Source organism: Saimiri boliviensis, chromosome 16, assembly GCF_048565385.1.
Source record: "Saimiri boliviensis isolate mSaiBol1 chromosome 16, mSaiBol1.pri, whole genome shotgun sequence".
NCBI classification, from domain to species: Eukaryota; Metazoa; Chordata; class Mammalia; order Primates; family Cebidae; genus Saimiri; species Saimiri boliviensis.
This window is the reverse complement of record NC_133464.1, coordinates 28226575-28514932: the sequence shown is the minus strand read 5'-3', so window position 1 is coordinate 28514932 and position 288358 is coordinate 28226575.

The following is a 288358-nucleotide window of genomic DNA, read 5'->3' as shown; positions in this document are numbered from 1 at the left end:
CAAGAGATAACTGGATGCAATACAAAATGTGACTAAATAATTTAACTATAATTATTAAAAAAATAGCCTCTCTAAAAAAGAAAAAGTTGTTGACCTAAGTAACTTTTGAAATCATTGATGTCCAGAAGGACAGAAAAAAATATACATAAGCATTGTTCTATAGTTGACACATTTATTTCCAATGGGGATACAGGTTAACAATACTGATGCCTTCGTATATGTGTATGTAACTGAACATTAAGTAAATGAATAGTTGATGGCTAGAGCCAGGTTTTCAATCTGGGGAGTGGGAAATTATAGGTAACAAGAGGAAAGAGGCTAGAATGTTCCATGTGATAACTGATTCAAGTTGGAGAAACAAATATTATGTCATATCATCTTTATAAACATGATTACATATAAATATTTTTCCATATTTGTGAATATAATCAAGTTAATATAGATGCATGTTTCTTTGCTTATCAGCTAAGAAGACTTAGAAACAATGAGCCCCAGAAACAATAACTACCTATAATGCTTAGATTTTGGTTTCTAATACCATTCTCAAAAAAAAGGAAGAAGTGTTTTTAGAGAACCGTTGATTGTAGGACTGGTGCAGTAAGCATATAAGATAAGCCTGGAACATTTTGGCATTCAGAAAGTGAGGGAATACTCAAAAACAAAACAACAACAAAAATAAGCAGTTATGCCAAATGGACATGGGAGCCAACTGAAAGTGCTCCCAATAGCCAAAGCTGAAACGATTTGAAAAATAAGATAAGTAGACTAGGATTGGATTACAATCCAAAATATAAAATAAATATCCATGAGTTTATAGTTATAAGTGTGCAGAATAGACAAAACTATGCAGAAGATTTCTAAGTAATATATCTGGATACCTTGCCTTTAAGGAGGTAGAACATAACTCCGCACTCCTTAAGTATAAGCTGAGTATAGTGACTTCCTTCCAAAGAGTACAGTATGAAAAGTGAGGGTAGGAGAAGAGTAACTTTACGATGGAGAAACCTGACAAAGGTTAACTTAAGTAAGTTGATCTAGATTCACATCAACATCAAAACACTTGAATTGATATGATGAACATGGCAATTTATTTTGTGGTCTTTCTTCCAAAAACTGATGACACCAGTCTGATAATGAGAGAAACATTGAACAAATTGCAATTGAGGTGCAAAATTTCTCACCAGTATTCCTCAAAACTGTCATACTTACTAAAAACAAAGAAATTTGGAGAAAATGTCACAATGATGTAGAGCCTAAGGAGACATGCCCACTAAATTCAATGTCATGATTGAATAGAATTCTGAAACAGAAAGGTATTGGGTAAGAACTAAGAAAATCTGAATAAAGTATGAACACTTCTTGATAATGTCTTTATATTGGTTAATAGATTGTGACAAATTCATCATACTAACGTAAGAAGTTAATAATAGTGAGAGTAGATGTAGGTAATATGGGAACTGGCTGTAGAATCATTGTATTTTCTCTGTAAATATAAAGCTATTCTACTCGATATGTTTTCATGTATATATATATATATATATATATATATATATATATACATATATAAAATATGTAGTGTATGTGTGTGTGTGTGTGTGTGTGTGTGTATAAAATATGGGTAGCAGGCTGGATTTGATTTGTCAATAATTTTCAGATCCCTGATTTAAGGTGTATAAGTTTATTCTTCCAATTATTTAGATGGGCAACAAGCTAGGTACCTGTTTCATAGTACCTTCAAGCCAGACAGAAATGATTATATATTCAGTATAAGAGAGACAGAGGCCCACCTCCCTCACTTGTTTGAATCCAGGGTTATGGTTCATTCATGTATTTTTTATATATGGATATATTTTCCTGTGTTTTTAAATAAAATATATTGATGAATGTGTTATTAAATTAAAATACTGTTTTGTTTTGATGGTATGTGTAGTAAAGGAGAACTATGATAGAGACCACAAGTTTCTACTTATGCCATCTGTGTAATTTGACTTCACGTATCTGGGTCTTTTTCTCATCTGTAAACAAAATTTTTGCAATACATGCTGTCCAAGGCCGTTTAAATATCTAAGACTGGCTTATATGGGTTAAATTAATTTTTGCATTATCCTCACATAGTATCCGTGAAACAGACAAAATTACTTATATCTTGTTGATTTTCGAATAGCAGGAAAACTAATTACTTCAATGAAGAAATATAATTTACTCTGCATAACATTAGTTGAGAAGAAGAGAGTATCCAAAATAGGATGGTTGGAAAGAGGAGAGTATCCAAAATAGGATGGTGGTTTGTCTGCACACAAACAGCCACCATCTTGGTACTAAAATCATAGTGCTGCAGTGTTAAAAGTAAACCTTTAAGGCACAGGCTAGGTGATTGAAATATGGAGATAACGAGAGGGTATTTAAAACTTAGAAACATATTTATGTATATATCTAAGGTGATGGAAGAATGAAAAGTTACATATGTTTCACTGTAGTAATAGGAAAAAGTATAAACATTATTATATTTGAAGACAATGAACCAGTTATTAATATAGATAATTTTAATTTAGCATTGATTGAAAGAGAATTAAGATAAATCAAAAAATTGATATTACCTATATTTGGAAGTCAAATGAGCTGTCCAGTCAATATTTTAAATATTGTAGGCTTTATTGAGATAATAGAAATGGATAAGCATGGATGTATATATACATACCTTTTAAAGTTAATGAGAGTGTCTCTCTGGATTCATTAGAACACAAGTCTGTTTTCTCAACTTCACCCTTAAAAGATCTATAGACTCATTTTATCTTTTATCTTAAAAGATCTATAGACTTTCATTTTATCTTTATTTGTACCTTAAATACAAATTTATGCTAGTTTTTGTAATTTTTCTGATCTTCTTTATTTATTAAAGGTCCAGTTACCTTTTATCATAAACACATGGCAGTATAATTTTATAAACTTCAAGCTACGCTTTGAGTTTAAGTTTCTACCCTCTCTAATTGGAAAAGTATACTTTAAGAAACAATGGCTCAATCCCATGTCTGTGATTTCCCTGCCTTGTTTTTCTTCCCTTTTTCCTTTTGCTTGCCTTCATCCTCTGCTTCCTTCTTAACAGAGGCAGGGGGTACCTGTTTATGAGAGTATTATTTTTCTGCAGATACCATCTTTGGGGTGTTGCCTATGTATCCACAATTCCTTTAGCTTTATAAAATTAGTTTCTACTGTAACACATAAATGAAAAGGAAGCAAACTTACATCTCATTAAATAGAAAAAACACACAGCTAACAGTGATTTAATATATTAATAATTGTCATGAGTTTCAGAATGATTCTGGAGATATACTTCTTCTAGAGACCCATTGCTCTAAGCTTTTGCTTTTCTAAAATTTTTTGTCTCACCTTTATCTTACTGCAATCTCCTTTTCTCTGCCTTGCTTCAGTCTATATCTCGAAGAAAGTTCTTCTTCCTTGTTGTTGCCAAAACAGAACTCATCATCATGTAAATTACTCATAATGAGTAATTGAAGGTTACTAAGTATATATGGAAATAACAAAGTGATTATGTTATATTTTATTTATAATCGTGTATGTGTGTAAATATTACACATGTAAATTATATTTTATGTATATACACATATATATATATATACACATACATATATATACACACACATACAAGTATAACTATATTTAGCTCCATATTCGGTTCTGCCCTGGAAGTTCTCCATACCTACCTTTTCTCCTTGCACCTGGGATTCTCATCATTAAACCAACACTAGTTTCCACATATTTCTTTTTATTTTATTGGGAATTCTTTCTTTTTTAATTACCACTACATCTCTCCCACAATTTTCATTTAAATTACAAAATTCACCTGCTTTTTAAAGCGGAGTCATTTTCGGAATGTAAGATATTGTAACGTCTTTATTTTTAAATATTCCAGTGGCTTAGCATTATTCTTAGAATAAATTCCAGCCTCTTTATGGTGACGTAAGTGATCCTTGCCTCTAGCTCTGTCTCCTGAGACACCTCAGCTATTGGTCCTCTTCTCTTGAAAGTCCATTTGCACTGGATCCCTTTGTTTTCTTTTAACTTCTAAGCCTCTTTTGGTTTCAGGGTCTTTATATTGGCTGCTACTTGTGCACAGTATGCTCTTCTGCAAGTCCTCTGCTGGCCTGGGCCATGCACACAGTATCTCAACTCACATGGAACCTCTGAAGAGGAAATTCCTGATCACACATTCTAAAGAGGGCTTCTCACACATTGTGTACTTGATTTCATAGATAGAACTTACCATAATATGTAATTAAGCTCTTATATATTTTAATCTATTTTGTCTCAGTATGTAAGCTCTATTATAGCAAAATTCAAAATTCTTAATTATCTTTTCACTACTGTTTTCATATCTGCTATATATATTCACTTAAAATCCAAACAAGAAAAGTTGCAAGAATTGTACAGTAAACACCTGTATACCCTTCATCTAGATTCACCATGTGTTAATATTTTGAAATATGTGTGTATTAGTCAGGGTTCTCAAGAGAAACAGAGCTAATAGGATAGTAATCCATATATATAAAAGGGAGTTTATTAAGTATTAACTCACATGATCACAAGGTCCGACAGTAGGCCATTTGCAAGCTGAGGAGCAAGGAAAACCAGTCCCAGGAGTCTGATGTCAAAGCGCAGGAAGCATCCAGCACAGGAGGAAGATGTAGGCTGGGAAGCTACTCCAGTCTAGTCTTTCCATGTTTTTCTGCCTACCTTATATTCCAGCCACACTGGCAACTGATTAGATGTTGCCCACCCAAATTAAGGGTGGATCTGTCTTTCCCATCCCACTGACTCAAATGTTAATCTCCTTTGGCAATGGCCTCACCACATACCCAGGATCAGTACTTTGCATCCTTCAATCCAATCAAGTTCACACTCAGTATTAACCATCACAGTGTGCTTCTTTATTTCTATGAATACACATAAACATATACACATTACATTAGTATCATTTGTTGCAAAATTGTAGATATCCTCATGTATTATTCAGTGTGTATTCAGAGGAATCCAATACAAATGAGAATTTAGGACATTTAATATCAATATAATATTATTTTTTCTATAATATACTGACAGTAATTTTATTTTCTTGATACAAGGCTATGCATTTTCATTTTATTGCTCTGTGTTTTTACTTTTTATTTTAGATACATTATATATTGATGTTTTGAAAGGTACACAACATCAAGAGGATACAAAGATTGTAATAACCTACCCTGGGCTAGCATCACTGACTCCACCTTAACTGTAAACTCCATTCTGGCTTCCCCCTCCTTACCACAGTCCCTTTGGGTGCATAACTGGGTCATGCTGCACTTAGAAGCATTGAAGCTACTGTTCTTAACATTTGTAACCATTGTAGCTGCATCCTGCTTGGCATACCTCCCCCCTGCTATTGTAAGGAAAAAGTTTCCCATTGATCATTGTTTAGAAGAAGCCTGATCAGCCCTCTTCTTGGTAATTGTATGGACACCACCTGTGCCTGCAGCCCTTTCCTCTAACCTGCTTTTCTGCTTCTGTAAAGTTCTCATTCAGCTAGGTACCCCTCCCCTACCTAAATCAAGGTATAAAAGATAATCAAGCCCCTTCCTAGGGGCCGAGAGAACTTTGAGCATTAGCCATCTCTCAGTCGCTGGCTAATAAAAAGGACTCTTAATTTGGAACTCAGTGTGTGGCTCATTCTAACTCGCTCCATTATTACAGATAAGCTGGAGAGTTGGGGAAGATATTTACAAAAGAATTATCTGACAAACACTGCTATTTAAAGTGTACAAATAAGTCTTAAAACTTGATGACAAGAAAGTGAACAGCCTGATTAACAAATGGGCCAAAGACCTTAACAGTCACCTCACCACAGAAGATATACAGATAGCAAATAAGTATATGAAAAGCTGTTCAATAGGTTACATCATCAGGGAAATACAAATTAAAACAACAGTGAGATAACAGTATATATGTATTAGAATGGCCAAAGTCCAGAACAATGAAACCAAAATGCTGATGAGGATTTGGAGAAACAGGACATCTCAGTCATTGCTGGTTGGAATGCAAAGTATACGGCTACCTTGGAAGACACTTTGGTGGTTTCTTACAAAACTAAACATAACTCTTACCATATGATCCAGCAATTGCACTCCTTGGTATTTACCCAGAAAAGTTGAAAATTTATATTCACATAAAAGACTACAAACAGATATTTAAATGAGCTTTATTCATAACTATCAAAACATGGAATCAGCCAAGATGTCCTTCAATAGATGAATGAATAAATAAACTGATGTACATCTAGAGAATGGAATATTATTCAGTGCCAAAAAGAAATGAGCTATCAAGCCATATAAAGACATGTAAAAAACTTAAATGCATATTTCTAAGTGAAAGAAGCCAACCTGCAAAGACTACATATCATATGATTTTAAATATATGACATTCTGGAAAAGGCAAAACTGTGGAGAGAGTAAAAACATTGGTGGTTTCTGAGGGTTAGAAAATAGAGAAGAAATGAATGGAACACAGAAGATTTTTTAGGGCAGTGAAAATGCTACGTATGATGCTATAATGATGGATATTTTCCATCATTGGACAAATATGTAATTATATATTTGTTCACACCCATTCAATATTCAACACCAAGAGTGAACTCTAACCTAGACTATGGACTTTGGTTGATACGAATGTGTCAACATAGGTTCATTGCTTGTAATAAATGTACCACTATTTTTGATAATGGAAAGACTGTGAAAGTTTTGGGGGAAAAATATATTTATCTCTGTACCTTCCTCCCTCTCAATTTTACTATGAATCAAAAACTGCTTTAAAAATTTTTAGTCTTCAAAAAAATAGAACAGTTGTTTTGTGAAATCTCCTGCTTGGGTTTGTTGATTTTTCCACCTGATTAGATTTAGATATCAAATATTCATCAGGAATACCACATAATTGGCAATGTGCTCTTACTGAATTGCATTAAGAAATGTTGGATGCCAGCTTGTTGCATTATTGGTGATATTAACTTTGATCAGTTGATTTAAATGATGTCTGCCAGATTTCTTCCCTGTGAAGTTAGTATTTTCTTCTTTGTAATTTATAAATAACAAGTGGTGAAGTATTTTGAAGTGCTATAAATATCTCTCTTCTCTTTAAGCTTTCATCTAGTGATTTTAATAGCTATTTTTCTGGTTACATTATTTCTTCTGCATGTATTTGTTAACATTCTACTTCAAGAATGAGCCCTTCTCCCATTTTATGTATCTGTATTATATGTTTGAATAAATTATCAGTTTTATACTTACAAATATATTCTTTATATGAGAGTAGTTAGTTTTTCAATAAAGAAAGTAACATGAAGCGTGAAAAAATGATGGAGAAATGACCCAAGGTACAAAGCAAGTATAGAGACAAAGGAAACTTTTCAAAACTGGCAAAGAAAGTTTAATCAGCATAATAAATAGTCATGTTACTAAAGTCAATTACATTTGAGGAGAACAAGACTTATAAGTTGTTTAAAAGTTAGGGAACAAAGGTTTTCAAGGAAATTTCAGCTAGGTCAAATGTCATAGAATTTTAAAAGATAATAAGGTTATGAAAATAGTTGCTCTACTCACGAAGTACAGCTGCTCTACATATGCAAAAGTAGATATGTGGATTTGTGGGCATGAAAATATATTTAGGGACACCATCAGCAGAATATGGAAAAAAGAATTAAATCTATTAAATGTAGACTAATTCTCCAGGAGATAATGTGGTGAAGGTAGAGGAAATGGTCATAGCTAACATAAGTGAAACAAGGTGAATTTTGTTTCTTTTAGCATGACGAAATAAGAATGTATGTTATCAATTTCTAGATGTCTGTAGTGTAAAGGAAGAAGTAGAAGAGAAATCCAAGAGCAAAGTCTTAAAATGTGATGTAATAAGCAAACAATGCCCAACGCAGTGCCAGCCCTCTCGTTACTTCAATCAAATTTGTAAAGCATTAAAATATTTCACAAAAACTAGGTATTTAAATAGCACATTGTAATTTAATTGATGTTTTATTTCATGTATATAGTTATATTTTACTACCATAAATACGTAGTGAAGGGGATATTTTATTCTTATTTTACCTATAAGGTTCCTAAGTTTCCCAGAGGTATGACCTATACCCTGTACATACAGAGGACCTGGAACTTTATTCCTATTCTAGGAGTTACATGTGTGCATGAGTTGGACTGCAAAGAGAAATCCTGGATAATTTTGTATTTTAAATTGTCTTTTAAATATAGAAAAATATTTCTGTTATTGTACAATGATGAAAAACACATTATAGAATTAGGATACTATTGATGAAAAGTGCAGAGACAAGCATGTGAATGGTGTATTGCAGGAAAGCCAAGGTGACAGTGGGGGTCAGGTGCTTCAGCCTCTTGTGTGTGTGCCCACATGCTGGGTATACAGGACATGTCTCACACAGCCCTCGCAACACTGCCTGGTCAGTCATCCTTGTGCAGCCCTCACCAGACTGTGCACTCTGCAAACAGGGACTGTGTTCTTTAAAAAAAAAACAAAAAAAAAAGAAAGAAAGAAAATCTCTTCTGCCTAGCACAGTGCTTTGTACCCTACATGTATTTGTTGAATAGATAGAAGCAAGAGATGAAGCTGAAAAAGTAATTTGAGGCAAGGGCAAAGATTCAAGCTTTCAAAGTGATTATGTCAAAGAGTCACATACTTTCTGGTTGTCTTAATTTAAAAGGAGACATTCATTTTAAACTTTATAAATTAGATCTATGGCTTGAGAATATATATCCATCAAAATGTAAGTGAAATGTTCAGGACTGTGTCCCTGCGTATCTTAGAGGATTTTAGTGGATTAATAGGCTGATGAATTTAGCTCAATTTTGCTAGAATTTCATACTGATTGAACATAGGGAAATGCAATTTTTAAAATGATTCCACATTAGAGTATACTAGTATAACTAATAATAATCTTGGAAGAAACAAATTTCCTTTTGCCTTCTAATTATTTTTTAATAAAGAACCAGGCCAGTGTTAAAAAAAATATTTAAAAATTTTGCTTGTCTTTTCAAAGATGAGCATGAAAGATGGGGGATTACAATTGAGCCCTCCCTCCCCGAAAAAAAAACCCAAAAACATTATGACTGATCTTTCCATAAAGTGGAGACTTCAGTTTATTAGGAATTTCTGACTTGCATTGATAAAATTTAGGAATGTATACCAAGGACTAGTATTCCAACCCATCCTGGGGGTAATAAAGGGGACAGGTAACATTTTGAGCAAAAATATACTTAGTCCTACCAGATATGTTCTCTTAACACTGTTGTATATCCCTGTGAAATTATAATGTGAGCTCTCCCAGGGTGAGATATTCCAATTCATCTAAATCAACGTAAGCTGTTAAGAGTGTACTTAGGCATTGAAGATGATTTAAGTAGTTACTCTGATTATATTAAATATACGTGAAGTCAATTAGCTATCTATGATGAGAGAAAGGAAATGACATTGTTAAATGGAGTGATTAGGTACCTTTAGAAATTAACATAGTCAAGTTCCTTCTAACAAAATATGTAATTTGACATGCCTCTGGTGCAGATTTGAAGATCAATGAAAAAAAAAATCCTATAACTGAAGAATAAAAAGAGATACATATCTATTTACAACTACAATAAAAAATAACCAGACTTTTCAACCAACAATTAAAAGTTAAATAATGAATTAGTAATTAAAAAATTTTCAGTCATTTTAAACATGCATACATTAAAATTTATGATAATATTCATATACTAGTTGTAAGTTGAGTGTGACCAAAAATACTGTTTTGACCTATTCGCAGAAAATGTGAGCAGAATTACTTTTTGGTTACTGTGGTAGTCATAATTCCAAATATGTTATTCCAAGATTCTCATCTTGGAATATGAGATATGATACTGCTGTGTTGGAACTTTGCAGATGGAAACAAGGCTGCTAGTTAGGGGATTTCAAGATAGGGAGATTAGTCTTGATAATTCAGATGGGTCCCAAACAATCTCACAAACCCTTAAAGATAAGAGTTAAAGGTAGCAGAGTTAGAGACATGTGGTCCAAGAGGGAGGCAGAGGAAAAGGTGCTAATAATGTCAGCTAAATATGAAGCATGAGAAGGTTCCTATCCTTATTAATGGCATTGAAGGGGGCCAGAAATCAGAAAATGTAGTCAGCTTCTAGAAGCTGTAAGTGAGCCCTGGACAACAGTGAAAAAGAGAAATGGAGACCTCAGTACTAGAATTGCAAAAAATAAAAACCAAAATCAAATGTTTTCAACAACTTGAATAATTCTGTTAATTAAGCATAGTCCTGTAGGGGCTGTGACCTTAAACGGACATTCCACCAGAAAAGGGAAGAACACCTCAGGTGAGCATGCATACAGTTCCAGTAAACACTTAAGTCAAAGCCTTGGTAAAATAACCAATTTCTCCAACATTGATTTCAACTTTGTGAAACTTATTGAGCATGTTAACAGTAGGTAGCTAGTCAGGAAGGAACAGGGCAGGAGAGGGTCCCCACACCCTATCTGGAATGTCAAGTAATCATCAACTGATTATCAGGCAAGTAACACTTTACCTCTCTAAAATAAGAACTGGTTGCAGCCAGTGCCAGGAAAAGGCAGTTTCCCAGGAAAAAAAAAAAAAAAAAAAAAAAAAAAACTAAACCTGGTGCAGCTTCCCAATAAGATCTCAGGAATTGGGCATGTGGGCTCGAGCATGCACATTAAGAAGCAAAATGGTGCAGTTTAACTGGTATGTGACCTTCCAAGGGCATTCCACCAGAAAAGGCAAGAACGCCTCAGGTGAGCATGCATACAATTCCAGTAAACACCCAATCAATGCCTCGGTAAAATAACCAGTTTCACCAATTATGTCCTGTTACAAAAAAAGGATTCTTATTGCACGTATGAAAATAACTATATTGCCATAAGAATACTCACAAGTAGCTTCCAAATTCTGGAGAAATCAGGTAGAGAGAAACAAATATGCTCCACATTTTCTCATTTTATTTTCAGTTCCAGAGTACATGTGCAGGATGGGCAGATTTGTTCCATAGGTAAACATGTGCCATGGTGATTTGATGCATCTATCAACCCATTACCTAGATATTAAGTCTGTCATGCATTAGCTATTTTTCCCTGTTGCTTTCCTTCCTCCTCCATCCCTGAACTCTTAACAGGCCCCAGTATTTGTTGTTTGCCTCCATGTTTCTATGTGTTCACCTTGTTCAGCTCCCACTTGTAAGTGAGAACATGCAGTGTTTGGTTTTATTTTCCTACATTAGTTTGCTGAGGATAATTGCTTCCAGCTCCATTCATGTCCCTGCAAAGGACATGATCTCATTTCCTTTTATGGCTGCATACAATGCCATGGTGTATATGTACCACATTTTCTTAATCCAGCCTGTCATTGATAGGCATTTGGGTTGATTCCATGTCTTTGCTATTGTGAATAATGCTGCAGTGAACATATGTGTGCATCTCTCTTGATAATGGAATGATTTATATTCCTTTGGATATGTACTCAATAATGAGATTGTTGGGTCAATGTTATTTCTGGTTCTAGGTCTTTAAGGAATAGCCATACTGTCTTCTACAGTGGTTGAACTAATTTACATTTTCACTAACAATGTAAAAGCATTACTGTTTCTCTGCAGCCTCATCAGCATCTGTTGTTTTTTTGACTTTTTAGTAATTGCCATTCTGAATGACATGATATGGTTTTGTTTTTGTTTTTGAGACAGAGTCTAGCTCTGTTGCCCAGGCTGGAGTGCAGTGGCATGATTTTGGCTCACTGCAACCTCTGTTTCCTGGGTTCAAGTGATTCTCCTGCCTCAGCCTCCCAAGTAGGAGGATTACAGGTGCCCACCACCACTCTAAATTTTGTATTTTTAGTAGAGATGGTGTTTCACCATTTTGGGAAGGGTAGTTTTGAACTCCTGACCTCAAGTAATCCACCCAAAGTGCTGAGATTACAGGTGTGAGCCACTGTGCCTAGCCTTCATTGTGGTTTTGATTTGTATTTATTTAATGATCAGTGATGTTAATCTTTTTGTCGTGTTTGTTGGCCAAAGAAATGTTTCCCTTTGAGAAGTGTCTGTTCAGTTTTTTTGCCCACTTATTTATGGGGTTGTTTGTTTCTTATAAATTTGTTTAAGTTCCTTGTAGATTATTGATATTAGACCTCTGTCAGACAGATAGATTGCAAAAATTTTCTTCCATTCTGTCAGTTGTCTGTTTACTCTGATGATAGTTTCTTTTGCTGGCTCCTCATTTTCTTTACATGGATTTATTTTACTCAATTATTAAAATCTGTAAATAGCTCAAAAGAAAAGTCTGCTCTTCATTTCAGGCTATCGAACTTCGTATAATCTACAGCAGGCATCCCCAAACTACGGCCCGTGGGCCGCATGTGGCCCCCTGAAGCCATTTATCCGGCCCCCTGCCACACTTTAGGAAGGGCCACCTCTTTCACTGGTGGTAAGTGAGAGGAGCACAGTATGTGGCAGCCCTCCAATGGTCTGAGGGACAGTGAAATGGCCCCTTGTGTAAAAAGTTTGGGTACGCCTGATCTACAGTGAGGGGTACCATTCTCTCAATTGTCCCTCCTATCAATGGGACATGACTAGAGGTGAAATCCTGCCACTGTCTCCCTTGGACCTAGCTGAACACTGCTTTCACCAACCCATGGAGTCAACCCTGTCCAAGAGATCAAGACCCACAGAACCACCACCACTGACCCTCTATCAGCAGGCAGCAGTTACAGAAGACTGACCTTCATCCATTTTCCCCAAAGGATTGGGGTTTTGGACTCTTGAGGTGGGAAAGGTTACAGTTGGTAGCTGGTTAAGAAAAGAACAGGGCAGGAGAGGGCCTCCACACCCCACCAGGAGTATCAGGTGACTATCGGGTGATGATCAGACAGTTGTCATACTACCTCTCTAAAATAATTGGTTGCAGCCAGTGCCAGCGAAAGGTAGTTTCCTAATAGATAACAATACCTGGAACTGGTGATTGGAAGCTTCCTGATAAGATCTCAGGAATTGTATGAGTGAGCTAGTACATGCACATTAAGAGCAAAATGGCCTTCCACTGGAAAAGGGAAGAATGCCTCAGATGGACATGCATACAACTCCAGTAGACACACTGTGATGCTTACCTCCTAAGTTCTAGCAGGCTACTGCATATATGGGCAGCTCACCTTAAGGGAAGAATCAAGGGAAATGGGATGCAAGATGCCAGAGTAGCCCAGCATATAAAAATCTAAATTAAAAGGTCAAATTTAACAGCTGTCCTTCAAGTCGACCACTTGGGCCTCTTCCGAGTGTACTTTCCTTTCTTATTTTCCTGCTTAAAGCTTTTCAATAAACATTCACTCCTGCTCTAAAGCTATCTTTGGTCTCAAAGCCACTCAGTCAGATCCTTTCTTCTGAGGAAGCAAGAATTGAGGTTGCTGCAGACTAGTACAGATTCATCACCAGTGAAAAGCCCACTGGACTTCAGACTTGAAGAAACTGTGAGACATCAATTTGTGTTGTTCTAAGTTGCTAGATTTCTGGTTATTTGTTATGGCAAAAATAGAAAACTAATGCACTTACTGTTTTATTCACAAAGGGTGGTTAATATTATAACACTTATTTCTTAGGACAAATGTAGAAACTACATATGACCTCTGTCAGATTCACTTCTATGTCAGGGAGCTAATTGCCTGTGTAATGTCCTTTTGAGAACATATAATTGATGTTCTCATATGCCATAAATTTTGATGTCATTCTTTCTGAGAAACATTTACTAATTTCAAAATATTCCCTAATATTTTTATTATGTTTAAAGAAGAGATGAGAGATCAGATGACACTTCACATTTTAGATTTAACCAATTATAAAACTTGGCATCAATTGGTGGTTGCATTTACCTACAGTTTTAGAGTACAAGGTAGAATAATGAGTTGTAACATGCAGAATATTGTTTTAGTCTGTTGTCCTGCTGTTAACAAAATACCACAAAGTGGGTAGCTTATAAACAGAAATTGATGAGGCCATATCCAAGGGGAAATAGTTTGGGCTTCTGAAGAGATACACTCTCTTCTTCTTGACTGATTATTAAGATATGTGCCTAAAGTTGTCATCATACAGAGCTTGACAATGGGGCCAACCCAGAGAGGCAAAGCCACTGTGTGCGTCCTGGTAACATTGTTTCCAACAACCAAAGAACATAAAAGATTATTTAAAAAGACCAGCAAAATTACCTAACAGTAGAAGAGCATCAGGACAAATTCAAGATGCAAGATTTAATGTCAGTATCATTTCACAGAAAAACCTTTTTGAAGAGAAAGATAAAATTGAATCCATAACTATTGATTAAATTCAAGAGGAGGTGATTATTCAGAAAAAAGAATTGGAAAAAGATGAACTTTCTAAAGTACATGGAACCAACATAAGGATCTCAGAAAACCCCGACACCACCTCTGACCAGAAGATAAAATGGCCAAAGACTGGACTGTCTCTGTTTCTGTCTTTCTCTTTTGAGTCTGGCAGAACTATTTAAGAATTTGATCTGTTATCATCTGGGCTAAAGCAGTTTAAATCTCCAGAAAATGTTTCTTCTATAGAGTGAGAGTAGAAGTGGCAAAGCCCATTTCAATGTTGAATTAAAGACACGAATCATCTCACAATTTCAGACTTTGCATTTAGCATGTAGACTATGTCCCCAGAAATGTTCAGAGGCATCAATACAATTCCTATCTCGATATAAGAACTGAAAGAAATAATACAGAGGGAAGTAATAGTGAAGGATTCTCCTTCGTAGAAAGAATGTAATACCCAACCCACAGATACTTTGGGCGGTGTAAGAAGTGTCTCTATTCAGTACTTAGGTTTGCCTGAGATGTGTCAACATCAAAGAAGTGTGAGAAACTCAGTTCTGTCTGATGTGGAGGAATCAGTTTTATTTGATTGAATTCTGGAGTTCTGTCTTACTGCATTACAATTTTAAACATTTTCCTATGTACTTTTAGAATTAGTGGGGTATCTGCCAGGGAACAATGCAGTGTGGCAGCATTACAATACTGTTGAAGCAATCTTTTTGAATACTTTAGTTTATTTCCCCTCAGTATTTAATGCAAATGAATGGTTGGAAAACAGTAAAAGATGACTGTATTAGTGTAATAAATTAATTGCATTAACACTATTGAGCCAACAATGGGAGACATTTAGGCTTTGAAAACAGCTTATCTTTCACTGTATTACTTTTAGAATGAATAATTGTATATTCAACTATGAAATAAAGAAACAAACTTTAAAACTATGAGTCTGGAAAAGAATAAAAATTTTAAAAATCACAAAACTAAACAAAATAAAATTATTTCTCACAGTTCTGGAGGTAGGAAAGTCTAAGATGAAGGCCCTGGTAAATCTGGTGTCTGTAAGGGCCCGTGTTGTAGCTCACAGCCAGTGCCACATTGTCACAGCCTCACATAATGCAAAGGGCAAAGGTCTCTCTGGGGTCTGTTTACAAAGGCACTAATCCCATTTATGATGACACTCTCTAATCACCTTCCGAAGGCCCCATCTCCTGTCACGTTGGGGTTAGAATTTCAATATACAGCTGGCGCCTTGGCTCATGCCTATAATCCCAGCACTTTGGGAGGCCGAGGTGGATGGATCACCTGAGGACTGGAGTTTGAGACCAGCCAGGCCAACATGGTGAAACCCTGTCTCTATTAAAAATACAAAAAATTAGCTGGGCATGGTGGTGCATGCCTGTTATCCCAACCACTCGGAGGGCTGAGGCAGGAGAATTGCTTGAACCCAGGGGGTTGTCCATCTAAAAAAAAAAAAAAGAAGAAAAGAAAAGAATTTCAATATACAAACATTTTAACTGAGCAAATGCACCATAAGCATTTTAACATAGCAAATATATAAGGAATAAGAGAACATTGTCTTAATGTATTTTAATGTACGTCTCATAAATATGATAGAAACAAAGTTACTGAAAACAGGGAATTTTCACTAAGTGTCTAACTGGTATCTGTTTGTTTTAAATTGTATAAACATTTTAGCAACAGAAACCTGGATTAGACTCTGAGATCTTCTGTTTACCATTGAGTGACATTGGATAAGATGCCAAACCTTTCTGGGATGCAGTGTTCTCATCTATAAAATGAAGAATAATAGTAGCTCCTTTCTTGAATTGTTAGAAGGATTAATTAAGATAATTATTATAAAATGATAAGCACCATGCCCACCACACAGTAACCTATACATTCAGTACATAATGCTAGAAAAATAAATTATAACAATCATCATCATTACTATCTACTGTGTAAAATTCCATTAATCTATGCAAGCCATTTTTTCTTGCTGCTTTTTTTTTTCTATTGCCATTTATATAGTTTCATAATTTTACACAGTTATATATACCACAGAGAGAGAACTTTGTATTGGCCTCATTTTACTTCTTGTTTTGCTTTATATTTTACCTGAATTGTTTATGAAACAATGTACCTTCAAGTTCCCAATTGCTGAAATGACAGGAACATTCTAATTGTTTGTAGTGATAAGCTCTGTGATAAACATCTGTGAACATATGTCATTTTCTACCATATAGCATTGCTAACTTTTGAAGTTACAAACTTAAGGTAAATTTCTAGTAGTATTCATGTCTTTTAAAGTATAACGTGATTGCTTTCACATTGGTGAAATAATGTCACTAAACTCCTCCCTCAACTCTGTATGTTGTAATTTATAGTTTCTCTAAGTATCAGAAGTTTTGTCAATTTTATATGAGTTTGCTTAATCTTTGTAATTTTTATAGAAAGTTTATATTATCAATATAAATATTAGAGCACTTTCTCTTTGAAGATCTGCCCTTGAAGAAATGGTGATTCACTTGATAATTTGGACTCTCTTGGTGGCAGTAACACTTCTTAACTACATGTAGTTAGCCACCTCATCCATCCCTACTCCTTCGAGAAATATTTTAAATTTTTTGAAAACATTATTCTTTGATCTATTGGTTGTTCAGGAGAATGTGTTTAACATTTGTGGATTTGTAAATTTTTTGAACTTTCTCATGTGATGCATTTCCAGATTTATACAATTTTGGTCAGAAAAGGTACTTGGTATTATTTCAGTCTTCTTCAAGTTGTTAAGACTTGCTTTGTTACTTTTTGTATGATATATTGCAAGAATATTTTATATGCAGTTGAGAAGAATGTGTATTTTGTGGCTGCTAAATGGAATATTTTATATGTGTCTATATCCAGCAGAATACTACTTTTACCTATAGTGTAGATTATTCAGTCTATAGTGTCTCTAGTTCATTTAGCCGATAGTGTAATATAAGTCCAATATTTCCTTATTGATTTTCTGCTGGATAATCTTTCCGTTGCTGGAAGTGAGTTGTTGAAATCCCTATTATTGTTTTGCAGTACGTATCTCTGTTCAGGTTTATTAATATTTTGTAAAAATATTTATGTGCCCTGATGTTATGTGCATATATATCTATAATTGTTATATCCTCTCGCTATATTTACCTCCTTATCATTGTATAATGACCTTCATCTCTTTTTTTGTTGTTGTTGTTGGCTTAAAGGTTGTTTTATTTATTGTTAGTACAACTACCCCTGCTCTCTTTTGGTTTCTTTTGCATGGCATATCTTTTTCTATGCCTTTACTTTTAGACTATATGTTTCCTCACCAGTAAATGAGTCTTTTGTAGGCAGCATATGCTGGGGTCTCAGTAATACTGATTATTATTCCTTACAGCCTTTGGTGTGGGTCTTTAGCCTCAGGGTGTTCCACAGCAGGAGCACACAAGCTAATATGTAGCTTAACACTTAAATGATTCTCTCAGATTACTGGAATTTCTATCTATGTGTTTCTCTTATTTGCCATAATTAGCCTTGTTGACTGTTGCTGCCTTGTTTTATCCAGACACTTAGAGTCATCTTCCCACCTTAAGTAGTGTGCTGGCTCTGCTTTTTTAACCAAAGCCTGGAAACTCTCTCATATCAGTATTTTGGTACAGTGATAGAGCTCACCTTGTTTGCTTCCATTATATATTTTCCTTCATTGCTTAGTGTCCATTGTCTTAGAAACTACTGTTCTGTGTGTTTTGGTTAGGTGGTTAGTTAGGAGAGTAAAACTTGTCACTGCAATTTCATCTTGAACAGAAGGCCCCAAGTGACTTCTATAATTTCAAGGTTAATAAAATTTGACATTCATTATTCTAATATAAACATTCATCAATCGACACAATCCCTCTTTCTTGCAATTACTAGGAAAAGAATAAGGAGAAGGCTTAGACAGCTTATAATAGATACCACTGAAGTTTAGCAGTATCAGCACCTTAGCCTGCTTCACACTTAGGCAATAGACAATTCTGTGTTGAGGTATCTTGCTTGAAGTATCTCAAATCATAATGCTAACAATGCACTTTCCATTTTATATGCTTTAATTTCTAAGACTCAGCACAAATGTTTTGAGAAGGCATTATTATCATTACTGTTTTTCATTTTGAGTAATTAGTGTTTATATTAATTTGGATTCCACCAGCTGCTATTAAGTGCCAGATCTAAGACAAAAGATTAAAAGCCATGGCATTCTTTTTTTATTTTTATTTTATTTTATTATTTATTTATTTTATTTTACTTCAGGTTCCGGGTTACATGTGCAGATCATGCAGGATTGTTGCATATGTACACACATGGCAATGTGGTTTGCTGCCTCCATCCCCCCGTCACCTACATCTGGCATTTCTCCCCATGTTATTCCTCCCCAACCTCCTTACCGGCCCCCCACTGTCCCTCCCTTGGCCCCCCCAACAGACTCCAGTGTGTGATTCTCCCCTTCCTGTGTCCATGTGTTGTCACTGCTCAACACCCACCTATGAGTGAGAACATGCGGTGTTTTATTTTCTGTTCTTGTGTAAGTTTGCTGAGAATGATGGTTTTCAGATTCATCGTTGTCCCTACAAAGGACACAAACTCATCATTTTTTATGAATGCATAGTATTCCATGGTGTATATGTGCCACATTTTCCTTGTCCAGTCTATCATCGATGGGCATTTGGGTTAATTCCAGGTCTTTGCTATTGTAAACAGTGTCGCAATTAACATATGTGTACATGTGTCTTTATAATAGAATGATTTATAATCCTTTGGGTATATACCCAGTAATGGGATTACTGGATCAAATGGAATTTCTATTTCTAGGTCCTTGAGGAAGTGCCACACTATCTTCCACAATGTTTGAACTAGTTTACACTCCCACCATTCTTTTCTAAAGGGCAATTCCCACCTCAGATTATGCAATACAATTGTGACATTCTTATTTGGAGATATCTTTAGAATTAGAAGAGTCCTTTTTAAACATATGCAAACAACTGAGCACAGAGAAATAGCTGGCTAGATAGTATGATATTTTCAGTCAACTGTAGTTCTATCATTTTCTTTCCCTGATTAAAACATCAGCAGGATTTCTGGGAACACAGAGACAGTATAAATACAGATGTTTTCTTATGTAGTCCTTCATGCTGCCAGGTTGCCTTTTTAAACTTGAAGGACATTTTCACAGAATACGTACAACCTTTTAAAATAAACTACCCTGCTATCACCTTGTATGCTAAGTTTACACCTGTGATGTTTTAATCCCCTGGGAATATAAATTTAATCGAAATCCTGAACAGCTTTCTATCTTTAACTAAGAGAATGCTGCCAATGTTAGATGGCATTCTCCAGGTAATACTGATGAGGTCAGTTCTATACAGCAAGGAAATTGCAAGATGTCTTTCTGCTGACAAATTATAAACTGTGCTTATACATGCTATACAAATATAAGGTAGTTCAGAGTATTGAATGGTTGCAGAGCTATCAGTAAAAGTCATTATTTATATTGAATGAATAGGAAATCTCTATTTCTAGCACTTTTTAGATTACTGACATGAAATGTACATACTGTATCATACATATCCCTGAGAAAATAGGATTATATTTGCTTCTGATTTTTTTAAAAAACTAATTTACATCAAAATTAAGCAATTTTTATACTAGAAAATGGCAAATATAGAACATAAGTTCATCAATTATAATCAACTTTAATTTAATCATAGTATCAGAGGAAATAATGTTTCCTTAAATAAAATTCCTAAGGAGTACAACAATCTGTTGAGCCTATTTGTTTTATATTTCTGTCAAAAACTCAATTATTTTTCCTATGATAAAATAAATGTAGTGAAGTTTTTTATGCTCTTCTTTGTACTACTCACCTAGTAACAGGTATGGAAAATCAGGAATGAAAAAAAAGCAAAGGTGATACAAACATTTAAAACCTAAATCCTGATTAATTGAGATTTCATAACACTTGTTTTATTGCATTTATCGTAATCATTCCAAATAGCAGAAAGTTTGTATGTGTGTTAAGGTGGACTAATTTACTCCTGTAGTTATAAATGTGATAGAAAAAAAATCTTCCTTCAATGTATGTAGAGTGGATTTTTTCTTATTTGTTTGTGTTCCCTATATATCCAGTGACTTTCAAACTTTTTTTAACCAAGGATGTGAAACTATTTTTTTCAAAAATTCCACTATACACACTTGTATCTGTGTTATGCAAAAGTATGAAATGAAATTCTTATACATACTATGTGCAATATAGTCTGTTTTTATGTACTATTTTATTCTAGTCTGTTTTTATGTACTATTTTATTCTATCTTGTTCTATTTTAATTATTCTCATATTTAAAAACTAATATATTTAATCAGTTTGATTAAGTTGAGCTCTGCTTTGTAAAATGTTATAGGGTAGGTAGACCAGCAACCCGTCTCTACCCGTCTTTTTTTTTTTTTTTTTTCTCCTGAAAAACAGCATCATGTTTATTGGAAGAGCTTGAGAAAAACAAAAATACAATTTAGCTTTTGAAGTTGTGAGTTATCTGCAAATCAACTCATTTCAGGAGTGGAAGAATCCCTGGAATTATTTCTTAATATCAAAATGTACGCAGGTTTCTCTTTTGAATGTCTTGTACATTTAAAGAGGCCCCTGTACAAAGTCTCCACAGGACAAATTCTTTGTTTCAGCCAACTCTCAGTGGAGGGGCAACCAGTACAACGCCGTCTCCCCGGACAAAGAGCATTGGAATATTTCGCTTCGTTGATTTATATATCTCTTCATATGTTTCTTCATCAATTTCTATAGTAGTCACAGTTTCTTCTACATCTCCTAAGATCATATTAAAATGTTGATCATAAGCATGTAATCTGCCTCGAAGCTCTCGGTCATTTCTCATTTTCACATAAATTCGCTCATCTAGGCTGAGCCTGATAAGATCCAGGCGCTCCTCTACAGTGTTGGTAGTTTGTTGCTGGTCTACTTCCTTTTCAGGGAGTTTTCTGATATATTTAATCCCTGGCTCACGCCTATAATCCCAACAATTGAGAGGCTGAGGTGGGCAGATCACCAGAGGTCAGGAGATCAAGACCAGCCTCACCAACATGGAGAAACCCTGTCTCTACTAAAAATACAAAATTAGCCAGGCATGGTGGTGCATGCCTGTATTCCCAGCTACTTGGGAGGCTGAGGCAGGAGAATCCTCCCAGGAGATGGAGGTTGCAGTGAGCTGAGATAGTGGCATTGCACTCCAGCCCAGGAAACAAGAACAAAACTCCATCTCAAAAAAAAAAAAAAAAAAAGATATAAATTTTTTTGAAGTAAATAGAAAGTAAGTTTGTAATGTGCACCAAGTCTGTATTACTCTACTAAGAAATGTAACATTTGTTGGTTTTTCCAATCTCAGGTAGTTTGATATAGTTTATTGATTTTCCATGAATTTACATAGACTTTCTGTTTTATAATCCTTCAGTTACGATTTTTATATACGAATTTAACTTTTATTTTCAGTAATATGATGATAAAGGCTATCTTAACAAAATGTTTCCATTAAAAGGAACTGAAAATGCAAAATTTAATGTTTACTCGTTTTTTAATTCCCAAAAAGCTAACAAGATAGCAAAAATCAATCTAGATTCAAAGTAAGAGCAGTACCCCAAATGTCAAGCAAATAAATAAAACTTATTTTGTTCTGGAGCATTTGTCCAACTGCTTAATTTCAACTTTATATTGGACAGGATTATATGCAAGGGCCTGAAAGTGAGGAAACAGAAGTCAAGGTCTGGGTCGACTCAAGCAGAAATTTTTAATAAGACACTCTCCGTGTCCAGAAAAATTTTAACATAAAAGGGGAAGTCCACAGACTAAAAGGAAACCAGTAGTAAATTCGTATCTTTTCTACTTTGTCACTCTGCCTACTAGGTTCAAATGATTCTCCTGCCACAGTCTCCCAAGTAGCTGGGGTTAGAGACACCCACCACCACACCCAACTAATTGTTGTATTTTTTGTAGAGACGGGTTTTGCCATGTCAGCCAGGCTGGTCTCGAACTCCTGAAGTGATCCACTGGCCTTGGCCTCCCAAACTGCTGAGAATACAGGCAGTAGCCACCATGTTTGGCCAACATTTTCTCTTCTTCTAATGGCTGCACAGAGGTATATTCTATTGACCAATTTAGGCAAAGCAATACTTAGACGAAAATAAATTAAAGTTAAAAACTAATCTACATCTAATACACTGTTGACAATAATAAGTTAAATGGAAGTTAGGTAAGATGAAATCATTCAAAATGTAACCCAAAGGCATAAATGAAGGAACAAATTTTGTTTGATGCAGGAAATAAAGGTTTAATTAAATTTAGAAAGTATTTGTATTAGTCTGGCTTGTACTGCCAAAACAGAATACCATGGATAAATTACAGCTTGTGTGATTTATAATGAGTAAAAATTTATTTTTCACAGTTTTGGGGGATGAGAAGTTCAAAATACAGGTGTCAGCTTCTGAAAAGGACCTTCTTGCTTTATCATAACATGGGAGAACGCATCATACAGGTAAGAGACAAAAAAGAGCTGAACTCATCCTTATATAGGGAACCCACTCCTGTGATAACAAATACACTCTTGCAATAAGAGCTTTAATTTATTCATATGGATGTAGCCCTCATGGTCTAATAACATCTTAAAGGTTTCACCTCTTAAAACTGTTACAAAGACAATCAAATTTTAATATGAGTTTGAAAGAGGCCTTACATTCAAGCCATAGAAATATTCAATTCCTTACATTAATAAATTAAAAGAGAAAATTTTAATTTTAAATATTTCAATTGCTTACATTAATAAATTAAGAGAAAATTATAATTTTTAAATACTTTCATTTATTATATATTTAATAACAATTTTATAATATATCTACTGTGCTGTGAAGAAAAAAAAAACATTTCTTTAAGGTAATAGAGGTGCAGTATGCAGAGAAATGGTTTTCTCAGGTTTGTCTTCAAGGAAATATTTACTGCCCCAGCTGTTAGGAATGCTCTCAACAGATCACCTACGCTTGTTAGATTCGTCAATGTTTGTCCTAGCTGCAGGTACTCAAGTAGCTTGGACATTTAGGACCCTATGTGAAAACAAAAACCAACAACAAAAAAACTGATCTACTAATTCTCTGTAAAGGACACTAATGAATCACACAAAGTTTATTTGACTCACAATGCAGTTTGATATATTCTGCTCAATCCTGTTTTCTCCAACTCTCAATCACTGTATTGACACCTCAAATATCCTGAATATCAAACCCTGTCTCAGGAATTGCTTCCAGGGAACTCAAATCTATTACAATAGTGTATCTAATAAGACTGCATTCTATAGTAAATATCATGCTGAAACATGAAAAAGTTAAACTTCAAAATTGCTAAAAACAAACGTGGTTGGAGATTGTATTAATGGCTCACTTCTCCATTCTTTCCTTTATCTATAACCTTTGCCAATGAGCTTCCATTCTTTACTAACTAGATGGAATATATTTCCCCATAACTTAACCTCAGGTTTGACCATGTGATTTGCTCTAACCAGTAGAATGAGAAAGAAGTGATGACGTGTCACTTGCAAGCCTAAGATCTTAACTCCTGGAGCAATCGGTGTTAGTTTTATTTTTCTTTGAGGTAAAGATTTTAGCCAGTTTTATAAGGAAAAACATTAGGAAAAAAATTTTATTATTTGTAGATGATAATACAAATATAAGATAAAATATTAAATATTCTAAGGGATAGCTTGGTGGATAAAATAACAATATACAAATTTATATTGATGCATACCAACAATATTTAACTTAATTTATTTATTTTAAGAAAGGATCTCACTCTGTTGCCCAGGCTGGATTGCAGTGGTGTGATCTTGTCTCACTGCATTCTTTGCCTCTCAGGCTCAAATAATCAATCCTCCCACCTCATCCTCCTGAGTAGCTGAAACTGAATTCATTTGTCACCATGACTTGCTAATTTTTTTTTTTTTTTTTTTTTTTTGAGACAGAGTCTTGCTCCGTCGCCAGGGGCCAGGCTGGAGTGCAGTGGCACAATCTCAGCTCACTGCAAACTCTGTCTCGCGAGTTCAAGCAATTTTCCTGCCTCAGCCTCCCGATTAGCTGGGACTACCAGCATGACTGGCTAATTTTTGTATTTTTTGTGGAAACAGGTTTCTGCCATTTTGCCCAGGTTGGTCTCAAATGCATGAGCTTAAGCTATTTGCCCACCATGACATCCCAAAGTGCTGGAATTACAGGTATGAGCCACCACACCCAGCCCCAAAGATATTTTAAAATTAAGCAATTTTATTGTATTTAAATATTAAATTTAGAAAATATGTTATTTTTAAAAACATTGGAAATGTGGTTGAATTTGGGATATCATTTATGAAGTTGTAAAAGTCCTCTATAAAAAAAACTAGTGACTACTGATGAGTCAAAACTTGGAAACTTATAAGATATTCACTAATTGGAAAATTCTATATTGTCAGCAAAATTTTCTCCAAATTAATCTGTTGATTTAATGTAATCCCAATCAAAGTACAAAAAGTTCATTCAGGAATTTGACCATTGAGGTGCTGATTTTAAAGAAGTACAAAAGGTCCAAAATACACAAGCAACTCTTGAAAAGAATTATGAGATGAGGGAACTCACTCTATCACACTTCAGGATATATTATGTGGGTGCTATGTTGCTGGAGGTATAAACGTGGACTAAAGTCAGAGATTTAAAAAGTGAAACCATGTTTGTGCATTTTATATATATATATGTGTGTGTGTGTGTGTGTGTGTGTGTGTGTGTATGTGTATGTGTATCAGAAATGGCACTGAAACTCAAGGGGGTATAAAAATGTCAATTAATAGTGTTTGAATCACTAAACAATATTGGTGTAATACATTGAATCACTACTTTTCATCCTGCATAAAAATAAATTCATGGATCAATGAACTAAATAAAAAAGAAAATAGATAAAATTTGAGTAATATAGAAAATATTCTGTATTTAATACATAATCTTACTTTCAAAGTAATACCAGTGAGAAATGTTTTCCTAACAAAATTAGTGACGTTTTAAGGCTTCAAATGCCTAGTGTTAAACATGTGACCAATATGCTAATCTTCGTTTTATTTTAAAGTTGTGTTTAAGATTATAACTGGCAAAGCTTTATAAAGTAATTCCTTGAATCATCACAGTATTCATTGTTTTCTAAAAAGGGTAATTGATTCCATTTTTATTGTATTACTACTGATGGGTAATTTTCCTATCACACATTGGTGTAGGGTAATGATTAGTTACATCTTCGTAAAATAGAAAAGTGTTTCAAATATCTAGCTTCTCTCAGCTCTAAATTGTCTAATAATATCACAATTTTAGTGTTAAAGAAAAAATATTTTTTGAATCTATCATAATATTTCACATAGTTCTCATTGAATCTTACCTTTTTCACTAAACTAAACTCTTCTAGTGGCAACAGTGTGTAAGAATTAGGAAATATGAAGACTCATTTACCTTAACCTGATAAGCTTTTCCTCTCCATCTTAGCCAGTATAGAGAGGAACTAAAATGTGTTAGTCAAGTTTGGTGAATACAGGAAGTTTTTAATATTTTCAAATGTATTTCCCTTCATAACTTCAAACAATCTTACTAAAAAATCTATTTTCCTATTTATTTGATATACCTATCTAAGTAGACCAGTTTAGTAGAAATAAATGATTCTTTTATTTGTTTTCAATATGAATTATAAATCAGACAACAGAGCTATCATGTTTTGATAACCGGGCATTTTGCTGAAATTTTATATGTTTTATCTCCATGAATCATAATTTAATTTTTAATAGAACTTTTAAATTTTTAATAGAACTTTTCAAGGAACATATTAATTGTAAAAAAAGAGACTAATCTGAATTATCAAAGGTTAAATTCTAAATCACAAAGCTACTATTAAAAGTAAAGATTTCCAAAAAAAGTTATTTTAATTTTTAATTATTCATATATTTATATTTCCACAAGATAAATTATGTAAATGTTCCAATTAAAAGGATAAAATAACGATGTAAATATATTATTTTAAGTAATTGTTAAAATTGGCCTAAACCATAATATTTTTTAAACATATAATCTCCTATTGGGTTTGAACTTCTCGGATATGTTGTAAAATGTAACATTCAAATAAATTATTTATTTAGAAATATTAAATGATGTAACTTAATTATTTTTTACATTTTATTGAAGATTAAATAATGTGGTTGTTCTTAATAACATATTAAGAACCAAATGATTAAACACACACATATGTTTAAGATCTTTGTGGAAGGTAAATTTGGTAGCCACATGAATTCTCATATGTTGATACATCTTTAAATACGCTTAAGAAAAGCACCTTGTTTACCTCTCCAATGTTTGATCTCATGCGGAAATAGAAATGACAATAACAGATTTCCAACTGACATGCTTCTGCTTGGCTGACTCTTAGTTCCTTAAGGTAAAAAGGTATCTGGAAGGTAAGCTAGATGATTTGATTAAGTAATTTAAATATTGATCTTTTTAATACATAAAGAATAAAGTAGTATGTCTCTAGTGCTAAAAAAAACTCCCTGATTAAAAGTTATGGATATGAAGAAGAGTATTTCATTTTCAATTCACAAAAAATAAATAAATGTTTTGAGTGCATGTACATTTAAAAGTATTAGTTAAAATGCAATCCATAAAGAGGCAATGTCGTCTAATAAACAATCCTTAACCTTATTCACAGAGAAAACTAGACCAATTATTGTATATTAAATACTAAAATTCTCATTATATTCTAAACAAATTTCAATGTACCATATATTTTTACTTATATTAATTTAAATGAGAAAGGGCTACATATATATTACAGGAATGAAGCAATATATTTAACACAGCCTTTTGTTATATTAAATCTTCATAAATTATCATTCACTATATATACATACACACATGCGTATTCACTCATCTGGTTTTTCAAATAAATATTGAGTGCATATCATGTGCCCAACACTGAGGATTTATCAGTGCAAAAACCATCATGATTCTCAAAGTTAATGAATTTAGAGTTTATTTTTATTTCATTACATTTTCTGTTTTCTAAAAAAGGCATGTGTGTTTCCATTTTTTAAACTTAGAAGTCAACAAGGTTCTATCCTAAAGGCATTTTGTAGATGCGATGAAAGTCCCAGTCAATTGACTTTTAAATCGAGAGACTGACTATACTATACCATGTGAGTATTCTTGCTTTAATCAATTAAAAGACCTTAAGAGCAGAGCTGAGGCTTCCTTTGATAAAAAGGAAATTCATTCTGTAGACTATGAGCAGCAGCATTTTAAAAAATAAACCTTTGTGTGTGTGTGTACATGTATACGTATCACACACCTGTGTGTGTGTGCATGTGCACAAGATACATATATACACACACACACACTGCTCACTATAATAAAATCTAAGGCTCAATGTCAGAGTCATATATATATATATGATATATGTGTTATATGTGTCAGAATCATATGGTTGTGTACACACATATACATTCATTTTATACATACATATATATTCTAATTTCATTATTTATGGATTCTCTATTTTTCTATTTGTTTGCTCACTAAAATTAATTTATAACCACAAAATTAATGATACTTATGGTGCTTTCATGGTTATGGGCATGTACAGCACAATGAAAAAACCAAATCAACCTGTACATTCCCAGCTGAGGTTGAAAAACATACCACTCTACCTTTTGGTGAGAACAGTGGAATTGCTTGAACAATAGAAAGATGTGGTGAATTGGGTCAGATAACCACACTTTTTATGTTGACTCTATTCTGAATGATCGTAAACTATCTAGGCTAATTGAGCTTCTGGTAATAACAGCATTTGTAACAGGCTTCTATGGCAAGATGGAGTTAATTCCATTAGTTTTTAGGAAATCTGTTTATTCTTTGTGAATGACAAATATGAAATTAAGTTATATGTACATTCCTTAGTTCCCAATAATGGAGACATTTACATTATATCTGTCCATATTCCATATTCCTATCATAATTATTTTTAATAGTGAACAGTAGTCTTATTTTATAGTATAGAGATGAAGTGAAAATAAGTAAGTGGAAAATAAAAGAAAGAAAATCAAACTCCTGCATGGTATTATCCCATCAACCTAATCAACTTACTTTGTTATCTAAGAAATCTACTTTCAAAAATAGAAGTCAATACTAAGATCTTCCAAAACCACACAAATGAAAAATAAACAATTTCTTTATGAATGACTTTTGAGTATACAATCAAATTAAGGCAGAAATCAAAAAGCCTTAGAAGTATTTGAAAACAGACACAACATACCAAAATCTCTAGGATATAACAAAATCAGGGTTAAAAGGAAAGGTTATAGCACTAAATGCCTACCACAAAATGTTAGAAAGAACTCGATTTAATGACTAACGTTACACCTAGAAGAACTAGTAAAATAACCCCAAAGCAAGCAGAAGAAAGAAATAGCTAAAATCACAGTGGCGCTGAATGAAATTGAGACCCAGAAATTTACACGAAGAATCAATGAAACAGAATCAATGAAATAGAAAGTTGGTTATTTGAAAACAATAAACAAGATCGATAGACTGCTAGTGAGATTGACAAAGTTAAAAAAAAAAAAAAGATCTAAATAAGCCCCATCAGAAATGCCAAAGGTGACATTAGAACCAATCCAACAGAAATAGAAAACATTCTCAAGGACTACTATGAACATCTTTATGCACACGAACTAAACCTAACGGAAACTGATAAATTCCTGGAAACACACAACATTCCAAGACTGAATTAGGTATAAATTGAAACCCTTAAGAGACCAATAGCAAGTTTGAATATTGAGTCAGTCATTAAGAACTTATCAACCAAAGTCCCACATCAGATGGACTTATAGCCTAATTCTACCACATGTGCAAAGAAGAGGTTGTACTAATTCTACTAAAACTATTCCCAAAAAAAAAAAAAAAAAAAAAAAATCAAGGAGAGGCTTCTCCCTAACTCATTCTATGAAGCCAACATAACCCTGATATCAAAAGCTGGTAAAGATACAACAAAAAGGAAAGCTTCAGGCAAATATCCCTAATAAACATAGACATAAAATCCCTCAACAAAATAGTAGCAGACCAAATCCAGTAGCACCTCAGTCCACCTACAATTATGTAGACCTGAGATACGATACTGATTCAACATATGCAAGTAAATATATACAATTAACTATAAAACAAAATTAAAAGCAAAAACTGTGTGATCATCTCAAAAAAGACGGAACAGATCTTTAATAATATCAAACATCTTCTTATGATAAGAACCATTAAAAATCTAGACATCAAAGGAACATACTTCAAAATAGTAAGAGCCTTGTATGGCCAATCTACAGCCAGCATCATATTGAATGGGCAACAGCAGAAAGAATTTCCCTTGAGAACTGCAACAGGATGGCAATGCCCACTCTCATCACTCCTACTTAATACAGGACTGAAAGTCCTAACCAGAACTATCAGGCAAGAGAAAGAAATAAAAATATTCAAACAGGAAAAAGAGAAATCAAACTATCTACTCCAAAAATATGAATCTATAACTGGAAAACCCTAAAGACCTTTCCAAAAGGCTCCTAGAACTGATAAATGACTTCAATAAACTATCAGGATATGCAATCAATGTACAGAAAGCAGGAGCATTTATGTACAGCAAGAACATTTGAACTGAGATCCAAATCAAGAATGCAATCCTATTTACAATAACGGCAAAGAAATAGGAATACATCTGAAAAAAATAGTGAAACCTTTCTTCGAGGAGAACTACAAAACCCTGCTGAAATAAATCATAGAAGACACAAGCAAATGGAAAAACATTCCATGCTCATGGATTGGAAGAATCAATATTGTTAAAATGGCCATACTACAGAGCTACACTTACTAAAACAGTATGGTCTGATATAAAGTCATACACATAGACCAATGGAGCAGAATAGAAAACCCCAAATTAAAGCCATATACCTACGGCCATTTTATCTTTGACAAAGTTGGTAAAAATAAACAAAAAGGAGAGGAATCCCAGACAGCTGTGATAGCTGACTAGGTATATACTGTTTTCAAACAGTATGGCAAAGCATGACCCAGTATAATGGTGTTTCTTGAACTCTTTTCAGCTAAGTGCCAAATTTTGAAGGATGTATAACATGTATTTTGATTTTAAATGCTTTACATCTGTTTTTATGACCACATTAAACAAAATGGGACAACTACCTTTCACCATATACAAAAATTAACTCAGGATGGATTAAATATTTGAATGTTGTATCTCCAATTATAAGAATCCTAGAAGAAAATGTAGAAAAAACTATTACAAATTTCCGCCTTGGCAATTTGTGACTCAGTCCTCAAAACAACAACAACAAACCAAAAATTGACAAATGGAACCAAATTAAACTAAACAGCCTCTGCTCAGCAATAGAAACCAGCAACAGAATAAACAGATAGGCTACAGAATAGAGGAAAATATTTGCAAACTATGTATGTGGCAAGGGTCTAATATCCAGAATCTAAAAGGAACTTAAACAAATTAACACCAAAAAACAAATAGCCCCATTAAAAAGCGTGCAATAGACACACACAAACACTTCTCAAAAGAAAACATACAAGCAGAAAAAATATTTAAAAATTATCATCATCACTAATCATCAGAGAAAAGTAAATGAAAACCACAGTGAGATACCATCTCACACCAGTCAGAATGGCCATTATTAAAAAGTAAAAAAATAACAGATGCTGATGAGGCCATGGAGAAAAGAAATCACTTAGGCATTGTTGGTTAGAAGGCAAAATAATTCAGCCCTTGTGGAAAGCAGGATGGAGAGTTCTCAAATAAATAAAAATGAAATGACCATTTGACCCAGTAATCCCCTTCCTGGATATATACCCACAGGAAGAGAAATCGTTCTATCAAAAAGACACATGTACTCACATGATCACTGTAGCATTGTACGACCATAACAAAGACATGGAATCAACCTAGGTGCCTATTGGTGCTAGACTAGATAAAGAAAATATGGTACATATACCCCATGATATACTACACAGCCATAAAAAGGAGTGAAATTATATCTTTTGCATATACATGGATGCATCTGGGGGCCATTTCCTTAAGGGAATTAATGCAGTAACTGAAAACCAAACACTGCATATTCTCACAAGTGGAAGCTACTTTGGGTACTCATGGATATAAAGATGGGAAAAAAAAAGACACCGGGGACTACTAGAGCAGGGAGGAAGGGAATGGATATCATCTGTACTCCAAACCTCAGCATCACATAATATAGCCATGTAACAAACCTGCACATGTATTCACTGAATGTGAAATAAAAGTAGAAATTATTTAAAATAAACAAAGATAAGTCTACATAATAGCATGTTAATATCCTCATTTCTGTTTCTTTTAGACTTTAATAATTAAAATTTATGTAAATAACTTATTAAAAATACTGAAAGTCATGATTACTTAATTTGATAGGATGAGTTCAAATATAGATTATTATTGACTATGAATCATAGCACTTCTGAATTCGAAGGAACACAGGTAAATGGTATACAGGAGGTAGAATCATTTATCTAGATTTGCACTGTCTAATGTAGTTAAAAGTCTCCTGAGACCATAAATTTAAGTTATTTAAAATTAAATAAACTTAAAAATTCAGTTCCTTACCTATACCAGCTACATTTTTAATACAAAGATTAGCATGTAGTAGACAGATAATATTGATTTGTTGTTGTGAAGTTGAATGATGAGGGAGAGAGCATATTTAAATTTCTGTAATTAGGCCTTAGTGTAAATGAATGAAATTATCCTAAACATCACTGAGTTTATACTGAGAGTTTTAATCTCTTTAAATCTAAGAGCTAATTTAGATCGTACCAAGACCTTGATATTTTTTAATCATTTGCTGAAAAAAAATTAGTTGTATTTCCCTCTGCTTCTTTTTCTATGCCTAGTTGAATCTCAATGAATTGAAACTGCTGATCATACATCTGAAGTGTCCAAGGGAGTTCTTCAGAGGCACCTGTTTCCCCATTGTAGCCAAATGTTCACAAGCTATATATTAAAAAACATCACTGTTGAGAATACGATAATTTTATTTATGGCATATGAGGCTAGAAAAGGAGAGACAGGTGAGATGTATCGAATTTGATTCAATTAATTTTGTTGATATTCCAAGAACTGTGCTAATTCTTAAGACTACAAAAACAAAAAAATCATTTACTAACATTCAAGAAGTCCTCTGTCTTAAATGTTGGTTTTCAAACAATATGGCAAAGCATGACCCAGTATAATGGGATTTCTTGAACTCTTCAGCTAAGTGCCAAATTTTGAAGGACGTATAACGTGTATTTTGATTTTAAGCTCTCTATACCATTTCTTTATGACCACATATGTCAGGCTGAATGCTACACTATTTGCTGAGCAAGGTACAACTTGCTTTGAGTCAGAGGTAAGAGACGAAGCATAAAATTAAATGAATGTCAAAGAAAGCGTTTTCTATGACATTGAAGAACTTGGCCCCATGAGAATATAAGAGAGGTTATTCTGGGAAGTAAACATCACTTTCTAAAAGAAACATGGTGTTCATGGCACATATATACTTATGTAACAAACCTGCAATTTCTGCACATGTATCCCAGAACTTAAAGTATAATTAAAAAAAAAAAAAAAAGAAAGAAACATGATGTTGAATGGCTAACATTAAATAGTGCAGTAACTCTGAATTATTTTATAGACACTCTTGAGATGCTGCATTGTAGAGATGTTATATTTTTACTGACTTGTGGGTAATATCTTATTTAGTCTTAATTTTCTAAGTGTGCTGCCAAATTTTTAGTAGAATATTTATAAGTAGCCCAAAAATATAAAAATCATAGGAAACACAGACATATGAATACAACCATAAAATCCAATATATATATATATATATATATATATATATATACATTTAATATATATGTTATACACATACATCTAATAAATACTTCTTATAGACATTATAAACACATTACTATATGACATCTTGGGGCTCAAAGAGAGCATGATAAAGGTGGTAATAATGTTCTACATGGACAATAATCTATAAATCTCTCTCTATATAATCTATATATTCAATAAATAATCTGTTATAAACATATTACAAAAATATTATATTCTGTGCAAGAGTAGGCTTAAACCAGCAAAAGAGGAAAGAAGATAGCTATAACATATTACAATAATTATGTTACATAATATTTATAATATATATTTATTGAAATATAATATTTAAAATATACTATATTTCAATAATATAATAATTCTATTATAATATGTTTATAATATATATTGGGGCTCAGAGAGAGAATGATCAAAGAGGTAATAATATTCTACATGTATAATTACCTAGAAAATTTTAAAAAGAGATAGCAGACGGATGCTGGGAAGATGGCCACCTAAGAACAGCTCAGGACTTCAGCTCCCAGTGAAAGTGCAGAGGGTGAGTGGACGCCGCATTTCCAGACGAACTCTTATTGCCCACAGACCAGGAGATACCCAGGCAGAGGGGTCGCCAGCTTCGCAGTCCCAGCGGGTGCGGCTGTTTTGACCCCTGTGGGGCTGATTCCACCCGCCCGGTTGCTGTGACCACTCCCTGTTGCTGCAGTTCTCCGTACAAAAGCCACTGGTCTGGGAGCCCTCTTAGCTGGCGAGCAGAGCCCTGAGACGGCAGAGTTGCCTATTCATCTGAAATAGCGAGTCAGGCCAGGAGATTCCTAGGCAAAAAATCCACAGGAGCCGGCGCCACAGTTCGAGCCGACTCCATGAGTCGCAGCACGGGAGATCCCGGAGCCTTTTCAACAAGCGACCAGAACGCCGGGTCGTTCAACTTAAAAGAAAAGACTCTGAGTCAGGGAGCCAGGTGATCAGGCTCCCTTGGTCCCACCCCTCCACCCCCAACAACAACGAAAACAAAAACAGTAATTGGAAACCCTCTGGGTTGAGCCCTCCAAACCAAGCACAGCTGAACCGGGACGGTCCGGCTCCGTGGGGGAGGGGCTTCTGCCATTACTGAGACTCTCCACCACTAAGGAGGCAGGCTGCCGTTGCCGAGGCAACCTGCCACAACAGAGAGTGTCCACCATAACAGAGGCGGGGCCACCATTGCGGAGACAGTTCTAACTATGCACTTATAAAAAGGACTACAGGGAAGAGCTCAGGGCAGCTGGGCGGAGCCCACAGCAGCTCAGCAAAGTCCCTGCGGGCAGGCAGTGGCTAGGCGTGCTGCTATCTGGGCGGGTCAGACCTGAAAGAAAAATCAAAAAAGGCAGTAGTGCAACGGAAACTCATAAAGCTCCAACTCCCTGGGACAGAGACAGACAACAGGTGGATAAACCCACAAAAATGGGAAGAAACCAGCGCAAAAAGGATGAAAACTCTCGAAACCAGAACACCTCTCCTCCTAAAAGGGATCACAACTCCTCACCAGCAAGGGAACCAGACCGGATGGAGAAGGAGGGTGATGAAATGACAGAATCAGACTTCAGAAGGTGGGTAGTAAGAAACTACAATGAGCTAAAAGGACATGTTCTAACCCAACGCAAAGAAAATAGGAACCTTGAAAAAATATTGGACGAACTGCTGACGAGAATGGACAGCATAGAGAGGAGTATAAGTGAATTGATGGAGCTGAAAAACGCAACAGGAGAACTTCAGGAAGCATGCACAAGCTTCAACAGCCGAATTGACCAAGCAGAAGAAAGGATATCAGAGGTCGAAGATCAACTCAATGAAATAAAAAGAGAAGGCAAGAACAGAGAAAAAAGCACAAAAAGGAATGAACAAAATCTTCAAGAAATGTGGGACTATGTGAAAAGACCTAATCTACGTCTGATAAGTGTACCTGAATGTGATGAAGAGAATGAATCCAAACTGGAAAATACTCTTCAGGATATTATCCAGGAAAACTTCCCCAACCTAGCAAGGCAGACCAATATTCAAATCCAGGAAATACAGAGAACACCACAAAGATATTCCTCAAGAAGAGCAACCCCAAGACACATAATCGTCAGATTCACCAGGGTTGAAATGAAAGAGAAAATGCTAAGGGCAGCCAGAGAGAAAGGTCGGGTTACCCACAAAGGGAAGCCCATTAGACTCACAGCAGATCTCTCAGCAGAAACCCTACAAGCCAGAAGAGATTGGGGGCCAATATTCAACATCCTTAAAGAAAAGAACTTTCAACCCGGAATCTCTGATCCAGCCAAACTAAGCTTCATAAGTGAAGGAAAAATAAAATCCTTTGTGAACAAGCAAGCACTCAGAGATTTCATCACCACCAAACCTGCTCTACAAGAACTCCTGAAAGAGGCTCTACACATATAAAGGAACAACCAGTACCAGGCACTCCAAAAACACACCAAATGGTAAAAGAGCATCAACACAATCAAGAATCTGCATCAACTAACCAACAAAACAGCCAGGTAGCATCAAAATGACAGTATCAAATTCACACATAACAATACTATCCCTAAATGTCAATGGACTAAATGCCCCAATCAAAAGACACAGACTGGCAAATTGGATAAAAAGCCAAAACCCATCAGTGTGCTGTATCCAGGAAACCCATCTTACATGCAAGGATACACAAAGGTTCAAAATAAAGGGATGGAGGAAGATCTACCAAGCAAATGGAGAGCAAAAAAAGGCAGGAGTTGCAATTCTCATCTCTGATAAAATAGACTTTAAAGCAACAAAGATCAAAAGAGACAAAGAAGGACATTACATAATGGTAAAAGGATCACTGCAACAAGAAGAGCTAACGATCCTAAATATATACGCACCCAATACAGGAGCACCCAGATACATAAGGCAAGTTCTTAATGACTTACAAAGAGACTTAGACTCCCACACAATAATAGTGGGAGACTTTAACACCCCATTGTCAATATTAGACAGATCATCCAGACAGAAAATCAACAAGGATATCCAGGACCTGAATACAGACGTGGAACAAGCAAACCTAATAGACATTTACAGAACTCTCCACCCCAAATCCACAGAATATACATTCTTCTCAGCACCACATCACAGCTACTCTAAAATTGACCACATAATTGGCAATAAATCACTCCTCAGCAAATGCAAAAGAACAGAAATCATAACAGACAGTCTCTCAGACCACAGTGCAATCGAGTTAGAACTCAGAATGGAGAAACTAACTCAGAACCGCACAGCTTCATGGAAACTGAACAACTTGCTCTTGAATGTTGACTGGATAAACAGTGACAAAATCAACGTGCAAAAATCACAAGCATTCCTATACACCAGTAATAGACTTCAAGAGAGCCAAATCAAGAACGAACTGCTATTCACAATTGCTACAAAGAGAACAAAGTACCTAGGAATACAACTAACAAGGAACGTAAAGGACCTCTTCAAGGAGAACTACAAGCCATTGCTCAACGAAATAAGAGAGGATACAAACAGATGGAGAAACATTCCATGTTCATGGTTAGGAAGAATCAACATCGTGAAAATGGTCATACTGCCCAAAGTAATTTACAGATTCAACGCTATTCCCATCAAGCTACCAATGACCTTCTTCACAGAACTGGAAAAAAACACCTTAAACTTCATATGGAACCAAAAGAGAGCCCGCATAGCCAAGTCAATTCTAAGCAAAAAGAACAAAGCAGGAGGCATCACACTACCGGACTTTAAACTATACTACAAGGCTACAGTAATCAAAACAGCATGGTACTGGTACCAAAACAGAGATACAGACCAATGGAACAGAACAGAGGCCTCACAGGAAATACAACATACCCACAACCATCTGATCTTCGACAAACCTGACAAAAACAAGCAATGGGGAAAGGACTCCCTGTTTAATAAATGGTGTTGGGAAAACTGGCTAGCCATGTGCAGAAAGCAGAAACAGGACCCCTTCCTGACACCTTACACCAAAATTAACTCCAGATGGATTAAAGACTTAAACATCAGACCTAATACCATAAAAACCTTAGAAGAAAATCTAGGCAAAACCATTCAGGACATAGGTGTAGGCAAGGACTTCATGACCAAAACGCCAAAAGCAATGGCAACAAAAGCCAAAATAGACAAATGGGACCTAATCAAACTCCACAGCTTCTGCACGGCAAAAGAAACAGTCAGTAGAGTGAATCGGCAACCAACAGAATGGGAAAAAATTTTTGCAGCCTACCCATCTGACAAGGGGCTGATATCCAGAATTTACAAAGAACTAAAGCAGATCTACAAGAAAAAAACAAACAAGCCTATTCAAAAATGGGCGAAGGATATGAACAGATACTTTACAAAAGAAGACATACAGGAGGCCAACAAACATATGAAAAAATGCTCATCATCACTGGTCATCAGAGAAATGCAAATCAAAACCACATTGAGATACCATCTCACACCAATTAGAATGGCGATCATTAAAAAATCAGGAAACAACAGATGCTGGAGAGGATGTGGAGAAATAGGAACACTTTTACACTGTTGGTGGGAATGTAAATTAATTCAACCATTGTGGAAGACAGTGTGGCGATTCCTCAAGGACCTAAAAATAGAAATCCCATTTGACCCAGCAATCCCATTACTGGGTATATATCCAAAGGATTATAAATCATTCTACTACAAGGACACGTGCACACGAATGTTCATTGCAGCACTGTTTACAATAGCAAAGACCTGGAACCAACCCAAATGCCCAACGATGATAGACTGGATAGGGAAAATGTGGTACATATACACCATGGAATATTACACAGCCATCAAAAATGATGAGTTCACGTCCTTTGTAGGGCCATGGATGAACCTGGAAACCATCATTCTCAGCAAACTGACACAAGAGCAGAAAATCAAACACCGTATATTCTCACTCATAGGTGGGTGTTGAACAATGAGAACACATGGACACAGGGAGGGGAGCACTACACACTGGGGTCCGTTGGGGGGAAATGGGGGAGGGGCGGAGGGGTGGGGAGGTGGGAAGAGATAGCATGGGGAGAAATGACAGATACAGGTGAGGGGACGGAAGGCAGCAAAGCACACTGCCAAGTGTGTACCTATGCAACAATCTTGCATGTTCATCACATGTACCCCAAAACCTAAAATGCAATTAAAAAAAAAAAAAGAGATAGCAGATGATTAGAAATGAAATTGAAAGACCTATATTACTTTTGTATGAAAACAGTTTGTAATGTGAGGGTGCTAGGGGCATGAGAAATGAGGCTGCAGAGATAAACACGGAGCTGACCATGATTCACCTTGAATACTGTGCCAAAGAATTCTATGTATCATAAGAGTCTAAGAATTCTATGTACTGTAAGAGCTGATGAAGAGGTTTTAATTGAAAAAATAATATAAATTATGAAACAATACTTTTTGTGGACCTAAAATGGTGAAGATTTTGAGGTTAGCCTTTTGAAACCGCATATGGAATAAACAATTATTTGATGCAATATATTGAAAGATGGAAGGTTTTTTGAGGGGTGGTTGTTTCATCCTCTGTAATGGTCGAGTTTTTCTTTTTGTTTTATGATTATTCACTACAACATTTTATAGTATAACAGCTACACAGCAGTATTTACAACAGTGGAAATCACACACCTAAATAGTGCAATACATGAAAAATCAGAAAAATTATCTCAGTCTATAGTCTACTTCTAAGCCAGTACTCAGGAATCCCCCTATCAAATCAAGAACATAGAATCTATTCACAATCCAAAGTGACCTCAGAGTCAGATATAGTTATATTATTTTGAATAATATACCGAATTATTTTGTTTCTTTTTTCCCAGACATTTTGTTTCTTTCCCAGATCTTTCATATTAAAGATCCTAGAAAGAGATGCATGAATATGGGCACACAACTCTTTGCTTAAAACATGCTCCGTTCTTTCTCGAGAGGCCAATAAGCTAGCTAAAAGGGCTCTATTCTGATTCATTGCCGATTCACTTTCTTGTGCATGTGCATTATCTAGTACCCTTTTTCTTTTCTGATATATATCATGTGCAATATTCCCATCCTCTGGGACTTCTTTAAAGCACAGAGTGATGAGGCTTGAGGAAAGAGGAAAATAGTCTAGAAATCCCTTTGAAGGTTTAGAGTTTCATTTCTGAGTATGAGGCTGAGTGTTGTAATGGTGTGGCACTGCTCATCTGGAATGTTTTGATCATAGAAATAAAAAATTTTAGTATCAAGATAAATAGATTTAAAACAAAAGAGAAGTAGTGCTTCTTGTACATAAAATCAGTAAAAGGGAGATAAGTCTCCAAATACACACCATCTGTTCTCTAATCCTCCTCCAAGTTTTATTTCTATGAAAGTTCATTTGCCAACAAGCTAAAAAAAATCTAGCTCCTATGAAAGGTTCTAGAGTAGTATTTTGAAGGAGACAAGAGCCTCTTTTTCTAATTATGAAGCAATAAAGAATTTTAGATTTCTGGCTGTTTGGCCTGTTGGGGGTGTATGCTATTTAAAAGTTACCTAATGTTTGAGTCAATTACACAGAAAACCAACTAATTTATCACAAGTAAACTATACCAAGGTAAGCTAGGTGGCTCCTGAAGGAAAACCAATCCACCAGTCCATTGTGTTGTATTCTTTAGCTAGTTCACAAATAAATTGTGTCCAAGTATTGAATTCATAATAAAGAGTAACTAAAGATGCAAAATGAAATATTAAGAGTAGAGGCCGTTTTTATAGATTACCTACTTAAGAGTAGGCTTAAACCAGCAAAAGAGGAAAGGAGATAGCTAGGAAAATAAAACAAAAAGTGTGAGTGATGATAATCTGTCTTCTTGTTCATGTATCTTAAGCAACCACTGTCTATATTTCAAAAAGCAAAGTAGTTAATTCAAAAGTCATGGGTGAAGCTATCTTTTCATGGAAACTGATTCCAGAAGGATCCTGACTTCTCAGATTGAGGTCTCTGGTTGTGACTGTCTTCCAGTGATTTGAGGATGGTTTTGTTGTTTTTGCTGATATATGAAATATAAATGTCAATTCTTTGGAGTTTCACTGCTCAGATAGCTAAGAGTACCCTATAGAAGTCTTTCCATCAGTATTTAAGAAGCGTGATTTTCTACTGCCTCATCCAACAGACCAGATCCCCAGGGAATAAGTTTTGCAAAGATGATTTAGAAGGACATTTAGGAATGGGTGCCTATGCCTATTGATAAGAATGGATGCACTGCATTCATCTTTTGAAATATGTGACCATGTCTGCTTGGATAAATATGGAGTTTAGAATAGATGGCATTGCTGGGCACATGGTTATCAAATTATAAAAGGAAATTTGAAGCATTTTCTAAAATAATAATAAATACATATATTGGACTCTGCCCTGAGTTGTTGACAGAGTTCTTAAGACCTTCGTAATGTCCTGAGTATAGGACCATCTGACACAAAGCTTCTAAATCTCTTAGAATTTCCTGGGTAATAAGAGCATCTTTTCTTCTAATGAAGCCATACTTTGTGGGCTGTTGGATAGCTCAGGGTGGAGGCTGGCTGTCAGGGGATCCAACCATGTGATTAAAAGACTGGGACTTCCAGCCCCAACTATGACGTCTAGGGAGGGGAAAGGGATTGAAAGCTGAGTTTATCACCAATAGCCAATGTTTTAATTAATTGTTGTCTAGTTTTCTGTGCATCTTAAGTCTCTGCATTGTCCCCATCTACTTCCTGCCCCAGATTTGTGGGAGTCTCTGCTACTGATAGTTGATGAATGCTGGGGGCCAGCTCTTAGATATGAATTCTACCTAATGGCAACATTGCTCATTACTGCCATCCCAGGAAAATCGTAGAGCGATTAAATCTGTACTTATTGCACCGGTGTATCTCTTAGGAATTTCCCCACTGGCCTCTTTCCCTTCTTATCAGCATGTAGCTAGCAACATTCTGACAGTGTGACTGCAGAATAAGTGATTATTGAGCATCTTGCAAGGTGCTCTGGGGCATTCCTTTCTGCTTAGGTATTTTCTCTCCTCTCTGTTATATCTGGCAGGCATGTTTTAAGTGTGAGATTTTCCAGAGCTTCCTTTCTCTTGAGCTCCCCCTCCTGTTCATGTATAGCTATCTGCCTACTCTAATAATAATTCATTTCAAGAGAAAAGTATAAAAAATCTATTTGGAGGCATTTGAAATGGTTCTGAGGTTTAGGCTTCTGTATGTCACACCTTCATGATTTATCAGATCATCATGATAACAGATACAAATACCATAAACAGATTTTGAAGTTTTAGCATAAATGTTTATCAACAAAATTTGTTGGGTACAATGGCCAATATGTTCTTGCAGTGGTGGTAATTTTATATATGATGTTTTCAAGGCTCCACCTGAGTTCTCCAGTGCAACTTAGCAGCCAATTTAAGGGTGCCAAGGATTATTCTCTTGCTTGACGTTGAAATTTCTCTTAGTATCTGTTTTCTAATAGGAGATAATTATGGGGATTTAAAATTTTCTCTATAAACCTCTCCAAAGATTTGTCTTCTTGGTATATTATGAGTGCTAAGATCTTATCATAAGAATCTGTCTGTGGAAATAGTCATGCAGGAAATTTCCTTTAGCTTCTCTACATCTATCCTTTTCTTCATGAGTTTTGACATTTATAATAGTCATTACCATAGAATGTGTTAGAGAATGCAAGGTTTATTTAATATGCTGATCACTCCTAACTGGGTCACTGCTGGGGTCAGGGAACTTTGTTGTTTCCAGTAGTTTCCGAAATTATGGCTGACCGCGAAAGAAGTTTCCATTATCAGTGTATGCATAAGACTTCTTTTCCAGCTATCAAACTCTAGAGAGCTTGATTTAGTTCTGATACCTTGGCAGTATTTTCCTATTATGTTATTTTTCAGTGTTACAGCTTTAATATTCTCCTTTTTCATTCTTAAGATAGGACCCAGCCACAGAAAAAAAGTTTTGTTTTAATTTTCTAAAGGGATTTCTAATAAGTCCGAGTGGTGTTTTATGTTTTTGTTTTGGATTAATAAGATAGTTTTAGGAAGATTGAGAAAAAATACCAGTTCCTTTTCTACCAGTCTTTGACTATTGATTTTAACTTCTCATTTGAAAGGGTATAGGTGATAATTTTAAAAAGTATTATCCTTTAATTTTTTTAAAAAATTATTTCTTTATTTGCTTCTGGTTTAAAGAGTATAATACAAGTTTCAGTAGAGGATTTGTTAGGTTGATCTCAACCTTCAGGTGTTCAGCTCAATAATCCTACCTGTGGTATGACATTTTTGCCTACACATTACTTAGCATATTCTTTAAAGCTTCAATTTGGATTTAATTTAGATACACAAGTACCTCTAAGTAAACGTCCAAATTAGATATGACCATTTATGAATATGAGAATTCTCAAGGATGTCAAGAAAGGGCATTAAAAAAGGAAAATTTTATTTATACTGTAAGTTAATCCTTATTAAATTAATGGTTGTGATGTAAGAGATGAAGAAAAAATACCCCCTGGTTCAGGTGTGAGCATGAGAGACATGGGCAAGGATATAGGTAATATCTGAGAATTCTTAGAGATTGCTACTTACTGAGTAGTTTGTTGACTCTGAGAAAAAGTTTGTGTAACAGTTGTAAAGTTAATGTCAGTATTGTAACATCGTATCAACTCTTTTTTTTTTTTTTTTTTTTTTTTTTTTTTTTGCACACCTGATCTCTAGTATTTAAAGAAATCTGTGTATGTATATGAGTTTATGGGCAATGTGGGAAACTGAGTGCTTGATTTGTCCTTGGTAACGTCAGTGATTATTCCACTTTTTCTTCCAGTTTTTCAGCTCATATAGACCTATTGGGTTCAAAATCATTTCTTTTTAAAGTATTTTAAAGTATCTTTATACTCCCTCTTTTGACGCTTAATGCCTGGAGTAGAATTAGCTAATTGTTTTATTAGAAAAGCCAGCGATTTATGCTGAGTTTTAATCTGTTTTGGAATCAAGACTTGGTTCAATGAGATAATGGAGGTCTGGTAATTAATAAGCTTTATTTACAATAACGACCTAAAAACTGTATTCTTACAACTGCATAAACAGAATTTTAGACAGTATTATAAACACTGATGCCATCATACAAGGCATTTTTCCCTAGTATTTCTTATATTTAAGACTGTACTTCACAGGTTCATGTTTTTATACCTTATCATATTGTGAATACATTAGTATCCGTGATACATTGCGATGTTTTTTATACTGTGACTATACTTGTTTGTCATTTAAAAAAAGCAAGAGATTCATGCCCAACTGTAAACAACTAACTAAACATAAAAAAGGAATATATTTAAAATTAAACATGTTGCATATAGTAAATATATACCCATAAGTTATGTAAGATATACTTATTCTTGAGGAATGTCAACAAAGTTGGAAAGCCAATTATCTACTAAACATTCACTTAATATGATGTTCTGTTAAATTATTTTTTTCTTTCTTTTTTCTCTTTTTTATTTTATTTTATATTTTTTGAGACAGAGTCTTGCTCTGCCACACAGGCTGGAGTGCAGTGTAGTGATCCATCTCTGCTCACTGCAACCTCCACCTCCCAGTTCAAGCAATTCTTCTGCCTCAGCCTCAAGAGTAGCTGGGATTACATGCTCCCCCACAAAACCTGGCTAGTTTTTATATTTCTTAGTAAAGATGAGGTTTCACCATGTTTGCCAGGCTGATCTCAAACTCCTGACCTCAAGTGATTCGCTCACCTCGGCCTCTCAAAGTGCTGGGATTATAGGTGTGAACCACTGTGCCTAGCTGGTATTTTTTTCTTTCAAACAAAAAAATCAATTCAATGTAATTGTAGCTAAATTAATATAGACCCCATCCAACATATTACCTATGCTTTGATCATTCTCTGATGATTGTTATCCAAAGTATCATATGTATAACTCAACCTATAAGATGTACTTGCTTCTAGTAAATATTTGGAAATCATATTTCTATTGGGTCAGTAAAATCATGGAGAGATTTTTACAGCAAATAGCCTAAGGATTTTGGCCTCATGTTGAAAATTCTTTATAAACCTCAGTCTGTCTAAAAAAATTGACATTGTTGCTATTTCTATATCTAAGTAAAAGAATCCATAGCTTGGAGATAGGCACAAGAGATCTGTGGGTGCTTTTCAGAGCAGTGCTAATCTTGCATCTTTGATGGACTTTTCTATTGACTAGGCTATTTTATAATTCTGTATAGATAGAGTTTAGTTTGTAGGTTTTTTGTAAGTAGAGAGTCACTTCTAAGAGGAAAACGTAACCCAAAGTTTGTTCAAAATTGCCATTTTGAACATTGGTCAGTTTGTCTCTATCTTAGAATTCTTATGATCATTTTTTTTTTATCAAATTACCTATTAGATACATAGATTCTGAAATATTTGGACAGGCATTAACAATTTATTGGCTTTTTCTTTAACTCATAAATAAAATGGCTTACATGTATTTATTTTATATATATGTAAACTATATATTTTATATACATTTGGAAACTATAATTTAACATATTATTCTAAGTCAGTGCATTTTTATTTGTTCAAATACAAATTAGATTATATATTCCTTAGTGATTTCTTCTTAGTTCTTGTAGGTATCAAACTGTTGTCTTCTTTGTTGACAATTCAGTTTCAATGGTCACTAGTACTCTAAATTCTATAGATGTGTTAAGAGTAAAGACAAATGGCATTGGTCAGGTCAACACCTTATGACATCTACTTTGACATTTTCATTGTTAGTGTGTTCTCTTTCCATAAAAACTAATCTGGGTCAAAGACATTCTAAGAAAATAATCTCACTAAAAATAATTGTATAGCATATGATGATGTCCATACACATGGCGATAGCATGTTGTGTATGCTACCTAAATTTGTCTGAAATATTGATCATGGCTTTCTTGAATTTCTAGTTCCCACCTGATAAAGGATATGGTGTTGAAATTTAACAAGATGTTAATCTTAAAACAATCTGATTAACATAAATCATTTTGGAAGTGAATGATAAAAGCTTTTCCTAAACTTTTCAAATATAATGGATTATTGTAAAGGTTACATTGCATTAAAACAACTGAGAAAAATAATCTGCTGAATTGGAAGCAACACCAAAGAAATAAATGCATAGAGGCTTTTTTGGAGCATTGCATTTTTTACATGCTAAAATGGAAAAAGTATGAACTTTGAAAGCAAATGGAAATGAATTCTAGTCCCAATTAATTTTTATCATTATTTTTTGAAAAGAAATAATAAAATTCATGGTTTATTTTATTAAAAAGTTATGGGGGCAAATTCCAAGTGAAATAAGATATATGAAAGTCTTGTTTAATGATAAGATTTATACAAGTTGAAGAGTTTACTAAGTATATATGTGTATGCAATACGATATAGTAATGCAATATAATATTATGCCTAAGTGTATTGTTACATTGCCCTACAACTGGATAGTTTGCATGAAACATGTTATTCGTCTATAGTAAATTGGCTCAAAACTAGAGTTATGAAAACTACAGAAATATCACAGACCTCGGTAGGTCAAAATAAAAAATGATCTGTTGAAAAAAAAATATGCATGGGTGCTTGGAAATCTATTTAGTTAAGAGTCTTTTTATATTGCTAGGTTATGACTAGAAAAAAATGAAATAATTTTCTATGGTTTTCTACTGGTTTAAGTTCAACAGCTAAATTCACAAATTTCTTTTCATTATTGCTTTAAAAACAGTGATAATTTTATACATTGACATAAGGTTTTCATTTTAAAAAATTTACAGGCATTATGCCATTTAAAAAAAAATACAGGCATTATGCCATAAATTTCCATTACTCTACAAAGTATCAAGTCATATCAGTACATGCATATAATGTGGGAGGAAGTAGGTATAGGGAGGTTAAGTGAATTAAGGAATATAAGTGCTATACGAGTGAAAACTCCCAAAACCTGTATATTTAATATTCTGACAAATAAAGTAGGTTCTTGTAAACAGAAACATTTATCTTTTGTGTTATTCTTGGCTTTTAGAAGGGTGCTACCAACTTAGCAGCAGCGTGGTGGCTCAGGCCTGTAATCCCAGCACTTTGAGAGGCTGAGGCAGGCAGATCACAAGGTCAGGAGTCTGAGACCAGCCTGACAAACATGGTGAAACCCTGTCTCTACTAAAAATACAAAAATTAGCCAGGCATGCTGCCCTGTGCCTGTGATTCCAGCTACTTAGGAGACTGAGGTGGGAGAATCGCTTAAACCTGGGAGGCGGAGAGTGCAGTGAGCCGATATTGCACCATTGCACTCTGGCCTGGGTGACAGAGCAAGACTCTGTCTCAAAATAAGTAAATAAAAATAAATGCGTGTTGAAGATGAACCAAACAAAAATAACATAGCACACAAATATTTAGGTAATTATATTGTCTGGCTCTGTGTCCCCACTCAAATCCTCTTCTTGAATTGTAATCTGAATTGTAATCCTCATGTGTTGGGAGTGGGACCTCATGGGAGGTGATCAGATTTGAGGGATGTTCTCCCATGCTATTATGGTGATAGTGAGTGTGTTCTCACAAGATCTGATGGTTTTATAGGGTTTTTTCCCCCTTTACACGTCTCTCTTTCCCTACTGCTACCATGTGAAGAAAGACGTGCTTGCTTCCGCTTTCACCGTGATTTTGTTTCCTGAAGCCTCCCCAGCCATGCCGAGCGGTGAGTCAAACTTCTTTTCTTCGTAAATTACCCAGTCTTGGGTATTTGTTTATAGCAGCCTGAGAACAGACTAATACAGGTAATTAGAATTTAGTGTAAAGAAAAGATTATAAAATAAAATAGATAAATCAATTATGTAGTAGAAACTCTACATTTCATTGTACAGTTTTATTTATATTCCAATATTTTCTGCTGTATTTATATGTTTGCATATATATATATATACATACACACACAAACACATATTAATCATAATAATTAATGAAAAGATTATTCTAAGGTGCTCCAATAGCTTGAATTACCCAAGAAATATGCTTATGTTGATTTTCAATTCAAAAACTTGTTTGCAAGAAAATAGTGCTTTTGAAAACTGCAAAATAGTGTGGTTTCATTAGCAAATTTTACAGTGTTATGCCAGATATACTGGGTGGTATGTGGCCATTCTAAATAGACAATATGAACCCCTACACAAAATTGGGTTCAATGTAGACACAGATTACACCACACATACCAAGAAGGTATGAAGAGTTTTATTACAGGGTATATATCTCAAGCAGTCCAAAAATGGCTTGAGAGATTAGGGAAAGGAGATTGGTTTGGAGACTTTTTGTTGTGGTTAGGGCAGAGGATTACAAAGTTGGAATTTCCTACAGGTGCCAAAAGACAAAGAACTTGGGGTTTCTTATAAGCTTAATCAGATGTGGGATGGAAGGGGAAAAGGAAGGTGTTAGTTCTAAGAGCAGCCCATAGTCAAACATCAAAAAAAAAAAAATGGATTCAGATTCCATATGATAGGAGGCAATAGAGTGTTACAGTTAATAATACTGTCTTGGCAACTGTTATTAACTCTCCTTGAAGGTTTGCAGATTTCAATTTGAATACTCAGCCACAAACTCTGGCTTTTCTCTGACATGGACTCTCTGTGATTTTGAAAATTTACACAACCTCTCTGAGCTTATTTTTATTCTTTTTAGTAATGCAACTCAATAGGTTATTGTGAGAAGTAAAAATAACCTAACCATGAATATGACCAATAATAAGTATCTGGAAATTATTAACTATTATATTTATGACTAAAAATATATTTAATATTATATTTTGAACAATTTTAGCAATTTTAATGGGTGATGTAAATAAATACAATTATGCATGGCAATATACAGCATTTTCATTGTGGTCCTGATCTTTTTCACTGACAAGGATGCTATACATATTACAGGTATCTTTTTTTTTTTTTATAAATAGACTGTGTATATTTTTTATAACAGAGTATAAATAGAGTGTGCATATTTTTTATAATAGAGACTATGTATTTTTTGTGTATTTTTAATAACAGAGTAAAAAATAGACTGTGTATATTTTTATAACAGAGTCCAAATAGAGTGTGTATATTTTTTATAACAGAGTATTTTCAGAGTGTGCATTTTTTTATTGCATTTTAGGTTTTGGGGTACATGTGAAGAACATGCAAGAACATACAAGATTGTTGCATAGGTACACACATGGCAGTGTGCTTTGCTGCCTTCCTCCCCTTCACCTATATCTGGCATTTCTCCCCATGCTCTCTCTCCAACTCCCCACCCCCCAGTTACAGGTATCTTACAGGGCAGAAGATATAGCCAATTTTCTAAGGTGTACAAGCTCTTATTTTTTCCTTTTATTTATGCACTTATTTCTCTAGTGCACACAGTAACTTAAATTTAGAATTTTTAAAGGAATATTGCTAATAAGCAAGACAGTGCATTAGTCAAATGTCAACAAATATAGAAACTAAGTATTTTTGTTTCTTTAGGTGGAGATATTATTCTCTCTTTGTCTTTCTTTTCTAACTAAAAGCTAACCTGCCCCACAAAGAAAGAGATGCCAAATCTCTGTATTACTAAATTCATATAATTAATTTTGTTTTGACAACATACAACTGAAAAAGTTATCCCTTAGATTTGGTTTTCCTTTTCTCTTATTTTTCACTTGTGCAACTTCCTTTCGAATTGTCATATGATTGTATCTCAAAGACATTATATACTTATATTACAGTCCATCCTGTATTTGTCAAATATTTTAAGAAATAATTTTTTTAGTTTGTCCCAGTGTGCTACCAAGCTCAATTAGAAAATTTATAGTCACAATTGTTGATTTACAAAGAGTCTTCCAAAAAGATGAACCCCTTAAAATTATTGGGTTAACTCATGAAAAATATTTAGAAGATCAATGCATAATAAATGCTCAACAAATATTATGCATTATTTTACACTGGAAGAAGTCATATACACTATTTTAGAAGTTGTTTAGATAGTTCTGAAGGTGTATAGTTTTGATTTTAATATTATGCTTTGGGTCACTAAAAAACAGTAACTTTATATCTCTAAGGATATAAAAAAGGTAGAATTTAGTAAAATATGTTCATAAATCATATATGAATCAAAATGAAGATAAATAGCCTGTCCAACTTAATCCCTATAAGTGGTAGAGAAGAGGTCAATTTAGAAATGAGATTATAATCGTAACATCTCAACAGGGTACTCTTGAAAGAAGAAGGGACCAGCTGAAGGACATTGTACAATTGATGCGTATTCTACTGTTGTAAGAAAAAAAGTTGAAAAATATAATAAAAATATCACTTTTATAAAATGGCACAAGATTCATAAAGCCTGTTAGGTTTTAAATGCAAGGTGCTGGCAAATTCATAGCATGAACACATACCCATCTTTAGAAGGATTGGAGGATGGAAACTTTGGAATTACCACCAATAGTCTTCTGTTTTAGAATCTGCTCAGATCGACTATTCAGGAAAGCTAAAAGTGAACAATCATAGAATCTCCCCTAGAAGGTAATGATCTACAAACCCACAGAATACCTGAACAAAATAGTGGTTACTAGGACAGGTTACCAAAATTGTCTTAGGAGTCTTGTTCATCAGCGAATAATATTAAGATAAGTTTGTGCTTTTTTAAACCTAAGAAAAATATTTAACTGAGCTTTCTGGCTAAAATTCCATATATATTTCATCATGAGAGTGCCAGAAATAGAAAAGTAAATGGAACAATGGAAAATAAGGATGTTAACATATTGTTGCCTATACATGGAAGATGGAAGTCTCAGAGAGAGTTAAAGATTGGGGATGCACATTGTAAATTTGTTTATGAAAAGATTAATTCCATGCCACCTTTTAAGAAGGAACACAGTATCTTTCAGCCAAAAATATTATGTCTATCTATCTGTCTATCTATCTATCATCTATGTTATTTATCCTTTTGGGAGACAATTCTCCATGGATCTCTCACTTCCCACCCATACTGTGACAGAGAAACTGTGCTTTATTCCAATCTAACTTTTCAAGGGATATCTTTATGGCAAAGAGCATTGAAAAATAAAGTCTCCCTTCAAATCAAAGGGCATGTTTGCTTAAATCCTGAAAAACCTTGACTCTCTGAGATGCAAATATCAGGCATAATCAACCTTCACTGTAAAAAATATAGTTTCCCTAAGTTCAGGGTTCCTCTTATATAACTCAAGCCACTGTTTGTGCTGGTATCATCTGGCTTTCTGTGTCACTCTATATAAAAATTGCTGATACTCTAGCTCTTGCTATTGCCCTTAATATACTCTTTTGACCTAGGAGTCTTATGTCTTCTGCCCAAATCCATAAAACTGTGGCAGGCTAAATTGTTATCCTCTAAGTAAGATAAAGCTGCAAACACTTACCAGTCTTATAAGTACTGGATGTGGCTTTGAGAATAACGTTTTTTGTGAATAATTGTTGCAATCCATAGGGATTGGCTTGTGTTTTCAATATTTTCAAGCTTAGGGATACTGATGTGATAATTACATGGTACCTAGTGGCTCTTTGTACTATTTGCAGAAGAGGTTATCCTGAGAGATTTCTAGTTATATTAATACAAATTTTGGAAACGTTATAGTAACTACATACATTACAATTTAGCTAGTCTCAAGAAATACACAATGAAGCAGAATTTGTTTTTATAGAAAAATCTCAAGGGGCAGGACTGGCCTCATAATCTGCTGCTTTCTTGCCTCAGAGTAACCACCACACTATTGGTTGACTATAAGCTTGTTGTTAGGGTAAAAATCATAGGAGAATAACAACTGGGATATTTCTGGGGAATAGCCTTATTCTCAAGGTCTTACGGTGCCTTGAAAAAAATTTTGTCCTAATTTTCAAAAGAGAAAATATTTGAGGGAATCTTTAAGTTTCTCTTTTCTTCTGTGAGAAAGAGTATTTCATTTGTTTAGTGAGAATGAATACCTGAATTTTAGAAGCAATGTCAATCAGGAGAGAGGACTCGTGCATGAAAAAAGTTAGTCTTGAAAACCAGCTTCCAAACATTGCCTCATGAACTCTTACGCTGAGATATGTGGCATATCTGCATGTAAGCAGGGTGGCAGAAGCTCCAGCTGTGTCTCTGCTCCCCAAGTTCCAGTTTCTGAGTCTGAAATTAAATACAGTAAGTTAGGACTGAAAAGACACCAAAGTTTAGGCTTAAGGAAGAAAAAAGAGATGAGAGATTCTGCTAAGATTTCAAATTATTATTTATTAATTGAAATCAAGTAGATGATATAGGTTGATCCATAGTTCGACTGTACATTTGTTTTTAATTTATCATAAACCCAGAAACTACAAGTGATTAATACCATAATCAACCTTCAATAAGGAGGAAGTAAAGTCTTGAAATGTGGCTCTTTTTATGCTAAATAAAAGCTTCCTATCATTAAACTCTTGCACTTTTCTAATGGGATCTCCATGCTATACACAGATTAGTAGTTCCAATCACAAAATGATCTTACTGATATTCTACACAGAAAGTTTAAATTGTTCCCTCCATCTTTTTTTCTTTTTCTTTCTTTTTCTTTTTTAGAATATAAAGGCCAGTTTCCTTAGAATGGTGTGGAAAGTCCTTAAACTTCTAAGGTCTGTTTATTTGTTTAGACTTATTTTCCCCTCCTGCTTTATTAAATGTCTTACCCTTTCTTTTCAGCTTTAAGAATCAGGTCATGTCCGGTGTCTTTCCTTCAGGAACATTCAGTACTCTTCGTTTCCTCAATTTAATTTAAACACTCCCCGGGTACACTGTCATAGCATTTACTGTATTAAATTGCAAACATTTGTCTACTTGTCTGTTTCCTTCAGTGAACTGAGTTCTTCAAGGACAGGACACTTACCATTCATTTGCTTTCACTTCACACCCCAACCCTTAGCATATGGTAGTCACTGGATAAACACTTTTGAAATGTGAGTCCCTCAATGGCATAGTGCTCAAAACACTAGCCTGTGTCCAAATCCTAAGGAAGCGGTAGGAGTGAACAGAGAGATTTTTGAAATAGAATCTATAGAAGGTGAAACCTGGAATCTGTAGTCTTTAAAACATTATAGTTTATTATAAAAACCCAATTGAAAACCTCTTCTCTAATTCCTGCCTTAAGATTTATTTAGCTTTTGATTTTAATTTTCATTTTCAGCATTGCACTCTTCTCATAAATTGTTGACTGTACTGACTATTCTAGGTTAAACAACTAAAATTCCAATAATAATAACAGATTAAATACTTGTGTTAAATGGTCATTATGAAGTTTATTTTCCTAGACTACCAGAAATGCATTTTTAGGGCACATTATTATAACTCTTTCTCTGAGCTAAATATTTGAAGTGATTAAGCCTCCTTTATGCTAGTCCAATTGATGTAGGGAAGCTGAAGTTACATTGTTGCCCAGTATTGTTTTTTTAGTGGAATATTTTGCATAGTAAACAATAGGAATATTTAATGTTTTGTTTTTTAAAAATATCATATAGGGTGTAATGATTTAAAGTATACAATGAAATTTTAAATAAATTCTTTTCTCTTTCTTCAAATGTCAGACTTAACTAAGTACCACACACAATATTTATGTAAAAATAATGTAGTATGGTTTGGCTCCATATCCCCACCCAAATCTCATCTTGAATTGTTCTCCCATAATTCCCACATGTTGTGGGAAGGATCTGGTGAGAGATCATTTGAATCATTGTTTCCCCATACTCTTCCTAAGGCAGCGAATAAGTCTCATGAGATCTGACAGTTTTATCAGGGGTTTCTCCTTTTGTATCTTTCTCATTTTTTTAATGCCACCACCATGTAAGAAGTGCCTTTCACCCCCTGCTATCATTTTGAGTCCACCTCAGCCATGTGGAACAGTAAGTACAATTAAATATATTTTTCTTCCCAGTTTTGGGTATGTCTTTATCAGCACTGTGAAAACAGACTAACACAGTAAATTGGTACAATTGGAGTGGGGCATTGCTGAAATGACATCCAAAAATTGAAAGCAACTTTGAAACTGGGTATCAGGTAGAGGTTGGAACAGTTTGGAGGGCTCAGAAGAAGACAGGAAAATGTGGGAAAGTTTGGAACCTCCTAGAGACTTGTTGAATGGCTTTTACAAAAATGCTGATAGTGATATTAACAGTAGGTCCAGGCTGAGATGGTCTTACATGGAATGAGGAACTTGTTAGCAATTGCAGCAAAGGTGACTCATGTTATAGCAGAGAGGCTGGTGGCATTTTGCCCCTGCCCTAGAGATTTGTGGAACTTTGAACTTGAGAGAGATGATTTAGGGTATCTGGTGGAAGAAATTCCTAAGCAGCAAAGCATTCAAAAGGTGACTTGGGTGCTGTTAAAAGCATTCTGTTCTGAAAGTGAAACAAAGTACAAAATTTCGGAGAATTTGCAGACTGATATTGCAGTAGAAAAGAAAAACCCATTTTTTTAAGAAGAAATTCAAGCTGGCTGCAGAAATTTGCATAAATAACAAGGAGCTGAATGTTAATCCTTGACAGTGGGGAAAATGTCTCCAGAGCATGTAACAGGTCTTCATGGCAGCCCCTCCCATCACAAATCCAGAGGCCTAGAAGGAAAAAATGGTTTTATGTGCCAGCCCCAGGGTCCCTATGCTGTGTGCAGCCTAGGGACTTAGTCCCTTGTGTCCCAGCCACTCCAGCCATTGCTAAAAGGGGCCAAGATACAGCTGAGCTCATGTTTTCAGAAGGTTGCCAGCCCCAAACCTTGGCAGCTTCCATGTGTGTTGAGCCTGCGGGTACACAGAAGTCAAGAATTGAGGTTTGGGAACCTCTGTCTAGATTTCAGAAGATGTATGGAACACCTGGATACCCAGGCAGAAGTTTGGTGCAGGGCCAGGGCCTTCACAGAGAACCTCTGCTAGGGCAGTGCTGAAGGAAAATGTGGGATCGGATCTCCCACACAGAGTCCCTACTAGGGCACACCCAGTGGAGCTATAAGAAGAGGGGTGCTATACCCTGCAAAGCCATAAGAGCAAAGCTGCCCAAGACTGTGGTAACCCATCTGTTGCATCAGTGTGACCTAGATGTGAGACCTGGAGTCAAAGGAGATCATTTTGGAGCTTTAGAATTACTGCCCTACTGGATTTCGGATTTGCATGGGCCCTGTAACCCCTTTGTTTTGGCTAGTTTCTCTTATTTGGAATAGCTGTATTTACCCAATACTTGTACCTCCATTGTATGTAGAAAGTAAATAGCTTGCTTCTGATATTAAACAGGCTCATAGGTGGAAGGGATTTGCCTTGTCTCAGATGAGATTGGACTGTGGACTTTTGGGGTTAATGGTGAAATGAGTTTAAGACTTTGGAGGACTGTTGGGAAGGCATAATTGATTTTGAAATGTGAGGACATGAGATTTGGAGGGACCAAGAGTGGAATGATATGGTTTGGCTCTGTGTCCCCACCCAAATCTCATCTTGAATTGTACTCTGGTAACTCCTATGTGTTGTGGGAGGGATGAGTGGGAGATAATTTGAATCATGGGGGCAGTTTCACCCATACTGTTCTCATGGTAGTGAATAAGGCACATGAGATCTGACGGTTTTATCAGCAGTTTCCAATTTTGCGTCTCTCTCATTTTTCTCTCTTGTCACTGCCATGCAAGAAATGCCTTTCACCTCTCACAATTATTCTGACACCTCCTCAGCCATGTATAACTGTAAGTCCAATTAAACCTCTTTTTCTTCCCAATTTCAGGTATGTCTTTATTAGCAGTGTGAAAATCAACTAATAAATAATGTTACATATTTAAGGTTATTCTTTGGCACACATGAAAACACATAAACATAATTTTGTGGACATGTGTCAGTAGAAATTCTACTTTGTTTTGTTTTCTTGATTTTTTCCTTATAGTTTCATTATTTTATCTTACATATCTTCTATAGCTCTGTAAGCCAGAAATATTACATGGTTATCCACATGTTAGATGAGGATAGAAATCATGGCTGTGGGCATGATGGGCTGGTTTTATTGCCTTGGATAATTCTGCTTATTAGTCCAATAAAGAAATTTTTATTCAAAGGGCATTAGAAATTGTAGGTATTTAAGTGTAGCTCTCCCCTATTCCACCAAATTCCATCTCTTTTTAAAGCTTTTTTAAAGCTCAACTTAAACTATTAATTTCCAAAGCTTTTAAAAAATACCGACTGTTTTAATGAACCATGTAAAGTATATCAAATCAAACAAACTTTGTATTACTTTTCCTGAAGTTAGAGATTTTTAAGAGTTTAGTGTAGCTAATGTTAAAAAGTTTCTGTATGGGTTCTAGAACCCTGAATAAATGAAGGAATTTCACTTTTTCTAGTAGGGGTCATATTGAGCAGTACTTCTGCCCTACATAATTTAAAAGCAACTTAGAAGTCAAAAGGAAAATAGGTGGGACGGTAAACTGTAAAGAAGCTGTAGTGCAAGGAATCTCACATTTTTACTAAAGTCCTTGCATGATAATATGTAAAGTACGACAGCCATCTTTGGGTTATCAGCAATGTGATAATTTAAAAAAAAAACTGTCAACAATATTATTTAATATTATTCCCTTAAAGATGTTAGGTTTATGTTTCTTATCCTTGAATTTAGGTAAAGTGACTTCTTTAAGCAGCAGATTATAATGGAAGTGACTTTATGTGACTTTGAAAATTAGATTATAAAGGGGATGCAGTTTCTGTCTTGTTCTTTCATTTTATTTTTCTTTGACACATAAAGATTTTATACATTTCTGGGGTACATGTGATATTTTGATACATGCATATAATGTGTAGTGACCAAATAAGGGTATTTAGGATATGCAGCATCTCCAACATTTATCATTTCTTTGTTTTGGGGAGATTCTAAATCTATTTCTAGCCATTTTGAAACATACAATAGATTTTGCTAACTATGGTTACCTCACTGTGCTATTCAACACTAGAATGTATTCTATGTACCTAACTGCTTGTGATCAGATCTTGGAAATTTAGCTACAATAATGAGTGTAAACAAGTCAAGCCATGTTCAGGTGTCCTGATGACAATCTCAAATAAGCCCAGTTGTTTCTATCATTCTGAACCAACTGGCTGAAATGTGTTTGAAGAAACTTCCAGATAAGTCCAAGTCCCATACATGAACTTACTCAGTTTTTGAGTCTTCACAGCTAAGGTCTCAGCCATAAAGAGAAGAGTCAAACCATCTCTTTGATGGTGAGTGCCTCACTCATAGATCCTCTTAGCTTAATAGCATACTTGCCTTATGCCATCAAATTCTGGGGCAGTTTGATTACTGAAGAAATTAGATTCTAGGAGCAGTAAAATTCTTATCATAAACAATACTGTGTCTCTAGATAATGTTTTCCATAGTCATCCCCAACATTATTATTTTTGTCTCTTTATGTATATATAAAAAATGCTTATAAATAAATATGGAAGCATATCTATCTTTCTAATTATTGATATTTATCAAATATTTATATTCCTGGATTAGGTAAATCAATAATTATTTTAAATACAAATATAAAGTTTGAAACAGGAATTGAATGTTCATAAATGTGTTATTATTTGTATTGTTCACTTGCTTAGTCCCAAATGATTTCAAGTTCTGAGAATTAGTTTGGAAACAAAATAACAGGTAAAGGTTCTTGTGACTGCATTAAATCCATCCTTTTCCACAACATAGTATAAACACTTGCCATATTAATGCCTGTTTTCCCAAAAATCTTTGATACCACAGGCAGAGAGCAATTGTTTGCCAGTTCTTATAATCACGGGTTTTCAGAAACCAGTGATAGACATGTAACTGTGAAGCAGTTTGGAAATATTAAAAAAGCAGTTCTTTAGAACTAGAGTTTCTACAGAATGAGAACTTAGAATAAGCTTTTTTAGCCATGTAAAATATATTCATATCCTTCATATGTTCTCACCAGAAGATTTTCAGTATCTAGACAATTTGAATTACATAACTCAGAATTAAAGCCTGGATCATTAGTATTTGGATTTGTACCTCAAATCTCAGCTGAGTGGCTACTGTAACTTAAACCATAGCATTTGCTCTGTTTTGACTCTAATTTTAAGACACCGCAACAACAATGAATGACAGTAATCCTGGAGTGCCGGTGGAGGTTGGGGGGAATGTATAGAGCACTATATTTTCTTCAAATTTCAGCCTTGACAGAATTTCCATTTGGTAGTATAAGAAAAGAGAATCCCAATTAAACTAAAGAGCTTCTGCACAGCAAAAGAAACTTTTAGAGTAAAGAGACAACCTGCTGAATGGGAGAAGATATTTGCAAACTATGCATCAGGCACAAGTCTCATATCCAGCACATAATTTACTTACACAAATTTACAAGAAAAACAAACAACCCCATTAAAAAGTGGGCAAAACACACGAATAGATAATTTTCAGAAGACCTGCATGTGGCCAATGATCAGATTAATAAAAGCTCAACATCACTGATCATTAGAGAAATATATGAAAACCACAATGAGATACCATCTCACCCCAGTTAGAATGGATGCTATTAAAAATTCAAAAAACAGGCTGGGTGCTGTGACTCATGTCTGTAATCCTAGCACTTTGGGAGGCTGAGGTGGGAGGACCACCTGAAGTCAGTGGTTTGAGATCAGCCTGACCAACATGGGGAAACCCCGTCTCTACTAAAAAATACGAAAAAACTAACCGGGCATAGTGGCACATGCCTGTAATCCCAGCTACTCTGGAAGTTGAGGCAGAAGAATCACTTGAACCTGAGAGGTGGAGGTTGCAGTGACCCGAGATCACACCATTGCACTCCAACCTGGGCAACAAGAGCAAAACTCTATCTCAACCAAACAAACAAAGTCAAAAAATAACAGATGCTTGCGAGGTTATGGGGAAAAAAGAACCCTTATACACTGTTGGTGGGATTGTAAATTAGTTCAATCATTATAGGAAACAGTATGGCAATTCCTCAAAGACCTGAAAACAAAACTACTATTCAACACAGTATCTCATGATTGGGTAGATATCCAGAGGAATATGAATCATTCTACCATAAAGATACATACACATGAATGTTCATTGCACACTATTTACAACAGGAAAGAGATGGAAGCAGTCTAAATGTTCATGAAAAGCCCTGTGGATTCTGTGAGGTAAATAGACAAGCTGAGAGTCTCTGGAGAAAAAGGCAAGGATTGAATCTTGCAGAGTTGATGGAGGAATGAGAAATACACATGATGAGAATTCTGGGATCTGCCAGTGATACGTTTTATGTTTTCATCTGAGAATTGGTTAGTGCAGGCATGTAGGGAAATTACCTAGGTCTGGATTAAGAACCACCCTGGAAAGAATCTTGTCTGGTGCCAAGAATACTGCCAGGAAAGTACCTGTTCCCAACAGACTGAAAAACCTCATGATTCTTGAAGATTCAAGGAGAGTATGCAGAAGAGTTCCACCTCAGTGCTGCAGAACATTTAACCTTAGCCAACATGGTAAATGTCACAATTTCTAGCATCAAGTAAAATATTACTAAGTTTGCCAAGAACAAAAATGGAATTTGTGACCCATAATAAGATAAACAAAATTTAACCAGCTGAAATTGAACCCAAACTGACACAGATGTTAGAATGAACAGAGTCAATTGTTAATTTGCTAACATTCCATAAATTCAAAAAGTTAAAAAGAAAAATGGAAGATATTTTTAGAAGTTCGACCTATATTTTGTAGAGATGAAAACTATAATATCTGAGGTTTATACATACTGGATGGTATTAAAAGCAGATTAGACATTAGAGAAGACAAGATAATTGAACTTCAATACATAGCTATGGAAAATATTCAAAATGAAATTGAAAGAGCAGAAAATAATGCAATGAACAAAAAATTAGTGACAAATGGGACAATATTAAGAGGCTTATTTTATGTGTAATTGAAGCCCTGAAGGAAATGAAAGAAATAGATAATCTATAATTTTTCATATATTATGACCACTTTCCAATGTTGTAGAAAACTAAAATTCCATACATTTCTGAAGCCCAGCAAACCACAGGCATGAGACATAAAGAAAATTACAGGACACACTGACAAAACCAGTGATAAAAATAAATTCATAACAACACTTACACAGCACTGGGAAAATCTGAACATTATCAGTGGACTATAACAATTTAAATATCCTGAATGAATATTATACTATAATTATTCAAGATGTTTTTATTAGGAGAAATACTAGAATATATTAATATATAAAATCTCCCTGATTATCATAATGGCACATAAATCTATAATAATCTCAAAATATAAAGTTCAATTACATTAAAATCCAGCTGGAATTAAAGTGTTTACATGTGAAAAATAAAGATAGATTCATAATAAATTTCTCATCAGAAACAACATAGTGGAAAAAAATGCAATATCTCCAAAGTACTGGAAGAAAAAAACACCAATATAATTGTAAATTATGTAATTCCTAAAGAAAAAAAAATCTAAAATCAACATTCTATCATCACAATTAAAAGAATTAGAGGAGCAAGACCAAACAAATTCAAAAGTTAGCACAAGACAAGAAATAACTAAGATCAGAGCAAAACTGAGGGAGACAGAGACACAAAAACCCTTCAAAAAATCAATAAATTCAGGAGCTGGGTTTTTGAAAAGATCAACAAAATAGATAGACTGCTAGCCAGACTAACAAAAAAGAAAAGAGAGAAGAATTGAATAGATGCCATAAAAAATGATAAAGGGGACATCACCACTGATTCCACAGAAATACAAACTACCATCAGAGATTACTAGAAACAACTGTGCACATAACCAGTAAATCTAGAAGAAATGAGTAAATTCCTGGACACTTATACCCTCCCAAGATTAAACCAGGAAAAAGTTGAATACCTGAGTGGACCAATAACAAGGTCTGAAGTTGAGGCACCAATTAATAGCCTGCCAACCAAAAAAAGGCCACCTCCAGATGGGTTCACAGCCAAATTCTACCAGACACGCAAAAAGGAGCTGGTACCATTCCTTCTGAAACTTTTCCAAACAATACAAAACGAGGGAATCCTCCCTAACTCATTTTATGAGATCAGCATCATCCTGATACCAAAACCTGGCAGAGACACAACTAAAAGAAAATTTAAGGCCAATATCCATGATGAACATCAATGCAAAAATCTTCAATAAAGTACCTGCAAACTGACTGCAAGAGCACATCAAAAAGTTTATCCATCATGATCAAGTCAGCTTCATCCCAGGGATGCAAGGCTTGTTCAACATCTGCAAATCTATAAATGTAATCCATCACATAAACAAAACCAAAGACAAAAACCACATGATTATCAATATATGCAGAGAGGTCCCTTGACAAACTTCAACAGCCCTTTATGCTAAAAACTCTTAATAAACCAGAAATTGATGGAATGTGTCACAAAATAATAAAAGCTATTTATGACAAACCCACAGCCAATATCATACTGAATGGGCAAAAACTTTAAGCATTCCCTGTGATTTCTGACCCTAGACAAGATTGCTGTCTCTCACCATTACTATTCAAGATAGTATTGGAAGTTCTAGACAGAGCAGTGAAGCAAGAAAATGAAATAAAGCATATTCAATTAGGAAAAGAGGAAGTCAAATATTCCCTATTTGCAGACAACATGATTATATATTTAGAAGACCCCATCATCTTAGCCCCAAATCTCCTTAAGATGATAAGCAACTTCAACAAGGCTCAGAATACAGAAATCAATGTGCAGAAATCACAAGCATTCCTATACATCAGTAACAGACAAACAGCCAAATCATGAGCAAACTCTCATTCACAGTTGCTACTAAGAGTATAAAATACCTGGGAATACAACTAACAAAGGATGTGAAGGACCTCTTCAAGGAGAACTACAAGCCACTGCTCAAGGAAATACGAGAGAACACAAGCAGATGGAAAAACATTGCATGCTCATGGTTAGGAAAAATCAATATCGTGAAAATGGCCATAGTGCCCAAAGTAATTTATAGATTTATTGCTATGCCCGTCAAACTACCATTGACCTTCTTCACAGAACTGGAAAAAGCCACCTTGAACTTCATATGGAACCAAAAGAGAGCCTGCATAGCTAAGACAATCCTAAGCAAAAAGAACAAAGGTGGAGGCATCACACTGCCTGACTTTATACTACAAGCCTACAGTAATCAAAACAGCATGGTACTGGTACCAAAACGGAGATACAGACCAAGGGAACAGAACAGAGGCCTTGTAAGTAATGCCACACACCTACAACCATATGATCTTTGACAAACCTGGCAAAAACAAAAAATAGGGAAAGGATTTCCTGTTTAACAAATGGTATTGGGAAAACTGGCTAGCCATTTGCAGAAAGCTGAAACTAGACACCTTCCTTACATCTTATACAAAAATTAACTCCAGATGGATTAAAGATTTAAACATAAGACCTAATATGATAAACAGCTTAGAAGAAAACCTAGGCAATACCATTCTGGACATAGGCATAGGCAAGGACTTCATGACTAAAACACCAAAAGCAATGGCAACAAAAGCCAAAATAGACAAATAGGATCTTATTGAACTTAAGAGCTTCTGCATAGCAAAAGAAACAATCATTAGAATGAACCGGCAACCAACAGAATGAGAAACAATTTTTGAAAGCTACCTATCTGACAGAGGGCTAATATCCAGAATCTACAAAGAACTAAAACAAATATACAAGGAAAAAACAACCCCATCAAAAAGTGGGCAAAGGATATGAATGGGCACCTTTCAAAAGAAGGCATTTATGTGGCCAACAAACATATGAAGAAATGCTCATCATCATTGGTCATTAGAGAAATGCAAATCAAAACCACATTGAGATACCATCTCACACCAGTTAGAATGGTGATCATTAAAAAATCTGGAGACAACAGATGCTGGAGAGATGTGGAGAAATAGGAAAACTTCTACACCATTGGTGAAAGTGTACATTAGTTCAACCATTATGGAAGACAGTGTGGCAATTCTTCAAGGATCTAGAAATAGGAATACCATGTGACCCACCAATCCCATTACTGGGTATGTACCCAAAGGATCATAAATCTTTCTATTATTAAGACACATGCACAGCTATGTTTATTGTGGCACTGTTTAAAATAGCAAAGACTTGGAACCAACCCAAATCCTCATCAGTGATACACTGGATAAGGAAAATGTGGCACACATGCACCATAGAATACCATGCAGCCATGAAAAGGATGAGTTCATGTCCTTTGAAGGGACATGGATGAAGCTGGAAACCATCATTCTCAGCAAACCGACACAAGAACAGAAAACCAAACACTGCATGTTCTCACTCATAAGTGGGTGTTGAACAATGAGAACACATGGACACCGGGTGGGGAACATCACACACTGAGGTCTGTTGGAGAGTGGGGGCCTGAGTGAGGGATAGCAGTGGGTGGGGAGATTGGGGAGGGATAACATTTGGAGAAATACCTAATATAGATGATGGGGGAATGGGTACAGCAAACAACCATGGCATGTATATACCTATGTAACAATCTTGCAAGATCTGCACAGGTACCCCAGAACTTAAAATAAAATTTAAAAATTTTTTTAAAATAGTGTATATGAATTGGACTCTATATTTAAAAATTAATTCTTTTTAAAATATATTGTTAAGATTATGAAAAGATAAGCATCAGACTGGGAGATAATATTTGAAAATTTCATATCTAATGACTTATATATGGAACATATAAAAACTATCAAAGCTCAATAATAAGAAAACAATACTATTTTCAAAATGGGCAAATCATTTAAATAGACATTATAGCAAAGAAAATATATTTATAAAAAATAAGTACATAAAAATATTCACATCATCAGTCATTAGGGAAATGCACAATAAAACAACAGATAACAAAACAGACTTATGGAAGTGGTCAAAATTAAAAAGAATGATTACACAAAGTATTTGTGAAGACAATGGACACATTAGAATTCTCATATACTGCTGTTGAGCATATAAGTTATATAAAACTTTGGGAAAATTTTGAAATTTTGAAAAAAAAATATGTACTTAACCTGTGATCCAGCTATATAAAGAGAAAAACTAGCATATTCACACACAAACTTATATAAGAATTTCCATAGCAGTTTTATTTATAGTAACCAATAACTGGGATTAATCCCTGTGTCCTTCTACAGGTAAATAAAAAAAATATATATGGTATATCTATCCAATAATAAACTACTCAAAAATAAACTTTTAATATTCATACATCTTAGAACTCAAAATGGTTTTTGAAGACCAAAAAAGAGTACATAATTTCAGTTAAGTAAATTTCTAAGACTTACTAAGCTATAATGTGAGAAAGTATATCAGCTGTTTGGAAAGAGGGCTGTGGAGAGAGTAGTAGAAGAAGAAATTACGAAGAAGATTGGGGAAACACAGAAAGAGAAATGTTGATTATTTTGCTCATGGTGATGGTTTCATGGGTATGAACATATATGAAATTTATCTATTTTGTACAATCAATAATGTTACAATAAAGCAGTCTATAAAATAAAAATAAAAATACTTGTTTCAAAGCATAAGCTTATTTTCAGACACTTTGATAAGTGTGCCTTAATGATATATTTTAGAAATTATGTATTAAAATCACAAATTCAAAATATTTCCAAATAATCTATTTTATTACATTAATATAGCTACTTTAAAATCTATGAATTAGTTTTTTTTTCTTTGAGAAACTATATTTAACTTTGAAAACAGGCCAATCATTTTGCCTACTTTAGGGTTCAGAAATGGTTTGTTAGCTGCAAATCAACTTTATTTGCTCCTGAGGTCACTAAATTAGAAAAGTTTGTTTTTGGTATTATTTGAAGTATTTCTCTAATTTTTAAAGATTATTTAATTGTTGTATTCCAAACTTTGTTCTTGTTGTCAGAGTTGTATTTTCTAATTTGGATACATTTATATTTTACTAAGTAATCCACCTGTACAGAAAAATTTATTAGCATCAGAGATTTAAAACTTTTATGCCTCATATAACTACTCTGTTAAAGCATGTATGACACCAATAGACATACAATTTTAACTTTTTTAACTATAGTAAATATATAGACAAACCAGAATGGGTCAATTCGTTATGCACCATATGATTTGCTGATTTTGTTCAACCTCTGTTCTCTTTTATGAAAATGAGAACGAGAAGGATTTCCTGAAGTCACTTCTTTGTTGAATCATTTAAAGCTATTTATGATGATTTTTCCTGCTTACAGCTTGTTTACCCTAGCCTAAGTTAACAACCCTCTCTTCTTTGAAGAGAGTCTAATTACTGTAGTGGAAACTTTCATCAGCCATCACGTATTGCATCTAGAAGTGCTGGAACAATAACTCAAAGCGACTGATGGACAGCAACTGCTACCAAATTAGCATTTCCATGGAAGCCAGCATCAGTTATCGTCAACAGACATTATCCTCCTCTGAGATTTTCTGAACTGCTTTTCAATAGAGGCCAAATCACTCAGTATGCAATAAAACAAAAGAAACTTTGTCTGAATACTGTATTAGGACAGAAGCAAGTCTCTTCTGTTATTTCACACTATATGATGTTTAAATTACATGAAAAAAAAACAACAGATTGTTCCTGTTAGACATTACCTTTTGTAGTGAGATGATTTAAATTTAGCATATATTAAAAAATCGTACATACACTGAATTGGAATCTTTAGGTTTTAAAGCTGATTGCTTAATGCAGTGTCAATACATGTCATGAAAATAACATGTCTTGCTAGGATTAGGTCTGAGCATATGTGACACTGCAAAAAAAAATCACACCTCATGAGAGAGGAAAGTAGACTGCTTGTATTTTATAGCTTTCATTATTCAAAATAAAACACATTAATATTTAAATGCTGAGTCAGATAGCTAAAAGAGCTTTTAGATATGATCAAGTGAAAATGTCTGTATATAGATAGAAACTAAAATCAGAGACCATGACTTTCTCAGTATTAAATCATAAAACATTTTTAAAAAGCAAGACTACGACCTGATTATATGAACTCATATCTTAGTGTTCCTCAGGCTGTCACATGGACAAACACAAACAACACATACACACACACACACACACACACACGCACACACACACACACACCCCCACATCTGTCTCCTTCTATGCTTAATGTTATGTTCTTTTCTATTTTTATTTATTCTCAGTGTTATTTAACTACATTTGATAACAGCAAAGTGCAAGGTTACCTGATTTAAAATTTTCAGTCAATATTAGTACTTAGAACTTTACAACTTTTCAATCAACCTCTGTGCTGTCAAACAGCTCAAGGATTTTTTTTTTAAGTCTGCACAATGCCTGGCAATTCTGAAACTACTTAACCCATATCATGTAATTGACGCCTGACAAATGAGGTAACTAACTAGTTACAATTTACTATAGGCAACTGAATTCTGAATCAAGTGTTAACGATAATAAATTTTTATCATAATTGCCTGCAATTTTACATGTTATATTTTTGGTAGTGATGCTTCACCATTGATAGATACATTGATTTGAGTTATATTCAGATAAAGCTAATGACTATTACCATATACATGCCTATTATCAGTTTTTATATAAATACACACATATATATTCTAAATATATATATATATATATTACTTTTATGAATATGGACATCTGTATCTCATAAGTGGAGATAGTTTCTGTACTGCTGAAATGTAACCACAATATTTATGATGTGCACTGCATACTATTTTACGCTCACAAAGAAGAAGTTATACTTGAACAAATTGCCTAGATTGATTGCTCCATTTTTGTACTAGTTATTTTTGACTTGGATGATTAGATGTCTTATCACCACCTCAGCATTGGCACATGCATATTATTTAATCATCTTCACTTTGAAATACTTCAATTAGTTTTCTTAATTAAAATTTTCATTACTTTTTCCATGACACTAGAATTTTGAGTTCTTCGTTTTTTTGTTTGTTCTAATTTATTCTCACTTACTGTGATGGTAACTTCCTTTATTCATCATGTTTTAAACAACTCTCTGGTAACATGTCATAAACTGTGAACAGTTTTTGTCCCTTGAAATGAAAACATATCTAATTGTATCTATTCTGTAATTATAACTTTTAAATTGCATCTATATACAGATAAACACTGTAGTAAAAAAAGAAACATTAGGAGAGGTAGCTCATTAGAATGCCTAAAGTTTGTTTGAGACTTGCTTTTTGTTTAGAATTTTTAAAGTTTTTTTATTATTATTTTTAGTATTCTTGCTCCCATTTTTATGTACAAATAGTAAAGAAAAAAAGATGTTTTGTATTAATAAGCAACACTATTAATCCTTATCACCTCCAGGAATTTCTAACTAGACTATCCCTTCAATGTGGCTAGGGTAATGTTGAAATGCTTATATTAGCAATCTAACTTGTATGACCAGATACATCTGACATGACTGTAAATAAATATGGCCACATCTCTTTTTCTTTTGTAATTAGTTGCCAACCATATGCATGCCTTCAATAACAAGAAATCTAATATTGCTACCATAAATAATCCAGTAATCCTTAGATTTACTCAGTTCAAAGGAATATAACCTGGATTTATACCCCGGCAGGTGGATCTTTGTGTTGCCCAAAGACAGTGGCCCTGCTCATTCTGGTTACAGGCCTCTGTCTTCTGCTTCCTCGTTTCTCTTACATCTCCATGTGTCTCCATCTACTGTACTGATTCTCACATATGTGGTTCACAAGGTTATCACCCTAAAATACAAGTTGAATAATAGCTGATTGACTCAGGAAGCCAGAGAATGAAGAAAGTAAATCCTAAAGAAATAGAATATAGGAAACAATAAAGAAATAGTCATAAATAAGTCAAAGAGAAATCAGATGAATAAATGGGGAATTGACACAGAATATGAGCAACGGCAGAGGAAAATTGATTAATATTTCAAAATGTTTTTACCACACTTATTTTCCTTAATGACTAATTTGACAATTCCACTGCAGATAATCTAACATCCTTTCATCTGAATTCCTTATGCTCACTTTATTTGCCAAAGATACTCTTCCCAGAGATAATCTTTTCCACCTCTACTACTCCTATGCTTTCTTAGGTATGTAGAAATCTTGTAAAACACTTTTTTTTAATTCTCAGAAAATACTGAATAATGCTATGGTTTGATAACATAAAAAATATATTGAAATAAAATTTATTCAGTTAAACCCAATACTCAATTATATTCTATGTTATTTGAGAAAAATTGTGATAAATATTAAAAGTATCAGTAAAGCCAAATCCCTGTGCTCAAGGTGTACATAATTTAGATAGAAAGTAAGGAGAACATTTACATGTATTATACTGATTAGATTGGTTGGTGCCATGAACATAATACCACTATTTACTAGAGAAAAAAAGTCTCTATAATTAATAATGAAAATTAATAATTTAAAGTAGTTTATTAAGAAAAATATGATGTAAAAGCACAGGTGTGTGTGTGTGTGTGTGTGTGTGCACGCGTGCTTATGTGTGTGTGTGTGTCTGTCTGTTTTTGTGAGGAAAAAAAAAAGACATGTATCTAGGCAAAGATGTAGGCAGACCTGGTCTCTCTGAGGTCCCTCTCCTTGGTTTGCAGAATGCCACCTTCTCACTGTGTTTTCACCTGGCCGTTTTTCTGTGTGTGCATGTTCTCCTGGTGTCTGTTTTTTCATATGGGGACATTGGTCCAATTGAATTAGGGCCCACCCTTAAAAGCTTATTTACTCTTCATTGTGTCCTTAAAGGCATGTCTCCAAATACATTCATATTGGCAATTAGGGCTTCAATCTATAAATTTTAGGTTGATACAATTTAGTCTATGACACCTAGTTTGCAGATTTTTCTGACATCATAGTGGATGGTGAATTGCAAGTATATAGACAACAGAAAAAGATGAAATGGATGAATTCCAGATTTGATGACAGAGTGCAAACTGGAAAGGAGGATGGACATAACAGTCCCATGTAATTTACAGATTTCTACCTGCATGGCCCAAGAAGCCCTTTACAACCATATGCATTTTAGTATGTGATCAACCGTGAAAGAAGATACACTAAAAAAAATATATATTTTTAAACAAGTAAATAACATGCTCTTAAAATAAAAAGCACCCACCAAAAATATATGGATACACAAAATAGGTCATTTAAGATCAGCAATATTTTACTTTATGTAAGTTTACTGAACAATTAACTTGGTTAAATTTTTGGATGAAGTTCATCTGGATTTCAGAAAGGCATTTCACAAGGTCTCACATGATGTCCTTGAAAACAAACATTCATTTTGTTGGAAGGCAAGGCATCTGGGTGGCATTGTTAATGGTTGATCATGTTCAGAAAGAGCTATAATTACTGAAAATCTGTCACAAGAGAATACAGATTCTAGCAGCATGCAACAGAAATTTTTGCCCTGCTCTGTTTTACATTTTTATCAATGATTTGCATGATTACAATTGCAGCCAACAAAAAACTGGAAGTGATAGCCATTATGTTGGATGACAGATATCAGATGCAAAGAAGAAACAAAGGATATAAGATGTCCTATGAGAGTTATATTGGAAAATCAACACAGTGTATCAGAGGACATTTATACAAAGTCACCTCAAAGGCAGACAAGGTCCCAGACTTCAAAGGCATAGTTGTAATTTGGCTGAATGCATTACCTTATTTCCAAAAATCATATTCACTCAGAAGTATGAAGTATCAATCATGGGAGTGTGGAAAAAAGGGGCTTTCAGAAGCAAACATTGGTTGTTTCAATTCTATTTCTGATCAGGGAAGAATGAATCTTAGACAATATATTTTAAATATTAATATATCATCAGCAAAGTTGACCAAGTAATATCTTGCATAAAAATCTTAAGCTTTCTTATCCTTGATGCCAATAAGTATGAAATTAATCTATTAATTTATTTTATAAAATGCTCATAAAACAATCAGATCCTACTCTTTTTCTTTATCTATATCTGCATTAAGGGAGAGGATGAACTACTAATATGGGTAAATGATTCCCTTCACTTAACAGTTATATTTCTATTTTGAATTGGTAAATTGTTGTTCTGGCTTCATAGATCAATTTGGAGAACTTGATTAAGTTGGTTCACAAGTGAGACATGGATCCATCCTGCATGTAATTATACAATCAGTTTTCTGGCTCTGCAAATAAAGTGTCAGATCCTGAACCACAGTAAATTCATGAATGTATGAGAGTCACAGTGAGAAACCTATTGAAGGACAACTTCTGAACATTGCCAGGAGATACACCATGCAGCAGAATAATTAACTATTCAGGATCAGCATTTCTTCTTTTATTATTATTATTATTTCTAGCTTGTATTAAAAATCAGTTATAGAGAAATAGTCACAGGTAGTAATACACATTAACATGCATGAAAAATGTTTATAAATATTTTTAATGGCAAGATCAATAAGAATCACACAACATGAAAGAAAAAATGTATTTCACTTTTAACATATTTAATAGAATCTATGCATGCAGATACAAACATATGACATATTTTAAGCTATTAAAAGTTGTATTGTCGTATGTAATTCTTGTAAAATATTTTAAGAGAGGCATTGAAGGGAATCATGTTAAGAAAGGAGCAGATAGAATGTCTAGGGGAATGTAACATATGTAACTAAAGTGTATGGGTTATAAAAAATTAAGGACAAGCAAAATACTTAAGTAATAAAATAATATACACTTGTACGTCCATCAGCCAGCTTAATAAATCAACATTGCCAGTACTATTAAAACCTTCCTGATCTAATTCCCTACTTACTCTTCAGAGATGTCTCTTCTACTTAATTTTATGTGTGTCACTCTGATTCATCCTCTCTAACTTTACTGTATACATATACATTTATAAGCATGCTGTGATGCTATTTCGTATGTTTTAAAACTTTAGGGAAAATGAACCCATGAAATATACTTTCTGAAACTTATTTTTTCCAAGCAAAATTATATTTGTAAAGTTTGTATCCATTGTTATGTATTGAGTTATTTCATTTATATTCACTGCTTCACAGTATCTCATTATATGAATATGTATAAAATGTTATAATTTTTCAATAATCTCTGTTAATAACTATATAGGTAGGTTTCTACTTTATTTCTTTCACAACAAACAATGCCATGAACATTTGGGTACACATGTCCTGTCCATACTTCTATTTCTCTAATATACACACTTAGAGTACACGGTTGACTTACAGATTCGAAGCATCTTTGATTTTACTACGTTTTGCCAATCATCTCCTCAGTATATTTACACAGAGTATTTTACCCACAACTAAAGAGTTTACTGTTCTGCCTTCTCATGACATATGATATTTTATTTCCTGTCAGCATGATGGGTGTGAAAATATATCCCATAATGGTTTGGATTTGTAATTTTATAATTACTAATGGGGTTGAACATCTTATAATTTGTTTTATAAGCTTTTTATGTTTTGTTTTTGGTGTAATAGTATTCATAGCTTTGGTCCTCTCTAACTGACTTTTAAATGCATACTACATATGGCAACATGTTGCCATTTGTTTTGTTTTGTTTTGTTTTGGCATATGATATCAGGATTTAATTTTTTAAAAAATAAATGATTTATTGTTCAATAAATTTAGATTTACAGAAAAGTTGCAAAGGTAGTTCAAAGAGTTCCTATATACCCCTCATCTAGTATCCTTATCAATATCTTATGTTACTATGTTACATTTTCCAATATTAAGAAATTGACATTGATACATTACTTGTAACTAAACTCCAGAAAATATTTGAATTCAGCAATTTTTTTCATTAACACCGTTTTTCTGATACTAGGTTCAATCCAGGGTAGCACTTTGCATTTAGTTGTCGTGTTCTAGTGTCCTCTGGTCTGTGAAAGTTTCTCAGATTTCCTTGTATTTCGTGACATCAACAGTGTTGAAGAGTTCTGGAGTTGGAGACATCACACCTCCTGATTAAAAATTGTATTACAAACATACAGTAATCAAAACGGCTTGGTAATGAAATAAAAACAGAAATATAAATCAATGGAATAGGACAAAAAGTCCAGAAATAAATCCCAACATTTATGATCAACACATTTTTTTTTCAAAGACGTAATAGAAAAATGATAGAATATGAAAATGACAGTCTCTTCAAGAAATGGTGCTGGAAAAACCGGACTTCCACAGGCAAAAAAAGAAAATCAGAGCCTTATTTTATATCAGACAGAAAGATCACCTCAAAATGGAGGAAGTATCTAAATGTAAAACCTGTAACTGTGAAACTCCTAGAAAAGGACACAAGAGAACAGCTCCTTGACTTTAGCATTGGCAATGATTTTTTGCTATCTCACCAAAGGCTTAGGCTACAAAAGTAAAAATAAATAAATAAATTGGTCTACATTAAACCAAAAGCCCTTTTCACAGCAATGGAAATGATCAATAAAGGAAACACCAACCTACAATATGGAAAAAAATACTTGCAAGCCAAATCCACATATCTCATAATAGGCTAATATCCAAAAGGTATAAATAATCTTTACCACACAATAGCAAAAAAACAAAGAAGTCAGTTTAAAAATGGGCAAGAACTTGAACAGAGAGTCTACAAAGAAGACATAAAAATGGTTGATGGATACATACAATACTGTGTTATACATACAATATTGTGTCAATATTGTATGTCAAAAAATGGCAATGAGTTGCCATATGTAGTATGCATTAAAAACTCAGGCCAAAGCTATGAAAAATATAATGCAATATCTCCAATATCAGAAAAAATATATATTAAAATTACTGTATTTACCCATAACAGTTAGGACAGCTATTAAAAGACAAAAGATAACAAAGGTTGCTGAGGGTGTGGAAAAAGAGAACCGTTGAACACTGTTGGTGGGAATATAGATTGGTACAGCCCTTACATAACAAGTATGGAGGTTTCTAAAGAAATTAAAAGTAGAACTACTATATGACAGCAATCACTCCTCTGGGTAAATGCCCAGAGAGATGAAATCACCACCACATAAAGATGTCTGCATTTATGTTTATTGCAGCATCATTTACAATAGCCAAGGTACAGAAACAATTGTCATTAATGGATGAATAAAGTGTAGTGTGTGTGTGTGTGTGTGTGTGTGTGTGTGTGTGTGTGTATATATATATATATTCACACATACATACATTTTATTTATATACTCAAATATTTTATATATATGTATAAATGAATATATAAATATTATTTAGTCTTGAAACAGCAGATCCTGCCATTAGCCACAACATGGTTGACCTGGAGGACATTATGAAATGTGAAAGAAGCCAGACACAGAGAGAATACTATGTGGTATCACTTATTTGTAAAAACTGAAAAAAAAGTCAAAGTCAAGTATATACAAATACATAGAGATAAAAAATAAAAAAATGGTTACCAGTGGTGGTGAGGCTGTAGGAAATGAGATGTAGGCCAAAAGGCACAGGTAGCAGATATAAGTCTAGAGCTCTAATGTAATGTAAATGTAATGAGGATTATAGTTTATGAGATTCTAATGTATTAGGGATTTTCTGTTAAATAAATAAATATTAGCTGTTATTCTCATCAGCAAACATAACTCTGTGAAATGATAGATACATACATCTGCTTCACTATAGTAGCCAATTTACTATCTACATGTACATAACATCATGTTGTAAACTTCAAATATACACAGTCAAATTTATTTAAAAATATAATAAAAATAGAGGCCGGGCGCAGTGGCTCACGCCTGTAATCCCAGCACTTTGGGAGGCCAAGGCGGGTGGATCACGAGGTCAAGAGATCGAGACCATCCTGGTCAACATGGTGAAACACCGTCTCTACTAAAAATACAAAAGATAGCTGGGCATGGTGGCACGCACCTGTAGTCCCAGCTACTAGGGAGGCTGAGGCAGGAGAATTGCTTGAACCCAGGAGGCGGAGGTTGCTGTGAGCCGAGATCGCGCCATTGCACTCCAGCCTGGGTAACAAGAGCGAAACTACGTCTCAAAAAAAAAAAAAAAGAAAAAAATCCACTGACATGATCTATGAGTTTCTCCCTTACAACATTATTTTGACAAATTACATGCACAAATATTGTGATATGTTAAGAAATTTACTTGCATTATTACACACAACTTGTTCTTAATGCATATTTTCTGTAAGTGTGCATTCAGTTTTTTAGTAAACAAGGTTTTTAGTCTGAGTTTATAGTTCATAATGTGTAGTAACTTACCTTTCTTAGAATCTGAGTTAAGTTGTAAACTGTATTTTCATTTCAGACAATGCATTGTGGATTTCTTTTTGTCTTATTCTCTAAAATAATTTGAAAACTAATTGGAGTTATTATTTTCTTGAATGTTTGATAAACACTTCTCTGAAAACCATTTATGTTCATTGATAACTAGAAATTAAGTGTGTGTAAGAGTCATAAAACAATTTAGGGCTTCTGCTATACATTGAATATTATTAAATAATTATACTATTTTATAACATGCTTTTCTAAGTTTTCGAATTTTTTATTACATTTTAACCTGAAATAATGATACCTTTTCACATCGTTATTATTGTTACTTATACTAATTTATATCTCAATTTTTCTTGATCAGTATTGTTAAAACGTTATCTATTAAATACATTTTCAAAGATTTAAATATTTATTATCTTGAAGCTCTGTACAGGAAAACCTCAGAGATACTATGAGTTTGGTTCCAGACCACTCTAAGAAAGCAAATGTTGCAGTAAAGTAGTTTACACGGATGTTTTGGATTCTCAGTGCATATAAAAGTTATTTTTATACTATAGTCTATCGAGTGTGAGTAAGCATTATGTTTAAAAAATGCACATACTTTAATTTAAAAATGCTTTATAAAAAAATAATAATGATTATATGACCCTTTAGCCAGTCGTATTCTTTTTGCTTATGGAGGGTCTTGCCTTGATGTTGATGGCTGCTGACTGATCATGGTGGTAGCTGCTGAAGGTTGGGGTGTCTATGACAATTTATTAAAATAAAACAATGAAGTTTGCTGCATCAATTGACTCTTCTTTTTACAAAAGATTCCTTATAAAAAGCCACTAGGATTTTATCCACCATAGAATTTCTTACAGAATTGAAGTTAATCCTGCCACTGCTTTAACAACTAAGTTCACTGTCTTATACTGACATGATACGGCATTCAGAAACAAGTACAAAAATAGTATCAATGATCACTGATCCCAGATCACCATAATAAATTTAGTAATAAAAAAACTGTAAATATTAGGAGAATTAACAAATCTGGCAGAGAGACAGCAAGTGAGCCCATGTTGTTAGAAAAATGGTGTTGATAGACTTTCGTAATGCAGGATTGCCACTCTACTTCAGTTTGTAACACATGCAGTACTATACGCTAAGTCCAATAAAGTGAAAAGCAATAAAGTGAGGCATTCCTGTATTTTATATTTTATTATATTATATTAATATCTGTTTGGTGTTTATTGTTTTCTTTTTGTTTATTATGCAAATAGTGCAAAATACTCTTTAGTTTTGATGTTTAGCTTGTTAATTTTATTCTTTAATTGTTCGTGAAGGCATATGAATGATTTTAATGTTATTCTCAATATTGTCTTGGCCACACTGTTCATGTTTGGAAATGTAAAACTTACCATGCCTGCTGATGTAAATGAATAGATTTTAAACTTCTGCTTATATTACATTATAATTTTTCTAATTTTTAAAGAAATATCCAGTATAATTTATCATGTTTTCTTTGACTGATTGGTTACTTAAAAATAGGTCTATATATTTGTAATTGGTTTTTGTTTTTGTTTCTATAGTTATTGCTGTCATGGATCACTACTTGAATCACATTATGTTGAGAAAATATAGCCTAATTCTTTAAAATTTATTAAGACTTGCATAGCAGGTATTCAATTATTATAATTTGTGTGGTTTTTTAATTATAATTATGTTCATTCTTTTGATTGTTCAATCTTCTGTGTAAACTTTACACTTTGGTACAAACTTTTTGGTTTTGTATTCACTTGATCTATAAATTACTCACAGACATATTTTGTAATGTGTGACCAATATTGTTGCTATTACAATGTCCATTGCGTTTTCATTATTGTTTGATTTATATATGGCTTAATTAACAGTTTTTGTTAATGTAAAACATACATACAAGAAGTGCACAAATCATTAGTGCATAGCCTAATGAAATATCAAAAAGTGGCTAATATCTAAATATCAAACACATGAATAATAGAATATTACCATTACCATAGAAGCCTACCCACCACTTCTAAAAAGGAACCACTATTCTGATTTCAGTTGCATAGGTTATTTTTGCCTGTTTTATGAAATTCATAGATTATGCATTTTTCCATGGCTTGACATATTATTTGTGAGACTCCTCTATGTATTATATGGCAATAATTTGTTAATTGTAAATTTTGTATATTATTCCAACAGTAAATGGATTGATATATCATAGTTTATCTAGTCTTTTGCTGAAAATAAGCTTTTAGCTAGTATGCATAATGCTGCTATAAATATTTCTTTAAATATTCTTCAGTGCACATATATACACATTTTAGTTAGTAAGTGACAGGGTATTAAAATGTTCAAATATAATAAATATTGTCAATTGGCCTCTGAAAGTGACTTTTAAAACTTCATTTCTATGAGGAATATATGAAAATTCTCATTATTTCCCATCCTCACTGAAACTGAGTACTACCATTCTGTGTAAATTTTCAGTATTTTGATGGGTGTTTTCTTATGGATTTTCCAATGGATTTTTCTTTTTATTTTCCTGAAGATTAATAATTTTGAGCATATGTTTGAAATATTTATTGGCTTCTTAGATTTCCTCTTATATGAAAAGCTTGCTCAACATTCTCCTAATTTATTGTCTGGGTTGTCTACTGGTTTAAAGGAGCCCTAGCTTTATTTTAGTTATAAATTGTGTTGGATAAATGTGTGGCAAATAATGTATATTACTTTATGGTCTATTTTGTGCTGCTTCTAGGGGTGTCTTTGATGAATTAATATTACTAATAAGATTTCTTAGCAGTGTCCAAATTTGTTTTAATTTAAGTATTCTTATGTTTGTGCTTCTGCTTCTGAAAATTAATGTTTGGGTCATTTATTTTAAAACTATGTTAAGTTTAAATATATTTTTAATTGTCATTTCATGCTGGTATAGTCAAACTTTGACACATAATAATATTCTTTAGTTTTACTAATACAATTTTGCCCCAATTAAGGTATACGCTACTTTTTAAAAAAATACCTAAAAATCTTTTGTACTCTATTTTGACCTATTAAAAAAAACACCCTGAAAATCTTTTGTTTCAGTTGGAAAACTTTTTATTTTATATTTATATTGGTTATTGATGCATTTGAATTGTCTGTAAATTTGAGGTTTTGTTATAAAAAACAAACATTATAATTACTTTTTTTGTACAATGGATAATTATTATATTTATACACAGTTTATTTTCCCACTGTATTTGTCTCGTGTATCTTCTATTTGGGGTCAATTCTCAGTTTTCTAAAGTAACTATTATATTATTGACAATATATACTTACAGTTAATTCATTACTTCTTGAAAGGCCTTTCTTACACCCTCATAAGTTAATATTTTTAACCTAGGGTAGATTTTCCATTTTATAGTTATTTTCTTTTCACAACTTGAAGAATTTATTTCAGTCTTTTCTATTGGTCTTGGAAATTCTCATGTTACATCATTTATTGTTCTTTGTACATAATATTAATTTCACTGGTTGCTTTAAACACATACTTGTTTTAGTATATTTTGGGCAGTTTTCAGATTTTTTTTTGTTTCTTTTCATGTATTTTGTCTAGCTTCTTGTGTGTTTTCCAGTGACTTTCATCAGTGTGGAAAATTCTCAGTAATTTTCTCATCAACTATGATATATTTATATCTACATCATCTATTCATCTGGCAATCAAATTAGACCCATGATGAATGTTCTCATTTTTGTCCTCCATGCTTGTTGACTCTTCTTTCATACTTTCTTTCACTTTTATATCTTTGTTGAATTCTTAGTAAATTCTTCAGATTAATTTTTGTTTCTGTTTAGTAATGTCCTTTTGCTTTGTCCAGGTTGTAGTAACCGTATCTATTAAACTTTAGAAAAATCTGTCTCCCTCTCTTTCTCCATAGTCAGGTAAGTAGATAGTTAGATATAGATTTAATTATAGACAGAGATATTTACATGCACATAATTTCTAGAAGCTCTGTGGTAGTTTTTCAAATTATGCTTGATTCTTTTGACAATATTTTATTTCTGGATTATATTTCTATTTATGTTTTGCCTTTTAAATTAAGTATTTAAAAATTAATATCAGTTATCTCCATATCTGAAGCTGCCTAGCCAGCAGGAAGCATTTTGTCATGCTTGAACTTAACATGAATTGTTGTAAGCAGTGTATGTATTTGTTTCTGATAGCAACCTTAGGTGTCACTAATCAAGGATCACTTTAAATTTGTATTTCATATTAGAGGATCTTGAAACAAGCATGAAGTAAAAATTGAAACATATAAGTCAGTTTTGTAACTGGAAAACATACTTATATTTGCCAATCCCCAGGGTAGAATTATTTTGTCCTATTTGTAACTGAGGCCAAAGTAGTTAATTAAACATATTATCTTTTTATGTGGGCTGAATTTTTTTTTCTTTTTTCCCCAGCCTACCCTTTCACAAGCTCCACAATCCTCCAAGGTTCTGGCTTCTTGTGGAAATCTTGATTCCTACTTCACTTTGACAAAGCTTAACTCCTTTTCAGGAATCTCCACATGACCATAAAAATCCCTGACTTTTAGTTTTATAATCAACAAATGTCCTCAGGATATTTTTTGCTTAGATGCATTATAGTCATTTTCATTCCACTTTTGTCTCCAGGAATTTCTCTCTCTCTCTCTCTCTTTTTTTTTTTTTTTAAGTTCAACAATCATTTGAAAATATTTCATTTTTCCCAGTATGAATGACTAGATTTGATAAAGCAGGGAAACTTCTAAGAACATTTATTCAAGAATATTTTGCATTGCAAATATATTATTAAACTTGTAGGAAGTAGCATTTCCTCCAGCATTTTAGCCAACTGAAAACATGGAGCCTTTGAAAAATCACGTATTTTCATATATTGTATTAAAAAATAAAGAAGAAAAGAAAAAATACATAGTTGTCCTGTAAACTTAGTAAGATATCATACAAAGAACATTAGAAACAGAATTAATCCTCACCCAGAGGATTTCCTCTGCATTATGCTGACAGGTGATAATTCAATAGTCAGAAAACCTACAAAGTGCCAATAAAGCACATGTAATTTTGAAAACGTTCTCCTTGTGAAAATTGATTCCTTTAGGCTGATTACATATCTGATTGCCTGACTGAATATACATAGAAATACATGTTTTTCTTCTCTTGTTTATTTTTTAATACAACATACATATGTACAGACAGAATTGTATAGTGAATATATATACATTAGTCAGTTTCATCGATTATTATCTTAATATCCAGCGTTGATTTCTTTAGTTACAACTAATTCACTTGTTCTTAAATATTTTGAAACAAATCCTACAAATATCTAATCTACTTGTATTTCAGTATGCATCTCTATGAGAGAAGACTTCCTTTCCGAAAAGCATACTCGTAATAATCATTTTAAACTTCCTTTGCAAACTTGTGCTGAAGGAATTCTATCTATCTATCTATCTATCTATCTATCTATCTATCTATCTATCTGTCTATCTGTCTGTCTGTCTGTCTACTTATCAATCATCTATCTGCTATGGTACTGACTAAATAGCAGTAACAACAGGGTTTCAGATATGCCACCAATCTAAAGGAATTATATTTCACAAGGATAACTTTTCCAAAATTACATGTGCTATATTGTCACTTTGAAGATTTTCTAACCTTTGAATTACCACCTGTCAGCATAATGCAGAGGAAATTCTCTGAGTGGGGATTAATTCTGAGTCTAGTGTTATTCACATGACATCCTACTGTCTTCACTGGACAACCTAATGAGCCAAGTTGGTGGTAAAAGTGAGATTATATACCAAAAAGTAAAGAACATTATTGAAGATTTTTGAACTGGAAATCATGTGCACTAACTTATAATCATTTCCAATTTTGACTCTTTGGTATTTTATGTAGAAGTTACATGGTTATGAATTTTTAACTTGAAAACAATGTAAAAATATCTCTGCTTTCTAAAACAAGACTATTCTGATTACAATTATAACAAATCAGTCCTATATCCAAATGTATCTGCTCTACAGATATTGGTAAGGTGTAGTTTGGATGCAAGTTTTTATTCTTTCTCAAGCACATTTACTTCAAGCAATACTTTCAATTGCTATATCAATTTTAATGTTATTTGTAACATAAAAACAACTTTTCCCACTACTTTAGTTCCTCTTTGATGTATTTGTGATTATTCACTTTTTCTTTTTTTAATTTTTTTTCTTTTTTTTTTTTTATTTTTTACCATTATGATTTTATTTTATACAAAACTTCTTTTCCAAGGTCACAGAGATTTTCCATTATATATTCCCAAAAAAATTTTTCAATTTGACCATTTATACTTAGGCCTATAATCAATTATATGTTTTTTTTTTCCTTTTTCTTTTTCATTTTTTTTTATTGAATTATAGGTTTTGGGGTACATGTGATGAACATGCAAGATTGTTGCATAGGTACACACATGGCAGTGTGCTTTGCTGCCTTCCGTCCCCTCACCTGTATCTGTCATTTCTCCCCATGCTATCTCTTCCCACCTCCCCACCCCCCCCGCCCCTCCCCCATTTCCCTCCAACGGACCCCAGTGTGTAGCGCTCCCCTCCCTGTGTCCATGTGTTCTCATTTTTCAACACCCGCCTATGAGCGAGAATATACGGTGTTTGATTTTCTGCTCTTGTGTCAGTTTGCTGAGAATGATGGTTTCCAGGTTCATCCATGGCCCGACAAAGGACGTGAACTCATCGTTTTTGATGGCTGCATAATATTCCATGGTGTATATGTACCACATTTTCCCTATCCAGTCTATCATCGTTGGGCATTTGGGTTGGTTCCAGGTCTTTGCTATTGTAAACAGTGCTGCAATGAAGATTCCTGTGCACGTGTCCTTGTAGTAGAATGATTTATAATCCTTTGGATATATACCCAGTAATGGGATTGCTGGGTCAAATGGGATTTCTATTTTTAGGTCCTTGAGGAATCGCCACACTGTCTTCCACAATGGTTGAACTAATTTACATTCCCACCAACAGTGTAGAAGTGTTCCTATTTCTCCACATCCTCTCCAGCATCTGTTGTTTCCCGATTTTTTAATGATCGCCATTCTTTCTGGTGTGAGATGGTATCTCAATGTGGTTTTGATTTGCATTTCTCTGATGACCAGTGATGATGAGCATTTTTTCTTTTTTTTTTTTTTTTTTTATTTTTTTATTGCATTTTAGGCTTTGGGGTACATGTGATGAACATGCAAGATTGTTGCATAGGTACACACATGGCAGTGTGCTTTGCTGCCTTCCGTCCCCTCACCTGTATCTGTCGTTTCTCCCCATGCTATCTCTTCCCACCTCCCCACCCCCCGCCCCTCCCCCATTTCCCCCCAACAGACCCCAGTGTGTAGTGCTCCCCTCCCTGTGTCCATGTGTTCTCATTGTTCAACACCCGCCTATGAGCGAGAATATATGGTGTTTGATTTTCTGCTCTTGTGTCAGTTTGCTGAGAATGATGGTTTCCAGGTTCATCCATGTCCCTATAAAGGACGTGAACTCATCGTTTTTAATGGCTGCATAATATTCCATGGTGTATATGTACCACATTTTCCCTATCCAGTCTATCATCGTTGGGCATTTGGGTTGGTTCCAGGTCTTTGCTATTGTAAACAGTGCTGCAATGAACATTCGTGTGCACGTGTCCTTGTAGTAGAATGATTTATAATCCTTTGGATATATACCCAGTAATGGGATTGCTGGGTCAAATGGGATTTCTATTTTTAGGTCCTTGAGGAATCGCCACACTGTCTTCCACAATGGTTGAATTAATTTACATTCCCACCAACAGTGTAAAAGTGTTCCTATTTCTCCACATCCTCTCCAGCATCTGTTGTTTCCCGATTTTTTAATGATCGCCATTCTAACTGGTGTGAGATGGTATCTCAATGTGGTTTTGATTTGCATTTCTCTGATGACCAGTGATGATGAGCATTTTTTCATATGTTTGTTGGCCTCCTGTATGTCTTCTTTTGTAAAGTATCTGTTCATATCCTTTGCCCATTTTTGAATGGGCTTGTTTGCTTTTTTCTTGTAGATCTGCTTTAGTTCTTTGTAAATTCTGGATATCATCCCCTTGTCAGATGGGTAGACTGCAAAAATTTTTTCCCATTCTGTTGGTTGCCGATTCACTCTACTGACTGTTTCTTTTGCCGTGCAGAAGCTGTGGAGTTTGATTAGGTCCCATTTGTCTATTTTGGCTTTTGTTGCCATTGCTTTTGGCGTTTTGGTCATGAAGTCCTTGCCTACACCTATGTCCTGAATGGTTTTGCCTAGATTTTCTTCTAAGGTTTTTATGGTATTAGGTCTGATGTTTAAGTCTTTAATCCATCTGGAGTTAATTTTGGTGTAAGGTGTCAGGAAGGGGTCCTGTTTCTGCTTTCTGCACATGGCTAGCCAGTTTTCCCAACACCATTTATTAAACAGGGAGTCCTTTCCCCATTGCTTGTTTTTGTCAGGTTTGTCGAAGATCAGATGGTTGTGGGTATGTTGTATTTCCTGTGAGGCCTCTGTTCTGTTCCATTGGTCTATATCTCTGTTTTGGTACCAGTACCATGCTGTTTTGATTACTGTAGACTTGTAGTATAGTTTGAAGTCCGGTAGTGTGATGCCTCCCGCTTTGTTCTTTTTGCCCAGAATTGACTTGGCTATGCGGGCTCTCTTTTGGTTCCATATGAAGTTTAAGGTGTTTTTTTCCAGTTCTGTGAAGAAAGTCGTTGGTAGCTTGATGGGAATAGCATTGAATCTGTAAATTACTTTGGGCAGTATGGCCATTTTCACGATGTTGATTCTTCCTAACCATGAACATGGAATGTTTCTCCATCTGTTTGTATCCTCTCTTATTTCGTTGAGCAATGGCTTGTAGTTCTCCTTGAAGAGGTCCTTTACGTTCCTTGTTAGTTGTATTCCTAGGTACTTTATTCTCTTTGTAGCAATTGTGAATGGCAGTTCGTTCTTGATTTGGCTCTCTTGAAGTCTATTACTGGTGTATAGGAATGCTTGTGATTTTTGCACGTTGATTTTGTATCCTGAGACTTTGCTGAAGTTGTTTATCAGTTTCAGGAGATTTTGGGCTGAGATGATGGGGTCTTCCAGATATACAATCATGTCATCTGCAAATAGAGACAATTTGATTTCCTCCTTTCCAATTTGGATACCCTTTATTTCTTTTTCTTGCCTGATTGCTCTGGCTAGAACTTCCAGTACTATATTGAATAGGAGTGGTGAGAGAGGGCATCCTTGTCTAGTGCCAGATTTCAAAGGGAATGCTTCCAGTTTTTGCCCATTCAGTATGATATTGGCTGTTGGTTTGTCGTAAACAGCTTTTATTGTTTTGAGATACGTTCCGTCAATACCTAGTTTATTGAGGGTTTTTAGCATAAAGGGTTGTTGAATTTTGTCAAAAGCCTTCTCTGCATCAATTGAGATAATCATGTGGTTTTTGTCTTTGGTTCTGTTTATGTGGTGGATTACGTTTATGGACTTGCGTATGTTGAACCAGCCTTGCATCCCCGGGATGAATCCTACTTGATCATGGTGGATGAGCTTTTTGATATGCTGTTGCAATCGGTTTGCCAGTATTTTATTGAAGATTTTTGCATCTATGTTCATCATGGATATTGGCCTGAAATTTTCTTTTCTTGTTGAGTCTCTGCCGGGTTTTGGTATCAGGATGATGTTTGTCTCGTAAAATGATTTGGGAAGGATTCCCTCTTTTTGGATTGTCTGGAATAGTTTCAGAAGGAATGGTATCAGCTCCTCCTTGTATGTCTGGTAGAATTCAGCTGTGAACCCATCTGGACCTGGGCTTTTTTTGGGTGGTAGGCTCTTTATTGCTGCCTCGACTTCAGACCATGTTATTGGTCTATTCAGGGTTTCGGCTTCTTCCAGGTTTAGGCTTGGGAGGTTGCAGGTGTCCAGGAATTTATCCATTTCTTCCAGGTTTACTAGTTTATGTGCATAGAGTTGTTTGTAATAATCTCTGATGATGGTTTGGATTTCTGTGGAATCTGTGGTGATATCCCCTTTATCGTTTTTTATTGCATCAATTTGGTTATTCTCTCTTTTCTTTTTTATTAATCTGGCTAGTGGTCTGTCTATTTTGTTGATCTTTTCAAAAAACCAGCTCCTGGATTTATTGATTTTTTGAAGAGTTTTTTGTGTCTCTATTTCCTTCAGTTCTGCTCTGATCTTAGTTATTTCCTGTCTTCTGCTAGGTTTTGAGTTTTTTTGATCTTGCTCCTCTAGCTCTTTCAATTTTGATGATAGGGTGTCAATTTTAGATCTCTCCTTTCTTCTCATGTGGGCACTCATTGCTATATATTTTCCTCTAGAGACTGCTTTAAATGTGTCCCAGAGATTCTGGTATGTTGTGTCTTTGTTCTCATTGGTTTCGAAGAACATCTTTATTTCTGCCTTCATTTCATTGTTTATCCAGTCAACATTCAAGAGCAAGTTGTTCAGTTTCCATGAAGCTGTGCGGTTCTGAGTTAGTTTCTGCATTCTGAGTTCTACCTCGATTGCACTGTGGTCTGAGAGACTGTTTGTTATGATTTCTGTTCTTTTGCATTTGCTGAGGAGTGATTTATTGCCAATTATGTGGTCAATTTTAGAGTAGGTGTGATGTGGTGCTGAGAAGAATGTATATTCTGTGGATTTGGGGTGGAGAGTTCTGTAAATGTCTATTAGGTTTGCTCGTTCCAGGTCTGTGTTCAGGTCCTGGATATCCTTGTTGATTTTCTGTCTGGTTGATCTGTCTAATATTGACAATGGGGTGTTAAAGTCTCCCACTATTATTGTGTGGGAGTCTAAGTCTCTTTGTAAGTCATTAAGAACTTGCCTTATGTATCTGGGTGCTCCTGTATTGGGTGCATATATATTTAGGATCGTTAGCTCTTCTTGTTGCAGTGATCCTTTTACCATTATGTAATGTCCTTCTTTGTCTCTTTTGATCTTTGTTGCTTTAAAGTCTATTTTATCAGAGATGAGAATTGCAACTCCTGCCTTTTTTTGCTCTCCATTTGCTTGGTAGATCTTCCTCCATCCCTTTATTTTGAGCCTTTGTGTATCCCTGCATGTAAGATGGGTTTCCTGGATACAGCACACTGATGGGTTTTGGCTTTTTATCCAATTTGCCAGTCTGTGTCTTTTGATTGGGGCATTTAGTCCATTGACATTTAGGGATAGTATTGTTATGTGTGAATTTGATGCTGTCATTTTGATGCTACCTGGCTGTTTTGTTGGTTAGTTGATGCAGATTCTTGATTGTGTTGCTGCTTTTTTACCATTTGGTGTGTTTTTGGAGTGGCTGGTACTGGTTGTTCCTTTATATGTGTAGAGCCTCTTTCAGGAGTTCTTGTAGAGCAGGTTTGGTGGTGATGAAATCTCTGAGTGCTTGCTTGTTCACAAAGGATTTTATTTTTCCTTCACTTATGAAGCTGAGTTTGGCTGGATAGGAGATTCTGGGTTGAAAGTTCTTTTCTTTAAGGATGTTGAATATTGGCCCCCAGTCTCTTCTGGCTTGTAGGGTTTCTGCTGAGAGATCTGCTGTGAGTCTAATGGGCTTCCCTTTGTGGGTAACACGACCTTTCTCTCTGGCTGCCCTTAGCATTTTCTCTTTCATTTCAACCCTGGTGAATCTGACGATTATGTGCCTTGGGGTTGCTCTTCTTGAGGAATATCTCTGTGGTGTTCTCTGTATTTCCTGGATTTGAATATTGGTCTGCCTTGCTAGGTTGGGGAAGTTTTCCTGGATAATATCCTGAAGAGTATTTTCCAGCTTGGATTCATTCTCTTCATCACATTCAGGTACACCTATCAGACGTAGATTAGGTCTTTTCACATAGTCCCACATTTCTTGAAGATTTTGTTCATTCCTTTTTGTGCTTTTTTCTCTGTTCTTGCCTTCTCTTTTTATTTCATTGAGTTGGTCTTCGACCTCTGATATCCTTTCTTCTGCTTGGTCAATTCGGCTGTTGAAGCTTGTGCATGCTTCACGAAGTTCTCGTGTTGCGTTTTTCAGCTCCATCAATTCACTTATTCTCCTCTCTATGCTGTCCATTCTCGTCAGCAGTTCGTCCAATCTTTTTTCAAGGTTCCTATTTTCTTTGCGATGGGTTAGAACATGTTCTTTTAGCTCATTGTAGTTTCTTACTACCCATCTTCTGAAGTCTGATTCTGTCATTTCATCACCCTCCTTCTCCATCCGGTCTGGTTCCCTTGCTGGTGAGGAGTTGTGATCACTTTTAGGAGGAGAGGTGTTCTGGTTTCGGGAGTTTTCATCCTTTTTACGCTGGTTTCTACCCATTTTTGTGGGTTTATCCACCTGTTGTCTGTCTCTGTCCCAGGGAGTTGGAGCTTTATGAGTTTCCGTTGCACTACTGCCTTTTTTGATTTTTTTTTTTTTCAGGTCGGACCCGCCCAGCTAGCAGCACGCCTAGCCTCTGCCTGCCCGCAGGGGCTTTGCTGAGCTGCTGTGGGCTCCGCCCAGCTGCCCTGAGCTCTTCCCTGTAGTCCTTTTTATATGGGCGTAGTTAGAACTGTCTGGGCAATTGTGGCCCCGCCTCTGTTATGGCAGACTCTCTCTGTTGTGGCAGGTTGCCTCGGCAACGGCAGGTTGCCTCGGCAACGGCAGCCTGCCTCCGTAGCGGTGGAGAGTCTCAGTAATGGCGGAAGCCCCTCCCCCACGGAGCTGGACCGTCCGGGTTCAGCTGTGCTTGGTTTGAAGGGCTCAACCCAGAGGGTTTCCAATTACTGTTTTTGTTTCCGTTGTTGTTGGGGGTGGAGGGGTGGGACCAACCGAGCCTGATCACCTGGCTCCCTGACTCAGAGTCTTTTCTTTTAAGTTGAACGACCCCGCGTTCCGGTCGCTTGTTGAAAAGGCGCCGGGATCTCCCGTGCTGCGACTCACGGAGTCGGCTCGAACCGCGGCGCGGCTCCTGGCGGATTTTTTGCCTAGGAATCTCCTGGCCTGGCTCGCTATTTCAGATGAATGGGCTATTCTGCCGTCTCAAGGCTCTGCTCGCCAGCTAAGAGGGCTCCCAGACCTGTGGCTTTTGTACGGAGAACCGCAGCAACAGGGAGTGGTCACAGCAGCCGCGCGGGCGGAATCAGCCCCGCGGGGGCCAAAACAGCCGCACCGGCTGGGACTGCGACGCTGGCGACCCCTCTGCCTGGGTATCTCCTGGTCTGTGGGCAATAAGAGTTCGTCTAGAAATGCGGCGTCCACTCACCCTCTGCACTTTCACTGGGAGCTGAAGTCCTGAGCTGTTCTTAGGCAGCCATCTTGAAAGTCCTACTTCGATGAGCATTTTTTCATATGTTTGTTGGCCTCCTGTATGTCTTCTTTTGTAAAGTATCTGTTCATATCCTTCGCCCATTTTTGAATGGGCTTGTTTGTTTTTTTCTTGTAGATCTGCTTTAGTTCTTTGTAAATTCTGGATATCAGCCCCTTGTCAGATGGGTAGGCTGCAAAAATTTTTTCTCATTCTGTTGGTTGCCAATTCACTCTACTGACTGTTTCTTTTGCCATGAAGAAGCTGTGGATTTTGATTAGGTCCCATTTGTCTATTTTGGCTTTTGTTGCCATTGCTTTTGGTGTTTTGGTCATGAAGTCCTTGCCTACACCTATGTCCTGAATGGTTTTGCCTAGATTTTCTTCTAAGGTTTTTATGGTATTAGGTCTGATGTTTAAGTCTTTAATCCATCTGGAGTTAATTTTGGTGTAAGGTGTCAGGAAGGGGTCCTGTTTCTGCTTTCTGCACATGGCTAGCCAGTTTTCCCAACACCATTTATTAAACAGGGAGTCCTTTCCCCATTGCTTGTTTTTGTCAGGTTTGTCGAAGATCAGATGGTTGTGGGTATGTTGTATTTCCTCTGAGGCCTCTGTTCTGTTCCATTGGTCTGTATCTCTGTTTTGGTACCAGTACCATGCTGTTTTGATTACTGTAGCCTTGTAGTATAGTTTGAAGTCCGGTAGTGTGATGCCTCCTGCTTTGTTCTTTTTGCTTAGAATTGACTTGGCTATGCGGGCTCTCTTTTGGTTCCATATGAAGTTTAAGGTGTTTTTTTCCAGTTCTGTGAAGAAGGTCATTGGTAGCTTGATGGGGATAGCGTTGAATCTGTAAATTACTTTGGGCAGTATGGCCATTTTCACGATGTTGATTCTTCCTAACCATGAACATGGAATGTTTCTCCATCTGTTTGTATCCTCTCTTATTTCGTTGAGCAATGGCTTGTAGTTCTCCTTGAAGAGGTCCTTTACGTTCCTTGTTAGTTGTATTCCTAGGTACTTTATTCTCTTTGTAGCAATTGTGAATGGCAGTTCGTTCTTGATTTGGCTCTCTTGAAGTCTATTACTGGTGTATAGGAATGCTTGTGATTTTTGCACGTTGATTTTGTATCCTGAGACTTTGCTGAAGTTGTTTATCAGTTTCAGGAGATTTTGGGCTGAGATGATGGGGTCTTCCAGATATACAATCATGTCATCTGCAAATAGAGACAATTTGATTTCCTCCTTTCCAATTTGGATACCCTTTATTTCTTTTTCTTGCCTGATTGCTCTGGCTAGAACTTCCAGTACTATATTGAATAGGAGTGGTGAGAGAGGGCATCCTTGCCACAGTGCAATTGAGTTAGAACTCAGAATGCAGAAACTAACTCAGAACCGCACAGCTTCATGGAAACTGAACAACTTGCTCTTGAATGTTGACTGGATAAACAATGAAATGAAGGCAGAAATAAAGATGTTCTTCGAAACCAATGAGAACAAAGACACAACATAGCAGAATCTCTGGGACACATTTAAAGCAGTGTCTAGAGGAAAATATATAGCAATGAGTGCCCACATGAGAAGAAAGGAGAGATCTAAAATTGACACCCTATCATCAAAATTGAAAGATCTAGAGGAGCAAGATCAAAAAAACTCAAAACCTAGCAGAAGACAGGAAATAACTAAGATCAGAGCAGAACTGAAGGAAATAGAGACACAAAAAACTCTTCAAAAAATCAATAAATCCAGGAGCTGGTTTTTTGAAAAGATCAACAAAATAGACAGACCACTAGCCAGATTAATAAAAAAGAAAAGAGAGAATAACCAAATTGATGCAATAAAAAACGATAAAGGGGATATCACCACAGATTCCACAGAAATCCAAACCATCATCAGAGATTATTACAAACAACTCTATGCACATAAACTAGTAAACCTGGAAGAAATGGATAAATTCCTGGACGCCTGCATCCTCCCAAGCCTAAAACTGGAAGAAGCCGAAACCCTGAATAGACCAATAACATGGTCTGAAGTCGAGGCAGCAATAAAGAGCCTACCACCCAAAAAAAGCCCAGGTCCAGATGGGTTCACAGCTGAATTCTACCAGACATACAAGGAGGAGCTGATACCATTCCTTCTGAAACTATTCCAGACAATCCAAAAAGAGGGAATACTTCCCAAATCGTTTTACGAGACAAACATCATCCTGATACCAAAACCCGGCAGAGACTCAACAAGTAAAGAAAATTTCAGGCCAATATCCATGATGAACATAGATGCAAAAATCTTCAATAAAATACTGGCAAACCGATTGCAACAGCATATCAAAAAGCTCATCCACCATGATCAAGTAGGATTCATCCCGGGGATGCAAGGCTGGTTCAACATACGCAAGTCCATAAACGTAATTCACCACATAAACAGAACCAAAGACAAAAACCACATGATTATCTCCAATTGATGCAGAGAAGGCTTTTGACAAAATTCAACAACCCTTTATGCTAAAAACCCTCAATAAACTAGGTATTGACGGAACGTATCTCAAAACAATAAAAGCTATTTACGACAAACCAACAGCCAATATCATACTGAATGGGCAAAAACTGGAAGCATTCCCTTTGAAATCTGGCACTAGACAAGGATTATTCACTTTTTCTAAATGAATGTGTCTGAGGGAAAAATGAGATGCAATTATTGTTATACTGCTGTCATTACTATGTCACATATTTAACATAATCTTAATCCACTTGATGTTCCAAACACTAAATCCAGCAATACAACTTTATTGTTATAAACATCATACAATGCACTTATGTTAATAATTTCCTCATTGTTACAAAATGTTCTTCTGTGTGCCTATATTTCTATATATTTATGTACCTATACATGAAAACCTATGTATATATATATATATATATATATATATATACATACACAAACACACACACCTAAATATATATATACACACTACTATGTGTAATATATATAGTTATATACATAAAATGTGTGTGTATATAGAGTATATATGTGTGTGTGTGTATGTATATATAGATATAGATATAGATATAGATATATAGTTACAACCTCTGCCTGAAATTAACCATCTCTTTCATTATTTAGGTATCAAGTTATTATATTCCTGTATACCTACATGCTTTAGCAATTATATCGAATTTCCCTTTTTACTAAATGTGAAGATAGTTGCAACGGCTGTCATTAGACAATCACTCCTAATCTCATTTGAACATTTTTAATAGTTCCCATTCATAAAATTTCATATGTATAACTATATGTTATCTTTCACCACTCAATATTCATAGCCTTAACATGTATGTAGGTAACCCCTAACACAAATTCAATTTATATTCTGCCTATCTTTCAAGATCTTAACAAGGTCTTTTTTTCTCCATGAAGTTTACATTTATCCACTCAACTACCAACAATCCCTTTATTTTCTGAAATTTTAAATCCTGATTTTATGATCTACTTTTCTTAGCTTAATTTATAATACTAACATCACATTATTTGTAGCTGATTTGTTATACTTAAAACATTAATGAAATTGTAAATTCGTTTTAAAGTTATGTATTATCTGTTTTCATATCTGTATCTACTATCAATGCCTCACAAGTGCCTTTAAAAAGCCTATTCAAAATATATATATGATATATGTGACATATATTAACAGTGTTAAATTACATTGGTCTTAGAGAGTAACTTTTTTTTTTTAATAATAAAGGCCATTTTTCACCAGTTTCACTAATTTTGCTAACACAGGTAAAGCTTTAGCTTTCCTATTTGGACAATGCAAATTTATTTAAGTATATGTCAGTTAACTCATGAATATCAATACAGATTTAATTGAAGTGATAAGGGCATTTGTAAGACAGAAATAACTAGATTGAATGTTAAATTTCTCTCAATACTCTTAATAGGTCTTTGCCGTCTATTTCCCTTAAGATTATGAAGTTGGAAATACCTTTATTAAAACAAATTGCATAGTATCCACAAACATTCAGAAATGTGCATTTTCATTTGATCCTAAAAGTAGGCTAAACTCTACACTGTTTTGTATATAGAAAAACATATTGGCCTCATTAAGATTAGTAATGAGAATTGATTTTACAAGGAGTAATCTGAATTTTATGCATGTCATTCTAACTGGGCTAATGAAATGATTTTGGTTGCCAGAAGCATTGCAGTCTGGCTATCTGGAGAGCAGCATTTTACATGAGCTGCCAGAAATAAAACTATTCATTTGCACTTCTAGACAGAAAATGTGGGTGTCTACAGACTGCCATACAGAACTAGAGAAATCCAATTGGACAATAAAAACCTTTAAAGCATCTCTCCAGATGGTTAAGCTGCTGTTCCTTCACGTGGAACTGCAACACCCTACTTTAGGTGATGGCATTTCTGCCTGTGTATGAAAATTCAGAAGAGAAGTTTAGAATTCAAAGAACAGTATTCGGCTTTGTTGGTGATCAATATTTTTAGCATGAGTTTTTAGGTGTGATGTTTACCATACCACTGATAACAGAAATATATAAGTTTCTTCAACTAACTGAGTAAACATTAGCATTTTTTTATAAGCAGAAGCAAATACATCTAATAGCACACGAAGGAAGAAAATATGGCAGAGATACAAGCTTGATGTTCTGTCAACAGTCGATAGTAATTTTTTAGGAGGAATGAATTGAAGATTTCTTTTTTGCGCTTTGTATGATAAAAATTACTTGGTTGTCATTCTAGCTTTTATAAAAAAAATGACTAATGGCTATACAAATATTATTCTCAGGAATCATCTGAAATGGCAGCCAAGAGCTTCTGGATATATTAGATTTTTATTGGTATTGTACAGATGTGTATAATTACCGCTTTGCTTTGCTTGAATAAAAGCCATCTGTTTATCTTGGGATGATTCAAACATTTAGAAAATTTAGTTCCTTTAGCAGAATCTGAATTCTGGTTTTTCGTTTTTTGTTTTTTGTCTTTTGTTTTTCACTTCTTGTGATTTAAGTGACCACTATGAGAAAGACTCCCTGGATACTTCAACTTCAAAAAACCTTGAACTGTGAAGAAAAGTATTGACGTTAACAAGTAAAATATTGTTTTGTCTTACAAAAGGCTGTATTAAATTCATTTTGCTAAAATGTTACATTAAATATGTATTTGTTGTTGTACGTATATATTCAACAGATCAATTTGTTATACATTAATGGTGAACTTTATCCACTCCTTTGGTTTAATATCTATTATGGTAAAAAATGAAAACTTGTCTGACTTTCATCTTTTAAGGTGGACAACTACTTTGATTTTCTGATATTGACTGAGTCTCAAATTTGGAAAAATAATTTTATACACACACATACATATATATACACACACACATAAAGCACTGCTTGTTCCAGTTACCCATTACTCCATAGTGACAGCCCACAAGGTTAAACAACAAGTATTTAAATGTATGTCAACATTTTGAAGATCAGGAATTTGAGAAAGGTTCTGGTGAGTAATCCCTATACTTCAAATGGTACCAACAGACATTAGTGGCATTTAGCTGGAGGATAAATTGAACCTGAGGCCCAAGGTGGTTTAATTAACAATCACATTCTGGTGACTTTGTAGGGATGTTTGCAAATCTGAAGCTACCATTGGAGCATCTTCACTTGGCTTTTTATGTACCTTGGGCTTCCTCAGAGCATGTTGCCCTTAGTGGGTATTCTAATACTCCAAAAAAGCAACAGTAGTACATACCTGCTAATGTTGCTGTAGTTGTCAAAATGTTACCTTCACCTTTACTAGCGTACAATATTTGTCCTATTTTAAAAATTTATTAATTTTTATTTTTTGTAATCATTGGTTAAATTCACCAACAAATTCTGTCAATATCTGAGCTTCAGCTTTTTGATTTTGCTGTTGTTGCATTTAATTCCTTCCTTTGTATGCCATTTTATTCTTGTAGAAGTGACAAAAATAATCATATTTAAAAATAGTCAAAAGAACTGAATAGACATTTCTCAAAAGAAGACATATAAATTGCCAATAGGTATATTTAAAAAGTGTTCAAATCAGTAGTTACCAGGAAAATATAAATCAAAATCACAATGAGATATCCCCTCACTCCAGTTATAATGACTACTATAAATAACATAAATAATAACATTCTGGAGAAGATTTGAGAAGGGGAATTCTTATATCCTGTTGATGGTAACATTAGTTCATATAGTCATTAGAAAAACAGTATGGAGTTTCCTCAAAAATAAAAATAGAACAGCCATATGATTCAGCAATCTCACTACAAGTTACATATCCAGAGGAAGTAAAATTAGTATGTCAAACAGATATCTGCATTACAGCATCATTAACAATAGCCAAGATACAGAATCAACCTATGTTTTCATCAGTGGATGAATGGAAAAAGAAAATGTGACATATATACCCATTGGAATACTATTCATCCCCAAAAATGAAATTCTGCCATCTGCAGTGTCATAGATGAACCTGGACGACATGATGTTTAGTGACATAAGCCAAGCACAGAAGGACAAATACTACTTGATCTCATTCATACATGGAATCTGAAAAAGCTGGATCCCATGGAAGTAGAGAGTACAATAGTGGTTGCAAGGCACAGAGGAAGTTAAGAGGGAGGGGAGAACCGGGAGTGATTGAACAATGGCTACTATGTTACGATAATATAAGAATAATATCAGCAGGGTGATTTAGATAATAATTATGTATTGTATAGTTCAAAATGGCTAAAAAAGAGGATTTTCAATATTGTCACCACAAAGAAATGGTACATATTTCTGAAGATGGATATGTTAATTCCTAATTTGATCATTACACTGTATACACGTATGAAAACATCATACTGTCTGCTAGAAATAGGTACAATTATTTGTCAATTAAAAATAAAATTAAAAAAACAAATTGAGAAAAAAATTAAGCTTAAGAATCATATCAGCAAAAAACAAAAAGTTGATATTTATCCTTTACTATTTCTTTTGCTGAATATCTATATCCTAAAGTCGTTTTTATTTTGCCCTTATTACGAATTCTAATTCACCCCAACTTTAAATTCTAGACTAACCATGATTTTTCTTATTATTTTCATGTTAGTTTTAATTGTCTTTTGGCATTTAGTTTTGATTTTTTGATTAAAGAAGTACTGCTAGGACAATTGCCATCTTTTGTATATATTGTGTATTTTGCCTATACTGGATTCTAACGTATTCTCCTTAACTTTGAATAGTTTCTTCTTTTACTCTCATGTATCTGTATTAGAATTACTTTATTTTCTTAGCACTGAAATGTATTTCAGTTTAAGAATCTAAATTATCAAGTTTCTGTGGTCTTTCTTTTTTAGCAACTTCTATTGAACATTTAAAGAAACCTTCATCTAGCATTCATAATTTTAAATTGAACTTTTATTTATTTAACATTTACCTACTTCTGTCTTACATCTTCATTTCTCGGCATCATCACATTCCCATTTGGAATATTTTTATTGTTCTTGTTGGTAATAAACTAACTGTGTTTATTTTTTTCTGCTTCTTTTGCCAGAATTAATTTCTACCTCTGTTATCCCTTTGTTTATCTTTTTGAAGCAACCAGTATACTCATATTAAAGTGTATTATACACGTTTTGTTTTGTTTTGTTTTGTTTCGAGTTGGAGTTTCGCTCTTGTTACCCAGGCTGGAGTGCAATGGCGCGATCTCCGCTCACCGCAACCTCCGCCTCCTGGGCTCAGGCAATTCTCCTGCCTCAGCCTCCTGAGTAGCTGGGATTACAGGCAGGCGCCACCATGCCCAGCTAATTTATGTATTTTTAGTAGAGACGGCGTTTCACCATGTTGACCAGGATGGTCTTGATCTCTTGACCTCGTGATCCGCCCGCCTTAGCCTCCCAAAGTGCTGGGATTACAGGCTTGAGCCACCGCGCCCGGCTATTATACACATCTTTTATTTGAAACTCACATATATTCTGCTTTGTTAATATATTTCCTTCTTAACATTAAGTATGTTTACATATTATGCACAGTTGGATTTCTTTATGTGAAATTATATTTTGATCATTTTTCCATTACTTGCTGTCTGTTTCTATACCTTCATCTTGTCCAGCTTTATTTTTTTCTTTTTTCAGGTAGCTCTTCCCTGTGGCCTTCTGTCCAAAATATAGGTCTTTAATATTGGTTTGGGCTGATGCTGTGTGCTTATTTTGGGAATGTAGGGAATCTATTCTTCAAAACAGTAGGTGGTTTCACTCAATCCCTGGTCAAGGGTTTGTGATTTTTCTGTTCCCACCAGCCTAGACTATAGGTTCATAAAAGCTTGAGTTTTCAGAGGTCAGTGTTAGCATTCTGAAGCTTTCTTTTTGAAGCATGGGAGGAGAATATGAACTACACATTTGACCCCTAGTTTCCATCCGTGAGCTTGACTCCAGTCAGTTTTGAATGGAATTTTGAATGAAAGTTTTTTTCTCTTTTTTTCCTCATGGTTACCTTGCACGGACGGAACTTCTGGCAACGCCTACCTGATTCTAGACCAAGAGAATAAGCTGTGGCGTTAGCCCTGTTCACTGCTCTCTAGTTTTGATTTTTAGTCTCAAAGATCTCATTTTATACAGCTGACTTTTGCATGTTTGTTTTACATTTTGTCCAGGATTTCCATGATTTAGAATAAGAATGGGGTGCTTAAAGTTATAATCTTACAATGACTGGAAGTTGAAACTTAAATTACATAAATTATGTAATTATTAATTGAAATATCTCATTCTTCCTGCAGTTTGTTTCATAGAGTTATAGAAAAAGATAATTGAGCAAATGTTTGTATAATGCTTTTATTGTAATTTTAGGTATCACAATAGAAAACTACAGTTAGGCCAGGTGCGGTGGCTTACACCTATAATTCCAGCACTTTGGGAGGCTGAGGCAGGGGGATCATGAGTTCAAGACCAGCCCGGTCAACATGGTGAAACCCCATCTCTACTAAAATACAAAAAAAAAAAAAAAAAAAAATAGCTGTCAATGGTGACGCATGCCTGTAGTCGCAGCTACTCAGGAGGCTGAGGCAGGTGAATCACTTGAACCTAGGAGGCAGAGTTTGCAGTGAGCTGAGATCATTCCACTCCACTCCAGCCCAGGTGACAGAGTGAGATTCCCACTCAAAAACAAAAGAAAAAACATAAAAGCAGAACTACATTTTTCCCCTAATTTCCACCAAAGTAATGATAATCTGATTTTTAAACACACATTCACATATTGCACAAATATATATAGTTCAAAAGACATTACACTAGAAAAGTGATTAGAACACAGAGGAAAATGATTAGGAATATAAGTTTTATACAATAATATGGTTTGAATTCACTCAAGAAGAGGCAAAGAATTGATAACAAATCTAGGGACTGGACATTGAAAAAGTACTAATGAGATCGAAGGATGCACACAGATATCTGTTTTTGAGGACAGACTTTGGCTAATAGTGCCAGAGGCACAAGATGATTCATACTCTCTTACTCATCTCCAGACTTAAGGAAATCGTCACTCCATGACATCTTGGAAGCTTCTAATTAAGTGGAGCCACATCAACTCCGAATGACTGCATGTAGGACAAATCCCACCAATACGTTCACCTGCTGAGTGTTTTTATGTGAACAAAAAATGAACGTTTATTTTGTTTGAGACATTTTACATTTTTGAATTATTTATTAGAGCAGTAAGTCTACAGTAAGCAATGGGAAAAGTTCCCTTGTTTCCCTTGCATGATATGTGTTGGAAATGTGGCTGGCTTCTTCAGTGCCCCGATGCTCAAACCTCTAGGGGAGCATAAAGATGGGCAGGCTGTGGGGCTCCAACCCTGCGACAGTGTCTAGGAGTGTTTACAGCTGAAGCCCCAGTGGGCATGGGTTACAGGGTGGTCATTTAGTTTACCTGTCCATAAGCGGCTTGTGTTAGTCACTTCTATTAGATCCCTGCCTTATGCAAGGACAGAGGGCTTTCTGAATCCTGGTGTTCTTGACTTGGTGTACCAGAAAAATCGGATCACACATGGGCTTGGAGAATGAGTGCAAGGTTTTATTGAATGGAAGTAGCTCTCAGCAAATGGGGGAGACAGCATGGAGCTGGGTTTTCCCCTGGCGTTTTCTTAATGTCCAGTCGCTTGTATGTTCCTCCGCTGATGTGTTCCTCTTGACGTCTGGCCACTTGGATGTCTGCTCACTAAGGCCTCCGTGTTTTATAGGCACAGAATGGGGGGATGGTGGACCAGAGTGGTCTTGGAAAATGCCACATTTGAATATGAAGGCAGGAGTGCCTGTCCTCACCTAGGTCCATGGGCACAGGCTGGAAGTGGAGCCCTCGTCAGGGACCACACTATCCTCCTCCCAGCGCTTCCCTGCCCTCCTTCTGTATCACTACCAATCATAATTAGTATAGGAAACACGATGTTAAGCATTTGTCTATACTCCCACTTATATATAACTTTTTTAAACAATCATAAATAGTTACGTAAAATATGCCTAATGTCAATTTTCCGTTGCTCAATGAATTTGCATACTTATGAATCACACAGTTAAATTAATAAAATAGAAAATCAGTTAATGTTCAGGGGCTATCATTCTATTTATATGAATTTATATCTATTTATATGAATTGTACTCAGTAGAGTGGACATATAAGTAACTGATCACTGATAAACTAGTTTCTACATAGTAAGAGGTTCTTCACAGTACTAAAATCATATCCTGCGAATTTCTTCACTTTTTAAATCTATCCTTATTTTACAGCTCTGATTGCTGTAAAACGTTATTATTAATAAAATTATATACGATGACCATGGTGTTTTGTTTGTTTTGGTTTGTTTTTCTTTTTCTATGATTATGTGCATAGTTAGGAAGAGAAAAAATATTTAGAAAGGAAGAAAAGATGAGAAAGCATTTTTATAGTTTAGATGTGAGGTTGTTTATTCATTTATCTATACATTCAAACCATATGTTAATTATTTTGGAGGTACTGCGATGGGCGAATGGCAGCAGGAATATTAATATGAGGAATGATTTAAGAAGTAATCACATAGGGACATTTGACAAGGCATAAAACCTGCTTAAAATTATAGAAAGTTTGGTTTTTGTTGTTGATTTTCCAATTTGTGAAGTAATGTCTAACTTCTGTAAAATGTAAATATCATTCGACATGGTGGCTCATGTCTGTAATCCCAGCACTTTGGGAGACTGAGGCAGGCAGATCACCTGAGGTCAGAAGTTTTAGACCAGCCTGGCCAACATGGTGAAATCCTGTCTCTACAAAAAATACAAAAATTAGCCGGGTGTGGTGGTGGACACCTCCAGTTCCAGCTATTCGGGAGGCTGAGGCAGGAGAATTGCTTGAACCTGGAAGGCAGAGGTGGCAGTGAGCTGAGATCACACCACTGTACTCAGGGGAAAAAAAAGGAAATATTTACATCTGTGGGAAGTTATATAATAATAAACTTGGCTAAATTATAAAACAGTAGGAACTGAATTTTCTCATGTAAATTTTTTCCTCAAAAAACAATTTGTGCCAAAAAATTAAACTTAGAGTAAGACAATCTCTTCCAGAAAAGTTTGTATCAATTTGGACATGGTGCATATCTAAGAAGGAGAAGGAAGCCAATGTTGAAATTCCTGAAGAGAAAGAATCTGGTTTTAATCATAGAGGTGATGGTTAAAGCAAATTAGTTTAACTTAATGATGGAGTCCACAAATAAAAGAGAATGGATTGTGAAGTCACTAATTTATATATTCATATTTAAAATAAAGGACATCTACTTTATATGTATGTGTCCAACCTAATCTTATTTGTAACATTTGCTTTGGAGTAATAGTATAGCAAGAAGTTTTTAAATAACCTAATACATATTTTTGAATTCTATTGTATAATGTTTAAGTAATTCTAGGCTTTATCATAGTGTACATATAGCAGTTTCTCAGGGGGATTAGATTAGTGTTAAGTTCCAATTCAGTTATAATTATTTAATCTTTTAAAATATTTTAATCTTTAAGAAATACATTTTCTTTGTTGTATTTTCAAAGATGAAGAAGAAATAACAGGTTTTTTTTGCTTGTGACCTAATGAGATCATTTTTAATAAACATAAAGACAACACAATTTTATCATTGTTTTAAAAACACCTAATTTGAATAGTCAGTTTCAGTTGTTATGAATGATTGAGTTAATTCATTCATGAATATTTCTTAACTGTCCATTTACACATATCGATTACTGTTATTTTCATTTTTTTGATAATCAAATTCATATCTACTTATACAATTTGAAAATATACAAAAAGATATAACTTAATTCTAAATGCAGGAACATGGAGGAATTAAATTCTAAATGAGGTAGTAAATGTCTGGAATTAGAATTTATAATGTTATTAATTATGTTCATTCTAAAATTTCACCATATGATTTAATTTTCCAAATATTTGTATTTTTAAATATTGGCTTTCCTTGCAATTTTCTAACCAATATTTTTGCTTTCAGTAATTACTATTTTTTTTTAAACTTTTAAGTTGATGAGTACATGTGCAGGTTTGTTACATTGGTGTGTTTCATGGGGGTTTTTCGATAGAATATTTCATCACCCAGGTTTTCACCCGTTAGTTATTTTCCTTGATCTTCTTCTTCTTCCCGCTCTTCACCCACTAATAGGCCCCAGTGTTTGTTGTTCCCCTGTATGTGTCCAAGTGTTCTCATCATTTAGCTCCCACTAGTAAGTGAGAACATGCAGGCACAGTTGTTATTCTTGTTGGGTGTTTTGTCTTGTTTTTGAGTCAGTGTCTTGCTCTGTCACTCAAGTTAGAGTGCAATGGCCCAATCACAGTTCAGTACAACCTTGAACTCCTGGGCTCAATTGATCCTCTCACCTCAGCCTCTGGAGTAGTTGGGACTACAGCTATGCACCACTACACATGGCTAATTATTAAACACTTTTTTTGCAGAGAATAAAAATGTTTCTCAGGCTGGTTTTGGACTCATGACCTCAAGCAGTCCTCCAGCTTCGGCCTCCCAAAGTGCTGGGATTATAGGCATGAGCCACCATGCCCAGCCAGTTGTTTTTCAATAATTCATTTTCCAGAGCACTTCTTCATAATTCTAATATCATGATTTTGACTTATACATTGCAAAATTTTGTTTTCATATTTACAGAGCTGCCTTAGACCTGCTGAGTACAAAAGCCTGTTGATCTATTCAGGTCCTAGAAGGCTGAGATACATGGTGATATTTGTGTGTTCTGCCAAGACAAAGCTAACTTGTAGGAAACTATTCCTCAATAAAAATATATTATGGACATAAAAGTATTTATTGGTCTTGTAATGCATAATTTTTTTTCTATATACATATGGGATATTATGTTAAATATTTATCTTAGTTTTAACATGAACAAATTACCTTAATACCTGAGTTTTCTATGTGATGTTTTAGCCAATGTACATGATGAGGGAGTAGCTTCTGGATATCAGAAACACTATAGAAACACTATAGTCAAATCAGAAAACTAGTATTAATAGTGACAACAAATCAATATTGGGTTTATATAAAGCAAATAGAAATATATGAAATTTAATTTACTTTTTTATTCTATGTATTTAAAGTGTAAAAATGATGTTTTAATATATATCTATGTCTTGAAAATAATGCTACAGGTAAACGAAATACCCTTCACTTGAAAACTATAATCTATTCTATTTTTATATTTTTAAAAATTTTTATTTATTCATTCATTTGCATAAATTTATCTATTTGAAAATATATTATAATTTATGAGGATTACATAATAGGCTAAAATGGCTATAAAAAGTTGTTGATTCTAAGAATATAAAATATGCAGTTAATACTAATGAAACTTATAATAATCTGCCTTTACCATTGCTCTAACAAGGAAAACTAGTCATTGCCAGTATTCTACTATAATTTTAGAGGAATGGAATTATATGAACCTTTTTTTTCAGGGCATATAAAAGTTATGTTACTTTTAAAAATATATATATTTTATTGCATTTTAGGTTTTGGGGTACATGTGAAGAACATGCAGGATTGTTGCATAGGTACCTACATGGCAATGTGGTTTGCTGCCTTCCTCCCGATCACCCATATCTGACATTTCTCCCCATGTTCTCTCTCCCCAACACCCCACCCTCCCGCTGCTGACACTCCCCTAGTTCCCCTCTGCCACAGACCTCAGTGCGTGATGCTCCCCTCCCTGTGTTCATGTGTTCTCATTGTTCAACATCCGCCTATGAGTCAGAACACGTGGTGTTAGATTTGCTGTTCTTGTGTCACTTTGCTAAGAATGATGGTTTCTAGGACACAAACTCATCATTTTTTATGGCTGCATAGTATTCCATGGTGTATATGTGCCATATTTTCCCTGTCCAGTCTATCATCAATGGGCATTTGGGTTGGTTCCAAGTCTTTCCTATTGTAAACAGTGCTGCAGTGAACATTCATGTACATGTGTCCTTATAATAGATCAATTTATAATCCTTTGGATATATACTCATTAATGGGATTGCTGGGTCAGATGGCATTTCTATTTCTAGATCCTTGAAGAATCACCACACTGTCTTCCACAATGGTTGATGTAATTTACACTCCCACCAACAGTGTAAAAGTGTTCCTATTTCTCCACATTCTCTCAAGCATCTGTTGTCTCCAGATTTTTTAATGATCGCCATTCTAACTGGCATGAGATGGTATCTCAATGTGGTTTTGATTTGCATTTCTCTAATGACCAGCGATGATGAACATTTTTTAATATGTTTGTGGCCTCATATAGGTCTTCTTTTGAAAAGTGTCTGTTCATGTCCTTCACCCACTTTTGAATGGGTTTGTTTGTTTGTTTTCTTGTACATCTGTTTTAGTTCTTTGTAGATTCTGGATATTAGCCCTTTGTCAGTTGGGTAGATTGCAAAAATTTTTTCCATTCTTTTGGTTGCTGATTCACTCTAATCATTGTTTCTTTTGCTGTGCAGAAGCTCTGGAGTTTAATTAGATCCAATTTGTCTATTTTGGCTTTGTTGCCATTGCTTTTGGTGTTTTGGTCATGAAGTCCTTGCCTATGCCTATGTCCTGAATGGCTTTGCTTAGGTTTTCTTCTAGGGTTTTTATGGTGTTAGGTCTTATGTTTAAGTCTGTAATCCATCTGGAGTTAATTTTAGTGTAAGGTGTCAGGAAGGGGTCCAGTTTCTGCTTTCTACACATGGCTAGCCAGTTTTCCCAACACCATTTATTAAACAGGGAATTCTTTCCCCATTGCTTGTTTTTGTCAGGTTTGTCAAAGATCAGATGGTTGTAGATGTGTGATGTTGCTTTCAAGGCCTCTGTTCTGTTCCATTGGTCTATATCTCAGTTTTGGTACCAATACCATGCTGTTTTGATTACTTATATGAACTTTTACAAGACATTGAGATCCTGATACATGTGCTATTTGTTTATATAATTATTAATTTTAATAATTCTAAAAATACTAGGAAATGTTCACATATGAGAATAGGTTTTAGTTATCAACATTATAATTAGCTTTATGTACAAACTTATAATAGACATTTTTTTAACTATGGGAGTTCTGAAAGCAAATGTTAATCAGCCACAAGCAAGATTGTATGTACCTTACAACTCAGGAAAAACACAACTGGATTAATTTCTGTATCTTTGGACAATACACAGGACAAGGTTGCACCATGCTAGAATACGTGCCAGATGCTGCTGCTGCACAGATTACAATTTGAATGTTGAGGTGCTAGACTCCCTACTTTCTCAGTTGCCTCATTTTGTACACAGTAAGTATATCATATACCTAAAGTTATTCTGTGTACTTCTTGCATAGACATACCTAGAACTCAATATAGTGGAATCCATAAGGTTTTAGTGAATAGTTGAGGAATTGTATCACTATCATTATATTCGAGACTGTAAGAATAATTATACAGTTTACATATATCTTCCACCATCTACTTTAGAAGACTTAGAGGAGTCCTGAAAAGTGTGTATATTTGGGGTTACTTATGAAAATATAGTTGTACAAAATATAATGTTGCAGACCAGTATTAGTTACTGATATTACTAAAAGATCATATCATTTCCATTAAATTAATAGGCAACTGGTTTTTTTTTATCTCAAGTCTAATTCTTTATTTTTTTTTATTTTTTATTTTTTTTTATTGCATTTTAGGTTTTGGGGTACATGTGATGAACATGCAAGATTGTTGCATAGGTACACACATGGCAGTGTGCTTTGCTGCCTTCCGTCCCCTCACCTGTATCTGTCATTTCTCCCCATGCTATCTCTTCCCACCTCCCCAACCCCACCCCTCCCCCATTTCCCCCAACGGACCCCAATGTGTAGTGCTCCCCTCCCCGTGTCCATGTGTTCTCATTGTTCAACACACGCCTACGAGTGAGAATATACGGTGTTTGATTTTCTGCTCTTGTGTCAGTTTGCTGAGAATGATGGTTTCCAGGTTCATCCATGTCCCTACAAAGGACGTGAACTCATCGTTTTTGATGGCTGCGTAATATTCCATGGTGTATATGTACCACATTTTCCCTATCCAGTCTATCATCGTTGGGCATTTGGGTTGGTTCCAGGTCTTTGCTATTGTAAACAGTGCTGCAATGAACATTCGTGTGCACGTGTCCTTGTAGTAGAATGATTTATAATCCTTTGGATATATACCCAGTAATGGGATTGCTGGGTCAAATGGGATTTCTATTTTTAGGTCCTTGAGGAATCGCCACACTGTCTTCCACAATGGTTGAATTAATTTACATTCCCACCAACAGTGTAGAAGTGTTCCTATTTCTCCACATCCTCTCCAGCATCTGTTGTTTCCCGATATTTTAATGATCGCCATTCTTACTGGTGTGAGATGGTATCTCAATGTGGTTTTGATTTGCATTTCTCTGATGACCAGTGATGATGAGCATTTTTTCATACGTTTGTTGTTGGCCTCCTGTATGTCTTCTTTTGTAAAGTATCTGTTCATATCCTTCGCCCATTTTTGAATGGGCTTGTTTGTTTTTTTCTTGTAGATCTGCTTTAGTTCTTTGTAAATTCTGGATATCAGCCCCTTGTCAGATGGGTAGGCTGCAAAAATTTTTTCCCATTCTGTTGGTTGCCGATTCACTCTACTGACTGTTTCTTTTGCCGTGCAGAAGCTGTGGATTTTGATTAGGTCCCATTTGTCTATTTTGGCTTTTGTTGCCATTGCTTTTGGCGTTTTGGTCATGAAGTCCTTGCCTACACCTATGTCCTGAATGGTTTTGCCTAGATTTTCTTCTAAGGTTTTTATGGTATTAGGTCTGATGTTTACGTCTTTAATCCATCTGGAGTTAATTTTGGTGTAAGGTGTCAGGAAGGGGTCCAGTTTCTGCTTTCTGCACATGGCTAGCCAGTTTTCCCAACACCATTTATTAAACAGGGAGTCCTTTCCCCATTGCTTGTTTTTGTCAGGTTTGTCGAAGATCAGATGGTTATGGGTATGTTGTATTTCCTCTGAGGCCTCTGTTCTGTTCCATTGGTCTATTTCTCTGTTTTGGTACCAGTACCATGCTGTTTTGATTACTGTAGCCTTGTAGTATAGTTTGAAGTCCGGTAGTGTGATGCCTCCTGCTTTGTTCTTTTTGCTTAGAATTGACTTGGCTATGCGGGCTCTCTTTTGGTTCCATATGAAGTTTAAGGTGTTTTTTTCCAGTTCTGTGAAGAAGGTCATTGGTAGCTTGATGGGGATAGCGTTGAATCTGTAAATTACTTTGGGCAGTATGGCCATTTTCACGATGTTGATTCTTCCTAACCATGAACATGGAATGTTTCTCCATCTGTTTGTAGCCTCTCTTATTTCATTGAGCAATGGCTTGTAGTTCTCCTTGAAGAGGTTCTTTACATTCCTTGTTAGTTGTATTCCTAGGTATTTTATTCTCTTTGTAGCAATTGTGAATGGCAGTTCGTTCTTGATTTGGCTCTCTTGAAGTCTATTACTGATGTTTAGTAATGCTTGTGATTTTTGCACGTTGATTTTGTATCCTGAGACTTTGCTGAAGTTGTTTATCAGTTTCAGGAGACTTTGGGCTGAGATGATGGGGTCTTCCAGATACACAATCATGTCATCTGCAAATAGAGACAATTTGATTTCCTCCTTTCCAATTTGGATACCCTTTATTTCTTTTTCTTGCCTGATTGCTCTGGCTAGAACTTCCAGTACTATATTGAATAGGAGTGGTGAGAGAGGGCATCCTTGTCTAGTGCCAGATTTCAAAGGGAATGCTTCCAGGTTTTGCCCATTCAGTATGATATTGGCTGTTGGTTTGTCGTAAATAGCTTTTATTGTTTTGAGATACGTTCCGTCAATACCTAGTTTATTGAGGGTTTTTAGCATAAAGTGTTGTTGAATTTTGTCAAAAGCCTTCTCTGCTTCAATTGGAGATAATCATGTGGTTTTTGTCTTTGGTTCTGTTTATGTGGTGAATTACGTTTATGGACTTGCGTATGTTGAACCAGCCTTGCATCCCCGGGATGAATCCTACTTGATCATGGTGGATGAGCTTTTTGATATGCTGTTGCAATCGGTTTGCCAGTATTTTATTGAAGATTTTTGCATCTATGTTCATCATGGATATTGGCCTGAAATTTTCTTTACTTGTTGAGTCTCTGCCGGGTTTTGGTATCAGGATGATGTTTGTCTCGTAAAATGATTTGGGAAGGATTCCCTCTTTTTGGATTGTCTGGAATAGTTTCAGAAGGAATGGTATCAGCTCCTCTTTGTATGTCTGGTAGAATTCAGCTGTGAACCCATCTGGACCTGGGCTTTTTTTGGGTGGTAGGCTCTTTATTGCTGCCTCGACTTCAGACCATGTTATTGGTCTATTCAGGGTTTCGGCTTCTTCCAGGTTTAGGCTTGGGAGGATGCAGGTGTCCAGGAATTTATCCATTTCTTCCAGGTTTACTAGTTTATGTGCATAGAGTTGTTTGTAATAATCTCTGATGATGGTTTGGATTTCTGTGAAATCTCTGGTGATATCCCCTTTATCGTTTTTTATTGTATCAATTTGGTTATTCTCTCTTTTCTTTTTTATTAATCTGGCTAGTGGTCTGTCTATTTTGTTGATCTTTTCAAAAAACCAGCTCCTGGATTTATTGATTTTTTGAAGGTTTTTTGTGTCTCTATTTCCTTCAGTTCTGCTCTGATCTTAGTTATTTCCTGTCTTCTGCTAGGTTTTGAGTTTTTTTGATCTTGCTCCTCTAGCTCTTTCAATTTTGATGATAGGGTGTCAATTTTAGATCTCTCCTTTCTTCTCATGTGGGCACTCATTGCTATATATTTTCCTCTAGAGACTGCTTTAAATGTGTCCCAGAGATTCTGGTATGTTCTGTCTTCGTTCTCATTGGTTTCGAAAAACGTCTTTATTTCTGCCTTCATTTCATTGTTTATCCAGTCAACATTCAAGAGCAAGTTGTTCAGTTTCCATGAAGCTGTGCGGTTCTGAGTTAGTTTCTGCATTCTGAGTTCTAACTCAATTGCACTGTGGTCTGAGAGACTGTTTGTTATGATTTCCGTTCTTTTGCATTTGCTGAGGAGTGATTTATTGCCAATTATATGGTCAATTTTAGAGTAGTTGTGATGTGGTGCTGAGAAGAATCTGTATTCTGTGGATTTGGGGTGGAGAGTTCTGTAAATGTCTATTAGGTTTGCTTGTTCCAGGTCTGAGTTCAGGTCCTGGATATCCTTTTTGATTTTCTGTCTGATTGATCTGTCTAATATTGACAATGGGGTGTTGAAGTCTCCCACTATTATTGTGTGGGAGTCTAAGTCTCTTTGTAAGTCATTAAGAACTTGCCTTATGTATCTGGGTGCTCCTGTATTGGGTGCATATATATTTAGGATCATTAGCTCTTCTTGTTGCAGTGATCCTTTTACCATTATGTAATGTCCTTCTTTGTCTCTTTTGATCTTTGTTGCTTTAAAGTCTATTTTATCAGAGATGAGAATTGCAACTCCTGCCTTTTTTTGCTCTCCATTTACTTGGTAGATCTTCCTCCATCCCTGTATTTTGAGCCTTTGTGTATCCTTGCATGTAAGATGGGTTTCCTGGATACAGCACACTGATGAGTTTTGGCTTTTTATCCAATTTGCCAGTCTGTGTCTTTTGATTGGGGCATTTAGTCCATTGACATTTAGGGATAGTATTGTTATGTGTGAATTTGATACTGTCATTTTGATGCTACCTGGCTGTTTTGTTGGTTAGTTGATGCGGCTTCTTGATTGTGTTGATGCTCTTTTACCATTTGGTGTGTTTTTGGAGTGGCTGGTACTGTTTGTTCCTTTATATGTGTAGAGCCTCTTTCAGGAGTTCTTGTAGAGCAGGTTTGGTGGTGATGAAATCTCTGAGTGCTTGCTTGTTCACAAAGGATTTTATTTTTCCTTCACTTATGAAGCTTAGTTTGGCTGGATCAGAGATTCTGGGTTGAAAGTTCTTTTCTTTAAGGATGTTGAATATTGGCCCCCAATCTCTTCTGGCTTGTAGGGTTTCTGCTGAGAGATCTGCTGTGAGTCTAATGGGCTTCCCTTTGTGGGTAACCCGACCTTTCTCTCTGGCTGCCCTTAGCATTTTCTCTTTCATTTCAACCCTGGTGAATCTGATGATTATGTGCCTTGGGGTTGCTCTTCTTGAGGAATATCTTTGTGGTGTTCTCTGTATTTCCTGGATTTGAATATTGGTCTGCCTTGCTAGGTTGGGGAAGTTTTTCTGGATAATATCCTGAAGAGTATTTTCCAGCTTGGATTCATTCTCTTCATCACATTCAGGTACACCTATCAGACGTAGATTGGGTCTTTTCACATAGTCCCTCATTTCTTGAAGATTTTGTTCATTCCTTTTTGCGCTTTTTTCTCTGTTCTTGCCTTCTCTTTTTATTTCATTGAGTTGATCTTCGACCTCTGATATCCTTTCTTCTGCTTGGTCAATTCGGCTGTTGAAGCTTGTGCATGCTTCACGAAGTTCTCGTGTTGCGTTTTTCAGCTCCATCAATTCACTTTACTCCTCTCTATGCTGTCCATTCTCGTCAGCAGTTCGTCCAATATTTTTTCAAGGTTCCTATTTTCTTTGCGTTCGGTTAGAACATGTTCTTTGAGCTCACTGTAGTTTCTTACTACCCACCTTCTGAAGTCTGATTCTGTCATTTCATCACCCTCCTTCTCCATCCGGTCTGGTTCCCTTGCTGGTGAGGAGTTGTGATCCCTTTTAGGAGGAGAGGTGTTCAGGTTTCGGGAGTTTTCATCCTTTTTGCGCTGGTTTCTTCCCATTTTTGTGGGTTTATCAACCTGTTGTCTGTCTCTGTCCCAGGGAGTTGGAGCTTTATGAGTTTCCGTTGCACTACTGCCTTTTTTGATTTTTCCTTCAGGTCTGACCCGCCCAGCTAGCAGCATGCCTTACCACTGCCTGCCCGCAGGAGCTTTGCTGAGCTGCTGTGGGCTCCGCCCAGCTGCCCTGAGCTCTTCCCTGCAGTCCTTTTTATATGGGCGTAGTTAGAACTGTCTCCGCAATGGTAGCCCCGCCTCTGTTATGGCGGACTCTCTGTTGTGGCAGGTTGCCTCGGCAACGGCGGGTTGCCTCGGCAACGGCAGCCTGCCTCCCTAGCAGTGGAGAGTCTCAGTAATGGCGGAAGCCCCTCCCCCACCGAGCCGGACCATCCCGGTTCAGCTGTGCTGGGTTTGAAGGGCTCAACCCAGAGGGTTTCCAATTACTGTTTTTGTTTTCCTTGTTGTTGGGGGTGGAGGGCTGGGACCAACCGAGCCTGATCACTTGGCTTCCTGACTCAGAGTCTTTTCTTTTAAGTTGAATGACCCCACGTTCCTGTCACTTGTTGAAAAGGCGCGGGGATCTCCTGTGCTGTGACTCACGGAGTCGGCTCGAACTGCGGCGCCAGCTCCTGGTGGATTTTTTGCCAAGGAATCTCCTGGCCTGACTCACTATTTCAGATGAATAGGCAACTCTGCCGTCTCAGGGCTCTGCTCGCCAGCTAAGAGGGCTCCCAGACCAGTGGCTTTTGTATGGAGAATCGCAGCAACAGGGAGTGGTCACAGCAGCTGCGCGGGCGGAATCAGCCCTGAGGGGGCCAAAACAGCCGCACCGGCTGGGACTGCGACGCTGGCGACCCCTCTGCCTGGGTATCTCCTGCTCTGTGGGCAATAAGAGTTCGTCTGGAAATACGGCGTCCACTCACCCTCTGCACTTTCACTGGGAGCTGAAGTCCTGAGCTGTTCTTAGGCAGCCATCTTCCCAGCATTCTCTCGCAACTGGATTTTCTTTATAACTTTTGCTCAAACAGGAGAAAATCCTTTGATAAATGATGAGGAATGTTAATACTGCAAACCAAACAAGGCATCGGCCTCTCCCAGCACAGATTCAAGTACTTTAAACACTTCTATGAAGGCCTCCAGAAAATAGAAAACTGGCTCTTATTATCAGAGGGCGATTCATTATTGTGTACCACATTTGCAGAAATCATCATCTGCTACCCACCCAAAAATCTTTCCTCAGTGTTCCTATAGTCGTTGTTAAAAATTTTTGTCACGTTTGTCATTTTCCTTGTGAATCTCCTGGTCTTCCCTTTACAATCCTTTTCTGCTGCTAAGCCTATTTACACTCTCACACCATTCCATCCACATTTTGCTAACATCACAGAAAGCACTCAAACTTCAGTATGGCTACTGTCTCCAGTGGATTTTGTTTCTTTCATATTATCAGCTGCCAGAATTATCTCCATATTATGGGTTCCTGTATCCTGTTTCTTCCATTAGCTCCTGAGAAAGTCAAAAGTAAAAGGCAAGCGTTACAATATTCTCTGATTTAACAACAGGACAAGTTAAGGAAAAGTAGTGGTAGTGCGATTCTTCATAGCACTTAGTTACAGAACTGATGTTTTCCTTATTACCCATAGATTTTTTGATTCCCTTAGTAACCTACATTAGGAGATCAGGATCCACATTTTTTTTTAATCTCTGTTGGAACTTTATCCTAGCCTCCACCCCTTCCTTATCTTCCCTGTTATATTTGTGGTTTTTTTTTTTTTCCTTTTTTTGTGTATTTTTCCTTTTTTTCCTGAGTAACACACTTCCCAAAATCATACACTGATTTTTTTCCAACTCTATGTTCATAAAAATATTAATAGACTCCAAGAGAATATAAAAGTAAAATCATGCCTTTTAAATACTTTGTTTGGCACTACTCCAGGTAATTTCCATCTGGCATGCAGGAATTCTTTAAATAGTTCACTGCATAAAAACAGCAGCTAGTTGTCTAAGTGGATAGTATTAGAATATTCTTTGTTGATGAGAAAATAAGAACAGAGAAGTGAGGTAGGGCAAGGGGAATTACTATGGATGGATGTTGAAAGTTGTTTTTTAAATGAAATAAATAACTTCTAAAATAACATTCAGTATATAAAATTATTTATAAATAATGCTGACAAATATAAATATTAAACCATCCCTGCATGCCTGGTATGACACTTAATTGCTTATGATGGATTATCTTTTTGATGTGTTATTGGATTCAGTTAGCTAGTATTTTGTTAGGGATTTTTGCATCTATGTTCATCAGGAATATTGATCTGTAATTTTCTTTTTGGTTATGTCCTTCATGGTTTTGGTATTAAGGGGATGCTGGCTTCATATAATGAATTAGGGAGTGTTCTCTCTTCCTCTATCTTGTGGAATAGTGTCAAAAGTATTGGTACCAATTCTTTGAATGTCTGGTAGAATTGCTGGGAATCCCTCTGGTCCTGGACTGTTTTTTGTTGTTGATAATGGTTTATCATTTTAAACTCATTGTTTGTTATTGGTCTGTCCAAGGTATCTAATTCTTCCTGATTTAAGCTAAGACTGTTATATTTTTCCAGGAATTTATGCATCTCTTCTACATTTTCTATTAATAATAATTAACCTGGATGAGACTGGAGAATATTATTCTAAGTGAAGTAACTCAGGAATCAAAAACCGAACATCAAATGTTCTCACTGATATGTGAGAGCTAAGCTATGAGGATGCAAAGGCATAAGAATGATACAATGGACTTTGAGGCTTTGGGAGAAAGAGTGGGAGGGGGCAAGGGATAAAAGACTACAGATAGGGTGCAATGTATACTGCTCTGGTGATAGGTGCACCAAAATCTCACAGATAACAACTAAATAACTTACTCATGAAACCAAACACCACCTGTATCCCAATAATCTATGGAAAATTAAATCTATACTTTTTGATTATGCTTTAACTTCTGAGATACGTGTGCAGAATGTTCAGGTTTGTTACACAGGTATCATGGGCCATGGTGGTTTGATGTACCCATCAACCCATCATCTACATTAGGTATTTCTCCTAATGCTCTCCCTCACCTAGCTCTCCTCCTCCTGACAGGCCCAAGTGTGCAATGTTCCCCTCCCTGCGACCATGTGTTCTCACTGTTCAAATCCCACTTATGAGTGAGAACATGCAGTTTTTGGTTTTCTGTTCCTGTGTTAGTTTGCTGAGAATAATGGTTTCCAGCTTCATCCATGTTCCTGCAATGGACTGAACTCATCCTTTTTATGGCTGCATAGTATTTCATGATATATATATATGCCACATTTTCTTTATCCAGTCTATCATTGATGGGCATTTGGGTTGGTTCCAAGTCTTTGCTATTGTGAATAGTGCTGCAATAAACATACATGTACAAGTATCTTTATTGTAGAATGATTTGTAATTCTTTGGGTAAATACCCAGTAATGAGAATGATGGGTCAAATGGCATTTCTGGTTCTAGATCCTTGAGATATCACCACACTGCCTTACACAATGGTTGAACTAATTTATGCTTCCTCTAACAGTGTAAAAGCGTTCCTGTTTCTCCCCATCCTCTCAAGTATCTGTTGTTTCCTGACTTTTTAATGATTGCCATTCCAACTGGCATGAAAGGATATCTAATTGTGGTTTTGATTTGCATTTCTCTAATGACTAGCAATGATGAGCTATATTTCATAGGTTTGTTGATCACATAAAAGTCTTCTTTTGAAAAGTGTCTGTTCATATCCTTTGCTCACTTTTTGATGGAGTTATTTGATTTTTCTTGTAAATTTGCTGAAGTTCCTTGTAGATTATGGGTATTAGTCCTTTTTCAGATGGATAGATTGCAAAATTTTTCTCCCATTCCTGTAGGTTTCTTGTTCACTCTGATGATAGTTTCTTTCGCTCTGCAGAAACTCTTTAGTTTAATTAGATCCTATTTGTCAATTTTGGCTTTTGTTGCCATTGCTTTTGGGGTTTTAGATATGAAGTTTGCCCATGCCTATGTCCTGAATAGTTATTACTTAGGTTTTCTTCTAGGGTTTATAAGTACAGTTAAGTTTCTATTATATTTATAAACAATAATTTTTACATACTTAAGGGTATCTTGGGACATTAATTAGATATAAAGGTAACATATCTCTTTTGCTCTTTCTCTTATTCTCCTTGTCTCACTTATAAGATATTCTGTATTTTAAATGCCTAAGTGCTAATGCTGATTGCAATACACTGTTTAATATTAGAAGAATTTTCCCACATATTAAACAGTTTGTATAAACAAGACTGTAGAAATGTTTTAATATATGACTATGAGTCTTTCTAATGATTAAATCCTTAGGTATTAAAGTGGTCTTTCTATGAAGAGTTCTACTGTCTATGTCTGTTCCTTCTTCTTGCTGCTGAAACACACGTCAAATCTATTTTCCCTTTCCTTACTGTGGCTCTGGAAACATTCTCTACTCCTTGTACTTTGAGGGTTTCTGGTGGTCCTAGTTAATCAGACTCCCCAAAAGCAATGTTTTTTTCTTTCAATCTGCTTCCAGTCAAAGATAAGCCTTAGACATCACCCAGTGTTCAAGCAGTTTATTTTGGCAGCCTTCTTAAAAGACAGATAACAGGAATAGGCAGTGGCTTTGGCCAGATACAACCAAGGTGTCAGTTTACCGCCTGACCAGGAGCGTCTCTGTGCAGAGGCCATTCTCAAAATTTAGGAGTTCTTCTCCCTTTCTTATTACTGTATTCAGTCTGGGTCAGTTACCAGGAGTTTCTTTTATAAAGAAAATGTAAGTTATAATAAGCTTTGCTGTAAGATTTATGAGAGTAGCATCTGTACTAAAGTAGACTTCTCTGCTGGGAATCTGTGGGCCAGTATTGGAAATCACCAAGCTAAGTTGCATTATGTAGCTGAATGAAACACAGTATTGGCCCTGCAAGTTGTTTGCATGGGGCTCATGGCTATCATTAATCTTATGTCGCTTATGGTATATTGTGCTCCAATCACTAACCCTGAAAGAATCAATCGTCAAGAGACTGCACACCTGAACTTGAAAGAATACCTTTCAAGTGTGGTCATTTAAATCTTGAGAAATGGATCTTCTGAAGGAGGGTGAGGAGGAGTCACAACGTGAAGAATACCATGAGGAATAATAGAAAGCTGTGATCATTGGCGTAGATTTGGAGCTCATCTGCCTGGGTGGGTGGGTGAGTGACACTGAGGTCAAGAGAATTGGGGCGGGGTGGGGGGAATGCAAGAGACATTCCGGAGATGAGGCTGTTAGGGAGACCCTTTCTGTACTGCTGCCAGTAAAGTCATTCTAATAGCTGTACAGTAATTGTGGTTGCAAATTGCATTTATGTTATGCCTAATGAATTGAAACGGAATTTCTTAAGTTTCAGAGCGATTTGGATATCACTTAGGAAATGCACTTTCAATTTTTTTGCCCTTTTTCTTTTGTTCTGAAAATGTTGAATAGATTTTACCTGTTACTTGTATATTTTAGATGAAGTTCTTTAGTATATAAATTAAATGCAAATACTTACAGCGGTCTGCAGACTACCTTTAATTCTGATACATGGATGTCCCTAAGTTTCAGGTAGTTCAATTTGTCAAACTTTTGATTGTTACTGCTTTGTATATCCTGAGTTAAGATTTAGTTTCCTACAATATAAAACCTTTATTCCAAGACCATAGTATATTCTTCTGTTTATATAAATTTTAAAAAAACTATCAATAATACCTCATAGTTTTTTGTGCTAAAATTTCTAAATATTTTGTCAGGCAAATGAATACCTACATACTTGTTTTTTATTGTTTCTATAAATTATATTGTTTTATTACAGTTTATTTTCTATTTGATTTATTGAAATATGACAACACAAATATACTTGTTAAAAAAAAGCAGTTTTACTCAACTTAATGCTAAAGTTTACCTATATATTAGTTTGTATTTTCAATACACACAATGAAATCAACTCAATTTTTCTCTACAATCATTATACATTTTATTTATTTTTATTCTTTATTATTATTTTTGCATTGGTAGAGACCTTCAGCCTAATAGAAATGTGGATGGCAGCAAGGTTTATCTTATTTCCAATCTCAGTGAAAAGCCTATTTGTTTATACTAAATGTGATGTTTTCTGTATACAGTTTATCTAGATACTCCATGAGATTAATCCATTCCTATTCTACCTATAATTTACTAAGATATTCACCATGTATTAAATGTTATAATTGGCTTTGGAATTTATTAAAATAGTATAATATTTTTAAAATTTCAAATATTTTAAAATATTAAACCAATTTTGTCAGTTTTGTTGAATGTAATATATATCGCAGATGGGACTTGTTTTCTGTAGATTGTTTGCAACTGTGTTTCATAGTATTTTTTTCTACAAATGTTTAATTCTATCTAAATTTTTAAAAATTTGTGGGAGAAAATAATTTATAGTATTTTTATATTGTTACCAAAATGCCAGGGGATTCAGTCTAGGTACTGCTGCTCACTGCACAAAAAGTCAATCACTGACACAAGAGTATTCCCAGGGAAGATTTTAATCAGGTGCCACGACTGAGGAGATGGCAGGTCAGTCTCAAACCCATCTCCCTGATGGACAACAATTAGGACTTTATACAGCAGGGAAGAAATAGAAGCACATGTGGGAAAACAGGAACCACAGAGAAGTAAGCAAGAGGAGGAGTTAGTCAATAAGATGCAGATGGTTGGTTGGGAAAACAGGAATTAAAGAGGGATAAGGAAGCAATCAAAGCAAATGAAGGGGTCTGGTATCTCACTGCCTGGATATGGTGATCTGGTGAGTTTCAGTTCTTTGATACTTTTTGAGAGAACTAAGACTCATTTCCTGAGGAAGGAACTCAGATAAAACAAATGTAAGCTTTAAGCTTTAAGACCAAAAAGGTAAATTTTTATGTTTATTCAAAAAAGCTGTATATGGGGCTATTATGTCACTTTCCAGGTTATCATTTTAATGTCTGTGAAGTATATAGTGAAATCTTGCTTTTAATTATTTGAATTTGGAAAATTGTGTCTTCTCTTATTTTTCCTTAGTCAGTCTTACCAAGGGCTTCATCAATTTTGTTACTCTCTTAAGAGAACCACAACTGAGTTGCTGTTATTTTCTGATACATATTTGCATCCTATGTTGTATTAATTTATTCTATTGTAATTATTATATTTTATTTCTATTTTCATTTTATTTGATCTTTTTTAATTGACTAATTTTTGTAGATGATAATTACTAATTTTCAGACTTTATTTTCTATTATATGCATTTAGGGATACATATATTTGTATACATATATCCCTTTATATGCATACATATATTCCTAACTACACACACACACACACACACACACACACACACACATACTTTAAATATACTTTAAGTATAACTTTTGCAGCAGTATACATGTTCTGTGTTATATTTTATTAAATATACATTTAAAATATTTTTCTAATTTTAATTATTTTACCAATGAGATTTTAGACACATATATCTTAATTTTCAAACATACACAGTTTTTTTAGTTATCTTTTATAAGTTTGATTTCTATACTGATTTTACTGGATAAGACACATACTTTATATCTTGTAATCCTTTGAAATATATTGAGACCTGCTATGTGACCCAGAATAACAATAACGAAAATGAATGTAGCAGTTTTTGGAAACTATATAGTCAGTACTTAGCTCACTGTTGTTTTTCATTCTTTCTTAATGGCTATATAATGCTTAGAGATAATTTGCTAGAAAGGTGTTTTAAATATAATTATACAATTTTTTATTATTTCTTTTTAATTTTTGCTTATATATTTTGAGATTTGGTTGTACGGTGAACTTCACTCTGCATATTTTCTTCTAATTTTGTTTTAATTCCTTAATTCCCTTATCAATTATATCTGATGAGTTATGAAACCTATTTATTGAGTACTTTCAGGTTTATTTTTTTCATTTTTTACTTCTATAATGTCAACTGATTATTTTTAGTTTATAGTTCCCTGTTGAAATTGTCTTTTAATTTTGATCACATTAGTCAAAGTAATTTTAAAATATTAGCCTAATTTACTCAATACCTGGACCCCATATACATCTGATATCATTTCCCATTCTCTTTTTCTGTTTAAGTATGCTAAATTAGTGTGGAATATTTTGTACTAAAAATTCTAGAGAAAATTTGAAACTTTGTATTTTGTTATATTTTTCATACAGATGATTTACCAAGAAAACTGAGAATGAGATAAAACTGCCTTAAACAAATGAGAACCTGTGCTAAAGGTTTTAAATTTGAATTTTAAAACTAATATGGAGTTGGATTTTTTTTTCTTTTTTTTTTATAGAAGGCCACATAAAAGCATTAGTTAAGCTCCATCCAGGACATTAAATTGTCTTCCACAATAAAACTACCACCACCAGATAGCAACTTTTACCAACCTCCATCTTATGTTTCCTCATTTTATGCCTTGGACTACATATTTTTGTGCTATCAGAAGCCCTAGCATGCTTCTTTATCAAAATGTGGCATATTTGTCACTTCATATATTTGCCTTTTTCAGAATTCAAACAAATCTCTTAGATGTTTATATCTTATGAACAGCCTAGTATGGTTATTTAGTAATTGGATTCAGTAATTTATACATGACCTTCTAGTCCAGTCTGCAACATCTACAACTTTTTCTGATTGTTGCTCCATTATTAAAGATAACCATCTGAATGTTACATATCCAACAAATAAATCTGCACAATCAAAAACAAGTTAACCATGTCAGGATAAGTGGAACAATTAAGTATTCAATTAGGAAAAAGTAAATGTTGGTAATCAAAATTTGGCCAAGTTAACCTATGAGATTAATTTTTTAGGTGAGTGTACACCAATAAAACAAAACAAAACTGAATAAAAATAAGTTTCTGAATTTTGCCTAATATATTTGTGATTGTATGAATATTTTTTGCCTTTCTCTGCTTTCTGATATACAGATGCTTAAACATTTGTTTCCTTTGGTAATTTTAATCTGTCATCCAGCAGATGGTATGTCATAAAAAGGCTTTAGCCTCTAGTCACTTTGGCTCCTCCAGGACCTGAGTTTGACCTAAAGGAAAGACTGAGGGATTACTATGAGGGAAATGGCACAATCCTGGCTTACCTAGCAGAGATGGTAGCAGATGGATACCAGTACCCATTACCCAGAGATAAACAAAACATGTACCTTTTACAGTTGAAATCACGAGGTTTTTTGTTTTGTTTTGTTTTTTTAAGAAACACTACAGATTATTGAAATTACTTTCCCTAATAACTGTGTTGATCTACTTTAGAGCAGACTGCTAAGCCCTGGTGGTTTTATATCCGGACTTTGAAAAAGAAATGTGAACAAACACAAGAACACATCAGAACACAGCTCATTGTCCCACAGACTGTTTTCTAAACTCTGTTTTGCTTGTGTTCACTTACTATTATATAATTGACAATTTGCCTTGTATATAAAGAAATTCAGCTGTGTCTTCTACTCAAGTAATTCTGAATTATTTTTGACAAGTTGGATATGAACTAACTCAAGCTTCTAGAGTTAATGTCACCTGACACAAAACAGAAGTTAGAAAAACAAATGCCATCAAAAAATAAATAAAATTATAAAATATGGGAAATCTAAAAGACAATTGGTCTGGACTTTGCAACAATCAATAGTAGAAACTAAAAGCAATGAAGGATACTTTATTCCAAGTCAAGAGACTTACACTGTACAAAACCCAAACATAACGGGAATACCTTATATGGATTCTGATTGAAACAATGACCAGGCAGGGCAAGGTGGTTCATGACTAATCCCAGCACTTTGGGAGTTTGAGGCAGGCAGATCAGGAGATCAGGAGTTTGAGACCAGCTTGGCCAACATAGTGAAACCCCATCTCTACTAAAAATACAAAAAAATTAGCTAAAGGTGGTGGCGGCTGCCTATAATTCCATCTACTAGGAAGGCTGAGGCAGGAGAATAACTTGAACCCAGGAGGTGGAGGTTGCAGTGAGTCAAGACTGCACCACTGCACTCCAGCCTGGGCGACAGTGAGAGACTCCATCTCAACAAACAAACAAAAAACAAGCATAGAAATTAAATATATTGAGACTATTGAAGACATTTAATTATGATTTAGTTATATGTCAGCAAATAAGTATTATCAGTGTTTAAATGATTTGATAATTGTTTCATTTGGGTTATAAATATACAGTGGTTAATTTTATACCATTTTCTCAACTTTTGACTGAACATTTTCATAATTACATTAATTTTAAAAATTAAGATGCCAGTGTGCCTATACATCTTAAAATTCTTCACTAGATTTTCAGAAATACTAAGTGAAAGTTTTAAACTTCTTCATTTCCAAATAAGGCCTTTTATGAAATATTAATGTAAGTTCTTACTTGTCTGAATTCACAACTCACTCTTACACATCCATTCAAACAAAACTGCTTGAGGTTTCATAAAACATCAGTATCTGTCTCAGCTATTTACCATGGCACAGATTGTCCTCTCCATCTGGCATGTCTTTACTTTTTTTCTTTTTAATACTATTTAAGAGCATGTATCAGGATTATTACAATCTTGCTACAAGGGAAATAACCTCTGAAAGAACAGTAGAAAAATTCACTCTTAGTTTGGACATTTTATAAGAAAAAAGAGAATGTTACATGATAATCATTAGATGAAGAACAGGAAAATGTATACCTGGATAAAGACTTTTAGTTTTTAAGTAAGACATCTCTGACAATCACTTGGGCAGTTAGGTGGAGGTAATTAACACCCATTTTGTAAAATTTTGCATTTCTATACAGCAACTAGCAAACTGTATCAATACAAGTGTTATCTTGATCTAAAATGTTTGCCTTGTTTCCAATTTCATAGACATTTTCTTCCTTGTGCTCCAGTGACCTCACGCTTACTATGAAATATCTTACTTTGTTAATTTCCTTTTTTTTCTTCTGCAGATTAGCATTAGTTTGAGTCTGGGTTATTTACTTTGATAACTTATAACACTGAACCTGGTAGAATAGCTGACTTCTCTACATACTACATAGGCATTTGGGAGATATTTTCGAATTGAATGACTTAGTTATTTAGAGGCTAATAGGAGTTTGAAGAATATATACATATAATTTCAACTAATATTTTTGTCAAGTAAAATGTTAATTTTCAACAATCGACAATAAAAATATTTTAATGTATATTCTCTTTATAGTGTATAACGCTGGTATTCTTTTAAAGATAATCAGGACTGTGCTGACTCTGAAAGCTTTTCTTGGCTTTTGCATATTTTATTGCATAAGCAGTTCAAAAGCGCAGTCATTAATATACACCACTTCTGGGCTTCTATCTCAAAGGCTTTGATAATGCTTAGGTCTTTGAGTTGTAAAAATTCCCTAGGGAATTGGAAATACATTCTTATGATGGGTTCTTGATCTTTTATTATGTCCTCAAGCAAAGACCAAAAAGGATTGAACAAAGATAAAACCTACTGCAAAGAATACTTCACTTCATTGATAATGAGTAACATGTTAGACAGAACTGAACAGTACCTGCTACTCATGACTATTTGACTAGAAGACTCACAATAGAAATGAAGAAAAAAATAAATTTCAGACTGATCAGACACCTCTAATCATTAGATTTAAGGAAATAGCTTATGATTTCCACCCAAAGGATCGTTAGAAGAAAATGTATTTATAAATACAAAATAGTTGTTTGTAAAACATCGAAAAATATGTTTTTCAAAGTAATTGATAACAAACAGAGTACATGAAAACTAACACATGCAAGGCATTGTCCTTTTTGATATATTAAGGATTACTTAGTTTATGCAGCAATTGTGATACAGCAACTAACAGTAGCTTTGTTTTTAGAAAGGAAACTGAAACACTACATAGAAAGTAACTTGTTCAAGTGAGTAATCAGTGGTTATGGGTTTCAAATCCAACATTCATACTCTAGATCTTTTCTTCTGAATTACTATTTTATGTATTATAGACTGTCAATCTCCATAATTGTCAAGAAAATCTATTTAACCCAATTCAACATTTATCTTGAGAGTGAAATGGAAATGATAATCAGGTTTATTTGATTATGGACACACTTTATGACTATGGACCTCTTCTCAGAGAATCTAATATGTCTGATTTATGTTTATTTTTTCTTCTCTCTTACAGTTAAAATCTCATTCAAATTTCAATATTTATTGAAATTTGTATACACCACCTCATAATTCATTAAATGTAAATAGTATCTCTTTGCTTTAAACTATTGTATTACTTTCTTTATACTTTACTGAGACACATAACTTTCAAGATATTAAAAATGATTACAAAAAGTAAACAACAAAGTAATTTTTTAAAGTAAAGGAAAAAATGTTAATTTAAAAAGTGAAAGAGCACAAAATTATTGCTCCTAAAAAAAGATATAAAGTTCCAGACACTGACTCTGCAATTTGCTAATCATGTAAACTTGGTCTTAGCCCCTCTGCACATTGGTTTCCTCATCTTTAAAATAAGCCTTATATCCTGAGGTGCATAAGATTATGGAATATGATAGTTTCTACAAAGTAAACAGCACAGAATCTCCAAAACACTGTAAGAACTGAATACATCAACTTTTTCTTTATCTGTGCATCTGGAGACTCAACTGTCATCTTCACTTTGTCATTGCCTTTAGAATTTTGGCATTCATAAGTGTTTGCTCTAATTTCCCTTTGTACACTTATCTATTCAATCAGTAATTATTGGCTGTCTATAATGTATAAAACTGTGTGCTCAGATCTAGGAAAATACTTGTATATAAATGAGATGGGGATACAGTAACACAAAAATCTTCATGGAACATGGCCCCTGTGTTACTGACTAGAATCAGTCCAAATGAATTGTGACAGCTTGCCAAAAGGTAGATAAATCTACCAATGTATAATGAAAAAAACTTAAAGCCTTGGAAAAATTATACTAAACAGCAAAAGGCAGGAATAAACTTGGTAGAGATAATACAGACTGTGAAATTCTGTATCCTTTATATGGTTGTAACTCAAACCTGTCAGTGATAGCTTTAAGCTCCTCAGTCTCTTTGGCCAACCAAAGAGAAATTCAATCACACAATTTATCATGATAAGGCAAAGCAAAACAACCCCCAAATCTACTCAATACCAATTGTTTTGATTGTAAAACTAAGTTAAATAAATTTTGTGCTCTCTCATAAAAAGAGTAAAGTGATAAATAGTGAACAATGACCCTGAAAGCATCACTATAGTCAATAGAATAACAAGCTTCATTAGGTGGTTTTTAGAAGTATCTCTCAAATAAACTAGAGACACAATGTATTATGAGAGTTTAATAATTGCAATTCTATGTTGAACTAGTCTTTGACCTTAGGTAAATTACTTTCTCTTCTGTGATTCATTTCTCCAATCTTTTAAAAGAAAGGCTGAGCTAGATAATTTGTTAGGGCTTTTCAGTTCAAAATATATTTAATACATTTTGTGTAATTAACTTTTCACACTTGCTACCCTGCATCAGAATGTATTCAATGAAAAGGAGACTAAGCAGCACTGCATTACGCCAGTCCTTTTAAGCCATTTTGCCCACAGAATTGTTTCTTCCAAACAAATTTGATTCAAATAACATGTAAATAGATAAATGGAGATATGAAAGCAAGACCGATCTGGTTGTAGTTGGTGTGGAGGTCCCAGACTTCAGCTTCTCCTGCTACCAACAGTTCTGCACATCTGCCTTTAAGATAATTCTATGAACACTAGAGCTCCATACAGCAAATCTGGAAAATAACTGTAATGAAAGGAGCACACAGGTATTGAATGTGGACATTCCCAGATTTAAATACTGTTGACCATTTATTCTACATTAATGGATTCAATCAATTATTGATCAAAAATATTTTTTTAAAAAACTGTGGTATATTGAACATGTACATACTTTTTTCTTGTAATTATTTTCTAAATAATACAGTATAACAACTTTTTGCAAAGCAACTCCATTGTATTAGGTAGTATAAGTAATTAGAAAGGATTTTAAATACAGTATATGGGAGGATGTGCACAGGTTATATGTAAATTCTATTCAATTTTATATCAGGGATGTAAGCATCCACAGATTTTCATATCCCTAGGAGGTCCTGTAACCAAACAATAGTGGATACTGTTGGAATACTACACTAAATTTTACACTCATTAGCTGTTTGAAGGCATCTGCAGGTTCAGTAACATTTCAAACAATCTGGGAGGATCTTCTTTTAAGAAAAAAAAAAAAAAAACAGGACCAAAAACACACAAAAAAGGCACAGCACCTTGAAAGAAGTGGGCTAAGAGAGGGTTCCTGAAGCTTATCTGAATGACTTGGTATGATGATTTACTTAGTTGATCTAAACCTCAGTTTCCTCAGCTAAATGAATAGAAGAAAACAATTCTTGAAGTTGATTATGGATTAAATTAGGTGTTTGGGTTGCATAGAGCACAGGGACAGGGTATCAGGGAAAAATGATGTATGTTGACTATACCATACTCAGGTAAAGGACATGCTCATAAAAATTCTACTGACAAATTGAATAGGCAAAGAACACTTTATTCAAATAGAGTATTGAATTATGGGACAGAGATTGAATTCTACTGAAATAAAAGTTGAAATGTTTTTTTAAGCACTAGAGTGAACTGGTAAAAACGTTCTGGAGGAGATGCCACAAGAAGGTGGTTAAGGTGATCGTGTCATCTGTATTTCACAATCTGTGCTTATTAACATTAGGCGTCTGCCCTCCCATCGAGACTGGGAGTTTTGGGTGTTCAATCTTTTTCACTGAACAACTTATCAAAACATATGATCTCATGAGACTTATTCACTAACAGGAGAAGAGTATGGGAGAAATTGCCCCCATGATTCAATTATCTCCCCCTTGGTTCCTCCCACAACATGTGGAAATTATGGGAGTAGAATTCAAGATGAGATTTGGCTGGGGACACAGAGCCAAACCGTATCAGCATCAATTCCTATAGTGGTCAGAGGTTTAGAGCAACAGCTCCAGAATACGTTCCCTGATCAGTCATCTGGTAAAGCAAAAGTTAAAGGTATACTCCTGGGCCTCTGGGTGCCAGGTTCTCTGGAATCCAATGATGAGTCAAATCCTATCTGAGTTGCACACCAGAACTACCAAAGAAAACTAGCATCATAGTAAATTAGGCAAGGTGATAGGAGAGAGAGATTGAATTTAACGCCCGTAAAACTGAAAGCAAGTGTTTCTGTTTTATTTTGTTTTGTTTTGTTTTGTTTTGTTTTGTTTTAAGCACTGGAATGAGCTATGCAGAAGTGCTATGACTCTGGTAGAGAGATTTGTCCTGTGATTAGGCCATCCATCTGTGTTTGCTAAAAGGCATTTGTTGAAATTAGACCCCCTCCTTCCCCAGAGACTGAGAGAAAGCAGAACTACATTTTTAGATTATCATATTCCAAAGAAATGTCTCCCAGGCCCGTGAAATAGACATTCCTTGGTTGTAAAACTAGCAAGAGGCAGAGAGATTTGTATGTAATTTAAGGGTCAGAGAAAGATATTCACTTACAAGTTTTCTAAGAAAAGGAAGATGAGAGCCTAGAGTCAGGAAGATACCTCTTTAAAATTTAGCTAAGCTGAGGGGAATGTCTTGGTGAGTTAATGTGGATCATGTACAGACTCAGAATTATGTGTCATAATCATCACTAATTGAAGCAAATACAATTTTTAAGAGAAAAAAAAGAAAAGAGCATTCCATCTTATACATTATCTTTTCTGATTTTTTTTTAACAGCACATTATGGTTACAAAAATAACTTATTAAATAAAAGAACTATCTCAAGTCATCAAGAACCCAGAAATAAGACTCAGCTACTAGAGGAAAATCAGTGTGGCCAAAATATACACAAGATTTTCTACAAAGATGAGAGGAAAATGTAATAGGGAAGCACCATTATTGAGGCTCACAGTGCATGGAAAACAGAAAGAAAAATCAGCAGGAGAGATAATGCCTAAGGGACATAAACCTTAGAATGAGCTGGAAATTTTCCCCACCCCCTTAAAAACATGGAAGAATTGGTCCCTGGGTAGACTTTAGGCTTCTCTTGGACCTAGGTAAGGTATATTTACCAAAAATTTTAAATTATTTCAATTCAACTTATTTAAAGATTTTGTAAAACATTTCTTATGAAAAAAATTCATGTCGCATTTTACCATGCCACTGTTTTAATTTTGTAACACTATATAAAACAATGACCAAACTTAAAATTACATTTAAGTCATTAAGCATCTTGCACTAAACAAGTTCTTAATGTTTTTATATATTAAAATATCTCAGGTTTTATTTCCCATAGAAGATCACAATTTATATCATTTTTGACTCAAGAAAAATAATATGTCAATAATCACTAATTATAGTTTGCTGTGAAAGAACTCCGTATATACACACATGCAAACTTATACATCATACATATAGCTGATTAGCATTTTTAAGAGCAAAATATTTTTAAAGGAGAAAATATGATGAGCCAAAGGAACCTGACAAGATGTGAAGTTTATTTGACTCTAAGGTTTATAAATTATATCTAAGTCATGAAAAATTTTCATATCAAGAAAATGTTATTTATTATGTATAAATAATGAGTACAGCTCATCTTGCCTTTGATTTATTTTTGAAAATCTTAGATGTCTATAAGCTGCTGGAACACAACAAACCATAAAATGCTTTAGAAACTAGAAAAGCAGAGTTTAAAATTTAGAACTTTGGTGTTTGTTATGCTGCACAATATGTCAAATACTCCCAATTTTATTATTTGTAAATATTTAACTATTTCTGAAATATTCTTTTTATGAATATGTATTAATACTTGAAAAGAATTCCCAAACACATTAGTATGAAAAATGACCACTAAAACATATGTCATACATAGGAAAGGAAAAATGTGCAATTATTACATCAATATTAACAAAAAGAGAGAGCCAGACTGAATACAGTTAAATACAGGCATTCCTCTGAGCATATTCGATACTATCCATGCTTCGACTGGCTTTCTTTACTCCATAGCTGTAAGGTCTTTTAGCACCATTGATGTCAAGGCGACCCCTGTGACCCACACCTACACCTCTGGAGGGCCTTCCAGAATTAGAAAACCTGAAGTAGCTGGAAGATCATGAAAAACAGATGAATGATCAACCCTTGCAGTGCGTAACTAAGCTGAGACATTCTTCATTTCTTATTACGTCCTCAGTTAACAAGGCCATTGGACTTTGTAACCAACCTTGGTCAACCTCCTGACTCCAGACCCTACCACGCACCTCCCAGTCTGCAAACCTATGACCCTCTCCCAGCTTGCAAAAAACCACCCTAAACTGTAACTTCTGTAACTTTCCACTGCCTGCACCAAACCTATCCCACGACGCTTCACTGCCTCTCTTCAGACTCAGCACCCTCTGCACCCGGGTGAATAAACAGCCATGTTGTTCACACTAAGCCTGTTTGGGGGGTATCTTTATTCAGAGTACGTGCTTTAACAATAGCCTAACAACCAAGGACATTCAGAGGCTTCTTTGAGGGACAGGAACATGAAACCCTAAACATTATTTTTAGCCATATCTGAAAGTTTGTTGTGACATACAATGCCATGAAATACTGTTCTGTAGATGGTCTAAGCTTGCCAGACAGACTGATGCTTAATTCACCTTCATCACTGATTTTTTGATATAAGAAATGATTTCCATTCGCGATCTCCATAATTTGTTTCTTTGACAGCATCTTCAATCTTGCCCCAAACAATCAAAAAATGTAAACATTGTGTGTTTTTTTTTTTTTTTTTGGCAACTGAGTGCAAAACAAAAATCAGCATGTTGTGTCAGACCCGTGATTGATACACATTAATGATTGGCTCCTGACAGTGGCATTAGTAATTTTTGTTAGAAGATAGTTTCCTCACTGAATCTCCTCAGTATGATTGATTCCTTTACTGAATATTGCTGCCCCCACGTGAACATCGGTTTCCTTTGCAATCGGTAGTATCAAAGTTTGATAGGAGCCATTGGAGGCCCAAAGCTGTTTTATATTCTAAGGATACCAGAACAAGATGCATACCGCTTAGTGAGTTATACTCACTCAGAGTGTCACCATAGCAGTATTATCTGTGCTCGCATGCCCTAAAAAAGGTTTTACTGAAAATTAAAAAATAATAATATTAAAAGCTGATAGCCCCCTTTTTCCCTGGGTCAAAAACAAAAGTTGACTAAAGCTTGAATCATAAGCTTGTATAGATAAATACAAGTTAAAGACAAACACTGTCCTTAAAAATCACAATGTCTATTTTCCTATGCATCAAGCTATTTGCTAATATTTATTTTTATTTACTTCCCTGATTTGCTCTTAGAATCCATTCACTCCAAGTAACCCATCCAATTTTCAAGCAAACTGACGTGTATCATGAGATCACCAGATGGCTACAGATATACCTCTGTTTTCTCTGTAAAGCCAATTTAAACTCAAGCATGGCAGGTCCACACCGAAGTGCTGTTTATTTTGTTTTACACATGAACTAACTTCTAACTAAAATTACCCATTATATAGCATAGTATTCAGAATTCCTAGGTTTAAATTTGAGTAGTAAAACTTTCGGCTTCATTAGCAAGCTTTCTTCTTTAAATTTTCTATTCACTGAAATTGCGAAGGTAACCAGTATTTACCTTCTCTCAAACCATGTGAAAGAAATGGTTCTATGTTATTCATATTTGCATTCTAAAACTATATGCAAACTCTACCTCACTGAAATAGGGAATAAAGGAAATAAGCTGTAGGGGAAAACACGTTCCCTGCTATGCTCTCTTCTGAGTGCTAAACAAACACATACTACTTTGATCCTTATGTTAATTGAATTTGGGATCCACTGAATATTACTCAGAAATATTTGGTAGAGCTGTGGTTGAACTCAGGCAGTGTGGCTTCAGAGACTTCAGCCACGAAACTGTACTACCTTTTTCTTCCTTTTATCCATTCTGGAAATTAAGAACTTCCTTCCTTAAAGTGCTGTCAGCCAGTTTCTTTTATTTTGCATACTACTGGATTCTCCCTATGGAAAGCAGGGATATTTGTTAATATTAAAAAAAGGTTGAACATGCGCTATTCCCACCTTGTCATAGGAATAGAGGTAGTGTTAGAAGTTATACGAGTGGTTGCTTTCTCTCTTTGTCCCTGGTCTACTTTGGCGGACTCAGATTATCTGTGTAAAAACTCACTCTCCTCACTGATGGGTCATATTATCCAGACCTGAAGGTGGAAGTAATCTCAAGTTCAAGTTATGTTCTCTAAACTCAGCCTCACTAGGAACAACAACAACAAAAAATGTTTCTCACCATTTTGCACCTGTGCCTATTATTCAATTGGTTCAAAACTAAGTTTGGACTGTTGCTTCTTTAATTTCCACCATTATAACACTATGCTAACATTTGTTGAAGGCTTACTATGGGTCTCTCAACGACTTTTTTTAATGCAAATTGAATATAGCAACACTATGACACAGGTGTTAGTATCGCCATTTTACTCCTGAGGAAAACTTTATTTCAGACAATTTAAATATCTTGTCAGTTATTTGAAGTGCTTATATCTAGTGAATAAAAGGGTCATGTTCTTTTTAGAGTCTCATGCTCTGTGTTCTCTCCATCTGGCACATCTTTACTTTTTTTCTTTTTAATACTATTTAAGAGCATGTATCAGGATTATTACAATCTTGCTACAAGGGAAATAACCTCTGAAAGAAGAGTAGAAAAATTCACTCTTAGTTTGGACATTTTATAAGAAAAAATAGAATGTTACATGATAATCATTAGATGAAGAACAGGAAAATGTATACCTTGATAAAGACTTTTAGTTTTCAAGTAAGACATCTCTGACAATCACTTGGGCAGTTGGGTGGAGGTAATTAACACCCATTTTGTAAAATTTTGCATTTACATACAGCAACTAGCAAACTGTATCTAATAAATAACAGACAGCCTATCAGAAGCTCGGTGGAGTGTTTAGCATGCAAACAAATTATTAGTAGTATTAGAAATGTATAAAGCCGACTTGCTGATTCTTGTCTTTATTCCATCTGTGTCTTCCAGGATATAACGTTATGTGAGGAAATATCCAAAGACTAAACATTCTTGGAAATATTGCCTTAGTTAAATAAAGATAATGTAGAAAATTTATATCAAGGTAATAGAATAATTCCCTTTTTCTATTTTCCAGTTGGTTTCAGTTATCGAAGTACATTTGTCAGTTCTACTTTTCCTGTGAATAATATGTATTATTGTAATAGATTTGTCTTTACCATAAAAGCATAAAAACACAGGGGGAAATATAGGTTTAACAAAAATTCCAACTTATCTATTATATAGAATCTGATAAAAGTAATTTATAAGAAAATTTCATCATGGAGTGCATTAATTGTGTATATTGCTTGAGGTTAGTTCTTCATTTTCACGAGCAAATGTTCTAAGACATTTAAAATTGTAAATGTCAAGGGATTCTGTGGTCATCTAATCTAAATTGCTCATGAAAATTGTTTATATGCAAGAAAATATTTTTTTAAAAGTATTACCAGAAAACTTATTGATATCAAATTCCAGTGAGTAATAACGTTCTAAAGCCCTACCAAACTCCATTCTGATGAAGCTTATGCATTTTCTCAGAGATTCATATCAGATCATGGAAAGCAAAATTCAAAAACTTGAACAAAAGAAGGCATTGGCTTTTGAGCCTCACAAATACAGGTTTGATTATGACTCCACTATTTAGCACCAATGTGGCTCTGAGTAATTTTTTTTATTTTATTTCTTCTTATTATTATTTTGAGACGGAGTCTCACTCTGTCGCCCCTGCTGTAGTGCTGCGGCACTGTATCGGTTCACTGCAACCTCCATCTCCCAGGTTCAAGTGATTTTCCTGCCTCAGCCTCCTGAGTAGCTTGGATTACAGGTGCCTGCCACCATCCAGTTAATATTTTGCATTTTTAATAGAGACAGGTTTCATTCTGTTTGCCATGTTGGCCAGTCTGGTCTTGAACTCCTGACTTCCAGTGATTCTCCTGCCTCAGTCTCCAAAAGTGCTGAGACTACAAATGTGAGCCAGTGTACCCAGCTGCCTGGACTAATTTAAATAAGCTTTCTTTGTTATTTTTATTCAAATGAGGATGGAGATGCCTAGATGTGTTCTAAATATTAATTGAAATAGACATAAAACACAAGTATATTTTAGGTGCTGAAAAGTATGAGTTGTAAATATTGCTTAAAGTTTTGCTCTATGTAAAGTATAATTGAGATGAAAAAGTGAAAACACATAAACTGCAAAAAATGTGGTGCTTGACATATACAGCCAATAAAAATATACACTTGTCCAGAGCCTGAGACTTCTGTGTATGAACATAAAATGCCTACCTTCTTCCACATGACCTTAGAAATAGCAATTATATTTCTTATTAGCATAACTTTACCAACATTCCATGTTATATCATTATACTGTTTTAAGTACAGCACAGAAAACAGTCCTAAACTATGTTGAATCAATGCCACAGTGACTGTCTCTAAATTCCTAAATTTGCATTCCATCATTCTCAAAGTAGACTAGCTATGTACCATTTCAGTGATAAAAGAAATAGGCTGTTATAGCCAGCCTGAATATACTATATTGAGATTACAGAACCACTGTTTACTATTATTTATCCCTGGTACAATGCAATGTTTAATAAGAGTATGGGGCCGGGTGCGGTGGCTCAAGCCTGTAATCCCAGCACTTTGGAAGGCCAAGGCGGGTGGATCACGAGGTCAAGAGATCGAGACCATCCTGGTCAACATGGTGAAACCCCGTCTCTACCAAAAATACAAAAAATTAGCTGGGCATGGTGGCGCATGCCTGTAATCCCAGCTACTCAGGAGGCTGAGGCAGGAGAATTGCCTGAACCCAGGAGGCGGAGGTTGCGGTGAGCCGAGATCGCGCCATTGCACTCCAGCCTGGGTAACAACAGCGAAACTCCGTCTCAAAAAATAAAAAATAAAAAAAAAGAGTGTGGATCTTGGAGCCAAACAGCCAAAGCTTGAATTATCATTTTGACGTGTTCAGTCTTTTTAGTTTGGAGAACTAAATTGACACACCTTATCTTGAAAAACAGAGCGACAACATCTACTGCACATGTAATTTGTGGACATTATAGAAATCCAATTATTGTTGAATGAGTGAATAAATACATGAATGTATTCCTGAATGATTCAAAAACAATGTTCTCTCTGGTCGCTGAGGCTGAGTTTCAAGCTGTCATAAGATGATTATATAGGCATATATGGAATGTAACAAAACTTTTCACTTCATACTGATTTGTAAAGATGACAACAATATCCCAGAGAAATGTCTTTATAGCTCTAACCCCTAATAAACCATTCAACACATCTCCCCTATTGTTCACTTTCAATATTAGTTTTTTAAATATCACAGCAGCTGCTAGTTCAATTACAAAAGTTCTTTTTTAATATGGCAAATATGTTTCATTTCTCTAGATATTGTAATATAGAGGCATAAATAATGTTAGCATTAATAAAAAACATTTATTGAGCCTTACTGTAGGCAATACTTACATATGACAGGTACTTAACAGTGATGGATTTGATCCCATAGGAAGTTAATTAAGTTATTCAAAGCACTGGGTTTCCATTTGGAAAGTTTCCCTAAAAGCTTTCTTGTAATAGCTAATTGTACTTGTATTTTATATTACTTGACAGCAGTGGCTGATGTTTATTCTGTACCTGGTTTCCTACCACATGTAACACAATAATAGTTCTTGTGACTTATGGCAAATATTTCTTTATAACTGCTAGGAGGATACAACAGCATTTTTATGAGGAGAGAAACCCATGTTTTTCAGAGATATAAATCCCAGTTATTTCTACATCAATAGTTTGGGAAGTGGAATAAGATGCTCTAGACTTATCTAACAATTTGTGGTTACAGGTACATTTAAATTCTTCAGCTGATCAAATGTAGTATTTAAAAAATAAACCTCTTTTACATTACAAGGAAGTTGAAAAAAACAGAATATTTTAATTCTTTCTATATTCTGGGCCTACTTTTATGATAACCAACTATTTTGTTCTGATGTACAGTGGTAGAATTTTTCCTAAATATTACCTAAATAGCAAAAACAAACAAACAAAAAAAAACATGGAGACAAATTTCTAAGAATGCAGATACTTGGGGAAAAAAGTACAGTTCTTCAGTCAGTAACAATGCCAGCTGCAATGCGTAATATTCACTTGGTACAGATACTCAACTCCAGTCAAATACAGAATGCGAAGTTCCATACAGTTGTTTCCCAACCTTCCCTGTTCACACACAAAAAAACTATTTAACATTTAACTTAAATAAGTTTTGTTTAAATTTAAAACCTATATGACGCAATATGAAGACTTAAGTTGATTGACCATTCTCATTCTATTTCATTAGCATGTTTCTGTTGGCATTTCTATTGCTTTGATTGTGAATTGAGTATGAAAGTGAGACTTATTCTCCATAATATTACACTTTAACATTTACTATTATTACAGCTATTATTTTACTGTTAATACAAAGATTAAATTTCACTTTAAATTATCCTAAGCACAGTTTTTAGGAAAACTCACTTTCTAAAATGTTCTTTTTAACTTAAATTTTAGAGTTCCATTCCAATGTAATCTCTCTGATGCTCCTGCTGAAATGATCTCACTTTGCTCTTGATATGTTTTTACTTACCTTGTTTAACATATTTACTGAATTATGGAATTACAAAGTTGAAACCCTTTGAAACTACTTAAAGCATTATATAATGCTTCATATCTTGAATGGTGGCTTTCTTTATTTAATATTATATGTTTACCAGCAAAATCAGATACTATATCTCCATCCATATATACAAGGATTCCTTTATAACCAGTAAACAAGAAATGTGTGAGGTAACAATTTTGATATACACACATTTCAGTGGAGTTTGACCTTTTATCTTCTACTTTGGACTCTATTTTTCAATGATTCTAATTCTAGCATTAACTCCTAACTATATGCTAGTAACATTTAAATTTATGTCATCAGTTCAGTTCTTGGTCACCAAATGCAGGCTTAGTATGTAACCACATACTCAGTATTCTATGCACATGCCTACTGGATGTCTCAATATCAATGTGCCTTAGTCAGCAGACCTGCTTTTCTCTGCCAAACTTCTCCACCTACAATCTGACTCATTTTAGGCAATGACAATCTTTCAATTGCTTATGTTGACATTGGAGTCATGACTCCACTTTCTCTCACTGAACACCAGTTTCGGTTAAACCTGTTTGTTAAACCTGCACAATACTCTGTAATTAGGAACTGGCCATTTTAGCCCTTGGTCACCACCACATTTCCCACATGGATCATTGCAACATAACCTTCAGAATTATTTTCATTTTTCTACTATTTCCCCTGCATTCTACTTTTTATAAGTAAGTCAACTTACTTTTTTAAATGTAAGTCATAATATGTCACTGTTGCTCAAAATCCTAACGTGGCTATGTACTTAGAGTTACATCGCTACAAGGCCCTAGATAATAAGGAATCTATTATCTTTCTGACCTCATCTCTTACCACCCACACCACACTATCTCAGTTGTACAAACTTAGGCAGCCTTGATACTCTTGGAACATACCAGGCTTGCACCTGCCTTAGAGACTTTGTGCTATTTCCTCTGCATGAGCTACTCTTTTCCCAGATATGCATATGACCATGTCAGTATTTGCTCAAACATCATTTTCTTAATAAGAATTTACCTGATCATCCTGTTTAATGAAGGCAGCATTATAATGTTTCTCTCCTCATATTCCTCTCCTCTTATTACGAATCTGTGACCCTTACCTGCCTCTTTTATAGCACTTATCACTCTCCAAAATTTTATACATTATGTATATTTATTTTTTAATTATTTATTACCCATTTGTACAAAATTGAAGCTATTGAAGATCAAAAAGAACACAAAACATAGATATAATTCTTGTTCTGTTACCCATTGCATCCAGGTGCCCAGTCAAGTGCTTGGTAGCTAACAAGTGCATAGTGAGTATTTCTTGAAAGAATAAATGAAACGACTTTAAATTTACCTCCAGACATGACTGTGTCTACATATTACACTCAAAATTTGTTCTTAATAATAAATTCCTAGTTTAACATTCTCAATTTGTACAAAGATTAAGAACACTTTACATACACTGGAAATTCATGTCTTGCGAACATCCGCTACCTCATTCACGTTGAATTGTGTGTGTGTATGTGTTTAATTCCTCTGCTGCCAAAGTGAGCACTCCATTAATTCATAATTATTGTAGTCATAGTTTAAGTTGATTCATGCCAGGATCTTTCTTGATGTGACTTCTCCCCATTAGGTATATAACCTCATGTCCTGTTTCTCTCTAACTGCTCCAAGTAATTATGTGGTTTATCTTTGTATTAATATTTTTCAGCTTTATCTTTCTTTTAAATTTCTTTTCAAAACAATCACATATTCCTAAGTTTATATATCATATATAGCTATGTTAATTCGTGACTTAACAAAAATAATCAATTCTTAATGTGAATGGTTTCTTTCCATAAATTATTCTGGATACATCTGAGTAGATGTACAGAGTAGAGACATCTGAGTAGAACTCAGTAGAATCAATTTTCAGCATCACAGTCCCAGAGTTATGGGTGTGATTCTCTGATTCATTCTGTGTTAAAAATAAGCCCCTGAGTGCTGTTATGAAAGACAAAGCACTGGTGTCAGTGGTATCCTTGCAGAATGTCATTGCCAGCCTCAGCTGTGACACAATGAAAGTGTAGCTGGCAGTAAACCATGAACCGCATCAATTACATTAGAAAGTAAACGATTCCCAGTAATAAAATATGTTAATTTTCAATGGAAGCAATGAAATCTTTGGAAAAAGGGGTCCCCCCCACCCCTATGCACCTCAGGAATTTTTGCATTCCTCCTAGTATATTTGCTTCATACATTAAATGATGTGTTCTCTAAACATGATGGCTGGTCTGAAAGTTCTTTATTCCATCATTGCTTTTAGAAAACCTGAGATAATGGATGATATGAGGTTCCTAACTAACATTTCACACTAACATTTCCTTTTTGGACAAAAATCTGTCAGACACGAGTTTAATAAGTCATTCAAAAAGAGATGTGTTTCAAGTAGTAACCAATACCTTCAGGTGGTAGAACTTTCATACAAGCAATTTCCATCTTAATCATCTAAACACAACTTTAACATTTTCATAAAATTGAAGATTATATCATGTGGGGAAAGGAATTTCTTACAACTCTGTGGATTTCTGTGGCAGAAATCTATTATGATTATATGCTACAAAACTGAAGACTGTTTAACTGTAGTAATCTTGAGCCAGCTTCATTCTAAAACCAGACTTTTCATGGAGAGCTTTTGATAGTGAGTTACATATAATCATATATTTTGTTATAAGTTAAATTAGTACATTTTATTAACCAAGTCACCTTAAAATACTTTTGTTAATTTTAACGTATTAAAGTGAAGAGAAATTGAATCTTCACAATTAGGGCTCGCTTTCGGCAGAATTATGACATTGCTAGTGTGTTTTTGGTAGTGCTGCATTTTTTATTTTTGGTGGCTTTTAACTTTGTGTCCGGACTCCTAATTCGTAGTTGTACCCAGGTTATTCTTGCTTGCTTCATGGTAAGTACTGAATACAGTTTTGTTGAAACAATAAATAGACTCCTATCTTTATCTATGGACAAGCATTATCAATTACTTTTCTTCTCTATTATCTTTCACACCAATAAATTAGAAATGACTCACAGGAAATGACCTGATATAAAGAAGTACGTTTAATATACTAAAACTATGATATAAAATATGATTGAAACAACATCCAACAGATCCATTTCTACATAATTGAGTTTTCTCCTTGTTAAAATAAGGTGATGTAAGAATAGGAGGATAAAAATTGTTATTACAGTGGAAATTGATGAGGACACACATATTGAAACCCTGTTATCCATATATTTTCATGAAAGAGAAACATGAATAGACAGCAAAGTAAGAAAAACAGACACAGCCCTGTAGTCCTTTGTTGGAAGTGAATCCAGTATGGAATTCCTGGATACAGGGTGGAATCAAGTAGGGCCTTTTATTTTCCTGTGCAAGAGCGTTCCAAGATGCCATCTTGAATTGAAGCCCAGCCCAATGAACAAACAAAAGTCTATGATTGCAGTGTTTTTCTTTTTCAATGATCCAAATATGACGAGGAAGGACTATGTTTGTCAGGCTTAGAGCACAGGAGCTAAAGAGAAACTAACCCTCACTCACACACGCACACACACACACTATGAAGTGTTTTGTGGCAGCTCAGGTGTGGCAATTGGCTTCCTGTTCTTCAACTCTGGTGTCTAGGATAAGACAGTGTCCAAAGAGTGTGTGTATGTGGGGAAGGAAATTCAAGGAAGCCTGAAGAAAGATCAGTGCCCTAATCACTGAATTTGGATAATATCTATGGATGTTTTCACAGGAAAAAAAGAAAACAACACACACATAATACTCTTAGCTTCTTTTTCATTTCCACCATTCCTCAGCTCATAGATTCAATATTTTTAAACATATTCACTGCAAAGTCATAATAAATGCCAGTGTGCCCCTCACCACACTGAAATAAAGACAATTTATTTCTTAGTCATAACTTTGCTGTTTTTCTCTAACAAAAAGTACTCATTATTCTTACAGAAAATTTTCGTACATCTAGGTAAATATTTTCTAAATATAAATGCTCAAAATTCCAAAATTGTGGCATTATCGATTTATGGCATTGGGTGTTTTAGGGTTGTATAGATGTTTTTGCATAATTGATACCTAAGCATATAAAATTATGCACTATTTATTCATTCCAAAAATATTTATTTAGCTTTTACAATGTCCCATGCATAGTTCTTGAAATCAAGAATGTTGCATTGACAAAAGAAATCTGATGCTCTCATGGAGCTCCCGTGTCAGCGTGTGTGTGACAGGTGGTGAACCATATGTAAGCTAATATGTGCCAGCAAAGAATGTGAAGAAAATAAAACCATTGCAAGGAAAAAGGCAGTGGCTTGTGTAGAAGTGAAGGTGTTCTGTGTTGTTCAGAAACATCTCTCAATAATGTAGAATAAGTGCAGTAGTGTCAATATTGACAGCAGTTTTTCATGATATTAAAAATGTTATGGCTAGTCTAATGGTCGCATAGTATTCCGCTGTATTATACACCACCATATATTTAACTGGACTCCTATGGTTTGAATTTCAGGTTGTCCTCTTTATAGTTTGAATAGACCGTAGCAAATATAGGCAGTACAAGACTTGCTAACATTTCTAATATTTACTTAATAATAGACATTTAAATGTAGAATGACTGTGTCAAATTTTCATAGCTTTAATGATCTTGTACCAAGCTTGCTCCGCTTTTCAGAATGCTTTTAATAATATGCAGTTGACTCTTGAAAATCCCAGGTTTGAACTACGCATATACACTTAGACATGGATTTTTGTTTTCAAACAAACCAGATCAAAAATACAGTATTCACGGGATTGGAGACCTGTGTATATGGTGGGCCAACTTTTCATACATGCAAATTCTGCAGAGTCGAGTCTAAGACTTTGAGTAGGTGTAAATTTTGCCATTTGAGGGGACCCTGGAAGCAATCTCTTGTGAATACTGAGGAATACTTGTGTATATTTTTTCCCTGATGTATATGATATTGGTCTATTTATTATTTCTAAGCCAACATTGCTTATTACTTTTTTCATTTTTACTAGTTTCATAGAAGAAAGAGATGTTCTAGGTTTTTATTTAAGGGTTCAGTTGCCAACAGCTCTAAAAGTTATTTTACTCTGTGCTTACTCTTATTCCTTGTAGCTTTTTATTATTGCACAGTAATTTAGAAACTATTTTTTTCTGTGGCAAAATAAGTTTTGCAAACAAAATTTTATGCTTTAGTTGTAAAATAAATTTAGAAACCATGTATGATTAAAGGGGTACAGGAATAAGGGATCCTAACTTTTTTCTGCCCACCTATTCCCTAGTGGATTTCAATGGATTCCCCCGAACTGTATTTTAAATAATCCATGTGAGAAAACATTATCTACTTCTGAAAATGATAACACTATCTTTGGCTTTGCTAACTTTAATATTCATTTGTCACCCTTTCTCTCCTAAACTCTAGCCGTAGAAATCCAATTGGAAATTTCCCAGATGTCATGACCTATTATATTCTGACCTTCTCCCAGCCTGCTGCTTCTAAGAGAATATACTTTCCCAGTATGGTCCACTGAACTTCAAAACTATCAGCAAAAATTCTTCAGATTCAGAGCCAAAGTTCTACTCTCCATCTCCTTTCCAGCTGGGTCAGGCATTCTTCATCTGCGTTTGCTATGGTAGAGCACAGAATTCTTAGCAAACCTCTACGATTAAAACAATGTGTTTACTTTTTGCTTCTTACACTAAATTACTTCAGAATACAAATGAAGTCATTATCTTAATTTTTAGCACTCAGTGGATGATTGTGAAATCATTCTTAATTGAATAAACAAAAGAGATCTTTACTATGTATTAATGTTGACATCTTAGAATCCCCCAAATTTAGATGATCCATTCCTCACATCAATGCAACTATCTGTAAAATAAACTAATCATATCACCTAGTGCTGAAAAACATTCAGTATTTTTCTGTTGCTTACCAACTAAATTAAGTGTCGCAGCTTGATATTAAGAATCACCTATAGTATAGGTCCAATGTGATTTTTTAGCATGATGTGGCGATGACCCGTCTACAAAATCTGTTAAATTATCATTGCCTACCACGCTTTCCTCAATACCTACCAGTAGCCACTGTATTGAGAAAGACTCGTACCGATATTTATAATGGTTATCTCTCTAAATTGCCTTCCCTGACTCCTCCCCTTTTTCAGAACTCCTGGATGATTTTGTAATTTTCTTATAGTACTAACTGAAAGTGCCTTTTAAAAACAATCATTCCTGTTTTCATTAGGTGTACTTAAAGATCATTTCCCTGTCCCATAATATGATTATTTTTCTGTCATAGTAATACTATGTTATCAAAATTGTGAGTTTGGGGCTAGGCATGGTGGCTCATGCCTATTATCCCAGCACTTTGGGAGGCTGAGACGGATGGATCACTTGAGCTTAGGAGTTTGGGATCAGCCTGGCCAACATGGTGAAACTCTGTCTCTATCAAAAAATACAAAAATTAGCCAGGCATGGTGGCACACACTGTAATCCTAGCTACTGAGGAGGCTGAGGCAGGAGAATCGCTTTAACCTGGGAGGTGGAGGTTACAGTGAGCCCAGGTATTGCATCACTACTCTCCAACCTAGGTGAAAGAGTAAGACCCTGTCTCAAATATATATATATATATATACATATATATGTGTGTGTGTGTGTATGTATACACATACATATATACATATACATATATATATGAATTTACACATTTCTTATTCCCTTTGGGATCCTCACAATTAACATGACAACTCTTTTAACAGATAATAAGTAACTGATGAACATATACACATACGACTTATTGTATGAGTTCAGTGTGTTAAATATAATATAAAAATACATGTAATTCATATGTGTTTATGGAAATGAATTAACGAACATTTGACCTTATAAAAGAAAAAAACACAAAGTAATTACTGGCTTAGTAACTATTCTCTGTTTTCAGTCTTCAAATATTTTTTGACTACTGTACTTGACTGTCCTTAAATTATGCATTACTTAATCTCATGGATGTTAACCATTTCTGGTTACCATAACATTTCAAGGAAAGTGAAATTTCTGTTTTATTATGACATTTTTGTATTGATCAAAAATAATGTCGAATAGCTGATTTCTTTTTCTATTGATTTTAGAAGAATAAAAACTGCTTAAAAATATACGGCGAACCTGAAATGTTTTTGTGAATTTAATACGTAAAGAAGTTAGTGAGTAAATGATAGATTCAGGTCACAAAAAGGTCAGCCAACCTGAATAAGTGTCCAATGGACAAAACCTGGACAATTTAAACAAAAAAAATAGTATTGGATTATAACATATGATAAACATTTTATATATTTATTGATGAATTCAATCAATAAATATTTATTGATGAATTCAATGAATAAATATTTATTGATGATTTAATAAATATTTGTTGGGTGATTTATTCAAGAAATACATAAAAAAGAATAGACCCCTCTTCTTTAAAAGCTTAACACAGGTAGAAGAAATTCAAGAAATGTTAAGTTATTTAAGGAAACACCACAGTAATAATTATTCCGCACAAAATCAAACAAAAAATGCAGTGAGTAAAATTTGGGGAGAAAGAGGATATTAGAATAATCTCAAATACTTATCTAAAGATGTTTGTTGGTTACAAAATTTAAAAAGCAACATAGAGAAAACTGAAAGATATCAGCTGAATCAAATCATCAAGGAATACCATAAGTAATAAGGCATATGGATATCTTCAATGTCCAATATGCTATATGAGAATGGCAACATGCTGTCTTGCCAAAAATGCATAATGTTTATTCAATCATGGGAAGACAACAGGCAACCCCATATTGAGAAACATTCTAAAAAATAACTGCCCAGTAATCAACAAAGGTATCAACAAGAATCTTGGAGGATAAGGAAAGAATAATAAACTTCACAAATTGCAGGAAACTATGGAGAAATGAGAACTAAATTTAACATGGGCTTCTGAATGGGATCCTGGAACATCGAAAAGGTCATTGGAGGAAAAACTGGTAAAATTTAAATAAACTCTGTTACTGAGTTAATATTATTGTACCTAAGTTAATTTTCTGGTCTTGATCATTGTACTACGATTGTGAATATTTTTAACATTAGGAGAAGTTGGGTGAAGAGTGTGTATGAACTCTCAGTATTATTTTTTGCAAATATTCTGTATGTTTAAAATTACTTCAAAATAAAATGTTTAAAAACTACTTAATGAATGCAATTTGTTCATATTGGTAATAGTCTTTTGAGTTTTAGAAATTCTAATGCACATATTCCTAGTATGCCTCCAAAATAGTGGCATATAAATTTATTTCTTCCATTGGTAATCTATTCAGAAGTAAAGCATTGAGATAAAACAATGGTTTACAAAATTAATAGTTATTTTAGACTTGGTCATTTCTTATCGAATATTTAAAAATAGAAATTACATTGCTTAAAATTAGTATAAATCAGGAATTCTAAAACTATTCAGAGCATTTTGGGAGGAGTTACTCCTTATAAGTAAATATTTCCCATCTTTTGCACATTTCTGTTTTTGCTTTTCTTTTGTATATTATACTAGCAGCATAAGACTCTACTTGGCATGTCTTATTGTTATTTATTAGACTAGTAAGTATGTCATTCTGTATACACTAACCTTGTGCTAACATCTGTTTGTGAATAACTAGCTATTTTTCCAACAAGATAAATGACCAAAAACTTCATATTATACGCAGAAATAATTATCCACACTACAGAAAATGAGGCCAAATTAGAATCTTAAAACTGTAGCAATTTGGCAAGCTTTTTAGATATCGTAACTGCAAGAAGAAACTATCAAACCTACTAGGTGTTTATTAAATGCAGTATTGCTAATTCTGCTCAACAGACTTCTTCACAGATGGTACATGTTTAGCTACATTTCTGTAATTTATTGTCCCAAGACAGATGTGCTGAAAAATAATTGTATTCCCTTATGATTTGCTGTTTTATTTGTGTGGACTGATCTGAGACACACAAGATAAAATTCTCTTTCTGACCACACACTTTGGTCAGCTGATAGTATTACTGCCATAATTCTAAAAATTCCCAAATGTAAGGAATAGATGAAAACAGAAAATTACTTATGCCTATAAGGAATGAATATTACAGTTAGATTTATTTAACTTCCTAGATTTAAAAAAAAGGTTTAAAAATATGCTGATTGAGGTACACATATAAAATCGCTACCATTTTCACTGGTCATTTATCCTCATACTATCTAAAAAAATGAACTTACAATTATTCCCTAAATTCATTCTCTATTCTTTTTGCATATTTTAATCAATATACTGACCTACCTCATTTCTTCATAATTTTAGCAAAATAAACTGAACACTAATATGAAAAAAGTTTAACCATCTGGTAAAGGAGATGTTTTTCCCTGTCACTTGGGCAGATGTTCAGCAATGGAATTATGCCAGCATAATTTATGTATCATGTGAATTTATATGTGGATGTAGAGGGAAAGTTACTTTTTAATATATATAACCTCCAATAAGTAAAAATTGATATACTTTTATTAAACATCTTTCTCTTTATGCTCTGCTCTCCTGTCACCATGATAGAAGGTAGAAATATGTTGGTATTGCCTATGCCCTTACATCTAGAGTTAGATGATACAAAATAATAATTTCTATAATTTTTTTCACTTAATAAGATACAGAGATGTTTCCCCACAGAAGATAAAAGGAAAAAGAGAAAAATAGTAAACTAGTATACTTAGTTATATTTATTGAACAGTGTGCTGGACTACAATTCTATTCTATTGGGAATTATTTGATTTTACTCCCTCTCATACAAAGTGAAGATTAATTGTGTTTGCAGAAGAAAGATTAAAACTAGTGCTACTATTTTTGGATAGAGGGTTTTGATGTGTTCAGCACATTCTCCTTTATGATATACTGGAAGGGTACACTATTTTTGGAAAAAAAAAAAAGTTTGAGGCCAGGGGCAATGGCTCATGCCTGTAATTCCAGCACTTTGGGAGGCCAAGGTGGGTGGATCACCTGAGGCCAGGAGTTCGAGACCAGCCTGATCAATAAGGTGAAACGTTATCTCTACTAAAAATACAAAAAAAATTGCCAGGCGTGGTGATGTGCACCTGTAGTCCCAGCTACTTGGGAGGCTGAGAGAGGAGAATCACTTGAACTTGGGAGGCAGAAGTTGCAGTGACCCAAGTTCGTGTCACTGCACTCCAGACTGGGTGACAAAGTGAGATTCCATTTCCAAAAAAAAAAAAGAAAAAATTGAAATTTTTTTGTTTTATGACCAAAACACAAGCAATCACCATCTTTTGCCTCTATACTATACTTACAGAAAACATGCTGATTCTCTAAGCCTTATCTGCCTTCAGAATCAGAAACAGTAAAATTCTGTTTTAATTTGTTGGTCAGAGTACCACAGTTTCATTCCAAATGCCATGGAAATTGATTTCAGAATACATACAGACACATGATTCTACACTTACAGAATTTTATGTTTGAGCGGCTGGTCAAAATCATTTTGCCACATTTGCATATTTCTAATAAAATTTAGAATATATTCTTGATTACATACTTTAAATCATGATGAAGTCTTTTTATTTTTCTGCAATATCTTATATTTCATTTATGCCACATCTAAGTCTAAAATTAAGACTAATTCTGTTCAGTCATCTCAGTGGAATTCAGGCTCTCCCTTTAGAGTTTCCTAGTTCATTAAAATTGGCAAACCTTGAAAGCACAACTAGGGATCCCTTTTTTCAATTTCTGAAGACTACATGTTTTCTAAAAAGTCAAGGAGCTACTTTAATGTTTTGACTATCATGAAAAGTATTGAGAAGCAGTGCAGTCTGTTTCACTTGTCCAGTGATGTTTCCATCTTTGATTCCATTACTTGGCTCCTTTGTGATCCTCTTGATATTTTCTGTTAATAGTGATGGCTAAAGCTGAGTAGAATAAGACAAGATGTTATTATGGAAAGTATACAAAGTTTCAAATAGTTTATATTTTTGTTTGTTCCAGATTAGTCCATTTACTGATGAAATGAGTAATGCCTAAAATCTACAAAACAATAATTTATGGTTGAGATTATGTACATTTATTTCAGGAAAATGTCACCTTTCTTGTCAGTCCCATTTTATGAATTGCCTTTGCCTTCATTAAAATGTGTTCACAAATAAAATGCACCAAATTTAAATACAGCCTGTAAGCAGTCATTAGAAATCCAAGGAGGAATATTTCAAACATGTTTGGTGTAAATTAACCAGTAATACTTGGTAGTTAAAAGGTTTTATTGCCACTAAAATAAAAAATATTATCAATTTGGACAACATGTCAAACAGAAAAATGTTAAAGATAATAGAATTATTTAAGCTAGAGAGTAGAAAGTTAAGAAGATATGTTAAAATTATTTTTAAATATTTGAAAGACTTTTTTATCAGTCAAATTAGATAAAAGTCATACTGCATAAAATCTGCTTAAGCAATCTCAGTACCTTTATAAACAGAAACAGGCTGGGCAAGGTGGCTCATGCTTGTAATCCCAGCACTTTGGGAACCCGAGGCAGGAGGATCACTTGAGGTCAAGAATTCCAGATCAGCCTGGCTAACGTGAAACCCCGTCTCAACTAAAAATACAAAAATTATCTGGGTGTGGTAGCAGGCATCTATAATCCCAGGTACGCATGAGGCTAAGGCAGGAGAATCACTTGAACCCAAGTAATCATCCAGATTCCAAGCCTTCTTACAATCTTGATTTCTCCTCCACCACCATCTTATGTTTATATTCTTTTTGTTATATTTTCCTTAACCCCCTTTAAAATTGTTAAAAATTATTATACTCAGCTCCTTTATAAATAACATTTGAAGCCATTTTTATTATGAGTGTGGGCTAAGATTACCTTTACAATTTTTTCATCAGCCAACTCCTTATCATAATCTCCTCAAAAGGAACTTTAATTTTCTATTACTTCAAGCTTCACTGAAGTACACTAGTGAAAATGTGTGCCTTAGTTTAAGGTATACAATGTGATAATGTTACCTACATTCACATTATGGAGTAATTACCACAATCGAGCTAATGAACATATACTTCACCTGTTAGCATTACCATTTTCATATGTATGGTGAAAACACTTAAGATCTATGCTTTCAGCAAATTTCAAGTATGTATGCTATACATGAGATTTTCAGAATTTATTAATCTAACTGAAACTTTGTGTGCTTTTACCAAAATATTTGCAAACCATACATGTGATAAGGTGCTAATGTCCAAAATATATAAGGAAATCAAGCCACTCAATAGTAAAAATCACACAACCCACTAAAAAAGAAGAGAATAAACCTGAATAGACATTTCTCCAAAGATGACATGCAAATGATCAACGGGCATATAGAAAGGAGCTTAGTATCACTTTTCAGAGAAATGCAAGTCAAAACTACAATGAGATCACATCACACTGTTAGAATAACTAATATCAAAAAGATAAAAAAACAAGTGTTTAGAGGGATGTGGAGAGAAGGGAACCTTTACACACCATTGGTGGGAATGTAAATTGATATAGTCATTATGGAAGACAATATGGATATTTCTCAAACAAATTAATTTCTTATATTTATATTGAATCTTTAATTTTTTTCTGTCCAATTTCACCAAATAAAAACCTTGGAAATTTTTATTATATAAATTAAAATATAATTTAAGTTCCTCTATATTCTTGGAAAGATAAGTTTTCTTCTCTTATTCCAATATATGTTAACTTACCACTTATAAATAAAGACTTTAGGTTGACTTTCAGAGTTCCCATCATTTATATTTCTTATAAATACTCTTATCCCTTGACTTCCTAAATAATGAGAAAAGATTATCTTGGTTTAAATACACACATGCACACACAAACGTGGTCCAAGAGAACTTCAAATACTATTCATGGTAGCTTACTACCCAGTAATTTTTATTTGCTCTTCATAATGGGTAGAAATGGGAAGGTCATGGCCAGGTAAATATGCCCAACCACATATCTAACTCCTCTGCATTTCCCATGTGTTGGATGAAGAAAGTAAATCTGAAGTGTGATGGGCATGTTAGTTTCAATTTAGATATACAACTGTCTTATCTCACATTTGATCTTTTGAAATGCCTTAGGTAGCAATGATAATAAAGGACTTCATGTTAAAATACTTTGGAAACCACACATCACTATGTTTTATGGATTTGATTTGAATATAGTATGTATTTTTCTGCTTGTAATTCCTAATCTTAATGAAGGTTAATTTTAAAATCCCTGATCCATATATCAGAGTTTACTAACACATTCTATAACAGCTTCAGAATCAACATTTCTGGAATACACTCCAAGTGATCCTTTGGTAGCCATCATTTCTGAGGAGTCAGAAACATCATAGGTAAATATAAAATAGTTGTAAATAGATATTTTACCACTAAGGGTAGACCATTCTCATGACTGAATATGTAAGCATTACTATATTTGGTGTTTGTCTCACCAATCTCTAGTCACTCTCTGATTCTAAGAGCTTTGAGAATATTGTAAGTTCCCGTCTCTTAAGTATCCTGCTCAACATTAAAAAATGCCTCAGAGTTGATGTGGAATATACAAATGCATGTTTCTGAAATGTATTTATACACGACATTTAACAGTTATAATGCTGGCAGTTTTGAACACTTCCTAATTTTTCAAATCTCTATTTAGAGTCATGTATTGCATGAATAGAAGTATAGTACTGGCTAGCTACTCTGGTATAGCACCGAATAAATGTAGAATGGGCCATCGTTGAGTGAGTACATGACTGACTATTCACAGTCAGTATTTCTTATTCTATAGTCCTATTCTGATTCCTAAGGAAACACCTGAATTTTCTGTACCATAACTAGAACTCTTTCATTCTGCCTATAAAAATATTTACTTTCAATGAAAATTCTAACTGTGCATGCATATGTGACAACTGAAGCCTCAACAGGTTTCTAACTGTCTTTTCTAGATTACACCATTCTAAAGATGAGGAGGAAAGGTATCTCTTCAAGATTACATCTTTATTGTAGTAGGATTTTTATAGAAAATAGAACAAGAAACTTTGAACGATAGTAAAAAGAGACATCATGCATCACATAATGTCTGTCAGGGAGGATTTTATGAGCTAATGAGGTAATTGGTTTGCAACTGTAATTCTAACAGCCAAACTTACATGTGCCCTTTGAGTGTTCAGAGCTCTGCTTTTCCTCTTTTGTACTCTGGAACACAGCAAAAATTCTCCTTAGAGGTATGTAAATACCAATACAAGGAAAGAGAGTCACTAACACACAGTCAAAATCATCCCCCAAGGGCAAAATTCTAAACTTGGAGAGTTATCTTTATGTTGACTGCTACAATGTGAAAATGCATATGTGTGTTTTGAAATGAGAGCCAGAACTTTGGCTCAGTGACACTGGAGTGATTTAACTAATTATGATAGAGATGATTGTAAATTCCAAGGCAAATCTCTGTTATTCACATTTTAGAAAGCGGGCCCAGGACTCCTATGTGTTAAAATGCTATTGAGGCATTCAGCTTGCTTGTAATTATTACTTTGACAGAAATTTGCTACGTTTAAAGAATCTGCTATCAACTTTAGAATAACAGAGGCTGGAATAATAAATGATATTTCTGAGAACAACCAATAGTATCCCTTTGATGATTTATTTATTTCCAAAAAGAATATAAAAGATACTTTAAGGTACCATATAAAGTTTTTAATTATTTTTTTTAATTATTTATTTTTGAGATGGAGGGTCACTCTGTTGCCCAGACTGTAGTGCAGTGGTGCGATCTGGGCTCACTGCAGCCTCCGTCTCCCAGGTTCAAGTAGTTCTCCAGCTCAGCCTCTTGAGTAGCTGGGACTACAGGTATGTACCACCACATCTGCCTAATTTTTGTATTTTTAGTAGAGACGGTGTTTCACCGTGTTGGCTATGCTAGTCTTGAACTCCTGATCTCAGGTAATCCACCCTCCTTGGCCTCCCAAAGTACTGGGATTAAAAGAATGAGGCGCTGCACCTGGCCAAAGTTCTAAATGTGTATACTGAGTTAAATTACTCTACATGAGTTATATAATTTTGAGATAATACTAATAAGAAATTGAACTGAAGAAAATGTTCCTCTGAGGAACTACAAATATAAATACACATGCTTTTTTCCCCAAAAAATATCTTCATAAATATGGACATTTTCTGCCTGAGTCCACTTGTGTTGCTATAAAAGAATAGCTGAGGCTGGGTAATTTACAAAGAAAAGAAGTTTATATGACTCACAATTCTTCAGACTCTACAAGAAGCATGACTCCAGCATCTGCTTCTGGTGAGGGCTTTAGGCTACTTTTGCTCATGGCAGAACACGGAGCAGAGCTGGGATGTCCAGAGATCGGTGGGATGTCCAGAGTTCGCAAGGTGAGAGAGCAGAAGGAAGAGAAAGGGGAAAGAGATGCCAGACTCTTTTAAACAACCACCTCTATGGGGGAATGAATAGAGTGAAAAGTCACTCATGACAATGAGGAAAACACCAAGCCATTTATGAGGAATCCACCTTTGTGACTGACCCAAACACTTCCCACTGAGGCCCACCTCCAAAACTGGGGATCTAATTTTACCATTTGGAGGCACTTTGTTTGCTTTTTTCTGATTAATTTCTCCACAAATAACTAACACTTAGGTTGTTTAGTATATGCTAGATACTTTTTAAAAAAATGTTTTAAATATATGAACTGATTTAATCCTCAAAATAAGGAATTGTGAAATATGGTCCTAATACTCTGATTTTATACATATGAAACTGGGAAATGAAGAATCTATATATGTTGGTCAAGATTACAAGATTAAGGTACAAAATGTGTGCTGAATTTAGGCAGTCTCACAAGTCTAAATGTGACAATAGCATGAGACTGCATCTGTAATGCTTAAGCAAGTGGATTCTAGGGCACAGACTACTTAGAATCAACTATTGTAGTACTTCAAAAGATGTTAATATCTGTAATTCAAAACATCTTCTTAAAACCCTCTTAGGTATTAAAGCAATTAGGAAGGTTAATTGGCTATTTTAACATCACATAGCCAGTGACTTTTAGGACTAGTAAAATTAAGTGTTTGAAATTCTAATCACACTTTCTATAGCAATAAAGAGTTTGACTCCATGTTTGATGTTTGACTGCTGGAAGCTATTTGTCCCCATTTCCATCGCTTTCCCTCTAGTCTAGCACCTTAACAGGGCAAGACGATAAACAAGCTCACAGGTCCCTTGGCACCAGTGGAAATACAAGCCACATAATCCGCAACCCAAAAGCTGGAACATGTTCACAAATCTACCCCCGCTACCAAGAAAAAGAACTCCAAGCCAACCCTGGCCAATGTGCTCAAGTCATTCCACACTGGCTGTGTACCAGTCTTGCATAACCCAGGAAGTCTCTTTACCTGAATAATAAACCTTTTCATAACTTCTCAATGCACATTTACACCATCTCAACATTCACACCAGATTTAGGTAAAGAGCTGAATCACCCCCCTACTGCAGTACCATAAATATCTGCAAATATACATATATCAAGAGCTAATTATTAATCATTTTCATTATATAATTATGAAATTAGCAGATACAGGTAACAGTTTGCCCTATTTAGTCAGGTATTCATACATATTAGCAATAAACATTTAACTTTTCTCTCCTTTTAACAAATAAATATATGATTCAATTTTAAGTACGCTATCATATAGTCAAAAAATTAGGAAAAATAACTGATAATAAAATCACTCAAGAATGTAAAATGAGGTAATTTTTAATCAGTTATGCAGTTCCTTAAAAAATGGCATTATTTTATAAACTACCTTTACTTGAAATAATTGAAAGCAGGAACTCAGATATTTTCATGCCCATTTTCATAGCAATATTATTCACAATAGCAAAAAAGCATGAGAAACTTACATGTTCATCAAATAACAAATGGATTAAAAAATGTAGTGTAAGTATACAATGAAATATTATTCAACCTTAAAAAGGAATGAAATTCTGATACATGCTATAGTATAGATTAACCTTGAAGACCTTATGTTATGTAAAAATAAGCCATACACAACAGGACAAATTTTATGTTATGAACATTTGATCACAATGAAAAGCAATTAAAAAATTAACCAAGCCTACTGTCCTGTGGCATTTCTGTTTTCTAAATATAGACATATATATATATATATATATATATATATATATATATGATTTTTTAATGCCTTTGCATGTATTCTGCAACCTAAACAAGACTTTGCAAACAAACACTAAGGATTGAGTGTCTGGCTCTAATAAAGAGACTCTATTTGTAATAAAGCTTGTGAATAAAGAATATTCTCTTTGCATTGATTGATAGACGATTGCTGCCACTACAGACTTCTCAGAAGAAATAAAGGTAACTATTAACTTTTTAAGTAATTTGCCTCCTTCCACAATGTGATATGATGTGGCAAAAAAAGGGCAAGACAAAGAATTGCATAATACAGTTAGAAGTTAAATGTTAGAATCATTCGGCCAGGTGTAGTGGCTCGCACCTGTAATCCCAGCAGTTTGGGAGCCCATGGCAGGCAGATCACGAGGTCAAGAGATCAAGACCATGGTGAAACCCCATCTCTACTAAAAAATACAAAAATTAGCTGGGTGTGGTGTCACACACCTGTAGTCCCAGCGACTGAGGAAGCTGAGGCAGGAGAATTCCTTAAACCTGGGAGGTGGAGGTTGCAGTGAGCTGAGATAGTGCCACTGCACTCCAGCCTGGTGCTTGGTGACACAGTGAGACTCTGTCTAAAAAAAATATATATATATATATATATATATATATATATATATTATATATATATATAATATATATATATATATTATATATATATTAGAATCATTCTTCTATGTAGAATTTATGGTTTACAAAAAAAGTGTTAAATACCTGGGAATAATGAATAGAATTTTCTTCATGAATCCAGTTTTTTCTATTCTAATATTAGCCTCATAATCAGTATATATTAACAAGGTGAAAAATGTTTTCTACTTATATACAACAGATCAAATCTAAAATATCCACAAAACAATGCATATCAAAAAATCATGAAATAAAAGATATTTCATTTCTTTTTTTTTTATTACACTTTAAGTTCTGGGGTATATGTGCAGAATGTGCAGGTTTGTTACATAGGTGGTACACATGTGCCATGGTGGTTTGCTGCATCGATCACCCCGTCATCTATATTAGGTATTTCTCACATGCATACATGGTAAATAAGCACTCTTCTAATTAAAAAATATCTTGATGTCAAAGAGAGCAGGGTATTGGATATAAGGTTAATTCTTCTCTTTCTTTTATGGGATTATAATGGATCTTTTACAGTTTCAGAAATATAAACAAAACCAGCATGATTTGGGGTGGATAGGCCTGGAAGGCCCTGGGGTCACTAATGCTTTAAAGAGTTGTAACCACACCACAATAGTAAATTCTCCTACCATTTATCTCTGCAGGCATTCCAAATCAGCAGAAGTGAACATTTTAATGAGAAGATTTTAGGTCATCTTTGCAACCTGGCTGGCCTTCTATATCTTTATTTCAATTGTTTTAACATCAGGGGACAAAATCCTCTGGTAATCTTAACTTCCTTCAACTTCTTTCAGCAAACAGATGCTTGCAGAGCAAAAATAAGAGATGTTTATGTATTATGAACTCTTTCATAGAATCTGAAGGCTTGTCATCTCTCTCTCTTTTTTTTTTTTTTTTTTTTTGGTAGAGATGGAGTCTCGCTGTCTTGCTCACGTTGGTCTCCAATGCCTTGTCCAAGCAATCCTCCCCTCTCAGCCTCCCAACATCCCACATGCCCAGCCTGCTGCTTCTTAAACATTCAAAGAATGCAAACTCCTGTACTCTCTTTTTCAACAAATACTCAATTAGTCATTGTGTTTCTATGCCCTCTAAGAAGTTCATTTTGACTATGTAAAATTATATTATTATAATTTAATAATACTATATTTCACTCCAACTGGGATGAAATTTTGCTTGTGTGACATGTTTGCTTTTTGTGTGCTTTAGTATAATGTGTTAGTACTTAATCACAGAAGTGTGTTTCTAAAATCAAAGTAATTTTGCTTATGTAACTGAATAATCTGTTTTTTGTCTTCTCCAATATCGTGAGGTTTTAGTGCCTCATTGGAAAACTGGCACCTTTACATTCTGAAAAAAAAAAAAAAAAAAAAAAAAAAAAAAAAAAACTATTTTAATGTTTCATAAGCATTTAGTCAGAGGAGCTTAAAGAGCATTTTATTTTTTAATAGCTTTCCCATGTGTCCAAGAGTTATTCTAAGGTTGTCCCAGAAACATTATATGTTCATAACTATGGAAGCCACAGTAGCTTTAAAGAATTTGTGTTTTTTTTAAACACCAAACTAGACAATTGCCTTTAAACAAAAAGTTTGCTTTGCAAGGAAGGAACGTCTATTTTGACAGTTTCTCAAAATAAAATGCTTCTTTTCTTACTAATAAAACCAATTACATGAATCATCAACTAATAAGGATGGCTGAAGTCAAATGTACAGCCACTTCCTGTTTCAATATGAATTGTCCAAAACTTATACCATCACTGTATTTAGACTAGGAAAACAATGACATGGTTGTGATATAAGAAACACTGAGTTCTAGCACCATGTTTATTAATGTTTTAACAAACTTGTGTAAGAAGTTTAATCACTATGTGTTTGTTAACTCGCGTAGGAAGTGGGAATCATATTCAATATATTAAATATTTTTGAGAATTTCTGTGAGATGTAGAATTGCAGATTAGAAAACAGTGCTAGCTTTTTGGCCCCTCTTCTGTACCTCGCCCATGGCATGTTTCCCTCAGATGCAGTGGCCCACACCTGTCTCTCAAACCCTTAACAAAGAGCCCTGCAACCTGATCCTGTCTCCTGCCACTACTTCAGAATTCATATAAAGCTGCTGAAAGGGTAAGATCATGGAACCCAGATCAGTGGGAGTTAACTCCCTGTAGGCATACTTGAATCAATGACATATGGGAAGTCAGAGGGACTACTAGACAAAAATCTGTTTTGCCTCTCCTTTTCAACGGACTCTTCCAGTCCTATGTTTTCTGCGTGGCCTCTGTAGAGATGTCTCAAGTGTCTGAGTGACTTCTTGACTCTCCTCATGAGCAATAGTAAGCTTAATTATGCATCACCTTGCTGGGAGAAAAGGCTATTACTCGTGAACTTTTAAAAGTAAAGTTCTTTAAGTGTTACCATAGGAGATGCTCAGAATGATTAGGAACACATGGTACCCCTAGTTTAGCAACTGCCATAGTACAGGGAAACAGGAACGTTTGTAGGGGACGTTTCAAATGAGACTTGTCTACTATTTAGGAATTGTCTTGGGTAAAAGAAGTCCATTAGAGATATCATCATATTTAAGGATCCCCACAGGCAGAAGAGGGTATAGCAGGAGAACATGAGAGACTGTCGGGGGAGAGGGGTGTATGAATCATTTCTTTGAAAAGCCAAACTATGACAACAAAAAATAATAAAGTACTTTTCAGTATTTATTTTGATATAATTACTTTAACATAAACCATGACTTTTTAGCATGTTTACAATTAAAATAATATTTTAATGTCCTTTTTTCAGCTTGCACTGGATGTTCTATCCTTTGTATTTTTATTTCTCCTTTGTTTTTTTTTTTGCATCCTTGGGCGTAACTATAAAATTATGGATCAAACTTTTAACAGATCTTCTTTGCCATAAAGGAAGCCTCTGAAGAGATATACTTTATGTCTTACACCAAGTGATAGTTTTATAATAGTCAGCATTTATTTTATGCAGATTAAAATGCATTAAAGTTTTTAAATGGCAATCAAGTAAAAATATCTTTTCTCATAGATTTTTTGTGTCTCATTCACTTTGCTCAGTTTTCATAGTGCTAATCCAAAGGAAGATCCTTGTTTTATTTTTCTACTTAGAAGTCTTAACACAGAATTAAGAGCAAGACCTAAAAGATGTATGTGTTCAATTATGAGTCCATGTGAACTATCTTTGTTTTGGTTAATCATTTAAACAATTTTTAGAAATTGTTTAATTTGCTTTTGCTAACTATGTTAGTGTCTATGAAGAAGATGATAATGTTTAAGTCTCAAGTGCAAGGAGGCTTCAAGATGCCTGACTAAAGGTGCCCGGCACTTTCCTTCTCCACGAAGGACAAAAGCACTGAATAGACAACAACATGTCAAATAAAGCATTTAAGACAAAACAATGGAATTCAGTCAGGAAGTGACAGGGAACCTCTGAGGCATGAAAGAAGAGTGAATTGAGGCAGTCTACCTGGCCAATATCAACCGGGATCCAGAAGGAATGCCCCAGTTATGGGGAAAAGGCAAGGAAGAGATCTCAATAGGGCCGCACTCCCACCATGGACTCCTGCAATCCTAGCTACAGGAGAGCCCCTTGACCCTCATGGATCCTTAAACTAGAATAGAGAGCTTCTCGAAATCCAAGCAATGACGTTGTTCCAGAGACAATATTCATGCTGGATCCCACACACTGCCTGAGACCAAAGCAACTATGGCACTTTGCTATTTTGAGAGCCAGCCAAGCCTCCACCACACATCTTTCTCTGGAGCCCAAAAGCCCCTGCATCTCCACATCCATAAGGCCTTACTATTATTTCCACTTCCAGGTCAACAAAGAGCAATATAGCATTCTCATACTACAGGACCTCTTGCTATGATTGGGTCCCAAGCACTCTAGACAATACAGTGTCCTACACTCCAAGGGCAGAGTGGAGCAACTCACCCCGGAAGCCCATTTAAACTCAATGTGCATGTGACCACAGATGGTTTTGGTTAGAGCCTACATTGGTGCATGGAGTGCTTGGGAGTTCCAGCAGGCTTTTAGTCCCAACTAGGAAAGAGGGCTGAGCTCTGGTGTATACTAATAAAGAAACAGTTGCTAACTGCCTATGCTCTCCCCTTCATTCTCACAAGAGTGTGGCAGGGTGAGTTACAGTCGTCTTGCAGCTGACTTGCCCAATAGTTGGGTGGGTACATTCATGAGTAATGACCCCTAGACTGGAAAGGCACAGACATCCACTTTGCAAAGTGAGGTGCCTACTTAGAACAGCAGAGTACCCTGAGAATAAGTTCTTTAGCAGCAGAGCTATAAGAGGACTTGGGACCAGGACCTATGTGCCAAACCTGTGTACTAGGTCTGCAAGCCCAAAACCTATGTCTCCCTCGGCCTATGGGGTGGAATATAAGGTACATGGTTGTGCTTTGGTCAAGGAATAGGTTGAGGTAGACATCCCAGCAAGAATGACTCAGTGAGTTTAGGGTGCAGGCACAAACTCCACTTCTTATATGACCTGTGTAAGCTCATACTTGGCTCTGAGCCACTATTGTTTGAAAAGGTATAACTGCCCTGCTGACACTATATGGGCTCAGCTCTCGGTGGTGCCCAGAGAGAGAGAGTAATGCTGCTGACCCCTGTAGAACTAGTTGCCTTGAAGCTGGGCAAATGGGGAGCCAGGAACCAGCCTGTGCCCAGAGGTAAAGGGTTAAGCTGCTGACCCTGTAGTTGGCCTTGCAGGTCAGGGAGTCTAACTGCAAGAGTGCGGGTGGCAGGAGCCACAGAGCCAGCTGCTGAGAGGAGCCACATAGCCAGAGCAGATAGCCAAGACAAATGCTGAATAAAGCTATATTTCACCTACCTATGGCCCCAAGTGTTCTTTCAGCTATGTGCCCATTTACCCACTCCCCTCGAACCTCAGCTGGGGCTGGAAACCTGACCCTGAAACTGGCAATTGGCATAGTCGTGAGCCTAACAATGAATAAAGTTTCTATTTTATATTTTGTGCATTAAAATTCTTAATTGCTTAAGTCAAAGGGCAAAGAAAACCAATATATGAACAATTTCAAGAGTCTTCTGACTGCAAGAAGAAAGATATGCAATAATTTTTAAGCAACTTCAATAATAGTAATGCCCAATATTACATAGATTGTTGGAATTTAGTTTATTTTAATATATAAAGTATACATTGCATATATACATACATAATTTTGATGTTAAATACACAATAGTCCTTACATAAAACAACAAATTTGTTGTATTTAAAAATACACCTAAAAAAAAGTCTCAGCAAAGGTACTTTCCCCAGATTACACAGATGGAAATTGAAAGGCAAAATTAAATCCAACTTTTCTCTCCTTTCATGCATTGTTGTTTTCAGTATATTTGCCTCATTACACCTCATCTAATTAACAAGAAAATTAGAAATCTTACAGTATTTATTTAGTTTTTAGTATCTCACAGGGTTTTTTTAAAAAATATATTAGCACAAAGGAGAGTTTGTGTACAACAAAAGACAGCGATGCATTGATGACTAATATTCTTTGGCAATGATCATAATATCCTCTCATCCATTCAAGCTGGGAGCCTCAAATAATTTCATTACTGACATTTTTCACATTCAGTTTTCCCCTCTATTATGCCACCAACATCAACTTAATCAGTTCCTGCCTTTCAATTCCCATTGCTTTCCTTTGTCTCATTACTGTTCTATGCCACTGCAAGGGCATTAGCCTCTGCAGTCAGAATTAACAAAGGGAAGGCATCAAAAGTTGTATGGAAGTCAAATATGTTACACTTGTATTCTGTTAAGTTGATGCGTATTCTGTTAAGTAAATGTGTATCCTGTTAAGTTGAATGAGCCTCCCATTAGCTTCAGTGTATTCAGATGTGTCCTGATAGGATGATAAATATCACTTGAGTCTTGAATACAAGCTAGGGGAAAGTTGCTGGGCACATCATTGGAACTCTTGCCCTTAGTTCACAGATCTCTAAGACTTGGGGGATATTAAGGATTAATATAACAAAGATATATTTACTCTTAAGTTTCAGGTGCTGCGTCCTAACCTTAGTAAACTGGAGTCAAGCAGTGATATTCTAAAGAGTAGTTTATGTAAATGATGAAACTGTAATATATGTAGATCAACAAACAGACTCCATTTGTAACAAGCTTTCGAATTTGTCTCCTGGGCAATTTTTAATCCTATACACAGCTGATAATAGAGTTTATTTGTAGCTATTGGACAGCGAATGACAAATAAGACATGATCTCTGCTTTGAAGAATATAGAGATGGATGGAGAGTATACACTTCCAACAATCAAAATGCAATGTGACGTGCTGCAATAGAACTAAGCGCCAACTTACCTGTGAGTAACTCAACTAACTGATCTTACTGTGTAAGGTCACAGAAAACGAATCCATAAAAGATCATGGAGAGGTCAATTTTTCACTGTAATTATTATAACCATTATGACTTATGAAACAATGAAAAGGTAGTGAAATATTTTAGAAAGGTGTCAAAATACAAAAAAAAATTATGTGTCAATACTATAGCATGTTCAAAGAGAATAGAGGAGTTCCCTGTACCTGGAGTCTTATGGATAGAACAGAGAAAGGGGAAAAGAAATGGAGAGCAAGTATGAGCTTCTGAAAGGGTATATTGCTATGGATAGGAGAATATCATTATGGATTGTTATGGAAAATCCTGAATAGTTGTTTGTATTAAGAGAACTCAGAGAGATATGCAGAGATATTAAAAGCAAGTAAATGGCTTAGAAGTCTCTAGTAATAGTCACAAAGTTGAGTAAGAATGGAGAAAATAATTGATACATTACTTTGTGGAATAATTATTGTTAGGAGGTGATCTTTAGGAGATAGTGAAAACATCCAGGATAGTATTCAGGTTTCAGATTTGCTTTAATTGGTGCACGAGAGTAAAACTAATTGACAGAGTTAATGTAGAAAGCGGAGGTTAGGAAACTGATTATACGGTCAATTTTAGAAAGATGGTGCTTGAATGTTTAGGGGAGTTATTTTTTCAAATCTTTTCTGTTGGAATAATGTTAGATTCACAGAAAAGTCACAAGATATTACAAAGTTTTCATATACCTTTCACTCAGCTTCCCCTAATATAAACATATTTTATTGACTGTATTCATTTCCTGTTACTTTGGAAGCAAATTGCCACAAATTTAATAGCTTATACCAACACAGATTTATTAACTTACAGTTCATATGTCTGAAATGGGTCTTACTAGGCCAACATCAAGTTATCAGCAGAGTTACTAACCTTTCTGGAGGCTCTACAGGGCAATCTAAATTCTTGTTTTGCCAGGTTATAGACAACCACCTGCCATTCTTGGTTTGTGGCCCCCTTTTATCTTCAAAGAGAGCAAGGTCTAGTTGCATTAATCTCATCAATAGTTTCTCATATTGCTTTACTCTGACATAGTGTATTTTGCCTTGTTTTTCCACATTTGAGGAATAATGAATTGCTTTGGACCCAACTGGGTAAATGGAGATAATCTACCAATTTAATGCCAATGTATTAGTGAATCTAAATTCTATTTGCTACCTTAATTCCCTTTGCCAGGTAACTTTATATATTTACACAAAGTTACAGGGATTAGGACATAAATATCTTTGGAGGGTAATTATTCTGCCTACCTTGGTACTTTTGTCAAAAGGATTTTTATTTCGTATTTTGCCAATTTTTCTCTTACGACTTCTCGGCACTATTTTATGCACCGCAGGTAAGCCACATTGATACACTGCCCGAACGTGTTTGTTTCAATATTTTTGTAAAATGAATTTCAAATTATAGGATGGCTATTTGCAATTCTCACCTTCTGTGAATCTTCCCCAAATGAAATATCACAACCACTCTGAGAGCTGTGGTGTTTTAGGAGAACAAGCAATATAAAAATAATCCAAACTCTCTTATTTTAAAATGTGATAATTCTGAATAATGAGTTAATTTTCTTTTCAATGTTTAATTTTTATCTTACCTATAGGAAACACTCATCACTACCTTTATTGTTCCACTTGAATTCATCATTTTTCTCTGCTGCCTAACAAATCAATAGCTGCCTAACAAATCTTCCTACTAAAATGATTTCCCATCATATGATGTCTTCCACACAATGGTTCAAAATATCTTTTTTAATATATCATGTTCTTACCCCAATCCTCCAATGGCTTCCTTTTACAATAAGAACAAAATCGAACCTTTCTGTCCAGAACTGAAAGACTGAGCACGATCTTGCTCACCTTCCAGACCTTACCTTTCACCACCATCTGCCTGATTTATTCTGTTCCTCAGGTTCACCAAAAGCATGCTGTCCTCAAGTTTTTCTACCTACTATTTCTTCTGCTTAGAATAATCTTCCTCTAGGTATGTATAGGCTTGCTCCTTATTCCTTACACTTTCTATTCAAATGTCGCCTTTTTATAAGATTGTGAAGAAAATAGATCTAAAATGAAAAGCCCTACAAAAAATATTTTTCTTTCCTCTTCCCTTTAGTAAAATTTCATTTATTACTACTTGAATATTAAAGTATTAGTTACAATTAAAGCTAATTACATGCAATTAATATAATAGTTAATATTTTCAGCCATCTGAAAGTTTCTAGATGTCACGCCTTGTTCTAAGCATTTTAGATGTATTAAATCATTTGCTTCCAGAAGTTCTCTGAGTTAGACATCATATTTAAACTTCATTCTACAAGTGAGTAAACTGAGGCTCAAAAATATAGGTTATTTTCCTGAGGATAGATAGCCATTTAGTGGAAATGTCATCCAACCTTACTGTGATGTTTCTGGATTACATAATGCTCACCCTTGTCTAATGTAGTCTCTGATATAGGCATTTTTTCAAAACAACTTTAAGAAACTCTTTGAAAAATGTATTTAAAATAAGTTATCTCTCTAGCCATTTTTACAGGGATTTTTTCATTTTACAGGGATATTTGGGTAAGGGAAACTTAAGACACTTCTAAGCTCTACCTTCATTTCTTTCAACATCTGAAACATCAGCTTCATGCAACTACCTTTACCCAACTCAATTCTGGCTCTTTCATTTGTACTCTCAATTAATGTAAATGTTGTCTGTTTGAAAGTCTCTTCTGTGTACTTCTTCATCTGATTTTAATGTCTAATATAGTTAATTTGCGTTCCATGGCTTTTGTCTCTTTCTCCACTCACATAAACAATATATACTGCTTTCTTTTCATATCTTCATATCTCTATGAATTACATTCTCACCATCTGAAAGGAATGTTCTAGCATTTCGTTGGGGATATTTGTATCAATGTTCATTACACATAATGGTCTATTTTCCTTTCTTGTGGACTCTTTCTCTGGCTTTGGGATGGGTAATATTGACCTCATAAAATGAGTCTGAATGTGTTCCCTCTGCTATTTTGGGAAGTATTTAAGAAAAATTAGTGTTAATTATTCTTTGAATTTTAGAATGTACCCATCGAGCCATTGAGTCTTGAAGTTTTCTTTATTTGGTGATTTTTTATTAATGATTTTATCTGCTTATTATTTCTTTGTTCAGGCTTTCAATTTATTCTCGATTCAGTTTTAGTATGTTTTACATTTCTAGACATTTATCCATCCATTTTACCTTGTCCAATTGTTTGAGATATAATTGTTCCCAATAGCCCCTTCTGATCTTTATTATATTTGAGGCGTCTGTTCTCTTTCATTTCCGTTTTTATTTCCTTGTGCTTTCTTTCTTTGATTATTAACCTAATTAAGAAGGTCAGGAGAGGATCCAAGATGGCCGATAGGAACAGCTCTGGAGTGCAGTTCCCAGCAAGAACAACGGCAGAAGGTGAGTGCCCACCGCATTTCCAAACAAATTTTCACTGCCCACAGACCAGGAGATTCCCATGCGGAAAAGCACCATGAGTTTTCAGCACATAGGTTTCAGCCGGCACTGTGTAGGCGCACAGAAACTCACACAAATCCGGAGGCCGTTTCAGCTGGTGCCTGGAAGGCCTGGGAGACGCCCATTCAACTGAAAGGGAGGGAGTGAAGACAGGGAGCCAGGGGATCTGGCTCGGCGGGTACCACCCCCACAAAACAAGCAATCTGTAAAGCTCTGTCTTGAGAGTTTCCCAGCAAGCACAGCTGACCCAGGACAGTCCGGCTCAGTGGGGGGAAGGGCGACCACCACTACCGAGGCAGCCCACCGTCACCAAGGCAGATCACACACAGCTGGGCAGAGCCTGCGGCAGCTCAGCAAAGCCTCTGCTGGCAGACTGTGACGAGAGTACTCCGTATGGGGCAGGGCATCTATGAAAAAAGGCATCGGCTAAACAGGAACTTTTAAAGAAAGCTGACCTTCCTAAGACAGAGCACCTGGGAGAAGAGGCGGTTATGAGTTCTGCAGCAGCAGACTTGAAAGCACCTGCCCAGCATCTCTGCATGGAACAACAGAGCTCCCAGCACAGCACTTGAGCTCCTATAAGGGATAGCCTGTCTCTTCAAGCAGCTCCCCGACAACCACTATATACCCAAAGAGACACCTCATAAAGGAGCGCTCAGGCCAACATCTGACAGGTACGCTTCTGGGACAAAGACGGCAGAAGAAACTGGCAGCAACTCTTACTGTTCTGCAGCCCCCGCAGGTAACCCCCAGGCAAGCAGGGTCTGGATGTGGAGAAATAACAACTCTTTTACACTGTTAGTGGGAGTGTAAACTACTTCAGCCATTGTGGAAGACAGTGTGGTGCTTCCTCAAGGACCTAGAAATAGAAATTCCATTTGACCCAGCAATCCCATTACTGGGTATATACCCAAAGGATTATAAATCATTCTATTATAAAGACACATGCACACGTATGTTCATAGCAGCACTGCTTACAATAGCAAAGACCTGGAACCAACCCAAATGCATATCAACAATAGACTGGACAAGGAAAATGTGGCACATATACACCATGGAATACTATGCAGCCATAAAAATGATGAGTTTGTGTCCTTTGTAGGGACATGGATGAATCTGAAAACCATCATTCTCAGCAAATGGACACAAGAACAGAAAATCAAACACTGCATGTTCTCACTCATAGGTGGGTGTTGAACAATGAGAACTCATGGACACAGGCAGGGGAGCATCACACATGGGGTCTACTGGGGGGAGCCAAGGGAGGGACAGCGGGGGGTCATGGGGAGGTCAGGGAGAGATAACATAGGAAGAAATGCCAGATTTAGGTGACAGGGGATGGAGGCAGCAAACCACATTGCCATGTGTATACCTATGCAACAATCCTGCATGATCTGCACATGTACCCCAGAATCTAAAGTATGATAATAAATAAAAGAATGTCAGTTTTTTTAAATAAAAACAATTCTTAATTTTATTAATTTTTCTGTTCTCTTTCTATTATTTATTTATTTATGTTGTAATCTTTGGTATTTATCTTCTGCTAACTTTGGGCCTGGTTTCTACTTTTTCTAGTTCCTTGATGTGTAGAGTTTGGTTATTTATTTGACCTACTTCTTTTTAATGTAGGTGGTTATTGCTATAAACGTCCTTCCTAGAATCACTTTTGCTGTGCCTCATATATTTTGGTAAGTTTTGTTTTAATTTTAATTTGTCTAGAGATGTTTTGAAATGTCTGTATATATGGATTTTATATTAGAAGTCTTTTATAAATGCCCACTGTTGGTTAAGGTCTGCAAAAATTCCCTCATATAATCATTGTATGCAATAATTTAAGCCAATGCTCTTGGCCAGACACCATAATAAATGGAAAACTCTCATTCACAGAGAAAAACAAAGTAAATACAAGCTCTCCTCTCATATCCTTATGTTCTGCTTCGGGAAACAAAAAAATTGTATAAATTAAAAGGGAAAAATATTCAAAACAAACAAATAACTAGATGAAGCAAGGGCCAATTATATTAATAAGAAAGTAATATTTCACTAGAAAACACAGAAAATAATTGACCTCATAGGATTATTTAGGTTTATATCTCCAAAGAAAGGAATAGGCAGAAGTCTAGAAGACTAATCCAGGTAAAGACAGGGAATAGCCAAGGCAAAACACTGGTGCTTTCTATGGACTGGCACGTTCTAGAAACCCACAGAGAATGTTGTAACTGGAGCTGAGTGAGAAAAGATAAGCAGCCAGGGATGAAGTTGGAGAAAGAAGCTGGACCTGGTCAAGAGGCCATGTTAAAGGGTTTAGATTGTATTCAAAATCTAATGCAAAGCTATTACAGGATTTAAAGGGTATGACCAATATAATGTAAGTTACATTTTTAAAAATCGCTCCACCACAAAGAATGTATAGAAAGTCACCTGAGAAATCAGTTAAGACTCTGGTGGCAATAGTTCAAGATTTAAATGTGACTTGGGCAAAAGTGGTATCAGCAGAGATGGAGAGAAAAAGAATGAGTCAGTATATTGTAGTCAGAAAGCAAAAGGTTTTCTGTTGAATTGGTTGTGAGGGGTCAGAGGGTGGAGTAAACCATGACTGTTATTTTTGACTTTGGTATCTGGGTAGATTTTATTGCTCTTTACTAAGAATAAACTGGTGAACCACTCTGAAGTAAAAATTAAGAACAGTATCTTAGAGATTGTTTTAGCTAGCTTAGATGGCCATAATACAAAATATCATAGATTGGGTGGCTTAAACAACAGAAAATCATTTCTAAGAGTTTTAGAGACTGAGATGTCTATGATCAAGGTGCCACAATGTAGGTTTTATCATCAGGCCTTTTCTCGTGGCTTTTTCAGGATAATCTTCTGGGTGGCAATGAACCAAACCAGTTTATCCTGCAACTTTCTAATTTGTTATTCTAATTAATAACTACAGAATATACTTGGAACTAAATTTCCTGATATAGGAAAGACAGTGGCCAGAACAGCACTTTAGCCCAGCATTTTCTGGGACACCTGGCGTGTAAAACCCAGGGCATGCTACTTCTTAGAGTCTCTCAGCTGTGTTGCAGGTGGAATATGTGCAGCAAGACTTTATCCACCCCAGGAAGCTTGCTGAGTATTCAGGAACTAGTTTGAAATGAATTCTAGTTTTCCTTTGCTGCCTATCTGTAAATAATAAACCACTTCATGTAATATGTTTTGTGCATAAATCTTTTGTCCCACTGGACTGAAACAAGTTGGTGACCACTGCACAGTAAACCAGCTTCACAGCTCACAGGTGACCGCCATCTCTCTGTGTGCACACATAAACTCTTCTTCATGTATATAGTATGAATGAGAGAGAGATCAGACACTCTCTGATCTTTTCTTGTAAGAGCACTAATCTCATTCTGAAAGTACCAGCCTCGTGTTCTCGTATAATTCTAATTACCTCCCCAAATCCCCACATCCAAATGCTGTTATAATGGGAGGTAGGGCTTCAATGTATGAATTATAGAGAGCAAACAAATATTCAGTCCATAACAGACATATTAAATTTGAAGTAGCTCAAAGACATCCAAGTAGTTAAATCAAGCAAAGCTTATAGATGAATTCAGAGTTAGGATAGCTCTGGTAGGGAAGTGCTTTTAGTAATCATGAGCCTGCATCTATACCATATACATGGGGGTGGGAAGAGGTATAGTGGGAGCCCTGAGGCACTTTGATAGTTAAACATCAAGTAGAGTGGAGAAAAATAGATGAACAAATAATAAGCTTTATTGTTTGAGAAACGTACAGTCATAAAATGTTATAGAAACTGGAAGATCATGTTTCAACAGTTAATTGATTACAATGCTCTAAGAATTCAAATTTAGATAAAAGTGGAAATGACGGTTGTATTAGGCAATAAAAGGTAATTTTTGACCTTAAGAAATAATAATGGCTGGGTGTAGTGGCTCACACTTGCAATTCCAGCACTTTGGGAGGCTGAAGCAGGTGGATCACCTGAGGTCAGGAGTTCAAGACAAGCCTGGCCAACATGGTGAAACCCCATTTCTACTAAAAATACAAAATTAGCCAGGTGTGGTGGTGCACACCTGTAATCCCAGCAACTCGGGGGGCTAGGTAGGAGAATTGCTTGAATCCAAGAGGTGGAGGTTGCAGTGAGTCAAGATCACACCATTGCACTCCAGCCTGGACGACAAGAGTGAAACTCTGTCCCAATAAATAAATATATAAAGATGAAAGAATAAAAAATTCTAAATTTGTATAAATGATTTTGTTATGAAAGTCTTATGAATGTAAAAGCAACAGCTCATGTATAATTCGGGGGTAATTTCCTCAAGGATATTATCATTAATAAAAAATTAGAAATATTTAGGGAGCTTTATATATAGTCATATTTTTTAGTAACTATAATACAGAAAAATGGCAAATTGCTTAATATCCAGTAAGAAAGCATTAGATCTAAAATTCACATTTATACATAAAATGCTATATATAGTTATTAAAATCATGCATTAGAATAATAATTAACTGAGAATAGCTTTTAGGGGATTTTTGTATATATATACATACACACATATATATGGGGTGGATATATACATATTTTATATATATATATATATAGTTTTCTAAAATTGAATGTAACAAAATTATATTTGAACTATAGGTTTAAATGACTATATATCTCTACCTATCAGTCAAACTAGCTATCCTTTCCTTATCGATTGAATTATATTGCATTATATTCTGAACCTAAAATGGGCCAAGTGTGGTGGCTCACTCTTGTAAACTTAATCACTTTTGGAGGCCAAGTCAGGAGATGGCTTGAGCACAGGAGTTCAAGACTAGACTGAGCAACATAGACTCCGTCTTTACCCATCCCCCCCAAATAAATTAGTCAGTTGTAGTGCCATGTGCCTATGGCCCCAAACAGCCAGGAAGGTGGAACAGGAGGATCACTTGAGCATAGGAGTCTGAGGCTGTTGAGGCTTCAGTGGTCACACCACTCCATTGTAGTCTAGGTGACAAAGCAAGGCTAATGTGGTTTCAATTTGTGTCCTACCAAAATTTCATCTCAAATTATTATATTATAATATATCAAGGTTGGGACCTGGTGAAAGGTGATTAAATCACTGGGACAGTTTCCCCATGCTGTTCGAATGATAGTGAGTGAGTTCTCAGAAGAGCTGATGGTTTTATAAGGGGCTTTTCCTCTTTGGCTCTGTCTTGTCTGCTGCCATGTAAGACATTCTGTTGCTTCTCTCTCATCTTCTGCCATGATTATGTTTCCTGAGGACTCTCCAGCCATGTGGAACCGTGAGTTAATTAAACCTCTTTCCTTTATAAATTATCCTGTCTTGGATATGTCTTTATAGCAACATGAGAATGGAGTAATACAGTAAATTGGTATCGGAAGTGGGGTTCTGCTATAAAAATAATTGGTATCGGAAGTGGGGTTCTGCTATAAAAATACCAGAAAATGTGGAATCAACTTTGGAACTCTGTACAGGCAGAAGTTGGAAGAGTTTGGAGGGCTCAGAAGAAAACAGAAAGATGTGGGAATGTTTGGAACTTCCTAGAGACTTGTTGAATGATTTTGACCAAAATGCTGATAGTGATATGGACAACAAAGTCCAGGATGAGGTGGTCTCCGATGGAAATGAGGAACTGGAATAAAGGTCACTCTTGCTATGTTTTAGCAAAGATACTGGTGGCATTATTCCCCTGGCCTAGAGTTTTGTGGAACTTTGAACTTGAAAGAGATTATCTGAAATTGGAACTTACATTTAAAGAGCAAGCAGAACATAAAAGTTTGGAAAATTTGCAGCCTGACCATGTAGTGAAGAAGTAAAACCTCTTTTCCAGGGAGACATTCAAGCTGGCTGCAGAAATTTGCATAAACCAAATGTTTGTCACCAAAAAAATGGGGAAAATGTCTTCAGGATGTGTCAGAAACCTTCACAGCAGTCCTGCCATGACAAGCCTGGAGGCCTATGAGAAAAAAAAAAAAAAAAACGGTTCAGTGAGCTAGGCTTAGGTCCCCACCTACCTACCCCACCACCTCTCTGTGCAGCCTTGGAAATTGACACCAGCTGCTACCACTCCAGGTCCAGCTGTGGCTAAAATAGTCTAACTTACAGCTCAGGCTGTTACTTCACAAGGGGCAAGCCCCAAGCCCTAGTGACTTCCACATGGTGTTGGGTACACAGAAGTGAAGAATTGAGGTCTGGGAACCTCCACTAGATTTCAAAGGATCTTTGGAAAACCCTGAATGTTCAGTTAGAAGTTTGTTGCAAAAGCAGAGCCTTCACTGAGAATCTTTGCTAGGAAAGTGGAAAATGGAAATTTGGGATTGGAGACCCCATGCAGAGTCCCCCCTGGGATACTGCCAAGTGAAGCTGTGAGAAGAAGGCCACTGTCCTCCAAAACCCAGAATGGCAGATTCACTGACAGTTTGCACCACAGGCCTGGAAAAGCAACAGACAATGTCAGTCCACAAAATCAGCCAGGAGTGGGGCTGTACCCTGCAAAGCCACAGGGGCAGGGCCAGCCAAGACTGTGGGAGCCCACCTGTTGCATCAATGTGACCTGGATGTGAGACATGAAGTCAAAGGAGATCATTAAGATTTAATGACTGCCCCGCCTGGTTTCAGACTCACATGGGGCCTTAGCCCTTTGGTTTGGCCAATGTCTCCTATTAGATGAATGTATTTACCCTTTGCCTATACCCCCATTGTATCTTAGAAGTAATTAACTTGGTTTTTATTTTACAGGCTCATAGGCAGAAGGGACTTGTCTTGTCTCAGATGAGACTTTGGACTGTGGACATTTGAGTTAATGCCAGAATGAGGTAAGACTTAGGGAGACTGTTGGGAAGGCATTATTGGTTTTGAAATGTGAAAACACATGAGATTCAGGAGGGGTAGGGGCAGAATAATATGCTTTCTATCTGTATCCCCACCCAAATCTCATCTCAAATTTTAATTCCCATAATCCCCACATGTCAAGAGCAGGACACGGTGGTAGGTGATTGGATCATGGGGAAAGTTTCTCCCATGCTGTTCTCATGGTAGTGAGTGCATTCTCACAAGATCCATGGTTTTATAAGGCACTCTTCCCCCTTTGCTCATTCATTCTCTCTCTCTTGCCTGCTACCACATAAGACATGCCTCTGATTCTCTCATGCCTTCTTCCATAATTGTAAGTTTCCTGAGGCCTTCCCAGCATGCAAAACTGAGTCAATTAAACCTCTTTCCTTCATTCCTGTATAAATTACCCAGTCTTGGGTATGTCTTCATAGCAGTGTGACAATGAACTGATACAAAGGCCTTGTGTCAAAAAGCTGCAATACAATCTTTATTTGAAATATATTAAAAGTTTCTTTGGAGCTTAATATGATGAGCTATATGCCTTTGAAAAGATTTTTTTTTTCCTTCGTGGTAAACTTCTAGTTGACTTAATTTAATTCAGCTAATTAAATCTTCAATATTTTTGTCTGATATAAATTTCTGAAGATTTTCAACTATTTATTCTTTTATTTTATTTCATTGCTGCATTATATATTCTGAGGTGAAAGTGTGTGTGTGTGTGTGTGTGTGTGTGTGTGCATGTGTGTGTGAATGTGTATATTCATGGTAATTAAACTTTATATAAACATATATTTAAAAATTTTTATCTTTATGTCAAAGCTTTATTCTATATTTTATAATTTTAAAATTGATAACTCACTTTTTTGGTTTATGCTTCCCTGAATAAGCTTAGTTTTTTTTCTGATTTGCTTTATTATGTTTCCTGTGGACAACTTGTTGACAGATGAGAGATTTTCTTGATTTGATGGTATATCTCATATTAATTTATTGTAATAAATGCGATAAAATGTATTTTACCTTTTACTTATATTTTGTATGTACACTCTCGTGTTTTTGTTTTCTTTCCTGACTTTTATTGAAATGTTTTACTATTCTGTTGATTAGAAGTTATAAATTTTGTTCTATTGTCGTCGTAGTTCCCCTAGCTTAGTGAAATTCATTCTTATATTTCTTTATTAATTAGTTAAATTTATTAAATTGGATGTAGATATCCTAAGACCAATACTCAAAACTGGTTTCACCACCCTTCAACTTCCCTTGCCTCTTCCATCTATCATCATTATTGTTGTATTGCTATTATGTAGAACAGGCATCCCCAGACTTTTTACACAGGGGGCCAGTTCACTGTCCCTCAGACCGTTGGAGGGCCACCACATACTGTGCTCCTCTCACTGACCACCAATGAAAGACGTGCCCCTTCCTGAAGTGCAGGGGGGTAGGGGGGTGGGCTGGATAAATGGCCTCAGGGGGCCGCATGGGACCCACGGGCTGTAGTTTGGGGACGCCACCTGATGTAGAATTTCAAGTCTCAGATTTTGAATGTAATATGTAAAATTTTATAAAAATAATATTTTACTAAGCTACTACATATTATTCTTCCTTATACAGACCTTTATCTGAATTTTTTTCTTCTTGAAAGTGTATCTTTTCCAACAGTAGTGTGATCATTTGTCTGAGTTTGCGTGGGACAGACTTAGTTTACCTCGAACAATAAGTACAGTTATAGATATTCTTTAGATGATAATTATTCAGCATTTAGCCATGCTAAGAAGTTTAGACAAAAAATATATAATTACTCTATATAAGGATTTTTCAAAGCAGATAAAAAGACATTCTGATACCTTGGATTTCTCAGAATAATTTCCTCTTTCGATGGAAAGACTTTTACTGAGTATAAAATATACAGTTGAGGTTGAGTTTATTGGCAGTTCTACTGTAAGTGATTGGTTCTTGTTTTTTTCAAAAATATTTTAGATGTGATTTTTACATCATGAAGCATTAATAAAGTGTACTCAGTTGTGGTCCCATTCCTCATTTATCCTGTTTAGATTTTTCAATCTAAAAGTAATTATTTTTCTCTAATTTTAGGAGAGTTTTAGGGTTTTTAAAAAATATTTTTCCCTTCATTTTGATCTTTTTCTGAAATCGAAATTATCCTGTTTTTTGGTCTTTCCTGCAAATTTCTATGTTTAAAAAGAATCATATTTTTCTTCTTATGTGATGTATTTCTCAACTTCTTACAGCCTACTCATTCATTTATTTTCCATTAGTATATTCATTCTGCTCTATATTATAGCTCTTGGAAGCTTTCTTTCATGTTTACTATTTTTGTGCTCAGCAATTCTAATTTATTATTTCTTAAAATTGCTTTTAATGTTTTTGTTACTAATATATTTTCCCTTATCTACTTAGTGTTTACCACATTTATTTTAAGTTATCAAATTTTCTGAATTAATGTAGAGGGAGATATAGGTTGAGATAAAGAAAGAGATCTATCTATCTTGCATATAATGGAGTTTTAGGTTTCTTTTCTAAATTCTTAAAGAAATTGTTCTCAGATATTCTCATAGGTGTATTACATATCTTGGTTGTTACTGTCTGCTCAGGGTGAGGAACTCAAAGACTAAGCAACAGCTTCTGTTTCGCAAGTGTTGTGTAATTAGTGGTCTTAGGGCAGAAACCAGGAGGCTCTTAGAAAACCTCTATGTGGCTACATTTTGGGTATTGGTATTTTTTTTTTTTTTTTTTTTTTTTTTTTGAGACGGAGTTTCGCTCTTGTTACCCAGGCTGGAGTGCAATGGCGCGATCTCGGCTCACCGCAACCTCCGCCTCCTGGGTTCAGGCAATTCTCCTGCCTCAGCCTCCTGAGTAGCTGGGATTATAGGCATGCGCCACCATGCCCAGCTGATTTTTTGTATTTTTAGTAGAGACGGGGTTTCACTATGTTGACCAGGATGGTCTCGATCTCTTGACCTCGTGATCCACCCGCCTCAGCCTCCCAAAGTGCTGGGATTACAGGCGTGAGCCACCGCGCCCAGCTGGGTATTGGTATTTCTAAGAACTTTCTCCATCAGCTGTAATCCCTGAAGCAATAGACAAGCTGGAGGAGATGGAGAAAAACTTGGTGTTTATGCCCTCAGAAAATACAATTCTTATATTTGTGATCTAAAAATATCCATTTTCCAACTTGATAAAAAGGCAAGAGAATGACCTTTCCAGGTAAGGTACACCTGAACTGTACATGAATGTGATGGTGCTCAGGCTTCCACTCTGGTTTGTGGTTATTCAACATATCCAAGTCATTCTCTCTTTCTTCTCTCAATTATCATTTTCTGTGGCATTGGAATTATGGTACTGGGTACTGAGAATGGAGACAATAACACTTGTTAACTTGCCATAATGTCAATAACTAAAATATAGGTCTCTGTCTCTGTGTTTTCCACACACAAATGCACATGCAGACACACACATTTAGCCATTTCTTTACTCCTTGCTTGTACTATCTCCACCTTATCATCCAACTCACTAAATTATTATTTCAGCCATATCTATTATATTATCTGTCCTCTATATGAAATGATATTTCTGATTTTTATTTTTTTACTCCAGGACCCTTAGCAGCAATGATATTCCTGTAGCTTTTTACAAGTGTAATGCAACATTGGAGGTCTCAGTTTCTAAAACTAGCCATGTGTCCATTTTTGTTCAACCAGATTTCAGGGATTAGTTATAATAAACAAACTGTTGTCATGAAGAGTAAAACTAAGTCACAAGTTAGAGAGTTTACAAAATGTAAGGATTTTAAAATTTCACATTTTAGTATATGTCTTGCTTTTTTCTGTTTATAGAATTTGGGGTATTGACTTAAAAAATAAAATTATTGATCTCTAAGATTCTTGTAGTCTATATTGCCATACATCCTACTACCTCTAAAATATTTATTAAATCTTTGAATATTGTTTTCTCATTTCTCTGTTTTTAAAACAAAATTGCATTAATCAGGAATTAAAATAAATAGACTCTGTGATTAATTTTTCTATGTAAACTTTATTCTTGGAAGAATTTGGGAAAAGTTAAACAAAACCTCTCTGGTTTTGGAAAGTAAACTCTCTGGTCTACAAAAGGGACATACAGTACTCATCCACTAAGGAACTAATTAGAATTTCATAGTTCATCTTATTTAATGCCCATATTTTACAGATGAGGAAAGCAAGGCCCAGAGAAGTTAAGTGACTAACTTAAGGTTATATAGCAGTTAATAGCATAGCTGTAACCAATGAGGAAATCTCTTAACTTTCTTGGTCTGGTACATTATTTAACATAGCTCAGTTAAGTTCAAATGTTGCAGACTAATTTCATTTATTTGCACAATATCAAGCCATACAAATTAAAATAAATTATACAAATAGGTTACGAAATTTAATGTACCTTTTTGTCATAATCATCTTTAAAAATCAACTCTAACATTCTTATCTCTCCCAAATTACTTCTGATACTGTGAACTGGAATCTTTATTGCTAGAGTTTTAGCATAGGCATTTTTTTAAAAACCCTACACCCTGTGATTATACTGGTCTCTATGTCCATTTCTCCCCCAATTCAGAAAGCACCGTGAAGATAGAAATTAATACCTCATTTGTTTCATTTTTTTATACAAGATTATGACCAAATTCAGTAGAAACAGATTCTGAAATAGTTATTGAGTCAATGTACGTATTTGTTTATTGCAAAAATTTGTAAGTTTGATTTCTGATAATCATTCTTATTTAACTTTGAAATATTTGCTTAAAATGTAAGGGTTATGGACTGAATTGTATCCCTCAAAGCTCATATGTTGAAGCCGTAACCTCTAGTACCAACCTAACCTCTAGAATGTGACTGATTTGACCTTTAAAGAGATCATTAACTTAAAACAAAGTTGTTGGGATGGACCTTAATTAATATGACAAGGAAGAAACACCATAGATGTGTGGGTACAGAAGAAAGATCATGTGAGGACATAGGGAGAAGCCAGCTATCTTCATGCCAAAAGGAGGCCTCAGCAGAAACCCAGACACCTGCCATTTTGATTGTCAATTTCTAGCTTCCAGAATTGCAAGAAAAAAAAATATTCTGTAGTTTAAGTCATCCACAATTTGTATTATTCTGTTATGGCAGTCCAGCAAATTCATAGAGTATTACACTTTAAATATGTTAATTGAGTTTTAAAATTTTCATTTTTCTATTTTACGTTTTCTTTTAATAAAAGACATTTAGAATATTTCAAAAATCAAATTTTGAAATCCCCTTGATTTTCCCTGAAGGTAAAAACAATTGTGAAAGTAGTCATCAGTGATCTGTTCTGCCAAGGGGACAAGACATATCTTGTTTTACTGGGCTTTACATCATTGTACTTCACAGATACTGTGGTTTTTGCAAATTGAAGATTTGAGGCAAAAAAGAGGATTTAACTATCAGAAATCAAACTCATAAATTGTCACAATTAACAAATACATACACTGACTTAATAACTATTTCAGAAAAAAATATTATTATCATTATATCTGCTATGGTGATCTATGATCAGTGATCCTTGATAATACTATTGTAATTGTTTTATGGCACCAGGGACCATGCCTGTGTAAGATGGCAAACATAATCAGTAAATACTGCGTGTGTTCTTACTGCTCCATTGTCTAGCCATTTCCCCATCTCTATCCCTTACCTTGGCCCACGCTACTCTCTAAGACACAACAATATAGAAATTTGCTCAATTAGTGAACCTATAGTGGATTTTGAGTGTTCAAATGAAAAACCACATACCACTGTCTTTAAAACAGTAACTAGAAATAATTGTGATTAGAGAAAGACATGTTGAAAGCTGTAATACAGGCTGAAAACTATATCTCTTGCACCAGTTAGCCAAGTTATAAATGCAAAAAACAAAGTTATTAAAGGAAACTAAAAGTGTTACTCCATTGAACACAAGCAGATAACAGGTGAAACAAGCTTATTGATAATATGAAGAATGTTTTAGTGGTCGAGATGGAAGATCAAACCAGCCACAACATTCCCTTAAGCAAAACCTTAAAACAAAATGAGTTTTTAACTCTTCAATTCTATGAAGGTTGAGAGGTGAAGAAACTACAGACTAAAATTTTGAAGCTAACAGAAGTTAGTTCATAAAGTTTAAGGAAAGAAGCCATCTCCATAATATAAATGTGCAAGGTCAGGCAGCAAGTGCTGATATAGAATTTGCAGCTCTTTATCAATGATCTAATTAAGATCATTGATAAAGGTGGCTACACTTAATGCTAGATTTTTTAATGTGAACCAAACAGCCTTATAGTGGAAAATACGCTATCTACAAATTGTATAGCTGGAGAGAAGTGAAAGCCTGTCTTTGAAGCTTCAAAGGACAGGCTGACACTCTTGTTCAGAGAAATGCAGCTGATGACTATAACTTGTAGCCAATGCTCATTTTCTGGAAAACCCTATGGCTCTTAAGAATTATGCTATCTGTTTGTGCTCTATAAATGGAACAAAAAGCCTGGATGAAAACACATATTTCTACAATATGGTTTACTAAACGTTTTAAGCTCACTGTTGAGACGTACTGCTCAGAAAAAAAATAATTCCTTTTAAAATGTTACTGCTCATTGACAATGCACCTTATCCCCCAAGAACTCTGATATAGATGTATAAGGACATTTATGTTGTTTCAGGCCTGCTAAAACAACATCCAGTCTTCAGCCCATGGAGAAAAAGTCATTTCAACTTTAAAGTCTTATTATTTAGAAAATACATCTTTTCTAAGGCTACAGCTGGCATACGTAGTGATTCCTGTGATAGATTTGGGCAAAGTAAACTAAAAATTTCCTAGAAAAGATTTACCATTCTAGATGCCATTGAGGAAATTCTTGACATATGGGAGGAGGTCAAAATATCAATACTAATAAGAGTTTGGATGAAGTTCATTCCAACTTCACTGATGACTTTGAAGGGTTCAAGACTTCAGCAGAGGATTTAACTACAAATGTAGTAGAAATTGCAAAAGAACTAGAATTAAAGGTGAGGTCTGGAGATGCAGCTGCTATTGTGTCTATATGTTTTCAGTAGACAGAGCAAGGGAATATGTTTGTGCATACTAGTCTGTGTATATATATGTATATGTATATTTATAAATATTGCTATATTTAGTCCTCTGTACACTGACCTAAATATGATCTCAAACAAATGTATCTTGCCTCTTCTCTTTGATTATATGAAATTTCCCACTCCATTAGTGGGAATAATTACTCCCACCATTTATTTAACTGTTCAGTTTCAGTAAACATGTCCAGTGTCAGTGATATGAGAATTATTGAACCATACCCCCAATGGAAATAACATTATTAACTATATATGTAGTATAGTACTTATATAAAGTTCTGCAGACCTTTAATTTCATAGACTCCACTCATTTAAATGGTTACTTAGGTCAGTATCTTACCTCCACTTCTTCAGTGAAGATTTTTTAATATAATTGTAATAAAGTTAGATTATTTTGTCACATTCTACAGAATACTCCAGCTTGTTTTTTAAAACTTGCATGTATTAAGGGTTATTCTTTTGCTGTATAGTTCTATAGATTTTGACAAATGTGTAATGTAATTCACCCACCTTTACTGTATCATACAGAATAGTTTCACGGCTCTACATTTTTCTCGTTCAACTTATTTTTTTGTTCTAGTCACCATGAGTTAAACATAAGACATACTATGGAGTCCAAACTTCATTAGGAAAGATGGACTGATCATTTCAATTAAGAGCAATGAAATAAAATTGTGCAAGGACACAAATGCATAAACTATATTCAGGAAGAAACTGATATGCTAGACTTTGTGAAGCACTTGGTTGATTTTACATAGAAAAATTATTGAAAATTATATTAATCAAATAGGTTGCAACCAAATGCCCTTAGAAAACCAACCAAATACTTTGAACATTTTATTCTTATGGTTTTGAGCTATTAAGGTTTTGGATAGTAAACCCTCTAGTCTACAAAAACTTTAACCCGTACCTAGTCTGAATTATTGTGTAAGAAGCCACTGACTCATTGTTATCACATAATTAAATATGGCAGGAATCTGGAATTGTATTTCTTTCTAAAAAGTGATGGCAGTGTGTCATTCTCCTGTGGTTTTCTAAAATTCCTAATTCACTAAAGACAAATATCACATTTTTGTTATGTTTTAATTTATAATTCTGTCAATTAGCACTGCTCAGAAATGCACTAAACAGTCTGCAAGTAGCTTGGAAGAGTTAATGTCTCCCCAAATACCTAATTTGCTACTCAGCATTGACAGAGACACAGAAGCAAACAGATACCAATAGCGTTTAGTAGCACTGAAATAAAGTGAAAAAGAATCTAAGCATTTTCTTTCATATCTTTAGGGCATTATTTCTGTCTACTGTTCATCTGCTCTAATTATCCTGGCAGCTCACTTAAATTACATTATTTCTGCTACTAACAAGATGAGCCAGATTTTCCCCAGCACCGAAGACATAGTATCATCAACAAAAAAGTCTCCATGATACCCTGGTGACTTCAAAGTGTTAATCTATCTCACTGGATGCTTATCTGGGTTCCAAGGAATGACATGCCCTGGGGAGAATTTGGCTCAATAAGATGTGGCTTTAGCACACAAGCAACAGTACTGTTCAATTTGTTTTTCTTATATTTACATTAGGTAAGTGTTGGCAACGAGGCTTAGGTTTTGAAGCAAACGTAACACCATGCCTGCTGCTCATGTGGGGCTGTTTTCAGGTCAATTAGTGCCTCCCAAATTCTTAAAACAGGTGCTAATCTGGTGCTGAAAGAGACACTCGCATATTTACTCTGTAAAGAGAAGTTGGATGTACTTTGTATAAGAGTTCAAGACTCTAGATTAATAAATGAACACCTTACTTTCCCTTTTAAATTTAGGTTTTTTAAAGTATGAAACATTTAAAATTAAAGCTTAGTTTAGAACTATTTTAAGCAGCTTTACTCTTAAAGAGAAAACATAAGTAGCATATTTTGATTCGCTTCTCCATATTCATGTTTTATCTAATTTGGAGTCAGTACTTATTAACACCAGTGAATTAATCAGCAAAACTCAGTATCTTCTTCAATATAGGCTCCTTCTTTCTAATGGAAATATGTCATGAAGAGTACTCCAGGAACACAATTTTGTTTCAGAGATAATTGTGAAAAAATAAAAATAAAAGACAAATACTGTGTGAATATACAAGAACATTCCATTTGCAGGCAATCATTCTTCAAATTTCTCTATAAACTGTACTGAAGTCTCAGGTCTGTTAGGGGTTTGTATTAAAGAGAAAGATAAGGCTGGGCTCAGTGGCTCACACCTGTAATCCCAGCATTTTGGGAGGCCTAGGTGGGCAGATCATGAGGTCAGGAGTTCGAGACCAGCCTGACAAGGGCAAAACCCTGTATCTACTAAAAAATACAAAAAATAGCTGGGTGTGATGGCAGATGCCTGTAATCCCAGCTACTCAAGAGGCTGAGGCAGGAGAATCACTTGATCCTGGGAGGCAGAGGTTGCAGTGAGCTGAGATCATACCATTGCACTCCAGCCTGGGCAACAGAGCAAGATTCCATCTCAAAAAAAAAAAAAAAAAACCAGAAAGAAAGAAAGAGAAAGATATAATATAGGCCCTGAACTTAAGGCATGCAAAGTCTAGGAGAGGAGATAGAAACAAATTATAATACACTGTGAGAGCCCAAGGCAGCTATCATACCTAGCATGCAAGAGGATCATGGGTGATCAATTCTATCAGGGTTTATCAGACACTGGACTAGCTTTCTGAATGCAATAATACCTGAACTAGATTATGAAATATAAAAGTTAAATTTTTAAGAGTGTTAGAGGGTAAAGTAGCCTGATTAGAAGAATAAAAAAAAAAAAAGAAAGAAAGAAAGAAACGTTCAACAGCAGGAAGAAATTGTCATTTGCTTGGAGAATACAAAAACCATAGAGTGCTTTTGGTATAAAATCAGTAAGACAGGTCGGCAATGTGGGAGTTAAGGTTAGACATTTTAAGAACCGAGTAATGACACGACTCATGTTACATGTTAACCAGCTTAAAATGTCTCTGTGATGCAGTGGTTCTTATAATTCAAAATGCAAAGATAACCTCAGGGAGTTTGTTAAAATGCAAATTCTAAAACTCAAACCCCAGAGACTGATTTAGCAGGTCTAGTTAAAATCAAAGATTTTGTGCTTGCAGCAGGTCCCGAAGATTATTTGGAGACATACCGGTATTCTCATCAGTGGTTTACTAAAGTGCCAGTTATTCTGGCAGATAAATTAGAATATTTTTAACTGGATAGAATGATAATAGTTTAGATAATAATTTAAAAACTTAATATTTATTGACTAATTACTTTGAACTAAACATTCTAATTGATTGATCAATATTAGCTCATTTTCTACTCAAAATAACATTAAAAACAGGTACAGTTATTAACTCCCTGTGTAAATGGATGCCTGAAGGACAGAGACTGCTTTTCATTGGCGTCTCTTTTGAAGCTTCATTTCACTCTCATTTCCTCACTCTGTTAATTAATTTACCACTACCCACCTGCTATGTAATTTCCAAATGTTTGTTGACATCTCTGATCTGCTGTTACCTTATCACTTACTCTGTAGTTTTACATGGTTATTTATGTTTTTAATTCAACTGCCACCATCATTGAAATTCAGTAGAGAGTAAAAGTAAATCCCTGTGTCTATGATGTTTAACCAGATATCTGCAAAGCACTTTTCACATAATAAAAATTCTGGAATTTTTTTTGTTTTATTGTCTTGATGTCTAAATCATTGTTGATGTTGGCAAGAAAGAGAGGTTAACCCCAGTGGGGTAGACCATGTCTCCTAAAAAGCAGATGTCAAGTTGGGATTAGATACTTATAATATTAGGAGAAAGACTTGTGAGTGAATTATGTGATGCCAGGACAGCTGGGAGATATGTCAAGACCACTACACAGGCCTAATCTTTCTAAGGGATAAAGGGAAAGAAAATGAAGTAGGAGACTCTTAGACTGCAGTGAGATTCTAACAGTTCATCAAGGCTCATGGGGATTGCTTGAACTACACTTGTCCATCAGAGGGATTGATTATTCATCTCCTAGGAATGGGTCAGATTTATTGTCACAACTATGTTGAAGCATTGGTTAGAAGCAGCCCATGAGAAGCATTTACTTGGTGGAAAAATAGAGATGGAATTCAGAGTGCAATAGCAGCAATCACAATCTCTGAAGTCTGAAGGTAGATTTCACTGCCACCAAAGCTAACAATGATCAACAACCTATATTAAATAAATAACAATTTTCTCCATATATGTATCACTTGTATATCTACTGAATCAATAAAAAGCTGCTAGATAGAATATTGCTTTTATCCTTATCCTTCCTTATAGACATGCCTATGCAAAGGAGACAGTGAATCTGAATTGGTTTAAATGATTTTGTATCAGGTTCTCTAAGAAACAAAGATAAAAAGAGTTCTGCCTCTACTCGTCTCCAGCCTTAAGCAAAATGACTTTTGATTAAAAAGATTTTACTTCTACAAAAGGATGAAGAAATACTGATTAAATGGAGAAGCTTTAGGAAAGAGATGATGAAGACAAATGTGTTCAGACCCAAATCATCATTAGCTTGCTAGATCCTTAGAGGAATTGGATCTAAAAACAGTAGTTATTTATACTCTTGACTGTTTTTCACAAGATATTTATGTATTTTTTTTTTTGCTATTGAATAATATGAGATTCTTATATATTTTGCATATTAACCCTTTATTAGATATATGATTTGCAAATATTTTCTACCATTCTGTAGATTGCCCTTCATTTTGCTGATTGTTTTCTTTGTTTATCAAAACTGTTTAGTTTGATGCAGGACTACTCAATTGTTTTCATTTTTGTTTCCTGTATTTTTGATATTATACCAAAAATATCATTTTATACTGCAAACTAATGTCAAGGACTTTTTTTCTGTTTTCTCTAGGTTCAGTTCTTACTTTTAAGTCTTTAATCCATTTCCAGTTCGTTTTTATATATAGTATAAGGCAAATGTTCAATTTCTTTTGCATGAGCATATCTAGTTTTCTGAAAACCTTCTACTCAAGAGACGATTCTTTCCACATTTTATATTGGTGCCCTTGTCAAAGATCAGTGGACTTTATATACCTGAGTTTATTTCTGAACTCACTATTAGATTACATTCTTCTGTATATATTTTTATGACAGGAACATACTGTTTTGATTACTGTAGTGCTGCTATGTGATTTGATATCAGGGATTATAATATCTCTAGCATTGTTCTTCTGGCTCCAAACTTTTTTGGTTATGCCAGTTTTCTGCTTCTAAGTGAATTTTATCATTTTTTTCTACTTGTGTAAAATATGCCATTGGATGTTTGATTGTGTCTGCATTGAACCTTTACTTAACTTTACGTAGTATGAACTTTTAAACAATATTAATACTCCCAATTGGTAATTTTTTAAAAAATATCTTTTCATGTTTTTTTGTCAGCTTCAGTTTCTTTTATCAGTATTTTGTAATTTTTACTGTGCAGATTTTTCACGACTTTCATTGAATTTATTCCTAAGCATTTTATTTTTTTAATGCTATTGTAAATGAGATTTTTAATATTTTTTTCAAATTGTTGTTAATGTATGGAAGTGCAACTGATTTATGTTCATTGATTTTGTATCTGGCAACTTTACTGAATTAATGTATTAGTTTTAAAATTTTTCTGGTTGAATCGTAAGGGTTTTCTATCATGTCATCTGCAGACAGAAAGAATGTAACTTCTTCTCTTCTGATTTGGATGCTGTTTTTACTTTTCCTTACCTAATTGCTCTGACTAGAATTTCCAATACTCTGTTAAATCGAAGTGGTGAGAGTAGATGCCTTGTCTTGTTCCAGTTCTTGGAGAAAAAATAGACATTTTTCCAAAGTGGAAATGCAAATGACCAACAGGAATATAAGAAGGTTCTTAACATCATTAATCGCCAGGGAAAAGCAAATAAAAACCACAATGAGATACCACCTCATCCTTCTTTGACTATTATCAAAAAGAGAAAACAAGTGTTGGCAACAATGTACAAAAAAGGGAGCTTTGAAACTGTTGGTGAGAATGTAAATTGGCACAGCCATTATGGAAAAGCACTATGGAGGTTCCTCAAAAAAATTAAAAATAGAACTACCAAATGATCCAGTAGTTCAGCTACTGGATGTATATCCAAAGGAAATAAGATCACTATTTTGAAAAAAAAAATTGCATTCCCGTGTTTATTGTGGCATTATTCACAAAAGTCAATATATGAAAACAACCTAAGTGTACATCTAGATGAATGGATAAAGAAAACAAAATACTTTGTCATAAAAAGGAGGGAAATTCTGCCATTTGTGACAGGATTCATAAACCTGGAAAACTTTGCACTGAGTAAAATAAGTCAGGTAACAGAAGGATAAATACGGTATGGTCTCACTTGTAAGGGAAATCTTAAAAAATGCCAAAGTCTTGGAAACGAAGAGTAGAAGAGTAGTTGCCAGGAGCTGAAGGTGTCAGGGTGCAGTAAGAGAAATGGGAGATATTGGTCAAAGTGTACACACTTTTAGTAATAAAGAATGTGAGCAAAACTAATCTACAGGACATTGAAGAAAAAAATAGATAAATTGTATGTTTCACTTGGTAAAGATTTTTGGAAGTGAGGTATATAGATCTTGGACTGAAACTATTATCTAATCATAATCCACTCTAAGATTTTAAAGAAGTAAGTGTTAAAATAAAATAATTCGCAAGACATATGTACCATTTAAGACTTGAAAAAAGAGAGTTTAAAATCCAGGATGTACATACGTATATTTACTGGCCATAAAGAGAAACGTTAGGATTTTTTTTTTTCTTATTTAGACTATCAAACTAAGATAACCAAAAATGCCTATGGAGACTATTTTCCCTCTCTTCTATCTCATCATTCCAAGCCACTAATGGTTTAAATTAATTTCATAGCAAGCTGGCCTGTTTTTCCTTAATTTTTGGTTTCCTGAATTGTTCCTATGTGTTATATTTTAAATTTTTTTAGATTATTTGAAATTTCTAAATATTATTTTGTTTCTTTTACTGGCTAAATTTAATCCCTTATTAATTTTGATATATTCCTCACTATCTAAATCTTTTCTTATTAAGAATGCTTAACGTTCCTTTATCTCCTCTGTAATTAAGATTTTTTATCAATTAATTAATTCATTGATGTATTACTTCTTTTTAAACTCTTTGCCAAGCTTTACAATCAACAAATAAGACAAAACCTTCACCTTCATTTCACTTAGATTCTAGTATGAAAAGGGAAGCTGTTTACTTGTATTCAAATAAATAAAATGTTACACATCATTATATTTAAGGAAAGGAATAAATAATGTAGTGTGATAAACAGTATGGCCAGATTTAGACAATTCTTTTTCTGAAATGCATATATTAAAATGTGCTAAAATTAATTTTTACTATGTTGGATACTGCTGGCATATTCTATTATTTACTCTTTGTTCTAAGTATGTCATAAATCTATGTTTGATAAATAAATTTGACCGCAACTCTATACAAAATTAAATGTATAATTTAGTTCCACCTGATATCCACATAATTTGAACAATAGGCATAAGTACTAAAATAAATGTTAACCCCCATGATAGCTTAACTGCATTTAGTCTGAAGGATTTGGATCCCAAGTTTTCTGCTAAAGAACAACTTCAGCACTTTCTGTATTATCAATGAGAAATTCCTGAATACAGGAAAGATGGCTGGCTCTGCACCAGTGGGCTCATTCCACTGGGTGTTTGCTGTCAGTCCAGGTTCCTTGGTGTGTGTCCCAGCTAAGATGTGCTGAACTGACTAAAATGATATTTGGCAGCAATGCGTTCTAGGCTTGTATGGAAGAGAATAAAGCTTACTGGGCTATTCGGCTTCTTGTGCCCAGTAGGAAATAGCAGTAGCATATCTTCAGATTTAACCAAAGATGGGTACTGCAGTCTTCTGTCAACTAATGATTGAAATACACAAAACCCCTCCACAATTTACATCAAATCAGTTGTGCCTACTCATAAATAATAATCAATATAAATAGGGAATAGGAAATAGTGTATAATATGGGGAAATTGACCTGAAGCTGTTTATTCATTTGAATGTGGCAAACATTATCTTCATCACAGTACTTTTTTGAAGATTAAGGATTATAACATATATGAAGTCAAAAACCATGGGGCTTCTCAAGAGGAAGGTGTTTTGTTCATTTATTTCAGTTGCCTTCTTTTCTGGGTCTTTTTAAAAATAATTGCATGACTTCGTGTGAAAGATTTGAACTTTCTGATTCTCTGTTTTCCCATTTAAAATACAATGATGAATTGAATGATCTTTTGTCCTTTCTGCCTTAGAATTCATTTTCCTTGATTTTAATACATATATTTATGTATATAAAAAGCTTCTAACAGAATTGACTTCTAATTAAGGGAACTGCTTTACAAAGTAGTCAACACTCCTTCTTTCCTTTAACTGTGTCAGTTCCCTTAATTAGAAGTCAATCCTGTTAGAAGCTTTTAATATATATAAATATATTTATTTAAATAGAAGATAACCTCTGTAATAGAGTTCCATTTACACAAAAGTTTCCAAGCTGATAAAAAGCAGATGTATTGTATTTGAAATGTACAATTATTTCTTTTCTAAAAAGCAGCCAATATATTTAAAATTAAAGATTTTACAGTTAAAAAAATTTCTGATTTCTCCTTAAAAGCTGCATATACTATCAAGTTGAATGGCAGCATTCAGCTGGAGTAGGAATTATTTGCCTCTTTAGAAGATGTATTACCCTTTTTCAGGGACCTCTCAAGTTCTCTTTTTTTTCCCCAGTGTCACTCCTCAATGACCTCCCTGAACCCTATAGTGACTTGAATTTTTTTGCCTTCAGTCTAGAGGTTTGAGGAAAAGAACTGAAAATTCTTTTGACACTACATTTTCACTCTTTATATGTACTTTTTAAACACAGTTTGTTGAAAAAATATCAGATACTTTATTTCAGAAAGTAATTGTTTTTTTTTTCTTTAAAGAAAGAAAGAAAGAAAAATGAAAAGTGTGTTATCTGTAACGTGGTTATATTAAAATATTTTCACAAATTTTACTCAGGACATGCAATGCCAGCTGACAGAATACTGACATCTGATAGCTAAACAATCTCACTGAAGTTTAAAAATATTGGGAAATGTTTTTTAAAGCACTAAACTTGAACTTGCAATCATAAATTTTTGAAGTGAAAGAAAACATCCAATATAAAATATAGCTTTCAAATTTCCACATATCTGCAAATGTAGCTCCTCTACATTTCCTGTCTGAAATATTCTTCCACATTTACACACTTAAGAAACTCTCTATATACAGGAATTTCAATTTCCAGAAAATTTTGTTTTGAATCTCATTAACAAGTAAATGGTTAGTTCTTCACTATGGAAAGGTTTTCAAAAGTTTATACTTTTTTTTTTTTTTTTTTTTTTTTTGAGACAGAGTATCCCTCTTGTTTCCCAGACTGGAGTGCAATGGTGCAATCTTGGCTCACCTCAACCTCTACCTCTCACATTCAAGCAATTCTCCTGCCTCAGCCTCCTGAGTAGCTGGGATTACAGGCAAACATCATCATGCCCAACGAATTATTATTATTTTTTTAATTTTTGGTAGAGATGGGGTTTCTCCATGTTGGTCAGGCTGATCTTGAATTTCTGACCTCAGGTGATCCACCCACCTTGATGACTCTGTTGAGATGAGGTTTGCAAATACTGTATTACTATAAATTATTTCTTCTGGATGGAGGAATTTTCACCTATTGAGTAAACTCTAGTGGGTATGTTTAAAGGATCCCCTCAAAAAATTATGAGAACAAGAGTAAAACGTAGTAAATGCTAGTTGGCCCTGTATATAAGTGGGCATATGTAAAAGAATATTATACAGTTTCTTTCAAGTTATACCAATTTTTCAAATATATCAAATACTATTTCATATTCACTGTTTCATTTCATCAGACTTCATTTCCATATTTATTTAGGTAATTATTCAAGAACTATAGCTACTGAGGAAGTAGTCAGGTATTTAGCAATCACCAGGAAGCTTTGCTGATTCATCTCCATGTTATAACACTGTGGGATTTTCATACTCAACTAATTGCACTGCACATTTGATGATTCACTCACCAATTCCACTGATATAGCTGCACACTTTGATGTTACAATTGCTGAGTTTCAAACTACACTACAGATTGTGAAGCTTGATGTTCTGATTAGGTTGCCAGCTTTAATAATTGAGTGCTAAATGTAGTGCAATTTATTTATCAGGTCCTAGTCATTATTGGCAAATTTTTTAACTGGTTGAATTTTTTAATTGGTTGAATTTTTTAACTCTGGAGTTTTCTTGTTTCCTGATTTTATTTCTTCACCTTTTAAGTTTAATTAATATAAATTTGAGAGAGAGATTTAAGTGCCAAATTCATGATATGCTTTATATTAAGTAATTTATAAAATGTGTTTATTATTATAAAATAACAGAAATTTAATTAAATATTTCTTTGTAATATTTTATAATCTCTTATTTTCCTACTCTCAAAGTACATTTTTGTATTTTCACTATGTCATATAACATAGCTATAAAATATAAAATTTATATGTAGATCAGTGTGTATACATATGAGAATATATTTGGGAATATATACTTATTTATAATACAGAACTAATTTATAGCAAAAGGTTTCTTAGAAAATAAAATAAATAAATCTGATCAATTACATATTATACTTTTTATTATTCATAAAATATTTTTCTTATAGTTGCTGGGTTTAAAAAGTTTTGGTTATGCAGGTTGTAAAAGTTCAAGAGGTCTGCCTTATAACATTGTGCTTATAGTTAACAATGTTGTCCCAAACACTTAAACATGTATTAAGGAGATAAATCTTATGTGACATGTTTTTTACTATGATAAAAATAACAATAATGGTAAACATATATTTGTATAAAATTTAAAAAAATAGGTGTAACTCAACTATAGATGGAATAATCAGTACAGTTAGTTTCAATATAGTTAAGGAGTTAGGATACTTGTTACTTTTGAAAGGAAGAAGGGGTAGTGATTGGGAAAGGCACAAGGGAACATCTGGGGTACTCAAAATGATAGATCTGTTGACTTTAGTAATTCATGGCTACTAAGATGTAGTCAGTTTTTTAAAGAATTCATTGCATTTCATTCATGTTTGTGTACTTTGCTAAAGAATTATTTTTTTAAAAATCCCCTGATTATAGTTATATTAGAGTGGAGATAGTAACATTCTCACTCACTGAAGTAGTAATTTTGGGCATTTACTTTATAATGAAGACACTCAGACTGACAAGGGATATAGACAAAAAAGAAAAAACAGCAACAGTCAAATGAAATCTGTATAAATCCTATGCTGGGGCTATGTACACAGTGCTTCAGGAACAAAGATGTAAAGCACGTTGGAAATTGATCAGGGAAGATTTTTCAGAGTAAGGAGACACAAACAGAAAAAATGATTGGCATTTACAAGACGTAAGTGGAAAAGGACCCTCCAAATAAAGGAAACAGCATGTGAAAAGGCTCATAGAAACTGAGGATCACAGAAATATGGGAATGTCATTGCTGCAGGCAAATGATTGTTTCCCTATTCTTGATTGTATATTGACTATTAGGGAACATGTTAAGTTTTAGTCTTCATCATTCATTAATACTTCCTACTGAAAACTATATCTTTATATTATGATATAATTCAATTGACTAGTAAATCTTTAGAATATCTTTAAATAGTGTTGTGCTTTATTTTTTTAAGAGCGTGTTTCTTCTATTTTCTGACCCTTACATAAATTAGGTGAAGATGAATGGTAAATATTATCTAAGTTCAAAAATGGGCACTGGTGTAAATGATTTGTTCAGCAACACAAACCTAGTAAGTGATAAACATGAATTCTTAAATAAGATTATTTTAATCTAGGAAATGATATAGTACAAACTGTAAAGGATTTGAATTAAGATGTTTCTATATATTGGAGCTCAAACTCTACCAATTAGGTGGTGAGTAATGTTATGGGAGTTTATTTAAACATCTCTGAGTTTTGTCTCCTAATCTGTGAAATAATATTAGCTGCTGAAAGAATTTAAAAGAAAAGCATTTTTAGTCACTTGGCACATATTAGACACCCAATAATGCTAATATTTCTATCCCTCTAAGTCACGTGCTTATAGAAATTATATAAGCAAAACCATCAAGTAAATTATGTTGTACAAAAGATATAAATTAGTGGACATATATTTTTGCTAACGCAATAACAGAAGATGTATTGCAAATGAGATTTTTCCTGTTTTTGTTTTTGTCTTAAAACAATCAGGCACCCAATCACAAAATCAGTACACCGGATCACCAAAATAAAGTTTTATTTTGTTTATTTATTTATTTAATAAGGGCAAGAGAGAAATAAACCTTTATCGTTGCTATCTATGGAGATTTTTAGATTATTTGTTACACAGCATACCTTACCAAAGCTAGTTAATAGAATTGTATTTTGACTGGTGTATGGTATTGTATTTCTTTTTTCTTGTTTCCTTGTCATACAAAAGATTTAATTTTTTTATTTCAATAGCTTTAGGGGTACAAGTGGTTACCCAATAGGCAGAGTTTCCTTTCTAACCCCCTTTCACCTCCCTGCTTTTGAGTCTCCAATGTCCATTATATCACTCTGCATGCCTTTGGGTATCCACAGTTTAGCATCCACTTTAAGTGAGATTTTGTAGTATTTGGTTTTAGATTCCTGAGTTACTTCACTTAGAATAATGCCCTCCAGTTTCATCCAAGTTGCTGCAAAATACATTATTTAATTATTTTAATGGCTGGGTAGTATTCCATGGTATATGTTTCACATTTTCTTATCCACTTATCAGTTGATGAGTACTTAGGTTGATTCCATATCTTTGCGATTGTGAATTGTGCTTCAATGAACATGTGCATGTAGGTATCTTTTTGTTATAGTGACTTCTTTTCCTCTGAGTAGATACCCAGTAGAGATTGCTGGATCAAATGGTAGATTTACTGTTAGTTCTTTGAGAAATCTCCATCCTGTTTTCCATAGAGGTTGTACTAATTTACATTTCCACCAGTAATGTATGAGCATTCCTTTTCACCGCATCCATGCCAACATCTATTGCTTTTTGACTTTTTCGTAATGGTCATTCTGCCTGGGGCAAATGGTATCTAATTTTGGTTTTAATTTACATTTCTCTAATGATTAATGATATTGAGCATTTTTTCATATGTTTGTTGGCCATTTGTATAACTTCTTTTGAGAAGTGCCTATATGTGTCTTTTCCCCACTGTATAATGAAATTATTTGTTTTCTTCTTGCTAATTTGTTTAAGTTTCTTGTAGATTCTGGATGTTAGTCCTTTTTTAGTTGTATAATTTAAAAATATTAATATTTTCTCCCATTTTGTAGGTTGTATGTTTACTCTGGTGACAATTTCTTGTGTTGTGAAGAAGCTTTTTAGTTTAATTAAGTCCCATGTATTTATTTTTGTTTCTGTTGCATTTGCTTTTGGGATCTTATTCATGAATTATTTGCCTAGGCCAGTGTCCAAAAGGGATTCTCCTAGGTTTCCTTCTAGAATTTTTATGATTTCAGGTTTTAGATTTAAGTCTTTAATCCACCTTGAGTTATTTTTTGTATATGATGAGAGAAGTGATCTAATTTTATTTTTCTATATGTGGCTATACAGTTTTCTCAGAATTACTCATTGAATAGAGGACCCTTTTCCCAATTTACATATTTGCCTGCTTTATAGAAGAACAGTTGGTTGTATTTGTCTTTACTTGTGTGTTCTCTATTCTGTATATATATAATTGGTTTATGTATACGCTTTTATACCAGTACCATACTGCTTTGGTTTCTATATCATTGTAGTGTGGTTTGAATTTGGGTAATGTTCTGACTCCAGATGTATTATTTACTATTAGGATTGCTTTGGCTACTCCGGTTCTTTTTGGTTCCATATGAATTTTAGCTTTCTTTCTAATTCTGTGAAAAAATTATGTTGATATTTTGATAGAAATTGCATGGAATCTATAGATTGCTTTTGGCAGTATAGTCATGTTCATATTGATTCTTCCAGTCCATGAACAAGGAATGTATTTCTACTTGTTTGTGTCTGTGATTTCTTTCATCAGTGTTTTATAGCTCTCTTGTAGAGAATTTTCCATCCCTGGATAAGTATATTCCTAGGTATTTTAGGTTGTGTTTTTTGCTGTCATACAAGAGACTGAATGCTTGATTTGATCCTTACCTTGGTGATTGTTGGTGTATAACATTGCTACTGATTTGTTTATATTGATTTTATAACCTGAGATCTTACTGAATTCATTTATCAAAACTAGGAGTCTTTTAGAGAAATCTTTAGTGTTTTCTAGGTATAAGACCACTTCATGCAACCAGAGACAGTTTGACTTATTTTCTAAGAGGAGGTCTATTCTTTAGGCTGTTCTTTATTTCTTTATCTTGCCTGATTGCTCTGGCTAAGATTTCTAATACTACGTTGAAGAAAAGTGGTAAAATGGGCATCCTCATCTTGTTTCAGTGGTTAGAGGGAAAGCTTTCAACTTTTCTTTGTTCATTATGATGTTGTCTATGGGTTTGTCATATATGACTTTTCTTACTTTGAGTTGTGTTTTCTCTATGCCTAATTTCTTGAGGGTTTTTAATTATAAAGAGATGCTAGATTTTATTAAATGTTTTTATGCGTCTATTGAGATTATCATATGGCATTTCTCTTTAATTATGTTTGTGTAATCTATCATATTTATTAATTTGAATATATTGAACCATCCCTACATCATGTTGTTGCCTTAAAGCCTATTATATCTGATATAAGAATAGTTACTCTTCCATGGTTTTGGTTTCCATTCGTGTGAAATATTTTTCCACTCCTTTACCTAGAAGAATCCTTATGTGTTACATGTGTCTCCTGAATACAGAAGATATTTGGCTTTTTATTTTTTATCCATCTTGCCAATCCTGTGCCTTTTAAGTGGAGCATTTAGATCATTTAAATTCAATGTTCATATTGAGGGTTGAAGTACTATACCAGTTATGTTGATTGTTACCTAGTGACTTTGTTTTTTTCCAATATGTTATTGCTTTATAACTTTTTGAATTTTCTGCTTTCAGGAGATTCTATTCTAGTCAGGACTGACCTTTTACTTCAAGAATTAGAATGCCTTTAGCATTTATTGTAGGGCTGGTCGGTATTGACAAATTTCCTCAGAATTTGCTTGTTTGAGAAATAATTTATTTATCCATTTCTGAAACTTATTTTTGTTGACTCTAAAGTCTTTGGTGACAGTTATTCTGTTTGAGGAAAGTAAAAATAGAACCCCAATTCCTTCTGGTTTGTAAGGTTTTTCCTGAGAAGTCTGCTGTTAGTCTGTTAGATTTTCCTTTGCAGGTTACCTCATGGTTTTGTCTCACTGCTTAGAATTCTTTCCTTCACATTGACTTTAGATAGCCTAATGATTATATTCCTTAGTGATGTCCTTTTTACAATAAGTCTCCCAAGAGTTTATTGAGCTTCTTGTATTTGAACGTCTAAATCTCCAGCAAGGTCAAGGAAGTTTTCCTCAATTATTTTCTGAAGCAGATTTTCCAAAATTTTTGCTTTTTCTTTTCCCTAGGAACATCTACAGTTCTTTACTTTGTTCATTTGATATAATTCCATATTTAATGAATACTATTTCTTGTGATTCTTTTTTTGTTTGTTTGATTGGTTTAAATTTGAGAGCCTTATTTCTGAACTCTGATTTTTTTTTTAACTTGGTCTAATCTATTATTAAAACTCTCCATTGCATTTTGCAGTTTCATAAATGTCTCTTTCATTTCCAGACATTCTGATTGGTTTTTCTTTAAAATATTTATCTCTTTAGAAAATTTTGCATTTATATCCTAAAGTGCTTTTATTTACATTTCTTTATGTTGGTCTTCACTATTCTTTTGTATATCCTTGAGTAACAGAATAATCAACCTTATAAATTTCTTATCTGTTATTTCAAGGATTTCACCTCAGTTTGAACTCACTGCTAGGGAGTTATTGTGATATTTAAGAGGTATTATAGAAGTCTGTTTTTTCACATTGCCAGAATTATTTTTTTGGCTCATTCTCATTTGGGTAGACTATTCTTCTAATTATTTTTAAATTTAGTTTTGATTCAACTGGGTTTTTAGAAAAAAATAACATTTCTCATCCCTGCAGATGTGACTTTAATGCTTATAGTTTATTTTCACCTAGTTTCAGCTCTGGGTGCTTTCAGTGGTGAAGAGTCTGAATCAGTTTCATGGTTATAGAGAGTTTGTGATGGCTTTCTCAAATGCTGATTGAAGAAGTGATGTGCTGGGTTTATCAATAGGTTTATTGTCTTCTGTGGGGCTGAAATGGCAGCAGTCTCACTCATCTTACTCCTCAGTGGTGTGCACTTCTGAAAACTTTCTTCCCTAGTATTTTCTTCACTGAGTTGAACAGTTCACATTTCAGTTATATAGAAGGTGCCTACCAGTAAAAATCAGTTGAAGTTACAGATATTTCAGCGAGAAAGGGAGGTAATCAACACAGCTGTCATTTCAGGCCAGCAAGAAAGTTATCCACCTTTATTCATACTCCTGACATGGTATTTCAGCTATTCAGATCAGACAGCCACCCCTTTTCATGTACAGGAATGCTAATATTCATGTAGAGAGGAATTACAACTAAACCTCTTGTGCAAATCAGCCTGGAGAACACTCCTCCTGTGGGTATGCAGTCACTCAAAGTGATCCAGAAAGGCTGTCTATAGATGCACTCCTGCCAAACTCCTGTGGAGGAAGCCTCAGCTATGTCCTCAGTGGTGGGTGAGGGGAGAAGTATCCTTCTGCAAAACCCTTCGAAAGCACCAGGGAGGCCTGACCGTTGGGATACAGTTGCAGACTTTTTTCACTGCACCCAACACTTTACCTGTTCCTCTGCTGAAAGAAACTTCTCACAAGTAGAAATTTGAGAGTCTCAAGGCCTGTAGTCTGATTTCTTCTGTTCCACAGGGTACTCTCTTAATGTGGTTGAGACTGCCTTTGCAAAAAGTATAATTGAGGAAATTATAATAGTGCAAAAGGTCAGACATAACTGACTCCATCTTGCTTCTAATCTTGCTCAATATCCTGTTCATTCCTGGATATAAGTTGAACTAAACTTGTAAAGGAATCCAGTTTACGGTTCAACTCTGAAACAAAACTGGTAATAGTCCTCACCGGGGGACCAGTCTGGTTTTGTAGGAGTAACAAATTAGCTGCAAGGTTAGAAATTGCTATTTAGGGGTCATGCAGCCTCTGGCTGCAAGAGTCTGAACATCCCAAAATTGCTTCTGGGGATATCATCACTATTGTAAAACCTAAGATCAATACTTGTGATATTTTGCAGACCTGGTACTGGATGGATTATCTGACACCACCTAGACCCATAATCTAGCTCAACCAGTTCTATGATCCTACCCAGGAACAGAAGACAGCAAGAAAACCTCATCTTGACCCCCTGTGATTTCATTTCCAACCTGACCAATCACCACTTTCAACTTCCCTAACTCCTACCCACCAAATTATCTTTAAAAACTCCCTATTCCTGAATGCTCAGGGAGACTGATTTGAGTAATAATAAGACTCTGGTCCTCTGCACAGCTGAGTCTGCATGGATTACTCTGTCTTCATTGCAGTTCCCCTGTCTTGATAAATTGGTTCTGTCTGGGCAGCAGGCAAGATGAAACCATTGGGTGGTTACATGGTGCCCTCCCATATTTCCTAGGAGTAGCTATCCCTGAGGGTCAAACTACTGTGAATCCTGATGCGTTTTTGTCTAGCTGCCCAGTGGGCTGCCACACTCCAGGCTGGTGCTGGAGAATGTCTGCAAAGTAACCAGTGATGTGAACTGTTCTCAAGTCTCCTGCAGTGGGTAACAGCACCAGCTCTGATGGGGGTGAGAGGGAACTTACATAAACTCTGAGAGTACCTTAGTTATAAATATGTTTTTGTGTTGGCTTTCTCAAAGACCAGATTTAGTATTAATGTACTGGGCATGTGAACAGACTGAAGACCTCCTGGTCAGCCAGGGTGATCCAAGTAATGGTGGTAGCTGAGGTCATGCAAGTTTTCTCTTCACTGAGTTCTGTGTTATTTTGCCTGCACATGCTGTAATGGACTGTGTTAATTGGCCTCCAGCCAGGAGATGGTGCTTGCAAAATAGTACCAGCTGCAGGGGTAGCAGTGGGGTTTGTGCTTGCCTTATGTTTCCCAGAAAAAGTACTTTGGTGTCTCAGGCAAGGAGCGGGACCATGAAGCTCTAAAACATCCCTGTCTATTGTATTGTACAACCAGAGCAGGTGGAGGGGTAAAACCAGGGCAGGTGGAGGCTGATCAGACACGTTCACGCTCTGGCTCCCCATGTGCAAGCTCAAGCAGTGGCCCCAATGGGGATCAGAGGGCAGTTGCCTTGCCACTTGGGTACCATTCCAGGGAGGAATGCAGCTTCTTCTGCTGCACAAAAGAATCTGCACAAGGAGGGGTGGGTAGCACATTCAGCTCCCATGCACTTGGCAAGGCAGTTCTCACACTCATTGTGTTCTACTAGCAACAGCTAGCTGAGTTCCAGGCAGCCTTGACCCAGAACTCAAAACTGGTGAAGACCACAGCTTTCAGGCCATGCCCTTCCCAGTTGACCTATGCAGCAGGTGACTATAGCACACTTCCCACTTGTCCCTCTGTTGTGGCTGATGGAGTTCATCCCCACTCAAGGTCATATTGAAAATTTCAGCTAGGCAATTCTCTCAAGCTCTGACCACTGCCTGAGTTAGCTGGCCAACTTCCATGATGTCCCCTGTGAGGTGGGAGTAGGAATGGTTCTGTACCCACTGGGGTCTGGGAGTGACAGACTCCTGATGCCACTTCTACTATATTCCCCACCACTCACTATATCGGCTCCAGGGCTGGGTAGGGTTAGCAAATTCACCAGTGGCCTAGATTGCCCACCTCCCTGTTGGGACTGTGTATCACAGCATCAATCTCTCTCCTTCTTACTATCTAGAGACTCACAAGTTCTGTGTGGCTAATGGTGTAGGCTACAGCCCATTGCTTCTTTCAAAAGACCTTTGGTTTCTTTGACTTTTTCTGTTAAGTTCCTGTGTTGCTTTGTGGAAAACCAAGTTCACAGAATGAATCTTAACATGCTATTTTGTCTTTACAAGTGGGAGAGGCAGGCAAACATTGCCTCTCATCTACCATCTTGGGGGAAAAACTAAAAAAAAAAACAGTTATATCTTTAATAATAATAATAATAATGTCTCTCCAGGATTGAACAAAGCAACCTTTTATGTTAGTAGCAGATTAAGAAAGTGGCAACAAGGAATCACCAGATCTTCACAACTAGGTTAATTTTGTTATTTGCTTTAAATCTCCTTAAAAGAAGTAACTACTTAGACAATTTTTTCTGTAGTTAACAATGCACTTGCCCAATATTCAGGGCAATCAGTGTATATGCAAATTTAACTACTAATATATTCACTTCAATCAGTAAAGTATGCAGAAACTTAATAGTTGAAATATTCAGCTAAGGTAGCAAACAGTATGCAGCTGGCTCTATAAAAAGAAAATATAACTGACATAAAGAAAATTTACAAAATGTTTAAATCTCAAGACTGCTGTCCAAATTTTCAACAATATTATTTGATAAATATGTTAATAGCAAATCAGTGCAATTAACAGTTTATTGGATTTTACTACTTTCAATTTCAGTGACATATCCAATGAAACAACATCTCTTGTATCAAATGAAGTAATAGATATTTGTAAATTAAAAGGCAAAAAAAAAAGTAAAATAAAAATGAGGTTAAAGCTCTCTAAAATGTTAAATATTTCTGCTCTACATGATAATCTTTTTGGGCACCAAATCCTAATGGCATATGCTCTAGAATAACTGTAATAAAACAACTATTTTTATCTCCCCTTCCCTCAGTAACAAAATGCAAATTTAGGCTGTTGATATCTGGTATATAAAACAGTTTTATATTTTTAGAGTTCACAAGATTGGAAACTTGATCATTTATTTAATCCAAGCTTAAAAAAATCATAAACCTAGAAATTGAATGTTATATTTAGCTGTAAAATCTTAATTAACTATGCTGTCGTGGTGGAAAACCCTTTTAACCTTGTGTGTGTGTGTGTGTGTGTGTGTGTGTGTATGTGTGTGTGTGTGTATTTTTTTCTTTTGTTTTTTGCCATAAGTTACTGGCGTACAGGTGGTTACATAAGTTCTTTAATGGTGATTTGTGAGATTTTGGTGCACACTTCACCTGGGCAGTATACACTGCACCGTATTTGCAGTTTTACCCCTTGCCCCCTTCCTGTTCTTCCCCCCAAGTCCCCAGAGTCCATCGTCTATTGTATAATTCTTATGCCTTTGTGTCCTCAGAGATTAGCTCCAGCATATCAGTGAGTACATATGGTGTTTGGTTTTCCATTCTGAGTTACTTCACTTAGAATAATAGTCTCCAAATTCATCCAGGTCACTGAAAATGCTGTTAATTCATTCCTTTTTATAGCTGCATAGTATTCCCTCATATATATATATATATATATATATATATATATATATATATGTATATGTATATATATATATGATGGCAATTTCTTTATCCACTAATTGATTGATGGGCATTAGGGTTGGTTCCACAATTTTGCTATTGTGAATTGGGCCACTATAAACATGACTTCTTTACCTCTGGGTAGATACCCAGTAGTGGGATTGCTGGATCAAGTGGGAGTTCTACTTTTAGTTCTTTAAGGAATCTCTACACTATTTTCTATAGTGGCTGTACTGGTTTGCATTCCCACCAGCAGTGTAGAAGTGTTCCCTGAGCACTGCATCCATGCCAACCTCTACTGTTTTTTGTTTTTTTGAGTGTGCCATTCTTGCAGGGGTAAGATGGTATCGCATTGTGGTTTTAATTTGCATTTCCGTGATCATTACTGATGTTGAGCATTTTTTTCATATGTTTTTCTATTTGTATATCTTCTTTTGAAAATAGTATATTCATGTCCTTAGCCGACTTTTTGATGTTTTTTTTTTCTTACTGATTTGTTTGTGTTCATTGTAGATTCTGAATACTAGTCTTTTGTCAGATGTTAGATTATGAAAATTTTCTCCCACTCAGTTTCTGTATGTTTACTCTTCTGACTGTTCCTTTTGCCATGCAAAAGCTCTTTAGTTTAATTATGTCCCAGTTGTTTATGTTTGTTTCTATTGCATTTGCTTTTGGGTTTTGGGTTATGAAATCCTTGTCTGCGCCAATGTCTAGAAGGGTTTTTCCCATGTTATCTTCTAGAATTTGTACAGTTTCAAGTCTTAGGTTTCTTAATCCATCTTGAGTTGATTTTTGTATATGGTGAGAGATGAGGATCCAGCTTCATTCTTCTACGTATGGCTGGCCAATTGTCCCAGCATCATTTGTTGGAAAAGATATTGTTTCCCCACTTTATGTTCCTGTTTGCTTTGTTGAGGATCAGTTGGCTGTAAATATTTGGGTTTATTCCTGGGCTCTCTATTCTGTTCCATTGGTCTATGTGCCTATTTTTATACCAGTACCATGCTGTATTGGTGACTATGGCCTTAAAATTATGTGTAATCAGGTAGTGTGATGCCTCCAGATTTGCTCTTTTTGATTAGTCTTGCTTTGGCTTTTTTGATTCCATATGAATTTTAAATTATTTTTCTAATTCTGTGAAGAATGATGTAGTATTTTGATGAAAATTGCATTAAATTTGTAGATTGCTTTTTTGGCAGTATGGTCATTTTCACAATATTGATTCTACGCATCCATGAGCATGGGATATGTTTCCATTTGTTTGTTTCTTCTATGATTTCTTTCAGCAGTGTTTTGTAGTTTTTCTTGTAGTGGTCTTTAAAATCCTTGGTTATATATATTCCTAAGTATTTAATTTTTTTGCAGCTATTTTAAAAGGGATTGAGTTCTTGATTTGATTCTCTGCTTGTACATAAAAGAGCTACTGATTTGTGTACATTAATCTTGGTTTTAGAAACTGTTGAATTTTTAATCAGTTCTAGGAGCTTTCTGGAGGAGTCCTTAGGGTTTTCAAGGTAAATGATCATATCATCAGCAAACAGTGACAGTTTTACTTCCTCTTTACCGATTTAGGTGCTGTTTATTCCTTTCTCTTGCCAGATTGCTCTGACTTGGACTCTCAAAACTATAATGAAGAAGAGTGGTGGGAGTGGGCATCCTTGTCTTGTTCCAATTGTCAGAGGGAATGCTTTCAACTTTTCCCTATTCAGTATTATGTTGGCTGTGGGTTTATCATAGATGACTTTTGTTACACTAAGGTGTGTCCCTTGCATGCCAATTTTACTGAGAGTTTTAATCATAAAGAGATGCTGGATTTTTTCAAATGATTTTTCTGCATCTATTGAGATTATCATGTCATTTTTTAAAAAAAATTATGTTTATATGGTGTATCATATTTATTGACTTGCATATGTTAAACCAACCCTGCATGCCTGGTATGAAAACTACTTGATCATGGTGGGTCATCTTTTTGGTATGTTGTTGGATTCAGTTAACTAGTATTTTGTTCAGGATTTTAGCGTCAATGTTCATCAAAGATATCAGTCTGTAATTTTTTTTTGTTGTTATGTCCTTTCCTGGTTTTGGTATTAGGGTGACAGTAGCTTCATAAAATAAATTAGGGAGGGTTCTTTCTTTCTCTATGTTGTGGAATAATGTCAAAGGATTGGTTCCAATTCTTTTTTGAATGTCTGGTAGAATTCTGCTGTGAATCCATCTGGTCCTCGATTTTATTTGTTGGTAATTTATTTATTACCATTTCAGTGTCACTGCTTGTTATTGGTCTCTTCAGGCTATCTAATTATTCCTGATTTAAGCTGGGAGGGTTGTATTTTTCCAGGAATTTATCCATCTCTTCTAGGTTTTCTAGTTTATGTGTATATTTATGGTAGCACTGAAAAATCTTTTGTATTTCAGTGGTATCAACTGTAATATAGCCTGCTTCATTTCTTGGTGTTGTTATTCGGATTTTCTCTCTTCTTTTCTTGGCTAATCTTTCTAATGGTCTATCAATTTTATTTATTTTTTCAAAGAACCAGCTTTTTGTGTCGTTTATCTTTTCCAATTTTTTTGTTTCAATTTCATTTAGTTCTGCTCTTATCTTGCTAATTTCCTTTTCTTCTGCTGGATTTGGATTTAGTTCTTCTTTCTCTCTAATTCCTTCATGTTTGAATGTCAGTTTGTTCTCTTTCAGTCTTTTTGATGTAGGTGCTTAGGGTTATGAACTTTTCTTTTAGCATCACATTTTCTGCATCCCACAGGTATTCATAGGGTGTGTCATTATAGTCATTCAGTTCAAATAATTTTTTAATTTCAATCTTGATTTTGTTTTTGACTCAATGCTCATTCAGGAGCAGGTTGTTTAATTTCCATATATTTGCTTGGTCCTGAAGGTTCCTTTTAGAGTTCATTTCCAGCTATATTCCAGTGTGGTCTGAGAGATTGTTCAATATAATTTCAATTTTTTAAAAATTTATTGAGGCTCATTCTATGGCCTATTATATGGTCTATCCTGGAGAAAGTTCCATGTGCCATTGAATACAATGTGTTTGCTGTAGTTTTTGGATGAAATGTTCTGTATGTATCTGTTCATTTGTTCCAGGGTATAGTTTAAATCCATTGTTTCTTTGCTGACTTTCTGTCTTGATGATCTGTCTAGTGCTGTCAGTGAGGTACTGAAGTCCCCCACTATTATTATATTGCTATCTCATTTATTATAGTTATTAATAATTATTTTATAAATTTTGGAGCTCCAGAGTTAGGTGTGTTTATGTTACGGATTGTGATATTTTCCTATTGGACAACATCTTTTACCATTATATAATGTCCCTTCTTGTCTCTTTTAACTCCAGTTGCTTTACAATGTGTTTTGTATGATACAAGAATAGCTACCCCTACTCACTTTTAGTGGACATTTGCATGAAATGACTTGTTCCACAGCTTTATTTTAAGTTCTTGTGAATCCTCCTGTGTTAAGCAAGTTTCCTGAAGGCAGCAGATAGTTGCTTGGTGAGTTTGTATTCATTCTGTGGCTCTATGTCTTTTAAATGGAGCATTTAGGCCATTTACATTCATGATACTTTTTGTTGCCTGTATTTTTTTTTTTTTTTTTTGCTTTTTAACATGTATTTTTGCTTTATTGGTCCTGTGTGATTTATACTTTAAAGGGGCTCTGCTTTGATGTGTTTCCAGGATTTGTTTCAAGATTTAGAGCTCTTTCAACAGTTCTTGCAGCGGTGGCTTGGTAATGGCAAATTCTCTCAGCATTTGTTTATCTGAAAACGGACTGTATCTTTCCTTCGTATATGATGCTTAGTTTCACTGGATACAAAATTCTTCACTGATAATTGTTTTGTTTGAGGAGGCTGAAGATAGGGCCCCAATCCCTACTAGCTTGGAAGGTTTCTGCTGAGAAATCTGCTGTTAATCTGACAAGTTTTCCTTTATAGGTTACCTGGTACTTCTGTCTCATAGCTCTTAAGATTCTTTCCTTCATGTTAACTTTGGATAACTTGAAGAAAAACAAAGAAGATCTTTTTGTGATGAATTTTCAAGGTGCGGTTTGAGCTTCTGGTATTTGGATGTCTAGGTATCTAGTGAGGCCAGGGAAATTTTCCTTGATTATTCCCCTGAATATGTTTTCCAAGCATTTAGAATTCTCTTCTTCTTCAGGAACACCAATTATTCTTAAGTTTGGTCATTTGACATAATCCCAGACATCTTGGATACTTTTTTTTATATTTTATTATTCTTTTGTTCTTTGCTTCTGTTAGATTAGATTAATTGGAAGACCTTGTCATCAAGTTCTGAATTTCTTTCTTTTACTTGTTCAAGTCTATTACTGAAACTTTCCAGAGCACTTCACATTTCTAAAAGTTGTCCAAAGTTTCCTGAATTTTTTGTTACTTTTCTTCAAGTTATTTATTTCCTCTACTATTTCTCCCTTCACTTGTATCCTTTTTTTTGGATTTCCTTGCCTTTTTCTGGTCATTCCTTGATTCACTTAGTAACTATCTTCCTGAATTCTTTTTCAGGTAAATCAAGTATTTCTTCTTGGTTCAGAACCATTGCTAGTGAACTAGTGTGCTTTTGGGGGGATGTTGAAGAGCCTTATTTTATCATATTACCAGGGTTGGTTTTCTGGTTCCTTCTTATTTGGGTAGGCTCCATCAGTGGGAAGGCTGTTGTTCAGATTATTTTGTCCCACAGGGTGTTCTGTTGATATAGTAGTACTCTCCACCTTTCTCTATGCATGTGGCTTCCTGTGAGCCAAACTGCAGTGATTGTTGTCTCTCTTCTGGATCTAGCCACCCAGCGAGCCTACCTGTCTCTGGGCTGGTACTGTGGGTTGTCTGCACAGAGTCCTGTGATGTCAACTGTCTATGGGCCTCTCAGTCATGGATACCTGTATCTGTTCAGGTGGGGTCTTAAATGCTGTCTTTGAAAGAATTCATTTTTCTTTTTGTTTTTTAGCTTTCCTTTTTTTTCAATTTTTGTCAAACGTTTCAATTTTAGTTTTAAAATTATTTTCTAAAAAAAAGTTCTAATTTATATTAATTTATTTCATATGTAAATATCAAATTACTTTAAATTTTCCCACCTTTTTTTCTTACCTCAGCCATTAAAGCAGTTGTAGAACATTATGTATCTCTTGGAAAACTTGATTTTGATGGGTGGATAGTGTAGATTACCTATCACAGTCCCACGCTAAATTCTAGTGTGAATAAAGTAGAGAGCTATAAACTATATTTTATACTTTCTTTGCAACCAGGATTGTTGCTGTTTAGAAAGATGAGCCATTTAGTTTCTGCCAATCAGATGCATTAAGAGGTGCAAGGAGTGGAAAATCCATTTCGCTGGATTATGGCAAAAGCAATGTTTAGAAGCCAGGAGTTATAGTAGCAGCTTCTTGATTTTTGAAGAGGCTCAAGGTTTACAAGCAGTGTTTATGGTGGCAAATCTAATATTCTGCCTGATGTTGGCAAAGGCAGCACCTCTTCCTATGACCAAGGCCAATATGTGTTTCAGGGATTTGTTTTTGGAGCCTGACACTATTGATTCAGCCCTCCAGATCATCCCAGGAGTGAGATTCAGCCATGAATGTCTTTCTATTTAGACTAGCCAGAGTAAATTTGACTGTTTTTAATTGGGAATACTGATAAAGGCAGTAATTAATAGACAGAAGTAGTGCAGTACACTAATCTTGCTAATTAAAATGTGGTCCTCGACTAGCAGTACTGATAGCGACTGGGAGCTTATTAAAAATGTTAAATCTCAGAACCCATACCAGACCTTCCAGTTCAGAACTTGCATTTCAACAGAATCCCCAGGTGATCTGTATGCATATTAAAATGGAAGCCTAAAAATAAATAAATAATTTAAAAAGCATTTTTTAAAGAAAAATATGCATAAGCTTGATGAAGGTAAACAGGAGATAGGTAATAAGGGATTAGATATTAGTGGCTAAAATAATAACTGATATACAATATGCAGTGGCCAAAGTAGGTGCTCAAATTGTTTCTTGATATAAGGTGAAAGACAGACTGTATACTTAAACTGTTAGGGAAATGGAAGGAAAAATGATATTGGTATGTTTAGGCTATTTCCCATAGTTTTCAGAAATATCCCAAAAAAAGAGATATTTCAAATAAACCAGAAAGTATTCTTTCTTAAGCAGAGATGTAAAAGTACAAAGCAAAAGAAATCCTGACTCCTGCAACTGAAATTGCCCAAAAGTTAACCTATTTGGATTATTCTAGAGCTTAAAAGCCAATTGCAGATACACTCCAAATTACTGAAGCAGTAATGAATAGTTGCAGCAGAAGTATACCTAAATAGAAGTTAAGGCTGTGATCAGAGTTCTATTTTGCTTTTGGGTTTTTGTTTGCTTTCTATTAAATGTTTTCTGGAAGTCAGTGAGACCTAGCACTCAGACTAAATCAGATTAAATGTGTAGCCTTCAGTCCTATGCCTTAGGAGAGCCACCATTCATTTGAAGATGGAAGAGGTGAGCAGGGCATGGAGACAGCATGTAAAAGACAAGACAATTCAGTCTTGAAGTCTCTGGTTGTTATTTTCAGATAGAATTGACTGGAAGCTAATAGGCAGGAATTCAATTGTGCTTTTGAGGTAACAAGGTAATGATATTGCCAGAGGAACCTGAGATGGAGTTTGGACAAGTCACAAATAAATTTCTAGTCTTCACTCAGCTGTAGCTACAGGAACCATACACTTCCCAAAGTCTTTCTCATTTGTGAGCACAGAAGACAGTGGTGAGTCAAAAAAATGTCCAGGAAGGCAAATTCAGGTATAAAAAAGGGCAAAAGTTAGGAAGCCCTTCTTAGAGATCTTAATCAGTGACTGCTAGGCAGTCTCACTATGTACTCTCTTACCATACTCCAGTTCAGAAGAATCTTACCATTGCTAATCCACTGACAGCTGAGATTTTCCAGTTATTCATTTTAAAATGAACTTTTCATTATGATTATTATTTTTCTTTTCTAATGATATATATTGGTTATATAATGAAAGATAACTTATTTCTCAGTTTATTAGTTGCTGGTTTTTGGTCGAACCAGATCCCACATCCACTTCTGATGGGGAGAACCATATAACTACATAGCTGAGTCTGATCTGAGGGAGTTTAGGGCAAATTATTCCCTTGGTTCAACTTATAATTATGTTTAGGCTATTCCCCATAGTTTTCAGAAATATTCCAAAGAAAGAGATATTTCAATATCTGAAAGGGGTTATATTAGAAAAGAGTTATATTAATATGTGGATGTGTAAATAGCAAAGGAGTGGATTTTGCAGGGACTGCTTGTTGTCCTACCTGTTATCGTATTTGTCTTTGTTCTTTGTAACAGCACCTCCATTCATCAGCAGGAAGGAGTTATCTGCTTTTTCAAAAAGATATTCTTGAGACATCACTTTTGCTCTTTCCTCACATTAGCTGGAATTTAGACCTATGATTATAAAGGCTAAGAAATTTAGTCATTTGCTTGGAAGATTGCTTACCTGAATTAAACTAAGTTCTAAGTTCTAGTGGCTTCTATACTGATATTCCTCTTTATTAAAATATTTTACTAGAAACATTTTTCTTCGTTTTTATGTTCATCTCTTTTTCTTCTGCAACACATTCCTACTAATATATGTTCTAGACTTACTCTGTTCTAGCACTCATCTTTTTTCAGTTGTGTTCCTATTATATTTGCAAACAACTCTGCAATAAATAATTCCTCTAATCCCTCATTACCGAAAACAGACTGTTTTCCACATCATTTGGTCCTAATCCTATTTGACTTCCCTGGAGATATGCTGGCATAGTTGACCACATGTTTCTTGTTACTCTTTCTCTCCTGGCCTTTCATGACATTAATTCTTTTTGATTTCCTCTGCATATGTAAAAATACTACTAAATTTTTTATTTGGTTTTGCTTTCACAATCTTTCCCCTAAATTGAGTCACTTCTCACTGTTACTGATTTTTTTGTTCCCTTTCAATATTTCTTTATAAGAACATGCTTATTTCAGCAAATGTTAATTTCTTAGATATGCCTAGCAATATGGTAGATAGATACCCATAGCTATATACACAATAATCTTATATTTACATTCTATAAAATGTCAAAATATAATTTATAGTCATAGTATAGCAATATTCTTGTTACTCTATAGTGACTATAACACATGCTTTTAAAAGTTGTAACCAGTCTGCAGAAATGTATGACTGACTTTGCCTGAGAGTCGGTGATGGTTTTAATAAAAGAAACCTCAAGATAGCAAGCCACATTAAAGCAAAACAGAATTTATTAAACTTGTGAGGCAAGGGAGACCTGCCTTTGAAAACAGAATCTCTCTCAATGGTAGAGTAGTCTTAAATTTATTACAGAGCATAGAAACTGAGAATTTCTATTGGTTCCAGCAAAAGTAAAGACAATGCTGATTGGCTTTTAGACCACAGAGATGCTAAACTATTCTCACTCTTCTACTTTTAAAATCATTTTATTCTGGGCTTGTAGTTTATAATGTGACTTAAAAAGTAAAATATCTTAAGGACTTATATTTTTCAAAGAAAAATTTTCAGATTTTTTTGTTGATATTGTATTCCTTGATATTTACTCAAGTTAATTAGTTTTATAGTTTTATAGTATAAATGAGAGTAGAAGTATCCCTGTCCCAGACTTCAATGTGTTGAAAAGATCAAGTATAATTCTGAGCCCTTTCAATACAAAGTCCCTCACTTTCAGATTGGGCAGCCTTATGTTAATTAGTTATCATATCATATCATGAGACTCATGTCCCAGTATCTATAGGGAATAATAATTATAACAGTAAAAGCCATTTAGTGAAAACCTGTAATGCCATAGGAATTATGACCATATTAACTCATAATTCTATTACATATAATTTGGGAGACAAGAAGAAGTTACTTGAGCTTCTTCATTGAATAAGCAGCATTCCTGGAATGTGAACTGAAGCAACCTAGCTCCAGAACCTGTAACTACCTCTTTCCTAAGTTCTAATTAAATGATTGAGTTGATTACTGAAATATGTGAAACTCCTGTGTGTATATGAGTTGATGATTTTTTTTTTTTTTTTACTAAATGTACATTCAGAAAGAAGTGAAGTGTCAGAAACTCTAGATTATGGTGATAATTTAGTTAATATCTTTAAGATACTTAGAATAAGGTTTAGTTCATAGTGTACAGTAAATGTGTTCTATCACATTTACTATTTTTAAGGCCTTCCTATAGGCTGGGTACTTCAATAAAAACTTTATCTAGATTATCTCTTTCCATCCTTTAAGCAACCTTGAATATTATTTTATCCTGTTTATCAAAAATAGGATAGAAACTTAGAAACTAAGTAATTGTCCAATGCCACATGCATAAGTGCTAGGAGTAAGATTGTAACAAAGTTCTATCAGTTTCTAAAATTTATGCTTCCTGTAGTTCAAATGACCCACTACGAGAATATATATAAAATTTTTAATTAAAAGGTAAGGTGACACACTAGAAGGATTCTTGTTTAAAATTCCATGTTATGCCTTTTCAATTAGAATAAATTATCCTTTTAATTCTTCTTTATATGTGAAATTACTCTTAAGGTACATTACAATAATTCAACTTTGAGATAAAATGTATGATTTTTACTGGTTGACTATTTTCTCTATGCTCAAAGATAAGTAACTAAATCATGTTTACTATTTGTCATGGAATAATTAACTTCTTTTCTCTTAAAATACATTCTTTCTTTCTTCGTCATGTGTGAAAATGACTATTAAGCTTCATTAAAAAGTCCCAATGAAAATAACAATGAGATACAACTACACACCTGTTACAGTGGCTAAAATAGAGAACACTGACAGCACCAAATGCTGATGATTTTGATGAGGATATGGAGTAACAGGGACTCTCATTCATTGTTGGTGGAAAGGTAAAATGATATAGCCATTCAGAAGACAATTTGGAAAACTAAACAAATTTCTACCACGTGATCCAGCAATCACACTTGGTATTTTACCCAAATAAGTTGAAAATTTATGTTCTTAAGAAAACTTGCACACAGATGTTTATAGTAGCTTTATTCAAAATTGCCAAAACTTGGAAGCAACTCAGGTATCCTTCAGCAGGTAAATAGATAAATAAACTCTGGCACATCCAAATAATGAAATATTGTTCAGCACGCAACAGAAATGAGCTATAAAACTTGTGAAACTCACGTGTATGTAAGAGTTGATGATTTTTTTTTTTTTTTTTACTAAATGTACATTCAGAAAGAAGTGAAGTGTCAGAAACTCTAGATTATGGTGATGATTTAGTTAATATCCATAATACATTTAGAATAAGGTTTAGTTCAAAGTGTTCAATAAATATGCTCTATTGCATTTACCATTTTTGAGGCCTTTCTAAAAGCTGGGTACTTAAATAAAAACTTTATATAGATTATCTCTTTCCATCCTTTTAGCAACTTTGAATATTATTTTATCGTGTTTATCAGAAATAGGATAGAATCTTAGTGCCACACATATAAGTGATAGAAGATTTTAACATAGTTCTATCAGTTTCTAAAATTTGTTTTTAGAAAATAAATTTCTAAAGAAAAGAAGTAGAGAAAATTAAAATAGATGTTACTAAGTGAAAGATGTCAACCTGAAAAGGTTACACACTGTATGATTCCACCTATATGACATTTCAAAAACAGGCGAAACTATGGAAACTGTAAAAAGATTAGTGGTACAAAAGGCTTTGGAAGAGAATGAGTAAACAGGCAGAGCACAGAGGATTTTTTATAGGACAATCAAAATAATCTGTATGATACTATAAGGATGAACACATGTTTTTAGATATCTGTCCAAACCCATAGACTGTTCAACACCAAGACTGAACTCTAATGCAAATTATTGACTTTGGCTGATGGTGCATCCAGGTACATTCATCAGTTGTAACAAATGTTCCCCTTTATGGGGGGCATCTATATTGGGGAGGCCATACATGTGTGGAGGCAATGGGTATATGGGATATCTCGGTATCTATTACTCAGTTTTGGCTTTGAACCTAAAGGTGATGTAAAAAATCAAGTCTAATTAAAAAAAAAATTCAGGAGGAGAGAAATTACTTGACAATAATTCATTAAGAGAGTGAACCCTGTTTGCATTTTTAATTTTCCTGTTAACTATATTATCTTTGAAATTTTTTACACTCCAGAGGATTTATTAAACTGAACACATACAATTCTGGTTTCTATTTTCAGACTTAGATACCCCTCAACTACTGTCAGCATGCTGTTAATTGAATGTTTGTATGAAGATGATAGCATTTTCAATAGCAAAAGCAAAAACTCTGTTCTCAGCTCTTTGATTTTGGTCTTTTCTTTTTTTCAGTATATTTATAGGTGGTTATAACTATCTTTCTCAATGTCTATTAATTTTGCCTTTTGACTTTCTGTGTTGCAACTTCACTGTGGTATGCCACTATTTGTCACTCTAATATATTTATCTTCAATAACTTCAAATGTCATAGCAGTCTCTCTACCATCATAAGAGAATATTTTTAAAATTTGTTATAAGTGTAAAAAAGGAAAAATTAACTGTGAAATGGAACCTTCTTCATACATATTTGTCATTTTTAAAAGATGTTACCATGCTAAGAAACAAATATCATGTAACAGGAAGAGTCAAATCTGTAAGAAGTGAGAAGAATCAAAAAATAATTCAATGCAGCATATTGGGAACATTCCTGAGTAGGAAGTACCAGGAATACTTTCTCCACCTAGACAGTTTCACTGGAAAGATCTGTTTGATTTAACTGTTTTGGAACTCTGAACTCTTTTAGAAGCTTGCAACATACAGGGGAAGGCTTGAACATAAATTGCAATTATTTTTTGGCCAATTTAACTCTAAATTGGGAAGCAGATACATATTTTCTGCCTCTCACCCTTCCCAGTCTCATGGAAGGTGACCTTGACCTTGGAGGAGGTTGGGGGAACCAAGAGAATAAGAAACCTGTTCTCCATATATCAGCAATTTTATGTGTTCTGATCACAGCAGATTGCTGCTTTTAAGCTGCAGACACAGAAACAGCTTGCTAATGTAAGTTCACTCCTTTGTCTGAAGCCAACTTTAGGGCATTTGAAGGGCCAGTTACTGTTATTCTCACTGCATTTTGTTGCTATTTTTTCCTTCTCTGAGCCAAACATTAAAAGTATGACATTCAAAAGCAATCACATATATCAATGAAATTAGAAAGTCCCCACACATGCCCAGGAAAGGAGCAGGCTTATAAAAGACCTGAGAAGACTCGAAGTTTAAACCTCAGGATGATTTTGGACACAGAGACGGCCTACAACAATTATATATTTAATAAAATAAATAATAATGCATAATACTGATAGAATGATAAAAGTAAATATATAATAGATGACAAATATATAATAAAGTATGGTTTTTTACACATATACACATCTATAAAATTAGCAATTAGCAATATCTGGAAAGGAGAAATGTCATTTCCAGACTTATCACATTGTTGGATTCAAACATCCATTTTTCAACCAAAATTTAACAAGGCATTAGGCATACAAAGAAAGGAACATACAACTCATTTAAAGGAAATCAATAAACCAGCAGAAACCTTTCATGGAAAGACCTGATGGAAGATTGCTAGACAACTTTAAGACAACTGTCTTTAAAATGTTCAAAGAACTAAAGAAAGACTTGGGAAAAATCAAGAAAATAATGTATGAATAAAACAGAACATATGTCAACAGAAAATAATGTACGAATAAAACAGAACATTTTCCATTATACAAATATATTAGGCCACAGTTTTAAGACTCACAAAAGTTATAAAAGATAGGTATCATACAAAGTGTTTCAACAACAGGATGAAGTTCAAAAATCAATAACAGAAGGAAAACTTCATGGAAATCAAGCAATAAACTCTTAGAAGAAACCACAAAAGAAATTTAAAAATTAGAGACAAATAGGAAAACAACACACTCAAATTTAAGAGTCACCGGGATGTAGTGTGTAGGTGAAAGCTCAGCTCAGTAAATACTTATGTTAAAAAAGAATAAAGACCTCAAATTAACAACCTAACTTTAAAAGATAAGGAATAAGAAAAGAAGGAAAAAAAACTAAACCCAAAGCTAGCATAAGGGAGGAAATGATAAAGTTAGAACATACATACAAGAAATAGGTAATAGAAAAGCAGTAGAGAAAATCAATGAAACTACAAGTTGGTTTTTTGAAAAGATAAAATTAATAAACTTTTAGCTAAACAGAATAATAAAAAAGTGAGAAGACGTAAATTACTCAAATCACAAATGCAATGACATTATTATCAATTCTAAAGAAATACAAATGATTTTAAGAGTACTGTGAACAATTGTAGACTTACAAATTGTGTAATTTAGATGAAATGGACAAATTATTAGAAAAAGAAAACCTGTGAGGCGTGAATCACAAAGAAATAGAAAGGCTAAATAGGCATATAACAAGTAAGGTGATTAAATTAGTAGTCAAAACTCTACCAATATAGACAACAAATGTGATAGCTTCAATGTTGAATTCTACCAGTAATTTAAATAACTAACACCAGTTCTTTCCAATTAAAAAAAAAAACTCAAACAAGAGTAGACCATTACTAAATTTATAAGGCTAGCATTACCTGATACCAAAACCAGAGATAGACACTATACAAAAATAAAACTAACTTTCCTGTAACTTGTTAAGTTTTGATATGTTATGGCATGTTGTAAGGTATTTTCTTGTAAACATTGGTGAAAAAATTATCAACAAAATGCTAGTTAACTGAATTCAACAGCATGTTAAAATAATTCCAATCCATGACCAAGTGGTATTTATTTCTGAAATGTGAGAATGTTTCAACATATGAAAATTGATCGATGTAATATATTACATTAAAAGAATGAAGGACAAAAACTGTATAATCATCCCAATTGATGAAGAAAAAGCATTTGACAAGATTAAACATCCTCTCATGGCTAAAAAGGGAAAAAACTCAATGGAATAGGAATAGAGAAATACTAGCCCAACATAATAAAAGGCAATTGCTAAAACCCCACAGCAAACCTTATAATCAATGGTAAGAGAAAAATCATTTTAGCTAAATCAGGAACATTGCAATGCTTTCATTGCAGGAACAATGCTTTTAACATTTCTACTTACCCTAGCACTGCAACATCTAGCCAGAGCAATTAAGCATGAAAACAAAAGAAAATAAAAGTCATGCAAAATTATAAGGGAGGACATAAAATTATCTGTTTCCATATAATATGATCATATATATAGAAAACTAAAGATTTCATGAACAATTTAGTCTAGTCCTAATAAATCAATTCAGCAAAGTAGCAGGGTACACAGTAGCAGCAGTGTACACTAACTATAAACACCCTGACAAGGAAATTATGAAAAAAAAATACGATTTACAATAGCACCAGAAAGAGTAAGACACTTAGAAATTAGCCAAGGATGTGAAAGCTGTATGCAATGAAAATTATACAATAAGGCTAAAATAGATTAAAGAAAACATAAATAAATGGAAAGTTATCCCATTTTTATGGATTGAAAGTCTTATTACTATTAAGATGCTTATACTACCTGAAGAAATCTACAGATTCAGTGAAATTACCATGATAGTTCCAATGACTTTTCTTAAAGAATTAGAAAAATTTATTTTAAATTTCATGTGAAATATCAAGAGCCCGCATGTAGTATAAACAACCTTGAAAAAAGAACATATTTAGAGAATTAACATTTCATGGTTTCAAAACTTACTATATAGCTACAGTAATCAAAACTCTGTAGTCCTGTAAGAAAGATAGACACGGAGAAAAACAGAATAGAATAGAAAGCCCATAAATAAACTCACACTTATGAACAAATTATCTTTGACAAGGGTGCCAAGACCATTCAATGGATAAAGGACAATCTTCAATGAATGGGGCTGGGAAAACTGGATATCCATAAGTATAATAATGCATCTGAATCTTTACAAAACATCATATACAAAATTAGTTCAAATGGATTAAATACCTAACTATAAGAGCAAAAATTATAAAACTCTTAGAAGAAAACATAGGGAAAATACTTTAAAATATTGGATTTGGACATTTCTTGGATTTGACACTAAAAGTACAGGTAACAGTAGGAAAAATAAATTGGGCTTCATGAAAATTTTAAAATTGTGCAAAAAGATACTATCAATAGAGTAAAAGAGCACCCCTCAAAATATTAAAAATATTTGCAAGCCATATATTATAAACCAGAAATCATATAAGAAATTGATATCCAGAAATACAGAGAACTGAAACTCAACAACAACAAAACAACTCAATTCAAAAATGAGCAAAGAACCTGTATAGATATGTCGCTAAAGTAGACTATACAAATGACCAACAAGTATATGAAAAAATAATCAGCATCAATAATCATTATGGAAATACAAATAAAAACCACAGTGAGATCAATATCATATCCATTAAGAAGGCTACTATCAAAAACTAAAATAACATATTAATGATGTTACAGAGAAATTGGAACCCTGGTGCACTGTGATTGGTAAAGCAAAATGTTACAGCTGCTGTGGAAAACAGTATGGCAGTTCCTCAAAAAATTATAAATAGAATTGCTATGTAATCTAGCAATTTCACTCTGGGTATATACCCAAAATAATTAAAAACAGGGTCTTGAAGAGGTAGGTATCTATACACCAGTGTTAGAAACAGCATTATTGACAAAGCTAAAATGTAGAAACAACCCAAATGCTCATTGATGAATAAATGAATAGCAAAATGTGGTATAGATATACAATAGAACCTTAAAAAGGAAAGAAATTCTGGTGTATGCAACAATGTGAATGACTCTTAAGAACATTGTGCTAAGTAAAGTAAATCACAAAAAAGAGATACTGTATAATTCCACTTATTTGAGGGACTTGGAGCAGTCAAAAATTACACAGATAGAAAGTAGAATGTTTACCAGGGGCTGGAATGAAGTGGGAATTGGTAGTTACTGTTTAACCAGTATAGAGTTCCACTCTGCAACATGAAAAGTCTAGGGATGACCTGAGGCAATGGTTGCATAGCAGTACAATTTTACCTGATAACAAGGAAATGTACACTTAAAAAGAGTTACTATGGTAAAGTTAATGTTACATGTATTTTACCACAATAAAAAGTTGAAAATATAGAATAGCTGACTGGGGATTATAATTTTAAAAAAGAAAATTTGACACCTTCATCAGGTCCTCTCTAACTATCCTTTTCTGCTTTCCCAACAAGGGAGGGTGGGAGCTCGTATTTGAGTTAGAATCTGATTAAACCTATTCTACAATTTAGTCAGGTCTTGATATGGTAAAAAATAACATTTCAGAAATAGCTTTCCTTGAACTGCCTGTTTTCTTCGTCAATAATCTAAGGACAACTAAGAAGGTCCATATTTTTTAAGAACGTTCTTATCTTTTTACTGTTGCATGTGGGGAGCTGCTGCATTTTGGTGCGTGTACATAAGCTTTACCTTAGTACCCAGACACGGTTTTTATTCTATCTTCCTATAGCAGCACGATGTACTTATAGTTGTCTTCCAAGTCTAAAACTTATCTTTCAACTTTGATTTCGTTAGATATTAGCGTTGAGATGAAAGGCAATAAAACAGATATAAATACAGATTCCTAGTCTTTTAAATATGTGTAGTTCTCTCTAGGGAAGCAGTACAACAGTGTGTTAACTCAGCAGTCTTGGGTTGTTCAAACCCTGCACGTTCTAAGTAAGACCTTTCTTCAGACCTGGCCCTTGGCCCTCTCCTGGAAGATTAGATGTAAGCCCTTGGGATATTCTGCCTGGTTAGAGTGTTTTTGTGTGCCTGAGGCTTTGGGCCATGCAGTATCAGGTTCATGAGAAAAATTGTGCTAATAATGTATTTTTCCGTAAATACCCGTTTTTTTCTCTGAGTGGTTAGATTCTGGGTAACTGACTGGCTAGATTCTAAGTCATGTGGGTGCTGCATGCCTAGAGGACTAAACCTCCTTCCTCACACACATAAGAAAAACACCCACCCTGGATTTGCTAGCAAGGCTCAAATGAAAGTGACAAATACTTACCTGGTAGACACCCCTTCATACAATGTGTCACATATAGCTGCTGGGAAAATTGGGCTTCTTTGTGTGATGCCATTAGAAGAAGACAACCCGAAGCTTGCACTTTATTCCATATATGACTTCTCTTTATTAACCTTAATGTGTATTCTTTTACTTTGATTAATTATAACCATAATGACAACAGCTTTTTAAAATTCTATGATTTTAGACAATTAATTGAGCCTAAGTGTGGTCTTAGAGATTCCTAGTACAGTAGGATTTGCATACTATGGATATTCTTGTCACTATTAAAATAGCCTAAGCTCTTCACTCAATTTTAAATGAGCAATTTATCCTCATCTGATTTCTCTCATTTCTTGTGTTTTTTGCTTTTCTTAATCTACCATATGGTATGTGAATCTAGGTAAGTCTAGTTGGCTTAATGTTTTTCTCTTATTTTCAACATAGCAGGATAGGTGAGCTGATTGGTACCCTGCTCATCACCTTATGTCCTTTCATTGACAGGCATATCACATGGGACTACCTTTTGGATTTGAGTGTAAATAAAAAACTTCCAATAAACTTCAGGCATAAAGCTTGCATGTTAATCTGACTTTTACCAGAACCGTGCACTGGAAGATAGAGGGTCATTGGGTAAATATTAGAAAGGAATACTTTGATTTGATTCTATTATTTTTCCTCTTATCTTTAGCTTATTGGTAACCACCAAGAACAGAAAGAGTAATTTGCAGCAGAATATTTTGTCCTGCATTGTCTGAAGGGTTATATCTTCAAACAGCACCAAATACTAAATAATATTCCATCCAGAGGAATGCCACTGGAAAAAAAAATTCCAAATGACAAGGCTTTCAAAAGTGTCTTAAGTTCTTGGAAAGTAGAAGAATAGTGCTAATTAATTCTAATTACTTGCAATTGATATGTCAAAAGAGGAAGTACTCAGTGCTTCTCATTTCTTATTTTATTGGCCACAGGAACCAGTAAGCTGGGAGATCTCAGCCCTTCCCTCTTCAGCTAATGACTGCATGTGTCATTAGACAATTAACCTCTTTGTACTTTAGTTTTTCCATCTAGTTTGTAATAATGTTGACTTCAGAGGAATGCTATGACAAATAGTGCCATATTTTATGAAAATTATTTCTTACCATTAAGCCTGAATTTAGTAATTTTTCATTATTCTGATGATAAATTTTCTTAAATAAAAGTAGAAAGCCTCAGAAGCCAGATGGCATTGGAACACGTTGTGTAGGTTTATTTCAAAGTCGTTACTCTCTGGATCTTTCTACTAAGTAGTAGGACCAAATGGTCACATTTATGGACACACACAGAGTAGTTCATGAGTGGCAGTGCATGTGTGAGTGTTTCCTCTGTGCTAATGCCTTACTCGATCTAGGATGTAGGTACCTGACTTAAAGCAATGACCAGTGCAATGTTAAACTTATTATTCACAATAATAAGAAATTATTTGTAGAATAACAAAGTTAAATGTTAGTGTTTCTCCACACCTAAAGACTGTTGCCTACGGATTCTAAGGGATAGCAATGCTAATATAAATCTCTCCTAAATTCACAAAACCCAATCAACTATTTGCCCATATTTGAAGAATTTATTGTCAATTTATTGATGTCACTTTGATTAATTTATTGTCATTCACCATGTAATTTTTCTAATTTACTTATCAAATGTATGACAGATGGATCAAATTCATAGAATGAGTAAAATAGTTCTAATAGGCCTGCTTAATATCTTCCGTTCAAAATCCTAACGATATTAAATTATCTTATGTAAATCTACCAAATTAGAAAATGATGTATCTTAATAAATAATTATTTTTCACATATCCATTGTATGTGAAGACATGTACTCAAAGTAGAAATTTTATAATTACTTAAATAAATCAAAAAAATCTATTTTTAATTGAGTTATTTGGTCTATTAACTGGCTTCAGCTATTCACCTTTTAACATAGTAATCTCTAGAATTCAAAAGACATTTCAACTAAGAAATCAAAGCCATTGTATTTTGGTAGTCTAATCGGCTGATGCTTAGTTCCTTGTAGTTTTCACCATTAATATAGCAATAATTACAGCAATAATGATCATTTAGTTTGTGCTTATTATTAGAACATACTTTCTTAACAATAATGAATGACTTAGGGGGAACTCGGTTCAAGATTTATAGTTAAGGGAACTAAAGATAAGAGCATACAACCAGTAATTAAGAGAAATGGAATGCTCAGCCTAAGCCAAAGCCACAAAACTCCAGAGATAGCAGTGTGAACAACTTCACTAGGCCTTTCCTGTTTATTGCCAAATCCTATGCCTTAGTCTTATTCACCGTAAAAATGAATGACTGACTCTCATGAGACTAGCATTGAGAATTAAAAGTTCAATGTATTGTTATATGAAAGCCATAAGTTGATTCATGTTTTGTAAGACATTAATGCTACTATTCACTTAGTCACTTATGAATTCATTATTTTATGCCTAGTGAAGAATGAGTATCCAATACTGATCAACAGTTTAACCTAGGTTAAAAAGTTTTTTGCAAAGTTACTATGATATAAAACATAGATAGAAGATATATAATTGTATAAGATATAAAAGATATAATTAGGAAGTTATATAATTATATAAATGTAATGAAATAAGTTACTTGTGCTAACTGATTTAAACCTATTAATGGCCTACTCATAGGTCTTAACATTTGCTCCATTTCATAGATTAGACGAATCAAAGACAGAAAGATTAAACAAATTATGTAGGGTCACTCAGCTAATAAAAGGAAGAGGTAAGTTTTGAAGTTAGTACACTGGCAGCAAAATCCATCTCCCTAATATTCAGAAAGAAAGATCAAGACATATAGAGAAGGCAAGGAACTAAAAGCAATGATGTTATAAAAAGAAATTTTCAAATATTTTATTTGAAAGAAAAAGTACCCAATAAGAGGATATAATCTTCTTGTTTAAATTTTAAAGAAATACTTTTTGTATATTTTTGTAAAAATATTTATTTTTTATTTGTACTATATTTTGCCTCAAACTGATTAATTCTATGATTAAATAATTAATTATAAAATTATTTAATTGAATTTTTCATGAAATAAAATGTAGTTTATATGCAGACAATTTTTAAAATAATTTATTTTAAATATCTGAAATATATAAATAATAAGCAAAATCTTCAAAATCAAAGCAAATGGTATCTTTATGAGTATCTTGGATTATTTCTCAAAATTTTATTTGTCACAATCGGTTAGACATAATATTTATGATCATCAATTTTTTAGTCTTCTTATAATTCTACAATTTTGTAATGGATATATTAAAAATTAATATTTAAATTTGGGAATAATGGAGCTAATTATCTAGCACTGACAGTTAGTGTCTCAATTGTGTTCCCTTCATGTACTTTATTTGGTATCAATGAGGAAGAAGAGGAGAAGCTAAGCAATAAAAATATTTCAAAGGATTTTACATATTCCAATTTAGTACTTAATATCTGTCAGAGACTAAGTTGTGGTTTAAATTTTTGATATCTCATTTGCATGATAAAGAAGGTGAAAATAGGTTCCTATTAGTTCTTTCACATTGCAATGATTTTTCTGTCTACATAGATTTTTAAGGAAGAAATTAGTAATTATGCATGTTCAAAAGCTTCATTAAATGGCACTAATAATAACGAAATAAAAGGCTAACTACTCATGTTTACAACTAAGGTAGTCTTTTGATAAGTTATGAAAAATATTAAAATATCCCATAGTTATTACATATGATTGCAAGGTTAAGTCCAAAAATTGAATTTTTAAAATTTTATTCAAGAAATAGTGTGGAAAAATAAACTGATAAATTGTATATTATGATAATATTTCAAGGTTCAGGGTTTATTCAGGGTTTTGCAAGGAAAAGAAAATTATAAGTTCACAAAATTGGGAATTTATTAAAAGTTTGTGTAATAAGGAATGACATAAAAATACACATTAATACTAGCAGAGTATTTAAACACACACTCAAGATTAAATGTACACATTTGTTTAAAAAGTATTTGAATCTTTAACATGTACCAACTCTTATAGTAGGCACTAGCAGGTATGATGAACAAAACAGGCATGTTCTTTGCTCTCTATTAAGGAAAGAATACAGAGAAAACTGCACCTTTCAATGTATTATTATAGCTCTTATAAGTGATCTATTTGGACATGTACATAGTGTTAATGTCAGTAGTGAGTGCAGATAAAAACTTTTTGGAGAAAGTGACATTTGAAGTTGAGAGATTTAACCAAGTGCAGGAGGAGAAAGTATTTCAGGCAGATGACCGCAATGATATGCAGTGTCTGTAGAGGTATCATGACCTGTCGGAGGAATTGAAAGCAGCACACATAAATCACAGTGGCGGGAATGACAAGAGAAAGACTGTAATGGACACTAAGAGTCAGATTTTTAAATTTGGACAGAACATATATGTACATATGTGTGTGTGTATATATATATGTGTGTGTGTGTGTGTGTGTGTGTGTGTGTGTGTGTATACACAAAAGATAATCCATTGAAAAAAATGAATTGGTGACAATATCAGATTTACATTTTGAAAATTAATTTAGGCGACACATTGTAAATTTTAACAAAGAGGTGTAGATACTGGTGTGTCTGTTAATTGATAGTAGTAATCTAAAAAGTGATGAGAATAATTCTGATTAAAATCATGTTAGTGGAGAAGGATACAAACAGAAGGATTCTAGAATTACCAAAGGAGTAACATTGTGAAAACTGGGCCATATCTTACAAGGGATGAAACACCTAAGGAGAGTTAGGAATGATCCCCACATTTTCAAACTGAGAAACAGGATAAATGATACCAGTCATGAACAGAAAATACATAGAAGTGGACCAAGGAGAATGAAAAGTGGCAAATTATTTGTCCATTATTCGGTGTTTATTTAGTTGAAATGTGTAGAGAGATAAGAGATTATTAACAAAGTTGGAAGCTGATGCATATGGTAGTTAGTAGCTGAGATTAATGCCTCATAAGGTACTGACAAATTACTTAACTTCTCCAAATCACACTTATTTGCTTTGTAGCAATTTGATATAAACCAGGCCAATCACTTCAGCTTTTTAGCTATATATATATCAAATTGTTTAACATAATTGTATACCTGACTATTTTCTCCAACTGCTAAAAAAAATCCAGATGATATAAGGAGACATTTATTAATGTGTTTTAGGCTTTCTAAAAGGTGAATGAGTATATATTGTAACTAATAATAGGAGAACATTAAGATATATTACTAATAGTAATAAATAAGAATAAAAATAATTTATGTACATATATGCTAGAAACTGGAACCATTTTCTTTCTAGTTGTTAATAAAACTTGCATCAATGTTGTCAAGTTGATGATACCCTAGACCACTTAAAAACATCAATGAAGAGTTACATATGTTGTTGAAGTTAATCTTGTTTTTTGGAGCAAAGTCAGCTTGAAATTACAAGTAGCTCTTGAATTTTCCTATTAAATGAGGCCTACATAAAATACATGTTCTTTCCTGTACCATCATTTCATGTATGAGTGTAGAGGCATAAACGTGTGGAAACACTATGTTCATTCATCATGTTACTCAAGTTTTATAGAAATTTTCTTGGACAGTTTGCTATAAAAATTTTCTGATTTGGGGATACAAAGCTTTAGTTCATCATCATGGTGTCTATTTGATTTGATTATCTCCGGTATCTTACCCAGAATTTTTAAAATTGTGATGCTACAGAATAACACAGAAATACAAGTGTATTTATTTTTCCTGGTAAACTAGGTTATATAAATGAAATTATCGGTTTATTTCCTTGACCCTGGTCCTATACCTGGTCATCTCCAACTTAATCTTCAAAGCCAAAGGTCACCGAAAATTCTTGGAACTTCAAGCAGACAGTAGAAAATACCTGGCTCTTAACAAGAGTAATATAAAATGTATAAATCTGTTGCCTGCACAATCATTTTGGACTCATAATTTTTTTTATTACACTAATATCAGCATTGCTATAAGAACTGTATTCTGACCTTACCACACTGTAACAAATGACTTTACATATAGTAATTCTAACACCATTTTTGCTATTTTAATAGTTTTATCTATTATTTTTTAATATTGGAGTAAACTTTTTTTAGTGTAATATCATTTTCACCCCATGTCAGCAGCATGAGAGTGATGCTTCTTGCTCATTTACCAATCATCCAACTTTTCTTTTCTTGACACCCCTCTCCCTAGCCTGCTCCCTAAAGTTCACACTAAGCCTACCAAGACTTTCCCATAAACCCCATTTTTCCCACTCAACCTACTAATCTCAGTCAGAATACTTTTATTATATTTCCCAATTTTAAGGGCTCCAGTTAGTTAAAGAGGATTCAGTCAAAGGAAACTGTAAAATCCAGGAAGAACCACTCATTTGTGAATATCATACAATTATTTCAATACCTTAAAAAGATCTCAAATAGAAATCATTTATACTCTATCACCAAGAAGCAACTCAATGATTTAATTTTTGCTGAAAATGCTTACCAAACGAAACTCTTCCAGACCCAGAGAGCTTTATACTATATCAATTTTTTGTGTTAAAGAAATAGATATATTTGTTTAATAATTTTTTCTATATTTTTATAATTCTCAAGGGGGAATATAAAACAATAAACAATTCAAATATTTTATTTCAATGTTTTATTTAGTTCAAAGTCTTCCTGAGAAAGTGGAACATGAATATAGCAGTATTAAAATTGATACTGGTAATGTTTTGCATTGTGATCACCACCTATGTATATAAAATGGAATGTAAAAGGATATATGAAAATGCTTTATTTGAAACAAAAGCTGTAGTTTACTATAGAAAATATTGCAGTTACTGCAAAAATTAAACAAGCAGTTTTTCAAAAAAAATCAAAATATCAGTGTGAGAAAATATTATTTGAAGATAGAATCAGATAAAAACATTTGGGTTAGTTAACAATTATCTCCTCACATATCTTCAGAATAATATTAAATCCTGCAAAACTCTTTCAACACAGAGCAGAGGAGAAGGTATTTGCAAATCCAGTATCTTATGAAGAACTTTTATTCAGAATCTATCAAAAAATGTAACTCGATAATAAAAAGACAAATATCCCAATTAAAAAATAAGCAAATGATTTGACTAGACATTTCTTCTTCAAAGAAAATATCAAATGGCAAAGAAGTACACAAAAAGATGTTCAATATAATTAGTCACCAGGGAATTGCTGATTAAAGCCACAGTAAAATACCACTTCACATCCACTAAGATGACTACTAAAAAAAAAAAAAACAAAAAAAGACAGCAATGGTAACTGAGGTCCATCATGTAGAGAAATTGGAACCCTCATGCATTGCTGAAATGTAAAATGCTGCACTTAACCTTGGAAAACATTTGCACTGTTAATGAGAGTTACCATATAACACAGCAATTCTATTCACAGGGAAAAGTGAAGAGAACTAAAAAAATGTGGCCATGCTGGAAATTGTACATGAATATTTACAACAGCATTATTCATACTGAGCCAAAGAGGGAACAATCCACATGCCCATCAATTGATGAATTGATTAAAATATATCTTTAGAATGGAATCGTATTTCACAACACAAAGAACTGATACATGTAATGACAAGAAAAAATCTTGAAAGCATCACGCTAACTGCAAGCAGCAAGTTACATACATATCATATAATTAAATTAATATGAAATGTCCATGGTAGGCAGATCTCTAGAGACAGAAAGATTAATGGTTGTCATGGACAAGAGGTGAGGAAAGGGAGTAATTATTGATGGGTTCAGAGTTTCTTCTAAGGGTGATAAAAGTTCTAAAAACTACTGAATTGTACACTAACATAAGAAAATTTTATGATATGCAAATTACTTTGCAATAAGGTTTTAATTTAGAAAAGAAAAAAATAAATAAACTTGTATAGACTTTGGACAAGTTTTCACCAAAAATTTATTCCTCCCTTGATAATGAAATGAATGCTTTTATTTTTAACAATAGTCCATTGAGAAGGATGATTTAATTTTTTTATTTTAGTATAATATTAATTTATAAATGTTGCAGGTCACATTCTAACTTTAATTACATTAGCAAATAAATATATAGGTAAAGTAATTGTAAATAATGTGAGCATACTTAACTGTTTTGTGTGGTATTGGAAATAGAATACACTGACATTTAGATTTTGAAAGTAAACATTTTAATCAAATTTTGAGTATGCAGTTACTTTTATTTTGCTTTAATATTGCATCATTATTTACATAAGTTGAATTTAGACACCATTATTAAAAACTATACTTGATACATTAAAGTGTATGATAAAATATTTAACATTTTCATATGACATATGCCTCTATCTATCTATCTATCTATCTATCCATCTATCTATATGTTTTGAGACAGTGTCTCATTCTGCCACCCAGGCTGCCATGCGGTGATGCAGTCTCAGCTTACTGCAACCTCCAACTCCCAGGCTCAAGGGATCTTCCAGCCTCAGTCTCCCAGGTAGCTGGGACTACAGGCACATGCCACCATGCCCGGCTAATTTTTTGTGTGTATTTTTGGTAAAGAAGGAGTTTCGCTATGTTGCCCAGGTTGGTCTCAAACTCCTAGGCTCAAGCAATCCTCCTGCCTTGGCCTCCCAAAGTGTTGGGATTACAAGTGTGAGTCACCTCACCGGACCACATATGTACTTTTTAAAATTACAAATTTTAAATTTGTCATTTTTCCCCAAGTAACTTTACCATGTGTTCCATACCATGGCTTGTCAGGTGTTGGATTTCAGATTGTTCTTTCTAAAGGCAGCAAAATGAATTTCTATCGCTAAACAACTTCCTAACTGGTCCTTTGATATGTAATACTGGACTACTCAACAAATTACATCTGCTCACTCAATTTTTCTAAAGCAGTAAGTACCTCAAGTCTCAAACTCTCTATATTTTTGCTAAAAAAAATGGTGTGTGTATGTGTTTATATGGTGCCTCTTATGCACACTTTTAATTTCTGTAATTAAAATTACCTTGTTATTTTATTATTTGTATTTGTTCACCTTTGAAGTAATTGGCCTCTTATTTTATATTAGGGTTGATGTTTCTAAACTTTTGAAAGTTCTGGACTATGGGATCCTTCAATTCCAAAAGTTTATTTTAATAAGTTTTAACATAATATAAACATGAATAATAAAACGAGAGTGAGGTGAGAACTTAGGGTGGGGAATAGTATCAGAGCTAATTATCATTGCCATAAATGATAAAGAAAAGAGAGGAAGACAGAAAAATCATTCAGAAAATGTTGCTTACAAATTATTTATGTTCATAAAAAGATGAAGAAAAATAGACAGATTTTCATGGAAAATAATAAAGACTGACAAGCTAGTCCTCTGAATGAGCATTGCAAAGGCAAATAAATAGACTGAGCTAAAACAAAAGATCAGATTATCAAATCAAACCAATGAGTCAGAGTTCTTTTCCAGTGTCAACCTTTGCTGATAATTTCAAGGGTGAAAACACTGAAGAGTAACAGGCAAAGCAAGAAGAGGTCGATGATAGCAAACGTTGTTTTGTAGGTCATTTTTCCTCATCTTAAATTTATTCTTGGGGACAGTTTCATAGATTAGGCTGCTAATTAGATAACTCAGAGTACCTCACACAGCATGGAACATACAGGTTGCAAAATATCTCCACTTTATATTCTAGTACAAGTGATATGTTTCAAAGTCCCGTTAGTTCATAGAGGCTAAGATTTTTTAACTTTAGCATTACTAAACCAGAAAAATTTTTTAAATTTTTAAGTAGGGCTCTTTTCCTAGCAAACACCACTATTTATTTACCATAAGGTTAATTACTGGGATGCCTGAAAGGAAATAAAAACAAGTAATTGCCTTCTTTCTTTTCTGGAAGTTGAAGAGTAGACACTTTCAGGTGTGCATAATAGAGGGCTTATGTAGGACTAGAACTCAGCCTCTCAATTATACCAAGCTATCCACAATAGACCAGGGATTTGATGAGAACCCCACTGCCTTCCTGGGAAGGCTAAGAGGCCTTAGTAAAGCACACCTCTGTATCTCCTGATTCATTGAGGAACAACTAATTCTAAAGGATAAATTTATTACTCAGGCAGGCCCTGCTGTCAGGAGAATGCTGCAGAAACAGGCTCTGGGACCAGATAGTCCACCTTTGTCTATTACAATAGGTCACTGGAATCGATTCTTGGATTCACTATACCTGCATAAAGGACTGGAAAGCTGACAGAGTTACCTCTGTCAACCCAGAAGAGCACCAAAGTACCAATGTGAAGAGATCAGGGACCTTAAGCTAAAAATCATGAAGGATAAGGGCTAATAATTAACCTTTCATGAATATCTGCTTTATAGTCTTGCCTATGCTTGCTGTGTTTTCCTTTGTTCTGTTTATACCATGAGGTACAATGTTGTTTTCAGACTGATCAGTATATTTCATGTCTTATTTCTGTAATCTTTGGCACTAGATTCTCTCTTTTATCTCCTCTTTTTACAATATACATATTTGATCCATGCATACTTAATCTTGTAAAACTTGTTTGTACTAGCCTAGAGGCCATTTGGCCATGTACTAGCCAAATAGTCAGGCAACTGGACCTTAGCTTCCTTTTTCCAGGGACCCTTAGCTAGACCTCTGGGAGGAATCTGACTGCTTTACTCCCCAAAACAATGCCCCTTTCAGCAGAAAATAGCTAAGACTGGTCATCATCCATATTCTAATGGCAGTTAGATATGCCCCTCTTGTGAGGGCCCCAACCCGCAAGCCTAGAACCACAGCCCAGAGTGAGAACATACATTCCTGTTTTCCCACTTAAATCTTGCCTTTTCCAAAACCAGCCATGACCCACTGGGCCCCACCCATCCTGTGCCCATAAAAACCCCAGGCTTCACCAGCAGAGAAGAAAAGAGGAAAAGTAGCTGGACATTGGAGACTATGGCTTGACATTGGAGAGAAGCAGCTTGACTTCAAAGGGACAGCTTGATGGTGTAGCTTTGGGGAGGAGTCTGACCAGGATGGCTGGACGCCGGGAGATGATATTCCTTTTCCATCCTCTTTTCAGTTCCTCTTCCTGCTGAGAACCACTTTCACAGGCAATAAAATCCCCCGTATTTACCATCTCCAATTTATTCATGGGACCTTATTCCTCCTTGATGCTGGACAAGCACTTGGGTGCTGTTCAAAAAAACTGTCACACTGACCCTCCACTGACCTAACACTTAAGCCATCTATGGATGGCAAAGCTAAAAGACAACTGACTGTAACACTCTTTCTGGAGCTCCAAGGGTCACTGGCACCCCCCTAGACACTGCCACAGGGCCTCCTGGAGTTTTGCTCCTGCCAGGGCCCAAAGGCGCTTGCCCTGGCTCCTGCACCTGCTCACCTGTTCTCTCCATCCTGCTAGTGGTGGAACTCAGCGAGACCAAGGGAGTGGAGTCTGCCCCCGCTGTCATGGAAGCGACCAGCTAGTCCTAGTGCCCATGCATTCTAATTCCAACCCACAAAGGGGTCAGGGAAAATTTCCTGCTTCACCAAAAGTGACTTCTTGGAAATAGGAGTGAAAGGAAGTGCAGGAGAACTGCTTAGCTCCCTTCTTCTCTAAACAAAACTCTATACAAGCCCAAAAATGTGAGAATAAAATCTTTACAGTTGTGTTCAAAATAAAATGATGAAGAAAAGAAGTGTACAGGCTGGGTACAGTGGTTCACATCTATAATCCCAGCACTTTGGCAGGCTGAGGTAGGCACATGGCTTGAGTCCAGAACTTTGAGATCAATCTGGGCAACATAGAAAAACCTCCTGTCTGCAAAAGTACAGAAATTAGCTGGGCATGGTGGTGTGCACCTGTGGTCCCAGCTGCTAGAGAGGCTGAGGTGGGAAGATTGCTTGAGCTCAGGAGGTTGAGACTGCAATGAGGTGAGATGGTGTCACTGCACTCCAGCTTAGCAACAGAGTGAGACCCTGTCTCAAAAAAAAATAAATAAAATAAATGTATGACTTTAAGACAAAGACTAAATGCCAGTTTACAAGGATAAATGAAATATCCATATTATTTTTTTGTTTTTGTTTGTTGTTGTTTCTGACTCCTCTGATGATGAAAGTAAAGTTTCACGAAGAGATAGAGCAAGAATTTGTAAAAAGCACCTGATGTTCGAAATTTGTAGAGATCATTAAAGATAACCACTATTTAATTATAAGGGGTCTTTCTCCTGAATCACTGAAATACATGGTAAAAAATTTTCAAATTCAATTGAGAAATTATGGGTTCAAAAAAAATGTCTTCAGAGGAATATAATAAGAAAATGTTGACATTTTGAAATAAGAATATGACATTCTTTAGAATATTGTCAGCATAGACAACAGTGGAACTACAAAAACAAATACTTACAAAGAACTTATCAGGTGCCAGGCATTGTGCTACTCGAAAGTTGCTTAGAGTAATTTCAAAGTGATTACGTGGCTATAAAACTTAATTGCTTTAGGGCCAAGTTTTACATTAGAGGTGAAAATTAAGGAAAAAATATTTGGGCTGATATTAAAATAATAACATATTTTGTTATCCATTTGTGAACAAGATATAGACTCATAAGGAAAATTTTACTAGTGTATGTAGGTAAAAAGTAACTCATTGAACAATCATGCCTAAATAACATGACCTGTCAAATGATGTTCTTGGTTTTGATGTAGTGCTCCACTATTTTTTTATGTACTAATCGCCCCTTTAGTTGTGGAAAATAAGAAGCTTCTATTGTGACAGGTATTCAAGATAACAAAAATGTAGTCTCCTGGGGGAACTTGAAATACTATAATTTATAGCAAGCTTTGAAAGTTGGAATGTTCAGAGCTAAATGTAAGATGATGGACAAAATTTCAAAAAGTTAACTGAATAAATATAGAAAAACATAAGGGATCCACATGAACAAGTGGAAAAATATATTATGGACAATAGACTATAGTTAAGTATAATATACAGTAGCTTGAAAATGCAGATGTCAGAATTACCTAATGCAGCATCAGATGGCTTTTATGTTTTTATTGTATGGAACAAAGTAATATAAGGCCTATGGTACTTTATGTTGTCTGGTCACTGTTGAAGAATTGTATTCCATTCAAAAGGCGAATTTAAAATCAAGACTTTTGCTTTTAAATGACATCATGCTAAAAGTCACTGGTGTATCATTTCTCATTATCACATAAATATATCTGGAGACTATGCAAAATGCAAATGTCTGTTCAACTTGAGGATTACTCCAAAAAAATTTTATTTACTAAAGCAAAGAAAAAATGTAAAATCTACACATAATAAAACTACAATTCACTCTTAGAAATAAATTGGTACCACCTTTCACCAAGTAGGTAGGGAGTGGATTTGGCATTTCTTCACTAGTTTTACTTAGAAATGCAACGTTTTCTTCCACCAGAAAAAGATTTAACTCACTATCCAACTGTTTAAGTATGTCAGTCCAAGTCAGGGTGTCGCCAGCCTCACTTCTACTCCTTACAGTTTAGGTGGAAAGAATGTGGAGCATAGAGGCAAATCATTGAAGCAGTAATGTGTGTAATGTGTATTACTCTTTCATAAAGAATTCTGATGGAGAGATATAATCGCAAACACTAAGGACTGAGTATGCTACGCTGGTTAAAAAAAAGGAGACTGTCTTATCTTCTTTCAAGTGATTTATATCGCTTCTACTGGGAGAAATGAGCAGTTAAATAAAAAGAAGTTAGTTTGGTGTCATAGATCTGCATTATATGATGCCTGCTACACAGGAGCTGTTAGAGCAGGGCCTGAATTATGCCTGATACTGCCAGGAGAGCATGTTCTAAAATCCAAATGGAGGCTGATTTAGACCGAAGTAACTTCACACACCATTTCTGGGGAGAAAGAAATAAACATAGGAACAAAAACCTGAATTACAAGAGATAAAATATCCAAAAAATCAGGGGAAAACTACTACAGGGTTTAAGAAAAATACTGAAATACGAAGAGAAGGAAATAACATTCAGAAGGCTAAAAGAAAAAAATAAGATAAACGTCAATTTTCTGGAGAAAACTAAGAAAATGTTCAGGTAACTTTAGCTTCACACCCATGTTACAAGGGAAGAATAACTGGCCCCTATGCAATCATGGCAGGAGATAAGAAAGGAAAAGAAAAAGAGATGAAAGACGCAAAACCAGTAGTTAAATGCTGGGTAATTGCACACAAATGAGACCAAAAATTCATAGAATAAGTCCAAACGAGTTTTGGATGCAGTCGAACTTAAATATAAAAAATCAATACAAAACTTTAACATAGGTTACATTAAAATACATTTGGAAGAAGAAAATCATTTCAAAGCATCATGCTGGAAGAGAAATATTAATATTTTAAAATAAATAAAAATGAAAACATTTCCACATTAACTGAAATAATAAATTTTTTAAAAATCTACAAAAATGCTTGAAACACTTAAGGCAATCATGATTGAGTATCCTTAATTTAACAGATGATGTTATAAATGAAAGTATCTGTATAAATTTAGAGGTAGGTTAGGAATTTTAAGCGATTGGTAGTAAAATTGGAGTTTCAAAGCAACACTTCACTGAAGCAAAGTCCAGTTTTTACATCTTGATTGCATAGCCTTTTTGTTTTATTTTATATCTTCTACTTGGCTGCCTAAATAAATCAAATATTAATGGTAATCCTTGTGTGTACTTATTGTCAATGTTTATCTATTCTATTATTATAGTGATCCTGTATTGTTTTATTAAGTGCAATTCATCATCTTGTGAGATCATTTATTTCATTTGCATATGGAATAACCCAGTAAGAGAGAAGCAGAATTATTAGATGTTAGTCTGTCTTCACAATTTGTGTCAGCATATCTAAACTTCGTAATTTAAGACCAAAATATATTACTGGTTTTTATTGTTACTTATGTCTTCCAGTTGTGTTTCCTTTCTCTGCTACTTTTTTAAATTCCTATACCACAATATTTTTCAACACCAAAGGAGATTTATAGATAACACTTGAATAATGTGTTTTAATAATATTGTTAAGGATGACATATTAAAGTGCCTTTTTCAATTTAGTCCTATGAATTATGTGCTGTGAGACTAAAGTAGTGTGAGGTTTAGGTATGATGTCAGACTTAGCACTAGATAAGGAGATCTGTAATCTGTTTCTCAAGTTAATTGAAAATGCAAATTATTGTGTTTTATGCTGCCTAATGATGTTGGCTTGTATAACTGCTAAAATAAAATGTCTTCTTAAAGATAGCCCTTCTAAAATTAATTGTTTCCAAGCACATATCTCTCAATCTGTGACAGTTTCAATGTCAAAACACATTTTGTTTGGGCACTTTAAAAAAAATCTTCATTCCTAAAATGTGACACATATACACCATGGAATACTATGCAGCCATAAAAAAGAATGGGTTCATGCCCTTTGCAGGCACATGCATGAAGCTGAAGCTATAATTCTCAGCAAACTGACACAGGAGCATAAAATCAAACACCACATGTTCTCATTCATAAGTGGGAGTTGAATAATGAGAACACATGGACACAGGGAGAGAAACATTGCACACTGGGGCCTATCAGAGGTGGGGGAAAAGGGGAAGGAGAGCATTAGGACAAAAATACCTAATGCATATGGGACGTAAAACCTAGATGACAGATTGATAGGTACAACAAACCACCATGGCACATGTATACCTATGTCACAAATCTGCACATTCTGCTCATGTGTCCCAGAATTTAAAGTAAAAAAGAATAATAATAATCTTTATTCATCATATCTACTTGAGACCTTCTAATCATTCATGTGCGTTATGATTGCGTAGCCATCTCAACCCTCCTGCCACCGTTCCTCTACTTGATGGAGGAGGAAAGCAAAATTCTATATTGCCATCCTTCCTCTCTCAGACACTTGCATCAGATGCAGAAAACTTCATCTTGGATAAAATGGCAGACTTTGGCAAAATAGAGTGTTAGCAGTGGCTGGATTACCTAGTCTCTAATTTTGTGGCATGGTGCAGTGTGGTTGTTGCAATGGTGATAATAACCAAAGTAGAAGCATTTCCCTGAATCTCAATTTCAGCTGCAGTGGTGTGACCTAGAAGCAAAAAGCCTACAATTTAATTTCCAGTCCTTTATCTCTTTCCTAATTTTTTATTACATAATTTGTATTACTGTGTTTATGATTATTGTTATTTTGGTTTAAAATAGTAGTATTTATTATCTTCACACACCCCTTGTTAAACAAACTATAAAGATCTGTTTTTGAGAACATGAAATTTTGCGACTGAGAGGAGCTTATATGTATAAAAGCCTGTTTAGAATTACTTGGAGTTTACTACTTCTTTGAAATGACAAGTTTAACCATCGTTTACCTATTTATAAATATGTAATATATAAATTTTATGTAAAATAAAACATTCATTTTGAAGAAATTTAAATTATTGTTTGATTATCTCAAATTTAATAAAATACCCTTAAACAACCAGCTAAGTAGCTACATTTATATGAATCCTTTTAATTTTATTTTCAATGACTTCAAGAACTTGATGTTTATAAGCAGAAAAGGCACATTCTCGAAATACTTAAAAATCTCTTAGAAATAATGTAATGAGAATATATTGGTAAAAAAAAAGGTAATATTTTCCAATATCTCAATGCTGTTAAATATTTTCAACACTCTAAATAACAATCATACGAAGAGTATTTCTAAATGTTATACAAAGATGTCCATTCTATAAACTGGATTAATTTAATCCTCTTATATTTAATCCTAGGCCTTCCTAGATTTGTAAACCTCTTAGTTACTAAGAAACAGGCTTACCTCTGGGTACTTAAGTTTACTTGTTTTGTAACTTATGAGTTTCATTGACAGCAATTTCTATTTTAGACAGGATGGAGGATGAAGAAGCCAAGGTCTATAGCCTGTGCAGTAAATTCTAGGTGTAATGGAGCTGGACCTGTTATTTTCATCTCTAAAATGGTAGTCAATTACAAGCCTGCATCCTTCAGATGGAATAGTTTCACTGCCTGTGTCTTATGCATTTGTTATACCCATACGTGATTCTTTCTTTAGCTACTTGACTGAAACCTACGTAGTTTTAGTTCTCTAAAGTTATTTAATGGTTCTAAGGGCAGTTTTTCCCAGACTGGTTCCCTTTTCTTAACCAGATTCAATAGCTGCAGCTGTCTAAATAATGAGCAGTGACCTGGCCAACTCATGGTCCTGCCATTGAACTTGCCTGCTGCCTAATCTCTCCCTGACTCCCCAGAGATAATACCCTACAGAGATTGAATTTCCTCCTAAGGGTACACAAATGTATGAGAGAAGGATATCAAGTTTAAAAAACTAAGTAATGATGGTTTCACAAGTGTATGCACATGCTTAAACTCATCAAATTGTATACATTAAATAGCTGCACTTCTATATATCAATGAAGTTATCTAAAAAAATAAATTTAGGGAGCCAGCTGGAAACTGGCAATTTGTTGATGGGTATTACGAGCATTAACACTTAATTCAGTACAAAAGTAAGCAATAATTTTTACAACAATTTTTTTCCGTTTACATCTACTTAACAAATAGTTCAGAATATTTTCTTCCAATTCGGATATACGCTTGTTTCAACAATTGATTATGCATTTCTATGTCTATATATTAATATATTCTTTTAAATTTTTGAATACTTAGCCATTTTTTCTCTTATAAGAGAAAATAAAAAATGACAAATTTAAAAATGTATTACAGTAAGTCTTGAATGTAACTTTGACAACCATTCAGGGCTCATAAGATGGTACTGTATGACTTAGAATTTTAAAATTTTCTAAGAATAATTTAATATAAGGGTAAAAGTAATTATTAACTCCATTGGCCTTTGCATGACCCTTAATAATGTCACCTAAAATTACATGAATATAAATTAGGTGATGGAAGGATATTTAAGCTAGGGATAGATTTTAAAATATTGGACTAGGGAAAAGGTTTTTACCTTATTATGGCAAAAACAGTATTAGGTTTTTGTCCATTTAACTAAGGTTCAGTAAGACTACAGATGACATGCAGCCTATTTTCAAAATGCCTACAGGCTTTGTGACATCCAACGTACCTCCTAAGAATGTGTCAACCATTCTGTTCCCTAAGCTTTACTACTTTGAGTCTTCTTGGGACATAACAAATACTAAATGAGAGTAAAGAGAAAGGTGGCCCAAGTATCTGTTAGTGAAAACTTGCAATACTAATGTACAGATAAATGCTGTACATTTCTAAAGTCATATTTTCATCTATTATTTACAAGCAGGCTATTAGGAGATGCAAAAAATATTGTGACTGCATCATGAACCTGAAATATTTACTAATTGGAAAAGTTAGAATGAAATAAGCATAGATTTACATGTGCAGTTTCTCAGAAATATGGCACTGAAATCGTAAATTCAGAAGCAAGCTATATTATTCTGAGTTATCCAGAGAAACCGAGCCAATAGTATGTATGTGTGTGTTATAAAAGATTGGCTCATGTGGATTTAGAGGCTGAGACGTTCCAAAATCTGCAGTGAGCACGCTAGAGACCCATGAGAGCCAATGGCATAGTTCCAGTCCAAATCCAAGTCCAAAGGCAAAAGAAGACAGATATCTCAGCTTAAAGACAGTCAGGTAGAAATGAAGTTTTCTCTTACTGTCTTTTTTATTCTATTCAGGCTTCCAGTAGATTGGATGTGGCCCACCCATTGTAGACAAGGCAACGTGCTCTGCTCAGTCCACTGGTATAAATGTTACTCGCATCCAGAAACACTTTAACTGACATAACCAGAATATGTTCAGCCAAATATCTGGGCACTTTGTGGCCAGTTCAAAGGCCACATAAAATTGCTCATCACAAGTCCTAATATAATAGATGATAGTCAGACTTAAGCACTGTGTCATTACTACTGTCTATTTCATACATCATCTTGATATTAATGTAATTTTACTCTGTCACAATTTTCTTCCTTTATTAATGAGTAATTATGTCCTTTTAGTAATATTATTCTTACAATTAGAAAATTAAGCAGAAGAGGGAAGTCTGGTCATCTTCTTCCCATCACAATGTAGCTGCTTTCTCCCATTACTATTCCCATCCTGAAGCTTCTGTTACTTCCATAAAAAGAGTCTCTTTCAGAGCATGCAAATAGATTTCACTAGGGGTTACACTTCTGAAACAGGTGAATTAAGCCTAGGACTGCCAAAAGAAGTATCATCTTTGAAGTTCCGAAGAGAAGTGCCCTGGTCAAGGCTGTCGGACAGGAAAGCTGTTTTGTTTTTGTGGGCATTGGTTATGCTCCCCTCCAGAATAGAGTCATGAACACAGTATTTATGTTTTAGAGACAAAAGACTTTGCTTCAAATAAGAGTTCTGCCAATTTTTAGCTTTCTCAAGTAACATAACCTCTCTGAACTGCATTTTTTCTTTATAAAACTCTGGCAGAGTCATTGTGAAATTAAATGAGACTGTATGTGAAACGCCAAGTTGTTAGAGCTTGATTCTCAAATAGCATCGGGATGGATGGTGGTGAAACATGATATTTGAAAAGAACAGTGTTGAAGTGACTAAAGTAAGAAGACTTAGAATCTGCTTTCTTCTCTTCTTTTTTAACTCTCCTTTTTTTTCTTACTTTTCTTTTTTCTTATCAGGATTATTCTTTCTAATAATTCGCTTTCCTTAATTTTTCAAAGTAAGATTTTTTTTTTCTTTGAGATGTTTTGGAAGTCTGGAATGATGACACACCTCTGTGATTGCATGAATAAATAAATTATGTGTCAAGAAAAGGAGAAAATTCATTTTGAATGAAACCCTTAAATACAAATCTCTAGAACATCTGTCTGTTTTCTAATTTATAGTAAAATATTTTTTATAATTTTACAATAACTCTAACCCAGGAGGGCATTGAAGATACATATGATCAAAACTCACATAGTTGCCATCACAGAATCTTACTAGAAATGCATGATTTCAGATCACACTCCATATTTTTTAATCAAAATGCATATTTAAAGAGGATCCTCCAAGTGGTTCATATTCTTGTTAAACTGTGAGAAGCATGGCTGCAGAACATTTTATTGATCAAGAATGTGCTTATGTAAAAGTCTCTTTCTCTGAGAATGTTTAAGGTGTGGCATTGCCTAGTACTTTAATATCTAACATTATGAATTCGAAAGAAACTGAAGATTCTTTGACAACTTGGTTCCTCTGATTTCTTCTTAAATGCAGATTCTTCTAAATTAGTCAAAGCTGTAGTGTGGAAGGGAAGAGAAACCTGAGCCCATGACACTGTGCAGTTCAAGTAACCTTAGACCATTCTTGTGACTTTTCTTTCTTTTCCATTGATATGGTTTGGCTGTGTCCCCACCCAAATCTCACCTCAAATTGTAACTCCCACAATTCCCACATGTCGTGAAAGGAAACTGGTGGGAAGTGATTGAATTATGGGTTGGATCTTTCCTGTACTGTTCTTGTGATAGTGACTGAGCCTTGTGAGATATGATGGTTTTAAAAATGGGAGTTTCCTTGCATATGCTCTCTCTTTGCCTGCTACCATCCATGAAAGACATGACTAGTTCCTCCTTGCCTTCTGCCATGACTTTGAGGCCTCCCCAGCTATGTAGAAATGTAAGTTCATTAAAACTCTTTTTCTTTCCAGTATCTGGTATCTTTATCAGCATCCTGAAAATGGATTAATATATCCATCTATCCTAATTTTTGTTCCAAACATCCCAGTTCCCAGGTGTGCTTTCTAATGATAGATTTTCTATTAGCAGCTGTCACAGTAAAGTAATGACTTTCCTCATTTTATCATTATGATTTTTATTTGAAGACATGATTCTTTCTTAAGATAACATCACATATAAGTAAGCAGACCTGGAAAGTGTTAGAGAATTAGTCATATACATGTATATCTAGGAAGAAATCACATAGATCTTACCAGCTGCACCTACCATACAAAATAACTTCATATTATGCCCTAAATTGAAATGATAGTTCAGCTAAATTTTATGTTGATGGTCAAGTACAAAGATTACTCTAAAGAGTTTTTTTTTTTAACCATGATTTGCTTGACTTTGTTTCCAGACCTACTTTCCACTGGAACCATTTAGCTGAGTAGTGAATAGAGGTTAAGTAGTGCTCTTTAGATAAATTCTGATTACTATTTAGTTTAGAATGGAAGTGGTTTCAGGATGTCATGTCTACACTTTTATCTCTGGCTATCTTTTTAAAGTAATTGAAGAATGGCTAAAGGTAAATTATAACAATAGCCAAAAAATTGGGCTAGTGCAGAGTTTTTGCAATAATGTAGACAAATACATCTAATAAAATATTATATATATAATATTTTATATATATTATATTATATGTTATATATTTATATATATATTTATACATTTATATATACATATATTTATAATTTTATAATTATATATATATAATTGACTCGTGCCTTTCTAAATAATTATATGTGTCATTTTTATTTTTTATTATATAGAATATGTTCAGATGTACTTAAACTTGTCTAGCAAAATAGGGACATTAAAGAATAAGTTAGGCTGTAAAATTGTACATTTTTTAATGTTCATTTTTTATTGATACATTCTTTGGAAAGTTTACCAGAACGTAAGATTTTTTTTTCTTTCTTACAGGCAAAATGCTCATATTGAAACGTTCTATTTTATCTCATACTAGTCTGCAAGGAGAGCTTTGCAATGTGAAAGGGTCTAAGAAACTTATGAGCAGGGTTTGATTATTATAGGTATCATTTCAGTTAATTATATCTAAGAGAACCCTGGATTATCAGAACTACCTCTATTAGTGAACAGTTTAGTGGCAAGAGAAATCAGAATGTAGTTATTTAAATGTATTTTTCTTCCTTACAAGAAAATAACTTTAATCTTGCAAAAAATCTATAAAAGAACAAAGTTTCAGCTTTCAAATCATACTTAAAAGTCTACCTAATAATGACTCTTACCAAGTTATTGTATATCCTGTCATTTTTTATCTATTCAGTTTCATATGTGCATGTGTAAAAAAATATGTAGCATGGTTTGTACTTTAAAAAAATTACAAAAATGGTATCACATGCTTTCCATTATTTTTTATTTCATCCTTATGATATATAAATTCCTACACACACACACAGACACACACACACACACACACAAACACACACACATACACAGGCACACAACATGAGCCTGAACAGTTCAAATAGAAATTTCAGAATAAGTTTAAAATTGACAAAGGTTGAATACTTCTTTACTGTTCATTAATATTACACATATTTAGGAAAACATATAATACTTGATTTAAAACACTAGGGATGAAAAGCTACATCATTAATATTTTAGCATAAAGTGAAGTAAATAATTTTTTAATATGTTATTTATGCTGTCAAATAACCTAATATTAGTGACTATTTAAATTGCCATAGTTTGCCCACAGAAAAATATTTAAACATAGTTATATTTTTGTATTTTTTTCTGATTTTCATTTTCTTTCACTCTGTAACCCTATTCATAATAATTTTATATTGCTGCCTACTTTGTTTACAAATATATATATCCCCTGCCTTCTAGGTCTTATGCCACAATTTATAGAATTTAAATATATTATAGTTTATTATTTTGGCTCCCATCAGTGATTCTTTGGAATATTTTTATAGATTAATAAAAGGATTCTACATCAAGTTACCATCTGCTAACTTGTCAATTTTATCTTACCTATGCACAATGAAGTAATACAGGGTTTGTAATGTCTGCTCAATAATAGAATCAATTTAGGCCTAGAATAATTATGCTTTTTACATTTTTTAAAAATCATTATCCGTGGAAGTCAGTAATAGTGTTCACTCTTAGGGACTTGAAAGAAACACATAAAAAGTGAGTACAAGCATATCATACTACTATATTTTTCCCTTCCTTTAGGTGCTCTGTAACTGTTAAAATTGTTTTCTTTCCTTCTTTTTTTTTTTAGATAGAATCTCACTCTGTTGCCATGCTGGAGTGCAATCTCGGCTCACTGCAACCTCCACCTTCTGGGTTAAAGTGATTCTTCTGCCTCAGCCTCCCGAGTAGCTGGGACTACAGGTGCCTACCACCGTGCCCAGCCAATTTTTGTATTTTTAGTAGAGACGAGGTTTCACCATATTGGCCAGGCTGGTCTCGAACTCCTGACCTGGTGATCTGCGCACCTCAGCCTCCCAAATTGCTGATTACCGCATGAGCCACTGCACCTGGCCTGAAGTTTTCTTATAGTTTCAGATATGGCTGTTTAATATAGGTGAATTAAATATGGCATCTTAAAATCCATTATGCAAACTTGATTGCTCCTCTACTAAAATGAAAATCTATATCAGTATTTTTTTAGCATGCTGAAAATATTTTGAATTATAATCAAATACTTAGTTTTATATATGTGTGGATATCAACAAGAAAGTTTTGCAATACTTGTGTAAGTCATACTTATTAATTAGTTATCAGAATAATCATTAGCAACTTATAAATTTACTGAAAATACAGTTCTGAGTAGTTGTATTTGGAGCATTCTTTTATACTTCAGATTTTGCTTTTTTTTTCCATATATTGACCTAAGAAATATCTTAGATATTATTTTCTTTTAGCATGACTATATTTTCTTGGTAATTTATTAAAAATACTGTTAATTCTTTACATCAAAGCATAAGCACAAACATTATCCAACATAGATTATTTTTAAAAAAACAGATATACATGACATAGATGTAAGTAATACTGTTTTTCTAAACTAATATTATATTGGTATAGAAATGTAGCTTATTCATGAAATATATTGATGTGTTGCTTAGATTTTTTTAAAATTTTTATTTTAGATTCGGGGGAACAAGTGAAGGTTTGTTACATAGGTTAACTCATGTCACAGGAGTTTGCTGTGCAGATTATTTCATCACCTAGGGATTAAGCCCAGAACTCAATAGTTATCTTTTCTACCCCTCTCCCTCCTCCCACCTTCCACCCTCAAGTACATCCCAGTGTCTGCTGTTTTCTCCTTTGTGTTCCTAAGTTCTCATCGTTTAGTCCCCAAATATAAGTGAGAATATGCAGTATTTGGTTTTCTGTTCCTGTGTTAGTTTGCTAAGAATAATGGCCTCCAGCTCCATCCATTTTTTTCACAAAAGACATGGTCTTGTTTGTTTTTATGGCTGCTTAGTATTTCATGGTGTATAACTACCATATTTTCTTTATCTAATCTGTCATCAGTGAGCATTTAGGTTGATTCCGCGTCTTTGTTGTTGTGAACAGTATTACAATGAATATATGCATGCGTCTTTATAACAGAACAAATATTTTTGGAGAGTACATAACCAGTAATGGAATCCCTGGATCAAATGAAACTTTCATACTCAGCTCTTTGAGGAACCATCATACTGCTTTCCACAATGGTTGAACTAATTTACACTCCCACCAACAGCATGTAAGTGTTCCCTTTTCTCCACAACATCACCAGCATCTGTTACTTTTTCACTTATTAATAATAGCTATTCTAACTGGTGTGAAATGGTATGTCTGTGTGGTTTAGATTTGCATTTCTCTGAGGATCAGTCATATTGAACTTTTTCAATATGCTTATTGGTTGCATGTATGTCTTCTTTTGGAAAGTATCTGTTCTTATCCTAGCCAATTTTTTAATGATTTTTTTTTTCTTATAAACTTCTATAAGTTCTTATAGAAGCTGGATAGTAGACCTTTGTCAGATGCGTAGTTTGCAAAAATTTTCTCCTATTTTGTAGGTTGTCTGTTTATTCTGTTAATAATTTCTTTGGTTATACAGAATCTCTTAAGTTTACTTATATCCCAATTGTCAATTTTGCTTTTGTTGCATTGCTTTTAGTGCATTTTTTAAATGAAATTTCCCATTCCTATGTCCAGGATTGTATTGCTTAGGTTGTCTTACAGGGATTTTATACTTTTAGATTTTAGGTTTAATTTTTTTTTGTCTATCTTGAGTTTATTTTTGTATGTGGTTTAAGGAAGAATTTCAGCTTCAATCTTCTGCATATGGGTAGCCAGTTATCTCAGTAGCAGTTATTAAATAGGGAATCTTTTCCTCATTGCTTGTTTTTTTCAGCGTTGTTGAAGCTCAGATGATCATAAGTGTGTGGTCTTATTTCTGGCCTCTCTATTCTGTTCCATTGGGCTATGTACCTGTTTTTACCAGTACCATGTCATTTTGGTTATTGTAGCCCTGTAGTACAGTTCGAAGTCATGTAATGTGATGTCTCCAGCTTTGTTTGTTTTGCTTAGGACTGCTTTGGCTATTTGGGCACTTTTTTTGTTCCATATGAATTTTAAGATTGATTTTTCTAGTTTTGTGAAGAATGTCCTTGGTGGTGTGATAGGAATAGCATTAAATCTCTAAATTACTTTGAGCAGTATGGCCATTTTAATAATATTGATTCTTCTTTCCTATGTATGAGCATGGGATATTTTCTATCTTGTGTATTTTCTGATTTTTTTTTTAAACAGTGTTTTGCAATTTTCCTTGTAGACATCTTTCACTTCCCTGGTTACCTGTATCTCTAGGTATTTCATCCTTTTTGTGGCAACTGTGATTAGGATTGCATTTCTGATTTGGATCCTGGCTTGGCTGCTGTTGTTATATAAAAATTCTAATTGTTTTGCATTTCTTTTGTATCCTGCAAATTTGTTGAAGTTGTTTATCAGTTTAAGGAGCGTTTGGAATGATACTATGGGTTTTCTAGATATAGAATCATGTCGCCTGCAAACAGAGAGAGTGTGACCCCCTCTCTTCCTATTTGATGCCCTTTATTTCTCTATCTTGCTTAATTGCTCTGGCTAGGATTTCCAATGCTATGTTGAATAAGAGTGATGAGAGAGGATATTCTTGTCTTGTGCCAATTTTAAAGCTGCTCATCAACATAATTAGAAATGATGAAGGGAATGTTATTATTGACCCCACAGAAATAAAAATAGCTATCAAAAACTACTATGAACATAAACTAGAAACCTAGAAAAGATCAACAAATTTCTGGAGACATACACCCTCCCAACACTGAACCAGGAAGAAATTGATTTGCTGAACAGACCAATACTGAGCTCCAAAACTGAATAAGTAATAAACAGCTTATCAACCAAAAGAAAAAAAAAAGCTCAGGACTTGATGGATTTGCAGCTGAGTTCTACAAGATGTACAAAGAAGAGCCACTGTCATTCCAATAGAAACTATTCCAAAAAATTGAGAAAGAGGGAGTCCTCCTCAGCTCATTCTATGAGGCCAGCATTATCCTGATACTAAAACCTGGCAGAGACACAACAAAAAAGAGAAAAGTTCACGCCAATATTCTCAATGAACATTGATTTTAAAATTCTCAGCAGAATATTAATACTTGCAAAGAGAATCTAGCAGATCATCAGAAAGCCAATCTACTGTGATCAAGCAGGCTTTATTTTCAGGATGTAAGGTTAAGTTCAACATATGCAAATCAATAAATCTGATTCATTGCATAAATAGAACTAAGGACAAAAACCACAAAATTATTTCAATAGATGTAGAAAAGGCTTTCAATAAAATTACCCCTTCATGTAAACAACTCTTAATAAACTAGGCATTGAAGGAACATACCTTAAAATAAGAGTCATCTTTGACAGACCCACAGCCTACATTATACTGAATTCGTAAAAGCTGGAAGCGTTCCCCTAGAAAACTGGCCCTAGAATGTTTTGGAAAACTAACTAGCTTTTAATTTTAAAACACAGCTACACAGAGTACTTTGTCCCATCATTAAAAATTTAAGTAGTGTATGAGGTTTGTTGGGGTGTCTAGGGGAGGGATAGCAGGGAATGGGAAGGTTGGGGAGGGATAACATTGGGAGAAATGCCAGATATAGGTGATGGGGGGATGGAGGTAGCAAACCACCTTGCCATGTAGGTACCTGTGCAACAATCCTGCATGATCTGCACGTGTACCCCAGAACCAAAATACAATTTAAAAAAAAAATCATGTTAAAACATTGTAAATTGTACTGTTTCTCTATTGTCTAGATTCCTTTGGTGGCATGCTAGCAAAATAGTTTTAGATCATAGCTGTTGTTTTTAAATACATATTTTTTGGAAATAAAGTTATAATTTAAAGATTTATTATGTTATACTAAAACTATAAATTATCCAGTATTTAGATGGTGAAAAATAAATAATGCTTAAAACTTAATCTGAGGTCATCCTCATTGGTAAAAAATAACTGTAATTCAATCACTGAAGAATACATAAGTATAGTTTAAAATTTGAAATGTTTTCAAATTTTATTTGTATATTTATGCAACTCTAAATGGGGGTGAAATTTGTAAAATAATTTGGTGAGGTACATGAAACAAAGCAATGCTATCATTGTTTTATTAAATTGGTCTTTTGAGTTAATTACCATCAAACATGATCTCTTATTTTTAATGTTAAAAAAAAACACTATAGCATGCAAACTCTGCATCGTTTTGCCACAAGAGATCTCTCTTTTCCCAAAAAAATCCTATTTATACACCTTCATACATTCATGATTAACCTCTCTTTACTTCACATTGGGATAGCTTTTTCATATATCTAAATGTTTTTCCAAATATATCACAGAAACATTTGTCTGATAAACTGTATTTATGTGTGTGTATATATTATAAGAGAGGGGTATAATGTATTCTTGCCATTACTTGTAGCAATATTATCATCACATTTGTATTCATTGCTGACGTGCACCACAGAAAACAGATCACCTAGAATAATCGGTAAGACACACCAAAGAGACCAGCTTTCAAACTGTCAACAAATCTCAAAGAATGAGAGGTCATCAAAATATCTGTTTTGTTAATGTGGAGGTCATTTCCTATAAAATTGAGGCAGCTTGATATAGAGGTGGCTTTACAGCTAAATATGAACATGAAAATCAAGGAAGTTACTTTTGTTTTCCCATTTTCTATTCCCTCTTGAAAGACAGCATGGTATTGTAGTTGTTATAACAGGTATTACGGAATTTTGAGTTTAGGATTAAAGCTAAAATTGGCTTCAGTTCATGACTCTGTAATTATTAACTGTAGGATAGCACTGCTCTGATTTCATTTTCCTTATTACAAAAATAGCATATTTTTTGTGTGTGTGCTGCAAATCAGGTGGTGTATGTGAAACTGCCTAATGAAGAATACATTAGTTCACTGCTTCTCCAGCATTTTTCTAAATTAATACTTTATAGAGGATAGTAAAGATAATTTGGGATTTGTATCACAAAACGTTTACCAGGAGTTTGATATTTTTCTACATACTGTATTTTACACTGCAATATCTCTGATCAAGTTGATAGTTAAACGAATTTCTATTTCTCTCTTTAGAATAAGTTTTTTTTTTCTGGAATCTTTCTGATAATCATATAATATATTATTTAATTTGCCTACTGTAAACTAGGTACTGTTTTTACTCTCATTTATCCAATGCTAAAACTAACACTAGACAAAAAACATTTCAAATTTCACACAGACAATAAGTGGTGGAGACCCAATTTTAAAAAACATGTTTTTCTGATTTCAGATATAAATACATAGCATATGGGACTGAAAAAAATATTCTTACAGTTTTTGTGAAAGTATAAAATATAATGAGAATGTTCGTATCGACCTGCCAGAAATTTTACTTCTTTGTGACCCATGAAACTAGTCCTTCACATTTTGCTTCTACTCACCAATTGCAGTCACCCATTCTTGCATTGCTTCTATCTCAATTATGATGAGGTTACAGTGCTTGAAATTTCAAAAAGAAATTATGTCTACTAGTAATGTCCTTCTGAGTCCTAGGATTTCATCAGTTCTGATTTTCTGTCTTTACCTTTCTGCAGACTTTTATTTGCCCCAGTCATATGCTTTGTCAGCCTGCTGATGCTATTAATGTCTAGGTAATGATTCTTTCCTTAAAAAAATAAAAATCTGAGCAGGGTGCAGAGACTCACGCCTGTAATCCCAGCAGTTTGGGAGGCTGAGGCAGGTGGATCACCAGGTCAGGAGTTCAAGACCGGCTTGACCAACATGGGGAAACCCTATATCTACTAAAAAATACAAAATTAGCTGGGCGTGGTGGTGCATGCCTGTGATCCCAACTACTTGAGAGGCTGAGGCAGGAGAATCATTTGAACCCAGGAGGCAGAGGTTACCATGAGCTGAGATTGTGTCATTGTACTTCAGCCTGGGCAACAAGAATGAAACTTTGCCTCAAAAAATAAAAATAAAAACAAAATCTGAATACTTGTGAGTGCTCTACATGCATGTGACACAAATCACATTGGTCTAATGAAGATAACATCAAATGTAAAACCTACTGTTCATCACATCCCATTTTGCTTTCCACAAATTATTACTGTTACTCTTGTCGTTTATAGTAATGAGAACAACTTCTGACTTAGGCAATATATCTCTCTCTCTTAACAATTAAAGAGTTAACCATAAAATGCATGAAGTAGTATACTGACAATTCTTTTCTATTTCATTTAATTTTTTTTTTTAATTTTTGTAGGTGTTTGGGGAACAGGTGGTATTTGGTTACATGAGTAACCTGATGATAGAGTGAATTTTTCTTGATATGATACATATAGTTTCAAATAACAGTTTATGAAACAAGGAAAAAGACAAATGCAAATGGCTCAGCAATTATTGTCAAAATATACAAGAAAAAAGTAACTAGGTAAACAAGTTATTCAAGGGCAAAGTAAGATGAATGGCCAAAATCTAGACAAATAATCAGAATTAAATTTCTTCTTTTAAAAGCATGAATTTATGATTTTCTCTTTATTTAAGTGTGTGTTCTTGAAACATTTTTGAAATGGAGTATTGTCAAGTCCCACTTAAGTTTTGTGCAAATGCTATACAGGGAAGGAAAGGGGACAGGAGCAAAAAGACATCTAAGCAGCAAAGCTAGGTGACAAAGTAAGATCAGTCTTATGTCCCACTGAATTGAGTTTGATACTATAATGTTATCCTTGTGGGTTTTTTTTTCCTGTCAATAGACTATGGAAGGTAATCAAGGTAAATAAGTACAACAGACAAATGTATATTGCCCATCTTCATAAAATACTAAAATATCCTGTATGGTGATTACTCCTTTCTCATGTTCTTTTTATAACAGACATTCTCCATGTTTTTGTTTTGTGTTATATTATTTTGTTTATGTTTGCTCTTCTGGCTCTGTCTTAGGTGATATTTGGAGAGCAAATGAGAAAAAATAATTTTGTTGTCTAACATGTTAATGAAACACCCTGATATCTGAACATTTCCCTATGTTTTGATCATCCATCTTGTCTTATTATCATTTCTTTCTTGTATTTCTAAACTATTTACTTATTTGTTGCTGAAGTATTAGAATTACTTTTTGGTGACTTTAACACAATTATAATTCTTTGTTATTTTTTAACTGGACATTTTACTCTTCTAATTGTTTTGCGGATTTCCGTAAATTCATGTCCATCTTAATGCCAATTCCTCAATCCTTCCTTGGTCAAAATTGTTTGATATCTTAGGTTCTGTTGTGTATTTCCCTTACTTATTCCGATGACATATCTTGCTATCAAAACTGTGCTCTTATAATCTGAGGGCTGACAAACTGAAGTAAAACAAAAGACCGTAATACTCTGTCAGATGAATATAACTCAATTACTGCTCCAATTGGTGAAACAAAATTTAAAAAGCATTTTAATGATTCATACATTGTAAACATATTTTGAATTAATATAAAGTAATTTTCCTGTAACCGAGAAGTTTATGAACTGCCTGGTCACATGATTAACTGTAAAGCAAAGTGATTTAATAATTGAAGAAAGTTATTGCAGAACACGACATGCATGAATCACTTTCTTACAATAAGACTTGGAATGTAGCCTATAGTTAAAGGCACACTCAAATTTATTTTTAAAATCATAAATTGCAGTTACATTAATATACAGCTTCTTAAACTATTTAGTAGTGACCTGATCAAAATAAATTAGGTCATTTTCTGGGAACTAATATTATACTGTTCATTGAGCACATTACAAATTTTATTGGATTAAACGAAGTAATACCAACAGTTTCACTCTTTAATGTATTTATAATTTAAGTGAGATATTCAAATCGTACAACATAATTTAACATGTATTTTATTTTGCACCCTCCTGTATGCCATGAACTACTCTAGGTAATAGCAGTGATAGAATGATGCATAGAATATTGTCTTGGCCTCCAGGAAAGGGACTTAGAGCATTGCAGGAGATAAACATACATAAGTGACTATAATATAGCAACCTGGAAAAAATAGTGCAGTAGAAAATTGCAGTATAAAAAATAATATTTTGGCTAAAACATAGAGCAAGCTGAGAAAGACAATATATTTTATCCTGACACGAGGCTGAAATTGTGTCCAGTAACCAAAGAAACTGTAGAATCTGACTCTAGAAATACAACCCAGACACTATCTAAGGAACACGTAATAGTAAGCACTCTTCTGAGTATAAGTAACAGAGAGTAAGCTGGGCTAGCCTAAGTTTAAATAGAAATTAGTTGTAACATACTGGAACGTCTCACAGAACTCAGCAACATAAATCCTAGTAGGTCTCAACAGAGTTGGAATCATGGATTCTTATGTCAACAGGTCTCTTGTTCCCTCTGGTCTCTGCTATCTCTTTGTAAGAATGCTAATCAAATGTATTATCTTTTCAAAAATTAGCCTTTTCCTTTGTGTTTCACCTTGATGGACTCTTATTTTTAAACGTTAGAATTTCGACTATGATTGCAAATACAGGTCTTATTTTCTAGTTCTGTTTTTCAACATTTCTAGGAAAACACTGATGGACACAACTTGACCAATTCTGTAAGCTGAAGAGGGGTTGTAGATTTTGCTCTATTAGCAATATGAGAACCAGCTGCAATCAAGTAGGTGGTAGGAAGAGGGCATTTTCTAGAATTTAAATGCTTGAGGGATCCTATAGGTGTACTTGAAAAGATTAATAAGTCTGCTTAATAATTCTCAAATGGTTAGCTCTCAGATTTGTATTTGAGGGATTACTTAGAAGTCAGTTTTTAATCAGAATTCATAAATCTGTGAATATAAATAGCTAACAAGTATCACAAAGTTATGGAACTAAGCCTAAACTCCAGTGATAAGGCCTGGCAAAAATAAATAAACACAAGAGGACCCAAGCCACTGCATCATTTTCAGAGCCACCTTTTCATTGGAGAGGGAAAAGAAACCTGGCAAATTGAAAATAATTATCTAAATGTGGAGAGAGACAATTCTTTGAACATAGATATAGTTTGAATATTTGTTCTTCCCCAAATTTCATATTCGAATGCATTCTCCAGTACTGGAGGTGGGGCCTGGTGGGAGGTGTTTTGATCATGGGGGTGGATCCCGCATGGCTTTGTGCTATCTTTGTGATAGTGAGTTCTAGCAAGGTCTGGTGATTTTTTTTTTTTTTTTTTTGAGACGGAGTTTCGCTCTTGTTGCCCAGGCTGGAGAGCAATGGCGCGATCTCGGCTCACTGCAACCTCCGCCTCCTGGGTTCAGGCAATTCTCCTGCCTCAGCCTCCTGAGTAGCTGGGATTACAGGCACGTGCCACCATGCCCAGCTAATTTTTAGTATTTTTAGTAGAGACGGAGTTTCACCATGTTGACCAGGTTGGTCTCGATCTCTCGACCTTGTGATCCACCCGCCTCGGCCGTGATTTTAAAGTATATGGCATCTCCTATCCCCTACACTCTGTCACGTGCTCCTGCTTTTACCATGTGATGTGTCTGTATCTCCTTCGTATCCACCATGATTGTAAGCTTCCTGAGGCCTCCCTAGAAGCCAAGCAGATGCCAGCACACCGCATTCTGTAAAGTCTGCAGAATTATCAGCCAATTAAACCCCTTTTCTTTAATTATCCAGTCTCAGATATTTCTTTATAGCAATGCAAGAATGGCCTAATACAAGTACCATGTAAAATCATGCTAGTTTTCTATTTATTGGACTCTTATTCTTCATAGCACAATTCTTTTAGAATAGACAGGAGGGTATTTATAAATAGAAGCTCCCTGTCTTCTATATCTTGCCTTCTACAATTAGAAATAATAATAATAATAATAATAATGTTATTTAATTGGAGATGAGATTTAAGCTCTTTAATCGTTAGTTTTTCACCTGTAAAACTGAGAATAAATGAGGCCGTTCATGAAAATCACTTGGCGCAATACATGCCATAAAGTAGTTGCTCAATAAATATTAATTGCTGCCAGTGTAATATTTAGATTTCTATTAAGGCAAGTCATTATTTTTCATTCTCTCTCAGATATATAACAGATTTGAATATCTTTCATATGCTTATAATTTCCAAGTCTGTAATTCAAACCATACCTTCCTATTAATGACTACTAGATGTGTAGTACAGACAGCATCCCCTACTTTACAATATTTATATTTCTAGAAAGAAGAATTGGTAATCCAATAGACAGGACGAGTTCAGCCATTCACTAACTCAAATTTTACTAGCATAATGTGTCATGTAATTCATTCATCATCCATTTAGTGTTTCATCCATTTAACAATTACTGATTATTAGGAAATGTATTTGTATGCTGCTGATTTAATAAATGACAGATGCAATACTAAGCACCACAGATATTGTTCCTGCCTTTATGGCACTTACAATGTTTATCAACAGCAGCATAGAATCAGGACATTGATAAGTGTAACATGTAACAGAATGTTTAGAAGGACTTCAGTTCTTCCAATATTGAAGCTAATAAACAGAAATAGAATTTATAATTTCAAATGAACACATTTTAGTTCTTACAGCTGCTAATGACCAGTAGTCATATGGAATGATACCAAAACAAAATACCTTTAATATTCTAACAGAAGTAATAAAAGGAGACAAATATGATTTCTTCTACTCTATGAAGTGGAAGGTTCTCCTAGGGAACCACTCATACTTATGGGTGGTGCTTATAAGACAAGTGAGTGATACAACATTCACCAGATGTATGTTTATTCAACAACAGGATCTACTCTTGTGCTGTAATCAGTATAAAGTTTGGTGAGAATGTTCTTAAGAGAGTTTTCTCTCAGTCCAAGATGATGAGATAGTAAGCTTGTGACTTCCTTTTCCGCACGACCGTCTAAAAGAGTAGATGCTTGACATGTGTCCCATTAATTTTGCAGTTACACTTTATCACAGACTTTGTAGCCAACACTGGTTATGAAGACATCTAAAAGTAAGAGTGATATAGTTTGGATGTTTGTCCCCTTCAAATCTCATGATGAAATATAATCCCCATTATTGGAGGTGGGGCCTGGTGGGAGATGGTTAGGTCCTAGGGCAGATTCTTCATGAATGGTTTAGTGCTGTTCTCACCATAGTGAGTGAGTTCTCGGGAGATCTGGTTGTTTAAAAGCATGTGAACTGTCCCCTGTCCTCTTGCTCCCACATCATCAGGTGATGTGCCCTTCACCTTCTGCCATGATTGTAAGCTTCCTTAAGCTTCACCAGAAGCAGATGCCAGTACCACATGTCTTGTACACCCTGCCAAATCGTAAGCAAATTAAACCTCTTTTCTTATAAATTACTCAGTCTCAGGTATTGATTTGTAGTAACACAAATAGACTAACACAAAGAAGTTTTTGGGGGCACTACTACCGAAAGTGTTTGACAGGACCCTGAGGTAACATGCCTTAAAAACACCCATACATCATTCCACACCACAAATCGTGGTTCTTTTTTTGATTAATATTTTCAATTCCAGTTTAATGTTGTAGGAGTTCTTTTCTTTTTTTAACGTAAACTCACATTTTATTTCTTATAAATTTTTTAAAATTTTTATTATTACGCTTTAAGTTTTGAGATACATGTGCAGAATGTGCAGGTTTGTTACGTAGCCATACACATGTCATGGTAGTTTGCTTCACCCCTCAATCCATGAGACATGCTTCACCCATCAGTCCATGAGACAGCATCTTTGAAAACTCTTTCTGTTCCCATAACTCTAGTGACTGAGCAAGTAAATTAACAGGGTTTGAGCCATGAGGAATACTCAGGCAAAGCGAAACAAAGCAAATGGATTATTGAAAATATTGAGATAAGAGATGATTGGGACATAGAGTAGCAGCAATTGGTATGAAAAACAATTAGTGGACTTGAGATGTATTTTGAGCTGTATCTGGAATTTGCTGGTGGGCTGGATGTGTACAGGGAGCTTTCAAGTATGACTACTGAATTTTTGGCTCAAATAGCTGATAAGACAGTGGTGAGAATTTTAGAACAAGGAGCATTGCAGATTAATAAACCTAGGTAGAGGAGTCATTTGTTCCATTAAGTTTTTGTTAAATTTTAATAGTAGATAAATACATATAAAACAGGCAGTTAATAGAGTTTTGGAGTCTAGAGGACAGGTGGAATATTTGAACTTCAAGGAGAGACAGATAATTCTTCCCTTTAACAGGAGAAAAGACCAAGCTCATAGTATAGGCTCAGGATGGCTTTGAGATTTGGGAATAAGAACTTGAGCTCCTCCTTGAATAGTTTTATTTTCTCAAATAATCTTGACATAAAACCCATGGCTGAGAAGGCAGATGTACAGGAGTTAGATATTAAGGAAAATGGTAAAAGTGTAAATTAGTCTCAAGAGTGAAAAGGGGACTGGGGGGGACATGTTAGATTTCTATGCAATATCAGGTTTCTATGAAGTCTGTGGTCGTAAGCTTTAAGTGAAACCACTGTGGAACAAAATCAAACTTTGCCTTGGGTTTGATTCTGCTCTGTCAGAGACAATTTTATTATGATATTTTTTAATGCAGCCATATGAAAGAGCAAGGCAAAATAGCCCCTGATGAGAACATTTACTAGGATGACAAGCTAATATACAGATTAAGTGAGCAAATTTCCATAATAAATATTTTATACTTGAAAATGAAATGAAAAATAATAAAACAATTTCTGATGGCTAACAATGTTTACTAATTTTATGGTCACCAAAAAACCCATAGTTAAAAGTTACATTCAGAGGATACTAAACATGAGTTGTATACTTAAATTTTTGCTTTGGAAACCTGAATTATAAACTTTAATTTATTTGATTTATGGAAATATAACTTAAACTCTATTAGATGAAGAACCTTGAGAGAAGTATAATCTTGTTGGCATAATTATTGTGGTACAGTTATGCATTTGTTCTCAGCAAGTTAAGAAAGAGTAAGTTGGAAAATGTTTATATTTAAGTGATATTACAAAATGATTTTCAGGGCTGCCTAAACTGTCTTTTAAGCTGAATGCATGCTCTGTTTCTTGGATTGTGTTCGTGTCAATTTGGTTAAGATGGAAACTGGATTTTGTAGACCCTCTATCACTCTATGATTCCAAATTAGAAATGTTCTAAAAAGGATCTTATATAAAATCTGGAGGATAAAAGTGAAGCTGTAGCCATTATTCTCTGAAAGCCATAACATTCACATATGGTGGCAGGTATAGACAAGAGCCCCAGCTACTGTCTGTTTTGCATTCAGTTTGTCCTCCCAACTGCTGGCCCTGTTGACCAATAGAAGCTTTGAATGACTTTAAGTGCTTGGCTGAGAAACTACGGAGGTGTTAAATAACATAGACACCCTTAGGATAGCTTGGTAGCTTCTTCAACCCGTTTAATGTTGATGCATCTAACATTTCACTAACCTTTTTTCCAACTCACTATCATCACCCCTTCTAATCAGAGCAGACTGACTATTACTTCTCATAATTATGGTGAGCCAATATCACCTCTCCAAAGACTCACTACCATTTAAAAAAAAATAAAATTTTATATCTCAATACTAAATTCCCTACAAATATTATAAATTGTAACATACAACACCATATTCAAACTCAAACTATGAACAAGTCCATAGCCAAACCATTACTAGTCTGGGGACTTCAAACACTCCTCCCGCTAATATCCACATGATGACACAATGCACCATACAACACCATACACCACATTTTAATGTTTATTGCTAGTTAACTTTTGCTTCAAGTCTTTTTTTATTACAATACATTAGCTAAATAGCACCCTTTGTCTCTGATTACCAAGACCCATGGCAAATGGGAAAATAGAGAAAGCAGGCTCTCATGAAGACTTTTAAAACTCTTGCTCAAAAATGACACATGCACCACAAACTCACGTTTTATTTAAAAAAGAAATTCATATGTCCAATCTGAATTCAATAGAAAGTATAATTCTTCCACAAGTATATGTCTGCTACAGAGGAAAAGCAAATCTTGGCAATACCAACAAAATCTAACAGAACCCATCTTCATGTTCAAAATATTTCACTTTTTAAATTTAAGCACAAAAAAATGCGTTTGTTCTATTTCTAGGTAGATAACTTATTGACCCATTCACTTACAACATCGGGTCCAAGTTGAGGAACTTTTGATGGTTCCCATATTAGAACTGAAAAGGATTCCATTAAACCCAGAGCTCCACCTATGAAATTGTCAAATTATACACTTTTCACCTCCTGTGAACTCTGAATCCATGCATTTAGCATAAAACTAGTAGAATAGGAATAATGTAATCATACTTAATGCTCCCGTTTAGAAAGGCACATAGCAGTTACTCTTCCTTAATATTCTGAAATCCTACTAGGTAGAAACTGTAAAGGGTGTTTGGAATTCACTGGTGTTTGGGAATGTTTTTTGATTAGAGCCCAGTCTATGATTCTGAACAGCTTTCCAGCTCATTGTTTTCCATATTCCTTAGCTCCAACACCCAGTTTTTTTCTTTTTCACCACCTTATATTTTGATGCCAGTATAATGCTTGGTTAGTAATAGTTGGACAGTTAAGGCCTACTAGGTGAGTAAACAATTCACAAAACAAAGTAAATATAAGTAATGAAGTGTTATATAATGTAGAACAGATTTATAAGCTTTAGAAAAATTCAAATGAGCTCAATTAAGACTATTATTTCAGGAAAACCTGGAAAGGTAGGGTATGAGATGGTAAGAAAATAACATTTTCAGCAAATGGAGAAAATGAGTAAAGTCATCAAGGAACATAGTATATTTAAGGCAAGCTTAATGAGGATTTTGAAGGAAAATAATTTTATATGTAAAAGGATTATAAACTACTAAGTTATATTTTTAATTTAAATTTATCTATTTAAATCTTTTTATATAATGCATATAATTTTTGAAATAACAAATGAAATGAAAGTTCCGTATGTTTCTTTCTTTAGAATCTTCTTTCTCTTATTTAAACACACAGAAGCATCTTCTCATTAAAAAATGACATTGGAAACAGTGAACCTACAAAGTGTTCTTGCTCTACCCTTCTCACTGTGATTTACAATCGTGTACTTAAAGTGTCTTTCCAAAGCATTAAAATGATAAAGGATTCCAGGATTACAAAATAATGCCACTGGATAGTTTAAAGGAATAATTGTAGACTTTTAAGATAGAATGAATGGAGTGTTGTTTTATGATTTCATTGATTTTCTCTACATTTCTGCTCAATTCTTCTTAGCATTTCTGCTACACACATAAATTAAGTAACTGTCTGTCAACTAAAATCATTCCCAACTGAGAGAAAAAAAGAAAAAAAAAATGGATAAGTTGCCATATGTGAGTTTGCACATAAGCTGTTAACCTTTAAATGTTGATACCTCTCATGTGAACAGTAATTAAGCAGACATGATAGAGCAACTTCAGTAAGTATTTAACTGGATTATTTGCTTGCTCCCATGTCTGTTACTATATTTCTCCCATCTCATTCAACATTTGGTGAACACACATTAGGTCCCTGCTATAAATAATTCAATATGTTGGTTGCTAAGTTTTTTTAACGGAGCAATATGAAAATGGAATAAAATTCATACATACAGTGTCCTGCCTTTGTCACTCAGTACACATGAAACTTTGTGCAAGTTGCTTAGCCACTTCTGGGCCTCGGTTTCCTCTTTTATAATACAGGGACGTCAACAAACCTCATCTCACAGGATTGCTAAGAAAAATTCATGTTTCTATAGAAAGCACTCAATGTTAGCTTTTATTAATATTGTTAAAAATTGTGAAAATTGCTAGAAAACTACAATATAGTATGAATAATTGATTTAATGCAAATAGATACCAAACTCTATAGAACTGTGAAGAAGGGCTTAACACTATTTTAGAATAAGGTTTACTGGGAAAAGTAATTTTTGGGCTGACCACTGAAGAAAGAATAGAAATTAACCTGAGTGGTGGAGCAGAAGAAGGGAAGTAGAGGAAAAGAACAGTATATGTTACAAGATAGATGGGCAAAAGCATATCACGTTTTTATAATTGCAAGCCATTTTTGCATGGCTGGAACAACATTTTCTAGGGGAAATCTTCTGAAAATGCTCCTAAAAAATATTCCTCAGAGCCAGACAATAAAGAACAACTCCAGATTACATTTTTGACCACAGTTTTCATTGTTTTACCTATAAATATACAATACAGTTTAGCTCTTCTAAAATACAATGCATATGGTATTGTGGGAAATGGATAACAAAAAATAGAAGGATTAATGTAATCATGCGGAGAGCCAGACAATAAAGAACAACTCCAGGTTATGTTTCTTGGCCACAGTTTTCATTGTTTTACCTATAAATATAAAATATAATTTAGCTCTTCTAAAAAACAATGTATATGGTATTATGGAAAATTGATATAAAAATAAAAGAATGTGATTATGCAGGATGTTATGAGTATTAGATGTGATCCTATGGTAGTAGAAAACAATTCACTGGAGGGAAAGAAAATATAGGATAGATATTTAAGAAATAGGATCAACAGCAGGGTTACTTATGGTAAACACTGATTTTTCAGGAAATAGCAAAATAGCAGTTTATTTTTATGACCCCCACAGTAACCCAAAAGTAAGAAGGGAACTAGAAGAGACTGACATCATGTCAAGTATGGAAAAAAATAAGTGTCAAGAAGAAGGAAGACATTAACTATTCAATATTGTGGGTATCAATGAAAAAAGATAGCATCCATTTAAATCTGGTCCACAGAATTTTGAGGGTATGCTGTATTAATAATCTTTGGTAGAGCATTCCAGTGCTCCAACATACATATGATCTATGATAACATGTAATCCATGATCTAATGCTCTGACATTTAGATCATGACCAAACTCATATTTCATAACATTTAAGTGCAAATAAGATGTGAAGACCTGACAATGTGACTATAAATAGTATTAAAATAAATAAACCAAAACAAAGCAGCTATTCAGAGCCAGAAAGTGACAGTATCTTCTGGAGATAAATTTGAACAAATAAATATTTAAGTGACAGAGAACTCTGTGTGTGTGTGTGTGTGTGTGTGTGTGTGCCTGTGTGTAAAATCCAGGAAGACTAGGATATCATCAATAGAATGAGATTCTCAAGACCGAAAAGAGAAATTGGGTTCAGGATGATGCAGAAGAGACTGACACTTCTATTTGAGTAAAGTAAAAGTGGACCAAGGTTGGACAGACATGTATGTGTATATATATGTGTGTGTGTATGTGTGTGTGTGTGTGTGTGTGTGTGTACGTGAGTGTGGAGCATTGAAGGCAACTAGATCTCTATGTTTTCCTTAAAGATAAAGATAAAAGTAAATATCAAAAAGTTCTGGAGGCAGAGAATTGGCAAAGGGAGGAGTTCAGAAATTAACGATGTTGGCAATGTTTGAAAATAGCTCATCTGAGTGAATCTAAGAAGGGTTGATCAGAAACAAATAAACATATATCCAGTTGGCTTCTAAAATTCCAGGGATACCTCAAAAGGCATGAAATGAAATTGGTTTCAATTAGCTTGTTTGTTAACCTTTAATTTTTTTTTCAGGAAATTTTTTTTGGGTGGAATAGTGTGCAGAGGAAAAAGGGGAATGTAGATTTCACCAATTCAGCAATTGGAATTTATAGGGATCAGATGTCAGACAGAAGAAAATGAAAGATTAGAATCTTTTCAAGAACGTCATGATGTCATGAATCTTTGGTCTTGGGAAAAAAGTGATGGTAAAGAATAGCTGATATCCTGAAATAAAAATAATTTGATTACAAGACTAAGGATATTGGCAGGGCACGGTGGCTCACGCCTGTAATCCCAGCACTTTGGGAGGCAGAGACGGGTGGATCATGAGGTCAAGAGATCGAGACCATCCTGGTCAACATGGTGAAACTCCGTCTCTACTAAAAATACTAAAAATTAGCTGGGCATGGTGGCGTGTGGCTGTAATCCCAGCTACTCAGGAGGCTGAGGCAGGAGAATTGCCTGAACCCAGGAGGCAGAGGTTGTGGTGAGCCAAGACTGCACCATTGCACTCCAGCCTGGGTAACAAGAGCGAAACTCCATCTCAAAAAAAAAAAAAAAAGACTGAGGATATTAATGAGAATAAGAATCAACTTGTTCTCAAAACGAAATGAAAGAAGTTTTGTAGGTGGAACATTTGAACATACATTTTCAGAAATGAATCAGTTTGAAAAAATGGCCCAGTCATTGAAATATTCATGTGAATAAGATATGATAATCCATGGCAATAGAGGATGAAATTTACTGTAACAAAATGATAAATTAACTGTTTATTTATATAATTATTCTTACTATTTTTCACTTTGAATTTCATGAGTACATGTGCTGGTTTGTTATATAGGTAAACTTGTATTGTGGGTGTTTAACAGATTGTTTCGTCACCCACCCTTGAAGTCTGGTACCCATTCGCGACTTTTCTTGAACCTCTTCTTCCTCTGACTCTCCAACCTTCAGTAAATAAGCAACAAAGAAAACGAGATGGTGGGAATGCTGGGAAGATGGCCGCCTAGAACAGCTCAGGACTTCAGCTCCCAGTGAAAGTGCAGAGGGTGAGTGGACGCCGCATTTCAAGACGAACTCTTATTGCCCACAGACCAGGAGATACCCAGGCAGAGGGGTCGCCAGCGTCGCAGTCCCAGCCGGTGCGGCTGTTTTGGCCCCCGCGGGGCTGATTCCGCCCGCGCGGCTGCTGTGACCACTCCCTGTTGCTGCGGTTCTCCGTACAAAAGCCACTGGTCTGGGAGCCCTCTTAGCTGGCGAGCAGAGCCCTGAGACGGCAGAGTTGCCTATTCATCTGAAATAGCGAGTCAGGCCAGGAGATTCCTAGGCAAAAAATCCACCAGGAGCCGGCGCCGCAGTTCGAGCCGACTCCGTGAGTCGCAGCACGGGAGATCCCGGCGCCTTTTCAAGAAGCAACAGGAACACGGGGTCCTTCAACTTAAAAGAAAAGACTCTGAGTCAGGGAGCCAGGTGATCAGGCTCCGTTGGTCCCACCCCTCCACCCCCAACAACAACGAAAACAAAAACAGTAATTGGAAACCCTCTGGGTTGAGCCCTTCAAACCAAGCACAGCTGAACCGGGACGGTCCCGCTCGGTGGGGGAGGGACTTCCGCCATTACTGAGACTCTCACCGCTACTGAGGCAGGCTGCCGTTGCCGAGGCAACCTGCCACAACAGAGAGAGTCCGCCATAACAGAGGCGGGGCCACCATTGCCGAGACAGTTCTAACTACACCCATATAAAAGGGACTACAGGGAAGAGCTCAGGGCAGCTGGGCGGAGCCCACAGCAGCTCAGCAAAGCCCCTGCAGGCAGGCAGTGGCTAGGCGTGCTGCTAGCTGGGCGGGTAGGACCTGAAAGAAAAATCAAAAAAGGCAGTAGTGCAACGGAAACTCATAAAGCTCCAACTCCCTGGGACAGAGACAGACAACAGGTGGATAAACCCACAAAAATGGGAAGAACCCAGCGCAAAAAGGATGAAAACTCCCGAAACCAGAACACCTCTCCTCCTAAAAGGGATCACAACTCCTCACCAGCAAGGGAACCAGACCAGATGGAGAAGGAGGGTGATGAAATGACAGAATCAGACTTCAGAAGGTGGGTAGTAAGAAACTACAGTGAGCTAAAAGAACAAGTTCTAACCGAACGCAAAGAAAATAGGAACCTTGAAAAAAGATTGGACGAACTGCTGACGAGAATGGACAGCATAGAGAGGAGTATAAGTGAATTGATGGAGCTGAAAAACGCAACACGAGAACTTCGTGAAGCATGCACAAGCTTCAACAGCCGAATTGACCAAGGAGAAGAAAGGATATCAGAGGTCGAAGATCAACTCAATGAAATAAAAAGAGAAGGCAAGAACAGAGAAAAAAGCGCAAAAAGGAATGAACAAAATCTTCAAGAAATGTGGGACTATGTGAAAAGACCTAATCTATGTTTCATAGGTGTACCTGAATGTGATGAAGAGAATGAATCCAAGCTGGAAAATACTCTTCAGGATATTATCCAGGAAAACTTCCCCAACCTAGCAAGGCAGACCAATATTCAAATCCAGGAAATACAGAGAACACCACAAAGATATTCCTCAAGAAGAGCAACCCCAAGGCACATAATCGTCAGATTCACCAGGGTTGAAATGAAAGAGAAAATCCTAAGGGCAGCCAGACAGAAAGGTCGGGTTACCCACAAAGGGAAGCCCAATAGACTCACAGCAGATCTCTCAGCAGAAACCATACAAGCCAGAAGAGATTGGGGGCCAATATTCAACATCCTTAAAGAAAAGAACTTTCAACCCAGAATCTCTGATCCAGCCAAACTAAGCTTCATAAGTGAAGGAAAAATAAAATCCTTTGTGAACAAGCAAGCACTCAGAGATTTCATCACCACCAAACCTGCTCTACAAGAACTCCTGAAAGAGGCTCTACACATATAAAGGAACAACCAGTACCAGCCACTCCAAAAACACACCAAATGGTAAAAGAGCATCAACACAATCAAGAATCTGCATCAACTAACCAACAAAACAGCCAGGTAGCATCAAAATGACAGTATCAAATTCACACATAACAATACTATCCCTAAATGTCAATGGACTAAATGCCCCAATCAAAAGACACAGACTTGCAAATTGGATAAAAAGCCAAAACCCATCAGTGTGCTGTATCCAGGAAACCCATCTTACATGCAAGGATACACAAAGGTTCAAAATAAAGGGATGGAGGAAGATCTACCAAGCAAATAGAGAGCAAAAAAAAACAGGAGTTGCAATTCTCATCTCTGATAAAATAGACTTTAAATCAACAAAGATCAAAAGAGACAAAGAAGGACATTACATAATGGTAAAAGGATCACTGCAACAAGAAGAGCTAACGATCCTAAATATATACGCACCCAATACAGGAGCACCCAGATACATAAGGCAAGTTCTTAATGACTTACAAAGAGACTTAGACTCCCACACAATAATAGTGGGAGACTTTAACACCCCATTGTCAATATTAGACAGATCAACCAGACAGAAAATCAACAAGGATATCCAGGACCTGAATACAGACCTGGAACAAGCAAACCTAATAGACATTTACAGAACTCTCCACCCCAAATCCACAGAATATACATTCTTTTCAACACCACATCACACCTACTCTAAAATCGACCACATAATTGGCAATAAATCACTCCTCAGCAAATGCAAAAGAACAGAAATCATAACAAACAGTCTCTCAGACCACAGTGCAATCGAGTTAGAACTCAGAATGCAGAAACTAACTCAGAACCGCACAGCTTCATGGAAACTGAACAACTTGCTCTTGAATGTTGACTGGATAAACAATGAAATGAAGGCAGAAATAAAAATGTTCTTTGAAATCAATGAGAACGAAGACACAACATACCAGAATCTCTGGGACACATTTAAAGCAGTCTCTAGAGGAAAATATACAGCAATGAGTGCCACATGAGAAGAAAGGAGAGATCTAAAATTGACACCCTATCATCAAAATTGAAAGAGCTAGAGGAGCAAGATCAAAAAAACTCAAAACCTAGCAGAAGACAGGAAATAACTAAGATCAGAGCAGAACTGAAGGAAATAGAGACACAAAAAAACTCTTCAAAAAATCAATAAATCCAGGAGCTGGTTTTTTGAAAAGATCAACAAAATAGACAGACCACTAGCCAGATTAATAAAAAAGAAAAGAGAGAATAACCAAATTGATGCAATAAAAAACGATAAAGGGGATATCACCACAGATTCCACAGAAATCCAAACCATCATCAGAGATTATTACAAACAACTCTATGCACATAAACTAGTAAACCTGGAAGAAATGGATAAATTCCTGGACACCTGCATCCTCCCAAGCCTAAACCTGGAAGAAGCCGAAACCCTGAATAGACGAATAATAATAACATGGTCTGAAGTCGAGGCAGCAATAAAGAGCCTACCACCCAAAAAAAGCCCAGGTCCAGATGGGTTCACAGCTGAATTCTACCAGACATACAGAGAGGAGCTGATACCATTCCTTCTGAAACTATTCCAGACAATCCAAAAAGAGGGAATCCTTCCCAAATCATTTTATGAGACAAACATCATCCTGATACCAAAACCCGGCAGAGACTCAACAAGAAAAGAAAATTTCAGGCCAATATCCATGATGAACATAGATGCAAAAATCTTCAATAAAATACTGGCAAACCGATTGCAACAGCATATCAAAAAGCTCATCCACCATGATCAAGTAGAATTCATCCCGGGGATGCAAGGCTGGTTCAACATACGCAAGTCCATAAACGTAATCCACCACATAAACAGAACCAAAGACAAAAACCACATGATTATCTCAATTGATGCAGAGAAGGCTTTCGACAAAATTCAACAACGCTTTATGCTAAAAAACCATCAATAAACTAGGTATTGACGGAACGTATCTCAAAACAATAAAAGCTATTTACGACAAACCAACAGCCAATATCATACTGAATGGGCAAAAACTGGAAGCATTCCCTTTGAAATCTGGCACTAGACAAGGATGCCCTCTCTCACCACTCCTATTCAATATAGTACTGGAAGTTCTAGCCAGAGCAATCAGGCAAGAAAAAGAAATAAAGGGTATCCAAATTGGAAAGGAGGAAATCAAATTGTCTCTATTTGCAGATGACATGATTGTATATCTGGAAGACCCCATCATCTCAGCCCAAAATCTCCTGAAACTGATAAACAACTTCAGCAAAGTCTCAGGATACAAAATCAACGTGCAAAAATCACAAGCATTCCTATACACCAGTAATAGACCTCAAGAGAGCCAAATCAAGAACGAACTGCCATTCACAATTGCTACAAAGAGAATAAAATACCTAGGAATACATCTAACAAGGAACGTAAAGGACCTCTTCAAGGAGAACTGCAAGCCATTGCTCAACGAAATAAGAGAAGATAAAAACAGATGGAGAAACATTCCATGTTCATGGTTAGGTAGAATCAACATCGTGAAAATGGCCATACTGCCCAAAGTAATTTACAGATTCAACACTATTCCCATCAAGCTACCAATGACCTTCTTCACAGAACTGGAAAAAAACACCTTAAACTTCATATGGAACCAAAAGAGAGCCCACATAGCCAAGTCAATTCTAAGCAAAAAGAACAAAGCAGGAGGCATCACACTACCGGACTTCAAACTATACTACAAGGCTACAGTAATCGAAACAGCATGGTACTGGTACCAAAACAGAGAAATAGACCAATGGAACAGAACAGAGGCCTCAGAGGAAATACAACATACCCACAACCATCTGATCTTCGACAAACCTGACAAAAACAAGCAATGGAAAAAGGACTCCCTGTTTAATAAATGGTGTTGGGAAAACTGGCTAGCCATGTGCAGAAAGCAGAAACTGGACCCCTTCCTGACACCTTACACCAAAATTAACTCCAGATGGATTAAAGACTTAAACATCAGACCTAATACCATAAAAACCTTAGAAGAAAATCTAGGCAAAACCATTCAGGACATAGGTGTAGGCAAGGACTTCATGACCAAAACGCCAAAAGCAATGGCAACAAAAGCCAAAATAGACAAATGGGACCTAATCAAACTCCACAGCTTCTGCACGGCAAAAGAAACAGTCAGTAGAATGAATTGGCAACCAACAGAATGGGAAAAAATTTTTGCAGCCTACCCATCTGACAAGGGGCTGATATCCAGAATTTACAAAGAACTAAAGCAGATCTACAAGAAAAAAACAAGCCCATTCAAAAATGGGCGAAGGATATGAACAGATACTTTACAAAAGAAGACATACAGGAGGCCAACAACAAACATATGAAAAAATGCTCATCATCACTGGTCATCAGAGAAATGCAAATCAAAACCACATTGAGATACCATCTCACACCAGTAAGAATGGCGATCATTAAAAAATCGGGAAACAACAGATGCTGGAGAGGATGTGGAGAAATAGGAACACTCTTACACTGTTGGTGGGAATGTAAATTAATTCAACCATTGTGGAAGACAGTGTGGCGATTCCTCAAGGACCTAAAAATAGAAATCCCATTTGACCCAGCAATCCCATTACTGGGTATATATCCAAAGGATTATAAATCATTCTACTACAAGGACACGTGCACACAAATGTTCATTGCAGCACTGTTTACAATAGCAAAGACCTGGAACCAACCCAAATGCCCAACGATGATAGACTGGATAGGGAAAATGTGGTACATATACACTATGGAATATTACGCAGCCATCAAAAACAATGAGTTCACGTCCTTTGTAGGGCCATGGATGAACCTGGAAACCATCATTCTCAGCAAACTGACACAAGAGCAGAAAATCAAACACCGTATATTCTCACTCATAGGCGGGTGTTGAACAATGAGAACATATGGGCACAGGGAGGGGAGCACTATGCACTGGGGTCCGTTGGGGAGAAATGGGGGCGTGGCGGGGGGGTGGGGAGGTGGGAGGAGATAGCATGGGGAGAAATGAGAGATACAGGTGAGGGGACGGAAGGCAGCAAACCACACTGCCATGTGTGTACCTATGCAACAATCTTGCATGTTCATCACATGTACCCCAAAACCTAAAATGCAATAAAAAAAAAAAAAGAAAAAAAAAAAAACGAGATGGTACTTATATCAAGAAAGCAAAATTTCCCAGAAATCTGTAGCAGATATTTACTATCAATAGTAAATAGTAAATAGTAAATAGATGACTAGACTGAACTGCAAAGGAGGCTGGAAAATGCAGTTTATCAGCTGGGCACAAAGTTAACCTAGACAAAATGAAAACTTTGCTTATGAGGAAATAGAAGAGAATAGATACTGAATAGGCTACCACAGGGTCGGCTGCAATGATAGTGCTTGTGTTCTCATTCTAAAAATAAAAAAAAGAAAGAAAGATACATAAATTATTCTCCGTATTTATTGAAGTACAAATTATTTTAAAAGTTTTGTAACTATCAAGTGGTTCATAAGCAATATTGAATGATAATTAGGTATATACATATTAATGCACTACTTACAATTATAATCTTTTGAACAATGTGTTGTTTTTGTAAAATGAAATTTAGATATATGTGCTTTTTATATTTGAAGCTTCTAATTTTAAGGTTCAGAATTTCTGTAAATACCTTTAATTTATATTGTTTGTCTTTAAATACCCATTTTTAGTGTGCTCTATTATCACCGTAAGTGCTAATATGTACAAATAAACGTTCCTGCAGTTCCAAGTATATTTCAGTGATAGGCATGGTCTTGACAATCAGAGGAATTACTGTGTATTAACCTAAGCAAATGTTTGCAGTGAACAATTGTCAAGTTATTTTAGTAAATGGAGACAGATGGTGGCTGTATAAAATTTCTTTCTAACTTACCATAGTGGAGCATGTTGCAATGAAAGTAGACCTTAGACCCCAGAATGGATTCTGATAAATATCCAAATGTTTTTTACCAAGTATATATTAAAAGATCACATAATTCATAGTGTTGGTGTTTATTTAAGGCACTTTTACAAGAACTTTGAAATTCTCAGTGTACTCTAAGGCAGATAAAATTATAAACTGATAGAAGGACCAGCCATGTTTCTACTTGGGTCAGGTATCACACTATTTGATTAAGAAAAAGAAGAAAGAGAAAAACGTGGATGCATAATGTACAGATATACTATGCACTATTTTTGGACAACCATATATCCTGAACATCACTTATTCTCCCTAAATGAAACATTTTAATATTTCTAATGCTAAGTATGAGCCTTCTGTTGCACATTTACTTAATGATGTATAAAGAGTTTGTATAAGATTTCTGAAGTATGAATCCACAATCAAGGCCCTTCAAATGCTATTAACTACTTCCAAATTGTGTATGCTTAATTAGGGTCCCACAAATGTAACATAATCCCTCAGGTACAGGATAAAATTAATTCATACACACATGCACACTGCGCTATATACTGAGTTTTTTTAAATGTCAGACACAATCTGTAAATACATTTGTCTAAATGGTGAAGGCAGCTAGGGCTTGGATGGAGGACAAAGTCAATGGTTAGAGGGCTTTGCATTACCAACGGGGCCAGCGGAGCTTAAGACTACCTAAAGATTAAAACAAAATGTTTGCAGTAATTAGCAGCAAACACATTGTCCAAATGACCAAATGATATCTTGAGATACCACTGTGGCTCTGAGAACCCTGTTACGTTCATACCTAGGACTTTTGGGATATTTCATTTGCTACTTGAAGTCTAAAGTGCCATAAATTGGCTATCAGATGCTTCCCTCCTCCTCTTTCAAGGCCCATTGGACTTATTAGGGATATTTTGTAATTTTTGATTTTACCCTGTGGCCATTTGCATGTTTCATGTGATTCCTAGGATTTCAGTGTGCCATTGCATTTTACAAAAAAAAAAAATGATAATAATTATTGTAGAGTATAAGGAAACATGTGTTCACACAAAAATGTACAACTGTGTCACATTTTGGATTTTGGAGTCAATATAATACTTTCTAGTTTACTTGAATGTCAAAATATTACCAACTGGAGCTCACTATATTAATAAATATAAACTTAGAATACCAAAATTTAAATGTAACACAAATGTTCAAAAAGAAAACAATATAAACATTTTACACTAACATTTCAGTTGTTTTTCCATATGTATCCCCAATAAAAATATAATCGGTTGCTTAGACAGTTACTTATGCAATGCCATAAGCTGACACTATAAAAACTATTTTTACTCAGTTAAAAGATTACTATGTGTTGGGTTGTAATTTTCACTGACAACGAGAAATCAACATATTTTATTATAATTATTTATACCATTAAAATTTTTAATGACAACAATTTGCATACTTAAATCTGATTGTTACAGCTATAATCCACAAAGAGTTGACATTAGGGTTAAGATATTAAAAATCATGCTATACAAAATACATAAGACATTTTAGCTTTCAGAATATATTGTAAATGCTCATGATTATAATAATGTAACTTTATATTTTATATTGTATATTCCAATGTTTGCTTGCTAAACGGTTGCACTAAAATTACAGAGACATGCACAATTTTTAAAGTGTTATTCAGATGTCACATCTGCCTCACTAATAGGAGATCAGGTCTCTTTAGGGTAGGTTTGTTAGCCATTTCAGGCTTATGACTTTATTCTCCTGTTTAGCCTCGATTTTGGAGTCAATATAGTACTTTCTAGTTATACTTGAATGTCAAAATATTCCCAGTTGAGCTCCCACTGAACCTCTCTCAATTGCTGTTTACTTGAATGAAGGTGGTAGCAAAAATGTTTAGGAATTTTATTTTGTAATTATTTATTTTTGGACATTTGGCTCTCTATTCTCCCAGTGTATAGACTTCACTAGGACAGTTTAGAAGCATTTTCTAGTTATAACAAGTTGAAACTAGTTGTTCCAGCTGAAACCAGTTGCCCCTTCCCTGCACAGATTTATCTTGCTGTATCTATCCAATGAAATAGCTCCACACTTTCTTGCTTCTGGGGGATTTTTTTTCTGTTAAAGAAAAATATTATTCATGACACTTCTTCAAAAGGTTAGGCACTCTTTATTTGGACCTACTGTGAGAGGTTTTACAACAGGGGGCATAGATTCAGCTCAACTCTAAATACAATAAGATAAAATTGAATTTTGTAGCTAAAGGGTGGGCCATGGGGAGGGACTGGATGAAAAATTACTAAAAGGAAACATCAGGGGTCAGGACAGATTGATTCAACCCCTCTAATAGTATTGTTGTTGAAGGTAGGTCAAGTTGAAAGGATGAGAATATCGATCAGATTTCTAGGGAGGGGGATTCTGGCTAACCTGACTGAGCAGTATGTTTTCAACAGCTGGGCTGTAGAGGACCGTGCCCTAAGATGGGACCTAGCTGTGCTCTGAAGAGCCTGACTGAAGTTTGGTCAAGGAGAGAATCTTTATCATTTTCCAGGACACAGAATCTACACTTGTCATTTGACTTCAAAAGCACGCCTAATTTTTTTTTTTTATATATCTGCATACTATTGTACTTCAAGTTAATTCCAAACAGTCTCCTTATCCCTCAGTTTTTACACCTCTTGATCAAAATAGATACTGAGATAAGTGTGAAGGAGCGATTCTACTCATTATTTCACTTTTAATTTTTTTTAAGTTGCTAGACACAAATTCAAATATCTTTTCAAGTCAGTGTGTTTCACACTCTAATGTATATTTGATAAACTGGTAAGTTGTTAGAACGGCAGATAGATACTCAGGCACCACCCTAGACTAACTGAATCTAAATCTACATTTTAACCAGATTCACAGGTGATTTGTATGCAAGTTAAATTTTGAAAATTATTGTTTTTTTAGGGTATTTTTGTCTACAGAAACAAATACAGAAAATTTGAGCGTGTACCATGGTTTTTCACAAGTAGACATATAGTATTAGATATGTACAGTATTCATTTTCTAGATGACCCTTCCTTGCTGATTACTGGATTATCATTAATTTCTTTAAGCTCTGAGACAATTATTATGTTGTACAAAATCTAAGGGACAATATTTACTGGTATAATAAAGTAGAAATTCCGATATATTTTATTTTCAAATTAAATATATAGAATTTTATAATGCTGCATCACCATTTGATACAATTATAATTCTCTTGCAGACGTTGTTATAAGCATACTTTAAGACAGTGACACCTATTCATCAGCAGAAAGAAGCAAGAAAGTGTTGGGATCTCCCTTTATCCGAAAACCTATGGAAAACAGAATATGCTCATTTAGCTTTCTAGAAAAAGCCATAACTTGTTATTTTGAAAACCAATGTTATAAATTCATCCAGTTCTTTAACATTTATTAACATTATTAACATTATACAATTACCAGGACTTGTGTTTGACGTCAAGAAACTAAATGAGACACAATCCCTTCAAGAATTTTAATTATTTGTGAAGCCAGACAAGTAACCAAAAGACTTCAAGAGCTAGATGTTACTGAAGAAATACGCTAGTTAAAGAATACCTAGGGCAAGGAATTCATATCCAGGTGAGGGAAAGCACATCCAAAATTATACTGCATGCAAAGACCATATTTATGAGCAAGATGTAGTCAGAGATGAAGCTTGTGGGAAGCAGGTGGGAGGAGAGCAGATTGTATTTTGTCTTATTACCATGCTAAGTTATTGCCCTAATTAAAGAACAAAACTTATTGCTTACTTTTTTTTTTCTTTTTTGTTGTACTTTAGTTTCTGGGGTACATATGCAGATCATGCAGGATTGTTGCATATGTACATACATGGCAAGGTGGCTTGCTGCCTCCGTCCCCCCATCACCTATATCTGGCATTTCTCTCCATGTTATCTCTCCCTAACCTCCCCACATCCGCTGTCCCTCCCAGCCCCCCCTCCCCACTTCAGACCCCAGTGTGTGATGCTCCCCTCCCTGTGTCAATGCATTCTCATTGTTAAACACCCTGTGTTACTGGATTTTTAACTAGGCAGTTCCCTTTTTCTCTTCCCTTTGCCATTATACAGCCTCTGTTATTCAGTAAAGAATAAATAATTCCTTCAGTAGGGGCTGAAAGAATCTCTTTGCTGGTTTGTAAACCCCAGTAATAAGCTTTTGAATTCCTCTGTTAAGGCTAACACTAGAGAGTTGGGTGAATTCAAATCCCAGTTTTGCCCTGGTCTATGGAGTCAGGTGTCTTGAGAAGGAGTTGGCTCATCTGCTCTTCTGTCACTCCCACCTCCTATTCCTCTCCTTCTCTCTACTGTTGGATAAATATAGGTATCTAAACTGTTCGCATTTCATTTCCTATTTCTGTGCCAATGTGTTTATATACATTGTTGGAACAAGACAAGTATTGTGTTGAGTGGTAGGGCACACTGGCCTTCTTTTGCCAAGATTTGTCAAAAAGAGCACCTGGGCAGTGGAAATAGCAGAAAAACAAATAGCTAAAAAAAAAAATGGGTTCAAATTTCAGCTTGGAGACTTATCAGCTATATGACACTATGCGAAATATCTAGAGCTTCTCAGCCATATTGTCTTCATTTGAAAATGGTGAATAGTGGGACCTGCCTTCTATTTACTAATTTTTCAATATAGTTGAAAAATTAGTAATTGGTAAATGTTGTAGACAGTTGAAAAGTAGCCCTATTCCCTGTCTAGTACTAACAGTTTAGAAATCGATTTGATTAAAGAGATTTACCTAAAGAGAAAAGAAATTGTTATTAAGTATTTTGCCTCAGTCCTAAGAATTTGTCATCAGGGTCTGAAAATTTTGTCCATGTGATTGTAGAGTGACATACAAGGTACAGACTCTCAGACAAGTTGCTTCATCCATTGAAGTCACTGTTTTATTATTCATAAAAAGTAGACAATAGCACTTTCTTGACTGAGTTTTTCAGAGGATTAAATAACAATTATGTAAACCACATAACCAGTGTTTGTTAGTGTTGAATACGTACTAATATTAGCTAAAATAAGAAAGTTGACAGCAGAGGATTTTTACGTTTTTGTTCATCAAAAGATGATTACTTGTGAAATGAGAAAACAAGTTTAACATACTGCGGTAAATAGTCAAAGATGTAGAAATGTTGGTGAGAGACCACTAAGACACAATATAAGGTTTTTGAGAGCTGAGTTGTTTATGTTCTTGTTATCTTTAATTCCTGGTCACTGAGCAAAGTAAAAATACCCTACATATTAGGGTATGTAGTGTTTAAGTAAATTTGTTTTTAAATGAATGAATGAAAAAAAAAACCTGAGTGGACCTCATATTTAGTCCTTCGACAGAGTACACATTTTCATTGTGGTAAAGACTCCATAGAACTACATCAAAACCAGTCACCTTCTACATTGCACCATGTTCAAGGTAAGAAGTACTGAAGCACAAGTTAAAAAGAGAGAGAGAGAGAGAAAAGAAAAGTGTATAAAAAAGGACAACATTGAACACCTTTTCTTTTGATATATGCTTCTCTGACTGCACACATGTGGTTAAAGATGTATGCAGGGACCTGAATTATATTAATTAATGTGCCAAGCACTATCATAGAGTCAGATTTATAATGATTTGTCCTGTCTTCTTTATTTCTGAGGCAAAGTGATTGACACAGAGTAGAAGCAAAGGTGATTTGTAGCACTAACCTTCAACATGTATAAATAACTGGCAAAGGATGATTTATTGCTAAAATAAATCCTAATATGATTAAATGAAGTATTTGCTTTAATTGCATAAGTTTCAGTCTCACTGACCTCACAAAGTGCAACCTCAAATTTGTGAGTAATGAATAAGCCCCTGGGGGTCATTTACAAAGTCTTTGCAAGATATTTTTCCATCAAAAGGATAATATCAAATTTATGTTTAATAATATGTAAACGTATTTTCAAAATGTTTATTTAAAAATGGAAATATTGTATTTTAAAGAAAAGACCTATAAACCTTGATAGGTCATTTTATTTATGTATTAATATGTTGGTGTTATTACATGAAAGGGCATGGAATTTTAGTTCAATAACTATTGGTAGTTGCCACATTCCTAATATTGTAGTAAGTATTATTTCAAGAAAATGAATAAACCTATGGTCCTCTTAAGAAATATTCATATTCTCAAGACACATGCTCTTCTTCTGAGAACAAAATACACTTCTCTGTTTGGTTATCATACTATTCAATTAATAACTAAAAAGCAGGAAATATACCTTTAGTAATTAAAGTAATCAAAATGAATGTGCTAACAATGTATATTAGTTATTCATTATGAGAAAGGTATGTTATCAAGTTAGATCTGTTTTTAAATAGGAAATTCTAATTTGGGGTAAAATCAAACAGGTATGAAAAGACACATGTAATTAAGAGGTTTAGATCTTAATATTAAAAAAATATTGTTGGAGATTCGACTAGTGTGTAGAAAATTAGTTTAATATCCTAGGTAAAACAAATTTTCCACAAAAATGGAAAGTAATTACTTAAAACATCATCCCAGTATGATTCCAAAATTTTAAAATAAGCCATTCTTTTGTAGAAGAAAACATGTATTTGAATTCATCCAGTATTAAATTTGCATTAAATGTATAATCTCTTGAAAAAAGTTGTAACATAAAGCTACTATAACATGGAACTATTCCAATAACTCTTTCTATAAGTGAGAAATTTTAAGTAGTTTCTTTGAATTGCAATATATTGGTGTAGAAAACTGAGAAACAGAATCAGAGGGCAAGGGAAGTAATATCAGACAGGATTTGGCCCCAGTTCCAGATTTAGAATTTGAAACCCAATGATTATGATGTCACGTTTCAATGATGTTTCAAAGCAAGTTACCTTCTGGGATATCATATCCTAGAAAGGTGTTGATGATTGTAAATAATATCTACTATGGTGCTTTCTAAAAGACATCTATGAAAAATTGAAATTCAAGAATTTTACCTTATTTTTCACCAGTGGTGTCCAAAGTCATCTACTTTGGATGAAAAAAACAAACAAATTCTACTTATATTCAACTTTACCCAAAATAGAAGAAGTATCCTTCCCAACATTTATATAGAGAGTTAACTCTGCTTCACTCTCTCAGTCAAGCACCAAGTCCATTAAGGGAGAATTCTGTGGGAATACTGAGAGTTTTGCAACATTGAGCGTTTAAAGATAGTGCTACCAAAGACTGTTCATTTTCAGTGTACTGTATTATAAAGAGAGAGAGCACTGAAAAGAAAGGTTGAGAACTATTTACACAATTACATAATTTCATGACAAAAATCTTCATCTGTATGAACTTTCATATTATAGCATAAATAATTCAGGAAGTTTTTTTTCTTTTTTGTTTAAAATATTTGAAATAAGTTTCTGGTGGTTTTAAGCCCATATCTTAATATATTTTTTGAATCATGCCTTTCAATTACTTTTCAAGATAACTATCAGGGACATGGAAGACTTTTTCCCTAGTTAATAAAATAACTGCCTATTTTGATTTTAATATATTGATCATTTTTTGCCCATTAGTCACCACAATTTTCAAGTATGATAACCAATTAAAATTTTTCAAAAGTGAAATATTTACCCCAAAGTCATTTCTTATCCTTTTTTTTTCAAATTTTATTATTCCGTTATTGCCGATTAAGCCTAAATATCTTTCTAGACATATTTGTATCTTAGGGTTGACTTGTGACCCTGTTCTAGCCATTGAAATACAATGAGTAGCTGTGCTAGAAAATATTGCAAGAACATTTCTCTTCAGTTTCTTGCCTTTTATACACCCTCACTCTGATTTTACCTTATTGTCTGTATAACAAATATAAGGTGAAATATGTAGCAGACATCATGTGAGCTTGAAGATGAAAGTCACATGTTGCAAACAACAGAAGAAGATTGAATGACAGTGATATTGGCAAACTTCCTTGTATACATGCAATAGCTCTGAACTTCCTCTCTTTGTAATCATTAAGATAAGAGAAAATTAAATTCTTATGTGTTTAAGGCACTGTTCTTTATTACTTAAAACCCAACAGGTAGGGTGCGGTGGCCCACGCCTGTAATCCCAGCACTTTGGGAGGATGGGACGGGTGGATCACCTGAGGTCAGGCGTTTGAGACAAGTTTGGCCAACATAATATAATTCTGTATCTACTAAAAATACAAAAAATTAGCAGGGCGTGGTGGCCAGTGCCTATAATTCCAGCCACTTGGGAGGCTCAGCAGGAGAATCACTTGAACCCAGGAGGCAGAGGTTGTAGTGAGCCAAGTTCATGCCAATGCACTCCAGCCTGGGAAACAAGAGCAAAACTCCATCTCAAAAAGTAACAATAATAATAATTTTTAAAAACCACAACATATTTCTAAACGATACCTTCAGTTTTCATATCAATTAGAATAAGAACCAGGCTTTTAAATTGCTTAGTTTTAATTAATAAATAAATATTCACAAAATTTCATGTAAGTATTGTTTATTTTTTACTACCTTATCTGTTTCTTTTTTATATTTAAAATCTCTGGATATATTATTATAATAATATACATTGTAATAAAAATATACATGTATTCAGAAAGCATTATCACAATGTATATGTTTGACAACCGCTATTTTAGACCATTTCTTTAACAAATTTTTAAAAAATAGAATATCTACTTAAGCAAACTATGCTATGCTCTGTGATGGGTGCTAGCAAGGTAAGGTAGCTAATTAGTTAAAATACACCTTATATTATTGATTGAAGGTTAGTGGGGACTATTTATACGACTAACATTGCAAAAGTGTTTTAGTTTTTCTTTTTCTAAATATTCAAAATAAAATGCATATCAGGGTGATGAAGGGCACATATGGCTTCCTAGGATGTGAAGCCACAAGATTATTCTATTAAGGTTAATTCTATATTCCAGTGGTATGTCATCTCTGCTAAAGTTTGCAATTTTCAGTACAAGAAGTAACATCATTCATTCACCATGCATACCTGGGCCCACTCCTCTGCCTAGTGGGCAGTAGGTATTTACAAATATCAGAAGCATAGCTGAATATGTAACCGAGTGTCCCAGGTTCTTGGGCTCACTTGCCCCAGGCATAGGGAAAAGGCCCTGGCGGCATGGTGAGCTTACCATTGATATAAATATCACCAATCCAAAGAATTTGGCAGAAAGCGATTTATTAGGCAGAGAGAGAAAGAGAGAGAGAGCTCCCACGCTGCCGTGGGAGGGGAATCCAAAAGGGATATCCGCACAGGCAGAGAGGGAAAGACAGCTCCCACGTTGTTGTGGGAGGGGATCCCAGAGAGGAAAGTCCGCACAGGTAAGGGGCAGTGGGGTTTTGACATTGAAGTTATTCCTCCCATTCATGTTCTTGTCCAATGAGAGGAGTTCCTTCAAACTTCTGCTTGAGTGATTGATTTTTGACTTTAATATAGGATTGGATGTCCAGTCAGCAACTAGAGCCCCCTCCTCCCAGGGCTTTTGGCGGCTTTTTAAATAGAGGAGCACACCTGTAATTTTACCTAGCTAGTGCATGGAAAAGTTAGAGAAAGAACTCTAGGTTCCCGAATGGGGAGGTGGATGGAGCTGGGAGGTTCTTGCCTTTGAAGCCACGCCCCTTGTGGATCCGGGAATACCGTGTTTTTTTTTCCCTTGACACTGTACGTCAAATACATTAATTCATTTATTTATGCAACAGGTAATTACCAAACACATTTCATGATAAAGGAGATTTCAATGCAGTTCGAGTTAACAAGGATGAGAAGACAGTGTCCTAATCTCCAGGAATATGCAGTTTAGTCACAAGGGCAAAAATCAGTGTATGATGTATTGAGTACCATGCGAATTCATTGATAAGTAAACTGTATGTCAAGCTGAAGGAACTCACACTATTGAAGGTTGTATTTGGACTGAATCTGAAGGAAGAATAGGAGTTTACCAGGCAGACCAGGAAAGTCCATCCTAGGAAAGAAGAACAGCATGTGAAAATAGAGCAGACCAGAATCTGGTCCTCTGTGGGTACTTAATAAATACCTGTTGCCCTGAATTGGAGTAAATTATTTTTACCAAGATAGATTTGTTGGGCTCAGGGGAAGTTCTTGGATCAGAATACAAAAAAATGTGTGTTTTGGCAAAGCGAAAACCTAAAGTAACATTTTTCTATATGCCAAGTTTTAAGTCTAGAAACAGGGTATTTCAAAATAGTTCAAAGGAGTTTTGAGACTTTGGCTAATCTAATTCAATATGCTCTTGGTGTTAGACTATAAAAAGCTATCCAAAATTGAGTGAAATACCAAGGCGTGGAGTTTTATGGTGTGAATGTTAGGTCTTTTGTTGGATTTCCACAGCACCCTGATGGTCTGTTCAATTCATTTATTCTGTCTATTTTTCTATGTCATTCAAATTGGATAATTTCTATTACTCCATTTTTAAGTTGACTGATTTTTTTCTCTGTTTTCTCTATTCTGCTGTTGACTCCATTCCTGGAGTTTTTAAAATTTTGTTCACTGTATGTTTCAGTTTCCAAATTTCCACTTGTGTCACCTTCATATTTTCTTTTTGCTGGGGCTTGTTTTGCAGTTGTTTCAAGTGTGTTCATGATTACTCACTTAATCATTTTTTATCTTGGCTGTCTTACATTTTGCGTCAGATAACTTTAGCTTCTCTGTTATCTCGGTATTGGCAGCATTGTCTTTTTGTATATTCAGCTTGAGATCTTCAAGGTTCTGGGAATGGCAGAAATTATTGATTAAAACCTGGATATTTACATATTTAAAATATGATCTTACTTAAATTTTCTGTCTTAAGTGGCTCTCGTGACAATACTCCAGCAGGGTAAGAATGCATAGAGGTACCCACTTCTCTGACAGGTAGAGATAAAAATCCAGATTCTCCACTTATCCTCCATTGATAACTGAAGGGAGGATTGCTCTTGGGGGAATTGAAGGCCATTCTAGCCTCCCATGTGATTTTCTGTAATATTGTAATAGGGGTGACCTCTCTGTCACCAGAAAATCATAAAAGTCCTGATTCTAGTTTTTTTTTTATTCCAGTAAAATATTTAAAGAAGTTTATCCTGAACCAAATATGAGTGATCAAAACCCAAGGCACAGCCTCAACAGGTCCTGAGAACATGTGCCCAAGGTGGTTGGGTTACAACTTGATTTTATACATTTTAGGGGGACAGATATTCCAGGTGATCATTAATCAATATATGTTAAATGCACATTAGTTTGGCTTGGAAAGGCAGGAAAATTCAGAGTTGAGGGACTTCCAGGTTAGAGGTGGATTCAAAAATTTATGATTGGCAATAGATTGAAAGAGTTAAGTTATTGTCTAAAGATCTGGAATCAATAGAAAGGAGTTTCTGGGTTAAGGTAAGGGGTTGTGGATACCACAGTTCTTATTTGTAGATGAAGCCTCCAGGTATCTGGCTTCAGAGAGAATAGACAATAAATGTTTCTTATCAGACCCTAAAAGGTGCTAGACTCAGTTAAATCTCTCCTGGGTCATGAAGAGGCCTGGAAAGAGAGGAGGATTCTCTACAGAATATAGATTTTCCCCATAAGTGACACCTTTGCAGGGCCATTTCAAATATATCAATGAAATATATTTTGGGGTAAAATACTTTGATTTCTTTGAGGGCTTGCTATCTGTCATGTGATGCTTGCTATATTAGAGTCAGGTTAGAATTCGGTATTTTATTGTGGTAAAGAGTCTTTGTCAGTCTTAAGATCTCTGTTTTAATGTTAATGCTGGTCAGTTGTGCCTTAATTCCATAGGGAGGAGGGTATAATGAGCCACATCTGACACCCTCTTCCCATCATGGTCTGAACTAGTTTTGCAGGTTTACTTTGGAATGCCCTTGACTGAGAGAAGGGGTCCATTCAGTCAGCTGAGGAGCTTAGAATTCTGTTTTTGGTTTACAGCTATCAGAGTACTGGTTGGGCCCTGGCAGGTATGAAAACCTCAGATGCCTATGCACTTTGTCTGACACCACTGTGGTGGGATGTTGAGGTGACTCATTACAGCCTAGAAAATCTAGGTTTCCCACCCAGACCTTTGCTTATGTGGGTGGGTGAGAAACAAGTTTTTGTTGTTTTCCTGTGTTTTTCGACAGGTAAAGAACAGTTATTTTCTAAAAGGTTTCTGTCTTGCTAAATTGTTCTTTTTCCTGGTCTTGCCTAGAGATAGCAGGTTTTTATTGGAGCTTTTATTGTGCAGACCTATGGGCATTTTGGAGTTGTTAGTTTGTTCAGCTTCAAGTTTAGAATGTATGAAGGAAAAAGAAACTTAAAAGAACACACTCTCATGTCATTCCTTGGGTCCCAAGTTCCCTAAATGGTCTTCCTTTCTCTATTTGCCTTTTATAGTCCATTTATGCTTGTTTTCTATATGATTTCTGGAGCTTTTAGTTGCACTTAGTGCAATATATCTACTCCATATTCTCTGACATGTAAATGACATGTAAGTTTTAAGAATAGCTTTTTTACTTATAGAACGCAATTCATACAAATTATAAAATGTATTGTCTACATGGAATAGATCAAACAATTTTCTAAACTTGTTAAGTACTTTTAGAAAGTTTTGAAATCATAAAATTAGCCAAATTTAAGTAATATAGTGATTGTAATTAGTTTTCATATAAAAGTTACTTAATTTTACCTAAATGTCAGTATTTTTTAAATTTTGATTTTATATTTATATTTATTAATGTTATTTAGTAACATTGAAAAAAGTTTACAATTATTTTAGAGTTATACTTTTATAGTAATTATAGAAATGACTATATTTTGTACTATTGTGTGTCTTTTCACTTGCTCAATAGGTTTATAATCAGTTTTTTTTAGTTAAAAAGTATTAGTCCATTCTCATGCCATTATAAGAACTACCCAAGCCTGAGTAATTTATAAAGAATAAGAGGTTTAATGGACTCTCAGTTCCACGTGGCTGGGGAGGCCTCACAATCATGGCTGAAGGCAAAGGAGGAGCAAAGGCATGCCTTAGATGGCAGCAGGCAGGAAAGCATGTGCAGGGGAACTGCCCCTTATAAAACCACCACGTTTCATGAGACTTATTCATTGTCATGAGAATAGCATGGGAAAAACCTGCCCCCAAAATTCAATTACTTCCCACCAGGCCCCTCCCGTAATGTGGGGATTATGGGAGCTAAAACTCTAGATGAAATTTGGGTGGGGACACAGCCAAAGCATATCATAAGAGTGAAGATCAAAAATTATTTCCTAAATAAAATAACTGTAAAATATAATTAAATATTAATGATATCAGTGAGTTTTTTAAATATAATTTGCTACCATTAAATTTTATATATCTCTAGGAAAATACAGTTTTTGAAGGTCAAAAATTAAGAAAACTGCAAGTTTCTATGAAAGAAAGACAGAGAGAGAGTAAAGGAAGGAAAAGGAAGGAAAGAGAGAAAAGAGAAAAAGAAAAGAAAAAGGAAGTTACCATTGCTTTTCCTATTCTTTTGCTTTTTCATAGTTTGTAGGTCAGGTCAAATGTTGACTGCAATGTGATGACTACAGTGACAACTCCAGAGCCTCTTTATTGCAAGTAGGAATGTTAATTGGAAATGTCCTTTCAGAGAAAAGCATAACTTAAAAATAGTGTTTTGCTTATTTTACTTGGAGTTATATGCCAATATTTATAGCTCATCATTTTAGTAGAAATCAGAAAAATGTATCATACACAACTTGCACTGAGAAAAAAAAATCTTTTATTTACCTAAAAAAAGGAAGACGTTTTTATTCTTTTAATTTCTAAATAATTAAGTATCTACTCATCTATGTTAATTTATTGTCGTATAAAAATAGTCTGTGATGACAGAAATCAGAGCAGCAAGCTCATTAGCATGAAAGGTCTTTGCATCCATCATGTACTCTTTGTCAGCACTTCAGAAGCATTGAAATAGAGGGAGGGAATTGCCCTCCAGCATTGCCTTTACAGTTGCCAGGCCTAGAAATCATATCTTAGGTGCCTGCATACTGTCTGATGTTGTGATTTATTGAAGGTTGGCTTGCAGACAAAAGACATCACCAAGTTATGTGTTAGGAGTTCATGAAATAGCTTCACTTCTTATGTCTTTTATATAACCTGCTAGCACATTTTAAATGTTCCTCAAGAGACAGATTAAAATAAAAAAGATAAACTCAGCCTTTGGCTAAACCATATTTTGTAGTTTTATAAACCATACACATAATTATGTAAATATGGTACATAACATATATTTATTATATAGGTGAACACACACACACACACACACACACACACACACACCCCTATTGTCGTATTTCAGTAGTTTTCCCTGGTTATCAAAGTTGAAAAGAAAATCAGGCTTGCTTTTCACTCTTAATAATTTCATGATGTCTAAACTATAATTAATTAAAACAGTAAATCTTAACAGATGCCAGCAGAGTAAAAGTATGCAGAAAAAAAGCAGTTGAAATAACTGTCTTCCAACTCTGCTTTTAAACTAAAATATATAAGTATATATATATATATATATATATATATATATATATATACATATATATACAATTAAGTCTGAACAGAGATAAGCATAAAAGGGACCCATTTTTTTTGTTTCCGATAGCCCCTCAAACACTATCACATAATAAAAATGACAAATGACAACACGGAAAACAACAGAACGTGAGTCTCATTTGTGAGGCTGAGGGAAAGGCTGTGAATCAACTATAGAAATAAAGCTGCTAAAACAGGACAGTACAGTCTATCCTGCCTGCCTCCTCCCTTGCCCAAATACCAAATAGATTATTGAATTGTATGAATTCAAAGTAAAACTTATCAGAAACCATTTTTATCTGGCAGAGTGAATTTTTTGTGTATGTATTAGTATTATGAATTTTTAAAAACTACATTAATAACAATTATTAGTTCCTAAATACATTTAGATAGCCTAGAGCAATACAAGTGAAACTCCTGTTCCAGCATCACAGGTTTGATGTCATGACCCTGACTAAATCTGTCTTGTTTTGTTTTAGACAAGGGATCTCACTCTGTTGCCCAAGCAGTACAGTGATGTGATCATAGCTCACTGCAGCCTCAAACTCCTGGGCTAAAGCTATCCTCCCACCTCAGCCTCCCACATAGCTGGCACTACAGGCAAGCACTACCATACCCAACTAATTAAAAATATATATTTTTAGAGATGGGGATTTCACTGTGTTGCCCAAGCTGATCATGAACATCTGGTCTCAAGAAATCCTCCCACCTCAGCCTTCTGAGTCACTAAGATTATAGCATGAGCCACTGCATCTGGGTGAATCTGTCATTATGAAAAATATATATCGTTCTTTCATCATGGAATTTTTTGCAATGTGGATTTTAAAATACATTAATATGTTTTATGTTGACTACTAAGTCTTTTGGTCCCCTGCCTTAAATTTTGCACTTGAGATGTCTGCCTTAATTATGCTAATTATTTTCATTGATGGGTAGAATATTTGGCTGAAACACATCTTTTCTTTCTTCTTTAAGCCGCAATTCTACTAGTGTATTTGGAGTAGAAGAGAGATATTGGAGACAAAATCATCCCTTACATTACTGATCTTTTGTATACTTCTCTTGATGTTAGTTGTCACAGCTCTTTGGCCAATATTGATTCTCCCTTCCATGACATACCAAATGCTGATTATCCTGTAGGATGTGCCTGTAAGAACTGAGGTATCTAAGTCACCAGTTCTCGTTATTGCAGATCTAACTGTGGTTCAACTTCTCAGACTCCTGTTCTCCTTGATGTAATTCTGCCCTTCAAATATGCCAGATCATGTGTTGTCATTGGGGTCCATTCATCAGCACCCTTACTGGGTGTAAACTTGACCAATGAAAAAAATAAAATTTCTAAATTTAATTTCATAATATTTTCTTTGGAGGTGATACAAAGTGATGTTACAGTTTATGAATACAATATGAATAATTAAATAAATCTAATTAACATATCACCTCAAATACTTAACATTTTTTATGGTCAGAACATTGGAAATTTACTCAGCAATTTTTGATGTTCATAGCAATTTTGAAATAGACAAACGCTATCATTAGCTGTATTCACCATACTGTGTAATAGAAATCTAATTAAAAAATAATGTATTACTCCTGTTCAACTGATGTTTTATACACTTTGATCATAAGTTCCCCATTCTCGCCATCCCCAAGCCTCTGTAACCTCCATTCTACACTCTGCTTCTGTGAGTTTGATTGTTACAGATTCTACATATAAGGGACAACATGCAGTATTTGTCTTTCTTTGCCTGGATTATTTACCATAGGATGTTTTCCAATTCTACCCATGTCACAAATGACAGAATTGTATTCTTTTATAAGGCTGGGTAGTATTCCACATATGAATATTTGAAATATTCAATATGCTAGTAATTTTGGTAGACATTTTTTAAAGAAACATTCCAATTTAAAGCTGAGAACTTGGTACCATGAAAAAGGAGAATGTGATAAACAAGTTTTAGGCTGATAGTAAAAAGAAATTTTAAAGAAATGATTTAATATTTAATATTTTAAACAATAAATAAAACAGTCATTTCTGCTCTCTGCCATAACATTAAACTCTTTCCATTACATAATTTGCCTACTCTGGCCATTGACAAAAATGACCTCATGAATGTGAGTTCCTTATTCCATTTTTTGAAAACTAGTTAGTCTTTATTTTTTTAGTTCCCAAAACACTACATGGAGGCTTATAACAATTTTTGTTTAGATGTATTATGTTAATAATTGCTTTAGCAATAAACAGTAAGATCTAATATAGCATATATTAATTGCATTTTATGATTGGCCTTTCTGAGTGCATTATTCCAACCACACTTCACAACAATCTATTGAAGTAGTTATTATTATTGTTTTACAGACACTTTTGAAGTGCTGAGAAGTGAAATCATTTCCTCAAGGTGGCATAGTTCATAGGTATTCAACTTTAAATTGATTCTGATTCTTTCTTGAGTGTTTTAATTGTAACAACCTCTGAGGAATATTATGTGGGGAACTTCACAAAGACTAATTATTTTCAAATTGGTTTTCTACCTATTTCTCTTTCTGTGATGATGCTTGCAATTACAGGTGTGATATTTTATATCTTTAAAGGCTCCTGACAGTAGGAAAATTATATATAAAAGTGCATCTGAAGCAAAATTTGCATCCGTAGGTTCTGACATTGCTTTGTATTCTCAAGGTAAATAAGTGGAAATGCAACTGCAGAGGACCCATTTGAGGCATGCAAGTACAGCATATTGTCAGGCTTTCTTTTATACTGCTTACCTCCTTCGGGGCCTCAAGAAACAAAGTTCGGGGTTGAAGGATTAACCTCAGCAGATCCACTTATTTGATTAGTGCCTTGCCTGCTCTGCTTTTCCTCAGGTTCATTGATCAAGATGATTGCATTCTGTCCTTTGCTGGGCCAGCCAGGCGGAGGAAAGGGATCATTTGCTGCAATGTGAGTCCTTCGGGCAGGTCCATGTCTTTGACTGCACAGTTGACTAGCTAGTACACTATGGTGTTCAGTAATAAAAATAATAAAATGAGTCAAATAGCCCCTCTGTTAAAAGGAAATTCTACTCAACTCTGATTCTTAGCCAGTAAAGCTGGACTTCGACATAGCTAGTGAACCATATTAAATGGTGGAATAGTCTCCCCAAAGATGAGATAGATGACGCAAAACTTGAAGAATCTTAAAGTGAAATAAACACAGCCTGACAAAGGAGAAAATAATGAAATCTTGTGCTGTCTGAGGATCGCCAAATGTGGGTCTGTGGCTCGGTTTTTATTGTCACTAATTCAACACTGTTGTATTTAAACTCTAAAGGGAGCACAGATTTGTATATTTTTAGCATTTGGAGGAAAAATATCAGCTTTAGTTACAGTACAGTTGAATCATTATGAAAATGTTATATATCTCAAGCTGACATATACAAGTCAAATGCTTACAAGGTTTAAATGTGTGGGCAAAATAAAGCCTCAGTTCACTTGATAGAAAATGTTGACATACGAAATGTTAATTTCCCCAGTGGAAACCTAAGGTGTATTCTGAGTTTCCGTAGAGGCATAGCAATGCCTAAAGGCTCTAAGCAGGCAGGATAGACATATATGTGTGTGTATATATATATATATTTTTGACAGAGATTTTCTGTTAAGTATACAATGTAACAAAATGAGCAAGTCACTGATTCATTTTGGTTGTTACAAGGGAAAATTTGCACTTAATGGACCAGCTAATGAAATCAGTAAAATTTAAATGAAGAAATACTGTATGCTAACAAGAATAATAATTAGTTTTACTACAACATATAAACTCTCTTTTTTACATTTTCTCAGTACAATGTATCATCCTGAAAATATAGCATTAAGATTTCTGCCTAAAACCTAATTAAAAATGCCCACAATATATTTGCCTCAATCTTCTACTTTCTATAGTAAAATACATGTATAATTAAGACCACAAAGGTATAATTCATGACAATGTAATGGAGCTTATGTTTTGCTACATAAATATTTCCCAAGCACATTAATACTATAAATAACATTTCTGATGATATTTAACTTGAAAAAGAAAAGGCAGTATTTTTAAGGTTTTTATTGCATATGAACAAACACATTTTGAACTACAAATATTCCTTTGTCTCTTAATTCCAGTAAGATTTCTACATTGTATCTTGGAGATATTACAGTTTTAGTTCCAGACCACTGGAATAAAGTGAATATTGCAATAAATCGGATCACACATTTTTTTGTTTGTTTGTTTCTTGGTTCATACAAAAGTTCTGGGCCAGGCATGGTGGCTCACACCTATAATCCCAGTACTTTGGGAGGCTGAGGCAGGCAGATCACTTGAGGTCAGGAGTTCGAGGCCAGTCCGATCAATATGGTGAAACCCTATCTCTACTAAAAATGCATAAGTTAGCTAGGTGTGGTGGTTCATGCCTGTAGTCCCAGCTGCTCGGGAGATTAAGGCACAAGAATCGCTTGAACCTAGGAGGTGGAGGTGGCAGTGAGCTCAGATTGTGTCACTGCACTCCAGCCTGGGTGACAGAGTTAGACTCTATCTCAAAAAAAAAAAAAAAAAAAAAAAAAAAAAGAAAAGTTATGTTTCTGTAGTTGATTAAGGACACTATAGCATTAAGTGAAAAAACAATATACATGATTAAAAATACTTTATTGCTAAAACATGCTAAGAATTATCTGAGCTGTCATAATCTGTTTGCTCAAGGAGGATCTTGCCTTGATGTTGATGGCCACTGACTGATCAGTGTAGAGGCTTCTGAAGGCTGAGAGAGCTGTGGGAATTTCTTAAAATGAGACAATAATAAACTATGCCACATCGAGTGACTCTTCCTTTCATAGAATGTTCCTCTATAGCATGTGATGCCATTGGATAGCATTTTTCTCATTATACAACTTTTTCAAAATTGAAGTAAATCCTTTCAAATCCTACCACTGCTTTATCAACTAAGTAAACGTAATATTCTAAATCCCTTGCTGTAATTTCAACAGCGTTCACAGCTTCTTTGCCAGGAGTAGATTCATCCCAAAAAACCACTTTCTTTTTCATCCATAAGAAGCAACTCTTCATTTGTTGAAATTTTGTCATGAGATTGCAGCAATTCAGTCACATCTTCAGGCTCCACTTCTAATTCTAGTCCTCTTGCTATTTTCATCTTGTATTAGTCTGTTCACCGGCTGCTGATAAAGACATACCAAAGACTGGGCAATTTACAAAAGAAACAGATTTAATGGACTTACAGTTCCACATGGCTGGGGAAGCCTCTCAATCATGGTGGAAGGAAAGGAAGAACAAGTCACATTTTAAATTAATGGCATCAGGCAAAGAGAGAGAGCTTGTGCAGAGAAACTCCACCTTATAAAGCCATCAGATCTCATGAGATTTATTCACTATCACGAGAACATTATGGGAAATACCTGCCCCTGTGATGCAATTACCTCCCACCAGGACCCTCCCACAATGTGTGAGAATTCAAGATGAGATTTGGGTAGGGACACAGTCAAACCACATCATACCCACCACATCTTCAATGACTTCATCCACTGAAGTCTTGAATCCTTCAAAGTCATCTCCAGGTTTTGGAATCAGCTCTTTTCAAACTCCTGTTAATGTTGTTATTCTGACCTTCTTTTAAGAATCATGAATGTTCTTAATGGCATCTAAAATGGTGAATCCATTTCAGAAGATTTCCAACTTACTTTGTCAAACCTGATCAGAGGAATCACAATCTCTGGCAGCTATAATCTGAGAAATCACTCTCTCTGGCAGCCTTGTAAAGTGTGTTTCCAATTAGTTTCTTACATTAGTCAAATTTGAGAATCTTTGTTCTCAATAAAGTAGACTATTTTATTTTCCTTGGACTTCTCTGATTCTTTATTTATTATTATTGTTATTTTAATCTCTCTTATCCCTTTCTGACTTGGACTGCCTAATAAGTTCCCAGTCTTCTTTTTGGGCACAGCACGTATATGAGTCACACCAGTCGTTAACATTTACCAGTGCGTGGGTAGGGGAGGGGACTCTGTGCATGTGCACACTTTCGAGTCTGTGTTCCTATAGCATATTTTAAATTCTATGTCACCACCACACTTTATTATTATTGTGCTAATTATTTTGAACATCTTCTCACGATAAGATTTTCTTAGTACAGAGCTACATCTGACTCTGCTCTTTTCCTCTCTTACTATTCTAATACTCAGCTCAGAGTATCTTTCATTCATTCTGAGTTGAACAGAATAAACTAGCAATCATCATTATGTTGTTTTAAGATAAAATTTTTGTAGAATGGCATATGAGTTTTTTAAAAGTTTTAATATGTTAAGAAATGTTTAGAAATGTATCTTTTGAAACTACAGGAAAGACATACTCCTCTTCAGGGTGCATGGCACATTTTATTTTAAATAAATCTAAGTTTCTGTTAGGCAGCCAATACCTTTTTATATGCAAGTAAATATTATGAGACAAACAAAAATATCTCTTTAGACCACATTATAATTTTGGAATGGTTTGTTATCAATGTCTGTTCTTATAGCAGAAAAAACAATACCTGTTTTATAGATAACTGAACTTAGTGATTTCAGTTTTCTAATTTCAATTTAGCCAATTTCCCAGGTGGCAGAATGCTATTTTTAACTAAATTACCATTTCTACTCATGAAGTCAACTCTATTAACCCAATAAGGCAACCAATATATGCATATTGATCTCCTACTGTATGTCAGGGAATAAGACAACTGTCATATTCTTAAAAAATGAAAGTTATATTATTTGTACCTCAGAAAGAAAAAGAAAACCCTGCAATACAAGGTTATAAGAATGTGCCAAGGAAACAAGGACCAGAAATCAGTCCCAACACAGCCTGAGCAGAGCATTTTGTTGTTGTTGTTTTGTTTTTCATTTGTTTGTTTTAGTTTAAATTAGACAAGAAAATGAAGGAATTAAGGAAATCAAGAGTAGCATTTAAAGCAGAAGAAGGGTAAGTGCAAAAACACTGAGGGGGGAAAGAGGATGCTGTGTAAGAACTGTGAATGATCCCCAATCCATTTTTGAACTGGAAGGTACTCTTACTGTGAAATAAAGTAATAACAAAGGATAATTAGTGTAGTAGGCTTAATAATACTTAATAATGACCTCCACAAAAGCTATGAATACTCTAGTCCTTAAAAGCTATGAATATTTTCTTATATATGCAAAGAAAAGATCTTTGCAGATGTGATTCAAATCAAGGATTTTGATATGAGATTATCCTGGGCTATCTTGTGGTCTCTAAGCATGACCACAGATATCTTCATAAAAGGAAGGCAGAGGAAGATTTGACACACACAGGCACAAGAGGTGAAGGCAGTGTGACTATTGAGGCAGAGACTGTAGCGATGCAGCCACAAGCCAAGGAATGTGGGCAACTGTCAGAAGCTTATAGATGCAAAGAATGGCTCTTCTTTAGAGCATCCAGAGATAGTAAAGTCCTACTGTCACCTGATTTCAGCCAAGGGAAACTGATTTGGGACTTCTGGTCTCCAGAAATGTGAAATAATACATTTCTGTTATTTTCAACCAACAAGCTTGTTCTCATTTGTTACAGTAGCCTTAAGAAATAAAGAGTGGGTAAAAGCCAAGAAAGAAAAATAAATAAAAAAAGAAATAATATTCAATGTACCTGTATAAATTGTGCAAAAGTCTCAATATGATCTGGCAATCTAATTAAAATAACTCAGGATATCAGTGGCTACAAATGACATATGTTGGAATTCAAAAAAGAATAGTATTCACTTAATATTGATTATATATCTCCATTTTCACATTTTTCCTACCTGTTTTGATTAACTGATTGGTTTGTCCTAGCTTTTCTTTGAATTATGTGTAACAATACTAAAATAAATTTATCCTTATGCTTGCCACACTGCACACGTCAATTTTAAAAAAAAGTACAAGAATATTCATGTATTTCTGTGTATAAAGTCTTGATAGAATTATACGTAATTTTTCTTAAAATAAATATTAATGTAATCTCATATATTTGCCAATGTTTCAACAAGCTAGGCCAAAAGGTTCTAAACTAAATCAATATCACATGTATACATATTTACAATGAGGCTTATATATGCTTTAAGATTCCACACATGTTCAAATTTTATTTTATAAACCAATTCATACCCTAAATGTATCAATCAGATATAACATCTAAATAATAACACAGTTAGCTCATATAGTTAACAAATAATCAATTCTTATTAGTCATTTTGAGTGTCATTTTTGTAAGTCCAAATTTTCACTTTTTAAAGTAGCACATTCAAATACAAAAGTCTAATTATAATTAGATCATGAAATCATGAAGATGAGTGAATTCATTACATGAAATTATTTTGAATAATTACTCTGGACCTGTCACTGTAAATATATTATTCACTCAGTATAAGTGCTATTGTTTCAGTTATCTGACAGATTGGGAACCTGAGCTAGAGAAGTTAAATGATTTGCTTCCCATAGAAAGGAAACTCTTTGATCCAACTATCACCAGTGCTAAAGATCCAAACAACTGCAATTTATTTCAATTTGGATAAGTGAGCTAGGAATGTTCATTTCTGGCCACTATTTACAGGACAAGTTAACAATGTAAGAGGAGAATAAAGGATGTCTGACACAATTGTATCCTAAAGTTCATACAAGTACAATCAAAATAATTCACTCCGGGGCCTTGACAGTTTGGATTCTGTGAATAAGAATGTACTGCCTACACCATAGACACCAATCACCCCTTTGATCCAAGGGAGGATATAAATCAGCAGGCAAAGAAAACTTTTCAAAGCTTGTTTCCAATAGAACTTGAACAACCCAACAGAGCTGTAACAATAAAGAGCATTACATGTATCAACCTGCGGAGCAGCAAACAGAAGAGGTGTTTTTTTTCAACTAGGGCTTTGAGCTGGCCTCGGGTGTAACAGGCAGTCACAGCACCAGGTTCTACAAACTGAAGCATTGGCCCAAAATCAGAAAACAGTCTCCCCCTGCATCCATATCTTCAACTAGAGCGGAGCACAGGCAGTTAAGAATGATAATGTCATAGTTACATAGATAAGAAAGATACGTCACCCAGATGCATGTGCATGGATGCATTTGTGTAATATTCCAAAAAGTTGTCATAGGTATGAACCCAACAAAATATGTACAAATATTTAACAAACTGAAAATTGAGGGGAAAAAAAGGAAGAGTTAGTTTGAAGACTTGTTAAACTTTGTGGCTCTGATTTTTAGATTGAAGTCAAAAGTAAGAAAAATAAATTTAAACATTAGATTTTGGAAAGGTGGCAGTGTAAAGAAATATTGTCATACTGCCCAAAATAATTTATAGATTAAATACTCTCCCCATCAAGCTACCATTGACCTTTTTCACAGAACTGGAAAAAAACACTTTAAACTTCACATGTAACCAAAAGAGAGCCTGCATAGCCAAGACAATCCTAAGCAAAAAAAACAAAGCTCGGGGCATCATGCTACCTGACTTCAAAATATACTACAAGGCTACAGTAATCAAAACAGCATGGTACTGGTACCAAAACAGAGATATGGACCAATGGAACAAAACAGAGGTCTCGGAAGCAACGCCACATGTCTACAACCATCTGATCTTTGACAAACCTGACAAAAACAAGCAATGGGGAAAGGATTCCGTATTTAATAAATGGTGTTGGGAAAACTGGCTAGCAATTTGCAGAAAGCTGAAACTGGACCCCTTCCTTATACCTTAGACAAAAATTAACTCTGGATGGATTAAATATTTTAACATATGAACTAACACCATAAAAACCCTGAAAGAAAACCTAGGCAACACCATTCATGACATAAGCACAGGCAAGGACTTCATGACTAAAACACAAAAAGCAGTGGCAACAAAAGCCAAAATAGACACATGGGATCTAATCAAACTTAACAGCTTCTGCACAGCAAAAGAAACAATCGTTAGAGTGAACCTACAACCAACAGAATGGGAAAAAATTTTTGCAATCTACCCATCTGACAAAGGGCTAATATCCAGAATCTATAAAGAACTAAAACAGAGTTACAAGAAAAAAAGCAAACCCATTCAAAAGTGGGTGAAGGATATGAACAGACACTTTACAAAAGAAGACATCCATGAAGACAACAAACATGAAAAAATGCTCATCATCACTGGTCATTAGAGAAATGCAAATCAAAACCACGTTGAGATACCATCTCACACCAGTTAGAATGGGGATCATTAAAAAATCTGGAGACAACAGATGCTGGAAAGGATGTGGAGAAAAAGGAACACTTTTACACTGTTAATGGGAGTGTAAATTAGTTCAACCATTGTGGAAGACAGTGTGGCGATTCCTCAAGGACCTAGAAATAGAAATTCCATTTGACCCAGCAATCCCTTTACTGGGTATATACCCAAAGGATTATAAAACATTCTATTATAAAGACACACGCACACATATGTTAGTTGTGGCACTGTTTACAATAGCAAAAGACCTTTGGAACCAACCCAAATGCCCATCAATGATAGACTGGATAAAGAAAATGTGGCATATATATGCCATGGAATACTATGCAGCCATAAAAAATGATGAGTTCATGTTCTTTGTAGAGACATGAACGAATCTAGAAACTATCATTCTCAGCAAACTGACACAAGAACAGAAAACCAAGCACTGCATGAGCCAAGATCTTGCCACTTCACTCCAGCCTGGGAGACAGAGCAGACTGCATATAAAAAAACAAACAACAACAACAAAAAAACGCTGGTTGGGTTGAATTATCTCACAATATAAAACATTGAAGTTAGTTTTTAATATGAAACAGGATTTGACCTTCCATAAACTTCTGAAGGATGGAAAACATGAGCTCATTTGTGAGGAAGGATTTTCTTAATTTATCCTAATGTAGCCAAGAAACTCTGCCCTTGGTTGACTTTGTTTTTGCATGGCAATGAATTTTGAAATACATATATTTTGTGACATACAGAAATAGTATTATAAAATTACTTAAAGTTTTGGAGACTTTAATATATAGAGTGTGATATATTACACCTATGTGTGTATGTCTTTGGTTACATGAAGAGAGCTTGATTTCATAATTCTCAGTAACAGTACTTATAAAAAAGAAAATGACTTTTATTTAAATATTTTATTTACATATTTTTCTTTACACCATGAATAAACTTTTCTTCAAATTAATGTGATCATATAATTCATGCCAAAATAGAAAATACCTCTCTCTAGCATAGACACAAAATAGCACAGGTGAAAGCCAGTTGCTTTATTTGACAATTGTGCAATTTTGAAGGTTAAAAATAAAATTTAATATAAAATTATTTAAATTTGAAAATAAACTTAAGAATAAAAACATTAAGAATAAAAAATTTTTAAAAGCATGTTTTAAAATTCAAATGAATGAAGCATAATGTTAATTTATATAAAGAGTAATTTGGAATATTTTTAGGAAGTCAAGTAATAAATGATTTTTAAACAAGACCCAAAAGGCAGAAAGGACAAAGTAAATTTAGTTAATGTGACTACATCAAAATTTGTAAGTTTCATATGAAAATAAACAAAGTGAAAAGAAAAGGCACATATTGTGAGAGAAGGGCATCTTTAGTCTGTTTGGCAAAAACAAGCTTAAAACAAGAACAGCAACAATAAAAACAGGTAAAAATAACCTGTTACGATTTTACCTTTATAATTTGAGCAAAAGTTTTAAAAAATCTGCGAATAATAAGTAGACATGTAGAAGAATAGAAACTATAAGATGTCTGGTAAGGGTATAATTAAGAATGTCAATTCAAAAAATAATTTATCAAAATCTGCTAATGAAAATAAACATTCTATACTAGCTGAGATTTCAATTAGTAGATATAAATATAGTAAATATATATTACCTGATGTAGAATATTGTTTGGGGTCAGGCACAGTGGCTCACGCCTGTAATCCCGACACTTGAGGAGGCCTTGGCAGGCAGATCACCTGAAGCCAGAAGTTTGAGATCACCGTGGCCAACATGGTAAAAGCTTGTTATCTAGTGAAAGTACAAAAATTATCTGGGCATGGTGGCAGGCTCCTGTAATCCCAGCTACTTGGGAGGCTGAGGCAGGAGAATTACTTGAACCCAGGAAGCGGAGGTTGCAGTGAGCCAAGATCAAATCGACTCCAGCCTGGGGAACAAGAGCAAGACTTTGTTTGTCTCAAAAAAAAAAAAAAAAAATCTATATGATAAGACAAAGAATGTATACATATGAATGAAATTGTCGGTAGGGATTAATTTCTAAATGAAACTCCAGTCTCAATAGTTTGCATGATATAACATTTATAAAAACTGTAAAACAATAGGAAAAACATATAAATATACATGTGTAGTGAAATGTAAAAAAAAATCATACATTTGTTAAGAAAAACAATTATTGAAAACTTTCATTTATCATGTATTTTTTTCTTTTCTAGAATAATTTTAGAAGTTGAATTCTCAATTCCATATGACATATTCCTTGTATGTTTTATTCATTTTGTAATAAAGTTTAGGTTTTATTTCACCAAATATTTTGTGTTTATGTATGTTTCGCACATTTCATCATGAAGTTTAGATTTTATTTTGCCAAATATCTTATGTTTAATAATCTCTTTATGAATACAAAAAAATATGTTTTTTGAATATTAAACTTACAGGAAAAATTCTGCCACAGAAGAGTCCATTTTACAACTTCTTTGATATTCTGCTCAAGGAACAATTATTTCCATACTTTTGTTTTGTTTTGTTTTGTTTTGTTTTGTTTTGTTTTGTTTTGTTTTGTTTTGTTTTGTTTTGATACGGAGTCTCCCTCTGTTGCCCAGGCTGGAGTGCAGTGGTGCCATCTCAGCTCACTGCAACCTCTACTTCCCTGGTTCAAGCGATTCTCCTGCCTCAGCCTCCCAAGTAGCTGGGATTACAGGTGTCTGCCACTATGCCCGATAATTTTTGTATTTTTAGTAAAGACAGGGTTTCACCATACTCCTGACCTTGTGATCCACCTGCCTCAGCCTCCCAAAGTACCAGGATTACAGATGTGAGCTACCATGCCTG